This window comes from Dryobates pubescens, chromosome 6, assembly GCF_014839835.1.
Source record: "Dryobates pubescens isolate bDryPub1 chromosome 6, bDryPub1.pri, whole genome shotgun sequence".
Classification (NCBI taxonomy): domain Eukaryota; kingdom Metazoa; phylum Chordata; class Aves; order Piciformes; family Picidae; genus Dryobates; species Dryobates pubescens.
This window is the reverse complement of record NC_071617.1, coordinates 22,812,470-23,069,000: the sequence shown is the minus strand read 5'-3', so window position 1 is coordinate 23,069,000 and position 256,531 is coordinate 22,812,470. Positions and strand designations below refer to the sequence as shown.

The window sequence follows — 256,531 nt, the reverse complement described above, 5'->3', positions numbered from 1 at the left end:
ATCCTACTTCATTATAAATGTGTAAATTCAGCTTAAGTGTGACAAATCAACCCTGACAACAACTCAGTTATCCAGTTCAGAATTGTGAGCCCCACAAAAGCTCTTTATGAGAGAGAATACTCAGAATTTTTGAAGGAGCACTAAACTTTTGGCACAGGCTTCATCCAATTCTGAATCCAGTAGCTGATGAATCATCTAGAGAAATTTACCCAATCTCCATCAAACTGAAAAACACATTTCAGATGTAATGTTCTAGCAGTGATCTTACCTAGTCCTTACCCTAGTTTACCTAGGAACTGGTGACCATCAAAACACTATTTCCCTCCTACTAAAAGCCTAAACAGTACTACTTTGACTCAGAGTTCTACAATGTAAGTATCTGGCAGTATGAAAAAGAACAGACAAAAGTGACTGAACCAAAGAATTGCACCACATACTCTCCTGCAGGAAAAGAATGGAAGAAAAACACATGACAAATGATAGCCCAATCACTCACCCATTATTAGAAACTGCTCCAACAGCATACACTCCAAAATTCATATAGCAGAAAACACTCTGGTTTTCATCAAGCTCTGTTCTCAGGCTAAAGGCTGTGAATCTCCTAATAAGTCCTTGTCTTTTATTTAACTTTTGTAATTCTGTAATGTACATTCTGTATTTAATGACTTCCTCTCCAGGGTTGGGATTTGTGCATTCTTCAATAGTGATGGTGAGGTTTTAGGACTTGATGTAAAACATTTGTGAAAGTGGAGTTTATTTTCTTATCTGGATGTCATAAAAATTAATAAGCAAAAAGGAACCTTTCTGCTTTCAGAAGAGGGGAAAATACAATGGCACCAGGAGGGTGTCTGTTCTGCATAATGAGCCTCTTTTTTTTTCCTCTCATCCTCATTCTGTAGAAAATTCCTTCCTCAGTTCTCAGGATAAATGAGCTGTGTTTTGAAATAAGGGTCAAGAGCAGGTGGAAGAATGCCCATTTCTATTCAGCAGTTAATGACTAAGGATCCTGGTGATTAGTACCTAGTAATTTCCCTCCTGTTCAAAAGGACTTGAATGTATGAAATAGTATAATTGCCATTTAATTTAACAAAAAAGAAAGGAACTATATAAAGAGAAGAGAATATAACATAAAATGAGACAGTGTGGGGTTTTGACCACATTTGGAAACATATCCTCTCTTGCCTATGAAAAAAATTTTCCCTTTGCTCTCAGCAGCAACTCTTAAATCCCAGAAAGAGTAATCAAACAAAAGTAGGAGACATGCTACTTTGCAAAGTGTTTCTTTTGTGAGGGAGGATGGAGAAGAGAAAACAGCATGTCAACCAATGCAATATTGTAGAGTCCTTTCTACCAATATTTTAGGTGCAAAGGCAACTAGATGAAAGAAAATCAAACTTGTATTTCTCTGCAGGTTGGTTCTGGGGACAGGATATGCAAGTAGTTGCAGCAAAAGAATAAAACTGAGAGTAGATAGGCTATATTCCCTGCACTACAATGACTGTTGACAACTCTCTGAGGCAGGTAGTTGAACAACCAAAAAGGAGAAGCATGATGCTGGACTTCGTACTAGCAAACAAAGACAGACTGGTTGTAGATCTTAAGGCTGGGGGCAATCTTGGCTGTAGTGACCACCACATGTTAGAGTTTAATATCACTAGACAAAGAAGCAGGGTGATAAGTAAAAATACAACTCTGGACTTTAAGAGGGCTAACTTTTCCCTCTTCAAAACTCTACTTAGATGTATCCAGTGGGCTAGGGCTCTAGAAGGAAGTGGAACCCAAGAGAGCTGGTTCATATTTAAACATTACCTCTTCCAAGCTCAAGAAAAAAAAATCAAGTAAGGGAGGCAGGAGCCCTGCGTGGATAATCAGGAAGCTCTTGGAGAAGCTCAAAAAGAAAAAGGTGGATTACAGTATGTGTTAAGGAGGTCTGGTCAATTGGGAGGTTTATAGAAATATTGTCAGAGAATGTAGAGATGCAATAAGGAAGGCCAAGGTGCTCTCGGATCTGAGTCTTGCCAGGGAGGTGAAAGAAAACAAAAAGAGCTTTTTCAAATACATCAATGACAAAAGGAAGAGCGGGGAAAAGGTGTGTTCCCTAGTGAACAATATGGGAGATATGATAACTGATGATGCAGAGATGGCAGAATTGCTGAATGCCTTCTTTGCCTCAGCCTTTACTCCTAAGATCAGCCCTCAGGAGCCCCAGTCTCTGAAACCAAGGGAGCAGAACTGGAAGGAGGAGGACACTCCACTACTCAGTCAGGACTGGGTTAGAGATCATGTGTACCAAACACATGAAAACTGAAAACACACAAATCCATGGGCACTCATGGGGTGCATCCATGAGTACTGAGAGAGGTGCTGATACTGTTGCTGAACCTCTCTCCATCATCTTTGAAAAGTGATGGAGAGCAGGAAAGGTGCCTGTTGACTGGAAGAAAGTCAATGTGACTCCAGTCTTCAAAAAAGGCAAGAAGGAAGACCCAGGCAACCACAGACCAGTCAGCCTCACCTCCATCCCTCGAAAGATGACGGAGCAGCTCATTCTGGTAGTTATCTCTAACCACGTGGAAGAAAAGAGAGTTATCAGGATCAGCCAACATTGATTTACCAAGGGGAGATCCTGCTTGACTAATCTGATAGCCGCCTATGAAACCATGAGTACATGTGAATGAACGTGCACACACAGAATCACAGAATCACAGAATGGTAAGGTTTGCAAGGGACCTCTGAAGAATACATAGAATACATTGAATAAACCAGGTTGGAAGAGACCTTCAAGATCATCGCGTCCAACCCATCAACCAATCCAACACCACCCAAACAACTAACCCACGGCACCAAGCACCCCATCAAGTCTTCTCCTGAAAACCTCCAGTGATGGCGACTCCACCACCTCCCCAGGCAGCCCATTCCAATGGGCAATCACTCTTTCTGTATAGAACTTTTTCCTAACATCCAGCCTGAATCTCCCCTGGCCCAGCCTGAGACTGTGTCCTCTTGTTCTGGTACTGGCCGCCTGGGAGGAGACCAACATCCGTCTGTCTACAACCTCCCTTCAGGTAGTTGTAGAGAGTGATAAGGTCACCCCTGAGTCTCCTCTTCTCCAGGCTAAGCAACCCCAGCTCCCTCAGCCTCTCCTCGTAGGGCTTATGTTCCAAACCCCTCACCAACTTTGTTGCTCTTCTCTGGACTCGTTCCAGCAAGTCAACATCCTTCCTAAACTGAGGGGCCCAGAACTGGACACAGTACTCAAGGTGTGGCCTAACCAGTGCAGTGTACAGGGGCAGAATGACCTCCCTGCTCCTGCTGGCCACACTGTTCCTGATGCAGGCCAGGATGCCATTGGCCCTCTTGGCTGCCTGGGCACACTGCAGGCTCATGTTCAGTCTACCGTCAACCAGCACCCCCAGGTTGCTCTCTGCCTGACTGCTCTCCAGCCACTCTGACCCCAGCTTGTAGCTCTGCATGGGGTTGTTGTGGCCAATGTGCAGAACCTGGCACTTGGATGTGTTAAATCTCATGCCATTGGATTCTGCCCATCTGTCCAGCCTGTCGAGGTCCCTCTGCAGAGCCTCTCTACCCTCCAGCAGATCAACTCAACCAAATGGGTAGACAAAAGGAGAGCTGTGGATGTCATATACCTCGACTTCAGTAAGGATTTTGATACTGTCTCCCATAACATCCTCATAGAAAAGATCAGGAAATGTGGCATAGATGGTTGGTCCATGAGGTGCATTGAAAATAACAACCTGGATGAGGGGATTGAGTGTACCCTCAGCAAGTTCACCAATGATACAAAACTGGGGCAGTGGCCAGCACATGTCCAAAGAATGGCCATGAGGATGATGAGAGGGCTGGAGCACCTCTTCTATGGAGACAGACAGAGAGTTTGGACTATTCAGTCTGGCATAGCCTAAAACCACCACAAGACCATACTGTGGCCTTCCGGTATCTGAAAGGGGCCTACAGGAAGACTGATGAGGAACTTTTTAGGATGTCAGGTAGTGATAGGACTAGGGGAATGGAGCAAAACTAGAAGTGGGTAGATTCAGATTGGGTATTAGGAATAAGTTCTTCACCATGAGGGTGGTGAGACATTGGAACATGTTGCCAGGGAGGTGGTAGAAGCCCCATCCCTGGAAGTTTTTGAGGCCAGGCTGGACGGGGTTCTGAGCAACATGATCTAGTGTGAGGTGTCCCTACCCATGGCAGGGGGGTTGGAACTAGGTGATCCTTGAGGTCCCTTCCAACCCTGACAGTTCTGTGATTCCATGACACCCCGTTAAGGCTGTGCTGCCATCCAATGAGATCTGAACAGGCTGGAGAGCTGGGTGAAGGTAAATCTCATGAAGTTCAATAAGGACAAGTGCAGGGTCCTGCATCTGGGGAGGAATAACAACAGGCACCAATACAGGTTAGGGGTTGCCCTGCTGGAAGGCAGCTCCATGGAGAAAGTCCTTGGAGTCCTAGTGGACATCAAGTTCTCCATGGGACAGCAATGTGCCCTTGTGGCCAAGAGAGCCAATGGTATCCTGGGGTGCATCAAGAAAAGTGTGTCTAGCAGGTCTAGGAAGGTTCTTCTCCCCCTCTGCTCTGCCTTGGTGAGACCACACCAGGAGTATTTTGTCCAGTTTTGGGCTCCCCAATTCAAGAGAGACAGGGAGCTGCTGTAGAGGGTCCAATCGAGAGCCACAAGGATGATTAGGCAATTTGAGCATCTGCCCCATGAAGAGAGTCTGAGAGACCTGGGGCTGTTTAGTCTGGAGAAGACTGAGAGGGGATCTGATCAATGTCTATAAATATCTGAAGAGTGGGTGTCAAGTGGAGGGGGCCAATCTTTTTTTTGGTGGTGCACAGTAATAAGGAACAATGGACACAAATTTGAATGTAGAAGGTTTCACCTCAGTATGAGGAGAAACTTCTTTACAGCGAGGGTGACAGAGCACTGGAACAGGCTGCCCAGGGAGGTTGTGGTGTCTCCTTCTCTGCAGACTTTCAAAACCTGCCTGGATGCATTCCTGTGCAGATTACCCTGGGTGATCCTGCTTTGGCAGGGGGCTGGACTCAATGATATATGGAAGTCCCTTCCAATCTCTAACAGTCTGTGATTCTGTGACTGCATGTTATGCTGAAGAGTTAAATGTCAATCTGTGTACCTCCACAAATGAGCTGGCAAACCAGTCCTGCATTAATCAGTAAGTAAGTAAGAAAACTTTCTTGAGTTCCATGTATAAAAGTCACCATCTGATAGCAATGAAAAGATGGATCCAAGCGGAGGCATAACATGACTCCAGTCTTTCCCAAATGTTAATAAACTGGTCATTATTCTGTGTCATGGTAGGAAATTATGTTCATAGGTTCAGCTCTAGCAAACTTCCTTAGTGTTTGATTTAGAAAGTACCATGGAGCCATGGCATGACAGGCCTCTCTTTTTTTCACTTTTTTCAGGGCTTCAGTTCTACTTCTTCAAAATAGCAGAGTTCAGCGTAGTACTTGTGCCCTTCTGCCTCTTAACACAGCAGCTCCTGGAGGAATCTATCTGCACCCCATGGAATAACACTCCTCAGGCCATCTGTCTCAGCTCACGTGTATGCACAATTCTTATACCCCCGTGTCCATCTGCTGCTCAGCTGAGCTACGTGCTGGTTTTGTGAAAACCAGGTGGTACACCTGACCTCAGGACTGACAGCAGCAGCTGATCAGTCACTGGTGGGAGTTAAGCCCATCTCCCTTTTTCCAAGAGAACAGGGCAGTTAGAAAGACTACCTAAATATAGAGCAGGAAAAAAAAAAATAACCATGTCATTGCATCTAGGACATTGCCTAGAGTTGCTGTGTAGGATTTGCAATCCAGTTCTTGAAGTTATTTAAATATGCACCTAAATAAGGTGTTTTCCTTGCTTTACTACTACTTTTATAACCTATTTATTTATTTAGTATGTGTAACAAAAATGTGTAAAGGACATGTTTGCAGTCTATGAGATAAAGCAAACTCACTACTAAAGCTGGAAGTAAATAAAATGTTTATTATAGAATCAGCATTTGGAAAATTTAGGCTCAGAACATAGATGCTTATAATGTAAGACATGCCATGGTGGTTTGAAGGAAAGCCATTAGGAAAGACACAACAGAGATATTTCAGATGGTATCTAATAGCAATACCTTTCTGAGAGTGAAAAATCTTGATTTTCACGTTCTGGCAAGAGAGGAGTTAAATTCATAGCTGACTCTAATGTAAATATTAAGCCAGTCAAAACTTCATGCAAAATTATCATCTCTGGTCTGCACCATGAATAAAAAGGCAATTGAAAATTAAACAAGAATGTACAGTCTTCTGGGATAATTCTCTTTTGGCCACTTTCCTTGTAAAGAAATGAGAAGCAGTCTTTGTATTTTCTGTCAAAAAAAAAAAAAAAAAGAACTTCATCACGGCTGTCATTTCCTTGATTTATAAAATTAGAAGTGCAGAAAGATCTGCAGTACTCAGGCCAGAAACCAATGTATTTATTTAGCACAGGTGAAAATCTGCCTTCAAAGATGGTTTTTGTCAAGTTTATCAGAGGCCGATGTTAAAATTAGTTCACAAAGATGGATGTAGCTTCATGGCAGATTAATAACCAGTCTCTTTACAGAAGTGTTATATTTAATTATCTCTCCAAAATTCACCTTCAAGCCCACTTTCGCTATTACACTGCCTCAGAGAAAGCACCTGGTTTCACACAAGGGTGAGATGTGTACTCTGCCCTGCCCAGCATTTGTTCTGGTTCTGGGCTGAGGGAACAGGCAGTGCTGAATTGTGGACAGCACAGGGCACAAAACAGTTGAAGGGTTACTGCACAGCTCTCAGCTAACTGCACAGTGCTTCAGGGTGCTTACACTTCATCTGGATGTTGTTAATGCCAGACAGTATTTGTGGTAGAAGACATAATGATATTTCTGTCTGCAGTATATGAAGTAGTTAAATACTGTGCAGCACTGTGCCACGAAGGAAGTGCAGTAAGGCAGTTGTTGGCTGGGCAGCAGAAAAGGCTTCACCCCTTCATAACTTTTCTCTGAAAGGCACAGTAAATCTGGAACAAGAGAAACCCAAGTGTGGTAGAACAAGACTGATGCTGCTTTCATCCTGGGGGGTATTAGAAGGGGTGTGGTTAGTAGGTAGAGTGAGGTTCTTCTCCCTTTCTACTCTGACCTGGTGAGGCTACATCTGGAATATTGTGTCCAGTTTAGGGCTTCTTAGTTCAAGAAGGACAGGGAACTGGTTGAAAGAGTCCAGCACAGAGCCAGCAAGGTGAATATCTCCCTTATGAGGAAAGTCTGAGGGAGCTGGGTCTCTTTATCTTGGAGGAGAGGAGACTGAGGGGTGACCTCATTCATGTTTGTAAATATGTGAAGAGCAAGTGTCAGGAGGATGAGTCAGCCTCCTCTCAATGATGTTCAATGATAGGACTAGGGACAATGGGTGCAAGCTGGAGCATAGGAGGTTCCATGTAACCTAAGGACAAACATTTTCACTGTGTGACAGAACACTGGAACAGGCTGCCCAGGGAGGTTGTGGAGTCCCATTCTCTGGAGACATTCAAAACTGGCCTAGATGCATTCCTGTGTGACCTGGTCTATGTGGTTCTGCTCTGTCAGGGTGGTTGATCTTTCAAGGTCCCTTCCAACCCCTAGCATTCTGTGATTGTGAGATATTAAGCCTCTAGACCCCCAGCAATTTGGGGCACTGTTGATCTCTGAAGCAACTCTAAAATGAGGAGAAGCCTGAAGCATCCCAGAGATGACTTTTTACTTTGGCCTTCGGTGTTAACTCAATAAGGCAGCAACCTTAACTATAATGAGAAAGGGTACTTTCTCTAGCTATAAATGTCATCATACTTTCAACAATATATACTTTTATTAATCACACTGGGGTTTTTGCATGTCTTTGGCCTAAAACTTAGAAATGCAATGAGCAATAAGCAATAAGAAGTTGGTTTGGGGTCCCAAATATGTATTTGGTTTTAGTTTTCCACATGGTACCACAGGAGGCCTGACTTAACAGGGACTAATGTAAAAGCCTAAGTAAATGAGCAGCTCTAGTTTGTGGTTTATAACTAGCACAAGAGGCGCAATCAAAGTACTTTATTTTGATACTTCTAGTTGTCTTTTCCAATTACAGAATTTTGTAATTAAATTTTAATATTTTTCTTTCATCTCCAATATCATAGATATTTTCATTAGTCTCTATTTTGCCTTTCGCCATCCAACCAAACTCAACTGCATGCATTGTGTCCTAGCTGTAAAACAAGAACAAAAAAATAATCCCATGTCTGTTGTACTCTCACCTAGGATGGGTGCATAATCTGTTCAGACACAAATTTCAATTGAAAAACATGCTTAAACCCAGCCTCCTTCCTTCTTTCAGTGCTCTGAGTGGTTTTCTTTTTGACTTTTTTTGTTCCAAGGCATTTTCCTATATGGTGTCCCATCTTTGTACCACAGGACTAGTGATACTTTGTAGTTGGGGTTGGTAGCATCCGTCCTCCCTGACTGGGGAAATGAGTCATCAGAAATGACTACACCACTGAACACAATCTCGGGGGGAAAACAAACAAACCACCTTGTCACACAATAAAACAATGAAATGTTGCACCTTACAACTCAACTTGAGCAAAAATAAACTTTTGTAATTGAGAAGGTAATTGGGAGTTGCAAAGAGATGGGAGAACAGGCTTTTATTTGAAAAATTGCTGTGAAAGTAACAGGATAACAGAAAAATAAATCTTTTCCCTTTTGTCCAATGTTGCATTACTTTTCATTAACTTCAGATTGTTTCTCTAGGCAATAGGAACAGAATACAAAAATGTTGCAAAAAATAGTCTCCTAGGATACTTATGGACCTGCAGATGTTTCTAATAGATGAAGTCCTGGGTTTGCAGCACAGATGGAAAGTGAAAAATTATTAAAATGCTATAGGACATAAATAACAATACTATGATGATGTGTGTAGAGATATCAGCAAAACAAGGAATCTTCTGGCTTAATAAGCATCTTGTTTATGGCTTATGTTCTGGCTCCTGCCTAAAACATACGTCAGTGTATTTCTATCAGGGTCCTGGGGTCACCACCATCTCTGACTATTCCTCCCTGGCCATCCTGCTTGGATCTCTACCTCCAGCTGCCCTGTCCCTGGCTGGGCTCTGGCCACTGGGATCTGCCCTAGTTGTCACTGGCCCCTAGGCAGCTCTACAACATCAGCTTCACAAGGGGATCAATGAGGATGCTTCTGCCACAGGCCAAGGATAGTTTTACATTTCTTCTCTACTTGGAAACAGCACTTGTCAGAAATTCTTCCAGAAAAGATTAACCCAGTGGGAAATATCCACAAAATCCAATTTCAACCCAAATGCTTTGAAATAGGCAGTACTGTGCACAACTGCTGGTGTGGTCCAATGAGAAGAGAAAGATCAGGTGAGATTCTACTCAATACTACCCCACAGATCAGTGCATTCTTAATGAAGACTTGGCCAGAAGACCTGAAGACAGACATTGCTAGTAACACAAGAAAGGCTAGGTTATTTTCAGAAAACCAGCCATATACTGCCTATTATCCATTGGAAGTGAGTTAACCCTAGATGCTGGATTTTGTTTTGTTTTGCTACCCTGCTGACTCTGGAAGAATTCTCTGCAGCTAATGGTGCTGTTTCAGAATTTTACTCCATGTTCTTAAGCCAAATAAATACCATTGTTTGAGATGGAGGAAAAGGAGTAACATCCACACCAAGCAAACCCTTGTGGATTTTTTTTTTGTCCCAGTTTCTTGCAACTTGAGAGCTTTCCTAGGAGGATCATGCTGAAGCAGTCACATATTCCAGTCCTGCCTGATTGGGCCCCACTGAAATAGTTCAAGTTTGGGTTTTGTTTGCCCAGTGATAGTTTGATGTGGTTTGGCTTTTTGGTGTCACCTTTCCCAGGCAACACACACCTTCCACATCTGCTTCTGCACAACCAGGTGGTTTCTGAGGAACTGAGCTCATTTTTCACTGTTTGTGCCTGGCATTTCTGAGGGATATTGATGAAATTTATGTTTGGAAAAAGATAGCTTTGAGTGAGCATTAAAATATATGTGATGTAAAGTAACATAAAGGACAAAATGCTCTAAAGTGGTCTTTACTGTTTATTCAGATGTAGACCCTTCCCTATCTCAAACCCCTGAAGTATTATATGCTAAACAAATAGCTTTCTCCTGTATATCAATTTCTGATGCACAGTTATGATAATTATCATAGATATTATACGCTTCTGTCCACAGAGTAAGAACTGCATCTAATCAAAATTATTCCATAAACTATATAAAGATGTGATACTCTTTAACAGCACTGAATGCAGATTGCCTTCAAAGGTTTCTGAATACATTATCTGCACTATGAAATTAAAAGTAGCATCAAACTGAATAACAGCTTCCTCTCACCCACATTTCATGTCCCCAACCAAGACAGTTAAAATGGGCAAAGGGATAAGACAGTTACACCTCAACATCATAAAAAGTATAGTTTACAACCATGAAATGTTAAGAGGCTCTTTTTTAACACCCCTTAGAGCTCTTCAACACTCCTGCAACCTCAAAGAGCCAATGTTAACTCTGTTCTTGCAGCACCAAGTCTTCTTTGCAGCAAGAAATAAGCCAAGATATCTCTCTCATCAGCTCTGGGGAGCTTGAACTAGAAAATATATATGTGGTTGAAAGGCATAACTGTGAGGCATGGAAATGTGTGTGGTGCTCCCTTCATAGAATAGTAGTTCCTCTGGATGTTTTCAGTGCAGAGCTTTTTCATTTATTTATTCATAAGGCTTTTACTGCATTAGGAATGAATAAACAAAATTAAAAATGAACTAGACAACAGGAGCTTAAGGCAATCTGCTCACCACATATCCCTGAATTCCGCCTCAGTTTTCAAAAAGAAAACTGTAAGGCCACAAATGTAGAAGCTGTGTCAAATGAGGGTGGAGTTAAGCATATATCCAAATAGTCTTTGAGACTGTGTTGTATACATGTTTACTTTCATGTATCCATAAGTGAAAGCAAATAGGAAAGACTTTTTATGGACATCTAGGCTGAACTTTTAAATATTAAGATGATTTAGGAAATAGGCTGCAAATGTTGTAGAAATTACTCGAATGATGCATGCTACATTGTCTAGTAAAGGAGAGTAGTAGGAAAGAGCGATGTGCAAATTTGCTTCCTCTCTTGACAGTGGTTGGAATTTAGAAAAAAATAAAAGGCAGCTAGGGCATAAGACATTCAATTAGGCTGAGAGATCTAATAATAGATTTGAAAAAGCCAGTTTCCTGAGATTTAAGCACAAGGGGGGAAAAATAACAACACAAAAACAACTGAGTGCAGGTACCATTTAGAAATCAGAAACACAATAGGAATTAAAAAGCTTATATGCAGTGCTAGCAAATGTCTGTCGAATTTAAATAAAGGCGTGGAAATCAATACCTGTCTATTACTGTAGTGACAGCAGCTGTCAAATCAATTGGGCTGGTTTGGGTAATCTATTGGGGACTTACAGTTTACAGCAAAAAAAAAAAAAAAAAGTGCAGTGATGATGAAAAAAAAAAAATCTTTTTAGAAGCTGTTGCCAAGAGAAAGGAAAACAAACCAAACATATGGCAGAAAAACAAGCACATGTTATGGTTAATAAGAAAATGTCCTGTAGACTAAAATCAAAAGGCTATACCATGAAATTAGTATGTCTGTTCACAGTCTAATACAGATAATTGGAAAACCACAAAGACACCTTATTTTAAACTCATCATAATGAATATGTGGATATTCTCTGAAGAATACAATAGCTACTATGTAGAATTTTTCCCTTAAACAAGGTTTTTTAATTTAGTGAATCAAATGTTAGTTTCCTATGTGTTTTGTTTACAGTATAACAACACAGCACCTCAGCTAGGTATTCTTCCTGTCCCTTCATCCATTCGTTGCTAATCAAGTTTCAAGAATCACCTTGTGAGTTACAATTAATAATCAATACATGACATTTACACAAATGAGGGGATTAGTGGTTCCATAAGGACCCTGCTTTCCTACCCAACCTCAGTAATTATGCACAGATAATCATTTTGCTTAATGATCACTTTATCCTCCACCTCTGAATATCAATTTTCCTGAGCACTCATCTTTACCTTCCCATGACAGGGATACCCCATTCCACTGCTGGCCCAGAGCTGTACTGGCTGGGACTTTGGTTGCCACTGCTGGTTACTTCACCTGCCTCTGTCCCAATGTGGGTGTTTGCATAGATCTAAAACTTCTAATCAACTACCGGCCTTCAAAAATTTAAATGAATATTGTTATTTTTGAGACTTTTTCAAATTTCAGTCATTTTTTTTCTCCAGTTGCAGACTGAGTAGGTTTTGTTATTTTGTCAGGTAGGCTGTGGAAGCACTAGGCACAGTAAAGACACTGACTTTATTTCCTCAGACAACCAAGCTAAAAGTGTTCTGTAATTAAGACTGTGTGAGGTTCTTCTCTTTAGGTTTTTTTTCACTGCTTCTGGTCTTCCCTTTGATCATTTTCAGTTCCATACCATAGCTACAGATAGTAAGCAAGATTTTTTTAAAAGAAACAAAGCATATGAGAGGGTCTGGTATTTCAGAACATTGTTACTCTAATGTTCATAGCAAATCAAGATCTATTTGTGCCCTATCATTTTGTCAGCAAGAGCCAAAAAAAATGTATAACAGCGTATTAAGAAGATACACAGGAAAGCGGACATGCAAGTACAATGTTTGAAGCTCTGTGATCTAATGCATGAGCCAAACATGGGCCATTGATCATAAGTGGACTGGAGATATAAATGAAGCATTACCTAGCTAAAGAATGAGTGCAAAAGTCAACTAGCTGATGGAAATGCAAGACAAAACCCATTTGAATACACTTACTGTGGATCAGCATTCATAATCAATGAATTCAAGCTGCTGGGTCAGCTGGACCATTTCATCACCAGTGGTTGTGCTTGATGTTTGTTTTCCTACCTTAACAAAGGCAATTTATGTGATGAATCCATTGTTAAATCGTAGAGTTGCATAGCTGGACAAAAGCAAGAAAGTCCAATTCTGGAGAAACTGGAATTTGAAACACCCTAAGGACCAGCCAGTTACAGCTAGTGGCTGAGAAGCCAGGCACATGTCTGAAATGACAGTGAGACAGTGCAGCCACTTCAACAGAAGGAAATCAGAGAAAAAAAAGCAATTCATGTGTCACCAAAACCACATAGCATGCTGTCAGATAAGTGAGAAGAAAGAGAGGTATAAAGAATGAGAGGATTCTAATAGATCCTGAAGTAATTAAATGCTTTACCTGGATAGAAAGCTAAAATGATAAAGTCTTTGTTAAAATTCTGTTACAAAGGCAATTCTTCATGAAGACTATAAATAAGTACTTAAAAGAATTGTATGTGTTCAAACATTTTTCTTGTTTTATCATAGTACAAAAGATGTCAGAACATGTACAAATTCTTAGTGAGAACTATTTATTTTTGTGATCTGAACTACCCTCCAATTTTGTTAGTGTGGTGCTTTTTCATATCAAAATTTTGAACAAATACATCAAGCCATTTGCAAATAGTTGAAGGAGCAATGTTTATATGCCATATCCTCATGCCATTTCAGAGTTTCAAATTATCACTCTGCATGTTTTGCTTTTAAGTACTAACTATGCATTGCAAAGAATTAACTAGCTTTTCATGTCATGTTTTCTTGACTGAAGCATAGGGTGAAGAACCAAAGCATGGAAAGACCATGAACTGCACAAATATAAATATGTAATTGGTATTGTAAAAATACATAGCTGCTCCCTTTTTCTGGGTGCAGTATTTTTCTACAGGTATTTACAGGATACAGGCATTGCCAATACCTCTTTGTCTCACATTCAGCATACTATGAATTGAGAACAAGTTTCCTCTGGTCTATGCAGCTGTTTGGTCACTTTGCACAGTCCATAGTGCTTATACACTATGCAATCCCAGCAAGACCAATAAAATATGAAAGAGGGCAAAGCCATGACATTCATTCCCCTTGAACTCACTCATACACATCTCTGCAGCTCAACATATCTCAAACTACAGATCCACTTTGAGATGCATCTTTTCTTTTAAACATCTTTGAAATATGCACCTTTCATTATTTTAATTATGCAATGATATGCTATTCTGTCATACTGCCTACAGTTAGAGAAAAATACTGAAATCATGACTGTAAAACTAGCTGTTCCCTAGCTGACATCTCTGGGTTTGCTTACACCCATCTGTAGGGAGAGCACAATGAAGAAAAAATGACCATGGCAGTGATTTTAAGGCATCCTTTCCATCCATCCTTGTTGTAGTTTGAGCTGGGTGCCCCCCTGGTGTGTTCACTTCCTGTGTCCAGAAGTCCAGCCCAGAGGGATGGACACAGGAAATTGTGTATTTCCTACCATAATTCTTTGCACCACTATAAGATCCAGTGCGGGGTCTGGCACTTCCTCTTTCCTTCCCTCTCCGAGACTTGGTAACTGGGGGAGAGATCTCCCAGCCATGGGCCTGATTGGGCCCAAGGCCACAGGGGGATGGGCAGTCTCAGGCCTGGCCAGCTGAGACTAGCCCAGCAGAGGGAGGGGGAAGAAGGAGCCCTGGGGGTTTTGCATGCACCCTCAGGTGGGGATGGGATCTTTCTTTGTCACTGCGCTTTGGGTTTTCTGTAACATTCACTGCTTTCTATTTAAACTTTCATCACTTTTGCAATCCGTTTGTCTGAGTCGTTATTTCTGCCTGTGGTGGGGAGGGGGTCTGCCCCAACCCATTACAATCCTCAACAAATATAAATGCATGTGAAAAGTCCAAGGTAGAAAATTAAATCACTACAGAGACATTGCAAAGTCCCCGTCTCTTTAGTCTTTCGACATCCTTCTGGATGTGCTCCAGTGCAACCTGCTCTTGGCAAACATGCTTTAACAGCAGGGTTGGTCTAGATGATCCTCAGAGATCCCTTCCAACCCATTCCATTCTGTGATTCTATGGTCCTCTTACACAAACAGCAGCATACTGCGAATGAGGAAAAGTAACATTCTGGAGTATTCAGCACAAGTTACACTTTTGATCCATTAATTTGTGGGGTTTTGTTTGGTTGGTTTTGGGGGTTTGGTTGGATTTTTTTGGTTTTGTTTTTTAGTAGTAATTGAAAATGTTCTTTAAAATGTGTCATATTTGTTCTATGTAGTTTGACTGCCAAACTAATACTTGTAAAACTTCCATTGATTTTTTTAGTTATATTTTAAGTATTCCTATTTTAGAACATAGGGAAAATTTTGGAAGAGCTGCTATCCTTTTTGGTCTCAAATATTTGGGATTGCTAATATGATTTCCCCCCCCCCCTTCTTTTTGTTTTACAAAATATAGATAAGGGTCACATGTGGTCAAACAAAGGATACAAATAATGGTCAGTAAATACAGAGCCGTTTTATTCAGTGCTAACTGTAGTCATTGGGGAAATTTCCCAAGTTAATACATGCTTGCAGGTTTCCCTCTAAGAGGTGCAGAGATGTGTTGCTTCATAGTACAGCCATTTGACATTCCATGTTATTTGTTCCTTTGTAACTGAAATTTGTAGTGTAAGAGATTACAGACCCAGAGCTCCAGCCTAAAGACTGAGATGTCAGGAGGGAGTAGGTATACCTTTCCCTCAGCTACGTGGCAAGGACTTCCTTTCCACATGTAGGTGTTGCTAGTTTTCTGTGGTACCAAACTGGCTTTACACAGAGCTGTCCTTGAAAATCACTGTAAAATTCCAGCTAGCAGATGCTTTAGCTACTGTATTTCCTACAGACTACCAAATCTTTCTTTATAAGGTACAATGACTTGTAGCTAAACTCATTGTCCTGTTAGTTAGAGTGTAATGAAGTAGACCTATCTAGTTAATCTGTATTAAATCCCATATATCCAAGATACTGTTTCTTTTTTCACACTTAGGTAAATCCCTGTCTGGCAAGTTCAGCCAGAGTGATTCAGACTGACATTTCCAAGTTAAATTAGAAGTCTGTGGTTAAATTGGGTCTGAAGCTTGGAAATTGTGGATGTTTGACTTTGATATTCACTTTTCTCTTTGGCCTGATGTAGCATATAAGCTTGTTAGTATGCAAGTCTCAACACAGATTTATCTATTTGCTCAGGTTGTTTCTTAGCAGATGATTTCAGGGAAATCAGGTGATTTCAGGGCAAGGGAGTTTTATCAAAATTAATTGAGCTGGATAGAATTGGGGTGTGTAAGAGCATGCTGTAAATATTGTGGAGCATTTTGGCCTAGAGGGCACCCTAAGTACATTTTTTTCAGTTAATAAATAAATAAACACAGAAATTGAATGTTTGGCCAAATAGTCACATTGTTTAGCAAAGGAGACATTTGGCTGACTTCTTTTTCACTCTTTGGGAGAGTCTCTATAGCCATTAGTGCACCAAAATTTGTCATTCCGTTTCACAACAGCAGATGCAAGGAAATCTCCATGATTTGATGTGTATGCTCTTTTGCACTGAAGAGAAAGCAGGTGTTTTCAGATGTTGCATGCCATTGCTTGGGCAGTATGGATTTGTGTTAAAGAAGCCATTTGTGAGGTAATTTTCCCTTGAGGAGAGGCCAGAGCCTGGAGCAATCTCTTCCTGTCTCTCTCCTTAGCAGTTGTCACAAAGCACTTCTGCCAAGAGGCTTTTAATATAGTGTTATAAAAGCAATCAGTTACTTCTTTGAAAATATGGAATTAGTCTTAGTTTATTAACAGTTCTGCTAGCCAGAGATGGAAACTGCTGAATGTCAGAATAAATCTAGTCTGTTCACCACTTCATGCAGTCTATAAACCTCAGAGAGTGTAAAAAATTTACAAGACATCCCTGAATGCTGAGTTTTGCATTGATTTGTATCTCACAGTTGTTTGAAAGACATTGAAAGACATCATAACCAGACAAACAGTTCCCTCCTAAATCTCTCTGAGGAGAGATTTTGGTTGTTCTAAAAGGAAGTGAAATTTCCTAAGCTGTTAAAATATGCTCAAGATACTGTGGCCTGAGACAGGGCATGAGAGGCTTTTTGATAGCTAGAAACAGAAGCTTTCAAATTTCTGGGGATCCTTGTGGTCAAGGGGTGTCTATGCCTGTCAGAAAAAGGGCAGAGAGGAGTTAGCCCGTATAATCATATGTGTGTGTACAAGCTACTGCTGGTTTCTGAGTTTACCAAAGTAAGCCCCAGATTTCATGGGCTAATCCTATTTAATTTTAATGGATCTACTAATACACGGAACAGCTGAGAATCAGACCTTTATGAAGCTCCATATATACTGACATCGATCCATTACTGCTCATTTCCTAGCAGCTGCCACAAGTGTAAGTAATCAAAACTGTTAAAAATACTGCTTGCTTCTAAGCAGATAGGGTGACCTAAGAGCTTAAATACAAGAAAGGAGGTGAGAACAACATTGTAGCTGGCACGTGTTTTAGATTAAAATCTATGAGAAACATTTGTATTGCTATGAGAAAATGAGCAAATATATTGAATATATTAGGAAGATTTACCCCCCTGTTTCGACTGAGTGAGCCTGCTAGAGGATGAGATGACTCTAAATCCTAGTTCATGAGCAAACATTTTAGTACCTACTACAGAAGACTGCGCTGCATGCACTGCATGCACACTGGTTTTGTATGGTAATTGCCTTTTGTAAATCATGAGAGAAAGGCATCTGAGTGAGCAGAACAGAAAGGACTACTAATAATTTGTAGAATAGCTGGTATGTGTTTTATCTGACTTCAGACAGGAGCACATGAGGTTTCTACTTGATTCCAAGGCAGAAAAAAAATGTTATCATTTTAGCAGCATTCATCCACACAGATTTTAAGTTTAAATGGAGAGTTTGTGCAACGAGACAGCAAATATGACTTTTCTGTCTTGGTAGGAAGTAGAGGAGGGAGTTACTCCAAACTCCCCACTATGGGAAAATAAAAAGTGGGATCTCAGTAAAACAGCCTTCCAAGCTTCGATCTTTGCTACTCCAAACTACCCCTGCCTTCAAACTGTTTTCTACAATACACTGGCCTCTCTCATAAAAACTGACCAGAACTTTAGAAATTGAAGATTTTCTGATGAAAGAGGTAATTTTTGATAAAATGGAAATGTTTAACTGGAGTGTGCCTGTTGCAGAAAAAAAGTCTTTTGAAGAAATACTGGAACAAAACTTCCATTTTTAGCTGATGATTGATTTAGTCTGAAGTAAAAATAATGGGAAATAGAACAAAACACTTTTGATGCCATCAAAATAGAATATTTCAATCAACCTCCAAGTGATTTTTAAATTGTGCTTCATGGGAGACTGAAAATTGTTCACTTTTCCTCCATTCCAGGAAGGAAAAATGTTTAACATGAGGTACTTTCCCATGGAAAGTAAACATTGCTTGCAAGCCAGCTCCAGCCCCTGCTTTATTCTTGCCCCGGTCCTCTGCTTGTCTGATGAAGGCTTGTATCTCTGCAAAAAATGCAGTCATGGGCTGGTTCTGAGGCAAGAACTGTTAGATCTGCGGTGAAAGCAGGATCATGTTATAGAGGGCAGTGGCAGAAGGCAGCAGAATGACTGTGGCCTCTTTGGGGTGCTATTTCCCTATGGGGGAAGCCTTTGTTTCCGCTGTGATCACTGGGGAAAATTGAAGCCCTGGTAGTCCCATTGCTCTCTTTCTCTTGCCCTTCTTCCAAAGGCCTTCTGACATCCTGGGTCTTTTCATGAGTCCCAGACCTTTGCCAGCTCTCACTTACTCCCACCTGCTGCAGCAGGGAGTGGACAGGCAGCAGTTGAGGTCATGGCTAGACATCAGGACCTGGGGACCTGCTCTCCAATCCCAGCAAAACTCAGACCATCACAGGAGGAAGAACAGCTCTGTGTGACAGCCATGCATGAGCCTCAGCAGAAAGACTTGCTGCCTGTGGGAGCCAGGTTGGAGGGGATGAAGGCTTCAGGGTGTTAAATGTTGGGAGGAACGAATGCGAGCATTTTCAAATGCTTCCTCTGCCAGTGGAACAAACTTTTCCCTTAACCATGGGATCATTTGCTGACATATTGCAGGTTTGTTGTGTCAAGGGTAGAGACTAAAGTTTAATTATCAAAACATGGATAAAGGGGAATTTGTTCTCCCCTCATGTACACATCTGGATGACCTTTCAGGTCCCCTCCACATCTGCTGCTTGGCAGTGCTGCCATGAACTGGGTCTGCAGGGCTCCAGGGGAGCTTCATGCCCAGTAGCGGAGGACAGGCACCCCCTCTATCCTCAGCCCTGGGCTGAGTGTTCCATGAGGATAAATACACAACACAGGCAAACAACTAGCTGTATGACAGTTAAAAAAAGCACAAATATTGTCACAGGGCAAAGGCACCCCTGAGGCAGCATTCACTACAAACCCTTCACTGAATGAGCAATAGTTAAATGTTTGTCCTTGCCTCTTTCTTTCAAAAGTAGGGCAAATATCTATAGAGGTCCCAGTGGGGAGGTAATCTAACTTTAACTTTCATACAGTCGAGTAAAACACCCGAGACCTGTGTTAGGAATGCAAGCAGGTCGTCTGAATTATGATTATTCAATTTGGTTTTATTTTAATCTGACATGCCTCTCACATGCTTCATTTAGATTCATCTTGACCTGAAAACTGTAATCTCAATGCCTTTATCCTTACAGGTGATTTATCTTGTTGCAGCATTTGTGGGGTGGTTTTGTTTGTTTGTATGGTTTTTAATATATGTATATAATATTTTAATAGCAAAACCGTCACATTTCACTATCTCAGGTCTCACGAGCGTAGTCTGAGGCCCCTTCCAGCAGCTATCTCTTGGTTTTGCTCTCCCCCTTGTTAATTGGGGCAAGAAGAAAATGAATTAAGAGACGCGGAAGGTGAGAAAAAACACCTCCCTGCAGCCGCAGCGTGCTTCGGATGATGATTGCTTGCTCGCTTCCAAGACAATAGCCGAAGAAATTAAGGAGGGGGAGAAAATGACTGATCCTTCAGTATGAGATAATGGATGAGCCCGGGATGACCTGTTTTTTTCCTTGCGGTGGAGCGGTGCTGAAGACAGAGGGCACCAGCGCCCAGCCCACAGCCGTCGCCCCGCCGCCAGCGCGCCAGCTCGGGGCGGCCGGAGAGCCGCCAATGCCTGCTCCGAGCAGGCTGAGAGCTACTGCCGCACCCGGCCAGGTACGTCTCGGGGGTAGCCCTCCAAACGGACCGCGGGGCTCAGCTGTGGGGGTGCCTGTGGGGCAGGCGGGGCAAGGCAAAAGGCCCTGGGGAGACGGGCTCCGTGATTGCATGGGAGAGCCTACTCCAGGCGGCTGTGCTTGCCTGCGTGTGCGGAGACACAGCCAGGACGGCGGCTCTGCTCGTAGCATCGCCGTCCGCTTGACTGTCTCCAGCTTACTGCACCTCTCGGCGGCCAGCCCCGCCGCGGCCCCGGCTGCCTTGACCGCCGCCGGGAATGGACTGGGGACGGCGGCCAGTCTGGGGCTGTGTGTGCCACGGCTGGTCTCCGGGCGTCGGGGTGTGTGTGTGAGTGAGCGTGTGCGAGCCTGTCTGCGAGTGTGCGTGCGGAGAAACCGCCGCAGCGGCCCCGGGCCGAAGGCAGAAGTTTGCGGGGAAGCGCCCAGAGGTGCCTGCGGGAAGCCGAGCCAGCAGTGACGAGGTCGGGACAGCGGGACAGAGGTCACCACCACAGAGGGGTTGACAGGACAGCGGGGCAGCGAGCTGCTGAAAGCGGCCCCCGACGGAGCGGAGGGACGAAGGGCCTGGGTTGGGGCGGGCAGGGGCGGCGGCCAGGAGCTGTCCCGAGTGCTGACGGGGCCGCGGTGCAACAGGGACCGGACCGGCCGCGCTGCACTCCCGGATCTCCGGCGGCGTTGCAGCCGCGCCTCCTGCCCCCCTTCCAAACTGCGTTTCTAGCCTCCAAGGCTAGGTTCGCCGCCGTTCCCCTCCCGAAGCCTGCGTACAAGGCAGGCGTGCCGGCAAGGTACATCAAGGACTTCGCCCGCGGTTGCCTTAGTAACTAATATGTATTTTCACCCGCTTACATGTGTGACCCTGGCTGAATTAGAGTTTTGCCCTCTACACACGGAAAAGTTAATCAGAACTGTAAACTGGTTCCTTTCTGCCTACCTTCGCTGACCTTTAAATGACATTTCCCGTCGCCGGCAGGACAGGTAGTTCGCCCTCTCTTCTCACCCTCCTTTCTGTATTGGGAAATGAAATTCCTGAGCTGAGAAAGAAGGTAGTCAGAAGGCAAGAAGAAAATTCCTTGTCAACCCACTTTCAGGGCTGGGGCCGCTGGGGCCAAGCTAGGACGCTTCTCCCATGAGCTAAGTACCTCGTGAAACTTTCAAAACTTCCCGTGGGCAGAGGGAAAGGTGGACAGGAAAAGGATTGTGTAAACTGAGCATATGTGAGTATGAGTGATCTTATGTCAAGGCAAATAAAGACATATTTAAATCCATCTTGAAACTTCCTATTGAGAGGCTCATGAAGCAAATTTCCCTGATTATTGACTGGACTGCTTTACTGAGCTCTGGTTTGATATCTATTTCCTGATTAGCCTGTTTATTTCCTTTTTCTCTACCACCAGGTTAAAAGTCACTAGTATGACAGCTGCCTTGTCACCTGCGAGAGCAATGCTGTAAGACTTCGCTGTGATGGTATTTGGAACAACCTGAGCATTGGAGGGGGGAAGTGGATGTCATTTCCTTCATGTCCTTAAACCATGTGCAAGCAAGAGGAGCCCATGAAATTCGTAACCTGGGTCTGGATGACATCGTGCAACAAAATGATTGGCGTGCTGCTGGTCTTTTTCCCTGCTCTGCTCCTGGAGATGGATGTGCTGCCCAGGAGTGCCGGGAGGAAGGTGCTTCTCTCCGCAGGCTCCTCGCAGCGGTCGGTGGCTCGGATGGACGGGGATGTCATCATCGGCGCCCTCTTCTCTGTCCATCACCAGCCCCCGGCTGAGAAAGTGCCTGAGAGGAAGTGTGGGGAAATCCGGGAGCAATACGGCATCCAGAGAGTCGAAGCCATGTTTCACACTTTGGATAAAATTAACGCCGACCCTGTCCTGCTACCTAACATTACCCTGGGCAGTGAGATCCGAGATTCCTGCTGGCACTCCTCTGTGGCCCTGGAGCAGAGCATCGAGTTCATACGGGACTCCCTCATCTCCATCAGGGACGACAGGGACGGGGGCACCCGCTGCATCTCCGACTCTCAGCCCCAGCCCCCGAGCAGAGTGAAAAAGCCCATCGCAGGCGTCATCGGCCCTGGCTCCAGCTCGGTTGCTATCCAAGTCCAAAATCTACTCCAGCTCTTCGACATCCCCCAGATCGCTTACTCTGCCACCAGCATCGACCTGAGCGACAAAACGCTGTACAAATACTTCCTCAGGGTGGTCCCCTCTGACACCCTGCAAGCCAGGGCCATGCTTGACATCGTCAAACGATACAACTGGACCTATGTCTCCGCCGTCCACACAGAAGGTAGGTATGGGGCAGCCCACAACCTTCCCCGGGAGCTCCCCCGGTCGGCCCCGGCGCTCTGCGCCCTCCGCGGGGGCTCCACAGAGATGCACCGGTGCTGGGTTACCCACTGGGACCACCGTGGAGCCGGCAGACTCTCCGAGAGAGCACCGGCCTCTGCCCCGGGGACCCCGTCAGGTGAAGAGAAGAAAGTGCTGAGGGTGGGGGTTGTTTCCCTGGCGCAGAGGAGTACGCCCGGGCGCCGCCGCGGTTGCGGACAACGGGAGGGGTTTCAGCAGAGCAGGAAAGCCTGCAAGAAACCGTGCGTCTTCCCGGTAGTCCCGTCCCCCGTCCTCGTTCTCATACAGAGTGGTTCGTGTATTTCTAAATAAAAGTTAGCAGATGCGAGCATCTAGACTCGGAGGTGGCAGCGGCGCTGGCGGCGCCGTGGTGTAGTCCGGAGACTGCCCCTGGGGGGCTGATGCGCAGGTCTTACACGTACAGCCACTACCATCACGAAAGGCTGCTGGCAAAACAGCCACTATCGGCAAGGACTGTTAGATTAGCTGCTGGCTTTGCTGCCTGTGGATGCACTTTCTGGGACTGTGAGCACAAAGGAAGGAAAAGTGAAAATCCCTCTGCAGTCCAAGTAGCATCTGCAAAGCCACGTCCTGTGGGAAAGAAAGGGTAGTGGGTAGTTTGTCAGCAGGTCTGGGCAAGCATGTTTTTGTACAGCCTGAATATTAGTAAAAAAGGATTTCTCTGTACAATCTATTCATAGTCAACAGGTTTTATTAACTTCAAATATCAAAAGAAAAATATCAAAAGTAAGGATATTTTAGGAAGGAGACCTTGGTTTATGGCCTGGCTAGGTGGACAACAGAAGTAATTTTGTTTGAGAGAAAGCAATTCATTGTGATATATTACTGTGACATTCCTATAATCCAGTAATGGGCCTCAAAATGGGATTTTTAAGTACAAGATTGCAAACCTGAGCACCTTCTTGCTACAGTTTTCCAGATATGCTGTTTATCTGATTGTCTCTCTTGTATGGATGTGATTTATGATTCCTTCCAGTTACTGATCTGACTCCACATCTCTCATTCTCACAGAGATGACTGAGTAAAAATAGTTAACAAAATACATTATGATGCATAAATAATCTCCAGGGAGAGTTGGATATACAAAATTCAAAGGTGAATTGAATTAAACTGGGCACCTAAACAGTGAAAGTGTGGCTCATGGTGGTTAGTAAGAGCAGAAAGCGATGACCTGATACTTGCAGTTGGATGAGAAAACAAATTCCTAGCAAGAGCTGGACATGAGCCATTAAGATTCTCTGTTTCTGACAGACATGGTTAGATCTTGTGGAAGGCCAGGGTGAAAAATAAACATGAAAAGAGTATTTTTTTTGGTTGATGTAAATCACCATCAATCCCTTCATGGCACTTCAGAGAGCTGTGCTAACTCACAGTGCCTGAAAAGCTGCCTCAAGGGACCTGGGCGCTCACTCCCGCAGGCTCACTCATTAACATCAGTGAGACTTACTTCTTTTGCAAAAGGTGGCAGCTTATGAAGGCTGTTTATTCATTCATTTTTAAACAATCATTATAAGTAGTCATTTCAGTCATTGCTTGTGAGAAATTTTAAATAAATATCTGTTTTTATGAATATGCTACTGACTGATGAAAAATGCTTGTTGCAAGATCTTTTTATAGACTTTGAAGCAATACTTTTGAAAACAGTGGCTCAGTTCCGCCCCACAAGGCAACAGTCTCCTCTTAGGAAATATCACAAGGACTTTTCAGATTATGCAGCTTGAGATTCATATTTACTTTTAAAAATTAGTATTATTCTGCATGTGCCATAAATTTATTGTTAGATTCAAGCTACAAATTCCACTCAAAATATGTAGCAAACTTCCCAAACTCCCTCCTTTTTATTTTTTCTTATTTAAAGTGAAATTAGTATTCATGAAACTTGGTGTAAATTGTTACATTTCTATCTTTTTAAATCCCATGCATTCACTGTGAGAGATCTGCTAACTGGTTTGTTAAAAGTGGGATCATTCTTTGCAGACAACACAAAGCCACTCTGAATAATAGTCTGCGTGAATAGGAGCTGCTCCATCCATGCTATGTTTGGAAATATGGGGATAAAGTGTAGTTAGAAACATTCCTCCTACACACTTACTCATAGGCCTCTACACTGTCTTTACACTGGGCTGCAAAATGTGCTGGGAGAAATTCTAGGGTATCATAGGTTGAAGAATCACTTTGGCAGGAACTGTGAGAAATGGACACGTGTATAGAAAATGCAGATTGACGCTGTGTAGAAGTTAATTGTTTCGCTTCCGAAGTTCCCCAGATTCAGTCTGATCACCTCTTCAGAGCAGAAAAGCTGCTTAGTTCCTACCCAACCCTTTGTTCTCATGGGGGTGGACAATCCTCAGCTCTTGGAGCCACCTAACCACAAGGGGATGCAATGACACCACCGAGCTGCTTGATTACCTGTGACAGCTAGTCGTGCTCCTCAGTCTACACTGGCTCATGGCAGGGCCTCAGAAGTCCAGAGGTAATGAGCCCTTTCTCAGTCTAAACCATTCAACTCCTCTGTTTATGCTTCCTCTACTCATACTATTGCTGGAGTTATTTCATTGTCCAAACCCATGCTGGTGTACACAACTATACCTTTAAAGAAAATCAGAAATAACCCCCCAAATTGGCACCCACCTTTCTTAACATGAAGCCTACACATCATGAGAATGAAGCTAATAAAATCACCCAGTCTGTAGCATGATGTCTTTAAGTGGTACCCAATATCATACTTTGCATTTGACATGGAAGTTTCTTCTTTGTGTGTGAATACACTAATTAGTGTTAATTAGTGGTGGAGACATTTAACTACATACAGTCTCTATACCCCAGTACATAAAGTTGCATGGAGGTATGCCATACTTGTTTTGAGGTGTGTTTTTTTTACACTATTGTTTATTAACATGTAGAAACATTACACTTGAATAGAAACTTCTCAGCAAATAAAATCTCTTTTCAAAGGCTCACTTAGCATGTGGCTCATTTTAGATTTAAAGTGACATGTGCAACTTCACAGTCAAGAACAAAGAAAAGGGAGTTACTATGTTTGGTTATTTTGTTATGTGTTTCAGTTGAGCATAGTTGCACATCATGAGAGTGCTTTTTTTTTCCAGAGTGGGCAGCAATCACTGAACGATGTGAGAAATCTGTGCATCTGCCAGTGGAAGGTTGTGTGACTGTATAGTAGCTGCAAGGCATTTTCAAGGCTATTATGTTTTTATGATTTTAAAAATTCTTCAGAGGTAATTCAGTGTTGGAATTCTTGGCTTGGAAGTAATTCATAGCTGGAGATGCACATAAGGGAATGTCTCTAAGCCAAGACTTCATATGGAAATCAAAGACATCAAAAACACATGTGTTAAATTGGGCACAATCTGCAGTATGCTAAGGACAGAAGGAACTCTGCTTGCTAAGGGTTACTTTCCAAGAGAGATAGTCTGGACTTTGAGAAATAATCTCAGAGTGGTATTCTCAATTTACCAGGCAGTCACTGGTTGTTTGATAAAACTGTGAAGAATTACAAGGGGACTCTTCCTTCCTTGCCCAGAGAACAGACATTAGGCTGCCCCCCAAGATGAAGCAAGATATGATAAGAAGATGGGCACCACATTTGTGTTGTTTTGATGCTGGAGGCACAGAGATTAATGAGGTTGTCTCCAGAAAATGCAGAGCAGCTGTGAGATTGCTGTCTGCTAGAACAACTTCCAAACCCCACAGAACACCTGCACACTGGTTAGTGATCAGTACATAGTCTCCACTAAATCCCTCTCTTCTAGGTGTTCTTATACATGAAGCAGGAGATGATGATATAAGAAGACCTTTTATCACCTAATCTTCCAAATGCATCACTTGTGAATAAGCAAATAAAAATTTGAATATGTAGCATGGATCTGTTCAAGTGCCATTTGTGATAATGGACTATTCTTACATTTCAGTGTACAAATATGCCTTTCTAAGCAAAATTTCTAAGCAAATTCTCCTTCCAAGAAATAAACATGCAGACTTTGTAGAAACATCTTTGGAAAGGGAATGATTAAGGCAATTGCCCCAAATTTTGATTGGGTTTGGATTAGTTTTAATAAGGGTACTGAAATGTTTCTGGTCTTGAACAGTTTTCACAGAATCACAGTCTGTTAGGGGTTGGAAGGGACCTTGAAACATCATCTAGTCCAACCTTCCTGCTGGAGCAGGATCACTATCACCTACACCAGATCACACAGGAATGCATCCAGGTGGGTTTTGAATGTCTCCAGAGAAGGAGATTCCACACCTGCTCTGGGCAGCTTCTTCTGGTGTTCTGTAACCCTCACAGAAAAAAATGTTATCCTCATGTTTCCATGGAACTTCAACCCATTGCCCCTTGTCCCATCATTTAGCATCACTGAGAAGAGTCGGACTCCATCCTCTTGGCACTCACCCTTTACGTATTTATAAATATTAATGAGGTCACCCTTCAGTCTCCTCCTCTCCAAACTAAAGAGCCCAGCCTCCTCAGTCTCTCCTCATAAGGAAGATGTTCCACTCCCTTAATTATTTTTGTAGCTTTGCACTGGGCTCTTTCAAGCAGTTCCCTGTCCTTCTTGAAGTGAGGGGCCCAAAATTGGACACAACATTCGAGATGTAGCCTCACCAGGGCAGAGTAGATGGGGAGGAGAAGTTCTCTTGACTTCCTAACCACACCCCTTCTAATACATCCCAGAATGGCATAGGCCTTCTTGGCTACAAGAGCGCATTGCTGGCTTGTGGTCATTGTCAGATTTGTGTTGCTAGGCTGTTCCTTTGCTAGAATATATGGCTTAAAATGGACGATGGTGAAGCAGATGGGACCACTGGAAAGACTTTCAGATCAAAGTAGATGGTAGGTAGATTATCTTCACAATGATTTTTGATAACTTGACTGCTGCACATTCCCCATGTACAGGAAAGTCATAAGCATGGTTATATATGTTTGAAAGAGGACGGAAGGGAGGGAATCTTCCACTTTGTTGCAAATTTCACAGGAAATAAGTTCTTTCAGTAGCACTGAATAAAGTGGCTTTAGAGGTGCTAGACAATACTTCTGTTTAAAGTTAGGTAGGGCAATAAGCATCCAATAGTTCAAAGGAATAGTTTTCATACAATTGTGTTTAATTTCTTACAAAGTGTTTCTACAGCTGTTATTAAAAATGTTCTATCAGTAATTCCATGATGCCTCTCAATGATTGATACTTTCTGATAAAATTATGGTCATGTAAGAGAGAAAAGCAACTCAAATTCAATGATTGAAATGTTTAAGTTTGCAAATATTTCTACTGGCTTCAAGAATCATAACAATGCTTTTAGAGGTTAACCTTATTAAGTGTTTTGAATTGTGCCTAAGATGTGTGTTCACAAACGCATATTGCAAACTACTTTTTCTGCCATTTGCCATTTCTTCAGTAACCATCTTCAGCTGCTGTATAATAGGAAAAAAAGAGAGAGGTGTCCCAAGAAGGACAGAAATTATTTTGAAAATAAGTGTGGATGAGAATATTTCCTGAGTCAGCTGCATTAATTGTATTTATTAGAAGGTGCTGGTAGAAACATTCATATTGATTCAGGTTGACAGAACTATTGTGGGTGACAAACACCACGGAGATCAAGACAAATTACTTCTTGAAAATATATTACTTTGCAGTACTCCTAAGTTCACAAACAACCTAGCTTTTCAGCTATGCAACTGCCAGCTGCATGAGTTAAATCAGCTCAAAAGACTCATCCAATTTCTGTACCTGCCTTCTCAGCAATATTGCCAGAGTTCATATTTATCAGTCAATACCATGAATTAATTTGAGCTTTACTTCATTTTTTTTTTTCTACATTATGCCTTTGCTTTCAGATTTGTGTGACCCATGATCCTTGTAAACTCCTGTGGGATTCTTGAGTCATTGCAAACTTTTAAAAAAAGTTTAAATGATTTTGGTTTTCTCAAAAATCTGTGTTAAAATGCCTCTAAAATATTCCCTTGAACATATTGTTTGTAATATGAAGGTGCTTATGCTTAGGTTTCTCAGACTGAAAAGCAAAACTTATGTGAAGTGAAATCATGTAACTAGAAGTAGTGTCACTAATTGAGAAAGACCCTTCAGGGGTCTGATGCTTCAGTGAGCTGGTAACTGTAGAGGGAGACCAGAAGCGTTGCATCTGCCACATGTAACCCAGAAAAATACTGATCAAAGCTGTTACTTACTGGTGATCATTGACCCGTGTGAAACAAAGCAGGGTTTTCAGTATATTTTCTGGGTGGCAGGTGTTCACACCATAAGCCATTGTCACAGATGGCAGTAATTAACACCTGAGCTGCAGGGGAAACTGACCAGATACAAACTGCATTAGCATTTCGCCTAAAGAAACCAGCCCTTCACCTGTAGTTATCTAAGGAGTGCTAAGGGATATCAACCAGAGATGGGTAGAGAGAGGTGTGAAGCAAGCAAATGCCATCCATTTGGTAACCAGCTCAGTTTTGCTGGGTAAATCTTCAGACTGGATCTTATCCCAAACAGTAATATTACTATTATTATTATTACTATTAGTGTACATCTTGAAAAACAGTGTCTAGGTCTGGCTTACCTATCAGTGCAGCACAAAGTTGGCTGTGATGGGAGTCTTGTCATCTTTGAAACTGTCATAGCCATTGCTGCCTGTTGGGCTGTGGACACATTTCCTGTCCAGGACAAAGGGTGCCCACAAATAGGATGTTCATGGACCCTAGTGAAGCATAAAGATGTTTAATAAACTAAGGTATGGTGTTTTTTCTCTGCAAAAGCTATGTTGGTTCTTCCCTAACATGGCATATTTATTTCTTTGTGCATGAATACTGGTTTTGTTATGGTTCCTACCAATTAGCTTTGTGCAGAACTATCTTAAATCTACAGAAATGTCATGTCTGTTCTTCATGGCTTAGTCTCTATGCCTCTGTACAAACTCTTTTTTAAAAATGAAAACTGCTATATGAAAATATAAAATTTGTTTTTCCACTGCTTTCATCTGTTTTGGTACTTGGGTCAGTTTAAATGGTAGCAACATACCACAACAGAAGATTAACTGATAGTAGCAATTTGTTAAATTCCATCTTATGGATTTGTTTTAAAATACCTTTTACTGACACTGCGACAATGGTTCTGTCTTATCCTGCCTAAAGAATGACCTTTTTGTGAGAACCATCTCATTTGCCTTCACAGGCAGTGCAGACAGAGGGAATTAATTTAACTTTTCTGTTATGGTTTTATCTTCCCTGAGTGTTCTTTTTATATCACTGGGTATCACTGAATATCAGGCAAGTTTCCCATTTCTGAAATTTTTGAAGAATAGTTAGTTATTAGATTCTACGTCTTTATGTTTCAAAATGGTTTCATTGTGGTTTTGTATTTAATTTGTTAAAGTATGCTCTGTTCTCCTTCGCTCATTAGGACACAACTCGGACTTTTTGAAGTATTTGGGTATTTTGTTTTGTTTTGTTTTATTTTGTTTTGTTTTAATAGCCTTAGGAAATGTACTTTTTCTGCTATTTTGATCCTTTTGGAGGTTTGTCTTTCAGCCTCATATTTTTCTAAGTAGTCTTCATGTAATCTGCTAGTATTTCACTCTTTTGGCTGCTCCTTTTAATGTCCTTGAAAATATTTTTTACATACTTTTTTTTTTTGGTTTAAATTAAATATTATTGTTACTGATTTTTTTTTTTTTCACATGCAGCTTTTTCTGTCCAAATGTGACTAAAGTACAGCCACAATTACAGACGGTTTTTTGGATAGCTAGGTGTTAGAAAGGCCTGGTGTACTGTTGAAGACTAAATTGAATTGCTGCTTCTTTTTTTGAGTTCAATGAACAGATGAGTAACACATATGAAAAATAAATCACAGTCTAAAATTTACCTCCATTTTCCATTACCTAACCTACAGTGTGACAGTGCTACATACAGACCCTGAGCATGTTAGTGATGCTTTGTGACACGTGGGGTGCTTTTTAATGAAAAGTACTGTGCATCACAAGCTGTCCTTTCCTCTTGTGATGTGCCACCACCTGGATGTCTTTTGTCTATCAAATACCAGTGTGACAGAGTTTTACTGAAAAGTCACGGTGTTAGAGAATGTCATGGTCCTCCATTTGAACAATTTTCACTTGTATTCTCTCTTACATGTTTTTAAGCAAATAGATTTCTGAAAGTATATTTGAAATATATTACCAATCAGCAATGATTTATAAGCCCCTTTGGACCTTGATAGAAATGGTGTAATGATCAGTATTTAGCAGTTCTGGTGGAGAAAGCAGAGGAGATCATATTCTGTGCTAAAGCAGAGAGCAAGTGCAGTTGTAAAGCTCTTGATGTGATGCTCACTGAGGTTAGATGGCCCAATGGATCCTGAATGGGGCTCAGCCTGGCTATCCAATGTTACCTTTGTAGGCTATGGAGTTGGCATTCCTCAGAAAGCACAAAGAATCCACAGGGCTTGTGCATCCCACAGCTAGAAAGATTTCCTACTTAATTGAAAGCAATAGAAAATCGTGGGATGGCAAATTGTGTTTGTTGCATTTGCACAGATACTAGATATTAATACATGTATTTTTTCCTTCCAAATAGAAGGCTGAATCTGGTTCACTTCTTCCCGTACAAATTCCCCAGTGAATTTAACTCTTGTTTCTCTTTGCAAATTGTTTGAAGAGCAAACTTTCATTTTTCTTAAATGCAGTCACAGTTTGCAGTTGCCTGACCAGGAATTTTCATCTCTATTCATCTGTGGGTACAGATGGATTTGTACAGGCTACTAAGCTCCCAAACATTTATTTAAACAAGAAGAAGAAGGCACAAATACTGCTTAAGTAACAGCTATTTGAAATCTGAGTAAGTGTTCATAAATGCTTTCTTAAAATGTCTGGCCAGGCTCCAGCGATCATTGAATGTCTTCTCCTGTATGGAGTAGAATATAAAAGATAAATTTGTAATTAATTATCAGGCAATGAGAAAACCTTTCATACTTATTCATTTAAGCCTTTCTCACCCACATGGTGCTGTGGAGAGGCTTTAGTAAATGGTAGTTTGGCATGTAGATCATCATGCTGGGTACTGAAAGATGATGATCCTCCTAGCATGAGCATATTTCTCTGACTGGAAACTCATGTCTTGCAGTCTCAGTGTCTTGCCTGAGCAGCCAATATGTGAAACTGAGCATTGGCAGTGCTATAAAAGAAGGCTGTATTATCAACGTTGCTAAAACTGATAGGATGATTTGAGAAACTGGAAAGTTAAAATCCTCTCCTACATAACTGGTTTAAGGCAATGGGCCAACCTGCAAGTGAAACTACAAGAATGACAGGAAGGGTTTCCAGGAGATTCTTCTGAATTTGTCACTGACCTCAGAAGGAGGTGGCTAATACTCTGTTAAACACATGCCCCTAACCATACATGTGATGGTGTTCTTCAGTGTTGGTATACTGCAAAATCAGAAGATGAGGATGTAGTAAAAGTCTGAGTCTGCAGCATGAGGACAGCAATATGCAAAACTGATGTTATGAAATCAAGTGAAGCTATGAGTATTGGTTTTTATATATTATGGAACCACCAAAACGGACAGTATCGAATTATGCCAAAAATCCGAATGTAAAAGGCAAATGAGCTCTGCCAGACAGCTCTGGCTACCAAGAGAGCAATTCCCAGAAAAATAATGACTATTATTTAGCTGACAAAAAATTGTAATTAAATTAAAAGCAACCAGTGTTACTCTATGGAAAATAGGTCTTCTTGAACAAGCCTGATAATATTCCCTGGTGAAAGTGCAAACCTGGTTGCTACAGATAAAAGTGCAGATGAAATATCTTGGATTTCTGTAGGCACTGAATTAGTATTACAGGATATCTTTATTTTTAAAAGCACTATGCATTCTCAGGTAAACAGATGTTGCATAAATTAAAACTCAGCACACTGACCTCAGCAAGTAAAGAGTGACCATGAAATGAGATTATGTCTACTGCATTGCACAGAGCTTGACAAATGCCTCACTGCCTTCATCAATGATATACAATGCATAACTGCTGACAAGATATGCAGATTTATGAAATGGCAGTTAACTGGGACAAAAGGGAAGGTAAACTAGGCCAAATCTGAAAAAATGCATGCTAATACAGCAAAATGTCAACCATAAATACAGGCATAAAGCATGTATGCAATTTACATAGGAGGATTGTGTTCCTGAAGAAGTCCTGAATATGCTATATGGCTATAGAGGAGCTGTATAAAAAGCAGCCAAACAAGCCAAAATACAAAAAGCTAATGTCATCTAAGGATTGTTTGTATTAATTTTGCTATTCTTTGTTCATTTCTGCTGTCAGTGTTTTAAGAAGAAAGTTAAAACATTGGAAAGAGTTCGGAATAAAACTCTTAAGTCATTTGAGGGCTGCAAAAAGAAAACCACATAGCAGGAATCTAAATGAGCTTAATCTGTCTAGTTTGTCAAAAAGAGATACAGCTTGATTTATCAAAAAATGTTTAATATCCTCCAAGCACACAAAAACAATAGGAAATACAGGGCTCTGTATCTTAATGTTTAAATGCATAACAAGCACCAATTTCTGGTAAGCCAACAAATTCCAAATTAGAAAGAAGAGACAAACATTTTTACTTGTGATGGTGATTAACCACTGGGACAAATGACTGAGGAAAGCGATACATTTCCAGACTTGATGCTGTCTAATCAAAATTTACTGCAGATGTTCCAGTTCAGTTTTATTCAAAATTCAAGGCACTGGGCCCAGTACAGTGGGATCTGGAGTGAATGTATGGGTTGGTATTATGCAGGTGGTCAAATATGAAGAGCTGGCAGTTGTTTTTGGCATTAAATCTTGTTAATTTATGGATAGGTTTGAGTATATAATCAGTCAGGGGGGAAAAAAGTTCTATTTAAACAGTTGTTGTAATAGGGTTTTGGTTTCAGTCATCCTGAAGGCACTACAAACACAGCTTCCAGGCCAAGATGTTAGCAGGTGAAGACGTTTATAACATTATGCAGCAAGGTTATATGCTCTATCAGAAGACACAGGTGTCACATCTTAATTGGTTATTTTCTACTGGTGTGCGTGTAATTAAGGCATACGGTAAGTTAAAATAACAAAACAATAGTCTAACATGTCCAAACAAATTCTGCCAAGTTTCTCCCTTCAGTTACAAGATGTTTACATTCTTTTCTAAGTCAGAGACCAAACATAACCTTCTCTAATTCAAGCAAAGCCAAATCTTCCCCTACAAACCATAGCTTAACTTCATGTGTTTGCACATCTGCTCAGCTGCCTCGGAAAATTTGTGGTATCCTGTATTGTTGATACTGATTGTAAAGGAAGAGAAACTCAGGACAAAATAATCCCCTCCATCAGCTTCTGTTCGCTGTTGTAGTTTACATGCATTATTTTAAGTCAGTATTAGTTCCTTTGCCAGAAGCTACTTGTTATGAATTTTACTAGTTTACAGAGCCCTTAATATTTTTTGTTTGCTTGGGGTGAAATGTTCAGTTTCATGTGGATTTTATGCAACACTTATTCTCTTAAGTGTGACATGAATGTTGGCCCCTCTGACTGAAGAAAACAGCAAGTTTTCTAAAAGAATGCAGTGACATTCTTCTATGGTCTCAGTAATTAGAATACCACTTTGTACGTAAAATGATACAATTCATCTGACAGCCCATGCAAAAGAAATAAAAAAAAAACCTCAACAACAAACCCTACTACACAAGAAAACAAGATGTTGATAGCTAGGATAATTAACATTTTTAACCTAGAGTTTTTCTAGAAAGGAACTCAGTGGTGAATTTTGTGAATATTTGTTTTAACAGAGAAAATACAGGCATTGGTAATTTCTGCCGTCGTATAGTTATAGATGCTGTCCCTTCATGCAACAAACGTCTCAATGTCCTTTTACAAGGCAATTTAGAGTATAGTCATGTCTGAAAACACATTGTTCTTGTCACACCTACTTGAGCTTTTTCTACTGAGTTCAAATACATGTAATATAATGTATTCTGCTTCTGTTATAGCTGTGGTACTGCCTGTGAAGTGTGAAGCAGAAATATGCTGGTACCACAAATATCCAAAGTCATATCACTGTTTTTTATAGTTAATATCCTGAGGACCTATGAATAATAAAATGCTCTATGTTTACATTCAGAACTATGATTCAGCTTTAATAAAGTCACTGGGAGCTATGAAGTTTGGCCATGTATCTGACTCTATGGAAAGAGTCTTTAAGCTGCAGAATACTCTCGCTTGATAATAAAAGGCATGTGAGCATTAGCTTAACTTTAAGCACTTGCATTACAGAGGACAAGAATTAATGATACACTTACAGAACAATGTTTCTGGGGATTGCTCACATCACAGCAGTGTCCAGTGCCTTACAAAGTTTGTCGTGATGTCCTTATCTTACATTAAAGGCAAACTGTAAGGGGCAGGGCTGGGCGGGCCACTAAATGAGTGGCAGACACTCTATATTAACCCCTCCCTCTTCCTAACAAGGAAAAGTAACGAAAAAAGGGAAAGAGAGAGATATGCATTGGAAAATAAAACAAAATATTTAGTTTAATGAAAATAACAAGAATAAAATGAAATATATACAAATATATACAAAGCCAACTTTTAGATGACAATCACGTCACCATCACCACTGATGCTGCAGACAGGCACTGGGAAAGTCTCAGACTGGACTCGGTGGCAGATTGAAACTGGATTCAGGAGCTGGATTCAGGAAGTCACAGATTGAGAGCAAAGGCAGAATAGACAGAATCTTCCTCAGATGCCAGACATTGAAGAAGAGAGCTTGACCCTTGTGACCCCTCAGCTTTATACTGAATATAACATATTTGTAACAGAATACCTTGCTGGTCAGTTTAGGGTCACCTGTCCTGTCTGCTCCTTCCTGCAGATGTGGCCTTTTACATTTTGCACCTGCAATGTGGTACTCAAGATTTAGCAGTTACCTTGGCTTGCATAACAATCCTTGGTACAAAATAAAAAGATGGAGTGTTGTCTCTGCTAGAAGCAGACACTGTTTGTGAAAACATGCTGTTAACTTCAGAAAGTGCTGTTACTTAGAAGACCTGAAGAGTAAACTCACCGAACAGACTTAGTCCTGTTTTACTTCAACCTGAGACACAGGCTTTTGGATGACAAAATAAACGTTTATAAACCTTGTAAAGGTCTGTGTATTGGGTTAGGCTAGAAAGGTATCCAAAGAGCCTTAGAACTGACTCTATCAGAGGACTATGAAAACTGATGAGAGAGCAGACTAAAGCAAGGCCACAGCCTGCTGAAGTAAAAAACCAGGATTTTGGATGTGCTGCTTTGAAGAGAGGCAAAGTTAGTTGCTGCTGTCTCTACAAATTTCAAGGTAAGTAGACAGCTAACTAAATGCTGAAACTTCATCAAGTTTATCCATGTAATAATTCAGGTTTACTTTAAAATATTTTATTTGTTGTGCTTTATTAGTCATATGCTAGAAACTGGATTGCACTACGGTAAATGTCACCCAGATTTTTTCCTCTCTCTTTTTTAATGAATACTTTTAGACTGCTGATTTGTACGTGCTTAAATTCAAAAGCTCAGACAGATGCTAGGTTTTTTTTGTCATAATACATGCAGGAAAATAACATGCAAAGACTAAAAAGAAAGAAACTACTTCTGTGTCTCTATCACACAAAGACTTCCAATGTAAAAGGTTGCTAACTTATTAGTGCTACTAGCTTTTGATGTTACCAGCCTCCTTATACTAGTATGAACTTTAACTTCCAAGAAAACTATCTTAAATTGTCTAGCTTCTAACTCATATTAACTTAAATTTAAAAATACACAGTATTTTGTGAAACAGAAATGTTTTTAAGATAGCAAATTACAATTCATATTCAGAATAGGCACTATGCATGCTTCTATTGTTTAGTAGGCATGTTTCATTTTGTTGCCAGCAGACCATAGAACGTGACTGGGAGCTGCCACAAGACAGCACTGGGCTGCCTTGTTTTGGGGAGAAATTTGTGGAAGTGAAAAGATTCTTATATTGTTATTTGATTTCACCAAATCTACACCTTCCAAAGGGGATAATATACTATAAGAAGCTTCTATCTGCCTCTGCCTCTTTCTCATCATACCATCCCCTAATAAACACAGTCTGTACCATTCTGTATGAAATTTTCCTAGTCTTCAGCTTCCTGGGGAAAGAACAACTCCATGTACCGTTATAGGTTGGGGACAGACCTGTTGGAGAGCAGCACAAACGACAGGCACCTGTGGGTCATAGTGAATAGAAGGATGACCACAAGCCAGCAATGTGAGCTAGTTGCCAAGAAGGCCAAGGGTATCCTGGGGTGTATTAGAAGTGGTTAGCAGGTGGAAAGAGGTTGTTCTCCCCCTCTAATCTGCCCTGGTGAGGCCACATCTGGAATATTGTGTCCAGTTCTGGGCTTCTTAGTTCAAGAAGGACAGGGAACTGTTTGAAAGAGTCCAGCACAGAGCCACAAAAATGATGAAGGAAATGGAACATCTGCCTTATGAGGAAATACTGAGGGAGTTGGGTATCTTTAGCCTGGAGAAAAGACTGAGAGGTGACCTCATTAAAGTTTATAAATATGTGAAGAGTGTCAGGAGGATGGAGCCAGGCTCTTCTCAGAGATGCCCAATGATTGGACAAGGGGCAACAGGTGCAAGCTGGAGCATAGAAGGTTTCCTGTGAACATAAGGAATAACTTCTTCACTGTGAGGCTTTTAGAACACTGGAATGAGCTGCCCAGAGAGGTTGTGGAGTCTCCTTCTCTGGAGACATTCAAAACCTGCCTGGATGTGTTCCTGTGTGACCTACTCTAGGAGATCCTGTTCTGGCAGGGTGGCTGCACTACATGATCTTTTGAGGTCCCTTCCAACCCCTACTATTCTGTGATTGTATGATTTCTCTCCCAAGCCTGTATCTTAGAGCAATTTCTAAGGAGTTCAGTTGTCTATTTACTATTTTCAGAAGGTATTGCATTCTGGAAAAATATTACCCTTATTGCCAAGTCACTCCTTTTCAGTACTGCTCTAAAATCAGAATCCACTTTCAACTTGATTCCATTGATGTCAGTGGAAGGTTTGCCACTGATTTCTGTAGGAAGAATTTTTGGGTATAATTATTACACAATTTCAATGCAAATGTACATGCATAGGAGGAAAATGTATATGTTTCTGAAGAAAGAGGCTTATAAAACAGGGGAGCTGAAGGAACGCCTGTACATCTTACTAACAGAAATAGTAATTCTTTAGTTTGTATTTTTTTCTGTGTAGAAAGACTTCAGGTATAGAGTCTGAAAAAGTAAATCTTCATAAAAAAATGCTTCATGGCAATGTACATTTGAATTTCAGTCTCAGGGAAACTTGGTTTTATGCTGCTACTAATTATCTTTGTTGTGACAAAGGCTAACGTTATTTAGAATAAAGGGGAAAGGATGCCCTCCATACCAACAGGTAAAGGCATACATTTTAATGAACAAGAGGGTAGGGAGGTTGCACACCTGCAAGCACAGATGTTGTAGTCTTAATTTCTGGAACTTTGATTTTATTCAGAGCTTTTAAGTTCTTCGTGCACTAAAGAGTTCTGCTTCATTGGTAATTAGGAATATATCCAGGAGACAAGAGAGAATCAAATATGTTTCACAGTTACATGAAGAAAATAAACAAGTGATATTTTACCTTAATCCTAACTGAGCTTGAAATGGTAATTGGTTGCAGCTCAGCTGTAGGGAAGGTGATTACTTCTTGTATTTATTATGGGGAAAAGTTCTTTGGACAATTGAAAATCAATTATTTCAATGTTTAAAAAATACTTTGTTCTATGGCACTCTTTGTAAGAGCCAAGCAGAGAAGCATGGTGGTGATTTTCATTGTACATGTTATCACACTGATCATGCCATCTGGAAGAGATTCTGTATCAGCTTTTCCTGAGAGAAGAGAATGCCATTTTGTGAAGCATTACTATCAAATGTTACTCTGCTGTATTTCACAAGAACTTTTTCTGTGTTCATTGTTCCAAGTAGTAGGCTGATCCTGGCCAACATCCAACCACTCGCATAGCCACTCACTCACTCCTCCCCACTCCATGCCAATATTATGAGGATAGAAAAAAACCCCAACATATTTTATGACTGCAGAGTACAGGCAGAGGTCCACCTTTAGTGCCACTTGGGCAGATAGAGTCCAACTCAAACCCACACAATTCTTCAAGCATTGTTTTGATGGACTCTTCATATAGTTTAATTGTATGTATACACTTAAGCCATTTTAAAATCCAGCCTGGTAAGTTCGTTAATACTTATAGTTCTCTTGGAATGATTTTACAGAATTTCATTCCTTCTACAATTAAAAGCTGCTTAGCACATTGCTCTTGGTTTTTGCATTGGAGTGTTATTCTTTTTCTTATCCAAGTTTGAGCCCTTGGATAGTTGAGTTGCATCTTCCTGTCTTTCATGATCTTGATGGCTACTCTTTGAAACATCACCAGTTTTGCAATAACTTACAGTGCTGGATATCACTGCAGAAGCAGTCATAATGCTGTGAAATAGAATTAAGGTAGTATGATCTTTCTGTTACTACAGTATCACTCTTACTTTTATAAATAAAATCCAATTCTATTATTTTTAGCCATAGCATCACCTTCAGTGCTTATCTGTTATAATCCCTAAGCCAGGCATTGCCTCCCATGATGGAATCCAAAATCCTGTATGTGCAGCGGTTTTAGTTCCTTAGAGGTTAAATTTGTACGTGTATTTAACTGCGTATGTCCTTGTCTTTGCTCAGTTTACCAAATTACCTAGATCATGCAGCATTAGGAATTTGTCTTCCAATCTTTCTGTCATCTGCAAACATTATTGGTAATATTTTTGTATTTTTTGTTTTTTCAGGTCACCGTTTAATGTTAAGTAGTAAAATCTAAGAACAGTTTCTTATGGGACATAATAAACAGATACCCATTCAATGAGTGTTCCTTCACTGCAAGTATATATTGAAACATACCAGCCAGATACTAATCAATTTTATATATGCAATACTAGTTCTTATAATGCCATATTCATAGCCAAAATGTCATGCAAATTGAAGGCAGACATTCTGTGGAAATCTAACAGTATTGCATTGACATTATTTATAACCAGCCTTGTAAATCCACTGATAAAATATATTTGTGTAACTAAATTTGAAAGATCTCATTTCCACATACACATAATGATTGGCACCTGTTATATTGCCCCACTCCCTTATATTTTTTTTTTTACTGGAGTTCCACGTCAGCTCCTAAGCTATTCTGTCCAAAATGGATGTCAAGCTGACAGAGCTGTAATTACTCAGGTTAACTCACTTACCCTTTTAAAGTATTGCACAACACTGCCTTTGTTGCAGTCCTCTGGCACTTTACAACTTCTGACAGCTACTGAAAATAATTTCTAGTAGTTCAGAGAGCTCATCAGCAACTTCTGTCAGAAGTTATGTGAACACATCCATTTTAAAAAGCCTGCCTTTTGGAGCTCCCAATTGATTTCCTTCTGAACTGGGAAGGGAAATTACCATCCATCATCACCATCAACACCGTGAACACCTTCTGGTATGTATACATTGTCTGTCTCTTTCCCAAAGTGTAGAACATAAAAACGTATGAAATGATTCTTTCTGTCTGCAGCTTCTTTCTGTCTTCTAGCTCTGACCATCATCATTATCCTTTACCAGTGTCCTTTCTTTCATTTATTTTCTGAAGTTCCCAGCTTCCGTTTCCCTGTTACTTTTTGGACTTCCATACCACTGACTGCAGCCAAATGGCAACATTTTCTTTTTCTTTCTTTCTTTTTTTTTTTTCTCCCAAGACAAGAAGGCCAATTCAGATCTAAGCAAAGAGTGTGGCTGGAAGAGCTTACTGGAAGAGGTGACCGAGGCACAGCTCTGCTGCCCAGTTTGTCTGTGCTGTGAGGCAGGCAGAGCAAGAGATTACATATGAAACAGTGACAACTGGAGCCGAGGCAGTGACGGCTCCCAGGAGGAGTGGTCAGGGCTCCCGGCCTCCACATCTTGGGAACTGCCAGGAACACCAAACTGCTGCTCCAGAGTTTTCACCAAGCCCTTCATCCCAGGGCCCCTTCTCCCTTCTGCTCATGATTTTGACAAACTTTGAGTCATCTCCAGTGGTAGAGCTTCCTGCATAGCTGTTATCTGTTGCCACATGTGTTCAGAAGATGGCACATCTCTGATGATGTTTGCTCAGAAAGTTTGCTCAGTCAACACTTGGGCCATTTGAGTTGTGCTTTTAGCTGTGTCTGCAGTTGGATTTTATTCTTGAAGAAAGCTGATTCTCAAGGATATCTCAGGGGAAGAGTGTCTTCCCAGTTGTGACAGATTTCAGTTGTATTAGAAAAAAAAGAAAAATGCTCATTTGTGGTTAAGTAATATTATTAAATAATACTTTTCCCCCACAGCACTCTATAGGTAAGAAACAAAATCGATCATCTCATCTCCCTCTTATTTTATGTACATAAATGAGCATACAGAAATGCTTTGGATAGGTTTGATTGATATACTGGTTTGTATTCATTAATCTCTGCTAAGATGGATTAGCATTACTTAGGAGGGAACACAAAGCCCAATTTATCCACTCAGATTAAGTTGTCAAGACAAAAAGCAGATTGCAGAGATCTCAAGAAATGTTAGGAAAACAAGAGAGCATTCTGTCTTTGACTTTCTTTAGGTATGGTAGAATACAGGCATCATGTGAGCAGAGCAGCAGTACTTATGAGAGAGTATTTATCAACTGTAACAAGAGGTTGAAAGAAATTTGAAATTCATTACAATCCTGTTCTTCATAAAAAGTTACTGCCTACCAAGACAGTAAAACCAGTAACTTCTTAGAAGTGATCTGGGTAACACTGCCAAGGAAATCTGTATTGTCTGACCTCTTTTCAATGTGTGAGGTGACATTTTGAAGCATGACTTTGTTAACAGCCTTTTCTATCTCAGGCTGGATTTTTTTTTCATTGGAAATTCAAATATTACTTTACTAAAACTTGATGAGATTTGACAGGAGATGGAATGTTGTGGACTTACGTATAGACTTATGGAAAGTAATACAAGTTGCTTTCTTGTAAGACTTCATTTACAGTTGTGTTTGGGATGTAGGACTGGAAGGAAGGCTGGCAGTTGCAGTGGCATTTCAGCAGTGTATTTCAGATACAGTTTTCAATCATGTCTGTTTGTTGGTTATTGAGATAGGCTCTAAGTTGTGGCCGAGAAGTGCCCAGTGAAATTCATCACAGCAAGGTTTAAGTCCTGGTAAAGGTCCTGCTGTTCTTGAGTGGTTTTTAGGTGTTATAATATCTCTCTAGCACTCACTCAGTGAAAGTGATTTCAAGGAAAGCATCAACCACAACTACTTTTAGCAAGCAGTACTGGGCAAAAAGCCACAAAGCCACAGCACTAGTTAAGAGGCCAATGAATGCTTCTGTGAAGAGAGACAATTCTCCATGGACAGATGTATTAGCAGTATGCCACCACACATGGTTACAAAGCTATTGTGTGTGCTTTTTTTGCCCACAACTGAATGATGAACGATCTCAGGGTGCAAAAAACAGAGAAGGAAAAAAGAGTAATCAGATACAGTTCCTTTGGTTACAGATTCCTGTGCAATAAATTATTTCAGAAGGTTCCTGTATATTAATTTAGTAAATAAAGTTTGTCTGTCTGTCCTCTTTCAGTAGTTGCACTAAGGTGTCAGGTGATGTCTTAAGAATGCTGTCTTTATATAAGAAGTTAAATTTACCTCTAGCAGAGTCTAGTGATTTACATTTGTTTATCAGATCCTATTTTGTTTGCTTTCTATACTTTCTAATCTCTTCATTTTGTTTTTAGCATGTCATGTTGGTTTGATTTGGCCTTTTTGTAGGATAAGGAAGATGCAGTAAGACAGTTTGCAAATATTGTCACTCTATACTGTGAGAGGCATTGTAGAAGCCTATAACTTTCTTCCTTTTTTTTTTTTCTCCCCAGCAATCATTTTCTTGAGGCTTTGCTTTTTAAAAATAAAATAAACAGAAACCAGTTCAGACCTTTTTTTTTTTTTTTTTTTTTTTTAAATTTATTTTAAGGGGCACTATTTAGATGTTTGGCTCTAAGTTAGTATGAGCTTGGAATGTCTCAAAAAGCATTGACCTAAGATTAGGGCTGAGAAAATAGTTAGCTAAAAATTGAAATCCTTATGCAAAAAACTACTCATCAGCCAAAAGAAAACCTTTTCAGGGGTCAGAGTAAAGAATGCAATGATATGCCTTTCACTCCAACTGACCTTTGGAAGACTTCAAAGGCTTCTTGCAGGGCCATTTGTCTTTTCTGATTCCTTGGTAATCTTGACTCAGCTGTTTCACTTATGGATAAGATGTACTTGATGATTCAGGAATGATTTTTGGGCTTTTTATACCACTCTTAGATTCTCCTGCTCTGTATACGGAGTTTTTTTTTAAAAGTAATTTGTCTCAGAAGTGATAATCTGTTTATCTCCTAAGCTCCCAAAAGCCTATGGCCATGCTTTGTCAACAATGCTTTTTTGCTTTGAAACATGGCTCTGTACTGCTGTAAATACTCTGGCAGTGGTGTCTCCTTGCCCCTGTGTAAACATTTAGCACCCAAAGAATATGTAGAGGAACGCTGGAACCAAGAAAGGCAAAAGTTAGGAGACAGGTGTTGCTGATATATGTGAAAATCTCCAAACTTGTACAACTTTCATCCCTTGGCCTTTCTCTGCATCAAACTGCAACAGAATTTAAAAGAATACCAAATGTTTAAGTCCTAAGTTTCTGGGTTAGCACTAGTGTATGCACTTAAATCCTGAGTCAATCAGTGAAATCTGCACCTTCAAAACAAAGTAGATTTTGGCCATCACTGTATCATTTGGAATGCTTTCCAGCAGCATATAAATAGCCAGGTTATCAAAGCTGAAAATTGAAGTCTGCCTAGAGTGTCTTCTCCTAGTATGTTAATATGCATAACCATATGCTTTGCTGATTATATTAAAATTTGGACAGATGCATATGATAAGATTGTAGTTCCTTTGAAAATACCATAGCAAAATGGGATATGCTTTTAAGAATCAACATAATCTTAGCTCAAATATTTCATATCCATAAAATACAAAGCCTAATTGTTGTTATGAAGGATGGGGGACCATAGAAATGTCTACTAAATGTCCAAAAGATGTATATGTTCACACAAATTCTGACCATGTTGAGACTCTGTGGCCACAGATTTTGCAGAAATGAGTTTGTTCACAGCTGTGCCAGCAATTCCTGTAATCAGGCTGACATTTCAAGAGCAGCCTTCTACATTTCTACTCACCCTCTCAGATGCAACAAAACCATGACTACTTACCCTTGTGGGGGCTGGAGTGACAGTGGAAGAGAGGCTGTCACATTAACAGAATAGTTGGGGTCAGCCAATCTTTGGCAGGCTCGCCAATTTCTCTCTATCCATATGAGAGAAGAACACCTTGGAATGTATTGCTTTGCATTGCTCGTGGAAGCTGTGCACATTGCTGTCTCAGTCCAGAGAGGGAAAGAGACTTGGTTCTTTTGAATATTCCCATGTTATGAAACTAGAGGCACAAACAAGGCCAAAATATCAGCAGCGAGGCTATTTGTTAGCAGAATAAAGGAGAGAGAGAGAAAATAGAGCAAAAAGGGAGAGAGAAGAGGAAAGGAATTATATTAACACACCCCTTACCCCCCAGGACAGTTTGGGTCTGTGGAGGAAGGCTGCTTCAGCTTTGGTGTGGAAGAGAGGTCATCCTTGTTGGCTGTGCTGTCATCCAGCAGAGGAGGGGAGGGAGAGATCCCAAAGTCCAAGTCCAAGCCCTTCTCTGAGCAGCCTCTTCAGCTCCATGAGTTGCATCAGGAGGAACTTAGGACATGGAGAGAGGGTTCCACCTGATCTGTTTCTTCCAGGCTACATGGTGATGTCTCTGTCCTCTTCTCTCATGGTATTTTCTTTTTTTCTGAGCAGCATTGCCCCAGTCTTTTCCTTCTCCTGAGCCAGTAGTTGCTCAGATCTTTTATACAGTTTTTTAGGGATGTGTCCAGGTGGTGAATATGCATATTCCAGAGCAGTGGTCTCTGCTCATTATTTCCAGGGCAGCTGCAGTCTGGTGAGCAATCTTTATTCTTTGCATCGTCCTCCCTTTCTGGGGTAGCTGAGGGGTAGAGATGATCATGTCTGTGCACATTCCAGAGAGCTGTTATCCAGTGGCCTCCACCCAATACACATCAGCTATTGTCTGGGCAAGCAACAAAGGTGATTTTATCTTTGTTGAATCATATCAAGAGAGACAAGATTTAGTCCCTCACAACTGCATACGTGAGCAAGCTCTTATCACCTTATTTCTCTGGGTAAGCATTCTAGAGGGTTTTGAGCTGAATCCACAAAGGAAACATGCTGAAATCTGTGATAACAGCTTGAGTATGATTTTATTTATTAGTATCAGTCTTTTCTCTCTTCCTTCTGCATTGATATTTTTGTCTGTTTGACCAGGAAGCCATGGACTGGATCCTGATGGCACTAAGGAAAATGAGCAGTGGCTAATTTCAGTATTACCCTCTGAGGCTCCTAACAGTTTCAGTGGAGACAGAGAAATAATTGCATTCAGACAATATTTTAAAAACCCCCTTGTTCACTATTTATTGAACACTCGAATGGTGAACAATACACCAGCATCTTAGAAACAGAGATATCCTGCTGATAATGAAAACAGCTAAACACTTCATATGCTGCTCCCCTCACCTGTAAGTAGGATTTGCCCAGTCCCTGCACATCTGCTTTTATGTAGTGCAGACTCACAGATACTTGTACTTCCCTATTCCAAGCAGCTGTGATGTTGTTTTTCTATACAGCCACATACAGAAACACCACTTGTTTAATCCAATCTAGTCACAGCATCTAATAGGAAAGGACTCTTCAAAACAGGCTAAGGGAAATCTCATTTACTTAAAGGTGCCCTGTAGGACTGCTGTATCATGACGAACTTCTCAAATATTGAAGTGCATGCAAGCCATATAAACAAACTATTCAGTTGCATGAAAAGTAGTGCTAAGAAAGAAAACATTTCAAATTAATAAAAGGGAAATCAGTGGCATTCAAAGTGATATGTTACTGTTACACATCTTTGTTAAGAGGAATCATTAGCTTCTTTCTACAACACTGTGGAAAGCATCAAGGTTTTCTGTCTTCTCTTGATGAAATCCTGGACCTGTGCTAACAACCATCAAACATTATTTTCTTACCTTTAAGGAGAGGAGATTATGTGGTACTCATACAGAAGACTGCCAGGTCTTCACTTAGGTGACAGAAATACTTCGTTGAAGAGAGAGTTTAGTGAGACCTCAGTGGCACAGAGAATTTGCAATGACTTCTGCATTGTTGACTTTTTTCTCTACGAAGATGCACTTCATGTCTCCAGCACTTTCATGCACCTTTTATGAGGTTGGTGTCATAAATAGCCTGACTGTTTTATTTTGTTCTTTTAACAGTCGGCCAGCTTAATATCATGTTTGTGAAGTTTAATGACAATTAAATTAATTAAAAGAAAAAATGAACTTTGCAGGCCATCCACAAAAAAACCCACAACCAACACACAAACAACCAAACAAAACCCCAGCCCCCCAAACAAACAATTAAATTGTCCATTATAATTAGAAATTGAAAATCTGTTTATTTTGGGATCTGCTGTGTTTTGGTATCATCACCAATTCAGTTGTGTTTAGATTGGGTACAAGCAGATTGTATTTGGCCTGAGAACATTCTATGCATCTGAAGGATTCAATATCTTCTCACTCTATGTTGCTTACATCTTGTCCCAGAATATTGTGTCATTGCATGCCAGAGGCATGTTAGTAATGCTAGGTTATGCAACACCAAATTGGCATTTGTAGTGTCTTGTGCTTTTGGATCATGACCTCATAATGCTCAGTCAGGACTCCAGGGACTGATTTTCTAACACTCCTGATGTAGAAGTATATCTGTTGAACTACTGTAGTCCTCTTTGTCTAAAGCAGATCTTCTTGCTGCTGGAGAGAAGTATGAGGGGTATTTTAGAGCACAGATCAGAAATACCACAACTGCTGTCACAAGATCAAGAGCTGCCCATGTAATCATTTATTGATTCAATCAAGGCAGAAATGTAGAAAACACTGAAAACTCCCTTTGGCCCTCTAAACACTTTATGGAGACCCTTATCAAAAACCCTGGCACATGGAAGGGCTGCACTGTCTCACAGCACTGGAGCAACCACATAGACTGGCTGAAGAGTTGCCCATAATGTTTTTACCAAGAAGATCACATCTCTACAGCTTCAGGTGATTCTTCCTGGCTCCAACCTCTGTTGGATCAGAACTAGCCACATTGATACCACCCTTTGGCTGCTGTTGAGGCTGAAAGCCTTGCTTCTATGCTGCTAGCAATGTGCCAAAACCAAGGCTGGTAAACCAACCCAATCTTCCTCATAGTCTGCCATCTCACAGACTGCTTTGACAGTGGTTGCTTACTTGCAGTGTTCCTGGAGTGCTTGTATGCAGTGAAGTGATTAAGCACACTGGTCTTGCCATCAGTACCTGCTGTATTTGAATGTTCTTGACATCGCACAGCCTTGGCCTTTCTCCTCTCGTTTCCCACATGCCACCTTGCCTTCTGGAGTCAGCTAGCTCCCTGTGCTCTGTGTCTCCTTGCCTTATTCTCTCAACCTGAGTTCTCATGCCAGTAAATCAGAGATGCCTGACTTGCCATCAGCCACGTCTGGGATCTAGAGCCGCCCTGTCTGCCAGGGCACAGTGAGACCTGCGTCCCTGCGCTGCTTTGTCTTGTCTGCATAGAGCTATTCCATTCCACTAGCACATCTTTCAAGGAGCTTTCATTTGAGGACCAAGCAGCTGAAGTCATGCTGGGATGACATGCTAGAGTTCAGATTATTTTGAGCTGGGGACAGGAGATTGCTGAGCCCCTTTGAATAACCATACAGCTTGTGAGTACCTGATGTCATTCCTCAGGACCGATCTGTAAGCCACAAGGTTGTGGATGTGGAGAATGCAAAACTGCAATGTCTGGGAATAAAAAAATAGTAAAAAAATCATTCTGTCTTTCTTCATGCATTGTTGTCTTCTATTTCTCAATCCAGCAGAGTGTCCTTGTTTTCTGCCTTGAGCCTGTGGTTTTACATGTCTGCCTAGCAGTGTTGCATAAATTTCCCCAAGCATATATGATGTGTGAAGAATTGGATCAAGGGCGCTGCAAGGGTGTCTTGCCCCTAAAGCCTCCCTCTCTCTGATCGAGAGAGGTGATCTGGAAGTACTCCTGGGTGCAGGTGTGAGAGAACTCAGGCTGTCCAAGGCATCACCCCTGGGATGCAGCCTATGTGTTTTGTTTTGAATTAATTTTTGTCAGTCTCTAATCCTATAAACATTTCTGCTATGTATTTAAGTTTTCTGCTCCTGTAATTCTTTTAAAGCATCACTGTGAGTATTCAAGTCACCATCTATGAAGTCATGATTTAGGGTGATTTGAAATATTTTGACTAAGTGCTTTTTGGAAGGGGGATGTTACTGAGAAAATGTTTATAAGTTTGAACTCAGTCTATTTAAAAATGTCAATTACGTAAAAACAAAACGCTACGTTCAAAAGCTTTTTTTTTTTCACTTGTGCATTGCAGTTCTCTTTTCAAAGGCCTTATTCTTAAATTGTTGAAACTCAGCATCCAAACCTTTTAAACTTTCCTTTTTTCCTTCTTGTATCAATCCAAGAGGCAGAGTTGTTTAATATGTTTAATACATTATTATAGTTAAGAGGCATCCCTGCCCATGGCAGGGAGTTTGGAGTAGAGGTTCCTTCCAACCTAAGCCATTCTCTGACTTTTCCAGCTGTGATGGTACAATTGATTAGAGATGATTAATCATAATAGTCAAAAGCACTTTGTGAGTGAGGGTAGACAGTTCAGGTAATATTAGGAAATTATATTTATTTTCATTGAAATCTTTAATGGACATATAAAGGGAAGCAGCCACTATCTTTCTTAAACACATTAAATGAAAACACAGTTCTTTCTAAAAATCACATAATTTTTTCCCCCTGCATACTAAGATTACAATATCCAGGGATTTGATGCAACATACATCAAAACACCTATCTTTTCATTTGCAACAAAACCCAGTTTATTCCATTTAGATGAATAGTTTCTCTGCTGATGGGTAAGCTATGATTAGGTACAGGTTTTTAGATAGAAGACTGTAATGTATTACTTAGATGTTATTCCAAACCTGATAAAATTTCCATCTAGAGCTATGGCTCACATAAACAGAAAGTATTAGTGTCTAAAAATCTTACATAAGACAAAATTGTCCTAAGGACCATAAACATTTATCTCTGAATTTATAGTTCAGGGCCATAGCTTGGGGATATTTGTTCCCATGACACATATTAAAAGTCAGTAAGAAATGTAGTAGTTCATTTGGCCCTCATAAAAATCAGTAAACATCTGATAGCTTAGCCACTGAAATCAAGGGCTTGGGTGGGAATACGTTTGAACACTAACTTGTCTTTAAGGAGAAAATGAGTAGAAAATAAATTTTAAAATGAATTTCCTTTCTAAATGCCATTGATAATGTAGATTATCAGGAAGTCTTCGTAGTCTTTGTGGCCTTCTAAGCCTCAGCTCATGAAAACATATCATTTGTGAATATCTTGGTTCACAAAAACACAATAGCCATTTTTAACTCTCAAAATTCTAGGGAAAGTTTAGAAACTGATCACTCCATGCCCTCAGGTTCAGAAACCAGATAACCAGTAAAAATGTTTTTTAAAATTTCCATTACTTCCATTATCCTCAAGCTTTCATTCATAATATGGTACTTGTGTGCCTGGCTTTTGATTTCTCAAAAATGCATGTGCTTGAAATGTGATACAACCTAACCGCTTAATTACCAAGTTGTGAGCATATACATTATGCCTTCTTTTTGACACACCTGCTCACAATTAAAAAAAATAATCTTTTTCTACTTTTATGTCCCTTCTGGGCATTCTTTCTGTATTTTTGTAAGTGATTTCTCTACCTATAATATTCACAACAAGCTTTTTGAAAAAAATAGAAATAATTCATAGGAGAGAGTTGAAACTTTATTCTTACATTTATTTTCTCCAGCCTAATCAAGAAACAAAAAAAAATCTGTGACAAAATCTGTGACCCCTTCTTCAACCTATGTCAACCAACAGAAATAGCCAAGAGCTAATGTTAGGCATAATTAGATTATTTTTATTGCATTCTGAAGAAAATTGAAAGTTCCTCATTGATAAGTTGTAAGCAGAAAGATTAAGTTTAGCTAGCATTTGTTAGGAATACTGTATAGCAGCCAGGGTTGGAGCTGGAGTAGATCTATTAGAATATAAAACTCTAAACCTCCTTGTTAGACACATAATAAATAAGCAATTGGTGTAGTCTTTGAATACATTTAGGGGGAAAAAAAGGTTGTGATGAAATCATATTTTTGCATTTCTCTTATTAGGGAATTTTCATTTAGCACTAATACTCTCATTGCTTCAGAACTGACTTCACCTGTGCTTGTATTTCTGACAAGAATATCAATTAGTTGTTCAAGATGATGTACCTGCCTCATGCAGGATGAAGGCTTAAATCTCACCACTGTATTCAGTTGCAGAGTTTTATTTTTGGGTCTCCTTTACCAAGATAGTAAGTGCATTACTATGGTGAGCTGTTGAAAAAATGTGTGTGACAAAAAATAGCCTAGCATTTAATGAAATAATATGGGGGTTTTGCTATTTGAAATAGAGTTTCATTTCTCAGAAAAGTTGGATTATGGTAGGAATAGTGTATTGTTTAATGTCTTTAACAATCAGTCAGTTTACCCTTTCATTTTCTGTTTTTGTTTTATCAGAAAACAAAAAGACTAGTCTGATCTCAGTAGCTCACTTTCTACTTGGCAGATGCTCTGTAGTGTACCAAATATGACTCATTTTACTCATTTAACACATCCCTCTGGCTTTTGTAAGGCTAGAGAGCATCTGTTCACAAATCTCTGGTGAACCCAGAAAACTTTACTAAGATCATTACAAGAAGCCAGAGTGTGTGCAGTGCTATTTCAGTTTTTAATAATGAGTGGTCCTCCATAACTACAGGATAGTAAAAAAACACCAAACCAGTAACAATGACTTCCACAGAGCTGTAAATTAACCTGAGAGGTGAACTGTTTATGGTAAGGAGGTCTGTGATACCTTCCGGTGGTAGCAGCCTAAAGGTAACTCTGGAACCGAGGAACTAGGTAGCTAGACCTGATCTAAGCAACAGGGAGTGGTGAACCATCAGGCGGGTGTGCAGGAAAGGAATGCCTGTGGTATCAATGGTGTTCAGTCTCTCATATTCTGTTCTTAAGGGTTAGTGTTGGTAGAACTTAGTTCTCTTTGCTTCAAGGGCATTGTACTTAGATAACTTGAAATAGCTACTTCAGCATTTTTTTTTCTTTTTTTTTCTTTTGTAGAGCAATTAACTTTGTGTTCATTTATCTACAGATCAGGTAGACTAAAATAAGGGGTTGTTTTCCATTTAATCTTTGCAGTTAAACCAGGATTTTAGGACTAGAGATTTTTTATCTTTTGATATTTTTTCCACTGTATTGTCTTAACTGATAACAGAACAGGAGCCCACGTCCATGCAAAATTTCATACTGTAAAATGATTATTCCTTTAGAGCTTGTAAAGTGCTCTCATAGCCTAACTTGCCTGCTTTGAAATTGTCTTTTAATAACAGCTGAGGTGAGATATATTCAATGAAGACAGAAAATTATGTTGGGAAAGCTATCTGAAGGCTGAAAAGAAACTGTGGTGGAGTAACCGTCCCTGGAGGTGTTCAAGAGGGGACTGGATGTGGCACTTGGTGCCATGGTCTAGTCATGAGGTCTGCGGTGACAGGTTGGACTCGATGATCTTTGAGGTCTCTTCCAACCTTAGTGATACTGTGATACTGCTGTAAAGGGCTTTAGGTGGCAAAATGAATATTAAGTGAAGAGGGTTCACTGAAAAAGGGAAACACAAATCCTATTTGGAATAATTGTCAATTAGTAAAATGCATCCCATCCTGACATTGGTGTGATTTTAGTCTTGAAAAAGATGTTATGAGGAAGCATGGAGGTATTTGATCATTGCCTTTTTCACAGTGTCAGAGAAGTCTGGCAGAGGAGAGGTGGTGTCAGTTCATTGGTCCTGAAAGCTGTGAGCCAACACAGCTGCTTTCAATGAGTATAGAGTTTATGTTTGGGATACACCAAAATAACACATAGGGGTAGGTCCATTTCTGCAATTTTTTTTTTGTCAGTCTGCTATATTCAGGTAATAAATGCAGTCTTTGGCTTTTATTTTTAATTCTCCCAAAGGTTTGGACAAATGGACGTAAGTGCTTGAATTATTAGTTTAGAAAGTGACTGCTTATCATCTGAGCTGATTATGCATATTTTCTCAACCTGTTACTAATGTAGCAGTTTAAATCTCATGGTTAAACTTTTGAATTTTGCTTGCAATAGACTGGGACTATGGACTTGATCATCTAATGCAGTTCATCTGATAAGAAATAATATTAAAATGAAGTAACTCAATCATTTCCTTTTTAACAGACCCTATTCAGGGATGCACTTGTGGCATAGGGAAACTAGGATGTTACAGGAGAGAACAATGCCACTCTTTTTGTTTTAATTTTCTCTTTTCCTGTTCAGTCTTCCATGATTTGTATTTGACAACTGTACAGTTACTGTAATATTTAAAATCATCACTAAATTTTGCAAAGTGTTTTTTGCAACATATCAGGAAGTAACTCAATAATCAGATCATGCCCTTGCTCTGCTCTTCTCAAATAATCTGCTTTTGCAGCAGAGAATCTTTTGAGTAGTTATTTCCTGCTCTTATATCATGCAGTCCTTCTGTTGTCATCTTTTCTCTTTGCCAAAACTCCACTTAAATAGCTGGTGTAAAGAGATGTTTTATAGTGGATCAACACTGAACACTGGAACAAGATTCATACATTCAGCAATGTATCTAGAAGCCTGTGAGATGCAAACAAAGAGATCATAATGTTGAGAGCCAAAAGAGGTGGATAGGGAACAGCTTCTCGCTTGTTATTTGTGAAAAGGAGGACCTTCCCACAATATGACCTGCTTCTGTAGCACTCTGTGAAGCTAGGTTCTGTGGTTGTCTCATTGATGCACTGCCTTTGCTGTGTGCTTGCAGGATATATGTTTTCATGCTCACCTTTAATCTAGATTGTGGTTATTGCTACTGTTCAGAGGGATAAATGCAGCAAGTAAGTCTCTGAAGTCAAGGAATAGGTGACCTCAGATGAAGCTATTGCTTATAGCCCAGGCAGGTGAGGTATTTCTTGTTCCCTATTTTTATTATTTGAATGCATAGGAATATTCTTCCAGGGACCAACCTCTGCTGTTGGCTTTTTTTGTGGGTTTCAGGGTGCATCTCTAAAAAAGCAGCTGGTCTTTCTTTTTGACACTGAAAGCAGAGTGAGAGAGAACAGTCTTCGTCTTCTTCAGTGTTATGGTTTTCTTTCTCTTCACAATTTTTTTTTTAAACAGATGCTAGCCTATCTTTCAAGAGGATGTTCTCTACAGCAGAAATGTGAATGGTTCATATTTCCAAAAGCTGTCCCACGAATAATCCTTATCACTGAAGGAAATCAAACATTGATTTTATGTGAAACACAGTGTTTTGGTTCTAGGCTCTATGAGAACACAGCATATGGCTGTCATGTGGCTTGGGAAGACCTACGCAGCCACTCTGAGCATCCCATACGGAGGCAATCACTAGGATTCTCAGAAGCAGCTTGTTGCTGAGACTATATTTCTACTTTGTTTCATAAATGAAAAACAAATAGTTCTCTTGACAAAGAATGGGGGTAAGTTTGGCAAACAACTGTAACAAAGCTTGTAAACCTTTTCGATGGAGCTCATGGGTTTGGCTCCCCACACTGCTCAAGTATTAATACAAGCAAGTAATGATACTTCCTGTGATACAACTGTGGCACAAATGTAAAGCTAGTGTCTCAGAGGAGTGATTTATGAGACTAAAGTTTTTGCTACTTTTTTTCTGTCTTCTGTTGATCGATGTGACATCTTTGATTTTTACTACAGCATCTTAATGTTTTTGTTAAGATATTTAATGCATGGAATTCACTGAATGAGAATAACAGCAGCGTCTTCAGATACCTGGGCCCTTTCCAGGAAGAGTCTTATCTAGGTGAAGCAATACTATCTTGGCACTGAGAGGAGTGGAATTAAAATCCTCTTAGTAGAATTGCAGCCATGAAGGGGTTAGAGTATACCCTTATACTGCTGTACAGAATCTCCTGAAGAATATAAGGAAAACATCTGGTTCTCTGAATAGGGTACAAGTTAAATAGAGTTTAAAAAATAGTTAAAAATTAGCAAAGTACTGTGGGGCTTAAAAGATATTACTGACTCAGTTTTGGGTATACATCAGAAAGAAAATCAGTTGCTTGTAGCCTCACAATAATAAATACACTTGCTTTTCACAGTTGATCCTGGTAACAAAATGCAGTTGCAGATACGATTGAATCTTTCTTCAATGGCTCTTTCAAGGAACAAATGTCCTCAGCCCACAGCTCTGTTGTAATTCTTCACTGACTACCATCTTGCACAGATTTCTTTTATTGCATGTTTTTGTTCTCAGCTGTTGTATGCTAAACGTTGGATTGAAATGAATGTGCCTACTGGGCTGGTACAGATGGGTATGTTCTTGGCAGTTGCACAGGAAGAATTGTTTTTTAATGCTCCATACTTTCTCTTTGTGCGTACCCTGGTTGCTGAGTGCATTGAACAACGTATCTTAACATCTGTTCACATGGGTTTTTTTCTCCTTGATCCTTTCCCAGGCAGTGGGAAGGTACACAATATGCTGTCTTGCTTTAGGAGCATGGCAAACAGACTTTGAGAGGACCTCCTAGGTCTTCAAGTGTTGTCTCTGGCTGTTGCAGACATCTACATTACAGACATCTACATTGTGAGCCGAGCGAGCTCCAGCCTAACATCAGATTTCTTTCTTTGTGCTGCTATTGAAAAGCAGTTCCACTGCTTTTATGTAAGGGTTTGAAAGCTTTTATTTTCAGCTTCACACTGGTTCTACCTTGTTTTTTTATTTCATCTTGTATCACGGTTCTTTATCCTAATCATTTTTTTCCCCCTTTTATGCTCTTTATCATATTTATTGAATTTACAGGCAACAATCTGATTTCTTCTTAGGCCATATTTTGGTAGGCTGTTGTACTGTTAGTAGAGGTATGACTCCATTTGAAATAATTGCTATTCCATCAAAATGAAAGTCGAGATAAACAATTCCAAGTGGATTTAAAGTTTTCTTTCGTTAAATCATTAACTTGAATTACAGCAGAATTAATGCTGTCCTGATATATGAGTGTCCTGGGTTTGATGGGACAAAATCACAGGTCAGCTGTGGGATGCAGATCATCATCAGTTTCCAATCTGCTAGGACAGCTGACTTGAGTTGGTTCACAGATGTATCCCATACAATGAGCAATCATACTCAATGTAAAGGAGGAAATTTGCTAAGGAGAGAGGAGTTTGTTGCTAGAGCCTCCTGCTATGCTTCCTCATCTTAAAGACTGCCTTTCTGGATATAGTGACTGCTGAACTTTTGCTAAACTGAGTATAACTTCATATAGCTGGTGTTGATGTTGTTACTCATTTGGCTATCTCATTAAATTTGTTCTGATTTCAACCATGGATCTTCTCTCCTTTTCCTCTTTCCCCTTCTCTGCTGGGGAGGGGTTATTGAGTGATAAGGTAATTGAGAAATTTTATTTGCAGATATGGGCTAAATGTAGACTATAAAGAAATCTCATCCTACCTTAATATATAAGTAAGAAGCCTACTGATTTTATTTTCTAATATATGTTGCCTAAACATATATGAATATCTTTAAGAACAATCCTAGTGGTTTCAAATGAGTCTATGCTGCATAAAGTTCCACATGAAAGTTGGAAATATAACCTAATTTATTTCCGAAGTATGAAGTGCTTGCTAATGGCAAGTTGGCAATGAGGCTGTCCTTCTGCAGTCTGGGACCTGAGCCAAGTCATAAAAATCATATGGCCCAAACTGCTCAGTCTCAGGTCCTGGGGTAAATCCCTTGGTGACTGCAGGTTGTGGCCTATGAATATGTGAAAATGTCTCCACCTGTGTCCCTCTCAGCATATGAGGCCACATAATTAATCCAAGTACAGAGTCACAGGACAGGGCTGCAAGGCTGAGACCACAGTGGGAGCTGTTTGGTGATGTGTTCCCATTCCTCTTTTCCTCTCTTCTCCCCTTTCTGCAGCCATGCAGGACCATGGTGTTGTTCCTGCTTTGAAGTATGTCTGGCTCACAGACGAAATCTGGTGTTGAATCAGACGGGAATAGAGGTCATTTTGCTGTGCTGCAAACGTGTGAGAAACTAGAGCAGTTCAGTGAAAAAGGCTGAAGAACTTGAGTGAGATTTTTGACACTCTAGACCTAAAAGGTCTGGCTGCATCCCAGTATGACTGTTATAGTGTGTCTGCATGGTGTGCTTTGATCTGCATCAGACAGTCCACAAAATGCAGTTCTGTGTCTGTGAAGAATGATTGAGCTGTCTTTTGCTGAGTTTTCTCTATGGTAGCTGCAATTTTGTTTGTTTGGTTTTTCTGGTGTGTGGAGGAAGTTAGGCTGGTGCAGAAATCTTCCTCTTTACAATTTGCTATTTCAAACTACTGCTGTAGAGTGGGAAGATGGACTTCTTCAGTCACCCCTTGCTTTAAAAGGTCTGAGTATGCTGCTACCCACTCAAATTAAGCAAATATTATGGATAAAATTAACGCTTCTCTTTTTGAACCATTATTGTTACTGTCAATGGATTATAAATTGCTCTTTTAAATTAATCTGATCCTCTTGCCTCATAGATGTTCATCATAAATCCTGTGCTCCTGGCAGGCATAAAATATTCAAAGAGAAGTTGATATTTCACCTCTCTCCATAGCTGAAGGCAGTTTTAGTTTTGTAAAGCTGTTAATTTGTCTTTCTAAATGTTCAAATAGAAAAGCAACAGGAATTTGCAAATCAGCTTTGATATTGTCTGGACCACAAAGTGCAAGTATTTCTATATTAGGAGTTATTTCTGAAGTTTGTACAGGCAGAAAATCTCCTATTCCAAGGGAAACATCAAGCTAAATTTTAATCAGTCACATTAGTGTAAGTGGCTTTCAAAAATGCTACCAGATCAGTGTGTTTTAAATTTACTTCCATCTTTCATTCACTTTTGCAAGCATGGATGCATGTGGTGCAGAAAGCCTTGGAATAAAATTATTTTTTCCCCTTGCTGTGACTGTTCTCCTGGAGTAACACAATGGTGATTTTTAAAATTTTTATTATTTTTACCATAGAAATGTTAATAAAACTTTATTCTTGCTGTCCGAGCTGTCTTTGTCTCCTTTTCTACCTACCTATGGTTCCCCCCCCCCCCTCACCCCCCTTTAATATCCACTGATAAATCAATGTAAGAAAAGAAACTCAGGTCATTTAGGGCCTATTGATAAATGGAATTCTTGTTGCTCCACTGAACGTGCTCACTTCAATGAATCTCCTTTGCTCTTCCTTCTGCTAAAGCCAGTTAAAGTTTTTTTTTGAGGGAAAACTGTTTCCCTTCACAGCCCCCCTTAATTGGTTAAATACATGATAGAATAAAGTCCTGATAGAATAACCTTTTTCTTTTCTTTTCTTTTCTTTTCTTTTCTTTTCTTTTCTTTTTTTTTTTCTTTTTTTAAATAACAAACCCAGGAAATTATGGGGAAAGTGGAATGGAAGCCTTCAAAGAGCTGGCTGCCCAAGAAGGTCTCTGCATTGCGCACTCTGACAAGATCTACAGCAATGCTGGGGAAAAGAGCTTTGATCGTCTGCTCCGCAAGCTGCGAGAAAGGTTACCCAAGGCTAGAGTGGTGGTTTGCTTCTGCGAGGGAATGACAGTCAGGGGAATACTCATCGCCATGAGGCGCTTAGGAGTGCTTGGGGAGTTCCTGCTAATTGGAAGGTAAGGCTGAGTATGATCTTTCTGCCTGTCCTCTCCTTCTTGTCCTTCAAGTAGTCATTTCATTTCAGATCTGTGCAACTAGGACTACCTGTAGCTTCCATATTTGCTTGTCTAATGAATTAAAAGAAATGGCAAGATGGTAGAGTGAATATCAGGAAAGACACATGAAGATGTATGCCAACTTAATTAATGGTGTTAACCTTTTCTGAAGTGAATAACTAGATCTTTATGGATATGACGTTAGTGCTTTTGTGCTTTCACATGCTCCGGGGGAACACTCCATACATAGGTCTTAGAACCAAGTAGGGAGTGATAAATTCTGAATTCAGAATGTGATCTGTGTGATGTGACAATTTCATGTGTTTTACTGAAGATGTCTCCTGATAATTTGAAACCAAGTTACTGAGTGGTTTCAATCTACTTTTTCCAGTCTTATGATTGCAACATGGCATTCTCAGTTGTATACTTTGCTCTGATCTTTTCTGTTGAAAGCTAGAGCACCGACATTACACCTACTTGTTTTTAAAACATTGAACTTGTGGATGGCCAAGTCAGTATGCCTGTGTGATTTTATACTACCAGAGTAACTGCAGATGTGTATTGGACATGCAAAGGCTGTCTTCATTGAAGGGAGAATTACTACTTTTTTCTTCTAGTTCAAATCTTGTTCTGAATCATGTTCAAATGAAGACGACTGATGTTTTCTGCCTTTATTAGATTGATAATGTCTTTAATCCTTCTATTTACTCTTTCTTATCCATTGTTACCTAGTCCTTCAAGGCCTTTGGTAGTTGTCTCCATACCTGTTTAACTTCTGCTGCGTTGTTATTCAGCCGTTATTCTGATATATCAGACATCTTTCTGTCCCTCACTTTCTTGAATCTGTCATCATAACTAGGATGTTACTCTTTTGCTGTATGCTGTAATATCAGTCTTTCCCTGATTGCATTGCTCCTCAAACCCCACAATTGTAATTTCTCTAAGTCAGATAGCTTTCAGATGATTACTTAGGCCAGATTAGCTACCAGTGGCCCTCCTTTCATCTTTTTTCTGTTGCATTCTCTGATTGCCATCTATTTGAAGCAGAGACTACCTCAAGAAGGTTGTGTAGCTATAGCACATTTGGAAAAACACCAGTGTTGAATTGAAACAGTAAGGCAGTATTGAAAATGGTATTATAATACAGATTTCTGTATGAGCTTTTTATCATAATTCAATATGCATAATTTGAAAAGAATAATAATACATTTCAGCATTAGTATGTTTTTTTTCAGTGAATAGAAGGAACAAACTATAATTATGACTGGATGATAGCATTCCTAGATGTCTTGTAAATTCTCTGCAGTTTTATGCAATTCTGGTTTTATTCATGTCACTCTGTAGAGGTGTCTCATTGTTCACTTGATTTTTTTGGTGCTCCTTCTTGATGCTCTCTGTGCAGGGAGCCAGGAAATCAGTGTCATATATATTAAGCACCAAAACCAGGTACTTTGGTACAAACCCCAGTTTCCTTTTAGGCCTTTTAAGTGATCTCCTACTCCATGGATTCATGGAATTTTTCAGCTTGAAATTTTGACTACAATCCTTTAAGGAGCATTATGCTACTCCGTTTGGTTCAATAGTTTGTCTCAGAATCTGCTCAGCAGTGTTGCTCTGAGCTTTTTTTTTGGTCAGAAATACTTGCCCTAATGAAATGCCAATAATGGAATTTCTTTGCACATCAGAATTTGGGTTTTAGGTAGGTTGTCACATCCCTTTCTTTTATGCTAGTAATTGAGTATGAGAGACTTCCTTTTTAGGGTTGAGCAGGCTGTAACAGTTGTAAACCAAGCTGGCTATGGCTTTGCATAGTCTGGGTTGTGCTCAACAGCTGGTTAAAATAAAAAGTATTATAGGATTTGCACATGTTTTATGTGCTTGTAGAACTAGAAGAAAAGACATTTTCTCTGAATTGTTCTAATTAAGTGATTTTGCTAGATTTGTCATTTAAAAAACTTACTCACAAGTAAATGTTGCAGTGAAACTGAAATGATGAGAATGTGGTCATCTTTACAAAAACAGGAACCAAACCACACATTAGCATTGCTCTGACATGCCATTTAGTCTTTTCTATTCAAGTACCCAGATAAGCAAATAAAATTATAATTCTTTAAAGAATATTCTTTTAATGGAGAGAAGTGGGAGTGAAAGTGAAATCACGCCCAATGCAGCGTCTGTCCTCACCTTGAGTACTGTGTCCAGTTCTGGGCCCCTCAGTTTAAGAAGGACATTGAGACACTTGAATGTGTCCAGAGAAGGGCAACAAGGCTGGGGAGAGGCCTTGAGCACAAGCCCTGTGAGGAGAGGCTGAGGGAGCTGGGATTGTTTAGCCTGGAGAAGAGGAGGCTCAGGGGAGACCTCATCGGCCTCTACAACTACCTGAAAGGTGGTTGTAGCCAGGAAGGGGTTGGTCTCTTCTCCCAGGCAACCAGCACCAGAACAAGAGGATATAGTCTCAAGCTGCGCCAGGGGAAGTTTAGGCTCAAGGTGAGGAGAAAGTTCTTCACCGAGAGAGTCATTAGTCATTGGAATGGGCTGCCCAGGGAGGTGGTGGGGTCACCGTCCCTGGAGGTGTTCAAGAAGAGACTGGACGTGGCACTTGGTGCCGTGGTCTAGTCACGAGGTTTGTGGTGACAGGTTGGACTCGATGATTCTTGAGGTCTCTTCCAACCTTGGTAATACTGTGATACTGTGATCAAGGTGGGTTTTTAATTTTGTTTTGTCACATTTTGTTGTTGTTTTGGAGCTGTGGTTTAGTGTTTGGTGTGGGGTTCTTTTGTTTGTGTTTTCCAGTAATGAGCTAAATGAAGCCTTTAATTTAACCCCAGGTTTATCATCAATGCTCTATCCACCCTGTACTTTTGCTCTGACTCTCTGTAAGACGAAATTTTTATGAAGGGAAACCTGGCTAAATAGCTCTCTTCCTTCTGTATCTTCAGTACCACTACTGACCAAAACAGGCAGGAACAACTTAGCTTAACTAAATTCAAGGTATCAGAGACCTAAACATGAATCAGAGGACTAAACTTGACTTCATGAACCTGGTCTAGGTCATCAGCTATTGGGGTCTTTTTGAGGATGGGCAGATTCTTCCCAGGCTTGGAGTTAGGATTCTATTTATACCATATGTATGCAAGTGTTCCCAAATTGAGACTGGAGATTCAACTAGAGCTAACTAAAGTTCAGCCTCCTTTCTACTGGAAGTGGGAATCTGTTGTATTGGTGAGATGAAAGGGAATTTCTATTTCTGAAGCTGGAGAGAAACTGGGACTAGGACAGGAAAACAGGTTACAATCCTGCCTGGGGGAAAATGGTAGGTATTCTCCATATGGTGTCCAAATGCAGCGGGGAGTTCAGTAAGAAAATTTATTAAGGATGATAAAGCTTTAAAAAGTGGCTAATACTCAAAGGGAAGGGAGAAGGCAGAAGTTGATCATGGCTTTGTATAAAACCAATGATTGGAATACTAACAAAAGGCAAAAAATATCCAAAGAAAATAAATTATACTACTCAAGGGAATTCAGGTGGTTGTTCTTTTAGCAGAAATTATTTTTGATGTGAAGAGATTGTGTAGAAGGATGCTCAGCATCATGTGTCTAATTATATTTATGCAGGCTGCTGGGTTTTATAGTACTTAATAAGCATCAATCAGATAAATCTCCTATATGCCCCCCAAGATGATGCATCAAGACAAGGTGTGTAACTTTCCAGTATCTGTGTAGAAATCTGTGACAGGTGCAAACAAAATTCCCAGTTTTAAAAGTCACTTTGAGATCATTGGAGAAAAGATGTGAGATAAATAGTTGGAAGTTAAAATGCTCATTTTCCATTTGACAGTCTCTCAAACTCCTACACAAAATGGTTTGTGTAAACATATGAGGAACTTAAGGAAGAAAGGAATGTATTAGTGTTTTTCAATAAAGTGCTTGGTAATGGACTACATACTGCATTACTTTTGTAGGCTTTCCAGTGTTTTATGGTCACCATTAACATTGCTGATATGCTCTGTTGTAGAACTGTGAATTAAACGTAGATAGGGTACTCTCACCTGAGAGTTTGATCACTTGACAGTGAAGATACGGTGAGGCATTCTACAGTGGGCTCAGTGCAAGGCAGAGAGCAAGTAAACTTTTTTTCTATAACCTATAAAAACTTTTCAGCATAAGGTGGCAGCTTTCAGAATGCATAGTGTGATGAAACTGTCCCTGACAGCCCTGCCTTAACAAGCTAATAACAATGGTGGGTTCGGCATTTAACTTCATGCTTTCTAACATATTGACAAGAAGTTGTCAGTGTGGGGTGTTTGATCCCAGTATCCGATGTTGGATATGTGGAACTTGATTTCATATGGTGTAAGCATAAGTGACTTGTTGGTGAGTTGACAGAAACATTCTTTGATGTGGTCAGTCCCTGGGTGGCACAGTGTGTGGGAATGTAGGTGTGTAGCATGGTTATTAACTTCCAAACCTTAAGATTTTATGAATGAACAGTAGTATAATCCCATTAAATTAGTGTATCACTTGACAGAAATGTGCATTGCCTGCCCAAATGAGATCCCATCAGTTCCTAGCACTGACTAATGAGCCTCTGTTCAGCTACATCAGACCAGAGGAAGTAGGGCCTCTCTATCTCAGGACACTGTGGTTGAGACAGGGACCCAAACCCTATCGACAATAATTCCCCTGGTGGTCAAAAAGGAAAAACTGGAAGTAGATATTGATAGGTTCATAGCATCAATTAGTAAGGGACAAGAGTGTGATCAGGACACTGATCCTTCAACATGGAAACAGAAAAAAGATGTGAGAGAAGTCACTCTATAGGCAGAAATCACCTGGTTCCTGAGCAAACTGAGATATGTAGAAAGATTCTATCTGCCAGCCATGGAAGTGGATCACTGCCTGGCTGGTCACATGCTCTGATACTGAGACAGATAGGAATTAGAAGTTAAAGAAGCTCAGAAGAAGAGATATCTTGCTAGAAGCAAGGAATAGAGAAAGAAATTTTGTGAGGCAACAATCTTAAATCTCTGGAGGTGGCTTCTGTCAAGCATGAAGGCAAGGTATCCCTCAGGGATGATCTTGTAAATTTCCAAGGGAAGTAGACCACCATGGAGAAAAGTCATGTTTTGATTTATCTTTTTTTCGCTCCCCCACTGTCAAAGCTATTTTAATTAATAATTCATTGACATTATTACACTGAGTTTTTGATGCTAATCTTAATTTTGACCCATGAGATTTTTTCATCCTAATTTCTATTCTTGTTCCATTGGGTGGGGGTAGTTGGCAAGTGGTAGGTACTTGGCTACTGACCAAGGCTAACACTGCAGATGACATGGGTTTCTCTTTCAGTTCTGATATCACAAATATAAATAGGAGTATCATACACCTGACTAAAAAGACTGCTTGACTTTTCTTCCCTCATGAGTCCTTGGTGCCAGCAGATCACATGCATTAGTTACAATTGACTGAGAATATTCTGCTACTAGTTTAGGATATTTTTCATACACAAGATGACCTTTGAAGGATGTCACTGTTCTCTTAAGTCAGACTAACTGCAAAAAAAGATGCTGTGTGCTGTATTCAATGCACAGTGTTTTCATTTCCCAGAGGGTCTTCCCCATCTTTATAAAGAATCAATAACAAATGTCCACAGACTCTCAAAGTAGCCAAAGTGCTTTGCAGGCCCACTGCATTTAACCAGATTCACAAAAAAAGTGTGATTAGCTATTTCTAATTAAGTACACAAGAGTTTACAAGTATGATTAGCTATTTCTAATTCAGTACACAAGAGCTTACAAAGAAATTGGTGAGAGCCACAGTATGTTGTCAGTAAGGGAAGAAAACCTGTTTTGTGCTGGCATAGATTAGTAAATCTTGTAAATCTGGCAAAAATAGTAGATATCACACAGCCTTGCTCGTGATAGTGTTACACTGACCTGCTATGGCTGGAAATGTGTTAAGAAATGTGGCATTAAGAAAACCAGCATTGTTGAAGGGATATGATAGAACCAAAGTGCTGGCATAGCATACTGAAAAAAAAGGAAGACATTTAAGTGGCAAAAGGTTTACTTTTCCTGCTGTTTACAGCAGGAAGAGGACTGTTTTATCTGTCTGGTACCTCTACGGCCAAAGACACTCAGAGGGACTAATAAGCCTCATGCGCTTATTGCTCTAAGTTAATGTTTAGATGTAATCAGAGGTTTAGCTGGGCTTGGATTCAAATTGATGAATTAAAATTCAAGTAGATTCCATGAAATGCTGAAATCATTCATGATCAATGTTCAAACACTTTCCAGTTCTAACTGAAATTAGCAATTAAGCAAAATACTGTCAGTCAAAATAGTCCCACTTGACAACAGGAACCATTTCCTGAACATTATCAAGGTTGGTAATAGGATCTGTTGCTAATTTTAAAGTCTGAAACCTTAACACGTCAGTCTCTACAAATTTATATTCCTTATTCATTCATGGTTCAATTTGTAGTTACAGTTGAGCACTCATTAAATATGATAAGAATTTATAATCAGTGTGGATGAAAACAGCATTACATGATACAAGAAGGCTATGAACAGGCAGGGTTTGTTTTGCCCTCTATCCTAAAATATAATCAATCCATGTTAAAGTGGAATTACGTGTCATGTGCCAATTAAATAGGTATATAGTAAAGCAGAACTGCCTTGTATTTGAGTTTCTCTGTAGTTTACATTTAATGCTCATTAATAGCCATTTCATGCCTGTTACTTGCTGGGGTTAGAGTGGCTGAAGGGCAGCCAGGCAGAAAGGGACCTGGGGGTACTAGTTGACAGCTGGCTGAACAAGAGCCAGCAGTGTGTCCAGGTGGCCAAGAGGGCCAATGGCATCCTGGCCTGCATCAGAAATAGTGTGGCCAGCAGGAGCAGGGAATTCATTGTGCCCCTGTACTCAGCACTGTTTAGCCCACACCTTGAGTACTGTGTCCAGGTCTGGGTTCCTCAATTTAGGAAGGATATTGACACACTTGAACGTGTCCAGAGAAGGGCAATGAGGTTGGTGAGAGGTCTGGAGCACAAGCCCTATGAGGAGAGGCTGAGGGAGCTGGGGTTGTTTAGCCTGGAGAAGAGGCTCAGGGGAGACCTTATTGCTCTCTACAACTACTTGAAAGGAGGTTGTAGCCAAGTGGGGGTTGGTCTCTTCTCCCAGACAACCAGCACCAGAACAAGAGGACACAGTCTCAAGCTGTGCCAGGAGAAGTTTAGGCTTGAGTTGAGGAGAAAGTTCTTTGCAGAAAGTTATTGCCATTGGAATGTGCTGCCCAGGGAGGTGGTGGAGTCACCGTCCCTGGAGGTGTTCAAGAGGAGATTGGACGTGGCACTTGAAGCCATGGTTTAGTTAGTCATGAGATGTTGGGTGACAGGTTGGACCTAATGATCTCTGAGGTCTTTTCCAACCTTATTGATTCTATGATTCTGTGATAGTGATGAGGAATTAGATACTAGATTAAAGTTTACTTAGCTGGAGAACACTTCCATTCTGATCTTAACAGCAGGAACAATGTTTATTCAGAGAGAGAGACAAGAAAATACAAGAAATGTACTTTTTTTTTTTTTTTTTTTTTTTGGTGGTAGAATGAGGTTTAAATATTAGTGGACATTCCCCCCCCCCCCCCCCCCCCCCCCTTCCTTCTCTCTTCTATGGGACATGAGCTAAACTAGGCTTTGATTATAATCAAACCCAAATCTTTCATCTGGTTTAAAAAATGTGTTAGCCCTTAGATACTTCTAATGAAGGTGACATTTTCAAAAAGTTGTAGGTCAGATATTGATGTTTTTGCAAATATTACTCAATTTTGTTAAAACTTTCTTGTAACTCATAATATCATAGAATACTTTATAAAATTAAAATAAATACAAATTAGTAAATTTCAACCATGATCTCTTCTTTCTTCCCTAGTTCTTCACAGAAGACTTTAACATAGTTTCCAATATGCTGCTTGCTAAAGTGAATCCACTTTAGAGGAAAGAGATCACATCATTAACAAGTATGAGGCATGTTCCAGCTGCACTTTAGTTCCTGTTCAAGAGCAGTCCTATATTGACAGGCACTAAACAGTCTCCAGTAGCTTGAATATACAGGGAAAAGCCTAAATCCTTTATCACACTCTTCTTTCTGGATTGATTTTTCCCTTATGAACTTTAATTTCTTGTCCTTATGACTATGTATCCAACAACTTCTTGAAAAGATCAAGTTTTTAGGGATTTTGGCTTGTAGGCCATGCAGATATGAAATGGGATGTTTAATATTAATAGAATAGAATAGAACTGTACTCGAGTGCTTGTAGACTTTCTGTGGTGTGGTAGGTTGAGAGAGGGCTTAGCTCTCCCTCCTCCACAGAGTAAGAAACCACAGCTAACTCAGTCGAAGAGCAAAAGCTATATATTTACAAGCATATATGGAAAGCTGGTTATATATAACACAATATATACAGGTATTTACAATATATACACAGAAATACACAGCAAAGACAAATAACACACCAAAAATCCCTCCCTGAGGGAGGGATCCCCTCTTTGGAACCCCCTCTCTCCCCCCCTTACCTCCCTTTTTCCCCAAAAAGGGGTTAGAGAGAGAGAAAGGCAAGTTACTAAGGAAAAGAGTTGTTAGCAAGCTTCAAAAGCCCATGCAGGATTAGTGTTTGCTTATCTGAAGGCCAAGTCCAGCAGTTCGCAGAAGAAGCAGGCAGGGAGAACAGGCTGAAACCCCAAACTCCCCCAACTCCCAAACCCAACTGAACTGAGGAAAAAAAAAATTTTCCAACCGCTTCACAATCTAAAGCTGAATTTTTGTTTATCAACCAATGAAATTCGTTTAGAATATCAGAATGTTTTGGTTCTAGTACCAAAAACATTAGCCAGTGTGTTCCAGCAGTGTTTGTTCTTAAAGGCACAGCCTCAAACGACCACATGTGGTAAGAAAAAACATACAGAAGATACTTAATTTGATGCAGCTTTGAGTATCTTTTGCTCTTGGACAATGGTCCTAGATAATTTATTGGATTTATGTACAGGTTTTGCTCTCAATTATTCAGAGGAATTTGTGTCTTTGTATGGATTTTTAATATAAATATTCAATAAGTGCAACACTTTAACAAAACCTGGATAGGCAGGGAGGGGTAAAGTGGAAGTATTGATTAATAAAATTTTTGGATATCTGTTAAAACTTCCATGATTTTAAGGCAGTTGATGCTTCTTACTTAGCAAATGAAAGCCAAGATTTCTTTCAGTGTTTAGAATTGCTTTGACATGAGTTCTGTAGGGAAAGTTAATCTAAGCTGGTAATATCCAAAAGAATGTGAGGAAGGAACGCAACCTTGAAGGCAATAATTTACCTTTATTTTTCTGCAAAGTCTTCCAATATTAAAAAAAGTACCACAGTTAATGTCAGCTTGTTGTTTATGAACTAATTTGAATGTTAGAATCACTGAGTTATTGTGCAGTGCTATGTATTGTCGATGGATTATTTATTAGGCAGGATATATTTTATCATATCTTTGTATCTCTGCAGAAACAGGTATCTGGATGGCTGTTGCTCACCTGGAAGAATATGTTCTATTTTTATGTACATTAATCATATGGAATGATGCTACTTTGAGAGGCTTGCCTAATGTACTTAGGGCTAGAGTTTTCCAGGCATGTTTGCATGTGGCTGAATTCTTCATAAATGGTCAGGAAACAACAACTTTTATTTTAACTGTTGGCAGTAGAAATATGACTCTAGTACTGTGAAATTTAGATTTTCTGCAGTTTGCTTCTGGTGTTTTTCAGAGCTCAATAAGAAATTTAATGCAATTTCAGTAAAAGTATGAGGAATCTGCCTCTCAAAAGCTAAAGCTCCATAATTTTCTTTTTTTTTTTTTTTTAATTATTTTCTTAAGTCTAATGAGCAAATTAATTACTGTTTTTGTTTGGTTTTTTTTTTCCCCAAGAAGAACAAACTGAAGTGAAAACTTTCTGTTATTTAAGAACAATTATTTTTATATTTCCTGTCAAGTCATGGAATAGAAATTATTTTTCCCGTTCCAGTATAGAAATCACTGTTAATATCAGTTCCAGTCCTTGGATTACTAGAAAGTATTGCCATTAGGAGTAAGTTATTGATTAAGGGTTATCAGAATTGCCTGGGCTTTAGTCATAAAACAATACATGTTTTGACAAGCACATCGTGGTAAAAATAATTTAGGTTTCAATTTCAACACCTTTCCATTTAGTCCTGGGGAGCGGTGACTGAAACAATTTAGAGCTCCTGTGAATAACAGCTGTCTGTTGCTCTGAAAATTCAATTTAATGCTTGTTTAAGTCTTTGACTTATTGATCAGAGAAGGCAAAATAAATAGTGTACAGTGTTGTGGGGAAAGACCATCTGTTTCCATAGACTACCTGATTTTCATTCATTTTGCCTTTTCCTTTCATAAACACCCACAACCTAATGACCTTGCTGGAGAATCCCTGGTACCTTTCCAAGGCTGGAAAATGATCTCAACATTCAGCAGTCTGAGGAGATGAATTTATCTAAAGGGAGGCTAGCCATGAAGCATTTGTATGAACAAGCACTGTGGAAGCTTTAGATCATGCAAACATTGTAATCTGACAGCTAAATGTATAATGTTTCTCAAGGTGAACTGACACTGAAATCATGGCAACTGAACTCATGGTGTCAGATCCTATCAAGAGTCAAAGCTGTCTCTTTCGTATTACTAATGGCTCTTCAGCAACACCATGATGGAAAGACTGCTGAAACGGCTAGCTCCTATTCACATTTCACTTCAGTCATTACTAGCTGAATCTTAGTTCTGTTATTTGTACCTCAGAGCAGGAGAATTGAAAAAAAAAAAAATTAAAAGAAAAGAAATTGTTCCAAAGCTTGATAACTAACCTGACACTTATTTTTACTGAGTTTAAACTGTATGAATTATTCATTATGAGCTATTTGTGGGTAAGCTTTGGTACCTAGGGCTCATACAGTTATTTTCCATGCTGATAGTTTGGTATTTATTCATTCTTTATTCATTCTGTGGGGAGTAAGTTTAAGTTTTTACCTCCTGGCCCTATTTTCCTCAACAACTGGAGGGCTGCAATACAAATTAGAAAAATACACTACTGCTACTTAGTGTGGTAGAAAGGGAACGTGTTATTTTTCTGCTTTACTAAATGAGACTAAATTATTTGGTTTCAGTCTAAAGAAGGTATTGCCAAGAAGAGCCTGAATATCAACTCTTACATGTTAACATAAGGATTAAGAACACTGAGTAATAGGTCAGATTTAAGCACTTCTGTATGCAGAAATGACAACCTGCGTGTGACTCCAATTATGTTTTTTGTTGCTTTCTCACAGCAGGCTCAATCATTATAAGTTGCTATTTCAAATGAGAAATCTCTAGACTTTCTCTACATTTCCTCTAATACACCTCTGAATATACTTTTGTCTACCTTCTATTGTGTTGTATTTGCTGGGGCTTAGAAGGGACCTCTGAAGATTGTCCAGCCCTCCTGCTCATGCAGGGGAACATACACCAGGCTGCCAAGAATCACAATGTTCAGGTGGGTTTGGAAGCTCCCCAGAAAAGGAGACTCCACAACCTCTCTGGGCAGCCTGCTCCAGGCTTCCAGCACCCTAACAACAACGTTTCTTCTCATGTTCAGGTGGAATCCCCTGGGTTCCAGTTTGTGCCCATTGTGCCTTGCCATTGGGCACCACTGACAAGAATCTGGCTTCACCCTCTTCCTCCCCCCCCCCCCTAATCTTTTGCTGAGCATTGTTCAGATGCCCTCTGGGGCTGCTCTTCTCCAGGCTCAACAGCCCCAGGGCTTTCAGCCCTTTCTCCTCACAGAGATGCTTCTAACCATCTTCATAGCTTCTGCTGGACCCTCTCCAGTAGTTCCTTGTCTCTCTTGAACTGGACAGCCCAGAACTGGACCCAGTACTTCATATTTTTCATTTGTTCCTTGCCTTTTCATTGATCCATTCTTGATCTTCCTGTCTACATTTACCTGAGTCTCAAGATTTTCTTGCCAGTCGACATTCTGAACTCTTCAGCACCCTTCTAGGGCACACTTTTTAAATTTTATTTTTCTTTTACTAAGTCTGCACTGTTGGCATAATTGCATTTCTGCAAAGTTGGGAGGAATTTTAGCATTTTCGTAATCAGAAATGGAGATAAGCAAAACATCGCCTTGAAAATTCTACTCGTATTACAGAGGTGCTGGGAACAGGTTAATTTCACAGCTCTTCTGCATATCTGTTTGGTCCTGTTACATGAGGCAGATCCAGTCTCTACACCCAATTTTGGAAGTCTCATCCAAATCCATAATTAAATAAAGCTAACAATTTAAGAATGATGCATCCTCTTTTGATTTCTGGATGTGTGATAGTAGTCAAAAACAGACATACCACCACCACCTAAAAAGTAGCTACACATCTATGTCAAGCCAGCCCTTTTATTTTGTCATCTGTCCTTGATGGGACTTTGCATCACTATTGCCATCAAAAAAACCATCATGAAACATTTGTTATCATATTAACTACTGCTGCCTTTACAGATCTGAAATACTGGCCTGGAATGCTATAAAATTTTTAAAACTAAATCCTGAAGACAGACAACTGTATAAAGAGGAAAAACTAGGCAAGTTTTCCAGCTTTAAAGGCTGACAGTTAATAATTTTCAGAGTTCCAAACTCAGTAAGTGTGAGGGCTTGCTGAGAAACAAAATAATGTAAGCAAACAAAGCAGATGCTGAAGCCTCTTCAAAGCACCACTGCTAAGGCCAGTGCCCAGACTGATTTACAGTGTACCTAGAGTAAGAAATGAGATGCATTTATCTGCATGCATTTCAAATGAATTTGTCTAAGCATTGTGATTGCACTGTATGTTAAATGAACCCAGAATGGGAATGGTGAGTTTGAAGTCTTCGCAAGAAATTCACTATTGTCTCTTTAAGCATAAGAATAGAACTAGAGGATAATGGAGTGCAGTAATGTCTCTCAAAAGCTTTTTTGTCCAAGTATGACTGATTTCTGCTACTCCAGCAGGATAAGAGATGCAGGCAGAATTTAGAAGCAGGAAAAGTAAAAAGCTAAGAGAAGAGGTTGTTCTAAAATGTGAGAAAGAAAATGTATGTTGTAGGAAGACCAATAGAATGGGGAAGTGGGAAAAGATGTGTTATAAGAGTCTGGATGTAAGAAACTGAATGATAGAGTTCTGGTCCCAGGCAATGATTATTTAGTCTGATCTAGACTGAGAAGCGTTAAGATGTATGAAACAAGTCTCTATGAATTCCACAAGTGGAATGGAAGCAGAATGACCACTCCAACCTGGAGAAAGTAGTGGACTGTTAGCCCATTAGTATTCAATATGAGAATACTTCTGTTGATACTGAAGCTCTCCAGCAAAACACCAAGAACTGAGTTCTGCTTTCATGGTGCTGTAAACAATGACTAACCCTCTGGACAGCACTGCTGTTAAAGTGAATGTGAAATGAGAATAACTTGCTGATAAGTGCTTACTTGTTAAAAAAGAAAGATGTCACATGCTCTAGGATTGTGTTTCTGGGAATAGTGAGCATCCAGTGATTGAGATTTGAATCAAGATATTTTACTTTTTTCTTCCTCTTTCTTTGTGAAGAAATGTGTCTCCTGGGAGCTTCTACTAACCAGTTGATTTGTTTCAAGCCAGATAATTGACATACCTTGTAATTTCCATCCTCGGCATGGAAATTACAGATGGTTGTGCTTGTTTATTAATGGCTGATTCTTGTTTAAAGCTTTCTAAGCTATTTAATTCCACAAACTCAGCAGTGTCTGTAAATTCTACACATTAGTCTGATATAAGAGGATATCTCCTGTGCACTTTACATGTGCTCTTTTTTTTTTTTTTTTTTTCAATTGAATCAATTCTTCCTGATGGAAAATGGAACATGAGTCCACCTGGGATCATTAGCACAATTTATATTAGACATAAAATCATGTTCATCCTTAGGTCTTTCTAACTAAATGCACTGTTTTTAAGGTTCTGAAGATTACAAATGATTTGAAGAAGGGACAGTCATTTAGGTATGTGCAGTGCCATACACAGAGAGGGGACCTTGGCTCACAACTGAGTTTACTGGACACTGATAAGTAGTGATAATATCTTAGTACTTAACAAAAATGACAGTAAAATGTACAGGAAAGACCAAATACCAAGCAGAAGAAGATTATTTTTAAAATTATTTTTAGTGTTTCAAAAAAAGACTTGCTGCTGTGTTATAATTAACTTTACATACTTACGCCATGTTTTGACATCTCATGGTGGTATCTCATGTTTCTGTATCAAAGTCCTGTGGTTCTTTCAGACCGTATGGGTATGCTGAGTAAAGTTTCGGTTTCTGACAGTGCTCCAAACCCAGAAACTATAAAGTGATGGAGAGCTACCTCCAAGTTGCACTCCTTTTCCTGTCTTGAGCCAATAAAAGTTGTAGTATAGAATCTAGCTCTGCATCTCTTTAAAATGTGAGTTTTCCTTAAGACAGAGTCCTTGGATTAGAAAACTATTTTCAAGAGCCACTTGTGTTCAGTGCTGCATGTAATATCTGGATTATGTTACTTGGAGATTTCAGTTCCCACTGCAGAACTAGGCTTTATAGTCTGAGTTGCTGGTTCCTTATCAAGTATTTTACTAGATTCAAATTTACTGTTAACCTCAAATCACTTTTTGTGTTCCCAGGCAAGCAGAGCTCCTTGTACCTGCCCCTTACCTGTCCAGATTCTCTAGCTCTCTGCTCCTGGCTTCTAAAACAAACTTCATACATTGTTAATGCCTAAGTGCGCACCATAAGGAAAGCTAGAATAGATTGAATCTGATGTTAAAATAAGCCATTACCTATTGTATTGACTGCATTATTCCATTTTTATATGTGACTTAATGTTAAGTTCTGTGACTCATTTAAGTGAAACTGCTACAAATTTTCAGACAGATAACTAGAAGGGGCCTTGATGTGTAATGGAAATCCCCTCATGAGGGAGCTAATCCCTCTTGAAGGAGCCCTCATCTATTGACCATTATGGAGTACATGGGGAGCTAAATGATAGAGAAAAATGCATCGAGTGAGAAACAGCTGTGTAGTGCTTTAGGTAATAGGTATCTGCTTATCTTGGATTTGCAACATAAAGTCAGTTTATGCCAGAGTGGGTAGTAGTCTAGGAAAGGAAAAATAAATGCATCTCCAGTTGCTTTTTTTCCTGTTCTTTCCCCAGAGCTGTAGGAGTGACACATTTCATCATCTCTGAAAGTTTAGTGGCTGAGACAATGCTTATAACAAGCTGAAGGAACTTCTAATGGCTTTAATAGCTTGTTATCATTTTTCAGCAAGAAGGAAGAAATTATTTGCCAACCTGAAACATTTTTGTTAGATCCAGAGCAATATTTTCAATTTCAAAACAAATATGCTATTTAAAATAAAAAGTCAGAATGTTCTTATTTTGGAAATTTTGACACTATTTCTTCTAGAGAATGCCAAAATAAATTGTCATAATATTTAACCCTGTTTACTTTCCAAATTGAATAATTTTGATCTCCCCAAAAGCGTAATTTGCAGCAGATGTGTTGTTCATCCATTTCTGTGTAGTTTCAGAAATTCTCTTGAAATCCTTGCTGATAGTGACTCCACAAACCAAAATCTTCCACCATTTTCAGTAGTCTGAGTCTCCATTCTGTTGTCATGGGTAATGACAATAGCATAAACCTCTCATTTATTTACTTCTTTTCTCTGTGAACTACACATGTGCAATATAATCACACAAAATCGAGCCCTTAGGAGCATGGGAAACTTTCTTGGCAGCGTGTGATACTCTGAACACATCAAATCTATCGTATGTTTACATTGGTTCCCAATAGGATAGTGACTTGGCTTCAAAATACTTACTTAAAGTTAGCTTTCCCTTTATCCTTAAGGAACTTTGTGACCTTTGGCATAGGTATTTACAAAATATCAGAGGTCCGTGTGGTCAAAACTTTAGCTAATGCCATGGCCAAAATGGCAAAAGGGAATTTTCTGTAATGACATGAATCAGTTTTGTGTATAACACAAAACTTCTGTGTTAAATCAGCCCTAGAGTGTAGAGTATAAGGTATGTGACTTAAGTGCTTCCTTCTCTCATCAATACTTAAAATTATGAGCATAAGGAGAACACAGAATGAACACTCCCTAAACAAAGAGCTCCCTTTCAAGTACCTGCTTGTGGCCAAAAAAACTGATGATGATTTGAAAGGAGAAGGGCACGTCTGTACACCAAAATATTTGTTAGCCAGTGTGAATAGAATACCTTTGGAAGTGAGAAGATGGATATTTAGCATGTGTGTCATTGCTCCAGTTTTATTGTTCCCCAAATTTCCTTCCCCCTTCACAAAACAAGTTTAGTGTTTGAAAAGTGTTCAGCATGTGATTTACATTTTTTCTTTCTTAGAAGTAGCGCACAAGACATTTATTATTACATAAACAGAAGGTAAGTTCATGCTGTTCTGATATTTTTGTCTGAATAACTTTATATTTAGTTGTGAGATGAGAATATTTTGTTGGCAAAGATCTAGGAGACTTAACAATCCCTGAAAAAAAGCTGAAGATGAGACTTGCAGAGAAAGCAGAGTCTGAAGTCTCCAGTGAGATTCCTGGTACTGTTGTGGTGGAGACTACTGGTCCAAGGGACAGAATGATATGGTTCATAGTAATGGACAACAGTGTTGGAGGCTATTCTGTCCTCACAGAAATTCAAAACGGAGTTCCCTTGAGAACTCTGTATTTCTGGGGCCCTGGGCAACTGCTTTGATATCTTTGGACTCCTTCCTGGGTTGTAGTTTCTCTTTGGCTGCACAGAACAATCAACTTCTCTTATGCCAAAAGCTAGAATGATCCTGAAACTTGCAAGCCTGCAGAGCTAGAACCTGTTGCTGATGTGTATCAAACTTTCCTTCAATTTAATTTTAATTGAAAAGTATTGAACATCTTATACTAGCTTCTAGAGTATAGTATTTGAAGTTTCTTAAAGGGAATGAATGCCAGAAATAAATCTTCAGGCTGCTGTAGAGAGAAAACAGGACCTAGATCCATGGTTGGTTGTTCTTGTGAACTGGTTTCATATTTGTAGCAATAGAAAAGTAGCCTATCAGTTGTGGTATGAATACACATTACAAATTGTTAAGCAGAACAGTGTCCTAACTTCTTCATTTTAAGTATGAGTAATATCTGAATCTATTGTTTGTATTAGAAAATGAGATGATGTATTTTTAATTTGCAACAGCATACAGACTATGAGTACTTGATGTAATTAATATCACTAGATGAAAGGCAGACGTATTTTGATAGAGAGGCAGACATAAATCAATGATTTTCTGCCATAAAATTAGGTAATTAAATTATCTTCTAACCTACAGGAGAAACTGAACCTTGGCTGCAACACATGTAAATGGCAACCCTGCATTTTGAGGAACAAAGGGTGATATTTATAGAAAAGAGAGCATATTATCAGTGTCATTGTCTCTCTGTAGTTAGCAGCAACACTTTCTGAGGGGTCCCTCACTGTTACAGTGTCACCACTCAAAATCTGGAAAATGCCAAACATTTGCTTTTTACTTTTGTGGCTGTTAAGATTTGTGTGTGTGTGTTGTTTGGGTTTTTGGGGTTTTTTTGGGGGGTGGGGAGGTGATGGTCGTATTTCCCAATCAAGGTTACCTTGTCCCCATGTTAGGATTCTCTGCAGGGCACAATGCAGTCCCCTTTGATGCACTGCTGGAGCCAAAAGATAAGTTTGGTAGGTGCATATGGCTGGCTCACAAATACTTCTGAATAATTCTCTTTTACCTTGAGAAGGAAAGCCATCTTCATTTAACCAGAGTCACACTGGTTGCAATTTTAGCCATTCAGGAGAGATTTCACAATTGCTTGGCATCTCTAGAGATAGGTTTACCTCTATGTGCTTATCTAAGAATTTCTGACCTACTGATTACCCTGAATGTCCTCATTTCCATCTTTCTTCCTCCTCGTGTTCTGTCATCAGATTGTGGTGGTATGGCTCTGGCTGGGGGCCAAATGCCCACCAAGGGTGTTCTATTACTCCTCTTCTTAGATGGACAGGGGAGAGATAAAATATAACAAGAGGCCTATAGGTCAAGATAGAAGCAGTTTAATAGGGCAAAAGCAAAGAGTGAGTGCAGAAGCAAGAGCAAACAAAAATTCTGGTTTTGTTTTCCATCAGCAGATGATGTTCAGCTGCTCCCCAGGAAGCAGGGCTTCAATACACATAACAGTTGATCTGGAGGACAATACACCATTAACAAATGCCCCCCAAGCTTCCTTCTTTCCCTTGGCTTTTATATCCGAGCTGACATTATATGGCATGAAATACTGCTTTGGTCAGTTTGGATCAGGTGGCAGTGATCCCTCCCAAGATCTTGACTATCCCTCAGCCTTTTTTTGGGAAGGTTGGAATGTTGGAAAAGCACAGCTTTGGCACTTGGCTGAGCAGCAGCCAAAGCACTGGTGTGTTATCAGCACCTAGCTACATCACTGCAAAGCACAGGACTATGAAAGATGCTCTGGGGAAAACTAACTTTGTCTCTTTGAACCAGTAAATCAGTTTTATTAATATTTTCAGTGGGCCTTTTTAAAATTAATAAAGTTATATTTTATTAATTGTCCTGACTATTAAATATTAATAACCACCATGCAATCATAACAATAACAGACAGTCACTGGTATTGGTAAGGTGATTCTCTCAGCAGGTTTCTACTTTCTGTAGGAAAGCTAAACCTGAATACTGATAGAAATCTTCACATCTTGTCACTAGTTCTATAAATTACCCAGTTGTTATGGGTATTGTTTATTTTTGCTTATTTATTTTTAAAAATAAATTCTTTGAAAGCATTTGTCTCTTTGTCTCTTACATCAATGTTTAATGGTTTCCCAGTCATCATATGTTTGATTTTAATTAAAAACCCCACTTTGTCATTAAAGGAGAAAAAGTGATGGAGAGGACAAAATATAGATATTCAATTCTGAATCATCTTGGTATTGAAGCATCTGGTGCTGGCAAGAAATGTACCATCAGTCACTAATAAAAAATACTATGTAAAGTAATTCTCTAAAAGATTTCAATTCTGAATAATGATGAGAGAGATGCAAATAGACAAGTAGATATCTATCATCCATTTTTCTGTTATAATAATAATCTAAAAAGCAGCAGACTCTGTTCTAGGGAATCTTAAGAATCTGGGATATTTCATTAGCAGGAATGATTGCTTTTGCAAGCTTGCAGTAGTTCCTCTTCATGGACAATCACACAATGAATGTGAAAGAGAATGAGTTCAGCTGAAATTCAGTCTTTTTCATACCCTAGACTCTACAGGAAAAAACATCCTATATGCTCAGACCATCTGCATGCCTACCAGGCAGCCTAGAATAGGTATTGAGCTTCTTGGCCAATTTCAAAGAGATTTGGCAGGCAACTAAAGTTCTTCAGGATTCAAGTTTGTACCAGTCTTGCCAGCATCTGTGCAGAGGAGAAATCCCAAATCAGCGTCCTTTAGTTTGATGAGACCTATTAGAGCTATCTCTTCTACTTCCTGGTTCACCAAGCAGCACCTCTTCCCTGGCCTGGCAGTTAGCATGAATAGGGCCAAAGGTACTTCTGTTGAGTCTGAGGTCAAAGAAAAGAAGGGGCTAGTGGAGGCTATGGTTATACATGGGCAAGCTATGCACAAATGCAGAAACCAAAAAGGAATCAGTGCTTTGTTTGTTGTGGTGCTTCTGAAATAAATTGGTGTAAATGACTTAGTATTGAATAACCATTAGGAAAAGAGTTGGTTACTGCATGATCAAGCTGTGCCAGGGGAAGTTTAGGCTCAAGGTGAGGAGAAAGTTCTTCACAGAAAGAGTAATTTGCCATTGGAATATGCTGTCCAGGGAGGTGGTGGAGTCACCGTCCCTGGAGGTGTTCAAAAAAGGGTTGGACGTGGCACTTGAAGCCATGGTTTAGTTAGTCATGAGATGTTGGGTGATAGGTTGGGCTTGATGATCTCTGAGGTCTTTTCCAACCTTATTGATTCTACGATTCCATGATCTGAAAAATGCAGTGAATTCTGGTGTAACTAGGGCAGAAGAAAAGATTAGAATACATAGAATAAACCAGGTTGGAAGAGACCTTCAAGATCATCGCGTCCAACCCATCAACCAATCCAACACCACCTAAACAACTAACCCATAGCACCAAATTAGTGAGATTGTTCTTTAAAAGCATTACAAATAGAGTATACTGTTCCTTCAACTTTCCAGCATTGTGTTTGCACTCAAAAGTTGATACTGATCTTGGCTTTTAACTCTTAAAAGAAGCTGGAGACTTTTTCTTTTTATGGTTAGTATTTAAAGACTGTAGTAAAGTCTAAGGATTCATTACTGGTCATACAGACTGCCACAAAATTAAATCAAATACAGCAACAGCCTTGTCTATGGATGATTTCTTTCAAAGAGAAAATAGGAGCTTGGACAAAACTGAAATTTGCTAACTTCTCAGAAATGGCCTCTACCTGCTATAGCATAATAAAGTTAAAACATTATTTAAATAAAGCAAGAGGGCTTGTGTTAGAGAATTCCAGTTAAGGATTTCACTAAATGGCAGATGATTATGGTGTGTACTTAAATACTTGATAGGAATCTACCAGGAAACTTACTGGAATACATACAAACACCCTGCAGTCCTGAGCTTATATGCAGGAACTGGAATTAAATTCCTTGGAACTAATGGATTCTGAAAGTGATGAAATGCCCGTTGACTTGTTTGTTTTCTCTGAAGATGCATTGCCTTCACATACTGCATTATCTTGCCAAGTACCACAAACCTATGTTTGTTTGCCAGTTTTCTCAGTGTTTCCGTTACTAGAGTAGAATATGAAACAAATTCACATTAACTACTTGATCTAATCTGCTTTAGTAATATGTCAGTGAAGTAAGGCATCTTTTTATTGAATTAAAATGACCTGGACAGTGTGGTTGAAATATCATGTACGTGAGGTTACTTCTCATGGCACTGATAATGCTTTCAGTAAGAGTAGCTTGATTAGCATACACTGAAAGCAACACAAGGGTGTTTGTTCCTGTGAAGAGGGTAGATGACAATTTTGGGATCTATTTTCTTTTTTTTTTTTTTTTTCTTTTTACCAGCTTAAAAGGACATAATAGATGCCCCTCACAGATTTAATTCTGGCCCTGCTCTGTCTCAGTACAATTCAGATGCTGGATTTTGTACTTCATGCTTACAATTGCTCTCATGCATTGAGAAGAAAAGATAATGAACGAGATGGCACCAGCCTTTTAGACTGTCTTGAAAATTACACAGTGTAGTTTCAGCCAAATAGCGCTGGATGCCCTCTGCTCAGGACAGATGGGTATTGTCTAAGATCATCACATGGAGTGTATCAGTGGGATGTGGCTTTTAATTTTGTATGGTGAAAATGAGCACAATATCTTAGGCCTCTGTCAGCATGTGCTCTTGGTACAGCTATTAGCAATAAAATGCTCAGCATTCTTAGGTTTAGGGGGCTAAATGATAATATTTTTGGCATATTGCTGTTCATGTTCAAGACACTAGTGAGTGTGATAGATGAATGTAATATGAAAATGACGACTCCCTCCTGTATGTTATGTATTTTAGAGAACATATAGAGGAGCCTTTTGCTTTATCATATCAAAAGGATTTTACATTTTGGGATATAACTGATGTTATTTTAAGTTGAGGACTAGTTTCCATAAATACCATCCTTTTTTAATACATAAAGTTGCATATTTGTGCCTGCAAGGTATCTGTGTTTGTGTTGCATCTGATAATTCATTACTTTAATGCCTGAATCCCCTGCAGTGAAATTTCAGAAACTGTGCCAAATAGAGAATTAGAGAATTAAAAACAATATAGAAATTCTGTTCACAAATGTGAGCAACTTAAATGAGGCCAGAAAACTGTATTTTTTCTTACTGCTCTTGGAGGAGTGGTGATCATTTATTGGAAGAAATTTTTGGGTCTATTTGTCTTGGAAAATAAACACCAAGAAGCATCTGCCAGTCTTTGAACTATGAATGCGTTTTGTTGCCATATGTGCTTGGTGGAGCTAGAACAGGACCAATTGTGTTCAGTGACTTTATCTTTCAGCTCAGTCTCTTCTAAGTGCACTTTCTGGAGCGTTGGGTTTTTGGAGACAGTGTCCTCTTTTAAAAATGATGGCACTTGATGTTTGTATTTACTACCAAGAAAGGCTATGCAGAAACACTCTAGCTTATACTCACTCCTATAGAAACCAAGGTAAATATTGTGTCCCTTGTTGGTGTGACATAAGAGGTTGCACCTGTGGGGAGGAGCAGACAGAACAGGTGAACCTAAACTGACCAGTGAGTTTTTCCATTCCATATATGTCATATTCAGTATAAAGTTGAGGGATCACAAAAGTCAGGCTCTCTTCTTTAGTGGCTGGTGTCCAAGGAGGACTCTGTCCATTCTTCCTTCAATCCCAACATGTGTGTTCCTGAAACCAGTTCCCATCTACCGCTGAGTCCAGTCTGGGATTTCCTCAATGCCTGCACACAGCATTAGTGGTGACAGGGACATAATTGCCATCAAGGGGTTGAGTTTGATATTGATTGTGGTATACATACAGTTGCCTTGTTATTATTTCATTAAAGAAGTTTTGGTTTTCTTTTCTAAGCCATAAGTCTCTTTTCCTTTTTCACTTCCTTTTCCCCTTTGGGAAAGGAGAGGGGTTAATAGAGCATCTCTCAAACATCTAGTGGCCAGCCCAGCCCTTATTGTGACACTGTAACAACAGTTTCTTTGGAAGTTCATATATGCTAGACATGACTGTCTTGAATGTGAAGGACTTTTCCTTTCAATATTTTTAGCTTCCTATTCACTTTTAATAATATTTCACCTTCTGTGAAATACCGTATTATAAAGGACAATACTGAAATGTGAAAATAGACTAATTCTTTCAAGTAGTGTGAATAGACTGAGGAGCAATTTGATCCAATTCAGAGCCTTTGACAGTGAACACACTATTTCTTTTTTAACCTGACTTCCCCCACTCCTTTAGAGGAAGCTTTCATTTGATTTAGAATAAGTTATTCTTAACTGATGACCTATGGCTTTCCTTTCCATAGGGACTATATCTTCCTTAAATCTTTCCTGCAGTCATGCAGCCTGTAATGGAAAAGTTGCTATTTTGCTAAGCAACCTGGTGGATATATAAATCCCATCTTCTCTTTTTGACTCCTGTGGCATCTGTGCATTGTTCATAAATATTGAAATCACAGACCTTGCTTGTTATGGGCTTGCTTTGAGTATTATATTTTATTGTATTTTTTTAATATAAACAATGAAAACAGAGATGAACATAGATGAAAGGTAATGTAAATAGCAGGAAGTGGAAGAAGTCACTTTATGGCTATATGTTGCCAAGACTATCAAGGTATGAAAAGCCTTGCATGAAAAATTGTAGATCTTACGTGTCATACTATAGAAAGAAATGTCTGACATCTCCAAGTGGCATCTTGCAGTGAAATTAATTGGTTTGGATTTGTGGTGACTACATGGGGCCAAATAGATCAGAAGAGCAAGTTTTGAGATTTCTAAAACCAGGTCTAAAAGTCCCTTTTTTAGGCATTTCCTTTGGAATTTGGTCTATTGGATTGTTCAGTGGAGCAGATGGGACAGAAAGGATTGGGGAAAGGCTGATGTGCGTTTGTCAATACTATACATGTGCAGCTTGTTGCTCTGAAGTATGATACAGACAATTAGGCATACAAATATATCTTTCTATATGTATCAGTAAGCAGGCATGCCTCTGATCTCCTTTCCTTGATCTTACCTGGTTGTGTAACTCAGCCTCAGTAGACTTAACTTCAAGCACGTTATTCTGTCAGCTTTATCTCACATACAGTATTCAGAGTTAGATTCCAGATTGACTTTTGCTATAGAAATACTTAGCTGAATTTTTTATATTCTAGAAACCACCAGCTAAGTTTATCTTTTCCTTTTAGATGACATCTGTAATCCTGTAGCCCAGTAAATTTGATGGGGTTGTTTGTTTGTTACAGGCCATAGGCTAACTGGTAGGTGTTGTTTTATCCTGCAGCACAAATTATGTGATGACCAGGTGACTATTAACTACTTTGCTTAGTTTTTGTTTAGCTCTCTATGATTTCTGCAACTAGTAGATAATAAAAAATGCTTATTGTATGTGGAATGAAATACCAGTAAGTCCAGAAGTGCAGCACAGATTAGTTAAGGCATGGAGTGACAGCAGAGGTCTTAAATGCACAGGCATGGATTGATACTAGAGGGTCCAGAGCTATAAGCAACTCTCAGCAGTGGCTAGCAAGGAATGCAACCTTGGGAGCTTGGTCAGGCATAATAAAGGGAAGAGAGAACAGTCAAAATAGATAATATACAGTGAATTTACTTGTAAGGTGGACTTGCTGATGAATGAAGAAAAAGCAAGGTGTAGAGCATGCTGAATGGGGAGGAAGAAACCATCAGCATCATTGTCCTCCTGAAGACGTTCTCTGAATATTGAAAACACTCCTTCTTTTCTTCCGTCCCTTGAGCACGCTCATCCCCCTATCCACCCCCAAGCTTTTGGAACTTTAGATGTGCAAAAACCACCAAAGTTTTGATTTATAATTCTATTAAGTTTAAATTGTATATGCATGTAATACATTATACTACATTTTATGCTAGATTATGAATAATGAAGTTTTAGTATCATTGTGAGTGGATCTAAAAATAATGGATTAGACCATTAAGATAGTTAAACTCACAAATTCCTGAGTTGCATATAAGGTGTGCTCCTTTTTGCCCTTAACAAAATTTTTAGTATATGTGATACAAAATAACAAACCTGTAACTTGGAAACAAAAAATAGGCAACCCTCATCAACAGTGAACATGATGTAACTGATGCCACCTGCATGTGGACCCTGTTTTAACCATCTCTTAAATGGAAAAGCAAAGCGCTATCGTTAAGGTCACAGCTCAAAGATTCATTACATTCAAGTGGAATCCAAGTGATTTCAGCTGAGCTCTCTATGGCCGCAAGTGATCTCATGTGCAATTCCCTCAGGTCTCAGTTAAATAACCTGTTGTAAGTAATTTATCTGAATAATCCTGCATAAATAAATCATGCAAGCAAATAAAATAAAAGAAGGAAATATTGGTATTTGAATGGTTTTAATTAAACTAGAGATGAAGGATGTTTTGCAAAAGGATATTTGTGGGAGAATTAATTATTTTTCATGATGTTCTGCTAAACTGTTCTGTTATTTTGGGAGGTTGCATTGCTTAAGTGCCATAGTAAAGACATGGATACACAGGGATGGAATCACTGCAATCACACACAAGTTGGTATGTTCATGAGTCTTTCTTTAGTAGGCAGTTAGAATTTCCAATTTTTTATTCCACTGGACAAAATTTCTCACCTTTGTCTAACCAAAACTGCTTTTATTGTTAATTTTCATTGTAGGAAAGTTTCACTGAATAGTAGCCAAAGGGGTTTATATGTGTTAGTGTAAAAAATAAATTTGCATAGTCTCTTATTCATCTAGCTGAACACTTCATTACTGAAGATGGCATGATGACTTCAGAAGAAACGTTTACATAATTTTCACTGGTGCAAGAATAGCACACAACCAACAGAATATAGGATATTTTTCATTTGAATAAAAACATATATAATCTCCTTAAGCAAGGGAAATAATTACCTGATTTATTTTGCATAATGGCTTAAATCTTTGCGGTACTTAATAAACCATTAAGGACTAACACACATGCATGCAAATCATTCTGTAATACAGTTTATCCATATAAAATATTGATAAACTGCTTTCCAGTTCCTCAGCAATTGAAGAAATGTGATGCTGTTTGCTTAGTCTGAAACTCAAGTGTTTAAACCTGGTAATACAAAAGGAAATGTAGCCTTTCCTTTTGACATTTCTGAGCTAAATGAAGCTAGTGCAGATGTGCAAGCTTGTTGCTTGTAATGTTTCCTATGGATTTAGGACATGTTTCTGGAGCAGACAAAGGCCAATGTCTGTATTCCATCCTTGGAGGTGAGCTATGCACTTGGCAAGTCTGTTTACAATTTGTTCTAGAAAAACAGTGAGTTTCAGTATTTTTACAGCATCAAAGTTTGAAATGTGTGGTGTTTGATTTTCTACTGTTTTTCTGTTTAAACAGAATCTTGCTGTGGTTGTAAAGGAATATATCTGATACTGAATTAAGTTGGTCAGACTTGCTGGGGAAAGTGTAAGGATGAGAAGGTTCTCCAGTAGCTCATTCACTGAATGACAAAGATTTCTTTAAAAGCAGTTGAGTTAGACCATTTACCCTGCAAGGCCACCTATGACATTATATTCCTTCCTTTGTAGGAGGCCATGCTAAGGCTCTGCTCTTACAGACTCTTGTGTAGCAGCATTCTCTTGGAGTTTTATGTACTCAAAACCAAGTTTTTCTTTTCAAGTTGAAAACATAAAGCCTTAGTGTGTAAGGAAGAAGTAGCACCTGTTTGCTTCTATTGCCTTTACAACTGCCCCCTTTATTTTGCTCATGTACACAGCTGAGCTGTATCTACAGATTAAGATATCTGAAGTGTCTAGGTGTTTAGGTGTCTAGGTGTATGTCGTATGCCCAAGATCCCATAACAGTTACTGAAGATCAAGTCAACACAATCTAAAAATCAGTCCAGTCTCCCTAAAGCAGACACATGCTGTCCTCTCTAGTCTCTGTTGCCTGCAGAGACTAGATTTTTTATAAAATTTCCTTTGACTGCAATGGCAGCTTTGACACCTACCTGTGGCAATGCCAGCGACGAGCAGTGTGAGCAATCTGGCAGTGCAGGCCTAGAGCCTGACATGGCGGTAGGCCATGCTCAGCATAAGTGCAGAAACAGCTAGCAGTGTAGCAAAACAGTGCTGTGCCTGCAGCATGTAACTAAAGCAGGACACTGGTAGCTATAAACACAGAAAGTTACCTTGGCACAACAGGACATGCACCTGCATCAACAACCTTGCATGTCGTTAGTAGTTGGACCAATAATGTATAAGAGTGCGATGTGTGCTCACTCATAGGGAACCAATGAAGCCACGCCAACGAGGCTCTCCGATATATAAGTTGTAGAAGTTCCCTTGCTACGCACTTTCCTTTCTTTTCCTTTCCCATCTTCTTTGATTTACACTACTGTGCTGTACTCGCTATGCTCACACTATAGGCCTGCAATACTGGAACTATAAAGGAACAATACTCGATCATATTGGTCAGCTGTATTGACTCCAATCTCCGTCATCTTTACCTACCTCCCATATACACATGTAAGTAACATGCCTCCATGCACACACAAATTAAGCTTTCATACTCTGAGGCTGAATGACAACCAATACATCTGTTGTGAGATTGTGTAGCATCCAGTACAATGTGTGGAATTTAAGTTGCATTGGTTTTAATTAATGTGTTTCTGAAATGTTTTTGGAGAAACTTACAATGATGAAATGACACTTTAGACCATCTGTAAAGCCATGGAGTCTTTTAAAAAAAACCCTTAAACTTAAGTAACCATTTACTACAAAATACAAACCCAGAACAAAACAATTGATTTTTGTATAATATTATTTTCCTTAAGAGAAATTGTCAAAATATTTTTCACAAAATTTTTGTGGTGCTGAATTTGAAACCTACATAGCTAAAAATTAAATTCTGAAATTCTCTGTATAACTGCTGTCTCTCACAACTGTGCTGATATTTTCTACACTGAACTGTGCGAGCATGAAAGTGTGCTTTCACTTATGAATGTATCTTAAAAGGGGTCAGCCCATGTCTTGTAGTTTCTTTATTGTATCTTCTCTCCTGAACTGCAGATATCAAATGTTGCCTACTCAAAAAGGTGTAGCAGCTCAGAGAGTATAGTCCCAGTGAATATGCAGTCTGAGCTTTGTAGAAATTCAGGGCAAGGTTGCAGTCAAATCCACAAGGCTCTCTTAGGTATTTTCATGTGAAATGCAGACTCATTTGTTGGCTTGGAATTGTGGTTTAGTTCTGTAAGCAACAGGAAAGTGTGTGTGCAGCCAATAACATCCAAATGAAAATGTATTGGACTCGGACTTTCTCATTTAAGCCAGCCCTGGGATGCCCAGATATAAGTGTACTCTGTTGACTTCAGAATAAGTCCTTCCATAGCTGGTGTTTATATGGGTTGGACTGCAGGAAAAGCGATCATTTAGTAGTGATCTTATCAAATCCCCTCTTCTTAGAGTATAGATAACTGACTCTTCAATACTTCTCCAGAAAGCAAAAAGTATTAGGAATTTACACTTTGTCCAGCAAGCCATTTATCAAAACTAGAAACAAGCAGATCTCTAAAGCTTTTCAGTTGCCTGGCCTGTGAAAGAATCCAGTTGTTTCTATAGCAACTGTAATGAGCCAGTAATGATGTCATTACTCAACAACCAGCTGAAATGCATATCACCTCATTGCAAATACTGGATACAAATAAACATTGAATCATCTAATTGCTAGTATGAATAATGCTCCCTCCTTCTTTAACAATTTACTACAAAGAAGAAAAGGACTCATACCTGACTGGTCAAAATAATAACTACATGCAATAATTTGAAAGAGGAGGAAATGTCTTTGTTGCCAAACTCTTTTCTTTTCAAGGATGTACAGTGTAGATAATTACTGAAAATATTTTTTAGGTTGGTAGTCAACTTGAAAAAGTTTCAGTGGTGCTAGATGTACTTCTTTTGCTGAAAATAACGTGCCAATGACTCAATCTGAGTCATTGTCACACCAGCACCTAGCTGGCTGTTATGGGTTGGACTGGATCCCCTCAAAAACCTTTTTTTTTCTTTTTCTTTTTTTAAATCTGCCCCAAAGAGCAAATTCACCACACTCAGAATTTGGAAGTGAAAATGGAATTGTATTTACAAAAGAAACTAAATTTCAAAGTATAAAAGCCAAGAAACATGTACAAAAGTGTATTTACACATATACATGCACCTTAAGAACAGCACAGCACACACACGCACGCACATGCACACACACCCCCGCCCCGTTATCTTAACTCAGCTCTTTTATCACCTCCTAGGGACAAAGAGCCTCAGAAGGCTATACAACCACACATGCTCCCTCTCCCTGCCCTATACCTTACAGACGTCAAAATAGAGAAGTCACAACGTCAGAGGGAGAATAGCAAAGCCCAAAGCCCACACCGGAGCAGCATAAGAAAGCAATAGCAGGCTTGTACTACATGATATAAGCTATTCTTTAGACCAATTGAGTAACACAGATTTATTCTTATTATAATTGTGGTAGGTTGAAAACTCCCCCCAACATCAAATTGCCAGACCAGCTCAGTGGAAATGAATGAAGCTGTGTTTACAAGCAAAACTACAATCCAGAAATGAAATGCGATGAATATGCACAAAATATACAACATTTACACTTATGTGCAATTTATAAACACAAGAACCCCCCTGGACAGACCAGGGGGCTATTACTATCTTCTCCCTCCCTGCTCCCTTCTCTCTTGTACACAATAGAGGAGAGAGAAGAGCAGAGAGTTGTTTGTTAATACTCAGCCACAATAAAGCAATGCAGCCAAGGTCAGCAAAGGCAGCAGACGCCACAGCTAGTATCTGCTAGAATGAAGGAAGTGAAAAGAGAGAAAGTTAGTTTACAGATCTAACCTTCATGTCTGTTATGTGTCCAATGGGATTATTTAGACTTAATCATTATTTTCCTTTTCACATCCAGTGTGATTTATTTACATTCTATCAGTTTCTGTTCAAGATCTGTGGAAAATTTTCAAGGTACAGCCTAAAACTACCACAATAATATGGACTCTGAGGAGTCCACCCCTCTTGGGCTGTCTGAATACTCTGGAAAATTCTGTTTATAACTAAAATTTAGTTCTAAACTGTAGCGTGGAGCAAGCCCAACACTGTGTACACCAGTTGCTGCTTGATACTCTTCTCTGTTGGCCACCCTTGAAAGAAAAGACTTAATTTATCTTTAAATTTTGGAAGGAGCTGCTGTCTTATGGGAGTTGGAACTACCATTCTCTTTTATCCTCCATAGATCAGTGGACAAGTGCAAAGAGAAGGTAAAAGTTTAGAACAATGTTTATCATACTTTATTAATTTGTCATCAAGATGATTGTATATTTTATACTGAATCTGTATAGAAGAGCTGCATAGCTGTCTGATGGGATTTCCAGCAACCTACATATCTGCAGGCCTTCATTTTGAAGCAGAAACTAACACAGTTTCAGTTCTTCTGGGAGGAGTTATTCACTACCATATGCTTATACCTCTGAATCTTAAAAATTACCATGTTTTTCTCAGCTCCTTCCATAAATCTATTGAGAAAAACCACGGTGTTTATGATCAAAGTCTATTATTAATTTGTGTATTCATTTCTAGAAAATTAATTTGTTAATTGATCAGTAGTACTCTTTGTTTGGTGACTGTAATTGAATATATATGTGGCTCCTATCTGGGCAGACATTCGGTCTCTGTGATTCAGAGAACTCTAGTTTCTCTCATGATGTGGAAGGAGAAATGTGAACTCTGCAGCTGTCTTTTTTGTATTTCTGTGGACTCTCCCAGAGAAGGAACTTTCTACCAGCTGTAATGCAAGGTGATACATAGGCTTTCTTCTAGCAGCTGCAATGTGTCTGCCCAGTTGTCATTCTTCCTTGCTTCCACTTTTGGCCTTAATTTCTGGCTTTTCCTGCCTTCTGTTCTTGCTGTGTTTATCCCTCAGTCCCTTGAGACTTCCCAAGTTCTTTCATGGACATGTGTCTTTTATCTACAACTTCTTGAATTTTCTAGGTACTGAAGAGTTGTGGGAGTTTTAACATTTCCCATGGCACCAGTGGGCCATTCCGTTCTATATTTAATGTTTTTAGGTCTCAGTAAATGGCTCTTTTCACACTCTTATCTTTCTAAGACACCTATCTGTTCACTGAGTTGATTTAGACTCATTCAGTGCTCTCATAGAAACCCTTTGTGTTATGACAGTGCTGTATATCAATTCATGAATGCTTGGACAAAACTTTATATCTCTTCAATCTCAAGCAATTAATTACTAGCTGGAAATAATTTAAAATGTCATTTGCTGGGTGACTTCATCCACCCTCCTAAGAAAGAATGCTATCAGTATCTGTGCCACCACCCTTCAGAAGCATTTCAGCCACCACCTTTGGATCAAATAGTTTCTAGTATGCAGTATGTGTACTGTTCCAGTTTCTTTTATAGCCATCCAAAAATATTGGACAAGTCTTTCTTCCACTGCTTCCTGAACTTTAAATACCAGTTCCAGTCTGGCCAGAAACAGGAACTGTCTGTTGCTATGAGATTTGCAGATCATTCCTGTGTGTCTTACACGTTTGAGATTCAGCCATAAAACATCTTGACTATAAATAGTATTTTAAAAAAAAAATCAATATTTTATTAGTAGTTGATCTGTTCTTATTAAGTTTCACTCATGTCACAGTGTTCCTGTGTACAGGTGTGTTTGTTTGCGGGATTACGGAGTGAGAAATAACTCCCTCACCTCTGGAATACAATTTTCAGCCTACTCACAAACCTATCTCCTTTGGAACTGTGTATAAAATTTATCAGATTTCACCTGTCATAATAGTTTAAATAAATATTCATTTCCCTTTCTTTAAATGTACAAGCATAACAAAAACTCTTAATGTTGAACAGACTGTTAGACTACTTTTAAATATATTTCAGTAAACATTCAAAGTTGTTAGTGCAGAAGCTTTCATGATTATGTTATGCCCCTGTATGTCAGTGGCATTTATCCTAATTTAGCATAATTTGGCTGTTATATGCACATCAACATAGCAGTCAGTGCCTGTTCTGTATTCTCATGTAAATGTTCCTGTCAACAGGAGAAATCCTTGAAATGATAAGCAGGATGCTCTTGAATCCTTAAAAGGCAACAGACAGTTAAAGAAAGCTAGTAAAGACCTTTAGCTGTATCACCCAACAGCATTTCCATCAGTTAGCTTTACAACATGTATCTGAGAAGGGAGAAATTCTGTTTCTCTGAGCACGTCAGCCACTTCTGTTCCAGGAAGGAATAGGAAATGAGCAGCAACTGTGAAAGATGCTTCAGGTTCATCCAAAGCCTGTGCCTTGCCAAGTATTTAATTTTTATTTAAATTTGAAGTACCCATTAAAGACACTTTCCTTATCTCAATGTTTTCACTCAAACATATTGCTGTTCACTTTGCTATGGGAAGGCTGGAGAGGATCCACATAGCTTGTTTCATGCTAGAAGAGTGGTGAAAGGTTCTGATCTGGAAAGGACTGCAGAAGAGAACAGGCAACCAAAGAGACAGTAACAAGGGAAACTTTCAGGGGTGTTACCCAGAGTGATCTATCAGTTAGAAGTCCCCACCTGGGGCAAAAGCAGTGCTGCTATGCCACCATCCTTCTGTGGCCTGATAGAACACTAGGGTAGGAGGCTGGAAACAACTTCTTTTGGCATATGTTTTCAGGACACACACAAGTGGGGCTGGCTCCATGTCAAAGGGTCTGATTAGCTCTGGCTTCAGTCAGCCTTCTCCTCATTTATCCCTCAAGTCAAGATATTTTTGTATCAGCAAAAAATGATTATCAGTGTTTTGAAACCATATCAACTTCAGTTCATAACTTATACATTGTCTTGACTTAAGCATATTTTTAAATATATGTATTTTCCCATTGTGAACAGATAATGCTTGTTATTACCTGAAGTACAAATCTGTGTTCTCTGTAGGCTGTTACTGGAAAGACAAAAAATTCAACTGCCAGCTTACTGTCAGGGAAAGGACTCCACTAAAAAATCTCTAATGTAAATTCTGAATGTTATCCAAATTCAAAACAGTATCAAAATACAAGTTCTTTATTTAAACCTCAAATGGAATTGCTGAAGTAGTGCAGAATGTGTTTGTCAATAGATATGCCTCGGATTGTAAGGCTAAGCAAGCTGCAGGTAATTACTAATTTTATAAAAATGTTAATGTTTTGGAGCTGACATGTAATGCACACTGAAATAACTTTATTATCAAAGATGGTATTTTACAATTTTATTCTTGCTGTTTGTTGAATCAGTTATGAGACTGAAAAACCTCACAATCTTACATCCAGACACATTTTCCTCCTCCTAAAATTATGACCCAAACCTCATGGTATATAGAGAGTCCCATAATTGCTCCGATTTTCTTTTTCTGCTTTAGTGAACATGCAATTGCAAGATTCTGTGTTGAAATGGTTTGAGATTGACTCATTCTTCATTTAAAAAAAATTTAAAAAAATGAAATGAGTAAGCAAGCCAGGAAGCTTGAGACACACCTGAGAAGGAAGCCTTTCAGATCTTTTAGACTGAGCATGAACTCAGGTTCCTGGCACTGCCTGCACAAACAGCTTTATTAGTATACAAAGAGGAACCTATTCTGCTATCCAAGTGCCATCTCCTTGCTTGGAGAGGCCTGAAGCAGATGCCCTCTGAGAAGATCAAGTTGCCTGTTACAGAATTACAGAATGGTAAGGGTTGGAAGGAAACTCTGGAGATCATCTAGTCCAACCTTCCTGCTAATGCAGGTACACATACATGTGGGTTTTGAATCTCCAGAGAAGGAGTCTCCCTCTAGTAGTCCCCTGTCCCTCTTGAACTGTGGAGCCCAGAACTGAACACAATACTCAAGGTGTAATCTCACCAGGGCAGAGTAGAGATGGACTTCTTTTTGCATCCCAGACTAACACACTGCTGGCTCATGGTGAAATTGTTGTCCACCAGCAGTTCCAGATCTTTCTCTGCAGAGTTGCTTTCCAGCAGGTTAGCCTCTAAGCTGTACTGACACATAGGGTTATTCCTTCACAGCTGTAGGACTCTACACTTGCCCTTGCTGAACTTTGTGAGGGTCACCTCAGCCCAGCTGTTCACCCTGTCCAGGTCTTGCTGAAAGGCAGCGCAACCTTCTGGTGTGTCAGCTACTCTTCCCAGTTTTGTATCATCAGAAAACTTTCTGAGAGTACACTCTGTCCCTTCATCCAGGTCATTGGGGAATATGTTGAATGAGACTGGATCCAGTACTGACCACTAGGGAACAGCACTAGCTACAGGTCTCCTATTAGACTCTGCACTGTTGATCACAATGCTCTGTGCTGTGTCATTCAGCCAGTTCTCAATCGACCTCGCTGTCTACTCAGCTAACTCACGCTTCCTAAGCTTACCTCTTAGGATGTTATGGGAGATACTATCAAAAGTCTTGCCATATTTGAGGTAGATGACATCCCCTGCTCTCCCTTCATTTACCCAGCTGGTCACACCATGATCAAAAGCTGTCAGTTTAGTCAAGCTTGACTTTCTATTTGTGAATTCCTGATGACTAGTACCGATAATTTTCTTTTCCTCCATGTGCTTAAAGGTGACCTCCAGAAAGAGCTGTTCCATTTCCTTTCCAGGGATGGTGCTGAGACTGACTATCCTGTAGCTTCCCGAGAGCTGCTTCTCGCATTTTTGAAGGGTTAGAGTGACACTGGCTTTCCTCCAATCTGCAGACACCTCCCCTGTTTTCCATGAACTCTCAAAAAAGATGGAGAGGAGCTTAGCCAGTTTCTTCAGCACTCATGGGTGTATCCCATCAGGAGCCCATGTATTTGTGGCTATCCATCTTGTCGAGGTGATCTCCAGCCCAGTGTCCTCCCTTACTAAGGGAGAACCTTCCTTTCTTCACACTTTCTGATACCTTCAGGTACTGAGGGCTGGCCTTAGCAGTAAAAAACTGAAGCAAAATCTACCTTCTCTGCATCATCATCAGATCACCTGTGCCATTCAGCAGTGGGCCCACATTTTCCCTGGTATTCAAGTACATCAGCAGGAACAAGAAGAAGCCATTCTTGGTTTATTTTTTGGTTGCTTGTTTTTTGTTTGTTTGTTTGTTTTTAAATTATTGGTTGGTTGAGTTTTAGTTTTGTTTGTTTGTTTTGAGTTTTGTTTATTTGTTTCACATTCTTTGGCAGATTTAATTCCAAGAGGGCCTTAGCTTTCCTTGTAGTATCTCTGCATATACAAGCTTAGGAACATTGTCAATATTCTTCCCAGGTGGCCAGTCACTTTTTCTACATGCTGTGAACTCCCTTCTTGCATTTTTGTTTTCCTTGAAGCTCTTTGCTCATCCATGCAGGTCTTTTGCCTCCCTTGTTTGATTTCTTGCTCATGGGGAAGCACCAGGCTTGAGCTTGGCAGAGGTGGTGCTTGAATATTAACCAGCTATCTTTGGCCTCTCTACCTTCTAGAACTCTAACCCATGGGATTCCTCCAAGTAGGTCTCTGAAGAAGTCCAAGACAGTTGTCCTAAGGACCAGGTTTGCAATCCTATTATATTACACATTTGTAATAGGGCTGAGCAGTCTGAAAAGATGCACATTTGCTCTAATTAAAGATCTTGGAAAGAGATGCCACTTGTTCAAGCTCAATCTGCTAATAATTGCAGTCTGGAATAAAAACTGCTCTTGGAAAAAGGAACCTGTGCACGCAACACATGGTTTCTAATGTCTGTTAATGACAGTTTTGTGGGTGAAAAATGTGTCTGGGAACTAAGGTGCCTGCTACCTGATTGGCTGGCACTAGGACCACACTGTTGACTCTTTGCTGGCTTTGTTGGAGTCAGTTATGACTTGCACAGAAGGGAAAGTACTTCATTACTTCTCACCACATTCCTTCACACACTTCCCTTCCATATTGCTCTAGATTAAGATGAAACTGAATTGAAATGTACTTACAACTTTACAACTGCTGTGTTTAGAGGCCTGGCAGCTGGCCAGCTGCTCTGTTGCCCATCTGATGTGTATGTGCCACTACATTTTCCTAATGTCTGGCACAATCATTAAGTTCATACAAAACACTCCAACAAATGAAAACTTGTCTGCAATGATTGCAGATTCTGAACTATTAAGAGTGGCAATAAAAACCTTTTACAGCAATAGTACTGCTGGGTCTCACTGGCAGGGTGTGGTGGTTTTGAGGCAGATCCTCCCTTGCCTCCCACCAGGGCAGAAAAAACCCCAAGACTCAGACAAACAGATTGCAGAAGTGATAGAAAGTTTAAATGAAAAAGCAGTGAGTGTTTTACAGAGAACCATGAGTGCAGCGACAAAAGAAGATCCCAAAGCATACCCAGAAGCCTCCCAGTACACCCAAAACCCCCAGGGCTCTTTCTTTCCCCCCTCCACTGCTAGTCTAATCTCAGCTGGCCAGATCTGAGATTGCCCTTCCCCCTTCTCCTGGGCATTAGGCCTAGCCAGGCCTGAGAGGCCTTGAGATAAGTCCCCCTCCATTACCAGATAGGGAGCATCTCCCACAGGGGGAGCGAGGGAAGAAAGAGAAATTGTGAGACCTTGTAGATGGATTTATAGGGAGCAGGACATTATGGGAATGAAATACACAGCTTCCTGTGTTCACCCACTAGGCTGGACACCCGGGGCACCAAAGGTGTGTCTTGTGTGGTAGCAGCAGAAAGCACCCAGCCTAAACTACCACACAGGGTGATGACAAAATTGTATAGAATCACAACTATATAATTCCATGCATCTTCCTCAACTTTTATCTCTTGCAGTAATGAAACATTTTTCTGTAGAGAGAGCTTTAGAAAATTATTTCTGAATTACAAGTCAAAATAAAGAAAAATCTTACCCCTCTGGAGTAAAATTATATGGTGTACATTAATTTCTCTTTGATAGTGCTCTTGGACATTCTTGACATTTTTTATACAAAATGTGAAGGCAAATATCTAAGGCCATTTATTTAAGAACTGGTTTAATGTATATGAGAAAATACGCTTTTTCTTTTACTTTGGAATAAGACCAAAAATAGACATTTCACATAACCTGTTTTCTGAGGTGAGTGCTTCTTAGTTCCCATCTGCAGAAGCAAATTTTATTCTAAAATGTCATCTCAAAACGTGGTTTGGGAATCAGGATCTGTTTTGGTGATTGTCAAAGAACCTGCAAGATGTTTAAGGCATTATATTTAGAATTGCTTTCTCACATGGAAAATTTACATGTATTTAAAACAGGATAAATCCACATACAAAGTGACCGGGGCTGCAGTGGCTCAGCTTTGGGCTTGAAACATATACAGGTCCATCACTTGAATGCAGATTTTCTCTGGTGCAATGCAACTGGTATACTTGATGATGCAAAGCATTCAGACAGGTCTAATTGATGAGTCTTGGCCTCTCTACATTGACTTGCACCTATGTATGTCTCTATTTTATATATATATATATAAAATCATAGAATCAATAAGGTTGGAAGAGACCTCAAAGATCATCAAGTCCAACCTGTCACCACAGACCTCATGACTATTAAACCATGGCACCAAATGCCATGTCCAATCCCCTCTTGAACACCTCCAGGAATGGTGACTCCACCACCTCCCTGGGCAGCCCATTCCAATGATGAATGACTCTCTCTGTGAAGAACTTTCTCCTCACCTCGAGCCTAAACTTCCCCTGGCTACAACCACCCTTCAGGTCTGATATCTATATATCAGATTATGCACAAAGATTTCCAGGTAGTGGTTTCAAGCAACTTAATCTTTCAGAAAACTAACCAAAGGGGATGCTGTTTCGATGGAGAAATTTTTCTGCCTGCAGGTTATTCTTGTTTAATCTTAATCTCTAGTCATCTGTTAGTATTAACCTGCTGCTTATTTAATCAACTTGCTTGTATATTTAAGAGCTGTATTCTGCAATTTTAAAACTTTCTAATGCATTTACTCAAACATACAAATGATTTTCCCTGGCAATTCTTCTCCTTTGAAGTTGAAGCTAGTTGAGGACATATGTGTACTTTAAGCACTTTCTTTTGAAATGTTTAAGATCTGTAGTCTGAATTGGACTGATGCCTATGTAGATTTTCCTCCAAAAGAAATGTGTGTTTTGTGAACTGCAAATTCTGGTCATAAGTTGCAACCCTAACTGTGCATATCAAACAAGTCTTCAAATATGTGCTATTTCAGTCACTTTATGATCCCTTCAGCATTTTCTGCAAGCTATCTGCTATGATGCAGCATAATGCTTGTTCTCTCATGAAAACTAAGCCACGAAGAATTCAGACAAGGCAGTTTTAAGACATCACTTGTTAAAGGGGAAAAGAGAGGCAGATGGAGATGAAGGAACTTATGGATGTGTGACATCTGTGTCTTGAGCACTCATTGCTTATTTGTTTTTTCTAGTCTTCGGTCAGTTTCAGGTATCATTTTATTGAGCATGAGCACAAGGGATAGGACTAAGATGCAAGTTTCACAAATTCTTCAGCAGCAGACACAATAGCAGGGTCTTTTCAAACTCAGTAATGTGTTTCCATGTGTCTTGCCATCAAGAAAAAGTTCACTCTTCTCAAACCAAGAGTCACTGGGATTCCTACTAAATATCTGGGAAGTTACTGTTGCAGTAGTAGTGCTAGCAACACTGACATCATTGACTTACAATTAGTTTTTGACTTGTCAAAATCATGATGGCCTTGTGCAAAGCATCAATGGTAGTGATGAGCTCTTACCAGTTTCCTCTAGGGTTCAGCAAATTATAAGCAGTGAACAGTGCACAAGAAAAAGCAGTTTCAGTCAACCCCAAATTAATTTAGGTTTGATTTAATTTTGTTGAGCTAAATTTGATTGATGATTTCAGGTTGAGTAAAGTGGTTTGGAATTTAGATGCCATTAACAAAGTTAGCTAGGATGAGCTGATAAGGCTGCTTATAATCCATTCATTTGATCAGTTGTCTAGTTAACTAGACTGCTAGAGGAACGATGTAAGTTCTCCACTGTTCTAGTACTGGGACATTTTTTTCCTCTTGGGGATGAAATTTGTCAATGTAAAAAGCTGAATATTGCGTCCTGCAGGCCCAGCCTCTCACCTTCTCCTACTGAGATTATTATTATTTTGTAGATGTTTTTACAAAGCAAAATAGTTAGAAGGGAGTCTGATATCCATCCGTGGTTACCAGGCTTTACATCAAATCTCATTTACTCAGTGAGCATTTTGTTTTAACATTCAGTTGAATTCTGTAAACAGTGCAAGTTAAAACCCCAAACTAAACAACTACCATAGTAATAACATCTGTTTCTGTCCATGGTGCTATCCTAGATACCACTTCAGATTCTTGAATTGGGAGGGGTGACATTCTGAATATAGGCTTCCTATGGCAAGTAAGTGCCCTAATCTTATACAGGTATCTTTGTAACATTACCCAAGTCCTGTTCTGCATTCGGCATTTTGCTTTTAGTAGGAAGATCCAGAAAGAAGTAGAGTTTTACCAAAAAATAAATAAATCTTGAGTTTAATGATATTCCTAAAAAGATATCTCTTTTTGTCTTAGGAGTTTTCTTCTTGATGTTGAGTACAATTAGGACATAACCTTGTCAGTTATTTGTTCACTGAAGTAAGAAGCTATATGACCTCCAAGGAATTAATATTTATAGAAAAGGCTAAAGATAACTAAAAATGAACAGAGAAGAAAGATCATTTTAATAGAAGTATTTTGAATTTGCTTGCATTTTAGTAGTTTTCCAGTATTTCTGGAACACTATATATGCCAAACCCCATGTAGCTACAATCTTTGGGTTATTTAATGAGAAGCCAGAAGCCAGAATTGTTCATCTACTATACTTTAAATCAATCAACCTAGGACTGTTACTGATGTTGTCAGACAATGCTTTGTCACAGACATCATGGATGGATACTGGGATTAGATGTACAGCTGGTAGATGCTGCTCCTTTAAATGCTGTACTTGCATACTGCTTGTGTCTGCTGTGGCAAGGTTGGGGCTATCACCAGGGCAATGCTTTTAGGAGGAAAGGAGAAAAAAATTCCTTTCTACTCTGCTTACGCTTGAGATGGTTTTGCTGTGTAGAAGCAGATGTGTAAACAAGGAGTGGATACAAAGCATGCATGAGAAGGTGTGAAAATTTTGCAGGAAGGAGGTGCTCTCCTCAGGGAGTTCTGTGATCCTGTCTCTTGTAGTGCTGCTGTAGAGAGCCCTGCATATGCCCGATGGAAGGCACATGGAATTGAGATAGCTGCACTGTGAGGTCTGTGTGCCCTGGGTATTTGAGTGGTGCTGACCACACTGCCTCTTCACAGTCTCTTCTAAACTGGGGATTAATCATCTGGGTGGGTGTATGCAGCTGGGGAGTTATAGCTTTTCCTGAAGAAGCTGCTGGTAAGCACTTTTAGAAAGTAAAATTTTGAGCTGTTTGATCTTGTTCTCTAAAATCCCCCCCTTAAGATACCTTGCTTGCATATAATTTATTTTTCTGAGCTGGTATGAGATGTCCTTTACACTTGACTGCATTTCTTGTAGAAAACTACGTATTTGCTGCAGGTTCTCTGTTGGAAATGATATTCTGGTAACAAGGAAGACCTTGCATATCACCACTGTGTGCTTGTAAAGAATCCATTTACACTATCAGCTGGTGAAGTAATTACCTTCTTTGTTTTTTTTTTCCTTATTCCCTTTTTTATTTTATTTTATTCTTTTATGTTTTTGTTTTAAAAGGCAAGAAATAACAGGTTGTCTCTTTGAAGCAAATAACACTTTTTAAAAGCAGTTGCCAAGCAACCTATGTTTACAGTATAGGAGGGCTGCTCCATTTGCACTAAGCTCTGAACAGCAATGAACCCTCTAATTTCAGCCCCCAAAATAAAATAAAGTTGGAATAACAGATATATAGAAGAGAAAGTATTCTAGCAAGCAACATTTTTTTGTTACCACAAAATGTCTGTTTTGCAGTGACATTCATAGTGGAGCAACCTGTTAATGTTGAAGAACACATTCAGGTCACTAAAGGAGGATTATTTTTGATTTCCTACATTCACTTGTTTACCACAAATTTGAGAGTGGCAAAACTGTAGCAAAACTGATTTTCTTCTAAACACACAGAAGATAAAAATTGCATACCAATACCAGAGAAACTCTGTGAATCATGATGATTCCTGAGAGGTATAAGTGCTTGTAGACTCCAACCATCTCTTAACATTTCAGCTTGCATTTCTGTGTCACACATTTTTCCCCTACAGCCAATCTAAGCATCTTGCATGCTCCAGGGTTTTGTAAAGGAGCTGTATGGGAACCACCTGCGGTAAGGAACAGCTTCTCCCACTGTACGAGGGCAATCATGTGAATGGTGTCCTTTGCAAAGTCTGCATGCTGTTCCTTGTTTTGCAGACATTGATGGTCCCTGTCTTAATATATAAGTGCGAATCTACTAACCTAATTTTTTTTTTCCAATGTTACAACAATTTTTTTGCACTTTTCTTGCAAAGTTACTGTTCTGCAGAAGGGAAAGCAGCAATTGCAAATACCTGCACAGCAACATATTGTGAGATGCTGGTGGGGGTTCCTTCTGGCTGCTAGTAAGTGTCTGTTGTACAGACCACTTGTGTCTTGCTCAGATGTGACTATCATGCCAGTTTGTTACACCACAAGTAGGAGAAAGTGAGAACCTTCAATCTGCTTTAACTAGTTACGGGCCTTGTCATTTGTTTGTTTGTTTTTCCCTAACTATTTCAGCTATTCCAAATACTACATCAGGCTGCTGTAGTACTGCAGCCAACATACTATCAAAACAATCAAAATGCTAACAATTTCCAACGAGTTAAAAAGACATTGAAATACTGACACAGTTTTTTAAGAGTCTGGTAACTATTTCACTGGGAAGTTTTTAGCCTTTTTTTGTGCTATGACTGGTGCAACAGATTTTTGTAGTCACTTCAGCTAGCTATCTCATTGCATAAAGGAGTATAATTGCTTCTGATATGTATTGTAAATAAAAGGCAATTGTTTTACTTTGCATTGTAATTTAATTAAACCTGTTAAACTCAGACACTTTTGTTTTTAGTAGTTTGTGAATTATTTGCTTTGAAAACTTACGTATTTTCTTAAGCCTGTCTTTACGAAGGCCTTTCTATTTGGCAAATTTATGCAGCATCCTTATCCGCTGCCTGCAAAACAACTGCATTAAAAATACATAAATCACAAATTAAATGTTGTGATAGTTCATGTATCTTCCCCTTCCCTTAGAGAAATGCCAATATCTTCGTTCAACTTGTATTTTTGGCAGCACATACATTATTTTAAGGATATTCTATGGGTGCTTTTTTTTTTTTTTTTCTAGAAAGCTTTTCAAAAGTGTAAAAATAAAAATGAGATATTTAACTTTTTTTTTTTTTTTTAATTCTGTATTCAGCTAGTCAAAGGAAATGCTTTCAGATTAACAGTCAAAATTGTACTGCATTTCCAGCCTCCGGTATCCTGTTGCTCTCAGAACACTTGTTCTAGTTTAAAAGCAGAGCCTGTCACTATTGGATGAGCTTTAAAAATTCTGATTTAGATTTATTGTTTTTTAAAATCATATACATGCAAATTTCTCTGAAGAAAATTTGAGAGACAGTGCTTTTTTTCAAAGTGGACAGTGAAAATAGATGGGGCATCTTTTAATTTGTTTCTACCAAATTTGTTCAGCACATCAATGCAACAGCAAACTTTGTCATACTGAAGTCATGCAGAAAACAACACAGAAATACTGTATTAGACTTATGTTGCCAACTTTTTTTTTTTTTTTAGGTAAAAATAGGAATAAATATAAATAGGTCAAATGTAATCTGAGAATTTTTTAACCAACTAAATAGTAGTACAAGTCACAATAAATATTGGATATTCCTAGCTACAGAAAAGAGATGTACCGACAATGTCCCAATTGAAATGTCTACCCACAGTCAGTAAGCCATTTAAGTCACATTGATTTTGGATGGACTTGAGTACATGCCTAAATCTGAGTGCCCTCATGAGTAAGTAAGTGTGATCTTAGAAATTCTGCTGAGCACAGATAGGAACTTGTAATAGTGATCTACTGAACAGGTCTGTGGAGAAAACACTGAAATCAATGAGTCTCTGCAGAGTCATAAAGGTCTGTCCATGTGGATGTTTTTTCAAGAATTAAACCAACACTAGAAGTAATAAATATTCATCATCAAAATGCCTCAATTAAAGGCAAAGATATCTTAATATCCATAGCTGGAAAAATGTAAACCTTTCCTGTGGTAATAACTAACTGTCCTTGGGGCAAATTATGCAGCAGAATTCCTTAGAAATATACACATATGCTAACATGTGCTGACACTTACATTTGTAGGATAGGATACCAATTGCAACTGTGACATACCATGATTCAGCACGGGTCTTTTTTTCATTGTAGTATTCGGCTTTTATTTTTGATTCAACAGTTGTTAAAGAGGGAACATGTAATATGAATAAATTTACTTTTTAAACTAGTTATTGTTAAATTATGTTATATTTACCTTCCTTTCCAGTTTTCCTTGGTGTTGATTTCTTTTACCTCATTCCGTGCACTTTACCATCAGCTATCTCAGGATCAGTTTTTATTAATTAATCCTAGGTTGCTTCCAGTTTCTGAGGAAAATTCAGATCTTTCTCAGTCCAACAGAAAAACTCATGTGAACTCTGAGTACAGTCTCCTATCTACATACTCTTTAGCATTTGATCCTGTGTAGATGCTAATGTCCAGTTAAGATATCCTCAAATATGGGCTGTCACTGGTCAATTTTTAAAGCTGATGGCTTGTACATATTAGGGAAGAACATCTCTCCAAGAGCTATGTCTAATTATCTTTTCATGAGAATAGTCTAGAAAATGGCTCTTTAGGGACATATTTCATATATTCCAGCATTTCTATGATTAATATGCTAAAGCAGGTAACAGAAAGACTAAATTCTTTGTGGGTCAGGAAGACCAGGCATAATTATTCTCTTTATATTGCAGAAGTTCACCCAGATGTGTTATTTATTTTTTTGTATAAAGCACTTTCATACCTTGTACAAGGTTTATTTTCTAGCTGCTCTCCAGCATCATTACTGCTTACTGTTATGTATTCCGTATGCATCATAGTGTTTGCCAGCATATACAATGAGAGTGTTCCAAGTGAGAAGCAATCTACTTACAACTGTAGGTCCACCTCAGTTTTCAATGTGTCCAAATTCAAGCAGAAGATGATGCAGGCTTGTATCTCTTATGCACAGAAAGTAATTTCCAGTTTTTCTTGTAACAAAAGTTTGCAAGGGTAAGTCCTCCTTGGAAATCACTTTGTAATTGTTCCTGGGACTTCATTTTCAGTTTATTCTTTCCTCAGACAAAGAAAGGACTAACTAGCAATAAATATATCTCTGTACTGGTATTATCCAGAAATAGTTTTCATCAGCTAGAGAATTCTGTACCCTTATCCCATTTGATAAATTGAATCTGGCTCACAAAGACCACCACAGGGACTATAAACAGCACTACAAGTTTTAGCCATTTGATTGCTGAGTGAAAGAGTTCGTATTCTGGGGAATCATACTGAAGGCTAATTTTGTGGGATGGCTGTTGCACTGGATGATCCCTGATTTTACCCACTGTAATTTAGTGTTGTGAGGACTCCTGCTGTATCAACAACCTTGAAATCCAGATCCTTTGCCTATTACCAGTACTGCCCAGTCAATTGATTCTCACACTGACTTTTTCAAAGAAGTGCCCAAGGTGCCAAAGTGCTCTTTGACTCTTGCTGACTTTAAGAGAAGTATGATAGCTTACTTTCTCTTTATTTTCCATGTGCTATTTTGAAAATTCATCTCTATGGACTGAATGATAAACATAGGAGGAGCTCCATTTGCTAGAAAATAAGCTACTCAAATTTCTGGATTTTCAAAGAAATGAAAGGACCCCTAGGTTGGAAAGGTTGGAAAGGACCCCTAAAGATTGTTTAGTCCAACCCCTGATAAAGCAGGCTCACCGAAAGCAGGTTACACAGAAATGCATCCAGACAAGTTTTGAAAGTCTCCAGAGAGGCAGACTCTGCAACCTCTCCAGGCAGCTTGTTCCAGTGTCCTGGCACCCTCAAAGGAACAATGATTTTTGTTATGTTTTGGTGGAACTTCCTGTGTTCCAGTTTGTGTCTATTTCTCCTTTCCCTGTGGCTGAGCACCTCTGAAAATAGTCTGACCCCTATCCTGTTGTCACCTGCCCTTTAGATATTAATAAACATTGCTAAGATCTCCTCTCAGTCTTCTCCAGGCTATGAAGCCTCAGGTTTCCCAGTCTTTTCTTGTAAGAGAGGTGCTCCATGCCCCTAATTGCCTTTGTAAGCCCTGTCCTTGAACTGGGGAGTCCAGAACTGGACACAATACTCTAGATATGGCTAGTGAGCTAGGGTAAAGTTACTTTTGTTAGTAAGACTGAGTTTGTGGCCATTACCATTAGAAAAAGAAGAGTTTAGTGTGAGAAATCCTGAGCTTTGTTTTGAGGGGTATGTAAGTGTTTCACCTTGATGATGATAACCTCCTCTGATTTTTATCTGCATGAAATGTTTCCTAAAATATTTTTTTCACAAGCATATTGTCACTATTACGTATTAAATATGCTGTCAGAGAGTGTCAATGTCTTTGCTTAGGAAAAAGTAAAAGAAACTCTGATGTTGATTATCATGCCTGAAAGTTGACACAGTCACCATTAAGCATTCAGAAAGCACTCTGAAGTTTTTTTACCTCTGGTTGATAATGAACAACAACAAAAAGGCAATAAATTAGCTGTTGTGGATTTTGAAAATGTATTTTAATGCAATCACTTACACATTTCACCTGGAAATCTTTATCATAGTCATAAACATGTGAAAGGTATTTATTTATCAGTTGTAATTTTCTGTTGGATCCCTTCCTTAAATATCCTTGTATTGATGAAAGTGGCCAGAATTTGATTTTCTTCTCACAATATTACTATGGCTCAAGCTTGGAAGCTTTACATTTGTGCTAAGGAGGTGGAATAACATAGCATAGGAGTTATGCAAACAGCCTGTGGCAGTCAATACAGAGAAATGAAAAATATTTATGGACATTGATACTTACTAATTTTTCATATGAGTTTGTAAAATCGTAATGTCTACTTTGCAGTCATTTATTAAAGCAATCATTTTACTCATTCAGAAAAAAAATTAGTAAGGACAAACAAAGCAGCAGAAAATACTGGTAAGGCATCAGCAGAGAGTGTGTAGAAACATTTCAAAACACACTTCCTAATTAATCTCTTGGACTGTCGCAATGCACGTGTCCTATTAAAAAGAAGAATCTGCTCATTATTACTCATGGGATTCGGAATGAGATAGACCCCCATCACATTATCAATTCTTAAGTTGATAAAAAAGACTATAACCTACATAAAGGATTAAAATGGTGCTTCTTTTTTGTCCCTTGCTGCACTTTGAAGGAAATTGCTGTTTACTTTTTAAATGAGAATCAAAATTCAACAATGAAAAGCAGGATGAAAGACGAAAATACAAAATCTGACACTATTCTTGCCCTAATTGCTATATCCAAAGCAATACTTTCTTTCCTCTATGTTTCTCACATGGGTAATTAAAACAAACATTTCTTAAACTGCGTATATTTTCAGGGGAAAAAAAAAGCTTCCTTGAGAATTTTGATATCTGACTCATAACACGAAAATGAATCTCCTAAGACCTGCTTTTATTTTTGCATAGTACCATTTCCCCCTTTCATTTCATTTATATTTTCCAAGCTTACTTTTTCTTGTCATCTGTGGCTGTCAGAAATGAACTTTTCTTAAGCTCTATGGTGTTGAGAGTTTTGAAGGTTTCTGGTGCTATAAACAAAGAAATAAAACAGGCAAATAGAGCTGAGAATACTAGAAGCCCTTAGATAACAAGGAGCTATAAACATTCGCCTCATAATGGCAGCTAAGAGATTTTTATTTCAGTGATGTGAAGCATAGAGAGCACTGCTAGACACCAAGAAAACCTGCATTTAGGTAGAATCTATCTTCCTATAGGGAACACATGACTGTAGACAAGCAATATATTCAAGGATGGAATTAATCCTTAGGAGGTAACATTTGACGTCATATAAGATTGAATTAATACTAGTTAATAATGATAGCCTGGAACAATCTGTCCACTTGTGAATAACAAAACCAAAGCAAAACCAAACCAAATCAAACACTTCCTTCTTGATAACCAGTGGACAGATGATATCCATTAAGGTAGAGATTAACTACCACCTACACCTTACCCCAAGCACATCAGTATCTGTCAACACCTCTGGAGGCATTTCATTCATGCACAAAATTGAGCATAGAGAGGTTATTATTTTATCCTGATAGACATTTTCATAGTATAAGGCCTTTCTGTTTAAATTTTCTGAACTATCAAAACTTGTGTTGTTTGCCAAATGATTATGAAATATGGGACAAAATCTGCATATTCAGTGTCCCATACTGACTTAGACTGGCCTGCATATATGTGGCCTGATTTCTTGTTATGCTTATCTGTGCAAAAATAATGAAAGCATGAAAAGGATCTGGAACTTAAGTGCACAGGAATGAAAAAAATGCATGCATCCCTAAAAGCTGTGCTCTTTCCTCATGGGGGAGATAATACACAGTTTATTATATTCTGTCACAAGAAGTTACTGGGAAATACTTAAAAAGAATGGAAATAACTGGAAGAAGAGGACATCCATGGTGCACAGGTGTATAAGCACACACAGAGGTGCACACAGAGAAATCTACTTCAGGAGTTTGTTCCTAAAGTTATGAAGTAAATCTCTCAGAGTTTAAGAATACAGTGAAGCACTCTTTAACTACTTTATCACAAGGTTCTTCTCCATAAGACACTACTTATTCGGTATATGATGCAAACCTCTCTGGGTACAGGCAAGGATATGTCAGAGGGCAACTGCTGTTTGGAACACTCTGCCTCAGGGAATATTGAAACATCACAGATGTGGTAAACACAATAAAGAAAAATAGGACAAGAAGAGAAATTATCTTCTTTAAGACAGTTCAATGCCACCATCTATGACTATTTTAAAATAATTGCTTATGTCTACCACAATATCACTCTGCCATCACATTTCTGTGTGATGCTGACCAACTCATTTAAAATAAGATTTTTTGCAGTTGATTTGGCTTTGAATCCATGGAGTGTGATTTGCAAAAGTGCTGAATGCATTCAATGGTAATGAAAATAAATGGAAACACATACATACAGTTATTTAAAAAAATAATAATTAAAAATCCTAGGTATTCTGAAAGATCAGGTACTAGCTTTCCCTGTTGGACTCTACTTAGTATCTTACTCTCTTATGCTTCAGTTCAGATTCTATTATGAAGCAATAACTAAACCCCTTGCAAGGATGTTGTGAAGGTAAAGGCATCATAAGAAATTCTTTGTATTCTGTAGCTATGCAAGTGTGAAAAACAGATGACTCATGTTGGCATTTTGGGGGAACCAAATATGTATAGAAATTTGTGCAGGTTTGATGCCCACCATTAGGTAGTGTTTGCTTTGAAGATGTAAAAGTAAATACTTTTCTACTTTTCTAACTGAAACATTTTCTCTGTGAAATACTAAATTATTTCAATTCAGAATTCCTCTAAATGAAACTTCTGTCTATGGTATCTGAGAGGAATTATCCTTAAATTTAATCTTATATACAAAGAAAAGAAAAAAAAAAAGATTAATAATAATAATAAAATTCCTAAAAATATTAGCCTGAAATGGAAAGAAAATATTTTATTTAAACAGATTTTTAAGTCAATCTCATATTAAAATTCCTGTCATTCTGGTATGCTGCAAAATCTGAGAACTGGAAGGATGATCTGTATCTAAGGCTTAGAAAACTGAAAAAATTCATTTTTTTCCCTTTTCAGAGTGGGATTTGAGTACTGTACCCTGAAAGGGGCAGGGATGTGTTCAAGCCCTTGTAACTGCAACTAATGCTTTGATTCTGTGGTTCTTTTACAAACACTTTTTGTGGGAGGAGATACAATACCAGCAAACCATAGAAGCAGAGATACCATCTAGGTAAATAACAGTGACACTTTTGGAGGACACTAAGAACTAAGAAGCTTTTCAAGCTGCCATGGAGGTCTCCTGTTTAATTTTCCTGCTCTGAACCTGATTTCAACACTTCTCCTTACCAAGGGCTTCAATATGATCTGACCTCAGTGCTAACCCTGTTTTGAGCAGGAGGTTGGACAAGAGCCATTCTCTTTCCCCTGCCCACTTGAAAGACTTCAAAAGCATTGACTACAGGCAAGTTTTCAGACAGCTGTCTAAGAAAAATACTGTGAATCCACAGAAGATTAAAGGTGGGCTTTGCAAGAGCTTTTCGGAAGTAAGTCGCTCAGAGATGACTTTGCAAAGATAAAACTATTTTTTTTTGTGCAGCTACTATATTACAAATTAAGAAACTGTTCTGGATAGCATTAAAAAGAAGTACAAACAAAATGGAGAGCCTCGGGCAAAGAGAAATTCCATCTGCATAGGTGTTTTTCCAAATTACAGTTTACTGTAAACAAAATCTTACCCTAGGAAGTAACAGGCAATTTTAGTAATAAACAGAGATATAATCCCAAGGTTTAGTTAATGTTTGGGATGTGCTGGCAAGAAAAAAGGGTTTTCCAAAAGCTGTTACCAGTGAGATTAAAAGGTGTGAAATAATTTAAACAATATGTGTTCTTCAGTGGTGGACAATTTAGTAGAGTGCTCTCATATTAATTCTGACAGGTTTATTTACTAATTTTCATTCCATTTCCTTATCTGGACATTTTGCTAGATTTTTCATTTAAGGTTGCTCAAAAATAAAACCATATTGACTGGAGAAGATTCCCAGTGGTGGATTCAGAGAGAAAATTAACTTGACCTTTAGGAGAGTGTCAGAAATAAGAGCTTGAAAACAAAAAAAGCAAGGAGTTAAATAAAGCTTCGGTCCTAAGCCTAATACTGATGTGAATGTGAATGGGTAGATTCAGTAGGTGCAGACAGGAAGCTCTTTGAAGTGTACAATCAGCAAAAGTTTGCTGTGATTACAGCAAATGTTGTTATACATTAATATTCCACTCATTAGCTATCTTCATGCATACTGGCTACTGTATATCTATAGACACAGCACGTTGCATGAAAACCTCAGGCACGCATAGTCAGACAAGCGTACTGAGCAGGGAAGGCTTTTTTCGTAAACCCTTATTGAAAAGAGCATCAAATGACCTGGAACATAAAAGACATGGGATTTTTTTCCCTGTAAATTGAAAATATTTCATTATGAGATGAAATAATCTTTCTTTGGATTATTCTTTCCTTCAGTTCTTAATGTGATGGTAAATTTCTTGTTTTCCACTGCTTATTATCACTCCCCTGGTCAAGGGGAGCTGAACGTAGTTGTAGACCCCTTATAACAAGGTGCCATTGGCTGACAAATGAAGACACAAACCCCATTGCCATATAGCAACGAGATTCCAGAAATGCAGAGAGCAGAGAATCTAAGAATTCATCCCAGAAGTTCCTTACTGCTGTGTTGTAGAATCCCCAGCATTACAGTCTCAGAGTCCCACTTACAGAAGCAGCCCTGGAAGCCCTTAACAGACAAAGCAGCTAACAGAATTCCCGAGCATATCCCTAGCAGCATCCCTACATCAAAGCCTTAGGCAGAAGTCATGAACTAACAGAAGCAGAAGTCCCTAGCAGCCCTAAACAAAGCTGTTCCTACTTAAGTCCCTAACCACCAATAACTGTTGCCCAGCATTGCTGTCTTTTATACTCTTTGTTATAAATCCCTTAACCAGTGAAACTCAGCCACATATATAAAGCTAAAATCTTTTCCCAATGAGAGCTGTCAGCATGTCAAGGAGGTGGCTTCTGCAGCATGTTCCAATCAAAGGGTGCCAATGTGAGGATTATGCTCCTAACACACATAAAGTGTTATTGTTTTGCAATGAAACATGCAATGTTTTGCAATGCAGCATGCAATTGGTCAGTTAAAGAATTATGCACTTTGCACATGTTCAGCAGTGGCTGCAACACTTATAGGAAGCATTTTTTTATATAGTGTAGTCCATTATTTTTATAATCCAGTGTTATTGGCATTTGTTTGCATCCTTTATGTTTCCTGGGCTTGAAATTGGTTGGATGTGTCTCAGCTTCTGAGATCCCTGATCTACTTTGCAGCTTTCTGAGAAGGTTGTATTTTGGTATGTCATTCTCCTTTGCTCCTGCACAATGATATCAGATTCAGCTTGGCAGCATTAAAAATAACATTAATGTCATAATTTCTTTAGCTCTGTCACATCAAGGTTTTATTATGATGGATATGGATGGCAAGCTTTCATTGTGTTAAGCTATGAGTGTCCCACAGTTTTATAAGATTAAAACAGAAATAACATTACTCATCTCTAAAGATATATAAGGTTTTTCCTCTAGCATTTCCCTCTAGAATAATTTCCTCGTCATATGTTACTCATCTAGCCATATTTTGCTAACCTTGAATCTACAAATTCTGTTTCACTATTCTGTATCATACAAAGAGGTGCAAAGCAAGGTCCCTGGGTGGTTAAAAATTATGCTGTGAGTCAGTTTAACACCTCTGGGTTTTTCAAAGGTCAGATCTCAGCAATTTTGTCTATAAGTGGTCTTTGTGATCACACTGTGTACAATAGCCTGTTTATACAAGGTATCTATATCTGAAAGTCTTGGCAGCACTTAACTGTCTTAAGACATTGGCATAATTTTGAAAAGTTTACTTTGGTTTCATATGAAACCTTAAATTGACCTTAAAAGATTACTAGTACTACAAACAGGCCTCTAGCAGTGGTGCTCAAAATAATTAACTGGATTTCTTCACCTTAGACCTGCAGATGCTTGCTCTGTGGTATGGGGTTTTGTTTGTTTGTTTTGGGTGTTTTTTTCTGAAAGAACTGTTTCTCAGCTGTGCTGTGTTAGCATCTTAGAGCTAGAAACTGTTTTTTTCTAAACCCCAACAATTTAGAAGACATATTTGCAATTGAGTTTTGATTACAGCTTGACAAAATAATTCATCTTAAATACCTGTTACATATCTTTGTCCTTGTCAAGTTGGAATTGGTTAGTAAGTATAACTGATATGTTATTTGCATGTGTCTGCAATTCTGATTATAATCTGAACGTGCCAAAAAAAACCCTACTCCTCTTTTGCTATAGGTCAAGAGAGGTGATACTTCCACTTTATTCTGTTCTGATAAGACCTCACCTGGAGTACTGTGTCCATCTCTGGATCCCTCAACAGAGAAAGGACATGGGCCTAATGGAGGAGGGCCACAAAGAGGGATGGAACACCTCTTCTGCAAGGACAGGCTGAGGGATCTGGGCTTCAGCCTGGAGAAGAGAAGGCTCTGTGGAGACCAAAAGGGGTTTTCCAGTACCTGAATGGGGCCTGCAAGAAGGCTGGAGAAGGACTGTTTACAAAGGCCTGTAGTGACAGGACAAGGGGCAATGGTTTTAAAATTAGAGAAGAATAGATTTGGATTGGTTGTTAGGAACAAGTTCTTTACCATGAGGGTGGTGGAGCACAGGAATAGGTTGCCCAGGGACGTAGCTGAGGCCCCATCCCCGGAGATCTTCTAGGTCAGGCTGGACAAGGCTCTGAGCAACCTATTGGAGGATGTCCCTGCTTACTGCAGGGGCATCAGACTAGATGACCTTTGGAGATCCCTTCCAACCCAAATTATTTTATGATTCTATGATTTTCAATCGAACTTACAGTAACAGACTCTGGAAAGTTCAGTTCTTTGTAATAAGATTTTAAGACCTAGATTTCAAGGTCTGTGTCAGTTCAGTTGATTTTAATACAAGGAACAACTTAGAATCATAGAATTATTAGGGTTGGAAGGGACCTCAAGGATCATCTAGTTCCAAACCCACTGCCATGGGCAAGGACCCCTCACACTAGATCAGGTTACTCAGAGCCACATCCAGCCTGGCCTTAATAACCTTCACATATGGGGCTTCCACCACCTCCCTGGGCAATCTGTTCCAGGATCCCATCACCTTCATGGTGAAGAACTTCTTTCTAACACCCAATCTGAAGCTAGCCATTTCTAGTATTTTTCCATTCCCCCTAGTTCTATCACTACCTGACACCTTAAAAAGTCCCTCACCAGCATTCTTGTAGCCCCCTTCAGATACTGGAAGGCCACAATAAGGTCTCCTCAGAGCCTTCTCTTCTCCAGACTGAATAGCCCCAACTCCCTCAGTCTGTCTTCATAGGAGAGGTGCTTCAGCCCTTTGATCATCTTCAAGCCTCTTCTCTGGACATGTTCCAGCACCTCCAGATCCTTCCTGTAATAGGGGCTCCAGAACTGGACACAGTGCTTCAGATGGGGATCTCACCAGCGCAGAGTGGGAGAATCACGTCCCTTGACCTGCTGGCTATGCTTCTCTTGATGCAGCCCAGGATGTGATTTGCTCTGTGAGCTGCAAGTGCACACTGATGGCTCATGTTGAGCTTCTCATCCACCAGCACCCAAAAGTCCTTTTCTTTAGGTCTGCTCTCAAGCCAGTCACTGCCCAGCCTATATCGGTGCTTGGGATTGCCCTGACCCAGATGCAGGTCCTTGCACTTGGTCTTGTTGAACCTCATGAGGTTGTCATGGGCCCACCATGACAACCCACTTGAATAACTGAACTTTCAAACTCTGCTGTTACTGTTTTTTGCAGTGGTTGAGTTGTGTCATATAGCTACCAGAGATTTTAGTGAACTGCCATGTGTATCAGCTATGATCTTCTTGGTCCTTGGGAGTGTCAGACAGGATTTTATCCTTGATTATAAATTAGTCCAGTCTTGAAAACGATAGTGATTTCCTTCATCACTCAGCAAAGTGGTTACTACAGCTTTTCAGAAAAGGCTCTGTTGTGAGAGTGTATCCTGGAACACATGAAGGGAGGGAGTGGAAAGAACACTAAAGCTGTCTCTAGCAAGATCTCACACATTTGCTTTCTGGGAATTTAGCTCCACTTAAAGAAGAATAAATGAATAATCATACGGTGCCCCAGCATCTTGGAAAAATTTGTGTGGGTGCTCTATGCATTTTAAATTCATTTAGCTAAACATACAACTGGTAACATGCGTGCTTTCCGTGCTTACTCCAGAATGTTTCAATGTATCTGTCAGGAAGCTCTTCATGCATGCTTTCTATTCAGTTTCACATTTCTGTGACTAGATTAAGTATATATGCGATACTGCATAACCTAGTATAGTGCTTCCTAGGACAGGGCAGGGCACAGCAATTACACATTGCAATTTTCTCTCAAGAAATGCTTTAATCTTCCCCTAGAATTCTTGCTAAGAAGACATAATATAACTTCTTAATTTTGGATTTACTCATCAGATGGTTATAATCAGTGATTTTTTTTCAGGTTAAAAGTGCAAGGCTCTCCTTCCTTAACACAATAGTTAGGAATTTATGAGTCTCTTCAAACTCCTGCCAGGCTCTAGGAAATAGTTTGGGTTTTCTGATAGAAACATAGACACCGTTGAGACAGTGAAGTCAGCACTGTCCCTTGAAAAGCAGCATAAGTGGGTTAGGCAAGCTTTTCCAGATACAAACTCCACAGGCTCTGGAAGATCCAGCTGAAGGAGAGAACAAGGATGAGTATTAGCTGACTAAGTTGGCTCATCCTAGAAGGAAAATAAAAACACACCTCGGACTATAATGTGCAAGGTTTGGAACTGCAGCTGTGGAATGACTCTAACTATGCATTCACAAAATGAAATTAATTTGGTTTGAATCAGATTTGTCTTTTTTTTTTGTTTTAATGTCCTGCCTTGTACATGGTGCTGCAGCCTTCACTGGATCTTTTAAAGTGGGCCAAACTAACTCTGAATTCCATTTCAAAAGGGAATAAAAATGCTGGAAGAGAGTTACATTCGCTTAATTTGCTGTATCTGTCATCTCTCTTTAAATATAGCACTACATTATAGATATTATACTTGTTGTTGCTGTCCTTTGACATCAAAAACTTACTAAATGGATTGTGATTTATTCTATGACTTTCCTCAGTCATGTATTTTAAGATCCTTAGTCCAGTACATACTCACTTTTATCTGCATTGTCTTTCTAATCTTTAGGTTCCTATGCTAAGATTTTAGTAATTCATCCTGCAGGTCACTCTCTGAAAAGTAGGACACTTATTCCTATAAGGATATTCTGCTATTTTCAACCTCCATGGTATTTTTAACACTGATCCTTTATGAAGACTGGGTGGATTTTTGACACAGCCCAATAAAAAACTTTTTCTCCCTCTTTTCCTTTCTGTATGCCTAGCTGCTATTTTTCATCATGGCACAAGTTACACTGATGTAGGTTCTTTTGGATTTTTAAGATTATACATGCTTCCATATTCTAAGGTCTTACTGGTTTTGTCATCACAGATTTTTATTTTTGTTTGGTTTTTGTTTGTTTGTCTTTTCTATTTCAAGAACTTATGTATTTCTTCATACATTCTCTCAAGACAGTGTCGTTGTATCTCTGCTCTTCTACACATATTAACACGTTGTCCCCTATACAACCTAAACATATATACTCCATAAAGGAAATGCCATGCTTATGTTCACATAAGGAGTTTTAAATGCCTAAATGGGCCCAAAGAGCACACTATCACCAGCCACCATCATCAGGACCTGTGTCTTGTAATATCAACTTTCTGCATTGAGTTGTCCCTTGGCTCTCAACTGTCTTGAGCAGAGACAGACTAGACAGCAGGTTAATGCTGAATGCAGATGAATACCAGGGACTAATATCATCCTAGTACATTGTTTTACCTTGGTCTTAAGGAGCTTTTGAACGTCTAAAGTTAAAACAAACTGAATTTTGTAGGTGGATATACGGCTAGATACAATTTCTTTTACTGCATTTTTCTGTGACTCTTGAGTTTTAGCTGCTCCTCAGTGACTCTAGCCTTGGTGAGGTGATATTTCAGCTTACATGCTGCATACAGAGTTGAAATGGTTGCACAGATCATGGAACCTCTTCATTTCCTATCATTTTTTAAAATTAGAACTCCCTGTATAATTATTGCAGAATTGTTTGAACCCAGGCAATGTCACATTTTCACAGCTGTCTGATCCCTGCCAATGTGTTACATTAGTGTAGCTTGGCTAAGGTATCCAATGAAGGAGATAATCAGTGCAGCTGTAATTGTTCTAGCTTCTGGAGAGCAAGGCAAGATCCAAGTGTCTCTGCAGCTATAGCTGTAGGCAAAATTACATGCTGATATTACATATTTGATCCATGCTGGCATGCGTGTTCATGGTTGCTGTTTGAGTGTGCTGTATTCATAAGATAGAGGACAAGTACAGCACTTAGCAGGCAAGGAGTAATCACTAATCACAGGGAAGCAGCAAAAAAGGGTTTCTTAAATCATCTCTCCCATTTTTAGAGTTGTGTGAACACAGCTCATCTACTTCATCCTGAAGAAAAATTGTATGGAAGTGTTTAAACTTTCTCTGTGTGCTGGACCAGAGCAGAAAAGAAGCACGTACAGGGTGAAATCTGTCTCAGCTTGCAATTGGTAACTAAAAGCCATCTGATAATTGATGAAACTTGTTTTTGTCACCACTCCATTATCAGTTACCCTTCCAATGAATTTTCACTATCACAGTACAAACATGCCTTCTGCTCAGAACTTCAATTTAACTGTCTTGGGCTATACACTTTGTTCTTTGCTATTTTACTCTCAGAGGGCCAGTACATAAATTCCTAGTGTTTCCTTTCTTTTTTAGAAACAGAAACTCTTCTCACCCTAAATTTTCTTTTATGGAGGCCAGAGGAAAACATTAAACTATTTTAGTAGGGCTCAACACATTTTTGTTGGTCTTCTAAGAGCACTTCAGACTTTAATGCATTTTCTATCACTCTGTAATCCTCTAGCAGATCTGTGTACAGTTCTACTTGAATTTGGTTTGCTTTAAGACAGTTTCTGTCACCTCTCCCCTCCAAATTTTTGTTGGTTGGTTGGGTTTTAGTTTGTTCATTCATTTGTTTTACCAGAAAACACTGTAATGGCTTCAAGCTTCCCATAAAATCATATTCCCAAGTTTGTATAAGATAGATAAAGCACAGTTTCCCAAGTCACTGCCTCTTTGCATCTGACCTTATGCATACAGTCTGTACCTCCAGGCTTCTAAAACTTTAATAGCCTGGAATTCCTGTCATACTGTTAGTATTTTGCATTCAAAATAAATTTTGTCTTTTGCACTTCTGATCTTGATTTTTGTGTTCAGGTAGATTTTTCTGTATTGACGTTACTTTCCAACAGATCATTCAGTTTAAGATGTCTGGAACTTGATATGTCACATGTTGAAATCACAGAATCCTCTGCAACAGTTCTGCCCATTGGGTAGTAGACCATGATCAGATGTAACAAGTTCTAGGACATGCCTGACAAGTACAGATGTGTCCTGGTTTGGGTTCAGCTGGACCCTCTATTGCCCCAAGAGTGACAAAAGAATGACACATATGGATTGGAAAGTGATGAAAACTTTGAATGGAAAAGCAATTGGTGTTTTACAGAAATTGTAAATCATAGAGAGTCCCTTACAGCACACCAAAAGGCCCCCAAAACTTCCCTTCTCCCAACCTGAGGGTCTACCCAAAACCCACAGGGCTCTTTCTTACCCCCTCCCCCCACTAGGCTAGTCTCAGGCTGGCCAGGTCTGAGACTGCCCCACATCCACCCCTTCTCCTCCTGGCATTAGGCCTAGCCAGGCCTTAAGAGGTCTAGAGATACTCCCCCACCATTACCCAATAGGGAGCATCTCCCACGGGAGCAGGGAGGGAAGAAAGAGGAAGAGCATGACTTTGCAGATGGATTTAGAGGGTGCAAGATTTATGGATAGAAATATGCTGTTTCCTGTGTCCACCTTACTGGGTTGGACACTTGGGACACCAGAGGTGTAACTTATATGTCAGTAAAAGGAAGCACTCAGCCTAAACTGCCAGAAGACGCAATTCTTCCCATGAAAAATTCTGATACAAATTTCTCCATGTAGCCTTATGGTAACACAAATGATTCAACTGTATAGTTTCTGAGATGGACTTTTTTTTACTATTCCCATGTGCAATAATACTCTATTATTTCTGAGAATTAATCTTGAGAGTGTCTCTGTCAGTATGGTTCCTCATTTATACCAGATTTTCAAATATTGCAATTGTAACTGAAAAAAAAAAAAAATCCACCTTATTTGCAGTTATATTTAACCAGTGTCACCTTTGCTGTGGGCACAAATTTTATGTGACTGTTTCCTGCTATTGCAAATTTTCCCTAAGTGAATATATAAAAATTTTTTCACCTACTTGCTTCATCTCCACAAATGAAAAGGGAGATTTTGATTTAAGATGTGCACCTGTAAGCATTCAATCTTTCAACTATTTTCCAAAGCATCTGAAAATGCCCAGATGTGTGTACAGGTATCAAAATACTTGAAGACAGGAACACTATTAACCCTATAAGCTTTGAAACTTTCTGTCCATGCTTGAGTACCATTACTTGCTCTGTATAAATGATGTTATGATCCCTCCCACTTCACATACTCCTTGAACTTTTGATCTTTGAAGCCTGGAACAGCTTGGAATTGACTGCCGCCTTTGTACCATTTTCTTTAGCCCTTTCAAATATTTTCTGGAGCCTGAAGCTTCATGTTTGTTGTATAATTTGGGTTTTATTTCATAGTCCTGTCAAATGCACTTTTTAGTTCTTTTGTGATGTTCTGCTGCTCTCTCACAACTCAGAACATCATCCATAATACATTTCAATAGATTCAGTTCTGTCAAGTGAAAATTCTCAGGAGTATGTCTTAAGCCAAAAGAAGCCTTTGAAACTACAATATACTGCATATTGCATTGCAAGTGGCTTGCCTTAAACTCCTCTTATTTGGAGAGACTGGTAAGAGCAAGGCAGGTACATTTAAAAATATCATGTGCCACTTCATGGAGGGTGTGTGGAAATTAACAATCTATTTAATTGTCTTAGATCTAAACACAAATAAATTTTCTTTCAGTGTTAAGAGTATATATTCAGTGAACTTTTCTAATATCCTTTGTAACTTGCTAACTAAATGGCTGAGTGTATCTCGGGATTTCTGTTTCTATTTCTGGCTTAGAGATTTCTAAATGAACAGAATTGATGGCTGGTGTATACCTACCGTAAAGGGCTGTGAATCTGCTTCCTTACATTTTCTGGGAGTACAGCCTCTGCATCTCATGCTGGCTGCAGCATATTTTAAATTAAAAATGGATTTTGAGCCAAAATATTTGTTGCCAAATGGTTTCCAATTCAGCTGTTCGAAGCCCCCTTTCATATTCTGCTGTAATACCCTAGTCCACAAACGCTGTCCTGTTACATAGTCTCTATAAGTACTCTCAAAGTTACTTAAGCAGACCTTGGGAGCAAAGTCAAATTTGAGAAGCAGCAGGACTGGGAATGTCACTGGAAAACCTTGGGCCCACACACTCAAGAATAACCCAGACAAACGCCATACCAGATAACCAGCTTAGACCTCATTGCTGTCTACAACTACCTGAAGGGGGTTGTAGCCTGTGGCAATGCCAGCAACGAGCAGTGTGGGCAATCTGGCAGTGCAGGCCTAGAGCCTGACATGGTGGTAGGCCATGCTCAGCATAAGTGCAGAGCCAGCTAGCAGTGTACCAGACAGTGCTGTCTTGCAGCACTGTAACTAAAGCAAGGCACAGCGAGTTATCTTGGGACAATGTGCACCTGCACCTGCATCAACAAACCTCACGTGTCATCAGTAGTTGGACCAATAATCTATAATAGTGTGATGTGTGGTCACTCATAGGGAACCAATGAGTCCATGCCAACAAGGCACTCTGAGTTTATATAAGTCGTGGAAGTTCCCTTGCTAGGCACTTCTGCCTGTCCTATCCCTTCTCCTTCCATGCTTTACTTTACCGTGCTATACTCTCACCTTAGGCCTGCACCATAGGTCCGCAATACTGGAACAATAAAGGATCGATACTCGATCATATTGGTCAGCTGTATTGATTCCAATCATCTCTGCCACCGAAAGTAGCCAGGAGGGAGTTGGTCTCTTCTCTCAGGCAATGAGCACCAGAACGAGAGGACACAGTCACAAGCTGCACCCCGGGGGGTTTAGGCCTGAGGTGAGGAGAAAGTTCTTCACTGAGAGAGTCATTCGCCATTGGAATGGGCTGCCCAAGGAGGTGGTGGAGTCACCAACCCTGGAGGGGTTCAAGAGGGGATTGGACATGGCACTTGGTGCCATGGTCTAGTCATGAGGTCTGTAGTGACAGGTTGGACTCGATGATCTTTGAGGTCTCTTCCAACCTTGGTGATACTGTGACACACTGATAAGACACTGTAGACCAAGCCCATCATATATAGAAACTCCACTGATTCAGCCTCCTGGCTACACACACACACATCTGCCGAGAAGCCAACCTTATCAGAGCTGGAGATGCTGAGGTAACCAGTGCCCTGTGCTTGCATGTCCTAACAACATTTCCGTAGCTACCATACATGGCTGCTACTTGGTGTGTTGGGTTTGTGCCTAGGGAGTTTTTGTAGCAGAGGAGGGGGCTACTGGTAGGGCTTTGAGAAGCTTCCTTATCTCCAAGTTGGACCCACTTCTAGCCAAGGCCAAGCCAATCAGTGCCTCTGTGATAACAAATTTAAAAGGGAAAAACTGCTGAGCAATGTCTTTTGTTTCAGGTGCTCTTTTTCTTTGGAGAGGCATAGGATGAGAGACAATCATGGGACACTCCAGTCAGTGAGAAGGAAGGATGAGCTGAGGCATACTGGAGCAGCTTTTCCTCTTCAGACTGTAGTGTGACAGCAGGCTGAGCCTTTGCAGCCTTTAGAGATGAAAGGTGGGGAAGAATCCACAGTCCATGGAGGCGGTTGCATGCTGGAGCAAGGGATTGATCCTGAAGGCCATAACTCTGAGGAAGTCCTGCACTGGAGATGTTCATAGCTGGGAGCACTGCAGGCCACAGAAGGGGCTCATGCCAGTTAGAGAAGTTTGTGGGGTACTGTCTCCCATGGTAGGGATGCCATGTTGTTGTAGGGGAGGACTTTGAGGAGCTTTCCCCCCGAGGAGGAAGGAGCAACAGAAACAACACAGGATGTATTGAGACACATGCAATCCCTGTTCCCTGCCCTGGTGTGCCACTGTAGGGGATGAGGTAGCAGAGCTGCACCCAGGAAGAAGGGAGATGTTGGGGGAAATTGTGTTTATTTAAGATCTGTTTATATTTATCACTATCCTACTCTGAATCAGTTGGTGAATTGAAGGTTATTTTGTTTGAATTAAATTGGTTTTGTTGCCCCAAGTCGACTCTGTCTTTTGCCCATGACTGTAATTGGTTAGTAAGCCCTCCATATCTTGTATCATGACCCTCAAGACCTTTGTTGTATTTTCTCCTCCCCATTCCACCAGACTGGGCTAGGAATGAGCAAACAGTGTGGTTGCTTCATTGCTGCGTGGGCTCAAAGCACAACACCCTTTCCCCATGAACCCAGACCCTCTTGCATGCATGAGTTTAATGCACGTTTAGAGTTAACAGGGATGAGAACTGAGCAGAGTTAAAGTCTGCAGCTTTGGTTGGGGCATATTGTGTGTTGGAGATACACTGCCAAGCCCAAGGCAGATACTGGGTAAGCACAAAGCTGAATGGTGAGAACTCTCTGTAGCTGGAACACATAGGGGCTACTATTCTGAAAGAAATTGCTGCAGTAAGTAGGTAACTTCTTTTTTTTTTTTTGGCTAGGTACAGGTGCATAGAAATATATATTCAAACATACACATAAACATATACAGAAGTACAGAAATAGCAATACAAAAAAATTTTAGGTCCTTTCAAAAATATTTACAAAATTATTTGCTTAAATCATGCAATGCTTCTACAGCTGACGTATGTTCAGCATTCCCATCCCCTCATGGGTTCTGATTTGCATTATTTCAAATTAAATACTGAAATTCCAAAGGGAGGTTTCTTCCTCCTAGGAGCCTGCAGTATAAATTACAAGAGCAATTATTTCAAAACGTATATAAGAAATGAATATCAATAGCATGATGTGCATAATGAAGAATATGATTTATTCAGTCTGGATAGTTGAGCATTCTTGTTTGCTGCCAAGTGGAAAGATATGACAGTAAGCCAAATGGGAACAATGTGTGAAGAAAGGAAATTACAGCATGTATAGAAAGAGATAGCTGGTATGTTGAGAGAAACTGGAGAGGCTTATACAATTGCAACAAGAAAAAAAAATCAATAGCAGGAAGTAAACTCATGAATAAAGATAAAAAATAATGAGTTTAAAATTACTAAACTAGCTGCTGTGTAAATTTGTCTCAAGAGAAATGAAGATGAGGCACAGGCGCTAAAGATTATTGAAGGATATGGCAAATATAACTGCTGATACAAGACAAATCAAATGTAGAAATGACAAAATTATGTCAAGGATGTAAACTGTTAAGTTGCAAAAAGAAAGATTCAGATTTGTGGTTTGCATGTAAATAAATTACAATATAAAATCATCATGCAGCAGTGAGCAAGTCCCAGCCTTTTGAAGAGTAATAGCAATCACTAATAGTATTCTGTTTCTTTTTATTTTCCACCATCATTTTTAGATGTCGGATCTCAGATGTCTTGTTTTGCACCAAGAAATGGAAAAACTGTACTTTCTTTTCAACTTGGGCAAATAAATAACATTACTCTTTATCCCAGACATTCTCAGGGTGTTGGAAGCTGTTGTCTTTCTGTAATGTCAAGACAGCAGTGGCTGTTTCAGATGCAGCCCTGAAAGGAGTTGCCATAAAAAAACTGAATAACTTGGCCTTTAGTAACACACTAAAGACAAGCTGATGTCTTTCTGGGCTGCTAAACTGTGGTGAGTCTGTAGGACCAGCACTAAAGAAACTTTGAAGATGCTAAGCTAAGATGGATTTCAAATGATTTTATAGTTTCAGTGCAGTACAGAGCAGAAGGTATATCTTGAATGAATATTTTCCACTATTTGTGAATAGATTTTCCAGAAAATTAACTTAAGCAAAGTGTGGAATGAAATACTGTGGTTTCTCTCAGCCCTAGCTTATTAGGTATGCTTCTCTGTCCTTCATGAGAGGAGTAACCCTTTTTTGGGGGGGGGTGATATATGGATAATTTTGTATTTTTATTCAATTCTATTTCCTGAAGGCATGTATCAGAATATTAACTTCTATGTAATATAAAAAAATTGCTCAGTTCTTACAATTTCAAAGAAATCTTCAAAGAATTAAATACATAAGCCATGAAGACTCTAAAAAGTCTTTTAGAAAACATTGTACATTGTAAATGTCTTGGAATTTTATAGCCTGTGCTCATCAAATATTTGGGTTATTTGTCATGTAGAAATCACAGGGACAATCTACTTGAATAAGATGTGAAGAGTAGCAGCAAACACTTCAAAACTGCAATGCTCCTAAGGATGAAGCATTGTGTCTTTCAGTGCTATGCATTCGCATAGACATAGACTAAGCTACTGCTGTATGACAGGAAGCTTTCCTCACCTCCGTTTCTGAGGCAGTAAAAAGCAGTAATTTTTCCTGATTTTCTTTTTACTTTTAGTAAATGTGAAAATAGAAAGTTCTTTGTAAAGTAAAGCAACTAATCTTGATTGGTTTATGTTGATGGCTTGCTGCATGGTAAAGGTGGTGTCAGAGAGGAGAAAGGTTCCACAGTATTTCTTTCCATTATTGCTGAATATGCTCACTGGCTTTAAATAAGCTTACATTTCAATAACAACAACAAAAAACAAAATAGACAAACAAACAAACCAACAACAAAATCCAACCAAACAAAAAAAACACCCCTCCCCAATTTGTCCCTATTCAGCTTCATTACTTTTATTTTCTTTTAAGAGAAAAAAAAGATTTCTGCAGAGAAGGCTGTCAAATTGACACTGGTTTGTCATTCTCTAAGGATTTCCTGAATATACCATTTAAAAAGGTTATCTTATTAAACCAATTCCCATCAATCAGTTCTCTGTCAATCCTCCCCTGTAAAATAATCCTTGATATTTCTGGCCATTGATTAGACAAGCACATAACAAAACCATGCTTCTTCTCTTTTTGAATATTAGGAAATGTAATCTTAAGCTGGAATTCATTGATTCCTATGGATTTTCAGTCTTGAGGTAGAGACTTCCCCACAAAGGTGATAAAAACTGACCTAGCAAATGTTACTTTCATTGTCTGCTGATCGCATTACATTTCCCCCCAGAATCCATTATTTTGTTTCTGTTGTTTTGTTATTGTTGTTGTTGTGGGTTTTTTTGACTGGCAGGGTTACATGGCACACGTATATAATATATATACATGACTATAATATGACAGAATGCTGTCTTTTCTCGGAGTGATATTTTAGTTCCATCATCTTGACATAGTTCCAGTTACACATCTAGTCTCTGTGCAAAAATATTGTTTCCAAGTCATAATGAGTTCTTGGCGAGAAGTGTTCTAGCACTTACATTTTAGGCAGTTCAAGCATATCCTTGACCAAGACTGGATCAAGTTCTAATTTTGTTAAACAGATGTATTTACGTAAAAAGCTTATTTTTCACCATGCATACATGCAATTACATTATACTGCAGTTCATGTGTCTTTTAGCACTGTTAAACTTGATAATGCAACAAAGGAAATAAATATTCTTGTTGTAGTGATTTCATTCTTACGACTGGGTCAATCTTCCAGGCAATTTTCTGCTCTTCTGCCAAAATTATGTTGTTCCCATTAATACAATGTATCTTTCACAGCTAATTCTTTGTAAATGACATGACATCCTTCTACTTCATTGTACTTCAGTAAAGGTTAAAATGTAGTTTCCAGTGTGCATATGAAGATAACTGTCTCTCATACGAAAAATAGTAATTTTCCTTCTTTCATGTCTTCCATTAGTAAGTTGTGACATCATCACTAATTAATAACATTTGGTCCTAGCAACACTTCGATTGTTCTGGGGACAATAGATCAGTAAAATATAAAAGGTGGTTTTGCCTCCTAAATAAAAACATAAATTTATAGCAAGAGTTTTGTTGTCTCCCTATTTACACAACTCATGCTTTCTCTAATGACTTGAAAGCAATGTCAGGAAGAAGCTGGACTACTTGAAGGACTTTTAAGCCATAAGATCTTCAGGGTGTCCTTCCAACCTAAATTATTGTGTTACTGCATAAATAAAGGGTAAAAAGCAGAGCCTCTACATCAAAACCAAAGCCTCCACTCTTTCATGGGAAGGATGAGCATTAAAAGGGATCTCCATCAGGAAAACATCTGAGATGATAAAAGATAACCATACATATATTCTGGCCATATTTTGATTTAATACAGGTTAGTTAGTAGACACCTAAATGCCTAAACAGCTGCTGTGTCCTACTGTAGCTCTTCTTGATCAGGCAGATGCACTTAAGGCACAGAGGCTAGCTGAGTGATGTTGAAATAATTTTGGTTTAGGCAGACAGATGATTGTACTTAAATTCCTTGTTCCATATCTAGGTAGCTACATGAATATCCTTTCATGGCTTCAAGACAGCATTAATTGCAGAAGAGTAAATCAGTAATACTGGTACATGTTTTAAAAATAATCTGTAACAACTGCTATCAGTCAAATATAACTGTATTGCCTGAACAAAGTGGAAGGTTAATAAAAAATATTCAAGGCATTACACCTCTTTTAATGTTCAGTAGCTGTGAAAAGATCACTTAATTTTCAGGTGAATTCATTATTCAAATTATTCATTGTTTTTTTTTGTTTCACAAGTGTTTCCTCAACTGTTTCTTGCAGACACAATACAATGTTTTATTAGTAGGTTATTGAAGCCTAATGATTTTACTTTATTTATTCTATGAAAGCCTCAAAGTATTACTTGATTCTCCCACTGGAAGAATTTAGATCTTTAGGTAATCCACTAGCATAGTATGCATTGGATGTCTTCCATATTAATATATAATTTCAAAAGAAAAAATATGAATATTTGAGTGGTAATTATCTTATTCATGAATATTCATAATAATATGAATGTTCAAGTAGCCACATAAAGTGGAAAAAGAAGGAATGACAGATATGCCCAAATTTAAAATAGCTTTGGTAGAAACAAAAAAACCTTTTATGGAAATATTCTTCTAATAAATGTTAACTTTATTTAGCAGCTTCACAAATTTTGTGATCTTATCATGAATTTAATAATATTTCACCTTTGGTTTCTATTTTATTTGCATTGATGTTTTGAAGCCTACGTTAGTATGCTCTGGTATGTAACGGATAGTAGACTTATATCTATGGCTACCGGTTCCTCTGCAGACACCGTTTCGTTGAAGGGCTATTAAAGCAATAAGCTGTTCCTGCATAAGTATGTGTGTAAAGGTTCAGGTTTTGAGCATGAATGTAGAAATAGAATTCCAGAAATCTTGTACAGGTATGGAAATAAGATATATGCAAATCAGTACTAGCAACCTAATGCAAGGTAGGATGTCCTCTTTACATCTGCATATTCAGAATTTGACTTCCATTGAAAAAAGACTTATGAAGTCTGTGTATATTTCTCTTGTCAAGCCCTATAATAGGATCCCCATGTAGGTGGTTGAATCCCCATCCCTAGATAAGTTTAAAAGGCACATAGATGTCATGCTAAGAGACATGGTTCAGCACCACACTTAGTTAACACTTAGATTAACTTAGATAATGGTTTTACTTGATGATCTCAAAGGTATTTTTCAACTGAAATGATTCTATGAGTCCATGATCACTTGAAAATGGTTACAGTAAGGGATGCCTTGAGAGAGTCACGTAAGAATATAAACCACTGAAGTCCACTACTGGACTACTCTATGAAAGTCAAATCTTAGAGAAATCTGAAGGCTGGAATTCAAGGTATTCTTAAGCTAAATAAAGTTTGTATGAAAATGGAGGTGGAAATGTGATTCTAAGATGTTTCTCTATTTTCCTGTTCCTCAGCACCTCAACAAAGCAAGGAGAAAGGAAAGGAAATATTTTTCATTTTATTCTTATAGTTAAGGAAGACACCTAGAGATTATTCTAGTAGGAAGTACAACAAATTCACACCCAAGCATCCAGCAAGCTGTGCTGGAGTGGCATGGAGCAGAAAGAGCAGTGTGTTTGCCTGTTCTCTTTCCTGTATGTATACCTGTTCCTTTCCAGCCTGTTAGCTTCCTGTATATGTTATCTCTCTTTCCAGTCCTTTAGATCCAGACTTGAGACTTGAGTAGTTTGTAGTTGACAGGAGTAGAGATAGCAAGCACTCTATTCCCCTTTGTGCTAGACAGGATGGAAGTCTTGACAAGAATATTTCTTTCTAATTATCCTTCCTGAAAGGGGTCTACAGCTGAACTCTCCATGGCAGAAACTACCTCCTACTATCCACATGCATTCTTCAGCAGAGTCTTCTTACACATTAATTTGCAGCACAGCAGCAAGGGGCTAGTAAATATTCCCAGAAACTTATACAGAGAAGCAAAGATACATTTTTCTGTTTTCAGATTTGTGTATATTTAATAAGATGTTAAAAATCTTGGATTTGGCTGCACACATTGGAGCCCAGGAGCACATTATATGAGGCACAATGCTAAGATTAAGGCTTCCTAGTTGTGTGTGTTTGTTTAGAATTGTGCATCTCCTCTCTACGCACACACTTTCATCTGGAAAAGGCATTGCACTTTTATGATGCCTCATGTTGTGAATTCCAAACATGCAGAACAAGGATTCATTCTACTTGTCAGTCTGGGGTGAAAGCATGTCTACACCTTTTGAAAAGTCAGCTGTTGCCTTAGAGCATATATGCATGGTTGCTGATTTTCTCACATATGCATCATTGCACATCCTTGAGAATGTGAAAACCATTCCTGCATAAAACCAGCAACTGCATCCACAGAAAGTTGCACGTGCCAAGCACGTTAAGAATCTTCACCATAAAGATTCCCCAAGATAATGCCTGCATGATAGGCAGTTAAATCACATTATGCAGATTGCATGCAAATATATACACCACATGCAATAATTAAAACCTTCCTAAGTACATATTTGCAAAATACAATCCATCATGGTCCACAAGGTTATATTCTACATCTTTTAAATGAATGCTGCAAAACCTCTGAAAATGCACACAAATGTAAATGGCAATAGTTTGGCAGATAATGACATAATTTATCAGCTTAGGTTCTTCAGAGTGTCATTCATTCAAAATTATTTATGCTTGTGTAAAGTATAAGAACTGTGACAGTAAGCATTCAGGAATCATGGATGAGAAATGAGGAATTACATGTACAATGTTATGAATGAGAACTTAGCAAGAACAGAAAATTTACTAAGAAATATGATAAAACTCTTAGCAGAAAGTGGCCTTGAAAATTATTTTAAAACAACTTCTTTCAATTTCTCTCAGAAAATAGCACCTCCTGTAGGGCACTAAAGTTCCAACTATGATGGGTACATGCTGTTGTCTCAAAGGGAGCAAGGTTAACTGATAAAGTCTTACCAGTTTCTTCCTGAGTCATGCTGGCACCATCTTAGAGAGGTCCAGCCCAAGCTCTGCCCAGGTTTGACATCTCTTCAATCTATAGTCTGTGGCAGGATTACAGCCCATGCTGGCATAGAAGCATTATGTGAGTTATGAGTCTAAAATCAGTAACTGCATGGTCTGGCAACAAATGGTCTTCTTGTACCTTCTCTTGTGTGTATGTGAGATTGTCAAGGCAACAAACTTTTTTCTCTCTTTGCCCTCCAGAAGGAGTTCCGTTGTGCAGATCTGGTATTCCCATGATGCTCTCTGCTGATTTGAATCAGGACTGACCTATGAAGGTCGACAACTATAAGAAATCTAAAGGCTGGAATTGAAGCCTATTTTTGCCCAGCAGAGTCTGTGGGGAAGGGAAACAGGTACAAATCTCACAGGACCTTATGATGCCTGCTACAAAAGCAAGCAGCTTAGAAAGGTGATGACTCTTGCCCACCTCCATCTATGCCTGCAGGAGCAAAACCACTGGCCTAGAAACCCCCTTATTTTATTTCAGCTAGCGAGATTTAGTGAATTCTATTCTTCTGCTTTTAAGGAGATCAGCCAGTGCTCAGCAATCCCCAGGCTATGGTGTGAAAGCATACAACCTTTCAGCCTAGTCTTGCCAGCAGCAAGATACAGGCTTATCTATCTGCAGCCATGGGACTAATCTCCTAAAATTGTGAGGACTTGTCACACATGTAAAACTATGCCTTTTAAGAATTAATGTTTTGGCATCTGAGAAAAGCTTTCCCACCTTTTGATGCAAGTATATAATGCTGATGAATTAGCAGAATTAATGAGTGAAAAAATGGCCTTTTTTTCTCACACTTGAAATAATGCTCATTAACAATGATGATCAGGACCATTCAGCTGACATTGGTGACCACTGGGCTTGTGTGTTTTGGCTTTGTGTATTTTCTTGACAGTAGATCAGGGTGGTGCAATAAAGTGTGTTTTTTTAGAAGTCTACTTCAAGAACAGAATAACTAAGTAGCCAGCTACAGTATTTGCAAATTTTGCTGGGCCTGATTCTGCCAGATGTGCTCATATCAAGTAGCAACACTGATATTTTTTTGGTGGAACTGCCTATGAAATTATTCCCCCACACACTGCAGCTTTCTGGGTTGGCTTATGCTGAGCTTTGAGTTTCTATCTGTTCTGTCAGAAGAGCAGGCAGGAGGCTGTCACAGTTGTGTAGCTCCTGTGTGCAGGCAAGACAATCCACGCTGGATTTTCCAGTGGGGTGCTGTCAGAAAATACTTTTTAAAAAAGGAGAATATTGAATTTACAGGCTTCTGGATCTGACCATCTCTGGAAACACAGAGCACTGGCATTTATCAGAACCAAATAAGAGATTAATCAAACTACACTTATCACTACTTAGAAGCTTGTAGCAATTTGAAATGCCTCTAAATAAACAATGTCTGAGCCTCTAAATAAGCAGTCTGACCACACACAGAAAGATGGTTTAGCAAGAAGCATTTTCCCACTGAAATATTTAGCCTTTTACTTATATAATCCAGCACATAACAATCTTCCTTAAAAATAAAGCTATTGACATGTGTTATAAAATGGCATGGCACTTTATTGAATGTTGAATTCTTTGAGTGCCACTGTCCTCATATTTAAACCTATTATAAATTAAACATAACTAGAGGCCAGCTGACAGCCTTGAGAGCAATAATAAGAAGGCATTTAGAAGCCTGCTCTGCACAGATATATATTGATGTGACAAGAGAAGTAGATTGACACAAGCTTTAGTTTTGTGGAAAGGAGAAAAAGCAAGAATATAGACTCTGATCCCTTTTGTGTGACAGTTATGGTCACCTGAGGTCCTGCTACACTACCTGAGTGGGGTATCTTCAGAGAACCTCTGTGAAGCCTGAAAGTTTGAAAGTGATGCTCCTTAATTTACATAGGTTGATGTAACATTGTTTTCAAAGTGGATAAAAATATCCACTAGCACAGGAACAGAACCTGGGGGGACTGGTGGGGAGGGAGGGCAGATGTTCTTATCATTATAAATCCAAATAGATCAATAATATTTAAATATAATGACAAGAACATCTACCATAGGCTGAAGGATTCTTCAAAAAATAATCCATTTAGCATTTATAAAGGGCTTTTTGCTCTTAATTTCTTTTATATATTTTATGACTTGGCCAATACAGAATAAAAATAACCTTATCGTGAATGCAAACTTCTCAAGAAAACATTGCCTTAGCTAATGCAAAGGGAGTTGACAAAGCTGCTGGTGATGTCATTCTCCAGACAGGGGAGTCTATATCAGTTGCCCTCTGCAGATTTAATCAATTAGATTGAGTCTTATAAGGGTGCAGGGATCAAACTGCCAGTCAGTGTCCTTGACTGAGGAACCTGTTTGGTTTTGTTCGCCTGTGAAGGGATGCTACCTTCTACAATACTCACAGGGCAAGTTGTCTTCGTAAACAACAGACTGGTTTGGGGGTTTGTATTTGCTTATTTGAAAAAGCATCTGCAATAATAATGCCCTGAGTGCAGTGCAGGAAAGCAGAGGCAAGCTACTGCTGTGTAGTTTAAGAGTTAAGTCCTGAGGAGATGAAAATAGAAATCCTGATTGCTGGTTGTCTCATCAGCTCTTGTGAAAAGCAGCTGACAGTGTTCGTGTTTGGAAGAGGAGAGGAAATTGGAAATCCATTACATTTCTCCTGGTATTTCAGTCACAGGAATATAGATGTCTGCAGTTCAGAAGATACAGGGAGGCTAAGGTGCTGAAGCCACAATTCAGAAACGTCCACTGTCACACCTTAGCAAAAATAGTAAACTGGCTAAAACAACAGAGGTTGTTTTTTTTTACTTCAAACATAGTCTGTGATAATGGGAGATAGGAGTTCTGTAGCTAAAAGGAGCAGTTCTGGGCTTTTATTGCTTTCTGCGTTATTTTTGCTTGTGACTGAAAGCTGAAATTTAGCTTTGGCATCATGAATGTCAGACACCAGACAGGGACTTGAACTGAGGGTAGCTTTCAGAATATCAGCGATCATTTTGATTGTGATAAACACCACAAAACTGTAACAAAAGTAGTCCTTTTTCTCCTAAAAGCTAGGTGAGTGCTTGCTGGCACCCACACACTTGTCCCTTCCTCACTCTTTTTTCCTTCATACCCACAAAGCTTCAGATCAACTGTTGCATGAGATGCCCAGTACATTTCACAGCCAGAGCGTCACACAAAACCTACAAAGGGCACTCGTTAGGAACGTAGTTTGAATGATGGATATTAGGCCACCTCCTGAAATCTGCGCTAAAGACACACATAAAGATGATTTGCAAAAAGTGCTAGGTGTGGTGCTCCATGCAACACAGCATGATGAAAAAAGAGAAAGTAGGTGGACAGTACTCAATTCTGACAAATGAAGAACAGCATATATTGAGTTTTAAAATGAAGTTTTGTTATTCCATTGAATCAGCTGTTGGTCTTGTGATTCTGTCACAGACATACATGCTATCACCTGGACTTCAGTATCTGGCTTCTGGTCATCATTAGAAATATCAATATTTTGTCTTCTGAAACACTACCCATTTATGCACAGGATGCACAGTGGCCAGAAAATGCTGTGCTTGTTTGTTTGTTTGTTTGTAAAAAATATCAACAGTGAAAATAAATATAGGCAGAGAATCTTATGCCTCTGATAATCCATGGTCCCCTTAGGGAACTTTTCAGCACAGCCATCCTGCAGCTGCCAGGATGACAGGGATCCCCTAAGAGACCAGAGGACAACTTTTTACTCACTTGACTTACTATAGATTTCAACATGCATTAACTTTTTTTTCCCCCCTGATATGAGTGCTTTTCCTTCACATTTCACTACACATAAAAGTCATCAGATAGATTGAACAATTTGAGGAAGCTGAAGAGAGAATAAAAACTTTTTGGGGCCAGGAGACAAAGAAACATTTGGTGACAATCTATGCTCCAGTTTGGAAGAACTTTTCCATCAACTGTCCTCGGAGAACTTGAAGTGCACTTTCTCTTGCCTTTGCAGAACTGCTTTGCTTTGTCTTCAATGTGAATGTGGCAATTTTCCAAGCCAAACATAGAGGGAAGGGGAAATAAATCACTCTAATGTTTGGCTGGTAGGAATCCAAACAGTAGAGAAATTGCTTTCTTTCTAGAAAGTCTTGTAAAAACTGGCTAGATGTACTTAATCCTTTCAGCTTACTAATGTTTCTGCTTGAGTCTACAGTTCACAAGCCATAAACATTGTGACAAATAATGAAGTAATCATGCAATTAGGACTCAATTACTTACCCTGTATGAGTGACCTCTTGCATGTTTTCCCCTTGAATTAGAAGAAATGAGTATTGAGTCTTTTTCTCCCCTCTGGTGCTAATTTACAGCTCGAATTCTGTGAAATCCAGGAAGTTCATTTTCATGGTTTTACCTTTGTAGTGTTATCTTGACTGTGGTTTGTTGTGAGGCGGTCAAGTTATGTGGTACATTTTACTAGTTACTCACAGTATGCATTCAAGTGAGGAGTGAGGTTATGCAGAGGATGAGCTATGTCTTCTTTCCCTCTCCAAAATTGAAGGCAGTCTAATGGGACAGAAAGGATGAGTTGACAAATGTGGCTTATGAACTCTGTGCGCTCCTTTGGCAATTCAAGCACAGTTGTCAGGCCACAGTTGTCAGTGCCATGTGGTTATTATTTGGGCTCTATTGGTACAAAGGAGCTGTGTAAACTGCATCATTGGTTGTGGGAAGGTGTGACCCAGCAGATGTTGCTGGGTTCAGCCTGGCAGAGAGAATCACCATGGGAATCATGCTCATCCCCATTCCAGAAACAGACTCTTTAGCTCTCTGTCTCTCCTGTGTCCTACAACCTGCGCCACTACCTGGTCTCTGCTCTTATGCCACATGTGAGGTGTCACATCCCTACAGATGTATCTCGTACTACTTGGCTGTATGAAGATATTGATCAGTGGTTCAGTGGTTTGTAAGCTCAGAATCATAGAATTTTTATGGTTGGAAGGGATCTCAAGGATTATCTAGTTCCAACCCCCCTGCCATGGGCAGGGACATCTCGCACTAGGTCAGGTTGCCCACAGCCACCTCCAGCCTGGCCTTAAAAACCTCCAAGGATAGGGCTTCTACCACCTCTCTGGGCAATCTGTTCCAGGATCTCATCACCCTCACGGTGAAGAACTTCTTTCTAACACCCAATCTGAATCTAGCCATTTCTAGTATTTTTCCATTCCCCCTAGTTCTATCACTACCTGACACCCTAAAAAGTGCCTCATCAGCATTCTTGTAGCCCCCTTCAGATACTGGAAGGCCACAATAAGGTCTCCTCAGAGCCTTCTCTTCTCCAGACTGAATAGTCCCAACTCCCTCAGTCTGTCTTCATAGGAGAGGTGCTTCAGCCCTTTGATTATCTTCAAGCCTCTTCTCTGGACATGTTCCAGCACCTCCAGATCCTTCCTGTAATAGGGGCTCCAGAACTGGACACAGTACTCCAGATGGGGATCTCACCAGAGCAGAGTGGGAGAATCACGTCCCTTGACCTGCTGGCTATGCTTCTCTTGATGCAGCCCAGGATGTGATTTGCTCTGTGGGCTGCAAGTGCACACTGATGGCTCATGTTGAGCTTCTCATCCACCAGCACCCAAAAGTCCTTTTCTTCAGGTGTCGTCAGCAAACCTGCTGTGGGTGCACTCAATGCCACTGTCCATGTCACTGACAAAGATGTTGAACAAGACTGGCCCCAGTACTGATCCCTGAGGGACTCCACTTGCCACTGGCCTCTGCTTGGACATGGACCCATTGACATCCACCCTTTGGGTGTGGCCATCAAGCCAGTTCTTTATCCACTGAATGGTGCATAGTTTTGTCCATTCTCCTGCAAGGTGTTGGCAAAGGGTGAAACAAAGAAAAGATCGTGGCTTGAAGGTGCTATGTAGTGCCATCTTAAAATACACTTTTGTGAGTCTCTGGGCTCAGGTTGCAAGGAATCCATTGATCACTCATTCAGAGGGCTGCCACATGTTCCATTCCTTAAATTACTTCCTGTAATAGAGGCTTAGATCACCTGTCCTGTATGAGAAGCAGTAAGTACATGGGCTTTAGGTGTCTACAGCACAGATGCAGCAGTTAACATGGATATCAATGGCTGAACCATTCAGTCTGGTGTCTGAGGACCAAAGACTCACACATGCCCAATGCATAATTACTGTACACCTGTATGATTAGGACTGTGACAGAGTTTGATACTTTGGATCTTGTCTATTTTCAACTGCAGACTCCCAGGCATGTCTATGCTGAGTATCTCATAAACCAGCAGCCCAGCTGAAGTGCATGTACACTAATGCACACAGTATGGGTAACAAACAAGAGGAGCTGGAAGCCTTGTTACAGAAGGAAAGTTATGATGTAGTTGCCATCACAGAAACATGGTGGGATGACTCACATGACTGGAGCACTGTAATTGATGGCTACAGGCTCTTCAGGAGAGACAGGCAAGGGAAAAGGGGTAGAGGGCTGGCCCGGTACATCAGGGAGGTTCTAGATGCCATGGAACTAGAGATTAAGGATGATCAGGTTGAGTGCCTATGGGTGAAGATTAAAGGGAAGGCCGACAAGGCTGATATCCTGGCTGGAGTCTGTTATAGACCATCCAACCAGGATGAAGAGGTTGATGAATTATTTTATAGGCAGCTAGAGGCTGTCTCAAGATCACCAGATCTTATGGGTGATTTTAACCTGCCTGATATCTGCTGGGAACTCAACACAGCAGAGAGGAGGCAGTCTAGAAGGTTCTTAGAGTGTATGGAGGACAGCTTCTTATCCCAGCTGCTGCATGAGCCTACTGGGGTAAGGCTTTTCTTGACCTTTTTTTTGCAAACAGAGAAGGGCTGGTGGGAGATGGGGTGGTTGGAGGCTGTCTGGGGTCCAGCAGTCATGAAATAAATGAGGTTTCAATATGCAGTCAAGCTAAGAGGGGCAGCAACAAAACCTCCATTCTGGACTTCTGGAGGGTGAACTTCAGGTAACTCAAGGAACTCAGAAGGTACCTTGGGAAACATCCCTTAAAAACAAAGGGGTCCAGGAGAGCTGGGCCTACTTCAAGAAAGAATTCTTGAAGGTGCAGGAACAGGCTGTGCCAATGTGCCAGAAGATAAGCCGCCGGGGCAGACGGCCAGCCTGGATGGGCAACGAACTTCTGAGCAAATTAAGGGTAAAAAGGAGGGTGTATCATCTTTGGAAGGAAGGAGAGGTTACCCATGAAATGTTTTAAGGATATTGCTAGGTCACGTAGGAAAAAAAATAGAAATGAAAAACCCAGTTAGAGCTTAGACTGGCCACTGCTGTGAAGGACAATTAAAAAAATCCTTCTACAAATATATTAATGGCAAGAGGAGGGGCAAGGACAACCTCCACTCCTTAGTGGACATGGAGGGGAATATTGTAACAAAAGATGAGGAGAAGGCAGAGGTACTTAACACCTTCTTTGCCTCAATTTTTATTAGCAAGATAGGTTGTCTTCTGAACAACTGTCCTCCTGACCTGGCAGATGGAGTCAGGGACCACTACAGTTCCCCTGTAATCCAGGAGGAAGTAGTTAGAGACTTCCTTAGCCAATTGGATCCCCACAAGTCCATGGGACTGGAGGGGATCCATCCTAGGGTGCTGAGAGAGCTGGCAGATGAGCTGGCCAAGCCACTCTCCATCATTTTTCAACAGTCCTGGTTCACTGGAGAGGTCCCAGATGACTGGAAGCTGGCCAGCATGATGGGGGCAGGAGTTGATCTGTTAGAAGGTAGGAGAGCTCTGCAGAGGAACCTCGACAGGCTGGACAGATGGGCAGAGTCCAAAGCATGAGATTTAACACATGCAAGTGCCAGGTTCTGCACATTGGCCACAACAACCCCATGCAGTGCTACAGGCTGGGGTCAGAGTGGCTGGAGAGCGGCCAGGCAGAAATGAACCTGGGGGTGCTGGATGACAGCTGGCTGAACATGAGCCTGCAGTGTGCCCAGGCAGCCAAGAGGGCCAATTGCCTCCTGGCCTGTACCAGAAAGTGTGGCCAGCAGGAGCAGGGAGGTCATTCTGCCCCTGTACACTGCACTGGTTAGGCCACACCTCGAGTACTGTGTCCAGTTCTGGGCCCCTCAGTTTAGGAAGGATGTTGACTTGCTGGAATGTGTCCAGAGAAAGGCAATGAGGCTGGTGAGATATCTGGATCACAAGCCCTATGAGGAGAGGCTGAGGAAGCTGAGGTTGCTTAGACTGGAGAAGTGGAGGCTCAGCAGAGACCTTATTGCTCTCTACAGCTACCTGAAGGGAGGTTGTAGACAGGTGGGGGTTGGTCTTTTCTCCTAGGCAACCAGCACCAGAACAAGAGGACACAGTCTCAAGCTGTGCCAGGGGAAGTTTAGGCTGGATGTTAGGAAGAAATTCTTCACAGAAAGAGTGATTGCCATTGGAATGGGCTGCCCAGGGAGGTGGTGGAGTTACCATCACTGGAGATGTTTAAGAAGAGATGGGTTTAGTTGATTAGATAGTGTTGGCTGACAGGTTGGACTTGATGATTTTGAAGGTCTTTTCTAACCTGGTTAATTCAATTCAATTCAATTCAATTCAATTCTATTCTATTCTATTCTATTCTATTCTATTCTATTCTATTCTATTCTATTCTATTCTATTCTATTCTGAATTCCCTCAGGTAGTATGCTCTGCACCTTGTTGCTCTTTTCAAGGCTGTGTGTAAGAGATTCCTAACAAGGACCTTCTTTATGTTTGTCTGGAGTTCAGGATGTAAAACTCTTTTTGGTGAAACAGAGATTTATCTTTTAGTGGTCAATTCCATTTTCCCTCTTGAGCTCTTTGCCACTGGAAGTGCTTCATTTGTTTATTTTTCACAGCAGTGGTGTTGCTGATTTGATTTTTAGTGGATAGAACTAGATCTGAGGTGCCAGAATAATGTATTTCTCTCTTGACATGCCCAGCATATTAAAAGTAAGAAATAGCTGAGTTATATTTGCAGTTAAACTAGATAGTAATATCACTATTCTTAGGGGACCCTAATAAGAACTGGAGGATGACACTAAATCAATACACTTCTTTTTAAAATAACTAAACTAAAACTCAGATGTTAAGCCAAATAGACTTCTTTCAGACCTGTTAAAATAATGTTGTCAAGAAAGACAATTTTCTTCATGAATAAATATAGAAATAAAGGAGAAAGCCATTGACTGTTAAAAAAAAAATAAAAGAGAAGAAAAGAAAAGAGAAGAAAAGAAAAAAATAAAGAGGGAGAAAAAGCAAACATGTTTCACGAATCTCATGCAGCGCAAGAATAGCATGTGGTTTTCTTTTTAGTTTGGTTAACTTTATCAAGTATTCTATTCCCTTCTCTTCCAACACAATATACTTCTCACTTCATGTTTGATTGGAATTACTCTTCTAGCTGTAAGACCCAATGCATGCTGAGATCTCTTCTGCAAAACACCCAGGATCCTGGCTCAGTTTCCTTTACATTGAAATTAATTCTTTCAGTTTCCACCCCTTACAGGACAGCCTATATAAGGCAGAATCTTTTCAGTCATGAATACCTCACTGCAGAAGCTATGCCAAAACACCCCTTCCAGAGGAACAAGGATATATTCTTATAATTTCAGATAAGGTAATGAGCAGTCTTAGAGGAATCAGAGTGCTCATTACAATTCTCCACCATTGTGCTTTTTTCTTTTCCTCTCAGCCTGAATTTTGGACATACCTTTAGACTCCTCTTTAATCACTTCTTTCTGAGGCTGCTGGACTGCATTTGGCTGGTTACTTTTTCAAAACAATCTTCTTGTCTTTCTTTAATATGTGGATTTTTTTTTGTCCTCTATACAGTGATGGTTGGGCAGACAGAGATGAAGTCATTGAAGGTTATGAACCTGAAGCAAATGGAGGCATCACTATCAAACTGCAGTCTCCAGAGGTGTTGTCATTCGATGACTACTATCTGAAGCTGCGTCTGGACACCAACACCCGCAACCCCTGGTTTCCTGAGTTCTGGCAGCACAGATTTCAGTGCCGCATCCCAGGGCACCCACTAGAGAATCCCAACTTCCAGAAGAACTGCACTGGTAAATTGTCAACTATTCTTCTGTTTGAATCTGTGCTCTGGCAAAACAAACAAATGAACAAACAAAAAAATCAACAAAACCACTTTTGAGATGTGATTTTGGGGTTTTGTTTGTTTTTCTTTTCTTTCTCAGTGTATAAATCATTAATGAAAAGTGGCAACCCTTAATTACACAGATATAAATTCCATCCCTGGTGGGAGTATGTTCGGCATTGGTTCCCGGTCCTGTTGTCCTCCTCTCAATTTAGTCCTGCTCTATTATAGAGTGACTTTTTCCCTTTTCATGTTTTAGGGCAAAGCTGATGTTGACAAGTGTGTCCAAGTTTGCAATGTATTGTAAAAAAGAAAAAAAGTAAACATTGAATATTAACAAAAACAGGAAAAAAATCAAACTTCTCTTTTCCTCTCAAAGTCAGCTTTTCTGATCAGTTGAACAATCAGGAAATTCACAGAAAGTATTATGGAAGGAAAATTTCACAGAAAATTGATGAATCTTAAAATTTTCCAGGCATCTGCTCCACTCTTTCTTTTCTGCATCCATTCAAGCCTTTGTAGTTTGTAACCACTATGTTACACTTGCATAAAGAACACACAGTCACACAGATAGAAGTAACACCTGATTGCAAGAAAAGCATATGTCTCTGCAAAGAGAGATTTTCTCTTGCGCAGCAGAATCTGAGAAAATAAGCTAAAATATTTCAGTAAGATTAAATTTATTAGTAAATTGAGAGAGTTGGTCACTTTTCTATAAAGTGATCACTAAGTAATTTTGGGTTTTTTTTTCCAAATATTTTGTTTGTAGCTTGTAAATATTTTGTTTGTAGTCAAGAAATTATACTCTGAAGGTAGAGAAAGTTACTCCATTAGAAAAAAACAACTGAGGAAGCCTGTCCTCCTATGGATGTCTATCCTGATTCTTACATCAGTTGGTCTTCATGCTGTCCCTGGGCTGATTTCCCTTAGTGTTTCTTCTTTTTTTGTGTGTTTGTTTTGTTAGAAAGGACCCGGAATAATCATCTAGTCCAATCCTTCTGCCAGAGTAGGATCACCTAGAGTAGGCCACACAGGAATGCATCCAGGTGGGTGCAGAGACCCAGCTCCCTCAGCCTTTCCTCATAAGTGAGATGTTCCACTCCCTTCAGTATGTTTGTGGCTGTGTACTGGATTCATTCAATTAGTTCCCTGTCCTTCTCAAATGGAGTAGCCCAGAACTGGAGACATTATTCCAGATGCGGCATCATCAGGGCAGAGTAGATGGGAAGGATAACCTCTCTCAACCTACTAACCACACCTTCTTGTCAATAACATCTTAACAACAGCTTCCACATAAATTTGCTCCTTCCCACCAAGGTCTCTTAATAACAGAGGAGACATACCACAAAATACCATCACTGACTCAAAACTGACCTGACGTGCTAACTGACAGACAGGGTAACTTTCTTTTTCAAATGAGTCACTATCTTTGGGCTCTACAAAAATGTTGATTTATAGTGTGTGTGCATTGTTGTTTTTTTATTGGCTTTGAGACTACTTCAGCTCAGACAAAGGAGTATTAACTCCCTTGGCTGAAAAAAGGAAGAAATTATTAAGAAGGATTTGAATGATGGATGAACAATACACATGCCTAGCCTTTTTTCTTAATAGCAGAAGCTGAAAATTGCATAGTTTTGTTCATTCCATACACATAAATAAATTTCATGCTGATACTCTAAAAAGGTTTCATCTTAGCATCTGTTGTAAACTCAAGTAGTTTGTTTGGTTATGAAATGAAAATCTTCAATCTGAACCATAGTCATTCTTCCTCTGCTGCATCAAAGGCAAATACAAGGTGGCAAGTTTGAGATGTCCAAGATGGGATGTTTCTGCATAGAATGTGTAGATGAGTTTTCAGACAGTAGTTGCTGTAGACTCTAAAAGTGTACTTGAGTAAAAAAGCAGTTAAACAAATTCAGGGAAGAAAACAAATAAGGGCTGGTTAAGGGGAAAAACCACCACAGCCCACCACAAACTAGCTCAGGCTGTTTCACGATTGAAGTCACTGAATATTGGAGAGGTTGCTGCAGAAGCACTGTTACCCTGTAACAGCGACAGCATGCACTTTGTTCTGATAATGCTAGTAGAACACAAAACCATTTGTCTGTGTTGGGGGACTGATAGTTAATAGTCACAGTTTGGGCACTCAGATACCTTTTTTTCCTCTGCAAAGCTGTGAGTTTTTGCATGAAGCCTCAAAATTTTTAGATTTGCTGAAATGCACTCAGCTCTTAAATTTGGTTGTGAACCACCAATAATCCTTAGGCTTATCACACACAGCTAAGAGGTTCAGAAATGTTTCAAATCACCAAAGAGAAACATCACAAGTATCTATTCCACATAATCAGAATCAAGAGACCTACATGTCCCCAGCAAGACTGGGAACACTAAAATTTTGCATTTATTTTTCTTTAACTGCACAGAACTGATTTGTGACTATCTGCATCATCAGAGCTGTCTGAACACATATTTTTATCTGACATTTCTATAGGGTTAAGAAGTCACTTCAGGGCTTACTGGTGGAGCCTTTCTCTCTAAGGAGGTCTAGTATGACAGTGCCAAGACACTTCCTTCTTTACCTTTTGCAGGTTTGGAGACAGTCCTCTTCACAAGCTCTTTGTGAAAAAAGGAGTCTGAATTGCCTCTTCCCTCATGCACCAAGTATCTCCATGCACAAATTTGAAGGAAAGAATCTATTAGTATTTGAAATCCATTAAAAATTATGATGGACAGTGCTCAGAATTCTTTGTGGTACTACAGACTTAAGTACTGCATCACCCCATGAAAATCATCAGTATTCAATACTGGTATCAAGCACCTTAACTCCATTATTGTCTAAGAGCTTTCACTCTTACCTCACAATATTCCGTCAATATTTCTGCAACGAAGTACAGAGTCATACATTATGGAAAAAGCTGAGTCCCCTTTGGTGCCAAGAGTCCATGTACATTATCAGCACACATTGTGACTATCTCTGAGTTCTGACTTCTTCTGTATTCCAGATGTGCATTGGTAGTCTTCAGTGAAAGCAAAGAACACCTGTACTTTTGCATGGACAGAAATGGATTCAAAGGCAGTGAACTGCTCAAGTTAATCATCCATGTCAGGAGAGATAACACCTCAGGAAACTATCTAATGGAAGAGAGAACCAAGGATAAAAATACTTGTGATATTTAGGGGAGCAGAATGTATTTGTTTATACCCAGCAGTGGGTTGCCTAGGAACAGCCAGAACACACACACAAAAAAAATAAAAACTGAAAAGGCAGTGTTGTTCTCCAACTACCTTATTTAGAAAGAGTCAGAATACTTGGACCTATTTGTTTTGAAAAGGAGATTAATTACAAAGTTTGTATTTGAGAATACTCAATTACTGCCTGCCCAGTATAATTTGCTCTTATACAACCTAATCACTTTACTGAGTGATTTATTCAGAATTGCCACTGGAATGTGAAGTTCAATTTTCAGCATTCATGGGTAGGCAAGGACTTCTCCTCAAGCAACTACAGCTGCTGCATTTGCAATTTCTCACATCCCGTTACTGCTGAGTCAGCACTAGCTTGTGATTGCAGGCTTTCTATAAAAGAAGGAAAAGCCAGTTCCTAGAAATCTCCCATTCTGGTGACAGAACTTACTGCTTGAATTCGCTCATTCAGTCCCTCAGAAAATCAATGTTGTCCTTCAGGAATTCTCATGTTACACTGAGCTCTGAATGTACATGCATATTTTTTTGTGAGAAAGGAAGCAGTACTGGAAGGAAGAGAGTTCACATGTGTTCTGCTCTATGAAGTCTGTGGGAAGCCTAACAGCTAGAATAGCTTACCTGTGTGTTCTAGGATTGTATGGTAGTAGTACAAGCTCTCGCAAGAGAAGACAATCACTGAGAGATTTACAGTGACTGCTCTTTTGGATCATTCCTTTTTACAAAAATTAAGCAACTTACTTTTCCCACTTGGGTAGAATCCAAATGAGTGGGAGCCCTTTCTGACTTATTCTTTGCTAATGTTGTAGCCCATGTTTCTCATAACAAAATATCTCTTTCCCTATCCCTCTCTCTTTTGCTTCCTCCTTCCATCTTTTTCTCTCTTGGCTATAGGAGATATTATTTCTTAACACAATAGACTTCAAGTCTAAAATTTTTCTTATATCCAGACTATTTGATCTGGCTGAGATGGAGTTAACTTTCTCTATAGCAGCCCTTGTAATGCTGTGCTTTGCATTTATTGCTAGATAGGTGCTGGTAACACACCAGTGTTTCGGCCACTGCTGAGCAATGCTCATACTGAGGCTCTCTCCACTGCCCACCCTCCCATCCCCCTTCAAAGGCCAATAGGCTGGAAATTGGCAAGAGGTTGGGAATGGACATAAGCAGGACATCTGACCCAAACTGACCAAAGTTTCCACACCATCTGATGTCATGCCCATCATATTTGAAAAGTCATGGCAGTCTGGTGAAGTTCCCACTCACCAGAAAAGGGGAATCATAGCTTCCATTTTCAAAAAGGGAGATAAGAAAGTCCTGGGAAACAACAGGCCAGTCAGTCTCACCTCAGTGTCCAGCAAGATAATGGAGCAGATCCTCCTGAAGACACTGCTAGGGAACATGGGGGGAAAAAGGAAGTGGTTGGTCACAATCAATATGGCTTCACTGCCTTTATCTTGACCCACGAGTCTTTAATTTTATTTTGTCCCCTCCTGCTGTGAAGAGGAGGAATGAAAGAGTGGCTTGGTGGGCACCTGCCAGACAGCCAAGATCACCTAACCAGAGTAGAAAAGATATATTTTTATATGTGGCCATTATCCTGTAGCTTCCTTGATATCTAGCAGGCCAAAACTACTTCTGCTATGGAGTTCTTAAAATGTCCTACCACTAAGGTACTTTAAATGTTTTCCATGTAGTAGCAACATTCTTTAGGAAACAAAGCATGTCTTGCAGCTCAGCATGGACCCATGACTCATTATGAGGAACCTGAAGATATAAAAGTCCATGGGACCTGATGAAACACATCCCAGAGTCCTGAGGGAATTAGCTGATGTAGTTGCCATGACACTTTCTGTGGTATTTGAAAAGTCATGGCAGTCAGATGAAGTCCCTGGTGTCTGGAAGAAAGGAAACATTGCACCCATTTTAAAAAAGGGCAGAAAGGAGGACTCTGGGCACAGAAGCAGAACAGGCTGAAACTGCAGAACAGACTGAAACTGAGAAAAATTCCAACTGCCCTACAACTTAAAGTTACATTCTGCCCATCTACCAATGAAATTCGTTTAGAATATCTCAGTGTTTTCGTTCTGGTACCAAAACATTCAGCCAGAGTGTTCCCAACGCTGTCTCTCTCTTAAAGGCACAGCCTCAAACGGTCACAGCTGGGTGGCCACATCCACAGGGTGGTGCTCAATGGCTTAAAGTCCAGATGGAGAGCAGTGACAAGGGCTGTCCCTCAGGGGTCTGTACTGGGACCTGTGCTGTTTAATATTTTTATCAACTATATAGACAGTGAGATCCAGTGCACCATCAGCAGGTTTGCAGATGACACCAAGCTGAGTCGTGCTGCTGATAAACTGGAGGGACAGGATGTTATCCAGAGGGACCTGGACAAGCTGGAGAACTAGGCCCATGTGAACTTCATGAGGTTCAACAAGAGCAAGTGCAGGGTTCTGCACGTGGGCTGGAACAATCCTCACTATCAATACAGACTGGGGCATGAGGTGATAGAAAGCAGCCCTGTGGAAAAGGACTCGGGGGTGCTGATGGACGAGAAGCTGGACATGAGCAGACAGTGTGTGCTTGCAGCCCAGAATGCAAATCACATCCTGGGCTGCATCAAAAGTTGTGTGGCCAGAAGATCCAGGGAGGTGATTCTGCCACTTTGCTCTGGTGAGACCTCACCTGGAGTACTGCATCCAGGTCTGGAACCCTCAATGTAGGAAGGACATGGACCTGATGGAGCGGGTCCAGAGGAAGGCCATGAAAATGGTCAAATGGTTGGAGCCCCTCTGCTACAAGGACAGACTGAGGGAGCTGGGATGGTTCAGTCTGGAAAAGAGGAGGCTGTGGAAACACCTAATAGGGGCCTTCCAGTACCTGAAGGGGGCATACGAGAAGGATGGAGAGAGACCGTATACAAAGGCCTGTGGTGATAGGATGAGGGTCAATGGCTTCAAACCAGAGAAGAGCAGATTTAGATTGCATGTTAGGAACAGGTTCCTTACCACAAGGGTAGTGGAACACTGGAACAGGTTGCCCTGGGAGATGAATATCCCTGCATATTCAAAGTGAGGCTCGACAGGGCTCTGGGCAACTTGATCTAGTTGAGGACTCCCCTGATTACTGAGGAGGGAGTTGGAATAGATGACCTTTGGAGGTATCACAGTATCACCAAGGTTGGAAGAGACCTCAAAGATCATCAAGTCCAACCTGTCACCGCAGACCTCATGACTAGACCATGGCACCAAGTACCACATCCAATCCCCTCTTGAACCCCTCCAGGGATGGTGACTCCACCACCTCCCTGGGCAGCCCATTCCAATGGCAAACGACTCTCTCAGTGAAGAACTTTCTCTTCACCTTGAGCCTAATGGTCATCCAACCCAGACCATTCTGTGATTCTGTAAGGTTTAGAGCTTCACACCATTCTTCATGCTCTTCAGATGAAAAGTCAGAAGAAACCAGCAGACCATTTTAATAGTAACAGGGAAAAAAAAAAAGCTGTCTCTGAATCTGAGATACTGAGATGCCACCTAACTCAGGATGGAGCTGACACTACTTTTCCTTAGCATGTGTCCTCAGGCACTGCCCCAAGCAACAATCAGTACTTACCTTAGTTCATCAGATGACTCAGCCTCTTCCACATTTTGGAGATTGTACAGTGATTGTGCGCTGACAGCAAGATTAGGTGATAGACTGCATACGTCAGGCAACAGAGTTCCAGTATCCTTCCAAGAATTATGTAGTATGTTTTCTCCTCCCTGAAGGGATAGAAACAGCCCAAATGGGAGTGGTTTTCTCCCCACAAAAATACAGTGGCAAATATTTCTCTGTTGGATTTGGTGAACCCATATAGGCCAAAAATAAATGCAAGTCACACTAACACAGAAATGGTGTAGAACTCAGTGCAGTGCAAACACTTGTATGGAGGTCTAACTGCTCTTTTACAGAATGCTTCATTCATCCCCTGACAGGTAACACAATAGTCGTGGTTTACATACACCAGGTGGGATGAATACTCCTCTGCACCACAAGAGATGGTTACAAACTTGGTTATGGAACTGATGCAAACATCAGATTATGCCCACGGCAGTTTGTCTGCTGTGACAATAAAATACATTGGCAGGCAATCAGCACAGACATTTTTCAACAGAGTGAAGTGGAGCAAAGTGGGCAATTCATGATTCATTCATTGATTCAATTGATCTTTGAGGAGAAGGATTATTTGTCAGTGGAATGCATTTGTGGTGGACAAGAACAAGAAATATAGATATTTTCTGTTCCAAAGGAGGTCACAGTCCAAGTTCCCTGTAGGATGCTTACTCATATCTTGGTCATGCCATAAGGATTGCCTTATCTGCTAATTCCTTAATCGATCCACGAGAACTACAATCAGTGTGTAGCAGAATCACAAAATCACTCATTCTAGAAGGTAGCTCAGGACAACTGTGGTCCAGCTCCCTGCTCAAATAAGGATGAGTGATGAGTTTGGGCCAGGTTGCTCAGTGCTTTATTCATTTGGGCCCTGAAAACTAAGGGTGAAAGTGTTTTAGCACCTCTGGGCAACCTGTTCCACTTCTTGAATGTGAAAACATTCACATCCAGTTTGAATCTCTCTTTTTTTCTAGTTATGCCCATCATCTCTTATCTGCCACAATACTTCACTATGAAGAATCTCTCTCTTCTTGATAACCACCCTGTAGATACAAAGGGCTGTTTTAAGGTTCCCCTGACCCATCTATTCTCTAGTCTAAACAAGCCCAAGTCCTTTAACCTGTCCTCAAAGGCCAAGGACTATATCTCTGTATCATCTTGATGATCCTCTGCTGAATGTACTCCAGGTTATCAGTCTCTTCTGTAGTGGGGGCTCACAAATTGTATGCAGTATTCTAGATGCAGCCTGATAAGTGCAAAGTAAAGGGTGGTGTAGTGGGGAGGTAATCACATGCTACAGTCACTGTAGTTATCAGTACTACCTGGGACGCTGCTTTTCTTCATTCCCACCGAAGACTTTATGGCCACCATATTCTTGTGTCAAATTGCCCAGCTTGTGTCATCTTTCTCCAACTTCCTTTTGCATCAGCAGACTCACTCAGAAAAAGGACGTAAGCTTCCATCACACCTAAATAGTTCTGAATGTCCAATGATGAACAGAGCCTAATCATGATAGCAGAAAAGAGGAAGACTAAATATTCCAGAAAAGGCATTTATGCTTTGATATGAATAATGCAGAGTCATACTTCTTGAGACAAAAACTGCAGGGAGTATAGATTATTTTGTCACTGTCAAGGTCTTTAATCATTCATAATCTGAAAGAGCACAAAGCAGAGGTGTTTTAGGTATCACAGTCCCATACCACAATACTTACAAGAGTGGTGCGGTGTTACATGAACACAGCGGTTCAAGTACAGCAGTATTATAGTTATGTCTGTGGGACAGTGTATGAAAGCTGCTAAATCCAGTCATTTCAACAGGTGCTTCTGGAGCCAGCTTGACATGTTTGGTCATAGTTAAGATTTCTCTGAAAAGCATCCCTAAGTGTTTGCCACCATTATCGCCCACTCATTAGAAAGCAACTGGGTTTATGACATCCAGATGTAGACAGAGTCCTTATAGTTTTAGTAAGGTTACATTTTTCTCTGACATTAGATAATGTCTTTTTTGAAGATCTACAGAGCCTTTACTCATGCCTATTGTGATTTTTGTTTTTCTGTATTTCACTGTGAAATTCTCTTTGCCATTTATTGCATCAGAGAGGAAGACAGAAAACTAATGGCTGACCTATTTCCATTTTCAAATGGTTTTGTACTTGGCTAATGTATCTATCAGACTACATCCAGTTCTCCAGCACTGCAGTTCAGAGCTACTCATAATTGAAGATTTGTTTCTCACGACTCATCTTAGTTTTCATGAATTTGTATGGAATAGCATGGGGCCAGTTTCAGTGGACAAAGCACTTCAAGACATGTGCTTCAGTTTTCCCATACTTCTCTAAAAGGATAAATGCATTTCTAGTAAGAGTTATCTGAATGGTTTTTGGTCTTTAGAGTTGGAGGAATTCAATCCAGCAGACACCTGCTGTGTCAGGTGCTCATAGGTGCTTCTCTTACAGCATTCCTTTAATCTCAAAATCTGTAAGACTTGCCTATGGAGCACCTGTATGAGATTTTGCACCAGCAGAAGTATCCCACAGTAACAGCTATGTTCACTACAGTGGATCAAAAAAGTTAACTATAAGACAATAGCCCCAGTGCACACTCTGCCAGGTCAGTCACTGCTTGCAAATCACCTAGGCAGTATGTACAACACACATTCATAAGCTTTTGAAGAAGGAGTCAAGCTATTGACATGCTATGACTTCTTTAAGATGTGTTATACCATATGCATCCTATGACTTGCCCTCCCTAACTCATGCTTTGGTTTCCCATTCTATACCTGTGATAGAGAAGGAGTTGAGTCCCGTCTCACTCTTTTTGTCCTCAGTACAACTCAGGAGATCCTATGGTTCATCCCATAAAAACTGCTCTCATGTTCTTGGGCACCTAGATGAAGCCTATTAGGGACAAGTTGTTTGAAAGAACCTTAGTTGCTACCCTTTTAGTCAAGGCTGTTTTTACAGTAAGTAAGACAGGAGAGCTGTAGTCTCACTTTATTTCCCAGGCAGTTTTGCAGACAGCTTTTGATGCTCAAAGATGTTTCTGACTTCTAAATTTTGTGTTTGGAAGAAAGCCGCAACATTCATCTAATATTTTATATTTCCAAAAATACTTCTAAACCAGGCTGTCATTCAAAATACAATAACAAGAAAAATTTTGCTTCTTTTGGGATGCATGAAGGTATCACATAATTATCTAATAAAGGAAAGAAGCAGTATGCATATACTCTTGTAAAGAGCACAGAAGACAGTTTGCAGAACATGTACATATTACAGCAGGATACAATAAAATTTTTCTGAATCTGAATTTTTACACCCCCATATTCCGTTGTGAATTTTAACAGTCAAAGTTTCCACTTCCAGGAAGAAAACAATCCTTGAGGAGGCTTGAACCTTCAGCCTTCTCCATTACATGAGCAAAATGATGGTGCTGTAGAAGGACAGGATGCATGAATTACACTCCCTCATTCTTTCCTGGGGCTTCTGCCTTCTGTGCCTGGAGAGTGACTCCAGCACTCCTGACTGCCCAGATTGTCACAAGTGTTTTGAAATTCTACCAGGACTGTGATGAGGACAAAAACACCCAATTAATGTTAATTGACTTGTTCCTAGAAATTAATTATTTGTGCATGTCACACATCAGAACAATTGGCCTAAATGTAAGCATTTACCCGAGTCAGTAAGTAAAATAGACGAAATAACACAGGTAACCCATAAGAAAACAAGGAAAATGCCTTCTGTCAGCCCTCCTTGTCTTTCATTAGATCACATCTTCTCTTTCTTTCCTTACCTGCAGTGCAAAAGTTTTTGAACTCAGCTGAAGTTTTAGGGGCATTCATTACTGGCAGCATTACCCCATAAATAGTGGTGAAAAGTAAATACAGTATAGGGTAATGTGCAGAAACAAACCCACACACTCACACATGTCTAGCTGCAGCCCATAGATACCCTTTGTGCATAATGAGATCTTCTGAAAAATAGCTAATAATGCTGTTAAAATTAATGAGTTCCTCTTAATAGATCTTGGACAAGCAGTGGCATGAAGAACAATAAACTATGAACCTGACCAGTAAAACCTGAACCATACAAACCACAAACCTTCCTAAACAGAATAAGCTGTATACATTGCAAGAATAAACTGATGGAAGGTGTGTGCCCCAAAGAGTACCACTGCTAGAATAAACTCTTTTCCCACTCATACTGAGAGGTCTTGGGGAGCATATAATTCTGCTAAGGTGGAGGTAACTAAAGAAAAATAATGAAAGCAGCTATTGCAGCTAGGCTGAGCTGCTGGCTAAGCTGGAGAGGGCTACTGCAGCACAGCAAGGCGCGAGACAAGATGATTTTCAAAGGTTTCCTTCTGCTCAGTTTTTTTTGATATTCATATAATAGAAAGCAGCTTTTGAGGAACCTGCAAGTTCAAACCTTTAATTTAACTCTGGATTCAGGTTCAGCTCACTAGGGATAGAAAATCAGAGCTGTTCTCTTCAAAGCAATAGCACTGTACACATCATGCTATGCAGTATACTGTCTGCTTTCTGCAAAGGTCACTTTGACTGTTTTTCCAGGTTCATTTTGTCTAAAAATCCACATGACAAGGGCCCATTTACTTGTGAGGTCTCAAATTCTTCAGTAATTTGGGTTGGCCGGGCTGGATAGCACTTTCTTTCTGCATCATCACATTTGTCTACACCCAGGAAAAAATGAGGTATTAAAATGAATGCTTTTCAAATTCTTTCAAATCTGAAAGAATTCTGCTTCTTTTTTTTCTGTTGAATTTAATGTGTGAATAAAGATTAGGGCCACTTATTTCTCTTCTGGTTCGCTAAGCTCTAATCAGTGAGGCATTGTCCTCATGTAGATGTTCAGAAGCTTCTAATCGTAGCTTGTCTTTAAAGAGAATATTTTCTCTGATATTGTACTAGAACATATCTCTGGCCACATCACAGAATCACAGAATCACAGAATGTTGGGGACTGGAAAGGACCTTGTAAAATCATCTAGTCCAACCACCCATGCCAGAACATGATCACCTAGAGTAGGTCACACAGGAATTCATCCAGGTTGGTTTTGAATGTCTCCACAGAAGGAGATTGCACAACCTCTCTGGGCAGCCTGTTCCAGTGTTCTGTCACCTTCACAGTGAAAATGTTTGTTCTTAGGTTTAAGTGGAACCTTCTGTTCTGCAGCTTGCACCTGTTGCCCCTTTTCCTATCATTGGACATGACTGGCTCTGTCCTACTGCCACTTCCCCTGCACATGTTCATAAACATTAATGAGATCACCCCTCAGTCTCTTCATCTCCAAGCTAAAGAAACCCATCTCCCTCAGCCTTTCCTCATAAGGGAGATGTTCCATTCCCTTCCAGGTTGTTGATGAATATATTGAATAGTAATTGCTGCAGTAACAACCCCTGAAGGACTCCACTAGTTACAGGCCTCCAACTAGACTCTGTCCCATTAATCAAAACTCTCTAACTTCTTCCCTTCAACCAGTTCACAATCCACCTCACTACCCAATCATCCAGACCACACTGCCTCAGTTTAGCTGCAAGGATTCTATGGGAGACAGTGTCAAATGCTTTCCTGAGATCAAGATAAATCACATCCACTGCTCTACTATCTTCTGTCCACTTGGTTTTGTCCTCATAAAAGGCTATCAGATTGGTTAAACATGTCTTTCCCTTCATAAAACTATGTTGACTGCTCCCTGTGATCCTCTTACCTTTGATATGCCTAGAGACAGTGAAGAGAATAAGTTGCTCCATCACTTTTCCAGGGATAGAGGTGGGGCTGACTGATTTAGAGTTACATGGGTCCTCCCTCTTGTCTTTTTTGAAGACTGGAGTGATGTTTACTTTCCTCCAGTCCTCTCGCACCTGTTCTGTTCCCCAAGACACACCAAACACAATGGAGAGTGGCCTAGCAATGATTTCCACCAGCTCCCTCTGCACCTGTGGGTGTATCCAATCCGGACCATGGATTTATGTCTAGATTTATGTCTAGATTACTTAATTGATCCCCATTCCAACCCTCATCAACCAAAGCAAACTCCTCCTTTATCCTAACTTGCTCTGAGGCCTCAGGGGTCTAAGGCTCCTGAGGACAGTCTCCAGCAGCACAAAGACAAAGGCAGCATTCAGTAAGTCTGCCTTCTATTAATCCTTTGTCACCAGGGCACCCACCTTGTTTAGCAGTGGGCCTACATTCCTCTAATATTAGTATTGTCTGCAATGTATTTAAAGAAGCCCTTTCTGCTGTACTTGACCTCTCTCACAAGGTTTGTTTCCAATGAGGCCTTAACTTTCCTAGTTACCTCCCTACACCCTCTGACAACAGTCTCATCCTCCTCCCAAGTGTCCAGCCCCTCCTTCCATGATCTGTAGACTCTCTTCTTCCACTTGAGTTTGCCCAGCAGTTCCCTGTTCAACCATGTGGGTATCCTGTCTCCCTTTCTCAATTTTCTACTTGTTGGAATGCTCTGATCTCGAGCTTGGAAAAAGAGGTCCTTGAATGTTAACCAACTATCTTGGGCACCTTTACCTGCTAGTTCCCTGTCCCATGGGACCTCCCCTAGCAATTGCTTAAAAAGGCCAAAGTTGGCCTTGAAGTTCAAGGTTGTGATACTGCTTGGGATTCTGTTCCTACCACATAAAATCCTGAACTCCACTGTCTCATGGTCACTACAGCCAATGCTGCCCTCAACCTTCACTGCCTCAGACAGACCCTGCTTGTTAATGAGTGTCAGGTCCAGTAGTGCTTACCTCCTGGTTGTCTCATCCAGCATTTCCATCAAGCAGTTATCGTCAGTGCACTGGAGGAACCTCCTGGGCAGTGGCTGGCTGAGTAGGCTTTTCAGCAAATATCTGGGTAGTTAAAATCCCCCATGAGAACTAGGGTCTGTGATTGCCAAGCTGCTGTCAGCTGCCTGTGGAAGGCCTCATGTAGTGGTTTGAAACACACTAATATTTCCCACTATCACAAATCATGGATTTACCACATTTCACAACCACAGGGCATTACCATCCTGGACAGGAGATTCTGGGTCACTCTCTCACTTTCTGGGTCTCGAGCGTGCAGGTGCATCTTTACTTGTTTTTGGGATTCCAGACGGTATTTTTCCTGTCCCTTTCTTTCTGTTTCATATATACACTGATGTAAACTGATACTTTCATAGTGGAGGAGTAAAATATTCTGTGTAAATCAACTAAGAAAACTCTCTCTGCTTTTTTTTCCTCCCTGTCTTATCTCTTGATAAGAAGGGAGGGAGGAGGCAGGAGAGGAAGGGGAGGAATTGGGAGATTTGTTTTTACTCTCACTCTAAAACCACAACACCTCATCAACTTCCTCATGCTTATCAAGTGACCTATAATAGACATTGAAAGCAGTATCATCCATGCTAGCCTCCCCCTTAGCTCACACACACAAACTATCAACTCCTCTTCTACTCCTGGACAGAAGTCAATATCGTTATCGCGCAAAGAGCAACTCCACCACCTCACTCTATTGTCCTGTCTTTCCTAAAAAAACCATGGCCTTCCATGACCATGTTTCAGTCATGTGAGGTGTCCTACCATGTCTCTGTAATTGCCTGTCATGTCTCTGCCAGATTGTTGTGATCTGTGTATTTTCAATTAATGTACTGCATATTGAAAGGGTTAAAGGGAGTATCTGAATCCTCCTAAGAATCATTTGAAATTTACACTTAATTTAACCAACATTTCTGACTGTGCTCTGTTAAATTATAACATTGTCCAAGTAGACACTAGTAGCTGGGGTGGCAGAGGCCCGTTTGCTCCTCAGCTCAAGAGCAGTCACAGCAGCTTTCTGATTCTGGGAAGCAAAGGGTCAGAGTGCAAGTATAAGGCTGCAAGGCTGCTGCTTAACCTGGGCACACAGTGATTATGCATACCACGTGTGTGAAATCCACCTCACTGGTAGGCAAACATGGTTCCAGGAATGTATTCCTTCAGACAGAAGTTTCTTGTGTGAAGGTACATTCTATTTTAAAAACAACAACAAACCAATGCAAAGCCAACAGTAAACTTGGCAAAGGAGAAATTTGGAGAGAACTGCACTTTGGCAGAAGTGAGATACATTGGGGTTCATATTGATTTATACGCAGGCAACTAATGCTGGTGTTCTTAATACCACCTTAACATTAAGAATAAAGGTGAGGAAGAAGTGATTTTTTTTTTTTTTTAATAGCAATAAAACAAAATTAAAAACAATGGTATTGGCTGATAGGGTAGTACTTTGTCATGCAAGAATGCTGAAACCCATCTTCAATCTGTAGTGTTTTAAAGCATGATAAATACTAGGTATCTATTCTGACTGTTTTCAGACTCAGAGAGACCCACTGGAATTTAAAATTGGAAAAGCCAATTAGGCCAGATAGTCTGAACAGGTTATCTTGAGTGCAATGACACAGCACTTACAGGATGGCCAAGGGATCAGGCCCAGACAGCATGGATTTAGGAAGGGCAGGTCCTGCCTGACCAACCTGATCTCCTTCTATGATCAGGAGACCCACCTGGTGGATGTGGGGAGGCCTGTGGATGTAGTCTACCTGGACTTCAGCAAGGCCTTTGACACCGTCCCCCACGGAAAATTCCTGGCCAAGCTGTCAGCCCATGGCTTGGATGGGAGCACACTGCGATGGGTTAGGAACTGGCTGGAGGGCCGAGCCCAGAGAGTGGTGGTGAATGGTGCCACATCCAGCTGGCAGCCAGTCACCAGTGGTGTGCCCCAGGGATCAGTGCTGGGCCCCATGCTCTTTAACATCTTTATTGATGATCTGGACGAGGGCATTGAGTCCATCATCAGTAAATTTGCAGATGACACCAAGCTGGGGGCAGGAGTTGACCTGCTGGAGGGTATAGAGGCTCTGCAGAGGGACCTCGACAGGCTGGACAGATGGGCAGAGTCCAATGGCATGAGATTGAACACATCCAAGTGCCGGGTTCTGCACATTGGCCACAACAACCCCATGCAGAGCTACAGGCTGGGGTCAGAGTGGCTGGAGAGCAGTCAGGTGTGTGGTGGTTTGAAAGGAAAGGCTCTGCTTTCCCTCCCCCACTGAGAAAGAGACCACGGCTAAACCCAGTCGGAGAAAATGAGATTATATTTTACAAGGAAACAGATTCTATGTAACACAACAAACACAGGTATTTTACAGTATATACAGGAATATACAGCAAATGAACTCAACCAGAAATCAGACCCCCCACAGAGGGGGCTTCCCCCTGTGCCCCCTTCAACCCCCTACCTCCCTTCTCCCCCAAAAGAGGTAGAAGAAGAGACGAGGACAGTTAACAGGGCAGGAAAAGAATAAAGGCCTTGCACAGGGAGTTAGTATCTTATCTTAGTTGGCCAGAATCCCAGAAGCAGATCCAGCCGAAAGGGACAGCGAAGGAAGGAAGACTGAGAGAAAGTTCCCAGCTCCCCCGGGTCCAGTCTCTCCTCCCACAATCCTACCAATGAAATTCGTTTAGAATACCAAAATATTTTACAAACATTTAGCCAATGTGCCCCTTTCTTAAAGGCACAGCGTCAAACAGCCACAATCCACCCCTTCTAAACAATTTCATTGGTCATTCGCACTGTCCATCCAATCAAACGGCCACAAGGTGAAAGGGACCTGGGGGTGCTGGTTGATGGTAGGCTGAACATGAGCCTGCAGTGTGCCCAGGCAGCCAAGAGGGCCAATGGCATCCTGGCCTGCATCAGGAACAGTGTGGCCAGCAGGAGCAGGGAGGTCATTCTGCCCCTGTACACTGCACTGGTTAGGCCGCACCTTGAGTACTGTGTCCAGTTCTGGGCCCCTCAGTTTAGGAAGGATGTTGACTTGCTGGAACATGTCCAGAGAAGGGCAACAAAGTTGGTGAGGGGCTTGGAACACAAGCCCTATGAGGAGAGACTGAGTGATCTGGGGTTGCTTAGTCTGGAGAAGAGGAGACTCAGGGGTGACCTTATCACTCTCTACAACTACCTGAAGGGAGGCTGTAGACAGGCAGAGATTGGTCTCTTCTCCCAGGCAACCAGCACCAGAACAAGAGTCTCAGGCTGCAATAGGGAAGTTTTAGGCTGGAGGTTAGGAGGAAGTTCTATACAGAGAGAGTGATTGCCCATTGGAATGGGCTGCCCGAGGAGGTGGTGGATTCACCATCACTGGAGGTGTTCAGGAGGAGACTTGATAGGGTGCTTGGTTGCATGGTTTAGTTGGTTGGGTGGTGTTGGATGATAGGTTGGACATGATGATCTTGAAGGTCTCTTCCAACCTGTTCTATTCTATTCTATTCTATTCTATGCTATGCTATGCTATGCTATGCTATGCTATGCTATGCTATGCCTGCCATTCATGGGCTGATATCCTAGCATGACAGAAGTACTTGGTCTGATGTTAACATGGGAAATTGACTCATACCTTTGAATTCCTCAGGATCTCACGCCCATATGCTGACAACCATGAGCATGTTTTCAGGCCTAGATCAGCAGGCAGAAAATAGTTCATGTTCCTTTTGTTGTCTCCATACCAGATAGGTGCACAGATCTCCAGAGAGGATAGGTTAATGCATAAGTGTATCTTATTATTTTAATAATATTTTTCCACTCTGATCTAAAGACCATGACTAATAGTTTCAGATATTGTACTAGTGTGAAATATTCAATATATTCTGAAACTAGATTTCTATTAACTTCTTTGCTCCATTCGGTGCTAATGCGTTCTATGGTTAATATGGAAGTTGCTTATTTTTAACTCTGAACCATCATTTTCTAATGAAGATGTCCAAAATTAGGCTCCTGAAGTGATTCTCTGTGACCTAGATAAATTGGCCTGATTTTTAAGGGTGATCTCCCATAATTCCCATGGAATTCAGCAGCAGCTAGAGAAGTTCAGGTATTAATCAAGTCAATTAATTAGATGCCTGATTATGTATTCAGGATCTTAATTTAAGTATCTAAGACGGTTAGTGTTCTGAAAGCTGCAACACAGTTATTGAGTTCCGCATCTTTCTTTCAGATAAAGTCTCAGGCTTCATATAAAAAGCATGGCACTTGAAACTTAATCAGTCCTACTTCCTGTGCTTTTAACTTTTCTGTCATTGTGCGTTATAACAGGATATCTGTAAGAGTTTCTCACTTAAGAGTTTTAAACAAAAAAAAAAAGTGTGAAAATTAGGATGAAATCCAGCTAAATAACATTAAAATCTGCAAATAGTTATTTACATTACTAAATTAGTTGAATTGCAATGTGTTCATTCTTGTCTCATGTACGAGTAGCAGCAACTGATTATCTGCTAGACTAGTTCCAAATGACAGGTCCATTAAGAACAGTAGTTCTAAATATATCTTTAATGGAGTGTGTGAATAAGGCAGCAAGGTTATATAGTTATCTGAAGGAGAGTGAAAGGTTGAAGGTTGGGTTTTCTTTCCTTTTAATTGTTTCTGCAAAGGAGTTCAGGTCATGTAGACAGTTGGCTCTGCGGACTCATGTCCTTAGAGAGACTGGATCAGGATCCAGGGTGGCACTAGAGAAAAGCTGTAAAGAAAGCAAGAGAAGCAGGCATACCCAAGGTCTCTGTGATAATAACCAATTGCACTAAAATGTTGCCCAAGGTTTTGGGAACACAGGCATTTGTGGGACACTGCAGAATCTGAGAGAGAGGCTCAGAGATAGGTCACTGTAATACTAGCAGTGAAAGAAAAAACTATACAACATACAATGAGAGTAACAAATTGAACTTCCTGCTGTCATATTCCCAAAAAGGGGACAAAAGAAGAGAAAATAATTTAAAAACAAATAAATAAACACAACAGCAAAACCAAACCAAACAGCAACAGAAGAAACCCCCAACCCACAACTAAGAAAGAATCATAGTCAAAAAGAATAAATTCTGACTGTGGAATCATGATGCAGACCAGAGTACAGCCTTTGACAAGGATCAGACAGGGGAAAATCCCTCCTTTTCATTCATCCAAATTGTGAGTTTTCCATTAAATGACTATGCTATTGACAATGTCCTTTAAGTGCAAATGCTGAGCTTGACCATTAAAATATCTTTGTCAGCACTGAATTGGAGTCAGCTAATGAACAAACAAGATGGTTTTCAAATGCTAATTCCGTAACTTTGCTGATTATACATACAAACCATTTAATCAAGGAACTAAAAATATTAGCTGGCATATTTTATTCCTGTTTGTAAAATGAAATATTAATTTCTAATTAAAATACCAGCTGAGAAGTAATGTCTTGCTGCAGAAGTTAAATAATTTCAAATAAATAATAGAACATGTGGTCATTTTGCAGGCAGTTTGTACACAGTCCATCTTTTAAGAAAAACAAATTAACCATAATAATTATTTGTCAAGCTCCCATAATAACTACTCTCTGTCTCTAAAAAAAGGCACTGAAATCACTTCAGATTATATGCTTTGTTGCTGGTTTCTAAAATGAACATGTCATCTATGTTGTGTCCTAACCATCTGAATTACAGTAGATTTGTTTTTAACCCTAAACTGCTTCTGACTTGAGGGATTCCCAAAGTTCAGAATCAAAAGCAGAGTTTCATTGATTCCTAGTTTTAAGCTTTGAATATGATGTTTAGATATTTAACCATAGCTACTCACAAGCCACTACTATTCTATGCCAGATTCATTATTAGTTCCAAGAATCTTCCAATGAAGTATTTTGCATAGAATCATAGAATGTATTTACTTGGGAGAGAACTTTTTAAAGGTCATGTAGTCCAGTGTCCAACCCCATTGTAGTTAACAGGGACATCTTTAACTTGATCAGGTTGCTTAGAGACCCATCAAGCCTGTCCTTATTGCAGTATTTTATGTGGGAAAGAATTTCTATAAGCTGGAAAGGCCTAATATTGATTTTCAAATTATCATTTAGTAGGTCAAATATATTTAAAGCTTACTTACTTCATGATGGATTTTATACCAAAAATCTTCATTTGAATCACAGAATCATAGAATGTTAGGGGTTGGAAAGGACATCTAGAGATCATCTAATCCAACCCCCCTGTCAAAGCAACATCACACAGGAATGCATCCAGGTGGGTTTTGAAAGCCTCCAAAGGAAACTCCACAACATCTCTGGGCAGCCTGCTCCAATTCTCTGTCACTCTCACTGTAAAGAAGTGTCTCTTCATGTTGAGGTAGAACCTCCTGTGTTTCATCCTGTGTTCCTTGTCCTGTTACTGGACACTACCAAAAAGAGCCTGGCACCTTCATCCTGACACCCAGTCTTCAGATATTTATAGACATTGATAAGATCCCCTCCCAACCTTTTCTTCTCAAGACAAAACAGCCATACTTTTCTCAGTCGTTCTTCACAGGAGAGATGTTTAAGTCCCTTAATCATCCTTGTAGCTCTCTGTTGGATTCTCTCCAGTAGGTCCTTATTTCTCTTGAACTGGGAACCTCAAAACTGGATACAGTATTCCAGGTGTGGTCTCACCAGGGCATATGCATAGTAATGAATGTTTGTAATTTTATGTACTTTGTGGCAGTCATAGTCCCAGTTTGGTGCATGAATGAAACCATGAAAAAGTTGGCACATAACAAGTCATGTTTCTTTTCAAACCCTTTCAACTGATACTGAACTGTGTTATTGAATACAAGATACAGAAACTGAATTATCTCAAATAGGGACAGTTATTTTACTCTGTGGTTTTCCAGGCTATTAATTTCAAAGGACAGGAAATCAAAAAGAAGTAATCAGTAACCTTAAAACTTAACTTTCTTTTAAAATTTTCATTATTTTACTTCACTGTTGGACATTCTGAGAATTTTATTTCTCAAGCAGTGAATATGTACAGAAGAGGTTTTAGATACTGAGTTGTAATCTTGTTCAGAGGAGAAAGAATCACAGCAAATCATACACATGGGACCATACTTTTTTTTTTTTTTTCTGAAAGCAAAATTCCTTTTGAAGAATTTTAGCCCAGTAGGGAGAAATACAGATTCTCAGGCCATAATGTCAAACCCTACAGAAGCTTTATTAGGCTGGTGAACTTCTGCCAAGCCTTCTATTGTAAAGTGGATCTCTCCAGACCTGCATTTAACAGCATATGCCATACACATTAACTTGTAGAAATTCTACACTTGTTATCCACTTTCCTGTTCTTCTTCCTGAGGCTATAAATTCTTGCAACTCTTCAACTCTGTGATCAGATACTTTCGGCTCTCACTGATAGGAATTATAGATACAGGGGAACAATTTGTGTATATTGCAAACTTGTGGTGGTACAGAGCTACACCTTGCCAAGGACAGCCTAAATGAAGGAAGAAACAGCCCTGTCCTGAGGTGGCTGGCATGCAGAAAGTTGTGCATTGCCCTTAGGTGGTGCTTTGTATTTCCCTTTGAATCATTTCTTTTACTGGTAGCCAACATAAGAGACAGAGCAGGCTATGGAGATCTGTAGCAAAGGGGAAAAGGAACTTTTCCTGCACCAGTTTGCAGTCACCTACCTTCCACTCCAGTGGCACAGCCATGCTGTCATATGATGAAAAGACTTCCATTTACAGAATCACAGAATCACAGAATCAACAAGGTTGGAAAAAACCTCAGAGAACATCAAGTCCAACCTATCACTCAACACCTCATGACTAACTAAACCATGGCTTCAAGTGCCATGTCCAATCATTTTTTGAACACCTCCAGGGATGGTGACTCCATCACCTCCCTGGTTAACCCATTTCAATGGTCAATAACTCCTTCTGTGAAGAACTTTCTCCTCACCTCGAGCCTAAACTTCCCCTGGCACAGCTTGAGACTGTGTCCTCTTGTTCTGTCACAGGTTGCCTGAGAGAAGAGACCAACCTCCGCCTGGCTACAACCACCTTTCAGATAGCTGTAAACAGCAATAAGGTCTCCCCTGAGCCTCCTCTTCTCCAGGCTAAACAGCCCCAGTTCCCTCAGCCTCTCGTCATAGGGCTTGTGCTCAAGACCTCTCACCAGCCTCGTTGCCCTTCTCTGGATGCACTCAAGAGTCTCAATATCCTTCTTAAACTGAGGGGCCCAGAACTGGACACAGGACTCAAGGTGTGGCCTAACCAGTGCAGTGTACAGGGGCACAATGCCTTCCCTGCTCCTGCTGGCCACACTATTTCTGATGCAGGCCAGGATGCCATTGGCCCTCTTGGCCACCTGGCCACACTGCTGGCTCATATTCAGTTGGTTGTCAACCAGTAGCCCCAGGTCTGTTTCTGCCTGTCTGCTCTCCAGCCACTCTGACCCCAGCCTGTAGCACTGCATAGGGTTACCAAAGTGCAGCACCCAGCACTTGGACTGGTTAAATGCCATCATGTTGGACTCTGTGCATCTGTCCAGCCAGTCAAGGTCCCTCTTTAGACTCTTCTAAAGGCAAACAGGGTCTGTAGCATTACATATGACCTGGAAATGTTTGTGAATACACAGTATCTCACCCAGACATGCTCTGCCTGCTTGCTCTAGCACTGCCACACACAGACATCAGGCATGCTTAATCTTGACATTCACTTGAAGCTTCAGCCAGCTGCTGGAAAACGAGTCTTCTCATCTGCTCCTTAACTCCTTTGGAGCACTAGAAAGCAGATCTAGGATGAAAGCTTTGTCTATTCTCTTATGCCCAGGCACATTTGAACACGGCTTTGTCATCTCCCACTGTAAGCATGAGTTGTGTGTGTTGTCACTTGATGTTTATACCTTAAATCCATTTTTCCTGGAGTCATATAGTTGTGTGAGGGTCTGAATGTCCCTGGGGAGGACAGAAAGGGCAGGGAAGGAAAGTGACTTTCAGACTCTTGTATCTACTAAAAAAATGTTCAGACTGAGAAATACAGGAGCAGTTAGAGATTGGTTTCCTTTTGTTTTGCTCCCATGACACATGCCAGATGGGCTGGACCTGCAAGTTCAGACTTGGCACAGGGCTGGAAGCACTGCTCATGTCCCTTTCTTCTGCCCACTGCCTAGTGACTCTGAGTTCCCCCCTGCTTTTGATTAGTGAGTCAGCAGCTTGTGCTGTCATTTCTCTTCACAATATTTCAGCTTCACTTTGGTACTGCTGTACTTGTTTACACCAGTCTTATTCTAGAGTCTCTGACACAAAGCTCTTAAAGCCCTTGTGTGCTTACATTACTTGATAGGGAGAATCATGAAAGTAAATGTAATTAAAATCTTTCCCCACTTCTCCTGACACATGAAGAGAGACAGAAGGAAGACACATCTTTCTGAACACTGAATAGTAATGTGTCACCCTCATGAAAACAGACAAGGAAGCTGAGCTCACTGATGGTGTGTGGTAGGCATAAAAAAGGGTTAAACATCTAAAATTAAGGATATCTGTGCCTCGATGGCTGAATTAATATTTTTGGCTTCCTTTAGCCATCAAATTGAAATGTGTAAAAGATATTTTGGAAGAGTAAGTAAGTAAGGAAAAAAAGAAAAGCCTTTTAAATTCAGTATAAATTTATCCCAGGAGAAGGTTCATTGTTTGACTGACTTTGCTAGTGAAAATAAATAACTTGCTGTATACAAATGTTGCTGCAATCAGCATCCTGTTAATGCCTTAGAGAATTCTAGTGCAAGTCTTTGAGGAACTTCTGCTGAATGCCCAGCTTTTGAGGGACTTTCACTTCTCTGTCTAGTTTTATGCAAGAATGATAATCCAAATTAAAACCAACCTTCACCAGATGTAACAAAGCAGAAGAATCTGGGAGACCCATAGATTTCCCTGTGCTCAGAAAGAAAATAGCAGGGTATCTCAATGGGTAACTGTCATTGTATCCTATTTTTGGGGGGAAAAATACATCAAATATAATTGCAGAAATTTAATCTCTTTGCCTGGGGAAATAAAAAACATTTGAAGAATGGAAGTGAAGTATTTCTGATATAATGACATCCTGAAAATGAACTCTGCAATGCTGTGAGCTCCATATATCGCTTCATGAGTACTGTAAGATGTCAAATCATTATCAGCATGTTTGAAATCTGGTATAGAACCCATATATTGTGAGGTCTGTGGAGACAGGTTGGATTTGATGATCCTTGGGGTCTCTTCCAGCCTTAGCTATACTGTGATACTGTGATACTGTGATAATCCTTCCTTTTAGCTGCCCCAGTGAAAGCTCTGTTTCCTCTCTTCTTGCCAAATGGCAGAGCAGTCTGCAATTCTACATAAAGTGCTGAATTATTTTACATGGGCTGGTGATGATGCTCAGGAGGAAGTTAGGGAAAGATCCATTTTCTTAAGTAATAGATCTTTTTCACACTTACCTGACAAATAGTGTAGCTTCACCCAGTCAAATAAATAGTTCACCTACAATGGGAATTGAATTACCTGTTTTATCTTGTGTCTTTTCGATATCTTATCTACTACCCACCCTGTATGTCCTATTTCTCTGTTTTAATGCATTTATCTGTCTCTTGTACTTGCCTCCCTGCTGTACAGAGCAGTTACCAAAGCAGGAAGTTAAGGAGCAACCATTACACTTATGGTCCAGTTTTGTTTGAGATCACTTTAACAACTGTTTTCCTTGGAGCAGAAGCCATACAAGCAACAATAACTTAGAATGATAGGATTATTTATTACAGGTTGAATGAGGCATTTATTGCAGTCTGTGACAAATTTTTCAGCCTATCATTCAATTTAATGAAAATTACAAGCAGTTTTTTAACTAAGATTGAAAGAAACTCTTTTTTCTTACCCTCTTTTGGCTTAGAAAAAAACCCACACAAAAATTAAACTTTTTCTGCAGGCTGTTTGCAGCCACAGTAGCTACCCCACATTAGCTACCCCACAGAAACAGCAAGGTCATTGAGATGGCCCACAATTAGTACAGGCTGCAGCTCTGATACACAATTCAGTATTCTGATCACCAAGTAGCATTTCCTGGCCTTTTCCTCACAAGCAGTCAGCTACAGCTGGAATTGCCTAGAAAACAGTCAGTTACTTCTGAAAACACAACTTCAGTAATTCTTATAAATCTTGGGCTAAAAGAGGTGGATGCTTGGAAGTTTTCATATTGAGTAGCTGACCTGTTGCCTGTGACTCACATTTGTACATAACAACTGCAGTGTCCTCTTTATGCCATCAAAAGGTGAACATTTCATTCAGCCATACAATATTAATGAATAAAATGCACTTGTAATTAATAATAAATAAATAATAAAGAGAAAAAAAGCCAGCTAGTGCACTGGGTTTGAACACACAATCTTTATATAATTACACTTAGAGACATTATAATCTGTGTTATTTTGCAGTGTCTTAAAGTGAAATTGTTAAATTATTTTGTTTTCTTTCTTTCTTGTTAGATAAAGCAAGAGATGTAATAAATAGAATGTAAGAGGGAGTGAACTGGCAATTTATGTAAAATATCTGAATCAGTAATGGCAAATGAGTTAAAACAAGTTAAACCCCTTGCAAAACTTATTTCATAAAATCTCAGTTTGTTATGGTTGTTCAGAGGATTACCTATTGCTAAGTAAAATGGAAAATAAACCCAAAAGTTCCAGGAACCAGAGACAAAACAGAAATGTAAAATTGATTGCAGTTTCTCTCCTGTGTGTCCTGTAATTAGATAGTTCATCATTCAAATAAAAATGTTCCAAGTTATATAAGAAGCAAAATATCATAATATCCTCCCACTAAAATCACAGTAAGATAAGTCTGTTCATCATCCTTTGTGTGTGATTTGGTTGCCAAAATAACTTTCAGTTCTTACTTATTGGGACGCTGATTAGACATGAATGATGACTTCAGAATGTTGCCTTCTGCCCTGCTTCTTGCAAGACTCTATGACACAAATTTGTTAGGATGAAAGTTTGTCAAGTCTTCTCTAACATGAGACACTGCAAGATATGTGACTTCCGTTGCTTTCCAAGGACATGTGTCAATTGCATAAGTCTACACAAACTCATACAGAGCCAGATGGGCACATTTGCTTAGAGTTGTTGGAGGTTCTTTTGTTCTGTTGGTTTTTAAATGTAATTCAGATAGAAAAGACCTACAGTCTAGTCCAACTGCCTGACCACTTCAGCACTGATCAAAAAAGACTGCTATGCATTGTTCAAATGCCTCCAAATGTCCAAATGCCTCCAGATGTCCAAATGCCCAAATGCCAACACTGACAGGCTTGGGGCATCAACCACCTCTCCAGGAAGCCTGTTTCAGCGTTTGACTCCCTGTGATTAAGCCAGTATAAACTGGGACTGAAGAAGAACATAGGAAATCTGCCTCCACAGTTTCACCAATGCATATGGACATTTGCTGTAAGCCTGGTACCACTTTACCAGTTCAGGGTGTAGCAGCTTCTCCGACACCTGGCATTATGCAGGGAGAGGCCACTTTACTATTTGGTGTAGTCATGTGCTGAGTTGTTACACACACAGCCCAAGGATGGGAGAGTGGAAGTTAGCCCTGATTGTGTTTCCAGGTTGATTTATTTATTTATTTTCTTAAATGAGCATTCATATTGAATTTAACCAGCATCACCCACAAAGCATATCAATTTGGGCATTTTCTAAAACCTTTAGTCTTCTGTCAGAACAACTAGAAAGGTTGATAGCTCTCATAACAGTTGCTAACTGGACCAAAATAGCAAAACCTCTTTTTATGTGGCCTTGAATATTTGGCAGATAACAGTTAGTATCAAGCCATGATTTTATCTGCCCATTGCAGGTGAAACATTATCATTGATAACAATTTTATTTAACAGATTTTGGATTTTTATTGTAATCAAGATTCATCTATGAACAGACTGTACTCTTTATCAAATGTCTGTGTTTGCTCAAAATTTACCACTTGGTTAGGTATTGATCAGATTCCCCAACCAAAATGTTTTTACATCTCTTCCCATCTCAGTTTCCTTCCTTCCTTCCTTCCTTCCTTCCTTCCTTCCTTCCTTCCTTCCTTCCTTCCTTCCTTCCTTCCTTCCTTCCTTCCTTCCTTCCTTCCTTCCTTCCTTCCTTCCTTCCTTCCTTCCTTCCTTCCTTCCCTATGCTTTCTGTGGGCTGCAAACAAATAATCCCGTGTTTAATTTCTTATTGAATATTAACATAGACTTCTATTTTTATACATGAAAATGTAACAATTTCTAGCCATAATTCTGATAATAGAGGTTTTCCTAATTTCAATTTATCAGTAGAATTTGCACAAGTAACCACTCTGCTCTCAAAAATCCTGTCTGTCCCACAAGAACTTCACAGCAAAAGCATCAGACTAAGTTAATGGTTGGTTTATGTTCGGGACCGTCTAAGCACCTAGCTGAAGGTAATGTTAGATGAGAGGCACGTTATGATAAAGACTCACAGAGAGATTCATGGCTCTTCCTTCTCCCTCTACTTAGGTATTAGTTTTAGCAGTGCTAGGAGTACTTTTCAGTTGTGTGCAGCCAGAGCATGGTCTTTGTTTTTTTTCAGTTTAGCTTTTGTTTGTTTGCTTTAGTAGTATATGTGTGTACATACCCTTCTCCCTTTTCAGCTTTAAGATTGACTGGCAGAAACTAAAGACTAAATCCAAAACTGTGATAAGATAGAATGACCCAGACTATTAAGGAATTGTTAAAATTAAATCATTAAAGAAAGATTAGCATTGAATCCAATAATAACAATTAAAAAAAAAACACTATGAAATTTAGGACACCTGATTTCTTCAAGGTCATTCAAAAGAGTAGCAACCTAATTTGAGTGGCTTTAATTAATCCAGTACTTGCACAGCTTCCAAATTTTCTTTGCTTAGTGAAAATGAAGGTCTCTAAACCATTTTTAAAAAGGGGAAAAAAAAGCAGCTAACAAAATACTTTTCTGTTTTTAATGTTAATAAACCCTAGTGTTCAAATTAGGCTTCATAGATCAAGGTGTGTTTTTTTTCCAGAGGATAAGAGGAAGAAAGAATAAAAGTTTCACAGTGCTGAATTCTGCTTTCCCCTTTGTAACATTTCAAAGACCTACTGAGGAGAGAAAAAGCCCCATAAGAAACAATATAGTTCTTGCATTTGTCCTATGAAAACTTAACTGAACATTAACTGCCTCTGTTTTGTCTCCAACTGAACATAGTTGTGTGATTTCATTTGTTTTAGAAACCCCACACATTTCTTACTGATCACTGTAAATGAATTTTTACAAGCTCAATTGCATGCATATATTGATAATTCACAATGATGAAAATCAGATAAAATGGATTTTGACTCTAGGATGCTAAGTTTAGGTAAAACATGAGAAGGTCTCTTCTCTCTAGCAACCAGCACCAGAACAAGAGGACACAGTTTCAAGCAGCACCAGGGGAAGTTTAGGCTCAAGGTGAGGAGAAAGTTCTTCACTGAGAGAGTCGTTCGTCATTGGAATGGGCTGCCCAGGGAGGTGGTGGAGTCACCATCCCTGGAGGTGCTCCAGAGGAGATTGGACGTGGCACTTGGTGCCATGGTCTAGTCATGAGGTCTGTGGTGACAGGTTGGACTCGATGATCTTCAAGGTCTCTTCCAACCTTGGTGATACTGTGATACTGTGATACTGTGAAGGTGTTTAAGAAAAGACTGGATGAGACACTTAGTGTCATGCTCTAGTTGATTAGTTAGGACTGGGTGATCAGTTGGACTTGATGATCTTGGAGGTCTCTTCCAGTCTGGTTGATTCTGTGATTCTCATGCTGGATTTACTGGAAAATATCTTATTTGTAGATATGAATGTTTATATTGCTAATCTGTAGACAATTCATTACCATATAATTCATTAATTCCAAGGGACTGATTAGCAGATAAAATACAGCTAGATACAGCACGTGACCATATTCAGGCAACAGATGTCAATACCATGCTGCACATGCTATATGCAGTATATACTTAAGTGAGGGTACATGTAGTAGGTAAATATTCTGTCAGTTTTCATAAAGGTTTCTATTCTTTCTGTGTTTCTGAACATGAATCTGAATGGCATTGGTTTCATGGGATTGGACTGGGAGCTATGAATTTTGTCCTGAAAAGAAAGGGGCATTTATGTTGCCTCTGGGAAATATTTCTCCAGCTGCGCCTTGTATAATTGTGCTGGTGGTGAATGTATGGATAGCACTGAGAGGAGCACATGTACTCATTCAGTCATATTTTCACAAGGCTATTTAATTGACATCACAACTGTTTGCCATGTTTAGAACATCTGGGAAAGAGTTGATGAAACAAGATTTTTTTTCCCAGTTTCAATTAATGTCCTGTGCAAGGAAGACCCAGAGAAAGAAACCTAGACACACCTGCCTTTGGGATCTCTGCTATCTGACAGAATTCCCAGATGACATTTCTGAATTGTAGGATAAACAAGTTGAGACGACCTACCAAATCAGGCATTCTTCCAAAGATAAATGTAAGGATTGTCCTCATGATTTGATATGAAAGCCGTATCATATTTACATTAGGGGAAGGAATTATTTTTAACTGGAAAGTTTCAGTGAACTTGTAGGTTTTCTGCTTTTCTTTGTGTTAAAATGACAACTATCTTCTCCAACCTGGATTTGAGAAGTGTCAGTTAACACCTAGTCTCTCACACATCCTACTTCCCTAACATAGACAAGGTGCCACTCAGACATAAGTAACAGAGCCTGGATTGCAAATCCCTGTTAAACACTGAGCAATGTGGGAGGCCTACAGATAAAAGCATCTTGCAGTTTGAAACATATTGCAATATATGGGAAGGAAACAACATGGGGAATTTTCTTACTTCTGCTCTCACAGGACCCCTGCAGAACACATCCACTGTGACTGGAGGGCAGCACTGACACTTCAGCATTTCATGATGGGAAATGGGGAAATGGCCCAGAACCCACTAGGGTCTAATGCGAACTGCAACCACAAAGGTCACCTTTGGGCAGTGCTTGCACATCAGGCAATCAGAACTAAAATCTACATGTGTGGAAAACCTTCACTGCCACATTGTTTCTCATCAATGAACAGAGACTTCAATGTCTGCATCATGTAGTTACATAAAAAGTCTTTCAGTTCTATGAACTTCACAACTTTCTGTAGTAATCCTAAACAGGCATATCTAATCCTACTTTTAGCTGAAATTATTATGTCTGATAACTTGAGAAGTAATTCTAAAACAGGTTGCTGGCTGTAAAGGACATTGCTGTCTTGGCCCTTAAAAACATGAGGTTTCAAAATATCAAAATAAAAATGAAATCTTCAAATAATGACAAAAAGTAAAATGTAAAATTGCTGTTAAAAATTTTTCTAGCTTCATTCTGATGCCGGGCTGTTTAACTGTTCTTAGCATAAATAACATTGTGGTATGACAAGGAAAAATTCCAAAAAGAACAAATTAAAGCTGACAATTTGATTAAACTGGTGCTTTCTCATGAGGCAAGCCACTTCCAATGCATTTCAATGAAGTTTAAAAAAATTAATTAAAATCCCTGGTTGGCACCTTGTTCATGCTTCTAAAACATTATAAGAGAAATGAGAAAATTCATTTTTCTATCTCATTGATTTTTCATATTATATTGTTATTTCATCTTTGCTTATAACAACACTTTCCCCCCCACCCTCCTTATTATTGCAGGCAATGAAAGCCTAGAAGAAAATTATGTGCAGGACAGTAAAATGGGATTTGTTATCAATGCTATATATGCTATGGCTCACGGGCTACAAAATATGCATCATTCCCTTTGCCCAGGACATATTGGGCTGTGTGATGCTATGAAGCCTATTGATGGCAGCAAGCTCCTGGAGTTTCTCCTCAAATCTTCATTCATTGGTGTTTCTGGAGAAGAAGTTTGGTTTGATGAAAAGGGAGATGCCCCTGGAAGGTAAAACGATATTTTATCTCAACTAACTAAACCAGATATTGAGAAGGAGAAATGTTGATGGGTTTGATGACAGAGACTTGTTTGGCTGTTTTACTGAAGCATAAAGCATGCAGGGTATGAGGTATAAGTGGAGTTATCATTCTGTGATTCTGTGATTAGTCTTACCAATATGTAGGAATAGCACTTGTAACACATGATAGAGTTGTAGCTAGAGCTTTTATATGACAGGAATTACAGTACAGCCTGTAAAATTTCTAAAGTTTCAGGAGAGGTAAAACCTTTTGTCTCACAGACTTCTGGTGTCCGAAGTGCCACTGGGACTAAGCAGCAGGGTTTTATTGTGTATAAAGCCTAATACAAGTGACTGGAATTTTAACAAAACATTTGTTTGCTAAGTCTTTGAAGGTATGGCTGCAGAGCACATCCTTTTCCAATTGAGAAGCCATGTTGTATCCTTGCCAGAGACTATTTAGTTCTGCTTGGTGAACTTCTGTGTGCGCTGCTTAATGTGTTTCACTCCAAATAAGATCACCTGTCCCAGAGTTCCATCTGTGGTAGCTGCTACTGTCTGCCTCTCCCTAGCGCACACAGTATGCACCACAACTTTGTGGACTTGGATGTCACCTTTGTTTCTCTTCCAGGAGCCAAGTGACAGCAAACTTTTCCTCTTTCTTTAGTTCTGTGAGTTCTGTCCAGCTATTTTAAGTGTGACACATCCAGATGGATTTTTTTTTTTTTATTTTTAATAAGTTCAATTCAGCTGCTGAAGTATATAATCCATTATTAACTGAAACCTACTCAGGCATTACTTTGTTGAAGTTAGTTTTCCCACTGAGTTATGAAAGCATTATAAAATACTCTCTCACTCCATCTTTGGGCTTATTGTGTAAATGCATCTTGCTGCCAACACTGCACAAAGAGGGTGCTCTGGAACAAACAAGAATTTGCAGTCTGCCTTCAAAGAATGCTTGTAAAACAGTGACCTTAAAGTAACTCTTATCTCTATTACCAGCCTTTATTAGCAAAACTGGCCATTTTTTTAACCATTTGCTATTTGCATTGCTTGTTGTTCTTAAAAAGTATATGCATTTGAATAGCTTGTTGCATTTAAATAACAATTATGTAAAAAGAGTCAGTTTGGTCTTCTTGAGTGTTCTATCCTTTAGATTTCTTTAAGATATAGATAGAGCTAAGTCAGACTTTGAAAGTGGAGGCAAACAGCTGCTTTACAGTCAAACACATACTTACTGACACAAAGGCATAAATCAAGCCTTTGTACATATGATTTAAATAATAGAGAGAAATTGCTGCTTAGTGTAACTTTAAGTTTAGCACACACTATTTATCTCCATAAAAGCATTATTTCAGCTCTGCATATGCTGTTTTTTCTGCCTGTTAGTTATTTGACTTGGTGTTTTGGTGTAATTTTCCAGGTTTAGCCCAATTCTTATTTATTAACTTGTCACCTGAGAGCATTTCCTCAACTTGTTTTTTGGGTGAACAAACTGTACCAATACCCAAAAGAGCTTTCAAGTCTTGGCAAAATGAAGTTATAACCACCACATACAATACCTAAATACGGCAGAGAGACAGATCTGTATTTTAGCTTTTCTGTACCAATGCAAGAATGTCACACGAATATGTAAAATGGTTTTTGCTATTTTGTTACCATATCATGTTATCAAATCAACTTCACAAGAGGAAATGAATCAATATTCCTTCTTAGAAGGCAGCAACCTTCCTCATACTTTATTTTCAAAATCTTTGAGGGTCTTTAAGCAGTTGACTCTTACAAGCTTCTAGCTACAATCATCATGAGTACAGCCTGTTTGTACATTTGCCTGACAGTCACATAATTTTACGTTTTGAACTCCTTACAGCTTCATCAAATCTTAACCATTTGTTTAGATGTAATACATTTCCTATCTCAGTCTCGGTTCATGGTTTCAAGCTTTTATCATAATGAGATTAGAAAATGAGAAGCACTTTTTCAAAGGTTTATTTCTTCTGTGCAGAAACTTTTTTAAAAAAAGCTTGTAAGCAGAAATATGAAGCAGACCTTTAGCAGGAGGGGCACAAACACAGTCATTCAACTGATTGCACTGCTTGCAGGAAAAATGGTGTTGAATTAGTTCTGGAAAACCAACAGTGTGTGCTCAGTATACTGTCATTAGGAACATGCTGGTAAAATTGTTGAACTTTTTACTTCCCTTGAGTGCTTCCCATTTTCTTTCTCAACAGTAATCATATCATTCAAGTTCCCAGAAATGGATGGAGAAGGTGTGAGGGATGCAATGGTCAATACCACATCCTTCTTGGCACCTATGCAAGGGGCAAGGGACAGCTTCAATTCAAGTTTGAGTTTGCTCTAGGGCTGCTGCCTACTTTTTTTTTTATGGCAGCTATGAAGAAACTTACTTCTCTAGGACAAACCTAGGCCTTTCTAGGACCTCTCTAGGCCTCTGACCATGAAATGCTATGTGACAATGGACCAGAGATCTTTCAACATCTGCAACAGACAGTGTAAGGAAACACTGAATTTCATAAGCTAACAGAAAGGTTGTTCTTTTTGCCTTCAGATTTGGATGTCTCTGACTGGCATAAGTCTATCTAGTTCAATGTTTACAGTCATCGTTCGGTCTTCAAAAATGGCAAATATACCAACTCAAATCTTTGAGCTGACTATGAAATGCATAATGCAAAAACTTCAAACTTGTATATAAAGGATTTTAATTTTTTTTTCAGTATAGGTGGTTGTTTTGGCCAGTAACATCCCAGCATTGTTCAGCATTGCTGCTTTTCATTCTGCTTTACAGGATAGAAAACCTCACTGACAGTCTGGTATTATTGTTAAGGAAAAAGGCAGCTTCATCTATTTCAGACTAACCAGAGTGAGAGTGCCTGTTGTGTAATGGGTAAGAACCCAATGCCTCCCTGTCTTGGAGTCTGGGACTCTTACTGGAACGATTTTGCAAAACTATTGTTTGCCTCTCTTTTTTCCAGTGCCCCCATAAGGACTTGCACTGTCACAGCTTCAGAGCATTAAAACAATCAAATGGCTTAATTTATCAGTGTGACGCATACAACAGATTCAGGACTGACCATGACAAACGCTCTAACTGCAAGGCTGATCTCAGGTTAATAAATACTGGATAGCATCCAACAAAGTTGGAGATATAGATCTTTGCAATAGCTCTAATATACATTAGACAGGCAATAAAAATTAAGCCATATATTGAAGGTGCAATTCCTACCAAGAAAGGTCTCCCTGCCTTGGGTGGAGGGAAATGAGCAAAGCCCATTGACCTTCCTTGTCTCAGTCTTTTCCTCCCAGCCACTACTGTTGATGCTGCTGTTGATGCTGCTGTTGCACCTGCACCACACCTACTTGTGTGCCTACTCTGTCCCACCCTACCCTAGCTCTGGCTTTTCTGCCTTCCAGGTGACAGCTAGCATGATTTGGGTGGAGAGCAGAGTAACAGTCATATGTGCTTAGCATGAACTCCATTTGGCTCATTATCATACTGAGGGGTGTCAACTCTAACATTAAAATTGCAGGTAGTTAGGCAAAGGTCTTCCCCTGGGCACTTTAGCCTTTAAAGTCTGTTTTGAAGTTGGGTGTTTATGTTGTTTCAGTCTTGGTTCATTAATTTCAGCCAAAACAGGGCCACCTTCTCTTTCACAAGACTCTCTCCTTCAGCCATTTGGCAGGCCATATTCATGGATCTTCACTTAACATACACAGCTCTTGGTTGTAAATTACCTTGGTCCTGAAGCACGCTAAATTAGCTTGCATTCTTGTCCTACAGTAAGTTAGGCAGTTATCCCACAGTGGGCCTGTGATCAGCTGGCTCATGATCTGGCTCATCTCACAAGTAACTTTTTCATATGACACCATCATTTCCCACTATACCAGAAAGCTTGCTCTTATATTAAAAGAAGGGTTCATTTTCCTATCCACAGGATGTTTTCATGGCTTCTGTAAATGCTGTCATATGTATGTGTGAAATCCAACTGTCTCCATGGTCCTCACTCTCTTAGAAGTTCACAACTCATTATCAAACCCACTTCTTTTGGGATAATATTTTTTATCTTGGACACAGTGCCAAAGCCCTTAAAGTTGTACATATGTGATCAAGGGGCTGTGGAGATGTAATACAGCACTGAACTCCTTACTTAAGGCAGAATTTTTTTATTGAGGAAAACATAAAGAATTTATGCACATCTCCATATACCAAGTGTATCTGTTAGACTGCATCTTTCCACTTAAAATTCAAGCTGCATATCAAAGCTGCAAACATTGTACTACAACTTGTATGCAAGACTGTAAGAGCTTTTAGTCTGCATATTTTATTCTTTGACAGATAACACATAGAAGAGGGAACAGTATATAAGAAAACATGAGACTGTCTTTCAACCTAAAATCATATCCTTGAAATTGCCAGCTCTTGATTGATATTGCTTTAATGCCACTCTGTGTCTTGTAATATATTTTTGCAAAACTGCAATCAATCTGTGCAGGCTCAAAAACTCCATTAAGGGAATGTGAAGTTTCAGGAATCTTTTATTCCCCTTTCTGAATTCATTTTCCAGTCCAGAGTAACTGACTTTATATCAGTCTAACACAATGTCACCTTAAAATACAAGTAGGCTCTTGCTAGGATGAGACATGTACATTCTTGCTCAAATTTAGTCATAGAATCCTAGAATGGTTTGGGTTGGAAGGGACCTCAAAAGGTCATCTAGTCCAGCCCCCCCTGCGGTGAGTAGGGACATCCTCAGTTTGCTCCGAGCTTTGTCAAGCCTCACCATGTATATCTCTGTGGGTGGGGCCACAACTTCCTTCCTGAGGAGCCTGTTCAAGTGTTCCACTGCCCTCAAGTTAAAGAAATTGTTTCTAGCATCCAATCTAAATCTACTCTTCTCTAATTTAAAACCATTTCCCCCTTGTCCTTTCACTTTGTAAACAAAGACGTGCACCTTTGTAAACAGTCCTTCTGCAGCCTTCTTGTAGGCCCTCTTCAGGTACTGGAAGGCCATTATTACATCTTCCTGGAGCCTTCTCTTCTCCAGGCTGAACAGCCCCAGCTTCCTCAGCCTGTCCTTGTAGAGGTGCTCCAACCACCTGATCATTTTTGTGGCCCTCCCGTAGACCCACTCCATCAGGTCCATGACATTCCCATGTTGAGGGCTCCAGAGCTGGATGCAGTACTCTGTGTAAGATCTTAACCAGAGCAGCGAAAAGTGACAGAATCACCTCTCTCAATCTGCTGATTGCTCTTCTAGGCTGCAAGTGGTGCACATTGTTGGCTCTTGTCCAGCAGGGCTACTTTCTATCACCTCAGCCCCTAATCTGTATTGATAGTGAGGATTGTTCCAACCCAGGTGCAGGACCCCGCATTGCCCTTGTTGAACCTCATGAAGTACACCTAGGCCTAGTTCTCCAGCTTGTCCAGGTCCTTCTGGATGACATCCTGTACCTCTAGCATCTTGACAGCACCACTCAGCTTGGTGTCATCTGCAAACTTGCTGAGGGTGCACTCAATTCCACTTTTTATATCACTGGTAAATTATTAAATGATACTGGTCCTAGTATGGATCCCTGAGGGACACCACTTGTCACCGATTTCCATCTGGACTTAGAGCCATTGAGCACTACCCTCTGGATGTGACCACCCGGCCAATTCCTTATCCACTGAAGAGTCCACCCATCAAATCCATATCTCTCCAATTTGGCGAGTAGGTTTTTACGGGGGACTGTATCAAAGGCCTTGCAGAACTCTAGACAGATCACAACCATAGGTTGTCCCTTGTACGCTGGGGTAGTCAGTCCAACATAGAAGACCACTAGGTTTGTCAGGTAGGATTTGCCATTAGTGAAGACATATTGACTGTCTTTGACCAACTCCTTGGCCTCCATTTGCCTTATCAGCACTTCTAGGAGAATCTACTCCATGATATTACTAGGCACAGAGGTGAGACTGACATGTTGGTAGTTCCCAGGGTCCTCCTTTCTACCCTTTTTTGAAATGAGTGTAACGTTCCTTCTTCCACTCACCAGGGACTTCATCTGACTCCCAGGACTTTTCAAATATGGAGAATGGCTTGGCAACTACATCAGCCAGTTCTCAAAGGACTGTGGGTCAGGGTCAGGACTCCTGTCTGTCAAGTCTACATTATAAAGTATCTGGCTGTTATTGCTTTTTGCTGTCCTGATTCTTCACAATCTTCCATGGAAGCAGCATTCTTTTTACCACGTTATTCCTTTCCAAGAACTAGGATATGAGAAGGAATTTTTTCCTAGTGCATTTGAATTCTACCTGTTTTCTAAGCAACTCCTCAATTAGTAGCAAATTGCCAACCAATGGAACTGCCTCCTGCTTGGAATTCCATTGAAGTCAGTGGCAAGATTCCCTTTTCCAATATGATTCAGTGGAACTCTGCAGTGGCACTGACATTGTCTGAGCATACATATTTGCAAGACCAAGGTCTAAAAACAGTCATAAGTATGCACTTCTTTAAATCACCTCTAACTAGAGAGATCTCAAAGACTCAAATAATTAAAAAAAAAAAAAAAAGGAAAAAAAAGAAGACATCCAGAGAGTGTAATTCTAACACTTCTTTCCTCTGGGAACTGCAGAGAGTTGAAATTTTCATGTTCAAATGTAAGAAAGAAAAATATAATCTTAGTTTGTCTCTTTGCCCACAACCAAGCATTCCAGTTTTATCATACTTTGTTTACCTTTCATTCCTAATGCACATACAGGTTAGCAACACTCATCCTACCCAAACATGTTTTTCCCCCAGCGCCTGAGACAATCCAGTAAAGAAAAACAAGGCGGTAACTCCCAGGCTTGGAAAACAAAACATGCTTTGCGATTTTCAGCTCCAGTGCTCATTTCTGCTTCGCGGCTCTCTTTCTCTTGTCATTTATTAAACAAACCTTTCTCCATTCTCATCTTAACAGGCTAGCCCATAGGTCCACCCTCTTTTGTGATTATCTCTGTGTACTCTTTAATGTTCATACTTCCATTTATGTTATTCCTACTATGAAATCACCACACTTAATCACTTCTTTGCACTGGCTACATTCTGTGGGTTAAAGAAGGATCAGAGTAAGTAGTACTAAGGGATGTGCCCAACACAGGGGAGGCAATGATGAAGGCAGGGAAGTTAAATGTTTATCATAGCAGTGGTTTATGCTTCCTTTACATTAGCTTTGGAAAGTCTGTCCTACATATCTAGGACAAGGAAGAAAATGTTGTGCCTGAGCTGGTAAATTTTCCTGATATTCTCACTGGGCTGGGTAATAAAAATAGTTGAACTAGTGCTACACTTTACTTATGGCATACCAGTTCAGTTAGTCTGAGCATTTCCACTTCTCTCTTTAGAGCTCCTAGCAGGGGCTATACTGCAACCAACCTGTATGCAGGTTTCAAGCAAATGTTAAAGATATCTTGAAAAATGGCTGAAAACCAGATCATTCAGTCAGTGCCTACATGGGCATCTTTAGCAGAGCTTGTTTGTTTTGATGTGCAGTTCTTCCTGGACAGTTTTATGTAATCAGGGTAGGCACTCAGTAGTTGTGTGGCAATCAGAACTGTCATTTTCCATGATTCTAATGCAAATCCTACAGTATTTGGTTTTTATGTGAGTCTCTAGTCCCTGGTGTTAAAGGATAGCATGATTTTTTTGAGGCAGAATGAGAAGAGCAAGGTAAAATTTTACCCTTCATTTGGAGGAAAGTGACTTGCTTTCTCTTTTTTCCATTGCAGATATGACATCATGAACCTGCAGTACATAGAGCCCAATCGCTATGACTATGTCCTCATTGGGACCTGGCATGAAGGTGTGCTTAACATTGACGACTACAGGATTCAGATGAACAAGAGTGGCATGGTCCGATCAGTGTGCAGTGAGCCTTGCTTGAAGGGCCAGATTAAGGTGTGCCTCAGACACTTACCACTGTAGAAATGTGAATGACCAGCCAGTCCTTCTTCCCTAAACTCAAACAGGTTTCTTTAAGCCAAGTGATCGGACATCCTTTTCTTCAGGAAAGCCAAAAGTATGGAAAGACTCTTGGAGTAACATTTTACTCTTACAATCCCCTGTGTGGGCCTGTGTTTTCTAAAATTGCCCTTTGTAGTGATGCAGAATCTTCTAGTCAGACAAGATTTGAATTTTGCCTTATGTGAGAGAGAACAAAATTTTCACTTAGACATTTCCTACAATATTCAGTGTCTGTGATTTATTTGGGGCATGATCCTGAAAATAATTTCACCCATGGGACTTCACTATTTTATTACAACAGTAACACCTGCAAGAAAAAGGGGGAGGAAAACAAACAAATAAACAAACAGTCTTTTTGTCTCATGCTCACAACAGGAGGTATGGGAACACAAATAAAATCACTCTGTGTTTACCAACAGTATCACTAGTATAAAATTATAAATAATCTGCCACCTGCCATGTCCAGGTGACATAAAGATGTGTTCCACCATTGTCAAAATGGTGTGCATGCAGTAAGTTTAAAGACAAGAAGGTTATTCAGGAGCAGATCTTAGAGCAGATCTCCCTTCCTCATTTAATTTAATAAGCACATATACAGCTTTTTAATTCTATATTGCTGCTCTAAGAAATAAATGATTGATAATTTGGCAAAGGGATAGTGACATACTCCAACAGTCTTGGAGGGGAAATGTTACTGGTATTTACTACCCTTGAAAACATCTTTTCCCTGTTTCTGAGATGGTACAGTTTGTGTATGTGTGTATATGTAAACACCATGCATACAAAATACCAGTTTCAGCTCCCATTGAAGCCTATTGGACTCTCTCCACAAACTGCAGAAGGAAATGTTAAGAAAAAAAAAGCTGGCAAAGGCAGCATTCAACAGAACAAACATTTTGTATTTCACAGCTACACTTGTCTTTGCATATAGATGGATAGCAAGATCCTGGAGAGAAGGCTGGATTCCTCCTTTCTGGCAAATAGGGTCAGAGTCTTTGCTGGAGCTCCATGAGATGGACATACGGTTATTCTTCCTTTCAGTGTAACAAAACTAACCCTCTTTTTGATATTTATTAGTCTTCACTGTGCAGAAAGATACAGCTTTCAGGCACATTTGTCTCCAAAAGAGCTGTTCTGAAGGATGCGCTTGGTAACCACATACTGTTGTTTTTTCTACTAGGATTCATTCCATCCTTTCAGCAGAGTATTTTTACATTTGTTCTTATTTGGATTTCTATTTACACTAGTGTAGAATAGAATAGAATAGAATACAATACTATAGAATACAATACATACGTAGAATACATAGAATACATAGAATAAACCAGGTTGGAAGAGACCTTCAAGATCATCGCGTCCAACCCATCAACCAATCCAATACCACCCAAACAACTAACCCACGGCACCAAGCACCCCATCAAGTCTTCTCCTGAAAACCTCCAATGATGGCGACTCCACCACCTCCCCAGGCAGCCCATTCCAATGTGCAATCACTCTTTCTGTATAGAACTTTTTCCTAACATCTAGCCTGAACCTCCCCTGGCGCAGCCTGAGACTGTGTCCTCTTGTTCTGGTACTGGCCGCCTGGGAGAAGAGACCAACATCCGTCTGTCTACAACCTCCCTTCAGGTAGTTGTAGAAGGTAATAAGGTCACCCCTGAGTCTCCTCTTCTCCAGGCTAAGCAACCCCAGCTCCCTCAGCTATACAATACAATACAATACAATACAATACAATACAATACAATACAATACAATACAATACAATACAATGCAACAAATCAGGTTGGAAGAGACCTAATGTAATGAGCCCCAATGAGATTTAGGTGAATTGATGTGTATGTACATGTATATATATGTGTGTATATGCGTGCATATGCGTGCATCACTCTTTCTTCTAAACTTTGACTTTGTTTACTCCTTTTTACTATGCCACAAATATTAAGTGTGGGCTGAGCTACTCATCCTGACCTGAACCATGTCTCAGTTTAAGCCTCTTCTCAAATTCACACTCACCATGCCTCTGTACCAAAGAGAAAATAGTTTTCTACTTTTAACTCAAAACTGCTCCTCCTAAAACCATGTAGAATTGTCCCCAGTGTTTACCCCTGAATTCCTAAGTACAACTATTAATAGTCAGGGGCAAATACAGAGTCAGGATTCATGTTTTTTAAGTTGTTTGAAATGTTCCATACATGAGAGTCCTGCCATATTTTAAACAGTGCAGATGGTATATGTTTGGGGGGGTGTGTGTGCTTCTGTGTTGTCTTATAGAGGATCATAGCTGAGGATGTGTTTTGCATTACAGGTGATCAGGAAAGGAGAAGTGAGTTGCTGCTGGATTTGCACTGCTTGCAAGGAGAATGAATTTGTTCAGGATGAATTCACATGTAAAGCCTGTGAGCTTGGATGGTGGCCTAATGCTGACCTGACAGGTAGGAATGTGTCCTTCCAAATGCATTCCCATTTTATAGGGCACAAGAAGAACAGCGTATGGTGGAGAATAAGGTGTCACCATGCAGACATCCCAATGCAGTTTGGGGTGAGTGAAAAGTGCTATATCTTTTGGCTCAGTTCAACAGCAGTGACAGCAAAGAAAGCAGAACTTCTACCAAGCAGCAATGACATAGTCTTTCTGTTCCTCCCCTTCAGTTAGCACAAGACTACAAATGAACTTTGCTTCAGTTTCAGCAGTGATATCACAGGAATTCAGTGCATCCTTTTCAGATTGACTTGATACTTTTTCAGATAATTCTACCATGTAATTAGTAATACTTCATCTGGGCTTTCTGTCCATGCAATAACTGACTACCATATTTTCATTTGATATAAAGATCATTCTCACTGAACACACCACCAAGAGGAATGTCAACAAAATCCTAATAAAGGCTGGAAGAAGAAAGCAAACAAACAAGCACTGGTCTCCCTTGTGTATATGCTTTGGATCTGTTTGCTATATCATCTTTCTCTTATTTTGTACCTCTCAAGGTCAATCTGCACACCTGCTCTGGGCTTTGCAATAATCACTATCCCAAGAAAATAGATGTAATGCTTGGAGAAGCACCACTTTGACCTTGAGGTTTGCTTTGTAGAACATCATTGTTTGACACAGAAGCAATCTGAATACCTAGCTGAAGATCAAATGTACATCTTGTCACATCTTTGTCCTTCAATATGACTGTATGACAGCTAGGTATTGATGCAGCATTTAACACATAGAAGAAGCACTCGCACCTTGACTATTTAAATAGTTCCATGAGATACTGTTAAGGTTGTCAGTAAAGCCAAGTGAACTTTCAGAGAATTTATTTTAAGAGGGAAACCTGGCCACTTCTCCAGCTAGAAAATATATATTATTAATCATCAAAAAGTGAGAAACCTGATACATTATCTGTCTTTGTTTTCTATGGAAAATAAGCTACCATCATGTCTCAAATGTGTACCTGTATATATCCCATACCTCTCACTGCAACTTCCTCCTGGCCTCTGATGTGCAACTGAAACTTTGTCAGGATAAAGGAAAACTCAGTGATCATTCAGTTCCTTCAAGTTTCATGTAAGTGGGTTGCAGGAAGAGCAGCAATTGAGAAATAGCTTCTCTAAGCACCCCAACTGTGGGAAAACATCTTGTATTACTAGACACCGGAAAATCCACAATGCCCTTCATAAATGTCCTGACCATTGGAAAAGCTCATATTGATGTCTCACTTCCTAGAACACCAGTCTCTGATGATTTTAAAGCAGATACATGTAGGCAACCAACTTCTGTTAGTCTTGTAGGTTCACAGAATTGCTTGTATCTACTAGCCAGGGAAGAAAACTGGGAATTCTTTTTAATCATAAGGCAGAACAAGACCATAGTGAGAGATCCAGTACATTTGCACAAATATGGTTCAGTGCTGCCAGCTGCCCAAAATAACTCAAAAGGGGGCATGTCAGAATGATAGGCACTGCTGAGAGGAGTTGAGGAAAGAATCAGTGCTGGAAAAAATCTCAGGGGCATGTTGCAATCTATTAACTTTTAATGAAATCAGTAGATGACCTGCTGGTTTGTGTTTCTTCCCAGCAAGGAGACTGCACTGCTGCTGTTCTAAAATCACAGTAGCATCAGCCAAGTGGTAGCATAGCCATTGACTGATTTCCTAAAAACATCAAAATGGCAGTCTGCTCCTGCACAGCTTCTTCATTCTGCCTTTCTGAGAAATAATTAAAAAAAAAACTTTTTTTTTTAACTCCTGCAATCCTTTTACTTGAATTGCAGTACAAAGCTGTGAAGAGAAGCTGATGTCATCCTAGCCTTTAGAAAAGGAAGACCGAGCTAGATAGTCTCTAGCTCTTGAACTTTGTGAGAGTCACCATTAGTACCATTTGATTTGAAATTCTCTTTTCCTGCCAATATTTCTTCCATTAAATGTGTTTTTATAGCTGCTTTTGTGTGTTGTATTCATACCCTGCCAGTCACCATAACATCTAGATACAGACATGAATAGACATTAATATCTCATATTTCAGATTGTTCCTCCCTTTGACTTAAATTAAACTTGTATAGGTTTAAACTCATATATATGTTTAGTCCCATTTTCCATCACAGATGGAGGCTCTAAAATCCCCTTAAGAAACATGAAGCATATAGTAACCCGTTTCTCATTTCTGTGCTGTTCAAGATGCTCCTTCTCTGCCTTTGAAATCAGCCCTTGTGGCTCAGTAATCCTTTTGTGACTTTTTATTTTTAAATATACTGGGCTTTGTTTGTGGTTTATTGTTTGTTTGTTTGGGTTGGGTTTGGGTTGTTTTCTTTTAGATTGCTTCCCCTAAATATTCATTCAGTGGCATGGAGTCAGCAAGCACAAAAGATTTTTCACCTCAGATAACAAAAAACTGATCTGAGAAACAGTCACAAGCCCCAGTATCTCAAGGCCTTGTGCCAAGAAAATAAGGTATCTTTTATAGTATCAGAATCTAACATAAGAAGAATGAATGTTAAGCTGGTGAACACAGGTTACATAAATAATACTAAATAAGCAATAAAACATGACAGGAAGTTTTATAGAGTTATTATGAAATAAATCAGAAAGGTTTGGGGCCATCAGTGATCTGGGATGTGTAAATGACCTCAGAAAACATCCTAGATTGTCTTTTTGGCCTTCTAGTATGATTATAATCTTAAAAATAAAACAAATAAAACATTGATTAGCCTTTTGTTGTAGGAAATGATTCATGGTTAAAGTGCAGGGATAATAGTGGATGAAATTTACCAAACTGTTTGGTTTTTTTTAACTAAAAACTTCTAACTGTGAAGCTTTTGCAACTAATTCTCTGGTTTTTCGAGGTTTGGGTTAGTTGTTTTGTTATGGGGGGTTTTGTTTTGTTATTTTGTTTTCTTTTTTGGTTCTGTTGTCAGGGACTACTGGGGAGGGTGGGGTGGGGGGTGCTGTGTTGTGTTTTTCTTTATTAAAAACCCTGTAAATACACCATTTCCTGGGTATCCTTCCCCAGCCTCAACAAGGTTCTCTAGCCCACCTTCTCCTAGCTGGGAAATGACCCACCTTCACAGGTGCTGACAACCAACAACTGTTGGATGATAGAAACAGTGCAGGCAGCTTATTTGCAATGTTTGTAGCATATGTGGCTCTAGGGGCTTTTGGTGCACAGAGTTACACTGATTTAATGAAAAAAGATTTCAAAGACATTACACAAGATAAGAGTGAAGCAATTGTTAAGCTTTACCACCATGCTTAATCAGGGCCAAAGCTCTGAAAATATTGTTTAAGATGAAATAGTACACGTATGGCTTGATGTTGCTAAGCTTAAAGCTGACATTGAGACTTAACCCTTCCAGCAACCACAGATTGGCTTTTTGATTAAGAAGAGTTTTTCTTGTATTGATCAATGACCAATAACTTCTGATCCTTAATCTTTTATTAAAACAAAGAATGAGCCAAATTTCACTCGGGTCAGTTACAGGCAATGGCCAGAAGTTCTCATTTCTAATAAAAAGCTTTTTCTCCATATTTTACTATAAAAACATTAGCTGGAAGAATGAGTTTCCTCACCTGATTGTTGAACAGGCCACTTTGAGCAAAACAAATGTCCTTTTCTTTATAAAATAAGGCCTCTGGTTGCACATACTATCGTTTCTATTTGGTTTTACAGGCTGATTTTTAAAAATTTCAATAAAAACCTATTTTTGTTTCTCAAAATGAGGTTACAGTGATACTGTTCAACTCTGATGCATACCTCTGCTCACTTCTCCTGTATTTGAAGGAAGGATTTCACATTTTGTCAGAGGTATCAGTTGGTAATTTTGTGTTACCTGTGGAAGATGTATACAAATTGAGCAAAACTGTGGGCCTCAGATGTTTTTAGTTCACAGAGAGTGGTTTCTGCAGATAGAAAAAAAAGGTCTTTCTTCAAGAAGCTACCTCTCTAATACTCTATTTCTTTTCCGTACACTGCAGGCTGTGAACCCATCCCTGTAAAGTATCTCCAGTGGAGCAATATAGAGTCTATCGTGGCTGTGGTCTTTTCCTGCCTGGGGATCCTGGTCACCATGTTTGTCACCCTTATCTTTGTGCTCTACAGGGACACCCCTGTTGTCAAATCCTCCAGCCGAGAGCTCTGCTACATTATCCTTGCTGGCATATTTCTTGGTTACGTCTGCCCTTTCACCCTTATAGCTAAACCCACCACTACATCCTGCTACCTCCAGCGCCTTCTGGTGGGTCTCTCCTCCGCCATGTGCTATTCTGCCCTCGTGACCAAAACCAACCGCATTGCACGCATCCTGGCAGGCAGCAAAAAGAAGATCTGCACCCGCAAGCCACGTTTCATGAGCGCATGGGCCCAGGTGGTCATCGCCTCCATTTTGATCAGCGTGCAGCTGACACTGGTGATCACGCTAATCATCCTGGAACCCCCAATGCCCATCCTTTCCTATCCCAGCATTAAGGAAGTTTACCTTATCTGCAACACCAGCAACCTGGGAGTTGTTGCTCCTGTGGGCTACAATGGACTCCTCATCATGAGCTGCACATACTATGCCTTCAAGACTCGCAATGTACCTGCCAATTTCAATGAGGCCAAGTACATTGCATTCACCATGTACACCACTTGTATCATCTGGCTGGCCTTTGTGCCTATCTATTTCGGGAGCAACTACAAGATCATCACCACTTGCTTTGCAGTGAGCCTGAGTGTGACAGTGGCCCTGGGGTGCATGTTCACTCCTAAGATGTACATCATCATAGCCAAGCCTGAGAGGAACGTCCGCAGTGCCTTCACCACCTCAGATGTGGTGCGTATGCATGTCGGGGATGGCAAGGCACCTTGCAAGTCCAACACTTTCCTCAACATATTTCGGAGAAAGAAGCCAGGGGCCGGAAATCCAAAGTAAGTGATTGACTTATGGGTACACATCTATCTATACATGTCCCTCTCTTTGCCATCCTCTCTTGGTTGACTCTAGTCTTCCAAGTAGTAAGGTATGTGACAGTTTTTCATCTCACATGTAGAAGAGAAGGTGGAAATGATCCTTTGCATCTAAGCCTCAGATGGATATTTACACATTACTTCTTATTTTGTCACCTGCTCTACAGGCAGTCCTGTACACAACTTTTTCTACCTCTGGGACAGGTCAGGCAGTGGTAGAGTAACCAAGCTCCATTTGCAGCTTCTCCCTTCTCTCCATGCATGTGATGGGGATTTCACACCCCTAGACACAGTTTCTCTGCACTATATTCAAACTGAGAAGCTATTGTAGCCTGTGGGGAAGGGGACCAGAAATCTATGTGTGAGTGGTTGTAAATCACATGTACTTGTCTAAGGCCATTGGATGTGTGTGTGAAAGATGGGGATTGAACACCAGCTTTCAAGGTAGTGCTTTGTGACAGTCCTCACAATTGTGATTCCAAATTGCCCTTCATACTATCCCTATGCTCTATTTAATATTCAGAATTATGAATGTATATCTTAATCATTAGTGTAACCTTAATCATTAGTGTAAACTTGTCCACGTTCCCAAAGCCAGTGTTGGTGTGAATGCTGCAGAAATCAGTTGATGTAGAAAATTAATTTATATCCACATCTGCTGAACCTGTTATTTTCCTTGCTAATAACTAGAAGCAACTCATCCGCAGCAGAGAGGGAGAGAGAACTGTTACTTCAAACAACATTTCCCTGTGAGCAGCTGACTGAGCATTTGCATTCTCTGTTATCTCACTGCTTTTTAATCTTTAAAGAAGCACCATAGGGCTAGACATGAGCTTAGATTATTTTTGTTCCTATTTTTAAAAAAATTACTGAAATAACGAGGAACTAATGAAGTCTGCATTTCTGAGCTTTCTGATAGAATTAAAAGTCAGTTAATTTCCTTTGAAATCTGTAGGTCTTGCTGAGTCATTCAGGTTCGTATCAATTCATTACATAAGAACTGTTTTTCTCAGTCCTGCAGATGGAAGGGATAAAGATGGAGGTCATACTGTAGAACACACATACCATGATCAATTATGCCTTTATGCTACTTCAACGCTTTTCTATTTTGTTGCCAGACAGGAGATCAGAAGAGAAGGGAATGGAGACAGAAATAACCCAAAATATGTAGCTCAGTGTGCCATGGAGGCCATGATGAGACTGCCAGCTTCTGAGCTAGACAGAGAGGGAGCTGGGAATGGCAGGCAGCCCTGGGAGCTTCACATACAGTAGGGTGGCCAAAAATGTCTGTAGCTCAAGAGCCTGAATTTCATGCAAATACAGACAGAGCCTGATTCACCTTCCTCTGACTCTATGGAATTTGGGTGAGGTCTTACATGTCTGTAAGAAACTAGGGTGGTGTCTCTACAACATAGAATATAGGCTCTGGCTAGCAATGTTGGTATCTTTAAGGTGATATTTGACAAAGGAAAGAAATACTGGGTCTTTTAGATTATAAGAAGCTTAGTAACTTATTCTTTGTTGTGCTTGCTGTTCTTTTACTTTCACTAAGAAAAACCCTCCGTACTTAAAAAAGATCCAAATGCAATGTGTTTAAAATACAGTTTATAATATGAGAAAATATTTCATCCTGTGAAGAACAGAGGTTATCTGAACATTTTAGCAGTTTGTTTGTTGCTTAATTTTCTTAAGATTTTCTTGGCCTCTCTGTTGAGCCTGTTTGAGTGGTATGAAGAAAAAATCACTACAGAGTTTTAAGGTGCTCTTCTAAATTAAAAGCTCAATACCAAGTTCTTCTTTGCCTCAGGTCACACATCCAGATCTTTTACATAGCAAAATCTCAACCTCTAACTTAAACCTCTTGTGCAGTTACTACACCTAAACCAGCACAGATGTGGAAGCACGTAGGCTTATTAATGGAGGACACCATACCTTTCTGTATATGAGCATGAGGAACTCAAGGTAGTGCAGTATACAAACGTGCAGCTTTGGAAACAAAGTCACAAGAAGGGACAAAAAGTGATTTCAGGGCTTTGGAGGATATTTTAGCTTCTAGCAAAGTCCATTGCAAAGCTTATGAGGACATTGCACTGACACAGATACAGAAGTGTCAGTCACTGAGGAAACCAAGAAGGAAAACACAGAATCTGATGGAGCTTTTGAAGCACTTACGTAACTCAAACGTGTAGTCAGGTCCTTCCTGAAACAAGCCTTGAAACTATTAGAACATGCATACTGCCCACAGGAATGGCCTCTGGGATGATCTGCAAGTTTTTTTTTCTTATTTTTTTTTTCCCCATCAAAAGCTAGTATTTATTTGCTAGTTTTTCAGTAATTCAGATCGCTGAGTATGTTGCTTCTCGATTCTGTAATTGTCCCTTTCTGTGTCTGTAAGGGGCCAGCAGCGCTTTATTTTTTTCCCATTGAGGGATGAAGTCTTTGGGAAGGTGCAAGGGAATTTTATCTCAACAATTTAGGCAGTCAGGATAAGAGCATATCTTTCATTCCCCAGGTGAACATCCAAAAGACAGACTATGTTCTTGTCCCAGAGCAAGTCTCCTCGTTTCTTTCTGTTCTCGACCATTAATGTGTCCTGGAACAGAGAAAGAAATCCTGATGCAAACCCTAAGGAAATGCTTTGCGAATGCTTGAATTTGTTTCTGAGAGATCTCTCACAAGTGTGTTCACTGCCTGGCTACTGTCAGTTTCTCCCTCTTGTCAAATGAATATTTAAATATGTATAAAAACTGGTCTATCAGGAGAGATGGAAGGAGAGTGATATCTGATGCTGAAGCTTTGTAGGCACATCTGTTGTGAGAGTTTGCTGCTTGATGATATTATGTAATCTTGGCTGTTACAAGGTGATAACATAGCAGCACTTTTTAGGAAAGCCTTTTTAATGTTTTTGGTTGATTGGTTGGTTTGTTGTTATTTTTCCCCACCCATGAGATGCAACTTTTGGATATAAGTCTTGCTGTGATTATTAGCTTTGTTCTTGACCACAAATGTTACTTTGGTCTATGATGGTCAATCGGCTTCATTTGTAGTACTCCTATGTGATTTCTTCTCTGAGGAAGCAATTCTCCTTTCAGTACTATGTGTGGGAAAAAATAACCAGTGACACTGAAGAGGCTGATCTTTAGAAAAGTTCACAAAACGCCTCCTTTACCCACTGTTTCAAATGGACCCTACACAATGTGCAAGAGGCTGAAGCCAAGCCTCCACCTTGCTGATCTGCCTGCTTTTCTGTAGTCCACATACCCCCTCTAACAGAGTTTGAGTCACACGCAAGGCTTCCCTTTCTCCCATGCTTCTTGTGGACTGCAGTGGCATGAAAAATGTCAGTGTTGCAGAGGAGACTGTAGGGGATGAGTTCATTGTGCATCTTTGAGGAATTAGCTCTAGGTTTAGTAGTGATGCTTATCTGCTGCCTTGGTCTTCACATATAAATTGTTTTAAAAGTATGGTTGAGATCCCAGGCCTGGGCACCATTTTAGTGCATTTTGAATGAGATTAAGTAGGATTTAGTTGTCAGCCTAAGTTGTATTGCAAATTCTGGATTGATAGGAAGACCAACAAGCAGGAGTCACTGAGTGGCCACGACTGCACATTTATGTGTAAGTCACCTAGTCTCCATCTTGTGATTTTAGTATGTTTGCATTCAATTAGTTTTCCTCCAGCTGTCTGCACTTGGAAATGAATAACTGTTTTTAAACATTTCCCAACACGTACTTTTTATGTATCTTTGTAACGTGTTTGGCAGTCCGTGACTCTAGGCTGGTCTCACAGGCATCCACAATAAGCGGTGTCCAGGAACCCATGTGAGCCAAGGCTCTCTCAATAAAAAGTGTTCCACAACCCAACGTCATAGAATCATAGAATTATAAACACCAGGAAAGACCTCCAAGGTCATCCCTGCTTTCCTTTCTCTGCTTCTTTTACCTTTCCCTGCTTCTTTTACAAGAACCTGTTCTTATTCTTTGTCCTCCCTCCCTACATAGTTTTCTTTCTGGGTATAAGTTTTCTCCGTTGCCCCTAGTAACACATGTCCATTCCCAAGGCTTACAGAACCATCTGCTTTTTGTCTTGTCAGTTATAAAATTATCTCCAGGTATTTTTAAGTCACTTTTTCTCTTTAAACTGACTTGCTGAATTGCCATTTCATCTTGAGCAAGCTGTGCTGACATGCCCTGTTTTTCTGGGACTCAATTCACTTGGCGACTCAGTCCACGAGGGCTTTTGGGCTCCCCAGCTCCTTCATTTTCAATGCCTCCCACAGATAACTGGTGAAGGGAATCTTAGCATAAGTAAGTCCAGAAGGCAGGACATTTTGTTTCACTGTTTTTTCATGGTGTGGGAGGAGGCAAGTGTACAGTGAAGCATGGCAGGAGCTGGAGCTTCTAGGAACAGAGTAGATGTTCAGCATGTTCAGTTGCAGTCATACAAATGCAGACCTTTTGCAGCCTCTCACTTGATCCAATCTGAGTGCCTCAGACAGGGAAGAGATGCTCAGAAGTACTCCCTTTTCCCTCTCTCACATTGCTATTCCATGCAGTCAATATGCTGTTTTAAAGCAGGGGTAAGGAGGTAAGGAAAGAGAGGAAAGGCATGTGAGCAGAGGACATGAAAATACCTTTAATAATATAAGTGAAACAGTGGTTCCTCTCCTGACCTCTGCAGGCTGAAATGTGTGCAATCAAACAAAACCAGTATCAACCTGGCACAGCCACACAGGGAATATTTAACTGTCCCTGTCTGAAATATATCAAAAGATGTGAAACAAGAAGATTTAGTGGAAAGTGCAAGAAGGATGAATAAAAACTGGTCACCAGGGTACCTTCTCCTATAGAAGAGACTATATTTTTAAACTCCTGCACCTCAGAACAGAACCCAGTCTGAAAAATCTAAGATGTCTTTAAGTATCTTTGGTCCCAAATTGTGTCACCTGGCCTGCAACATGTAAGAATAATCTTTAAATGCTTATTGTACAGATTATTGTCTAGTATACATCATTGTCAAACCAGTATGGAGACAGTTGCTGAATCTAGTAGTAAATGGTAGACTGTTCTTCTTTGCAATTTAGAAAACTGATTCAGTGGCTAAACTTCTTATGTCCTTTAGTAGAATTGCATACAAAACAAGACAGGCCTTTATTATCATCATTACAGACCTCAGAAAATACCAAATTCCAAGGCACTTTCAAGAAGGCCCTTAAACCTTGTGGGCCTGCATGGCCATCCTGCTGAGGCTTACCCCAGGGAGGAAAAGGATATTATAGAAGAGCGTTTTGAAAGAGCAGAAAAGTAGCAAGCTCCTATAAGTAGGACATAACACAAAGATTTTTAAAAAAATAATAATGAGATAATGGGGAAAATTATACAGGACAGGTTAGGTTGCTTGTGTAAATAATTACTTTATCACCATCTCCTGATCTCTCCATTGGCCCACAGCAATGAGACTATGGGTTGCAAGATGTAGTGCTGTTCCACAGCTGTGTGACTTCCAGCTCCTCATGATGGCATGAAGCTCCACAACCACAGGGCAATTGTTTCACCTCTGTGCCCCACCCAGGGCATATCATGGAGGAGTCAGCTCTCTTTGCAGTACAGATGAAGATGCGACAACTCTGGCATGGCTCTCTGGTGCCACAGCTGTCACAGGGAAGGCGGGGGGCACCCTGGTATAGCCTAACTCATCTCCGCATCACAGCCTTCCCTGGCTTTTGCCTAGGTTCTGTATGCAGTGTAGTCCTTCACCCTTTTCTGAGGTTAGAGCCCATTTTTGCAAAGGCATCTTGTACACTCACAGGAAGAACTGAAGGTATTAATGCCAAACATCTCTCAGCAGCTGTTACATTTGCTGGCTTTGCTGGGCTATTGACTGGGCTTAAGCCATTAACAAATTTGTGAGCATATAGCACCATGGCAGGTAACATCTCTTACCCAGTTCTGTCAGGTACATGATGTGAATTTCAAAGAACAAAATTCAACTGAGACAAGCTGCTCAGTCCTTGTAAATATATTGAATTAAGTAAATATTTATAACTATAGGAGACAGTTACTTGTTTTCAAGAGACTCTTAAAATTGACATTAAAGAATTGGAAAGAAACACAAAATGAGAGAATCTGAAACTTCATAATCAAATTGCAATCTCTTCAAATCCTGTTGTAGGGCTGCCCATATGTAATTATATTTAATATTGTCCTCTGTAGCCTTGAATTTACATTTGCTTTAGTATATATGATGTAATTCTCTCCCATGGATCAAGAAACACAGAATAGGCTCTGAGATGTCACTTCCACAATTGCATTCTTTCTAGCTGTTTAAATGAATGTTAAAAAAAAAAGGGTATTGATTTTAAAAAAAATAGCATGGAAAATATGTATACAAAATTATATACTAAACTGTGTATCTTTCTACTTATAGGCAAGATAGCCAGTCTGGAAGTACAGAATTTAGGTTTTTCCCTTCTAATGAGAAATAAGTGGTAAGGCTGCATAATGCACTGTAGGTTTGCCTTGCAAATTATCCCAGCTTAAGGGAGTCCCAGCACATGCATAACCAATCACATGTCACTCCTAAGGCAAGCTGAGGAGAAGGAGCAGGAACAGTTACACAATATGTTTGGGTCGATCGTCATCAAGTACAAGCCAAGAGGTCTCACAGTTTAGGCTTATTCCTCTGGGTTTCCTTCTGTGACCAAGCAGAGGCCGCCCAGGACTACATTTAAGACAAATAAATTAGTAAAGCAATGAGGGTCTGCAGCAGCCTCCCAGTAAAAGCAGTGAGGATAAACCTCACTCAGGCAACAGCCAGGCTGTATTGAATTAGTTTATATAAAGGCACGGTACCTGCACCCTGGGCTCCCATCCAGACTTCTTTTTTGCCACCAGCCAAAGGCACATTTTATTTGGATGGTCACTTTAGGTGAAAGGGCTGTTGTGTAAGGTTTTATGCAATTTCCTCCCTTTCTCAGAAGTTCCCAGTCCAGGGCACTTTTGACATTTTCTTTTGATGGGTGTTCACAACTATGTTCTTCCATAAATGCAAGGAATGGTCTCTGAGTGTAGCCTGGTTCTTATCAAAATGCTCCTTGAGAGCTTTGCTTTACAGATTTTTCTTTTGTTTTGCTACGTCCAAGATGCTGAATCACAAGACATTTACTTACAGACACTGTTGTAGCACCAGGAAGCTTTGTATAATTAATCTCAATATTTGAACATGATGCTGTGTAGATCCACAATCACATCGGAGGGGAGTTTTACAGTTCTGTCTTGTTCCTGACTGAGGAAGGCTCGTATCTTTCTTGGCATAAAACACAAGAATGAGTACACCACTTATAATTTAATTTCTTGCTTGACTGGGCCACATATTATATTTCCTTGTATTTTTGTATTTGTATATATTATTTATTGCATTTTCATTCTGAAATGCAGTTATTGTAATCCAGTTAGGGTGCTACAGAAATACATCATCGCAACATTAAGTGATACAAACAAGTGTGTTCACATAAAGGTATAAGCAAGTGATGTTTACCTGCTTAGCACCATAGTACTAAAGAAAATTTCTCTCTGTGAGAAGAATAAGGAGGAAATTTCCTTTTAAAATTATGAGGTAAATAAATAGTTATTGAAGGCTGCATCCAGATAAGTACCTAAACCCCTGGATATTTCCCGTTATTACATGTAGAAGTCAGACTCCATCTCTCAGAAGCGCATACTTAGATAAAAATCAAACACCAGCCCATGTTTAGGGGAGGGGTCTGAGATATCATTTTTAAATTAAGAATAACCATTTATTTCTTTAATTTAGCATTTTGAAATTGAAATGGAATGAAGAACTAAAATACAAGTCTCCTAGAGACTACTTTCAGATTTTTTTAAGTCGATAGTGCTTTTTACCTCCTTCCGGTACTCAAAGGTGTGATGCTTCAGCACTTTGCCTCAGTTATTCACCTCCTCTCAGCAGAAGCAAACAAAGCTATGATATTTCACAAGCACATGTTAATTCTTGTGCAAATACTTGCTAGAATAAACACACAGGATATTGTGCAGGTGTTTACTCTGCTTGTATGTCTGAACCACCTTATGATTTCATACACTTTTGAGATAATTCAGAGGTGAACAAAAATTTGTGTATTGAAGGATATAATATGGATCTCTAATATTCCCTCCGTAAGACTGTTAAACATCATAAGCACCATATACACCTATATACAGGGTTTGGCTTTTTTTCCTCAGTAAGATGTAGTCTGAAAAATATCTTTGATTGATCCCAGCACTTCAGTGCAAAATTGCTAATGTGAGATGCAGAACTAGAGCTTATTTATTTAATCCATTTTCATGCTTACAGACAGAGACCAAGCACAGAAAATCCCAAGAAGAGGACAGCCCTTGTGGATGTCATCTCTTTCACGTCAGTAAAAGGCATCTCACATTCTAGCTTGTCCATCAAGTTTAACCTTGCCTGCAATGAGGGTTACCCTTTCCTAAGGGGTGCTCCACAAAACAGAACACTGCAAGACAAACTACAGATGTTGCAAACACTCACTAACACAGCATCTGATCTTTTGTAAGACTGTAATTCACAGATGAATCACATCCTCAGGGAGACATAATGGTCTACCTCTCTTAAGGGACCATGGGAGTGTACGATTTTCCATCCTGTTAGAAATTAAGCTGTCTGAAGAGGGGTTTATACTGATTCTACAGTGCTTGTCTCTTTCCAGTATTGCTGTATATTTCATTAGAGAAATGCAGTCCTTGATGCTGACACTGGCACATACATATTGTTGCTGTAGAAAGAGGCTCACGTGTTGCTCTGTCATTTGATAAGTAATGTGTTTCAAAACAAATTGGTCAGGATGATGCCTGCTGTCACTAAGGCACTAGGACCTGACTATCCTGACTTGCACTATCACTGTATTTGAGAATGCTCTCCACACCTCTTCCCTCTCCTAAGCAAGGATCTGAAAAAGATTCATACCAGGAGTAGTTCAGGTTACCTCCTCCCCATTATTTGTGCTTCCAGAGCTGGAAGTAGTTTTGACAATGGGAGTTTTAGTAAACACTGAAAGCGAAAGCCAAGCAGTTTCAGTTTACACATGCTTCAACAGCATGAACCACTGCTGACTGTCGAAGCCTTTGTGAGACCACAACCTGCATACCTTTGTGTCTTACCATAATCAGCAGTTGAGTTTTAGTTATTACAGGGATGCGACACCGCACACTAGCCAGGCACTTGAAAAAGCCCATTTTTCTTAAAATATTCTAAAAGTCAGACACATTAATTTACAAACACTTGTACTATCTCCTATAATATTTAATTACATGCCGATTTTTCCATTCTCTGTGTTACTTTTGTAGAACACAGAAGATGCAGAAACCGCTTCTGGATACCAGGCATGGCAAGGCAGAGGCTTATTTCTGGTGCACTACCCAGTCAAAAATCTGGATGTAGTCTCTGCTAAATGCCTGTCCCACTGGTGGTTTTAAAGGAGCAACTTTCTTTCTTCTCTTTGTTTTTGTCTATGGTGATTTAAGGTTTTTTAAAAGGAAGAGTGAAGAATTTAAAATCTCCACCCTTGGTTCCTCCTCGACTTATAATTTTTTTTTAGGTAGTATGGTTTGATGCTTTTTTTTCACTTGTGTTTTGGTATTGTTCTCCATCTGACCTAAACACACTGAGAACTGTTCTCACACTGAGCAGAACTGTGATTATATTCTCCTTTGTTCTCTCTCAGTTCTTAGCTCTGTACCCAAAGGACTTCAAAAAGCAGCACTGTCAGATCTCTAGGGTTTCCAGATGTAGGCCTGGAAGTCTGCAGAACAGGCTATGACAGGTTAATATCCACGCAGAAGACATCCACTATCAAAGAATTGCTAGCAATCATGGCCAGCAACAGAAGTTATATTCTCTGCTATGCCAAAGGACTCTAAAAACATTTTCAGTGTGGGATGAAAAGGAAAGCATATTGTTTCAGTAGAACATCTCCCTCCACATTAAAGCTGTTAAAGACTATTTAATTTTGAAATAACATGTCAGCCAGTTCTTCAGGGTATATATATAATGTGCTCGGGCATTCAGCCTCCCACACCTGACAAGCATGGGTTAAAAGGCATTATCAGTATAAACAACAGCCAGTTGTGCAGGATAGGAGTAATCACACAATTTATCACTTTAAATCCCACTTGAAAACTAAAAGCTCCAGGTTTCTTATGACTCCATTATAAACAAATTACCAGTTCTAACTTACTGCTTCAGTTATCTCTTCTTAAGATGCTTCCCTTTCTCTGCTTTGTGGTTCTTCTTTCGTGACATGCAGGATGTGGCTTTCTTCCACTCTATAAAATTAAACTTACAGAAAGGAGGGGGAAAGAAAAAAAAAAAGTGAACTATTTCTTCTAGATTGTCCTTAAGCCAGATCTCAAGGTCAGATAAACATTAATGCCAGCAACAGAGAAGGTGTCCCTACTGCCCCAATATGGGGAACAGCAAATCATTAGATTAGCTCAGCTGTGTTGCTGCATCACAGTTGAAGATGTCAAAGCTCATCTGAAACTCTAGAAAAAACAAGTGCCTCCTGACCTGATCCTAGCAGCTCCTCACTAGTAGATGGTTTGGTGATATTTGCAGTTTAGTTTAATCAGTCCCAGGTACTCCCACAATATTCACAGGCCTATCTGCAAACCGCCTCCTAGCTAGTGTATTCTTCTCTTTACTCAGCATGTTAATCTCTCCTGTTCCTTAGTATGTTAAAGCCAGGAGTGTCTGCTGTTGTTGCTTTCTGACATAAAGCTCTTGTTAGTCTTCCCCTCTACTTCCATGGAAAATGTTTTGGGTTTTGGTGTGTTGTTTTTTTTAATGTTGTCTTCTGAACATTTCTTTTTATGGCACAAGCTACATCATTTCAGATGGTTCAGTTCAGCCTGTTTGGCTGGCTTGCAAGCCTTACATTCTCAATCTAGGACTGTCTGGAAATTGCTAAGCTTTTGCATCCCAACAGCTCCAAAATCAGCCAATTAACCAGACAGCCAGCATCAAAATACTGACAAAACAACCAACCAACCAAACAAAAAATAAATCTCAGAGTCTGTGTGAGCCACCACAGAGGGATTATGTACCTTAAGCAGACTGACAAGGACTGGCAAGGGGCTATTCTTGAAAGCATAGCCACATCAGCATAGATGACAGAAAAAAAACACTCAGGAAGCTGATTAAGCAGGTGAGTGAGAGCCATGCACTAACCTGTGCTGCCACTGACTCTCATGCCTGAGGTGGCAGGTTAATGTTGTCAACACGCAGAGGCAACCACTTAGCAGCTCCACAAAGGTCCTTGGGAGCTCACATGCTTGCAGCATGGGCTTCTAAGGGGTTGCCATAGGAGTGTGGCAGAAGCTTGCATGAACAAGCAGTTGGAGGTCATGTATTCAGGAAGTACAGGGTCCAGTGTGGCCCCAGGCATCTTTGTGTTCCCCAGTCAGTGAGTAGTCCTTTCTCCTTTGTTTTTTCATGTCCTCTGAAATGTAAGGCTATACAGATTTCTTAATCCTTAGGGTTATGTAAGTTATCTCGAAAATCTCGCATGCCACTATCCTGGACAGTCAAGAGATTTGCCTGCTTTGAGCTATCATAGCCTGTAAATCCACAAATGCTTTAAGTTGTCCTAAGCCAGAAATGACACCCAAACCCTTCCTTTACCCCAAGCTGTCCCTTCACTTCTGCAGACATAGGAGCTGGGACAGCTATGTTGTGAACTGGAGCAAGGAACCAATTCCCACCCACCCCACTCCCAACCCCTCTTCTTTTTCTGGTTTAGCTGTGACCCAGATTAGCTGTTCCTGTCATTCCATGCCAGTTGATTGAGAATTGCACCAAGGGTTGTGCTGCGTGGAAGGACAGATGAAGCAGCAGGAGCGAGCAGCTGGGGATGGCCAAAGTGTTCCTCTGGGCACACAGTTGGATCTGGCTGGCCTGGGGTGATCTGAAGTGCAGCCTTAGCTCTCTCTCTCCACTGTGCAGCTCAGCACTGGGTCTTTCTGGGCACCTTGCAGGACTATGTTGTCCTTGGTGACCCTGACCCTTCTGTCCTCTTCAGCAGATGCTCACACCCTGAGAGAGAGGGCATGCAGAGAAATCTCTCCTGCTCCTAGTCCTCCACATGTGATAATCATCTGTGTCTCACTCTGCCTAGCAATTGTGAATGATCCTATAACCTCTTTCTTACTTGCAGTGCTCTTTGCTCCACAGCTCCTACTGATTTCTTTCTCTCAAAAACCTGCCACTGAGACGCTGAATAGTGTAATTAATTCTCCAAGCAATTATTTCCAACTCTTATTTAGCCTGGTATTCAGGACTTTTGTTTTAAAAATGGATTTGTTCTGAAAACCTTTCCATCTTTCCAAATTCATCTGTTTGCTTAACGAAATATATTCCAAAAATCTTCCATCAGATCCTCAGGGCTCATACAAAAGATATTGAAAATTCACCTTCTCTTCCTACAGGAAAAGAACACAGCCTTGCTTCTTTTTATGTTGGTACATTTTGATCCAGCCATGACAGCCATACATAAAACCTGACCTTTCAACCACACAAATATCAGAAGATGAATATGCTTCTGCCTAGGAAGGTGCTAGATTTACAGAATCAAGAGGATTTGGGATGGGTGTTGAGTGCTTTACTGATCTGGTCCTACATTCAAAGTGTGCTTACCTCCCCAGTCACCTTGTAGACTGCTAGAGGGTTGAAGACGTGAAAAGCAAGCTAGAAAGTTTGTGGTGTTGCTGTGCTGTCCCTTCAGAGGGCTGAGTGCATTCAGTCTGGATGCTGGAGCAGGAACTTCTCTAGGATGTGATGGCAGTATGCCACAGGGCACATGGCACAAGGCTTCTCCTTTCCTATATTAAACCTAGGGGTTATACATAGTTTCTTAAAAACTAGGGGATGATTCACTGTAAGTTTCCACATGATGCCATCATCTCTGCTTGAATTTCCCCTCTTGGCTTTCTTCTTTGTGCTATTGATGGTCACTTGTTTCAAATTAGATTTTCTAAAATCTGGGGCTGTGCTTTTCTGTATGTTTTTGACTGTGGGGAATATGAAGGCTTTTCTTACAGCTCAGACAGTGTCTAGTGTGCAGCATCTCTGACTGTGGCTTCCAATGATAGGTAACACAGTGTCCTGCACTTCAGTTATGCCAGACACCAGACAGATTCATTCAATTTGTGTCTGCTGGGGGAGTCTGGCTGAGCAGAGAGCAATTCCAGAGCAGAAGGTGAACATTTCTGGTTTCACAGCTGGTCAGATATAAAACATTACGGATAGCAATTTACACTTTCCTACAATCCTGACACAGCTGTTTGCCTCATAGGATGATTCATTTACACTTAAGGAAAAAAAAAAAGTGACTCTTCCCTCAGATCTTTTATATTCCTCACTCCAGATTTCAACAGGCCTGTTACCTACCCTGTTCTGAATGACTAGCTAAAAGGATTTTTCTGCTTCAAAGAACATAAAGTAAAGCAATTAATTCACTTCTTTCAGGAACCTTCTGTATTGCCACACTGTTTCCTCTGCCAAACTCCCTGTTTCTGCATCCAGGGGTTCATTAGAAAGCAGTTTAGACACTTTCGTGATGGTATGCCAACTCCTTGTTCAAATGCACAGAAGATTCATCTTGCCTCTGGGCTCAGGATACTAATACTCAGCAGGAATTACCCTTGAAAACACTGTCCCACAAATGACGCTTTAATCCTCATGTTGTAAAGAGGGGCAAGCTACCTAATTTTTTGGTAACCAGATAAATGTATAAGTGACATCACTGCAAGAAAGACTGGGAGGAAAAAGAGATAAATAGTCATGATTCAAAATAGAAATAAAAAAGAGAGGTACAGAGGTCTGAGCACTAATTCTGAATCCAGGCCCTGCAGTAGCACACCCTACTAGTAAAATGAAGCAAGCCTGCAAGGATATTTCAAATTTCGTGCTCTAAAAGCATTTGTTTAATAATAGCAAAATAATTCACAGAGGTAGAACACATGCACTATATTTCCCATACCTCTAAAAATCTGAATTTCACTATAGAGTCAATTTCTACTGAAGCATTACCCTGAAGATTTAAAGCTGATTTTTGTAGTATATATGCTGTGTTTTATCATATGGGAATCACCCTTGACCTTGAACAAAAGGCACACTACTGCTTTGTTGGAGCTTGTCAGCATTTTAACAAGAGCCTCCCAGAGAATGCAAGCCTGGAGAGGCATTTGGGTATTTCATACTCCATTACATATAGCATTTTGGTTGCAGACCACAACTGCGGCCCCAACCCCAACACATTAGGAAGCATTTTGGACTGTGTGATGAATCAGGCTTCTTTCTTCCTTTCACATTGGAGTATTTCATAACAAGACCTACAGCTGCTCAAAGTTTGGAAAGCAAAGTGACCTGAATTTACTCTGGGGCTATATCTGAATAAGAACAAATAGAAAGAAGGGGGCGAAGGGATGCAAATAAGTAAGCCAGAAGCAACAACAAGCTGGAGTAGCTGAGGGAAGATAACTGGCAAAGCCTGTTGAGTCAGAGAGACCCAGGTCCCAAGCAGTATTCTGAAACAAGTCTTCTACCATTTTCAGGGTCCTTGATCAAGGTTCTCTGTGGCTGTGTGCCCTCACATGCTGTGTGTATGTGAAACACTCTTAGAACTGAATTTTTCTCTCAGATAATCAACTGCATGTTGCTACTTGCCTTGTAAAATTAGCTCCTGTGAGTGAATAAACTACTAATTACTGACGTTTAACAAAGCAAGCACAGAAAGTAGAAAGCTCTTATTCTGTCAACAGATGAAGAAAACTGGAGGTCTGTCAAAATGTTGGAAATTCTGTTTAAGGAGAAGCATAATAATCTCTGTAACTTTAACAGGATGTAGGAGAGAGCATGGTAGCTAAGTTTCTAATTATGATTGCCTTTTAATTGTCAAATCTTACAGACCTCATTACACCTGGTAAGGAATTTAATTTTCTAGAGATATCAAAGTGAGTAGGTTTACAAAATTGCTCAGCAGTATGTCTTGTTTGTGTTTTATTCATAATAGTTCAGAAGTCATCTCAAGGCATCTACCTCTCCAAAATGGGTATGCATGTAATTTGTGTACATCATGCTGTGCTCTGGTGCTTTAGTATGTGGTGAGAAGAATGGCTTGTTTGGCTAATAAGCAGCTTTACTGCGTATATAGTACATGCACATACCATCCATATGTTGTTTTGAGATAAACAGAAATCTGGCAAGCATGCACTATTATTGTTTGATGGGGAGAAATGCTGAATTTTTGTTTGCATTTTATTTGCAACACAATGACAATTTTTTATTTGCAGAAACTCATCGATACATTCCATGTGCAAAATACCTGAGATTTTTGTTAAAGCACGCGCGTGTGTGTGTATATTTTTATGGATACTGGGGAAGACAAATCAAAGTTTGTACCCATTTGATATGGTAAGGAAGAGGAGAAAAATGAGGTGGACATTTTCTTATATTGATGGCCAAAACTGCAGTCTGCCATCCCTTTTTGAGTTACCGTTGCAGACAGAGCTTCCAGATGACTGTTCATTTTTGTGTCTATCTCAACTAGGACAATGTATCCTTGAAAAGAGAAGCAGCACATATAGCGAAATCACATATAATGAAAGCTAGTGGCTGTTCAGCTAGAAATCAGAAGTAAAAGAAAGGAAGCATTTAGAAAAACATATTGGGAGAATGAGAGACACAGGAAAAAGCAGGAGCTGAATATATGTTAAAAACTCCAACAAAAACTTCTGGTGATGCTTTTGTAAATAAGATGCAAAATTAAGATGCTCCCTTTTTCATCATTTCACCCTGTGTTGGGAGTACCAGGGCAGAAGTCCTGTAACAGCTAGATGCACAGCAGCCCTTACTATCTGGTATGCAAAATGCCTCAAGGCTCAGCAGAGGAAGTGGGTTCTGAATACCACAAGAACCTATTTAAACAGTACCGTGCTGGAGCCAAGGAGAGATCCTTGTGGAAGCTGAGGTGACAAGAGGCAACAAAGACAGGAGAACCCACAGTGACCCTTAGATGTAGGTCAGGGACAGGCACCCTATTGAGTGGTATAGCCACCATGTGTGCACATGTGTATAACCACTCACTGGGTGTCTTTTTCTTTTCAATCTTCAGGAAGAGGCAGCCAGAGTTCTCGCCCACCAGCCAGTGTCCGTCGGCACATGTGCAGCTTTGAAAAATCCCACACTGCAGTGAATGTGTAAGAGAAGCTGCATGACAAAGAGTGGTTTTACCCCTTGCTTTCTCTTTCTCATTGGTTTATCATGTCTGGTGATGGGACAAATGTGGTGCATGCCATTAAAGATGGGAAATTTGCTTATGTCCCCTGTTTTGCACAATGCTTTATTTGATTGTCCAGATGTGATGAAGAGGACACTGAATAAATTTTTGCAGCTTTTACTTTTTTATTTTTTAAAGCCTTCAATTTTATTTGTCAATGCCTACAACTTTGCAAACACACCCCTTTTTTTTTTGTACTAATTTTATCTTCTTTTTCCATTTAGCCAACGTATTTTTCTTGTTTACAGTTTTGCATGGAGGTGACATTGTCCTGCGTGCTTTAAACAACAATCTAGTGGCTGTCTCACGGCAAGACACGTGCTGTGCACGGCTCCTGCTAATTGTGCTTGTTAGTCAACTGCTGCCGCAGAGCCAGCAGAGGGAATACAGAAAACACTGCTTTGGTGGGATAAGCAGAACAGGGAAATCATGAACATGCACATGTAAATAAAACCAGCAGAATCTGGCCTACCGACAAACAGTTGCTCAAAAGTGTCTTTAAAAAACAGCAGATAAATATTTCCTGTGTAATTTCCGAAAGGTCTTCAGATTCTGCATATTCTGCATTCAGTGACCAATAGCAAAGTTCAGCCCTTCAGAAACAAGAAGGGCAAATGCTGTCATCTCTGAGCAAACACAAGCCCAGTGGAGAAAACATGCTAGCTGCTGCAGAAACGGAAAGGCCTTGCCTCATTTCTTCCAGGTCAGATTTATGCTTGTTTCCATCTGATAAACTGCAGATGTGAAACAGTCCTGCTCTCTGCCCCAGGGAAGGTTGTGCAGTGACTAGGTGGAAAACTGCCTGCGATCCACTGACACAGCATTTTGAACAGTGCTGTCTCTCTATGGCCAGAGATGCTGTTGGCTGCTCTAGCCAGCAACAAAGCAGTCTAGCTCTGTATATGTCTCATACAATCTATGCTATTTGTGGACAGGTAGCCACGATAATAATTCAACCAAATCTGCTGATTTGCAGATCAGAATAAATACTTACAATGTGTCATATATTTGGAGTGGTAGTGATGGTTTTACGGGGACGGTGCAGCAATCAGAATTGCCATCCTGAAAGGCAAACTTTACAAATCCAATGCAAGGAGCAATACAAACATTTTACTGCAAGCTTCCAGTCCAGCAACAATATGCCCTTCTTTTTCTGAGCTGGAATAAATGCTGCACATTCCCAAGGCACAGGTCACCAACTGTCTGTCTGGAAAAACTGATGATAAAATGGGAGTCCAACACAGGCACACCATTAGGAGGCAAATGCAATCAGAACAAGAACAAATTATCTTCAAAAAGCGTAGGCACAAGATGTAAAACTCCTGCAAAGAGGGAAGGCTGAGCCTCCTGCTTTTGCATGATGACACTTGAATTTTATTTTTTTTTCTATTTGAAAAAAGAATCCTCATCTAGAGGAGCTTCTGAGAAACACCTCTGGTGTGACTCCAACTGGTTTTGTGGCAAATAAGAAAGGATTTAAAAAGCAGAAGAGCTTTTCAGACCCGCTGAGCATGAGGCTTGTTATTTTGGCTTCTCTAGCTGTCCCTGCCCTTCAGGCTTCCCTCTCTTTCCAGCCAGGGCTGATGCTTTCAGAGGCCTGGCAGTGCTGTACTATGGCCAGAGGAAGGACACATCTTCCATCATCAGCCAACTGCCTGAGCTCCCTGTGGCCACATAGCACAGGCTGAGCAGTAGGCACGTGTCCATCATATCCCCAGATGCCCATCATCACCACCTGGCCTCATACCTGAGGCTCAGTCACCAGAACTATATCAGTTTGTAAGTCTGGATTTTCCTAAGGAAGGCCTCCTTTGCTACCCAACACAATCGAAATCACCACAGGTGCTATGGTTCCCCTCACCTTCCAGTTAGAAGCAATTAGCTGTAAGGGCTTGAAACTCTTGTATTTTGATATTCACCATACTTGGCATCAGTTACTGTGCTAACACTGATCTCTGTTCCCTGTGTGATCCTGGAAATGGTCAGAAACACAGAATTATGAAAATACAGAATCACAAAATGTTATTACCATATTAAACTCAGAAACATCAGCTTTGAGTTTCAGGGTTCTTTGCTTCTGAAGCTGCACATTCGTTACCGTGGAAACTTTCAGGCACACCCAGAAAACCCACATGCATTACCAGTAGCTTTATCTACTGCAGTATATTAGGGAGATTTGTATATCACGAATGAGGAGACTTGTGAGCAAGCTTCCTGTGGCAACAGGGTTAAGTTTGCTCTCAAACATTGTAATTTTCAGTTTTCAGATTCTCCTTTTGGAGTCTGTCTGAATAAGTGCTCCAGTTTAGGTATTGCCACTGGCTGCACTGTCATACACACTTAAATGTGCAGCATGAGACACGTCTTCAGATAACACGAATGTGCTTCTCCATTGATACCAGAGGATCTGTGATGGCTTACACTATGCACTAACTTCAAAATCCTTTAAAAAAAAATGACAATGGTGATCTAGTAGGATGTATTCATTCTTATTCTGTTATTGATAACAACAAAATAAATTAGAAAATATTGATTAGTAAGAGAACTTGTTAATTTCACTTTGATTTGCAGGTTTTGGATCTCTATTTCTTGAATACTGGATGAATTTCTTGTTATTTGGGACAAACTGTTTATTATCCTGAGCCTTTTATTCTGTATTAGAGTAAGTTGTTTTTTTTTCCAAGCAACATATTAGGAGCTATTTAATAATATGGTTTTTTTTTTCCAAAATACTTAATTAGCCAGCCCTTTATACACACAATCAGTGTAATATACTCAGACCTTTGCTGAGCTTGGTAAGATCTGTGATACATGCTGAAGTCATATGACTTCAACTATGTGGAAGCATTGCAGTGAACATCTCTCTCACCCTCCCTGAATTTAGAGTTGTATAAAAGTACCTATGTACATATATGCAGTTGTTAAGATCTGAAGTGGCTATATCTGAGCTGTTGGATTTGGAAATAAGTCTCTGCTTCTGAGAACAGGTATGAGCCAGCAGTTCCACAGTAGCACAAGCATAAAGTGCACGACCCAAATCCTGGCTCCTGCTTTGCCCTGTCTGAGTGACCAAGGCATGGCAGGGGACAACCTTTGATCCTGCCCTGAGGGTCCAACCTCAATCTGAGGAACCTGTGGATGGAAACTAGGATCATGATACAGGGTACTTAGGCTAGAAATAGTTATTACATCCACATTACAGACTGTATAATATTAACATTTCAATTTAAGAAAGAAACAAATTAAGGGAAAAAAATCCATTATTAATAGGGTTGATGTACATTGGAAAGCCTATGTGTTGCTCAGATCAAAGTAATACTTAACTTCTGCAGTAGTTAAGAAACTAGTAACTAGTGAAGAAAATGAATAGGTTAGATCTACTTGACACAGGCCAGTGGCAAGATAGAAGGTTGGGAAAGGAGCTCAGGGCTTCTGCTATCTGATAACAACTTCAGGTCGCATGAAGTTCTGCCCCTGAGAAACAGCCTGACAGCATTATAAATTCCTGTGTTTTGTGTAGCAGTTTCCATCATACATTTAAAGCAGCTGTCTAATTTCTATAGAATATAATTTCCTGTGCCTAAGGCAATTTATTCCTAAAAATAAGGGGGGAAGGGAGAGAGGGAGGAGTGACAAGGAAAAGTTAGTTCAGTAATTTAAATTTCCCGAAATGTAAGTGGGAGGTTAAGCTTTGCTCTAATTACACAGCATCACAGAAAGCATTGGAATCACACTGTGAGAACTCGTTAGGTCTTCTTATCACTGAGATAGATTGACTCACTGAGATAGATTGAGTGTAAATAGACTAAGAATGGAATTGGTTTGTGAATAATTTTTTAATTTTAGGTAATAATATCAGGCAAAAGACATGAGCATACACTATAAACAGACTGTGGCCAGGGATAGCTCACTCACTCTTAGATGAGCTATAGAGAAGTTGAACCTGGGTTAGCAAGAAATGTGAGTCTGTAGGAGCAATGTTCAAAAAATTAGGCTTGTAGGAGCATGCTACCCAGTGTGGCTTGTTCTGCTGAGTGGCTGGCTGCAACTCCAAGAGAAAGGTCCTGCTTAGCACAGGGAGATACCACTACCCTGGCTTAAAATCAATTCACTTCCTTTGTTTTAAACTTCATGCCCTTGTGGCCTTACTGGAGTGGTAGCAGTAATGGGGTTGCTTAGCAAAGCACCTGCAATGTGCTGCAGTGCAGGTGCTAACCTTAAATTTTAAGATTGTCAGCTTGTGTCCTGGGCACAGTGAGGCCACAGTGGGACACAGTTTTGCTCAGACTCACTGATGTTGAATAGAATAAAACCAGGTTGGAAGAGACCTTCGAGATCATCGTGTCCAACCTATCATCCAACACTACCCAATCAACTAAACCATGGAACCAAGCATCCTGTCAAGCCTCGCCCTGAACACCCCCAGCGACGGCGACCCCACCACCTCCTCAGGCAGCCCATTCCAATGGGCAATCACTCTCTCTGTGTAAAACTTCCTCCTAACCTCCAGCCTAAAGCTCCCCTGACGCAGCCTGAGACTGTGCCCTCTTGTTCTGGTACTGGTTGCCTGGGAGAAGAGACCAACCTCTGCCTCACTACAACCCCCCTTCAGGTAGTTGTAGAGAGCAATAAGGTCACCCCTGAGTCTCCTCCTCTTCAGACTAAGCAACCCCAGCTCCCTCAATCTCTCCTCATAGGGCTTGTGCTCCAAGCCCATCACCAACCTTGTTGCCCTTTTCTGGACATGCTCCAGCAAGTCAACATCCTTCCTAAACTGAGGGGCCCAGAACTGGACACAGTACTCAAGGTGTGGCCTAACCAGTGCAGTGTACAGGGGCAGAATGACCTCCCTGCTCCTGCTGGCCACACTGTTCCTGATACAGGCCAGGATGCCATTGGCCCTCTTGGCTGCCTGGGCACACTGCAGGCTCATGTTCAGCCTACCATCAACCAGGACCCCCAGGTCCCTTTCCACCTGACTGCTCTCCAGCCACTCTGACCCCAGCCTGTAGCTCTGCATGGGGTTGTTGTGGCCAATGTGCAGAACCCGGCACTTGGATGTATTAAATCTCATGCCGTTGGACTCTGCCCATCTGCCCAGCCTGTCGAGGTCCCTCTGCAGAGCCTCTCTACCCTCCAGCAGATCAACTCCTGCCCCCAGCTTGGTGTCGTCAGCAAATTTACTGATGATGGACTCGATGCCCTCATCCAGATCATCAATAAAGATGTTAAAGAGCACGGGGCCCAGCACTGATCCTTGGGGCACACCACTCCAGAGCTAGAGAAAGCTAACAGCCTTTCTGTGGGCAGGGCAGAAGTTCCTTTGCTGGCTTCCCTAGGAAGGCATCCATCAGCAGCTGCTGTTTGGGCTGAGACATTTTGTCCACTGCACTGCTTTTGTCCTTTGCTCTGCTTCCCCACTGTCCCCAAAGTCTGGCCATCTCTGTGTAAATGTGCAGAGACAGCCCTGTGTGTGCTGCTTTCTGGAGCACAACTGTAAGGTGGCCAGTAAGTGTACCCCATTCTATGGGAGCACCATTTTTTGACAGGACAGTACCTGACCTTATCTGATAAGATAGTTCAGGATTTGGACCTAATTTTTGCTGATAAAAGTTGACAAGCCCTTCTCAGGTTGCATTTAATGTTAATTCCTAAGATTTTATTTTCACAGAAGGAACCACTAGGTTACCACAATAAGCCCTCCTGTCTGTGGCATTTCAGTTACTGTAGTGACTACAAGGAGGTGGGTTTGGCCAATCATCAGTCTGACAACAAAAGAAAGGGAGTACCAGTTAGTTTTCCTTCATCACTGTGCAATTGGACATCATGTTTTCAATTACCCCACTGCGATCTGGCTTGGTGACCTCTCCTGCTTTTGTGAGGAAAAATCATTCATTCTCCCATTACAGTAGGCAGATTATTTTGATCTTCACCTTCTTTCATTAATACATCCATCCTTCAAAAAAGAAGGGGGTAAACAGCAAACTGTGACTATGTATCCGATATGCAGTCAGGATTGTCATCATCACTGTGCACAAGGGAATTGATTTCTACCTCGTTGAGACCTGGTTTCGGTCTGAGCTTGTGCAGGTCTATCTTCACTAAAAGTCAGTTAATGCCATTCAACATGGCTGGTCTTTGTTCCAGGGTAACAAGCATTTTTCTTGCATGTTAACTGTTAATTCTGCTCGAATGTGTCAGTCTTGGTGTGACTCCACACCAGCTATCCATCAAGAGAGAGCCCAGCCCTTGTGATTCTGTCTCAAATGTGACTCATTAACAGGCTAATGGTGCATGGACAGAGCAAGGATAGCAAATTGAGGGAAAGAGCTGGAACAAGAGACTGAGGAGAACAGTAGAAATGGCAAGATTGACCCCACGGAGAGCCATCACAGCTCTAAAGCTATTTGCCACAAGGCCATCAGAGCCATGAACAGTAAAGTCTGGGAGGTGGAGGCAAGTGCTTTGGCAGCACCAGCTTTCCCATAGAGCAAGTGAGCAACAGACAAAGCCTGATGAAGTGGTTTGCGCACCTTTGGGTATGGCTTTCACTATGCAGCTTGATTTAAATACGGCAGTTGACCGGAGCTCGTTAAGTACATTATGGAGAATGCTACAGAAGTCTGAATAGGATGAAGATCTGAAGACAGAGGTAGTGAGTTCCTTAAAATAGCAGCGCTTGCCTTTGATGTAAAATACAAAATCTTGAGAAGAAAATGAGATAGAGACTAAACAGATGGTGTGAAGAGGAATTCAAAAGCGTGATGGCACACCAGAGCCAGATATGAAGAACTAAATGATGCAGAAGTGGACTTAGCATAAGAGAAAGCAGATAATCATCAAGATTTTTTTTTCAAAACAGCCCTTTGTAGTATTTTTAAGCTATAGCACCAGCAAAATACAGTATGAAAGCCCTTATTTTCCTTTCATCAAGAGGAGCCTTGTTTTGAAGTTAAAGCAGGCAAAATGTGGGTTTATGTGAAGCTGGTAGATCTTGGTATGTTAAAAACTTGGTACATTAAAATATTACTATAAAAATCTTTCATGCCCAATAGTTACATTCATTTGCTATTCTCTGTAAGACTTCAAAAAAATGCCAGCTTGTTTTGATCAAAACAGGAATGCTTCTAAACTTCCATTCTTCTTATTGATCATTATAATATAGAGGTTTCATTCTTGGGAACTTGGCTTTTATTTTTGCTCTAGGTTTAAAGCTCTAAATAGCAACAGCTCCAGGTCTTACCATGCTTTGGGGAGTTATGCATTTTTTAGATTGGCCTTTTCTTGTGAGCCAGTCCGCACAGGGGTGGTGAGTCGTGGGTCCAGCACCTGGGAGTCTAGAGTGGGAGATAGACTTCACATCTTGGATCCATCTCAAATTTTTTTGCTTTTCCTGGGAATATTTGCTTCTCAGCAGAAAAGTGCCACATTGTCTTGTACATTTCTTTTCTGTAAACATTATCTGTGTTGCACCAGGTTTTTGCAGCTGACAAAGTCTTTTTTTTTTTTTTTTTCTTTACAAAACTAAATTGAAAAAGAGAAGTACAGGAGTCCCACCAAGGAAAAGCAAAATACTTACAACAATATTTCAGGCTGTATGTAAGGGAAGCAATCTCACTCACTGTGTGCAGTAGCAGGAGGCAACACTGCTGTGCCAGCCTCCCACTCAGCTTGTTTCCCACCTGCCCTACAATCACAGATTCTGAAAAGTAGTCCTTTGTTTACTCCTGCCCCTTGAGGGACGAAACCCTGAGATAAGGCTGCTTCAAATAAATGATCTCAAAATTTCTCTCTGTCTCTGGTTTCCACCCAGGTGATATGTATTATTTGTTGAATGATCTCTACTGCCTGACCTGCAATTAAACAATTGCTTGGTCCTCTTAAGCACTGCTCAGCTTGCTGTTCTACCAGCTGTTAATGAGGTATTGCTCTGCTTTGAGTGCTGCTCTCTGCAAATGTACAGGGAAATGCAGAAAACCTGCAGTTCCTCAGGGATAGACTTCACCTTCACTTGAGTCCTCACTCAGCCAAGCAGACCAGGGTTTTGATGAGATCCAGCCCACAAGTCAGAGGGTTTGACTTACCATGATCATGTAGCTGCTTGTTCCTCCACCCACACAAACCAACTGTTTTCAACCCCAGCATTTCATCCTGGTTGGTAAATAATAGTCGCTCAGAAAGAAAAGTGTTTGCCTCCTACCTGAGGGAGGCCCTGGGAGTCCTTAATGCATTCCTAAGTGCAAAGAGGGACCAGGGAATAGAAAGGAATGGAGGGGTTAGTAACAATTCCTCCCTGAGTGCCAAGGGCCAAGTATGTGAGTTATTTTTTGTTCAGGATTTTGAAAATATTTCCTAAAAGCAGTAAATCAGGCTCAATTAAAGCTCTTCCTGTGGCTTCCCCCTCCCCCCCCCCCCATTGTTGGTTTTTGGTGGTTTTTTTTCTTCCCTCCTGCAAGATGGGGGCAGCAAATTTAGATAAATGACACAGAGTCCTCAAAAGACTGCCAGCCCTCCCAGAGCCCTTCCTGTGGGCTAGGCTTTCCTGGCTGGCTGTAGGGTGAGGAACCAGTAGGGAGTAATTGCCTTTTGATGAAAATCAAGAGTAATTGCTGCTGTTAAAATACACTGTTGTTTCCTTGTAGTATTTCTGTGAGGACATGAAGAACTGGAGGGGGGAGATTTATTAATGAGGCAAACCAACAGTATTTTTGTAGACTTGTTTGTTATACTGCCCATGTCTGTGTAATGTAAATGCAAATAAACCCATCTTTATTTTATTCATAGTTCTAATGGAAAGTCTGTGTCATGGTCTGAACCAGGTGGAAGAGAAACTCCCAAAGGGGAACACACATGGCACAGACTCTCAGTGCATGTGAAGAATCAGGAGACAGGGTGCAATCAGACAGCAGTGATCAAACCCCTCACGAAAAGCCACCACGGCGAAAGCAAGAGCCTAACTTTTAGCAACATCAGCAGTAAGACTCTGTGCAATGTGGAAGAGGAAAAAGATAGAGACCCCATTCACCTCAACCAGTCCAGCAGCCCCTCCATGGTGGTGCACAGGAAGGTAACGTCGACCCCTCCACTGCAGGCCACAGTGGAGGAGACCCCCCTCTTCTTGCCTGAGCAGCCCTCCAAGACCCTGCCCCTGCAGCCACAGTCTCTCATGGACCAGCTGCAAGGCGTGGTCGACAAGATTGCCACTGGCATACCTGACTTGAATGCCATCCTCCCTACGCCGGGCTCGGGGAATGGTGTGCAGCCCCCCGCACTGCAGCAGCTGCCTCTGACGCCTCTCCAGGTGACTGCCTTTAGCGAGGACCCCCTGTCTCCCTTGACTGAGGAAGTGGAGAGCGAGAAGCTGAAGCTCATTCAGGGATATGTCTATGAGAAGAACCCAGAGGAGGAGGACGACGAGCCAGCAACCAGTAAACTGACTTTGGAAGATTCTCCAGCACTGACACCCCCATCCCCTTTCCGGGATTCGGTGGCTTCGGGCAGCTCTGTGCCTAGCTCGCCCGTCTCGGAGTCAGTGCTTTGCACCCCCCCAGATGTGACCTATGCCTCTGTCATCCTGAGGGATTATAAGCAAAGCTCATCCACCCTGTAGACACTGAAAGAGACAAGAAGGACTTCGGCAGCTATCCGCTGGGAGGTCCTGGGGAGGAAAGTCTCCCAGGGCTGGGGAGAGAGAGAGCAGAGAACAAAAGTCACATATGACAGGGCAAAAACTTCATCCTGCACTTCAGTAAATGAAAGAAAAGGGAAAAAAAAAATCCATTTTGAGGGCTCAAAATTCTCTAGCTGTTAAAAATAAAACCACTGTACTTTGAGAAAATAGGAAACCATAACAAAGCACAAACCCGAGAGACAACTTCTTTAGCAAAAAAATTAATAAGACACATGGGGGGCAGGGGGGTGGGAAATCACACTCAGTCACACCCTCTCTTGGCAATGCTTGAAAAGGACTCTGGGAAGTACGACTTGGAGAAGTCACTATCACGTGTCACAACTGCTGTCTGTCTGCTATGGAAGCAACACATCCAGCAGCTGGAAGGGTACAGTGTGGTGAAGAGGAATGAAGCTACTTGTATATGAGACACATATGCAGAAAGGATTTTTTTCCTGCTTTCTAGAGGTTGTACAACTGCATAATGTGTCTGGGGGAGATGAACTGAGATAATGTGAAAGCTTACGGCTCTTAAAGACTTGTGTCTGAACAATTTCTCTTCATACTAGGCTGCTTTTGTGGGGATTTGGGATTTTTTTAAACACTTATTGTGAACAAGATCAAGAAGTGTGGTCAAGTTAAAACTCGAGAGGTTTCTGAATAAAGCCCTTGCTGTTGTACTTGTAATATGGTAAAGGCTTAGGAAACTGCCTTTTTGTATAAGATTGCAAACCATGTGGCTAAACTGTTACACAACATTTCCTGTAGCAGAACTATATTTATTGACTAACTTTTCATAATGCAACGTATTTGCCATGTGATTACATCATTCCTTTGTGTCACTTGTGACTCAGATACATTGGAAAATAGCTGTATACTTAGAGCAACAACTATTACTCTGAAGAAGGGCAATTCCATCCTGGAGATTATAGTCAGTCTTGTAGCAAGAGCGTGAGCGTACGTTTGTGTTTCCGTATGCGTGCGTAAGGTATGTGTGAAGCATCACGTCCAATAACTCCCCCTTGGAAGATTGTCATATATACTATGAATATTTTTATGTTTAAGTCATGTTTTATATTGCATTGTTACAAATATTCAATAGCTCTTTGGCGGTTTGTATGCTGTGCTGACACACCTTTTTTTGTTTTCATATACAAGATGAGACAGTTGTTGCCCTTGTAACAGGGTGCTTTATTTTGCAGATATTTTATGAAGTAGACATATGGTATTAATAACCAGTGCATTGAAAACTTGTGATTTTACATGTTTGCAGCAAGTGTGGTTGACAAAAGAAAATGCAAAAAGAAAAAAAGTCTGTTTCAGAAACATTGTATTATTGCCAGTATAAAAGGTGAGACAGGAAAACTAATGAAACTACTTTGTTGCTTCAGATAATTTAAAATAAAATCATGCCCAGACAGGAAATTTCATCAGTGCTTAATGTGTGCATAAATTCACAGGGTGCGTTATAAGCAGCTCTTTTAATCTCTTGATGATGTTTAGTTCTTTTCATTGCTTCCAGTTCTATTTAATATATAATATTGTATTTTAAATATCTCTTCTAGGCAGCTCTAGTTCTGTCATTCATTCCTCCTTCTCTGTCCTTCCTGTGTTTCCCAGGGATGGGCATGATCCAAGGCTCCCTAATGACTGGAGTGTTCAAAGTCCAGATCTAATGGCTGTGGTTTGAACTTACCTATACTTACTATCACCCTATTTACAAATGTGCATATTAGACATATACAGGACAGGATTTTAGCCGCTATGAATTTTCATTGTGCTGTTGAATTTAGCCAAGTATCTGTCCCACAGTTCTACACTTTATTTCCAAAGATATTTTAAAGGAATCTCTTCATGTTAATATAGTTGCAAAACCTGGATTTAAACATGCTTCTTGTGAATACTCTATCAGGGTTTTTTCTGAAGTTAGTATATTTCTACTCTTCTTTCTTTTGACTTGAATTTTAAGAAGTCCTGCTGCCAGTCATCAATTCTTATCTAGAGGTCCAGATCTCATTGTTTCATTATAATTATATAGCAGTGGTACTGAAAGGTTTGGTTGGTGCTCCTAACCAGCCTCTTTTTCAAAATGTTTGCTCCTTTCAATGTGACTACTGGCCAGTTGCTGTCATTGCCTTGCTGTAGAAAGCATGAAATGACTTTGCCCAAAGACACAGTTATGTCTTTGTCTAGTAGATTGATGTCTCTAATGAACCTAAGACACCTGAGGGTCCATTGGTTGATTTTTGCTTGGAGCTTTCTGGGGGACTTTTTGGGGTGGTTTTGTTTGTTTCTTTTGGGGTTGTGGTTTGGTTTTTGTTTTGGGGTGTGGGGTTTTTTTTTGGAGGGGGGAGGGGGAAGGTGGATTTTCTTTTCATGCCGATTACTCATTACAGCAATGAGGAAAACACCTTTTTTTTTTTGCTGATCACCTCACTAGCAATGCATTCTATCTTCCAATCTTAGTATAAGATTTGTTGTGCTCTTTCCAAAACACACACATTGTCAGTAGCCCAGAGCTAGTACTGGGAAGTTGGTAATTGAGATAGATTTGAAAAAAAGAACAACAGACTCACATAGATGAGAGACTGCAATGCGGCAAGGTACTACTGTTTTCATATCTGTCTGGTTTGAACATATTAAGCACTGATTTTATTATTGCAATGTAATTATATCATGAGTAGTTTTCTTGAAATTCAGTATATTAGCTTTTAGTTTGTAATTGTTAAAACTGGAAACATACACATACATAAATATATCTAAAGAGCAAGGACTCACCTTGTGTATGTAGATGTACAAGCTACGAGGCTTCCTGTATAAGTTCTTTCTTTTGGCCTGTCAAATGCTTGATGAAAACTGCCTTTTTGTCAAAATGATCTTGAAAATGCTGTAAAATAAATATTTTCTATTTATTATTTAAAAATAGAATGAAAAGACTGTTAATTTTTGCTTCCTAAGGAGAAGATAGCTATGTCTAGTAATTAACTGTTCCAGCGTTGTTTGGTGTCCTGTGAGAGAGATGGTAGGATGCTCACATGGAGGTAGGTATTGATTAGATTCTGGCATGTAGGTGAGATGGAGGAGGGTTGGAAGATTACTTTTTTGCAAATCAAACCCTAGATTTTTGGCTTCCTAATAAAAATCAGTAGCATCGTAGGTGTTACTTTGGACTGACATTGTAGAGGAGAACTCAATGGATATGACAGAGAATTTTGGTCCTCAAGGACATCGGGAAACACCATCCCTTTGATGGAAGTATTCCATGTGTTTTACTCTGTGAGATGTCATCTTCTCCCATCAGAGAAACTCAAATACACTTTCTTGATAGCTATAAGCATTAGCCATTGATCCATCCTATACATTTTGTGCCTCCTCTTTACTGCCCCTCTGTAGAGCAAAGTACTGGGACTCTTGACTTCTGCTCTGCAACTTGTACACACCATGGATTTTTGGTGACTCCTGAATTTTTGTGTGCCTCAGCTCAAGGCTCAGTAGATGGGCATATAAATGCTTTTTCTGGTGTGCTGCTGAGATTTTTTCAGACCCAGTTGGCACTAAACATAGAAAATCTAGCTCTTTTCCTCTGTACATTTGTAAATAGGCTTGTTTTTAGTGATTCTTTGGTTTGGATCTGGCCTTGTAAGAGCCTACATCTGAGGTGTCAGTCCATGTATAACTACTGCACCAGTGAAGCACAGAGAATGACATTACATTCAAAGGTAGGTGCCAAAACTTAACTCTCTTTACTTGTAGAGGCTTGTTTGGAGGCTTGTTTGTTGGGGGTTTGTTTGTGTTTTTGACTGGGTTTTGTGTTATTGGGGTCTGTTTTTTTGGGGGGGGGTTTGGTTTGGGTTTTTTTGGTGGTGATGCTTGGGTTTGGTTGGTTTGGTTTTTGTTGGTTGGTTGGTTGTTTTGTGTGTGTGTGTGTTTTGCTGGTTTTGGGGTTTTGTTGTTGCTGTTGGTTTTGTCTGTTTTGTTTGGGTTTTGTTTTGTGGCTTTGGTTTTTAAAGTCTAGGAAATCTATGTCTTAGTAAGGGTTCTACTGATCAAGTAGACTCAGGTACAAAATCACATTCAGGGTAACACAGCAGTTACTCCTCTCCAGAGTCCAGAGCACCCAGTGCAGCGCTGCTGCCAGCACTTGCAACAGAGTACAGCCCAGAGCTTCTGGTCCTGAGCCTGCTGGACATCCCAGCAGTCACATGTAGCATTTGGGGATGCATTGTACAATGAACATGGGAATAAGTATGACAGTAACTGAGAATCGTCTATGAGATACTATAACATTGTTATCTGGTCTCTAATTAGCTACACATATGCTCTGCAAATGAATTCATTTTCAAATTGCAATGTTCACATAGGAGATTAGTACTAATTGTTTCATGCGCAACTTTCCAGTCTGACTGGCAAAATGAACCCAGCAATTCTTACTTTCTTTTTGATGCAGTTTCAGTTTTTGTGTTGCTGTGTTTTGAGCTTCCAGCATGGATGAGGATCATTTCAGTTTAAGTCATTCTAGACCATATAAATATTTTAACTCATATTGTTTTTCTTTTCTTTTCCTAATTTCTCCACATAAACATACAACAGTTTGAACATTACCAGAAAGAGCAGATTGGGCAAAATCTATATAAACAGACTCCAGTAGATATGAGCAAACAACAGTTGGTGGAAGTGCTAAAGGAAAATATGTAGAAGGCCAGATGCTGCAGCCTGTTAAAGCTGCTTTATTAGTTTAGATTTCCAGAACAGTTCTTAATGTGTTTTCATTTGACAAAGGAAAAGACTATTGTGATGCTGTAGAGTCATTTGGCCTCAGTGTCAAAGGTAGATGATGTGACAGCTGGAAAGGGAATGGAGTTATATATTTTTGGCTACATTTCTCTTAATCTAACCTAAGAAAAAGGCATAATGAAATCCAACACTGAAGGGAAACAAGTCAGAAAGCTTTAAATTAGAACTAAGCAAATCTGAATTGTCAAGATATTTGAGTATTGCAGCAGATGGTTGGGAGATTTAAGCAAATTTTCTTTAAGTCTTCAAAGCAAAGAAGAATTCAAAGGGTAGAATTTTTAAGCTTCTGCTATGCAAGGGGTCAGATCAAATTATCACAATATTCACAAGCTGCCAAAAAGGCCCATCTAAAATATCTTTACACTGAGTAAATGGATGAGTTCAGCACCACAAAGCAGCAAAGGAGCTTAGCCTACTTGAGCTTTAGCTTAGTCTCCTGCCTTCTGCCAAGGACATTGTTGGTGACATCACCAGCCTAGTCCATGCCTATTCGTCCAAGCTCTGCTCAGTAAGCTGGGTCTCTGAACCCCAGCTAGTGTGCAACATCCATTTCACATGGAGTAAGTGGCTACCTGAAGCACAAGGCAATGGAAGTTGGGCCCCTGGAGTTGTGTTCGTTACTCTTTAGTGAAGAACAGTGAAGCAGGTTGTTAGTAGCTGTTCTACACAACATCTGAGTGTTAAAAATGCTTCTTACATGGGAGTGGGAAAAGCGTGGTTTTGCAGATTGTCTTGTTGTGGTGGGTTTTTTTCCCAAATAAATGACTCACTAGATGCTTGGCAAGTACCTGTCTGCAGATCACTGGGAAGGAGAAGCAGACACTGCAGCGAATATCAAGGCCTATTTTTATCTGTGTAAGATTTCCAACAGGGATATTAGCAAAAAGGGAAATAAGTGATGCTGTGCAGCCAGGTGTGTGGCACTATCACAGGCCCCATATCTCCACCTGGGCCTCCAAGCTCCCAAATAGAAATGGTAGATGAGAGCAGGAGTGACTGGTTTCTACTTCCAGTGCTACAGGTAAATCCTATCCAACTCAAAAAACAAGCGAAGTATTTTTCGCCTTCACTACTCAAACCTCCAGCTTTCAGTAAATCACACAGGAGAGGGGTGCTCCCCACCTGAAAGAGCAGGTCAGTGTTTGGTACCAAGAAAGAGCATCTGTTATCTACTCAGTTTTAAGGTGGGTGTAAATGGTATATCTCTACATAAGTAAAATATCTTTGTGAATAGTGGGTTTCCATAACCAAAAGGCCTCTAGGTAGGTGGAGAAGCAGCTGGCACAGATACCAGTGCAGACAGATAAGAGTTTAGGAGTGGTGTATATCTGTGACATTCAATCCACCTACTTATTTGTTGCGCACCATGCAATATGTAGGTGGCATGAGATCCATCTCCCCACCCACACCACAGTATGGTGTAGGGGACTCAGAATCACAGAATCATAGAATGGCAAGGGTTAGAAGGGTCCTCTGGAGATCATCTAATCCAACCCTCCTGTTAACAGAGGTACACCTTGATCTGGTTGCACAGGAATGAATCCAGGAAGGTTTGGAAGTCTCCAGAGAAGGAGACTTCAACACCTCTCTGGACAGCCTTTTCCAGGGCCCTCTCACCCTCAACATAAAGAAGTTTCTTCCAAAGTTCAAGTGAAGCCTTCTGGGTTCTAGTTTGCACCCATTTCCCCTTTCCTGTATCTGGCCACCACTGAGAAGAGCCCAGCCCATCCTCATGACATCCTCCCTTTAGATATTTGTAAGCATTTACAATATCCCTTCTCAGTCTTTCATTTTCCAGGATAAAGCACCCTGGTTCTCTCAGCTTTTCCTCGTAAGACAGATGCCCCAGTCCCCTCATCATCCTTATGGCCCTCTGTTGGACTCTATCCAGTATTCATTCCCCTATCCCTCTTGAACTGGGGGACCCCAGAAGTGCATACAATACTCTAGGTGAGGCAATACCAGGGCACAATAGAGGGGGAGGAGCACCTGCTGGCCACACTCTTCTTAATGCACCTCAGGATATTGTTGGCCTTCCTGTTCATGAGGGCACGTTGCTGGCTAATGGTGAACTTGTCCACTAGGATTCTCAGTTCCTTCTTCACGGAGCTCCTTTCCAGCAGGTCAACCTCTAACCTGTGCATGGGGTTATCCCTCCTCAGGTGTGGTACTCCTATCTCTCTGTGCTGCTCTAAGTCTGTATCAGGAACAGAGAGATCTGTGAGACATAGTGGCTGGGAACATGGTGTACCTGAGGGATGGTCTCAGGTTAGACAGGTCTCTGGTCAGTTCTCTCTGACTGTTTTCCTTACACAAGGTTCCTTGCAAGGCACGGAGTTTTTATTCTGCTTGCAGACATCACCTAGAGATGTGGGATTTCAGTGCTGTGGAGGGCCTCCAAAGAAACCAATATTTAACACAAGCTGCTTCCCCAGCTGCCCTCCAACAGACTGCACAAAGGCTGAGGTGAGACTACTCTCCCTCACTACAGCTAAGCAGACCTGTCAGCCCTACAGCCTGAATATGGGGGGCAATGAACCACTGCTTTCCTTAAGGCCCTGCAGCATATGCTGCCGAATGTCTGTGGTGTGTGTACAACCCCCACACTCCTGCTCAGTGGAAACATCTCACCTGCTGCTACTTGACCTGCTGGTGCTGGGAGGTCTGATCATCAAAGAAGGCTTGCTGCAGCCTTTTGCTCTCCTTAATGACACAGGGAAAGAGCAAAAGAAAGAGAACAACCTGCTTTTGTCTCTCTTACAAGAAAGGCAGATAGGACTGTGCTATGGAGCCAGCAGTGTAACCCCAAAGATATCAGCTAGAGCCTGTCTTCTGAAAAATGCCTGTCAGCTCCTGCAATTCATATTTGGAGGGACCTGAAGAATTTGCCTTTCATTCTTTAGCTACCCTTGTTAGTTAACACTAAAACAGACAAAGTGTAAAACTATCAAAGCAAAATGCTTCAATACCACCACTGGGAGTGATGACTTTTATGGAAGCTGAATCTGAGCAGTGTATTCATAAACTTACAGTATAGGAGTCTTTTGATGTGCCTTTTAGACTTAGAAATGCACTGACAAATAGATGTCTTTTTATTTGGAGAACAAATGTGTTTCCCTGGGATGTATCATACACATATGGTTTGAACACGTAAACAAAATAATTCAATTGTGTTTTAACTTGGCAAGTACCTTGGCAACTTGGGGCATTTGTTTTGGGTTGCATTTTTTTCCTGCTTAAAAATAATGCCTGGAATACCCAGCACTGTTATTACCTGCTCCAGGATTTTCATGTGCATCTCTGCAGTGCTAATTTAGAAACTGAAGCCCTTAAGAGCTGAGATCCTTAATGAATCTGCATTAAGTGCTGAATTATGCCATTTTCCTCAAGAAGCTGGTCCAGTCCCTGTACTGTTAACTTTTGAGTTTCCTAAAGATTCATTTCCCACCCCAAGCTCTGTTTTGCAGTTGTGAAGATTTTTACCTTACCTCTGGTTTAGATGCTGCTGGTGATGATTATTCATATCATTTGGCATGGTGCCTTTGAACCAGTCTTGGCACAGTTGTGGAGTGGAAGTAGCTGTCGAGCAGTTATTCCCTAGCAGTGCTGAGAGATTTTTCCTTCTGAGCTCTATTTCTCTTTTTGAGAGGTGACTATACTGCTCATCCTGCCCTCTATCTTGCTACTTGCACTTGGATAATGTCATTACTCACTTTAAAAAACCACAGAATAAGACAGTTTTGCCTTCTCATTGTCCCTAGTAGCAGGATTTACACAGAGTCACAGCCCCAGTGCTCATATAGGTCAGTCTGGCAGGATCCATGCTGTTTGGGACAAATGTGATGCATCACAGCCTGGATCTGTGCTCTGTTGCCAGTTCAGCTGTTGAATCACTTAGCAACTTTGGGACACTCATTTACCCAGGCTATTTCAAAGCTGCACAAGGAGCTAGGTGTCAGTTTATAACCAACACAAGTGAAAACTGGGCATGGAAATCTTTTAGATACCTTTGAAAAGTCAGTCTGTCACGCTATTTCATGCCTGGATCACATGAGAGAGGTGTATAAAGACATGAGGATTTCCCCAGTCTTTTTATTCTTTTCCCCAGGTCCATGTCAATGCCAGTTCACTCTTGCTCATTCTTTTCCAGCCTCTTTCTACAGTGTATGTGGCATATCTGTGGAAGTGGTACCACCTAGTTCAATAGTTTGGGATCCCACATTTTAACTTGTTTTCAGTTACCTCATGATCAGTGTTAAAGGAAGGTCTGCAAAAGCTTGTGGAAGAAAAAGACCACACAAAGAGAAAGCAAAACAGACTCATTAGCTGGGGCAGGTGGTGAAGCCATATCCACAGCACAGTTAATCCCCAGGAGAATAGAAATGCCAGCGGATCTAAGGTGAACTATTTTCCCCTGCAATATCCACAATTCTCTGTTGTCAGAGAGACATTGCAAAACGCTCAGAGCCTTTTTCTTCTTATTGCTTCTTCTTATTGCTTCTTTTGAGATGGGTATCATTATCTTCAGTGACTACTGCATACAGATCTTTCCATACTTCTTACTACCACAATTTACCAAAAAAAAAAAGTATTTCTCTGTTTTTCAAGATAGGTGGCATCATCTTCAATGCAAGGCACACCACATCCATGACAGGCTGAGCATGGTAGAGTGGTGGAGCAAGACCAGGATCTAGGAAGGAACAAGCTTTCCTGAAGAGAACACTGCTTTGAGTCATTTTTGCTGGAGATGTTCCTTTGTGAGTTACTCTAGGTGATCCTGCTCTAGCAGGAGCATCGTTGGACTAGATGATCTTCAGAGGTCACTGACAGCCCCTACCGTTCTATGCTGGGTTTTGTGCCAATTGTGTGCTTTTTTGAGGAAATCTGCTTTTTTAATAAGTGGTACCCAAACACTGAAATTTCACAAGGATGATATTCTGGCACCACTGGGACAGTCATCAGCCAGCCCTGGGCTGCAGGCCATTAGCAGTTTCAAGTCAACCAGGGCGGATGACCCAAGTTGGCTCACAGGTGTATCCCATACTATAAACCTCATGCTCAGTATAAAGGAGGAAGTTTGTTTAGGCTCCTCTTCTTTCACCTGCAGGCTGTTTTCCCATTTAGTGTGAGGCTCTAGCTGTGCTCCAGTGCCTGCTGTGGCCTCTCTGTCTCACCTGGAGGTGTCATCTTCATCAGTGGCCCCAGATTTCTTCAGAACACAACTTCAGTGAGGATGGCTGAGGAGGCTTTGGGCCAGGAAGGAGCTCAGGAGGGTTTTGGCCAAGGAGGAGATGAGAGGATGGTTTGGGTCAAGCTGAAGCTCAGGACAGTTGTGGCTTCATTTTGGGCTGCTCCCTCCAAAGCTGCTGCCTGGGGTGGGCAGGGCAGGTGACTTTCTGCACCTTGCCTCTGCTGCCAGTTGGCAGGTGACCCATCCTTGGTCTTCCAGGTGTTCAGAAGAGGCTTGGATGTGGCACTTGGAGCCATGGTTTAGTTGTCAGGAGGTGTTGGGTGACAGGTTGGACTCGATGATCTCTGAGGTCTTTTCTAACCTTATTGATTCTATGATTCTATGAAGTATATTCAGTGGGCTGACTACAACTCCACGTACTTTATATTGATGTTGGTCTTAGTTTTGCTGTTTCATTGTATCTGTCTTCATTTCTGTCCTCTCCTTTTTCTGATTCCCCCTTCTCTACTGAGGAGTGGTCATCAAGAGCTAGAACAACTCCTGTAGTTTAGCCTTGGACACAGGCTAAAAGTAGACAAGGTGATAAATGTGACATTATCAGGACAGATTAATTGAAGTCCATTGAAGTTACAGGATATAGTGGCAAAAAGTCTTCTTCCTCTCGAAAATGGACAGAAGATATGAGAAGATCGGATATCAATACTTTTACATATCTAAAGGGTGGGTGTCAAGAGGATGGGGCCAGATTCTCTTCAGACCTGCCCAGCAACAGGACAAGAGATAATGGCTACAAACTGGAACACAGGAAGTTCCATTTGAACATGAGGAAAACATTCTTTACTTCAAGGGTGATGGAGCACTGGAACAGGTTGCCCAGAGTGGTTGTAGAGTCTGCTTCTCTGGGAGTATTCAAAACCTGTCTGGACACAATGTTGTGTAACCTGCTCTAGATGAACTCTTTTCAGCAGCCTTATTGGATGAGATGATCCCCAAAGATCCCTTCCAATCCTTACCATTCTGTGATTCTTTAACCCAGATTTGAAAGTACCACAATATCTATAGAACACTTAAACACTTGTATTATTCCCTATCTACTTTCACTTAACTACCAAAATATTTATTTTATTAGTTTACCGTATTGCAAAAAACCCCACTTCCTGCAGACCAGCAGAAACAGACAGAAATGTTATCACTTCTCACATTACCCATCAGCCACTTGCTGATGAGGAAGAGGAAGAGAGAGAGAGAGGATTCGCCAGTTATGAGCATTTTTTCCCCTAAGGCTCTTAGTTATATTTCGTTTTCTAGCATAGCCACTACATTTAAAGATGCAGTATGCAGGCTTTCCATGCTGAATAAGGCTGAATACCTGATGTAATGAGCTGATCATAGAATGGTCCAGGCTGAAAGGGACCTCCGAAGGTCATCTAGTCCCGCCCCGCCTGCAGTAAGCATTCTATGATCAGACCATTCCAACAAGTAGGAAATCGAGAAAAGGAGCCAGGAGACCCACAGAGAGTCCACAGATCATGGAAGGAGGGGCTGGCCACTTGGGAGGAGTGTAAGACTGTTGTCCAAGGATGTAGGGAGGCAACTGGGAAAGCAAAGGCCTCCTTGGAATTCAACCTTGCAAGGGAGGCTGAGGACAACTGAAAGGGCTTCTGCAAATACATTGCAAGAAAAACTAACACTAGAGGCCATGTAGGCCCACTGCTGAATGAGGTGGGTGCCTTGGTGACAGAGGATACAAAGAAAGCAGAGTTCCTAAATGACTGTCCTCAGGAGCCCCAGAGCCCTAAGACCCCAGACGAAGACCTTGGTTGATGAGAACTGGGTTAGGGAACAGTTAAGCAATCTGGACATCCATAAATCCCTGGGTCCTGATGGCATGCACCTGTGGGTGCTGAGGGAGCTGGCGGAGGTCATTGCCAGACCATTCTCCACCATCTTTGGTAAATCATGGTAGACATGAGAGGTGCTTGGGGACTGGAGGAAGGCAAATGTCACTCCAGTCTTCAAAAAGCATAAGAAGGAGGGCCCAGGTAACTGTAGACCAGTCAGCCGCACCTCCGTATCTGGAAAGGCAATGGAATAACTTATCCTTGGTGCTGTCCTTAGGCATATCAAGGACAAGAGGATCATTAGAAGCAGTCAATATGGTTTTACCATGAGGAAGTAATGTCTGACCATCCTGATAGCCTTGTATGAGGACATAACCAGGTGGATAGATGATGGTAGAGCAGTGGATGTGGTTTATCTTGATTTCAGTAAAGCATTTGACACTGTCTCCGACAGCATCCTTGCAGCTAAACTGAAGCAGTGTGGTCTGGATGATCAGGTAGTGAGGTGGATTGAGAACTGGTTGAAGGAAAGAAGCCAGAGAGTTGTGATCAATGGGATGTAGTTGGAGGTCTGTATCTAGTGGATTCCCTCAGGGGTCAGTTCTGGGACCAGTGCTATTCAATATATTCATCAACAACCTGGATGAGGGCACAGAGCACTGTCAACAAGTTTGCTGATGACACAAAACTGGGTGGAGTGGCTGACATACCAGAGGGTTGTGCTGCCTTTCAGTGAGACTTAGACAAGCTGGAGAGCTGGGCAGGGGGAAATTTAATTAAGTTCAACAAGAGCAAGTAGAGTCTTGCACCTGGGAAAGAACAATACCATGTACCAGTATAGGTTGGGGACCGACCTGTTGGAGAGCAGTGAAGGGGTAAAGGGCCCAGGGGTCCTAGTGGATGGGAGGTTGACCATGATCCAGCAGTATGCTCTTATAGTCAAGAAGGCCAATGCCATTCTGGGGTGTATTAGGAGGGCTGTGGTTAGCAGGTTGAGAGAGGTTTTCCTCCCCCTCTACTCTGCCCCGGTGAGGCCACATCTGGAATATTGTGTCCAGTTCTGAGCTACTGAGTTCAAGAAGGACAGGGAACTGTTTTAAAGGGGAATGGAACATTTTCCTTATGAGGAGAGATTGAGAGAGCTGGGGCCATTTAGCTTGGCAAAGAGGAGACTGAGGTGTGACCTCACTCATTAATGTTTATAGATATGTAAAGGGTGAGTGCGAAGAGGATGGAGTCAGGCTCTTGGTGATGCCCAATGACAGGACAAGGGGCAATGGATGGAAGTTGAGGCACCGGGAGCTCCATGTAAACATGAGGAAAAAAAAATTTCTCACAGTGAGGGTGAAGGAAAATAGGAACAGGCTGCTCAGGGGGGTTGTGGAGTCTCCCTCTCCAGAGATATTCAAAACCCACCTGGATGCATTCCTGTGTGATCTGGTATAGGTGATTCTGCTCTGGCAGAGGGGAGGTTAGACTAGATGATCTTTTGAGAACTCTTCCGACCTCTAATGTTCTGTGATTCCCGGCAACTCATAACCATCATGAGTGGCTAACATGCATTTAAACAGGTTCAGACAAAGAAAAATAGTCTTTAACAGAAGATGAGTTTTGATCTATTTCCATTATTTTGAGAAAAAAAGGCCTGCCTATGTTGCTTAATGCTTGTCATCAAAGGACCAAAGAAGCTTTGTCTTCAAGAAAGAACTATTTGGTAAAGTTGGTTCCCTGAGGGAAGTGAGATTTTGCACTTAGGCAGTATTTAAAACAGTATCCAGTTGCTAATGATTGTGTGATTCATCTTCATTGTCAACAATCTCATCAAAGCATGCAGAAAAAGCGGTCACCAGTTTAATGCAACAACTAAGAGACATGAGCCCACCTTTTAATTGTCAGTAAGCAGCACTTTGGAAGGCAAATAAAACAGGGAGTAAACAAACTTATTTTGTCATACCTAATGAGACACTGAAATTATTCAAGACAGATTTAAGCCTCAAAAATCTGCAAATATTCTCTCTCAAGTACCTCCACAATTTTTTAAACTGGTAACAAGCCATCTTACTAAATACTCTGTTCATACTTGGACAGCTTAGTCCCAAACCCTTTCTGCCTCTGAGAGTTATGTCATTATTCACCCTGGTACAAGACAGCTGGGCTCTTCAAAGGCTAGCTTCTGGAAGGCTATGAACACTCCTCTTCTAGAGCTTTACAGAGCATAAAATAATCGTGGGATTCAGTCTGTCTGTAGTGGAGCGTGTTTGTGTGGGATGCAGCACTGTCCTCCCCATTTGGCAGGTGAGAAGGCTGACACATCACATACTAACAGCAACATTTGCAAATATTTTCCTAAAGCTAAGCACAAAGTTCTTATTTTGACATTTATATAATAATAATAAAAATATATAGCCTGTTTCAGCTCTTCTCCTGAAGCTAAGGGCAGCCACAGATATTAATATGGGCTGCTGATCTAACTTCTAGTGGATTTAGGTGCCTTTCTGAAGAAATGCTTCTAAATATTTCTCCAAGGGAAGGAACCTTTGGTATGAGTGGCAACCTGTGGCACTGAGCAGAATAAGTCATTCTCTTTTTTCTACCCTATGATTCTTTATCAATACTCATCTTAAACATTAAAAGCTGCACTAATGTTTCCTGATACTGTATAGACCCAAAAGTAGCATTCTGAAATGGGACATGCCCATTTGACTGCTTGTTCATCTGAAGTCCTGATTTCTTTTTAGACATTCCTTAGGACAAATCCTTTAATTATGTGACCACAAAAGCATTTGTCCTTTATAGGAACTCTCCATCTCTTTCAGCACAAGGAAGGCTCTGTGCTCAAATATTGAGTAGCTTCTCAATATTTGAGTTGAGCTACTCAAATATTGAGTAGCTTCTCAATATTTTGCTGTCCTTCATGGATAAGAAAGTGAGCAAGCCTTCTTTACTAGGCTTCCTTCAAATTAATCAAACTAATTTAATTTTATAACCCAGCTATGAGACATGAGGATACTAGTAGCCCAACAGAACTTCATACAAAACTGAGACAGAGAGAGAGAAGGGTTAAACCATTAACTGTGGGTCCTCAGTCTGGCAAAACTACTTCAATTTACATAAATATTATCATATAGAAGTCATACATAAAATCACAGCTTTATTAGTTCAGTAGCACACATGGCTGCCCAAAGCTGGCAAGCAAGCCTAATATTTTAAGCTGATGAAAGGCAGTCTTCTCTCAAACCTCAACATGATTTTAATTTATCACATGAACCTGATTCATTCCTAAAACAAGTTCACCCTGTTATTAAATAGAAAAATAGCCCATGAGAAACCCATGTCTTTAAGAGCTGTCTTCACATGTCTATATGAAGGGAACAAAGCAAGGTTATGCTTTTTAAGAGTTTAAGTTTGCATGTTAATCCTGTTCCTGTGGGCAGAATTTACCATCTTTTTTAAGCTGAAACACAGCCTGGAGTTCACACCCAGCAGCAGAGCACTGACAGCCTCCTGGCAGTTGCTCATGGTTATGTTGAGTCATTGCATAGTCCTTGCAATAACTGAGTTGCAGTTGCAGAAAAGGGTTCTCAGCCCTGCGAGAGCCCAGTGCTACAGGGTGGTGGGACACTTTGACAGTGAATTTACAACATGTTTTGGGGCCAGTGGCTCACTCTGGAAGGAGTGATCTTTGTGTCAGATGTGTCTGCTTCCCCACTGACCTCCTGCAACTTCCCTGCTCAGAGTAGAGGGATCCAGGCTCCATGATCAGTATCTTGTTACTTTTTTTGGCAGACATTTTGCAGGCCTGATCCCCACAGCAAACTTGGACTGAATTTGAGCACTTATTAAAGACACTGTTGGATTTTTTTAAATTACTCTTTTTTATTTATTTTTTTTTTAACTGACAAAAGGAAAATGTTAATTTTACCTTTGAATTTTGAGACTGGTTAAACTCTTGGAAAATCACAAGCCAAACAATTAACAAAATTTCAGGCTACTGCAAGCAAAGCTTTACAGCAGGAGATGCAGTAAATCTTTAAGGTGGTACTACGGTAGCAGCCCTCAGCACACCTTGGTTAATTGTTAAATTCAGAAGTACAGAAAAGCAACTTTGCTGCTATTGCTGCTGTTCAGTAGGATACTACTTGCAGTTCTAAACCACCATCAAGCAGTTTGTCTGATAGAAAGTCTAGATGCATCCATTATCTCCTGACATTTATTGTGACTGTATGTTATTTAGATGAAAGAAAAATTGTTCATCTGGGAATCACCTGACAATATAAATGCTATTATTCTGGGGTTTTGTTGCCACTACAATTAAGCAAATAAAAACTAATCACATATTTTTTGCTTGTGCTGTAGTTCATCTAAAAATTTGGCAACTTCCTTTCCCAGGCAATGTTAACATTAACATTCTGCCCCATTGCAAGACCAGTTGTCACAAATTCAGCAAAGAGGAGTCTGCAGTAGCCTTTAATAGTGCCATGTGCTCAGACCTCAGACATGATATTAAAGACACAAAACAAAGGACATAAAAATGCAACAATGACTGAGAAAGCTCCTTCTTTTCTGTAGCTCTATGCATACGCACAGACTGGCAGCCACACACATCCAGCCCTGTTCCACCTGACGTGTCCATTGCTCTTTGTTTCTTTATGTGTAGTGGGGTTCTGGTGTCTCATGATCACCCTCTCTGGAAGGCAGAGTAAGCTGCAGTGGGGGTAAACAGTCATGGAGGGTCTGACAGCTCTCAGGTGTCTCTATTTGTGTGAAACAGAAGGGGACACCCAAAAGCCCTAATATTTTAACTCATAACTTACATTGTTTGTAAGGATGAGCTACTTACCTAATACAGATAGATGCAAAATGATATAATAGTCCCTAATGAATAATTTGCAAATGACAATTAATTGGTATTGCCAACTCGTTCTAATCTCACATCCAAAATAAAATTCAGTGAGCTTCTCCATGGCAAGCAAAACCACTTTCCATCTGCAACCTGAAAATAAAGAAAATTTGAATATTCCTATGGCTCAAAAATGGGATACAAGATATCCTGTGTTTATTAAGGCAGCCAAGCAACTCACTGGAAAACAAACAAACAAAAAACAGGGAGGAAAAAAGAGAACATATTGCAATCTACCAAATAAGGGACAAAAAGATCAGAAATTTAAAATACATTAATTAAACCTTTAATTAACTTGGAAATATTCCAACTCTTCCCTCTTTTGCAGTTCTGATCTTAAATAAGTAAATTTATATCTAACAAAATGGAAAAAAGGGCATTTTGTGTAATCAGCAAGAGCACAGCAAGCAGTACTGGGGGATAATCAGGAAGAAATAGAAGGTATGCTCATATCTTTTGATAAATGCTGCCTCCTTTCATTTCTTCTTCATGAAATACAGACTTTTACCCTATGGTGTAATAAAATACATATATTTATATATTTTGTATTTAATATTTCTGGTGGTTGTATCTTCAGGTGCCATGATCTGCAGTTTCCCACAAAGGGGATTCTGTAGCAAATTAGCCAGGTACCCATGGCTTGCTCCTCTGTCCAGTATCTTCCCAGATGCTGTAACTATAATTCAAGTGGCTCTTGGCTCAGAGAAGGCTAAGGGGCCTCTCTCGTGTGCTCCATCTCCGGGCCGAAGCCTTTCCTGGGCTCTTCTGAGATTCGGTGCTTTCAGGACTTTTCCCCGTTCTGCCTCCAGAGCAGGGCTCTTGGAGTGTTGGTTGCCTTGGTCCAGGTGCAAGGCCCAGGTGTGGTTTGCCTGCTAGGGCAATTCTGGCAGCAACTCCAGCAGCATGTGGCTCTTGTTGCTTTCTGGGTGAGAAGACAAATTGCCTACCACCTTGGCTGCTTTAAATACTGTTCAAAGACTAATCTAAAGTTCATTGATAGCAGAGAAACTTGATAGCTGAACCTATAGAATGTGGCATATCCAAACATGGCCAGGGGCACACACAGTTCACAGGTGTGTTACAAGGTTAATTACAAGTGCTACACATTTACCTGGACCATGTGGACCCCAGGAAATGTCCAGGTTTGCACATTCACAGGTGCTTAACCCATTGTCTGGGTTATGGCATATTTTGGGGCTTGTCCCTTCAAGACATATGGGCAAGGCACCTGGCACCTTTTTTGTATTCCACTAATAGAGAACTCCTCATTATTGCACAAAAAAGCACACTTTCTGTTAGTGGAAGATGGAAAGAAAAGACTTGTAGGAATCCTTTTTGAATCACGCATCTAGTCACTGTAGGATCTACAGGGCTAGTGGGAGACACAGGTAAATCACTTGCATTCAGTAGGCTTCATTAAAAGGTCATTTTTGAGATGCTGCGGTCTCATTACATTACTAAGCAGCTGCTCTTTAATTATCCCACAGTGATGCATGGAGATCTATCCACAAGGAGTCCTTCAGCATGTCTTCTCCACAGGATGCCAAAACACATATGCGGTTGAAGGCCAGACCTTTTCCTCAGGGGCAGTTCACAGAGGAGGCTTGGTGATCTGTAATGCCAGCCTGACAAAGCTGGCATGATTTAAAAAAAGAAAAAGTAAAAAGAAAAAAACAGAAGTAAAGAAGTCTGAGGCAAAGAAAATGAAGTATTTTCACAGTTCAAAAAAGAACTTCAAAAAGATTTCAGAAAGTAATATCTTGGCCGCATACCAAAGCACTTCAGAGTTGACTGCCAAGGAATTAAGTCTCCAGCAAGATAAAAATATCTGTGTATAAACACACACACACACACGTTCATACAATGTCTCAAAACCTATTCAAATAGTATTAATTTTTCCAGACTGGCACAACTATGAAGACCAACAACAAGATGCCAATCCCTCAATGTCCATTGCTTTGCCTTTGTGCTTGAGGTCCACAGAAACTTTGCCAGAGTGAAAGTGTAAAAATCCAGGCTCCAAGCACATATCATGTCATCACAGAATATCATAGAAAGATTTTGCTTGGAAGGAATCCTTAAAGGTCATCTAGTCCAACCCCACCTCCCCGCAGCCAGCAGGGACACCTTCAGCTAGGGCAGGTTGCTCAGAGCCTCATCCAGCCAGACCTGAAGTCATAGAATCATAGAATGGTCTGGGTTGGAAGGGACATCCAAAGGTCATCTAGTCCAACCCTATCTACGGTCAACTAGATCAGGTTGCCCAGAGCTATGTTGAACCTCAACTTTAATATCTCCAGGGTTGGCTTCTCAACCACCCTGGACAACCTGTTCCAGTGTTCCACTACCCTCATGGTGAAGAACCTGTTCCTAACATCCAATCTAAATCTACTCTTCTCTAGTTTGAAGCCATTGCCCCTCATCCTATCACTGCAGGCCTTTGTAAGCAGTCTCTCTCCATCCTTCTTGTAGGCCCCCTTCAGATACTAGAAGGCCAGCATCAGGTCTCTCCTGAGCCTTCTCCAAGAAGAACAACCCCAGCTCACTCAGCCTGTCTTTACAGCAAAGGTGTTCCAACCCCCTGATCACTTTCGTGTCCCTGCTCTGGGCCACTCCATCAGGTCCATGTCCTTCCTACATTGAGGGTTCCAGACCTTGATGCAGTACTACAGGTGAGGTCTCACCAGAGCAAAGTGGCAGAGTCACTCCATTCGATCTGCTGGCCACACAACTTTTGATGCAGGTCAGGATGCCATTGGCCTTCTGGGCTGCAAGTGCACACTGTCTGCTCATGTCCAACTTCTCGTCCATCAGCACCCCCAAGTCTTTTTCCACAGGGCTGTTTTCTATCACCTCATCTCCCAGGCTGTATTGATAGTGAGGATTGTTCCAGCCCAGGTGCAGGCCCCTGAACTTGTTCTTGTTGAACTTCATGAGGTTCACCTGGGCACACCTCTCCAGTTTGTCCACGTCCCATCTCCTGCCTTACTGCCACAGCACAGAATCTTCCAACAAGATTTATAGCTGCTTTCCAGAACTGGGGCATCATGTAGCCTGCAATACCTTTTCTCCCACACCAATAGGGAGACTGAAGATACAGGTGAGCCCGTTTTTCAGCTCTTAGTTTTAAATAATTCTGGAAACATGCTCTGAGCTAATTAATTAATATTTATTTGCCAAGTTTGTTCTAAAGTCAGGTGTTTCTTTCACTACTACCCAGTTTCCAATAATATTTTACTATGACATATCTGAAAAAAATCTTTTTTTCCCAAAAAGGGAATGAACACTATAAATGCCTGGCAGAGGGATACTGTCTAAAAGTATGGATGGTTTGTCTCTTGGCAGACATGAGGCTAATGCAATTGGGGTAACTAATCAAAATTAGTCTTTAGATAGAGCATGCAACTGTTGCATGCTACCAGCAGCTTGGCAAGTGGCCAAGTAGTGATGCCCATTAACTTCATCCTTCACCTTACTGTGTTCTAAAGAGCTGTCTGCTATATCTAGGAGAGTGAACATGGATTTAATGAAGGAGGGAGTGACTTGTAACTCATAAGCCAGTATCTTTTCTTCCTGATTATGTATTTCATTAAAAGCTCCTGGCCATTCAGTCACTTGTAAGGTATGATGATGCAGGGAGGAAGTCCATGCTACCTAGCTAAATATCTTGCATAGAACAACCAAGAATAAGAATGCTGAGTTTAATTTCATCAGATCATATTTAGGACTAAGTATTGAATTTTAGTACGTGCTATTTATGATTACTATAGTTATTCCTGTAGGTGAATGTTATTAGTTCTTAGTAAACTGGCTTTTTTCCCAGGACTCAAAATCATTCCAGACACTGAAGTGGTACAGGTTTTCTAAGCAAAATGTAATAAGATTATTGGAGGAGTTCTGTTGAGGTGGGATAAGTGATTGAAGACAAAAAAATTCCATGTAACTTTAGTATGGCTATTAGGGTTTCTTTTGGTGAAGGCTGAATCAAGGTCTGTGACTGAAACATAAACAAATAGAATGAGAGGCTTCCTGGTTTGATGATTTTGTAACCTTGAATGGTGAGAGAGCACATTCAAGGGAAGCTTAAGAGCGGTCTGTGAAACGCTAACTCTTGGCAATACCACTGTGATACTTAACCACTTTGTTATATCATAGGACACGTAGACTTATGGTTGGAAGGCACCTTGAACATCATCTAGTTCCAACTCTCCTGCCATTGGCAGGGACACCTTCTACTTGGCCAGGCTGCTCAAGTCCTCATCCAACCTGGCTTTGAATTATTCAATCATAACTTTAAAAATTAAATAAATAGATAAATAAGCCAGATAATATTTCATGCCTTCAGTTCAAGTAGTCCACTGGCTACTCCAGTAAAACCTACCATTGCAGAACTTCAGATGTTTACTCAGAATTTGAATGTGCATAGGGGAGTATCTCTGGGTAGAGCTGCTTGGAACTGTACATCTTGATTAACTTCAGGAAAATGAATTTTCAGAACAATTAACATCGTCCACAGGGAATGTTCCTCGGTACTGAGGAGCTATCACCACTTTCCACGAAAGAACTCTCTTTTTAGTCTGAAAAATGAAGTTTCAAAATATTGATATCATTTCAATTAAATAGTTCAAAAACCTCATGCTGTAAAAGAAAAAAATAATTACCCTTCTACTTCCGAATGCTACACTCAATAAAGTTGGCTGTGCTTTAATTATGTGCTACAGTTTGGACCACAATTCAAGCACCCTGTTTTTAATACAGTTGCTACACCATTTTGGTGTTCACATTTTATTTTAAAAAATAGGGGGATAGAGTGGAAAGAATTCAGAAATCAATTTCTGCTAGCTAAAATACAGCTAATTTCACAGAACTGAAAAAAGGCACAGGTCTTACTGGATTGTTAATAAAACACAGTATCATTTGAAGCTAAGATGAACAGAATCAGCTGTCAAAAGATTTTGTCCTCCTGCTGTCAGTTCAACAGATTACAATATTAACAAACAAATGTTGCAGATACAAGTACACAATGAACTGTGACATGTGAGCTACCATTTCTCATATTAAATATTGTTGAAACGGTATCTTCCTTAATTTCTTCTTTATAAGAAAAATTCTGACCAGACCAGCTGATGGAGTTCTTTATTCCTTGAAATTAGTTGATTTGAGATTGATGAACTAAAGAAATGCAGAAATTTCTGTGCTAGTCAGAGCTCAGGACTCTACTTGAATGGTGATGAGAACATGATGCTCTTGAGTTTGCTGTGTATTTCAGCCCAAATTTTAACTCTGATCAGTCACTGGAAAACATTTTTCAATTCATTTTCAATTGAAAATCCAATTTACCACTGTTTGTTCTGTTGATAGCTGACTCTCTGCAAGTAACATCATCCTGTGTTCTGTTTATCTTCTATCAAATAAGTATAACAACCTTCCATAATCTTTTTTATCTCTTTGTCTCTGGTGGAGAGACTCCCTCTCACTGTACTCAGGGATCACACTTGGCTCAATTAAAGGAATGTCCATCCTCCAAGTGCTGTTAGGCTTAATATAAAGATAAATGTAGTGTCACTGAAGTAGAACCAAACAGCCTTTCTCTTGTCTAATAATTACATATAATGAGAACCTAAAATTCAATCGCAAGTATTTTCAGAGAGGTTCTCAGTATATTTAAAACAAAGTAAAGCTTTCATTTTACCCTTTGAAGCAGCCATCCCAGCTTAAAACTACTTTAAAATACATGGAGTCTTCACTTTATTAAACTGTGATTCCTTTAGATTAAGAGATACAGGAATCACAATGGTATCTGAATATTTGCATATTAAATTGACTTACTTTGCTCAAAGCAATATTTTAAGACTTTTAAGGTTCTATTCAGTGATAAGATATCCAGTGTCTTAGTGTCATTTGTGCCTACAAGTTTTAGAAGTAAATGTCTTACAAAAATAAGAGCAGCAACATCAGAAAGCAGAAGTCATATTCATGTGGTACTCACCTAAAGATACATAAGTGCTGTCTGAGCTTGAATACTTTTGTGGTCGACCAGTGGTTGCAACACAGTACTGTGTCCTGCTCCTAAATTTTCTTTGGACCTGCTCTGCAACCTTTTACATGTCTCCATATCTTCATCTTTTCAAATAGATCATTTATTAATATGTGTAAGGATAAGACTGATAATATCTTGGTTGTGAAGTGCTGTATTTGTTGACTGTATCCAAGATTCAGTTCTCCAAGGTGTCCATCGCAGTTTCCTAAGCATCCATAGGCTTACTACGCATTTTGTGAATTCTCCACAAGAAGATGTGCAGAAAATAAACTCCAGAAATTAAAAAGATGTTGCTGGGTGATCTTATTCACTAAGTGGATCGAAATGTCTGTGTGGAAACTTTTGATGAGGATGACTCGGTACACAATTTTTCTCTTTGGGCATAATACAAAGCTAATGTAGTTCAGAGCTTGGTGCAGAGCCTGACTACATGGGTGTGTTGAATCCTTTCAGCTGCTCCACTTTGATACTTGTTTCTTGTGTTAGTTCCCTCTTTTGCTTTGAAGTGCTTGTGGCAAATTGTCTCCTTATTCTCTTCACAAAATAGTTTTGCATTCTCTGAGACCAGGAGAAAATTGAAAATAAAAAGGGGCTGCTGCCTTGATTCCTCAAGCTCCCCTCCAGATGTGCATGGCAGAGGCAGCTGTCTTGCACACCTATTATCACTTGGGAGTAGCATGGCAAAGATCTTGTACCAGCAGGACAGAGATTCCACTGCTGCAATTAATTTACGTTGTGGGAAATTGTGTCACAAGAAGTGGATGTCAGTATGCCAGGGAGAACTGCAGTAATTTAATAAATAATAACCATAACCTCACTTAGTCTTCTTCTGAATGTAGGCTTATCAGACCAGATGAATATGTAATTAGACATGACAGTCCTTATTGTTTCATACCCCTAGATTTTGATGGTAGAAATACTACCAAAAGTATTGAATTGTGAGCAAGGCTTTTTCTGCAAAGCCCCTGAGTGGAAACTGAGCATGTATGAGCTTCTCTGCTGGTGACACCAGCTACCCAGACAACATAAATGGAGCTGACAAAAGTTGTCTTCCTTCTGTAGAGTTACATCTACTAAGGGGGCCTGGTTACACAGTGTCATCCAGTAAAGTGACAACTATTTGCATCACTAGCTGACGACACTGCTACTCCGAGCAGCTCAAGCTAGACCTTCTCTCCAAAGGAGTAGCATTCAGTTTGGACACATCCAGAGAATTCAGATCCATTTTTAAACTTGATAGTTCACAGTAAAAAAAGTTAAATCAGGCTGTAAAAACAGCAATCATAACTTATTAGTCATTCTCAGAATAACTGTGAAGTTTTTGACCTGGCACGAAACCAGAACTTACCCCATTAAGAAGTAAAATGCTCTGTTCAAATACTCCTACATCAAGAGCAGTTTAGCACAGCAACGGCTGACCTTTCATCAGCAGAAGATCCTTGCACCATTTTAGCCTACAGCAAGGAATGTAGGGAGGTCAGAGAGGCAGAATAATAGTTCAGAAAATACCTTCATCAAACAGAAATGTTGGCGTCCTCCCTTTCTCTGAAACCAATACCCTTGTGCAAATAACATCATAGAAGTAATGGTAAAAAAAAAAACAAACATCAAGGAACACTTTTTGTCTGACTTCTACAAACAGGGAGTTATAAATGTGTTGTGTTTGCTAACATTAATCACAAAAGCAGAACATTCCTCCTAGCTGGAGATCCTCCTTTCATGGACATTGTCAATAAACAGGAAAATGAATACGAATTCTAGACTTGAAGTATCTCAAAATGGTCTGAAATAGGCAAAAGCTATCATGATACTTTGAGGAGGAAAAACTGAGAAGACAGAAGAAAAGCGATATGTTGTTACTGCAACAATTGCCTTTTGTGTGAACATCATTTTGCACTTGGGGGGGGGGGAATCACAGAAATGAGATATACATAAGTGCTGTTGGAATGAAACTACACACTGATTTCCTGTATTTCATAATGCTTAGGAACAAGTTGATTTAGATATTTGAAAGATTATCATTGCCTGACAGTGCCAGTACAATATATAATATAACACAAATATAAAATACAGTATTACAATGCAAAATAATACAATATCAAATAAAAATATTATGACTCTCTGTGCCTGGCTCTTGACCACAACTCAGCAGTTTGACAAGGGCACACAAACTTGGAACACAGGTAATGAAAGGACAATGTGCTATAATAACGTGATAATTAAATATGTCAGTGGTGTTACAGTCTTTTGTAAGTCAGATCATAGAAAGGAGGTGTCGGATGGGTAGAAAAATATTTAGATGCTCTGGTTTTGCAGTGAACTGTGAAAGAGTGGGAAAAAAAATCTTGTGTGAACAGGGGCCTTGAGTCACATAAGTAATTATTTGTGCCTCTGCAATTAGAATGACTATCCTTACCGTTCCATGTTATTTGGTGCAAATTGTAGCATAAGCAGTTTTAAATTAAGAACAAGGATTAGCATTCTGTAGAAATGAGGGAGTAATTGATTCATTCAAATAACTACATCTAACAAGTAAAATAAGGAAAGGAGAACTGAAATGTGAGAAAGACTTAAACTCTCTATAGACTGCTTATGCCTTGTAAGATTCATCTTACTTGAGATCATTATTAAACAGAAATAGGTCCCTGCAGGCTTGTTTTTAATTTAAGGGTGACAAATCTGAGAAACATGGTGTACAAGCATAAGCTTGTAGAGTAGAAATGAATGACTACATACAGAAACTAGATCCTCTGGGGTGAAGTTTCATATCTGCACAGTCTGTTCATTGCATTTCACACCAACCCTACAATTCAAGAAACTCATTGTCAAGCAAATAAGAATGTATCAAGCAGGGTTTGAAATTCAAGAGGCAAAGCCCATACCTAGTTCTGATAGTCTTTCCTAGCAGAAATGTCTTGTTCATTAGCTGTAGAATGAATTTGTTTCACTGCAAATAGGGAGACATGTCACAGAATAGCAACCTAGCAGCCTGCCATGCTGTGAGTAAATGCTTTTAAATGCTTTTATGCCTATTGTATGATCTCTCTCCAAATAATATGCTCCCTTAATCTTTCAGAACATTTACTCTTTCTAACTCCATTTTTAATATTATATCCATGCACTCTAATCATTTGTGAAATGCAAAACTAAGCAAAACAGATTAACAGTTATGTTAGAATCATTCTATAATTCTGCTCAACTTGTCCATTGTCTTTGTTTAGATTGTGAGCTTCATAGTGCAAGAGAAGTGCCTTCCTTGGTGTCTTTATGTGTAAGAAGGCTGCAGGTGCTTGGCAGTTTCAATGGCAGTAATTTTCCCTTGTAACTATGAAGCCTCTCTACTGAGAGCTCTGTGGGTGTCATTAATGAGGTTTAATTATATGCCACACATATGCTACAGTTTCTAGTTCCAGTCTTTATACACAGGTTACCTGAACTTAAAAAAACAGTGAACTATTTATCTAATCTTGGGGCTGTTTAGAACACTACAGTAGATACCAGAAGCTGCCAAATTATCATTCTCACAGCTGTTCAGAATTCTCATGGAATGAGGATGTAAAATTGGAAACACAATTGTATTATGGTTCTAGATTAAGGCAGGCAGAGATGGTGAGTTTTCATCCAAACTTTGAGCAAAATCTAGTGGCCTGAGAAGTACTTAAAATCAGAGCCCAATTCTATGATAATTCAGTGGCATGTTTAAATCATAGTGAACTGTGTGGAAGAATAGTGAGCATCACGTAAGGTAACCAGCAAAAGGACCTGATAGTCAACAGAGAACTGGACAAAGGTACGGTATTGGATGTGGCTAACCAGAGTTAGTTTTCCCCAGAGCATCTTTCATAATGCTGTGTTTTGCAGTGATCTAGCTGGATGTTGATAACACACCACTGTTCTGGCAACTTCAGAGCCAAGCACCAAGGCTGTGCTTTTCCAACATTCCACCCCAACAGTAGGCTGAGGGATGGGCAAGATCCTGTGAGAAGACACAGCCAGGCCAGCTGACTCAAACTGACCAAAGGGGTATTCCACACTGTATGATGTCATCTCAGATATAAAAGCTAAGGGAAAGAAGGAAGTGTGGGGACATTTGTTGATAGCGTCTGTCCTCTGGAGCAACCACGACAAGTACTGAAGCCCTGCATCCCAGGGGTGACTGAACATTGTCTGCTGATGAGAAGCACAGAATAACATCTTTTTTGGCTCTTGCTTCTGCCCATGGCCTTTGCTTTTGCTTTTCATCCTATTAAATTGCCTTTTGTTATATTTTCCCTCTCCCCTGTCCATCTAAGAAGGGGAGTGATAGAGTAGTATTGCTGGGCATTTGGGCCCCAGCCAGGGCCAAACCACCACAGGTACACATGAAAGGTCCTCTCCTTGTCTTTCCCACAGAATTGTTTCAACGTGTTGCCAGTCTTCACTAAAAGCCAGTTTCCTTTTATGCAATCATTAGGGTTACTCAAAATGCCTGCAATATCATAGAATCATAGAATCAATTAGGTTGGAAAAGACCTCAGAGATCACCAAGTCAAACATCACATGACCAACTAAACCATGGCTTCAAGTGCCATGTCCAATCCTGTTTTGAACACCTCCAGGGATGGGGACTCCACCACCTCGCTGGGCAGCCCATTCCACTGGGCAATAACTTTCTATGAAGAACTTTCTCCTCACCTCAAGCCTAAATTTCCCCTGGCGCAGCTTGAGACTGTGTCCTCTTGTTCTGGTACTGGCCGCCTGGGAGAAGAGACCAACATCCGTCTGTCTACAACCTCCCTTAAGGTAGTTGTAGAGAGTAATAAGGTCTCCCCTGAGCCTCCTCTTCTTCAGGCTAAACAGCCCCAGTTCCCTCAGCCTCTTCTCATAGGGCTTGTGCTCGAGACCTCTCACCAGCCTTGTTGCCCTTCTCCAGACACATTCAATTGTCTCAATGTCCTTCTTAAATTGAGGGGCCCAGAACTGGACACATTACTCAAGGTGTGGCCTAACCAATGCTGAGTACAGGGGCAGAAGGACTTCCCTGCTCCTGCTGGCCACACTATTTCTGATGCAGCCAGAATGCCATTGGCCCTCTTGGCCACCTGGGCACACTGCTGGCTCACGTTCAGCTGGCTGTCAATCAGTACCCCCAGGTCCCTTTCTGCCTGGCTGCTCTCCAGACACTCTGACCCCAGCCTGTAGCACTGCATGGGGTTGTTGTGGCCAATGTGTAGCACCTGGCACTTGTTAAATGCCATCATGTTGGACTCTGCCCATCTGGCCAGCCTGACAAGGTCCCTCTGGAGTGCCCATCTACCCTCTAACAGATCAACACCTGCTCCCAACTTGGTGTCATCTGCAAATTTACTAATGGTGGACTCAATTCCCTCATCCAGATCCTCAAAAGAGATATTGAACAGGATGGGGCCCAGCACTGATCCTTGGGGGACACCACTAGTGACTGGCTGCCAGCTGGATGTGGCACCATTCACCACCACTCTCTGGGCTTGGCCATCCAGCCATTTCCTAACCCATCACAGAGTGCTGCTGTCCAAGCCATGGGCTGACAGCTTGGCCAGGAGTTTGCTGTGGAGGACAGTGTCAAAGGCCTTGCTGAAGTCCAGGTAGACTACATCCACAGCCTGCCCCACATCCACCAGGCGGTCACCTGATCATAGAAGGAGATCAGGTTGGTCAGGCAGGACAGCCCTTCCTAAATCCATGCTGTCTGGGCCTGATCCCTTGGCCATCCTGCATGTGTGCTGTGATTGCCCCCAAGATGATCTGCTCCATAATCTTTCCTGGCACTGAGGTCAGGCTGACAGGCCTGTAGTTTGCAGGTTCCTCCATCCAGCCCTTCTCGTGGATGGGCATCACATTGGGCAGCTTCCAGTCATCTGGGACCTCTCTAGTGAGCCAGGACTGGTGGTAAATGATGGAAAGCAGCTTGGTGAGCTCATTTGCTAGTGCTCTCAGCACTCTAGGATGGATGCCATCTGGTCCCATGGACTTATGAGTATCCAAGTGGCTCAGCAAGTCCCTAATTACTTCCTCATGGATTTTGGGGGATTATGCTGCTCCCTGACTGCATCCCTGACCCTATCAAAGCATATATGTTCTAGTCTGAAATTTTAAAGTCCCATTTGAAAAATCTTTGAAGTGCAGATGACACCAAACCCAATTATTTGCTTCCAGAAACTTGAAGGATTCACTAAACACCTTGCTGAGTTTTTATACCATGAACATGTACATTTTAGACAAGCCAAGGAAATGGATCCATTTCATAATATTCCTTTGAAAAATACATACTCCAGGTACACTGAGGAAGGCTCTTTAGCAAAAAAATTGGCAACATACATTTATCATACAGAGATATCATAGAGATTTTATTTTTATTCTTTAACAATTTTAACTGAACTAAATTACAATAATGACTAGGCAATTTTTTTCTCAGAACATCTAAAGAAACTACATGACATCAGGCACTGGCATTAAAACATAGTGCTTTTAGGTTTTCAATTATTTTTTTTAAACTGATTTATGTGTGTCTGTTATGCCTGAAAAGTATTAGCACTCTATTGTTTAACAACCTAAGAGCTGAAGGAAAACTCTCTTATTTACTTACTCAAAGATTTTACACTGTCATTATCCCTGCAAGTATCTGAACAGCATTCATGTAATGGTGGCTGAAGGAGCAAAAACCTATTTAGGTAACTGCAGGTATTTTTGTCTTCTCAGAGCTAGAAATCATTCTCTTGTAGAGGACTTTTTGTAGGAAATGGATATTGCTTCTGGTGTGCCAAGGAAAGATGTGTTTACACAGTCTGCATATCCATTTGCCCGTCACCCCCTCCCATACTAGGTGTTTAACAAGCTGGTTAATTTCAGTCATAGACACATTGAGAAGGGGAAAGCAATATTACAGCCTTAAGTCCTGTTAGCTTTCAAAAAAGTCAGGAATGGCATTTATTATGCATACCCAAATGTCACCACAGGAAAGCAGACAACATTTGCCCATCCTACATTCAGTCTGGCAGCAGTGTGCAAGTGCATCAGAGGTCACACCAGTTCTGGTCTGACAGGTGGTACAAGTGTAGCTCTGTACTACCCCTAGCACAAGTGGTGCCTTCCCCAGTGCATACTGAGTTTTGGGAAGTGAGAATGCATAAGCATTAGGATGAAGAAAAGATGCAACTTCAGTTTCATTGAAATGAAATTTCAGCTCACTGAAAAGCTTGTTTCATTTAGATATTTGGGTTTGTTGCTTCAGGGACAGAACATTTTTTGACTGGGAATTTATTTTCTAGTTTTTTCTATTTTCTAGCTATTTTTAGTAAGTGCGAGCAGGCATTATGAATACTCAAAACTACAAAGCCAACAAAAGTCAGGGAAGTTTCCCACAGGAAAGTGGTTTAATCCAAGAGAACAAGCACTGTACTGGGCCCCAAATTCCAGCTCCAGTTCTTGCACCTATTTCCTTCATGGCCTCTAGAGGAGATTTTGTTCTGCTTCCATGGCTGTTAAACAGAGATAACAAGATGCATTTCATCTAATAGTAGAGATATAACAATTACATTTTGTTATTAATTAATCATTAATCATTACTCACCATTGTGAGGAATGTGCTAGAAAGGATCATGAGGAATGGAATAATTCTAAAATTCTATGGTGTAAACACTAGTTAAGAAACAAGGATAAAAGTAGTTAACAGATGCTGTATTCTCTAAGCATACACTACACTGAATGAAGCTGGAAACAGGAGAAGAATGTGGCTGCATTATTAAGGCCTGGCACATGTATGGTACCAAAGTAAGGTTGGACAGGCAGCCTTCTAACATTTCATAACTTTGAATGCTTGGCTTTTCAAATAAAACATTACTCCTAAATTAAGTAAAAAATGTAGTTTCAGTCAACTGTACTGTGCAAGAGAAATCCACTGAAAGATACCTACCAAAGCTACGCTAAATGGTTAGAATTAATGTAGAATGGGCTGCAGTTGGTGGCGTATTAAAAAAAGAGTTTAAGAGATCACTAGATGATGTGTTCTTCAGTCCATCACATGAGTGGCTGCAATCCAGCAGAGGAGTGGTATGGGAGGAACTCTAAATGCTGCAGGTGGCCAGCCTGTGTAGGTAACCTGTAGACTTTGCTCTCTCAGCAGTCAATTAATAAATCACTTAAATATGTTAGCTTTGAGGCACAAGTCTCAAATATCACTTCAGCTTTCCTGTATCAACTCATATGGCAGGCTTCCCAGGGGGGTTGTGGAGTCTCCCTCTCTGGAGATATTCAAAACCCGCCTGGATGCATTCCTGTGTGATCCTACTCTGGCAGGGGGGTTGGACTAGATGATCTTTGGAGGTCCCTTCCAGCCCCTAACATTCTGAGACTGTGTGACTGGAACAAAGCATGTCCTATGTACTGTGTTGGATTGCATGGGTTTTGATAGTTTAGTAGTTTTCCAAAACTACTAAATTTGCTCCAGCTCTCACACCTTTATAATAGATCTTCATTGCAGTTGAGAGATATAAAGAATTACTGAAACTAAAATTGAAATACAGTCTTGAAACACATTATTATTTAAAAAAATTTAAACTACTATTAGGTCAACCTTTTCAAATTTCAAATATCTTGGGTAATTTTCTGGAGGGAAGAATCAAAACACTAGGTTAACTGAAAACAAACAACAATAAAACACCCTGACACTCTTGAGAAGACTTCTTTGAAGTAGTTTTTAAGAAGCTGCCAGAAGAAACATTTTCATTTAGAAGAAAAAGGAGAAAAAGGAGAAAAAATACTTGGTTGGTATCTATGATATGTCTTGTGACAAGCTGCTATTTGAAAAGACTGTTTATGGTCTGAGAACCAATTTTGGAAGAAAAGCTCTCTGATGTATAGCATGCATTCAAGAACTTGTAAGAAAGTAAGCATTTGCTAAGCCCAGCAAAAGGACGTAATGTTGACTGTAACCTTGGGACATTTTAAATAGAGACCTTTTGTTCTCAATAGAACTTCTATATAGGCAATCTACAACTTCCTCTGTTCTTTGCGTGTTTCCTTCTGCCAGAAACTGGATTCTTTTATAGTTAAGATCTATTACAGCAAGAAACTGCAAAAGTAGATCAGAAGAGCTGATGTCTGCACTCTATGACCAACCAGCTTGTTGCTGGGAAGAAAATGGCCATAATCTGAAAGCTATGAAGTGAAGAATTCAGTATCTCCATCACAGAGACAAATCACAGACAGAGCTGTGATGGCAAGGAAAGGAGTGGGTTTGCACTTTGTGGTCCACAGTACTTAATCCCACCAAATTCACTGTATGGATGCTTGAGATGGGTTAACATCTAACCAATCCAAAGAACTAATCACTTTTGCCAAAGAACTATCTCTTTGGCAAAAGTGGTTAGGCACCTTTAAAATCATTGAGATCAATATCAGTAGTTAGAGGACACGATTAAACAGACAAGGGAGCAAATCACAGACTGAAGTTTTCTGAAGAAGTAAGGAAATTTTTGTTCCTATAAATTCAGTAACAGACTAGTGCCTGATTTGTAAACATAACAGTGTATCTTAAAAAGGTATTTAAAGAAGTTAAATTTCTTCAGCAGAATATCTTACTGGAAGAAAACAATAAAAAGAGGAATTGAAGAAAGATACATAGGTACCGGAAGAAAATCAGTAGAAGTACTTCATTTTAGGCTGCAATATTTTTCTTGTCTTTTATCAAAATTAGATAGGAAGCCATGGACTCAAGGTCATCAGCTATGCATCAGACTAATAGCTATAAAAGTATATGTCATTGATAGGTTTTCATCTCAAGTTTTCCAAACTTAATATAATTGTTTGTATTTTGTAGATGGCAACCCTAGACCAGGAAGGGTAAATGACTTTTCTAGCATTATGTGGCATGCTAGCAGTGGCTGGAAATAAATCACAAACTTATTTTGAGGTGTTAGTTTGACATTTCACACCATGGCATCTTCCTAGAAATGAATGATGATTTAGGAATAAGGGCCAGGAAAATGTGATGAGGTCTTCTGAGTGACAGAAACTTATTTTTGCCTTCCTACTTTCATTGTGAACCTGCTACAATTGTCTCTGTCATCTTTGTGGGTTTTACTAGTTAGATTGTTGTGGTTTGGGGCTCTCTTTGTGATATGATGATTTTCTGAAACTGAAGGTTCTGAAATTAGGCAGAAACATGTACATTGTCTTCTGTTTCTTTCTGCCTCTTTTGTCAGACTTTCTTCTCTTTAATGTCTTGAAATTTGGCAGTAGTTGAATATATCCTGTTTCTTTCAGATTTCCTCGCAGTATTGCTTGGTTCAATTTTAGGAATTCACTATATCTGTCATCTCTTTAAATTTTACTGCATCTCTAAGCTGCCCTAACAAAATTGATTATGCTGAGCTGAAGTACTCTAAGAGGAAAGCATCCCTCACCCACAGAATCCCAGGAAAACCTTTGCCATCTTCCTGATTCTTAAACTACAAGGCAATTGGTGTCCCCTAACCAAGCTTAGAGAAAAATATCTGTTGGAAATAGTATGGCAAATCAATTCTTGTTCATAGGCTACTATGAACAATAAAGTATTAGGAAGTAGAGAGACCTACTACTTAACTCATTGTGGTGAGGTGTAAAACAAGATACAGATTATAACTGCACACCAGGTTGTCCATTTGGAAGAACAGTCCTAAAGCCTAAATATGTCACCCAGTGGCAGTTGTATGCAATTTTTTTTGGTCAGTATTTTGAACACTAGCAAATAATAATAATTAAAAAATAATCTCTAGTATAACTTGATAGCAGACTATAAGACAGGTGCCCTTTTCCTTGCTCATTGGTGCTCATGGAATCAGCAACACTTACATCCTAGTGCTCAGCTTCATTGCCATTCATGTTGTAAAACATTTCTGAAGATCTGATACAGGTAGGGCTCATTAATTTAATTAGCTCACTTCTCACTAGCTGTGGAGCTATCCATTAGGTATGGAGGTGTGCAATTATTTGTTGAAAAGAAAAATCCTGCAGCTACCTTTCAGAAGAATGTATTATAAGCATTAAACAGATATTCAGTTACCAGGACTTCTGCATAGACTGAGCTCTTTTTCCTTCTTTTATGTTCAGACAGTTCAGAGATGTATAGGCAATGAGGTCTCCATAGAACAGAAGGTTGCATCCGAGGTAGCCCAAACTAACAGTATCTTATGTTTAACTGTCTGTTGCTAACAGCTTTAAACTAGATTGGAAGAGGGTAGGGCACAGGCTTGCTAGAAATAAGACCAAGGGCAGCAGACCAATATTTGAAGGATGTTGTACTACCAATATCTGTTGGTCTGCCAAAGAACCAGCCATAACAGCCAAAGAACCCTGAACTCAGAAGCAGCAACCAGATCAGGAAGCCTCCTCTGTTGCAATCTGAACTTCAAGCCCCGTAATACTTTGCTCCATTCAGCACTTTCATTTTTGAAGCTGGCATGACTGCAGCATGGTATGTATAACAAGAGCAGGTTCAACTCAATCCATGACAGGCAGATACCCTCTTCAATGAGGCTGCACCCCTCACTATAAGAAAGACACTTGAGGTGCTGGAGTGTGTGCAGAGAAGAGCAACAGAGTTGGTGAAGGGCCTGGAGAACTAGTCTTATGAAAATCAGCTGAGGGATTTGGGTTTGTTTAGTTTGGAGAAGGGGAGCCTGAGGGGAGACTTCATTTCTGTCTACAACTACCTAAAATGTGGATATAGTGAGGTGGGTGTCAGTCTCTTCTCTGTGGTATCAAGCGATAGAACAAGAGGAAATTACTTCAAATTTCACCATGGGAGGGTTAGATTGGAAATTTGTTTACTGAAAGAATGGTTAGGCATTGGAATAGCTTGGTCAGGGAGGTGGTAGGGTCACTGTCCCTGGAGGTGTTAAAAAAATGTGTAGACTTGGCACATCAGGATATGGTTTAATGGCCATGGGTTGTGAGGTCAATGGCTGGACTCAGTGGTCTTAGAGGTCTTTTGTAAACTAAATGACTCTATGATCATCACAAATAAAAGGAAAAATGTGGGAAAATGACAAATATCTACAGAAAAAAAGGAGCAAAATTTACACAGATCAGCAGTACAGTGAAGAAAATTGGCAGTGACCCAAGAGTCATGCCAGTCTGAAGGACAATAATCTCTTGGGAGCAGACCAGAGCAAGCATAGATAAGCTATTGTCTTTGTTCCTCAGCTGATCAGCCAACTGGCAAAGCACTCAATTCTGATTTCCCAGCTGCCAGCTCTGCACCAGCTGAGTGATGCTGCTCCTCAGGAACAATCTGGCAAACAAGGCACATACAGCCAGGGGCATGTCAGGAACTGGAGCACTGTGATGGAGTACACACTGAGGAAACAAAATGGCTTTGAGTACATGCTAATCCTGCACACATGGAAAGAAGAGGAAGGGGAAGGGGAAGGAGAAGGGGAAGAGAAAGGGAATTATTTTTTTTTTAAAGAAATGCATAGCTGTCTGTCTGACCTTGGCCCTGGAGGAGTTCACAGGTGATCAGGTCCAGTCAGCATGGCTTCATAAAGGGCAGGTCCTTCTTGATGAAATTGATCTTCTTCCATGACAAGTTGACCTACTTAGTGGATGAGGAGAAGGCTGTGGATGTTATTTTCCAGGACTTTAGTAAAGCATCCTCCTGGAGAAACTGGCTGATCATGGCTTGAATGGGTCGATGCTTTGCTCGGTTAAAAACTGGACGAATGACTGGCCTCTCTCACAGAGATACTCAAGACCTGCCTGGATGAGTTCCTGTGTGACCTGGTATAGGTGATCCTGCTTTGGCAGAGGGGTTGGACTAGGTGATCTCTCAAGGTCCCTTTCAGGCCCTAACATTCTGTGATTCTCTGAAAGAGTGTTGGTGAATGGAATTAAATCTAGTTGGCAGCCAGTCACAGGTGGTGTTCCCCAGGGCTCAATACTGGGGCCAGTTCTCTTTAATATTTTTATCAATGAGCTGCAAAGGTGATTGAGTGCACCCTCAGTAAGTTCACAGACAACACTAAGTTGGGAGACAGTATTGATCTGCTTGATGGTAGGAAGGGTCTGCAGAGGAACATGGACAGGCTGGATTGATGGGCTGAAGCCAATGGTATGAAATTCAATAAGGCCAGGTGCTGGCTCTTACACTTCAATCATAACAACCCCATGCAGTGCTACAGGCTGGGGGAAAAGTAGCTGGAAATCTGCCCAGAGGAGAAAGACCTGGGGGTGCTGACTGACAACCAGCTGAACATGAGCCAGCATGTGCTCAAGCAGGACCAGGGAAGGGATCAGGCCCCTATACTCAGTACTGGTGAGGCCACATCTTGAGTACTGTGTTCAGGTTTGGGCCCCTCACTACATGAAAGACATTGGAGTGCTGGAGCTTGTCCAGTCTCTCTCATAGCCCAAGCAGTATTGCATCCATTCATCTCCTGATTACTGCAAAGGCACAAAAAACTTCTCAAAAAAAACTAGAGTTAACAATAAAATAAATATAGCCCAGAATGTGGTTAACAGGAAGCCTGTAAATGGGGATTAAGTAAGCTCAGTTGCCATGTAGAGATGGCAGTCCAAGCCCCGCACCACTGACTGGCAATGTCACTGCTTGGCGTGACTGTCATGGCTGTTTTGTCTTTCTCTTCCAGATAAAAGCATTCCTCTATTACTCCATTGTATAGACCACTATCTAATAGGTTTTAATAAAACCTTAATATCTATTTTTCTGTGTTTTCCAATATATATTTACAGTTGTTTAATAGTAGATGCAAGAGACATAGACACAGTATTTGTACTTCTGCAACCACATCTTTCAAGCATAGGTAGAATTTTCCTATATATAGGCTACGCGTACATTACAAGCTCAGGTTCACATAATACAGTTACACTTGCAGTGAAAAGACAACAGTATATTTATTGTATTGCCTTGTAGGAAATAAAGTCCCAGACAGACTAATACTAATGTATAATCTCAGATGTTTGTTCATGCTTGCTCTCACACAACTGAAGGAAAATATTTTCAGTGGGTAAAAACTAAGCATGTGTTTGTAGCCAATAAACTCGTCTATAAGTTTCATGTAGTTTTTATTTGATCCTCTTGTGTATGTCCTTTGTCATCCAGTGTTTTACTTGGCCACAGCAGTATTTTTGCAACAGACCCTGAGATTTTTGTGCTTCCCTTGATCTCTACTGTTTCTGTATTACTATCACTAAAAACCAAACTTTTGAACACTTCCCTAGAAAACTACTGTTCACCCACATACACTGCTCCAGGCAGTACAATCTGTCTGTTACAACAATATTGCTTTCCATCAGAGATTTTTTTTTGCAGAGGAAGTGTTCTGTCAATCCTCCACCTGATCAGAGAAGCACATGGAGATAGATAACATGGCATGTATATATACTTAGTCATAGCGCCCAAGCAGCTGTGCTTCCTCACCCGGATACAGAGAAATCTTCCATGTGCTGTACTTCCTCTGCTTTTCCACCTTTCAGATCATTCCCTCAGCTATGAGCTTCACTTCTAATGCAGCTACAAGGGAGAGTAAACTAAACACATCCCTCTGCTTCACCTTTCCTGTCCTGACAAACTGGCTGAACCTGTTGCTGTCCTTTCCTTACCACAGGCTGACAAGAACAAACATGAAGAATTCATCATTCGCTTCAGAAGAGAAAAAGCTCAGAAGAACTGGAAGGTTCTCTGGAAGGGACAATTCATTTAAAAAAAAAGAGAGAAAAAAAAGAAAGAAAGAATGAAAAGGAAACCCAAAAAACCTAAACTGAAGCCTGATGAAAAAGATAATTCAAGGGAAAATGAAACGAAAAGAGAAACCAAAGAAACAAGCAAAACACAAAAAAGGAAGATATTTAAGATTTAACACATCCAAGTGCCAGGTTCTGCACATTGGCCACAACAACCCCATGCAGTGCTACAGGCTGGAGTCAGAGTGGCTGGAGAGCAGTCAGGCTGAGAGGGACCTGGGGGTACTGGTCGATGGTAGGCTGAACATGAGCCTGTGGTGTGCCCAGGTGGCCAGGAGGGCCAATGGCATCCTGGCCTGCATCAGGAACAGTGTGGCCAGCAGGAGCAGGGAGATCATTCTGCCCCTGTACACTGCACTGGTTAGGCAGCACCTCGAGTACTGTGTCCAGTTCTGGGCCCCTCAGTTTAGGAAGGATGTTGACTTGCTGGAACATGTCCAGAGAAGGGCAACAAAGTTGGTGATGGGTTTGGAACACAAGCCCTATGAGGAGAGACTGAGGGAGCTGGGATTGCTTAGCCTGGAGAGGAGGAGACTCAGGGGTGACCTTATTGCTCTCTACAACTACCTGAAGGGAGGTTGTAGACAGGTGGGGGTTGGTCTCTTCTCCCAGGAAACCAGCACCAGAACAAGAGGACACAGTCTCAGGCTGCACCAGGGGAGGTTTAGGCTGGAGGTTAGGAAGAGGTTCTACACAGAGAGAGTGATTGCCCATTGGAATGGGCTGCCCGGGGAGGTGGTGGAGTCACCATCATTAGAGATGTTCAGGAGACTTGATAGGGTGCTTGGTTGTATGGTTTAGTTGATTAGGTGGGTTGGATGATAAGTTGGATACAATGATCTTGAAGGTCTCTTCCAACCTGTTTTTTTCTATTCTAAAGTATTACAGCTATTATGATGAAAACAGAAGATGAAGCAAAAAGGTGTAGTAGAGGAAGTGGAGAATAGGCTGACATGAAAGATTGATAGATGCACCTTTGAAGGAAGAAAGATACAGAAAGACATTAAGGATCAGACTAAAAGGAAGCTCGTTATCACCTTACAAGCAAAGCTATTTCACCAGTTCGTTGGTATTCATCATCTAACGATCATTAGACTAAGTTTCTGAAACACTTCCAGTCAGGAGCCAGTTCCTTGAACTCAGCTGCTGCCAGAAGCCAGTGTTCTGACCTGGATAAACAGATAATGTAGCAAAGGATCCCAGTGGATGGGTGGGCTAATACTAGCAAACTGCAACATATAAAAGACAAAGTGACACCAAAATTTAGCTCACACTATAAAGATTATCTACACTGCACTAGGGGAATGACAACTATAATTTATTCTATAAACTCATACATGGTTGATTATGGTGCACCACAGAGACACAAAACAGTAATAACAGGACTGAAAATAACTTAATTTTGCCAGGTTATTCTACATGGATACCAGCCAACTTGAACAAAACAAATAATAACAAAATGAAGGCAAGTTATTAGTTAAACCATCATCCATATATGTTTGGCATGCTGTAATGTAATTAGAACTGATTAGATTACTAATTACTGAAAATTATTGTTCACATTTTGCCCCTGTATCTGTCAGTGACTCTCCTGTTAACAGATCATGACTTTTATAGGCTTCCATGGTTTTGATCTTAGTTCTTATTGTTCAAAATCAGTATGTGAGCAAAAAATTAACATACAGACTTCTTTTGTACTGTTGCTACCAAATTTCAAGTGTACTGAAGTACTCATATTCAGTTTACTAATGATAGTATAGCTGCTGGTTCAGTTGTCTGGTGTGATCTATGTTCCATTACAAAATAAGGAGAAGAAAGTAATACACGATTTTTGATGGCATATAAGACAGAGGGTAGTAGGAAGGCCTAACAAATGGAAAGAAATAGCCAAAATTTCCACCCCATCTATGCAGGGAAAAACAATTTATATAATGTTATGAGAAGCCTGCAATTAGAACAAGCAAGTATTTACTCTCTGCCACTTAATGGCAGAGTGTGCCTAGTAACCCATTAACATAACTGTCCTGTAAGATAGGAGATACTATAATCACCATCTGACAGGTAAGGAATGGAGACACAAAGACTACATCCAAGCCTGAGGAACTAGGCTTTTGCCTTAGACACATATTTATGTAAGCATGTGACAATTCACCCCATCCCAAGTGGAAGAAGATTGCGTGTGGTTTAATAAAGCCAAGTGCCAGGTCCTGCATCTCAGTCACAACCCCAATGATACAGGCTTGGGGGAGAGTGGCTGAAAAGCTGTCTGTCAGAAAAGGGCCTGGAGGTGCTGTTTGGCAGCCAGCTGAATATGAGCCAGTAGTGTGTTCAGATGGCCAAAAAGGCCAACAGCCTCATGGACTCTATCAGAAACAGTGTGGCCGGCAGGAACAGAGAAGTGATTTTGCCTCTGTACTGGTGAGGCTGCACCTTGAATACTGTGTTCAGTTTTGGACCCCCCACTACAAGAAAGACACTGAGGTGCTAGAGTGTGTCCATAGAAAGGCAACAAAGCTGATGAGGAGTATTGAGAACAAGTCCGCTGAGGAGCAGCTGAGGAAATTGGGAGGAGCCCCTGGAGGAGGCTGAGGGGAGACCTCATTTCTCTCTACAACTACTTAAAAGGGGTGGTAGGGAGGTAGGGGGACAGTCTCTTCTCCCTAGTATCAAGTGATATAATGAGAGCAAATGGCCTCAAATTACACCAGAGGAGGTTTAGATTGGAGATTAGAAAAAAAATTATTTACTAAAGTGTTGAACAGGCATTGGAATAGGTTGCTTGGGTAGACAGCGGAGTCACTGTGCCTGGAGGTGTTCAAAAGACATGTAGGCATTGAGACATGGTTTAGTGATCGTGGTGTAGTTAGGTCAATGACTGGACTCAATGATCTTAGAGGTTTTTTTTCCAGATGCAATTCTATGGTTCTAAGGAGAGAAGATTAGGCATTCATGTGGGGAGAAATCCTCAGCGCATGCCAGCCATGCATGCAGATAGACTATCAGTCTAGACATGCCTAAGCAGGTTTACCAGAACCTATCATGGTTAAAGTACATGTTCCTGAAATAAGGTATCTCATAGTCATCTTCAATCTCCCAACTAATGACAATGTTTCTTCTTTATCTCCTCTCTTGACTTGTGTCGCACTGTGTCACACTGCATCAAAGAAACCCCAATAATCTAATTTTGAGTAACAGTTTTGCCTTATATTCTGATGTTACTACTTCTGTTGGGAACTAAATACTCATTGGAGCAATTGTACTGAAGTTAGTACAGCACTTAGAATCTGCACACACTCTAAGGTCAGGAAACTTATTTTATGTTGGGTTCTATCAATGTGTCTGTTCATTTACTGCTTCATCGGATGTATTTTGTTTTAAACGGCCACAGAAAAAAACGTATTATTGGATTGATTTAGGAACAGAAGGGAAGCAAATGTAGTGGTAGGCGTTTGAGAGGAATCCTGCATACAAAGAGGTGTTTCCCTCTTGAGCCGTTTCCACTTGATAGCCTGTTCTACGTCACTGCTGTCGCCTCTGCGCTCGGTCTGTTTGCACAGGTTGAGCTGCGCACCACCCGGCCCCCGTGTGCGGTCCCAGGCCGTGCTGCAGGGTGAGCGAGTACGGGGAAGGAGCCAGGGTGGGAGAAGGTTGATTTCCCTAGGCCCCAGGCTGGCTCCAGGTGGGCGAGCCAGCATGCGTGGCAATGGAGAGATGACTGTGGGCGCGTGTGGGTTACTGGCGACACCCTGACCAAGTCCGTCGTCCCACAGAGGGAAGACGACCTGCATGTTTTCAGAGAAGAGGAGCTCCCGAGACTTAACCGACAGAAAACTTTGCGGCCATTACCAGTACAAAGAGGTGGCACATACTGCCTTCAGGGAACGCCATGTCCCCAGCTAGAGCCTCCTCTCGGGGCTCAGCTGCCGCTATGGCCAGCTACCCACCCGGCTCTCCCCAGCTACCCACCCCGCTCTCCCCAGCCGCTCCCCTGGTGCAGGCCTGCCCGGAAGAGCGGGGCGGACCGCTGGTCTTCCGCCGCTGCAGGCTGCCTCCCGGACAGCCCATCCCGACCAGAAGAAGAACCAAGGAAGCTGCCAGAGATTCCAGTACTCCCATTCCACCATCCTCCACCCCTCCAATCCGCCGATATCCCGGGGGACTGGGACTGGGACTGGAACTGGGACGGGGACGGGGCCAGGTCCCTCCCCCTGCCCCTCCCCGCTGCCCTTCCCCGTGCTTTCATAAGGCCGCGGAGTTTCCGCGTCCTGTGACTATAGTCAGGTGGTTAGGTAGTTCATACTTCTCCTTCTACCGCGCTTTATCTTCCGCTCGCCTCCCCGCCCGCCTGGGCCGGCCCAGCGGGGAGCCTGCGAGGGAAAGTTGGCAGCTGGGAAAGTTAAGAGGCGAGAGAGGCTCCGGCTCCGGCAGTCCGATCTCTCCGCGGCGTCCCGCCGGGTCCCGCAGCGCTCCGCTCCGCGGGAAGGCCGAGGATGGCCGGCGGGGAAGGAGCGGGCTCCGGCGTGCCGGAGTGCCGGGAGCATCTTTTCAAGGTGCTGGTGATCGGAGAGCTAGGCGTGGGTAAAACCAGCATTATCAAGCGGTACGTGCACCAGCTCTTTTCCCAGCACTACCGGGCCACCATCGGGGTGGATTTTGCTCTCAAAGTTATAAACTGGGACAACAAGACCCTAGTGCGGCTGCAGCTCTGGGATATAGCAGGTAAGGGCCGAGAGCGGGTGTCGAGGGGGAAAGATGCCAGTGAACTGCGGTTTGGGGTTCTGGGGCCCGGCCTCTGCGGAGGAAAGTGTATTTTGACTGAGTCTGTCACTCTTCTTTCCCCTGTTACCCGCAACCCCTCTTGGCTGTGTTTGAGGCGTAAGTAGAGGGGGGAGGTCTCGATGTGGAGTCGGGCTGTGTGCACCTGTTAGCTGATGTTTTGGGGCTTTCGGCTGGGACCGGGGTTTTACAGCAGTCCTTGAAAAGCTACTTTACTCCTTTTGCTGGCTCAAGGGCTCCCAGAGGGTTCCAGCCCTTACTGCTCCTCCCAGTGCTTGTGGCCTGCGTAATGAATACTGCTTAATTTATAGATCGTGGCTCTGTTGGCTCTGTAAGACTTCTAGAGGAAATAATACCTTTTCTGAACAGGTTATGTTTAATAAGCACACTTTAAAGGTCCGTCAAATAACTAATTTTGTTCTCAAAGCAAGTATCCTTAAACTTTCCATGTTTTGAAGTCACCTACTTAATTTAAAAGTAACTCTCATGACTGCAATGTGAATTGAAAGAGTGGCTTGTGTTATATTTAGTTCTACATTCGAATCATGGGTCTGTGTGTCAGGAAGGTACTTGGAGCACACGGAAGCAGTAAAGCTCTGTTCACCTGTTCAAACCGTATGTACGTTAATGCTTTCCTGGGAATAAATCAAACTGCTTCTTTAACATTTCTGTTTTAAAGACTCTGAGTATATGTCATGGTTGACTTAGCTTATGCTGTAGTGTTAAATGCCACAGATAAAAATTGTTTTGCTATGGTCTTGCAAGCTGGTGATGCATTTCTAGTTTTGTGTGCAGCCTAGATGTTAACCTGCAGTTCTCTTCATCACTTTCCACCACATTTGGAATATTTCCTTGTATATGAAACAGTAAAATTTATTGCAAATGCTGCTGTTTAAACCAGAAGATACTAGGGTAACAACTGGTAGTTACTGTTTCCATGAACTGTGAGCCTTATCAAGAAAAAGAGGAAGCGTACCATGTGGCTGCTGTGACCCTGTGACAGACCAGCTGTACATCAGCTTCTTTCCTTTCTGTTCTAAAGGTTCCCTTGAAATGCTTCAAATACAATTCCTCAAACTAAAAAGCATGGTTTTTACCGCTGTATGCAGAAACACACCATAGATCTTTCTGCTGCTAGCCTGCAAGGCAAAGTTTTCTAATCACTGTTTTGGAAAGTAAGTAAAACTTTGGTGAGCTCTCCCTTCTGATGTGTTCCTTTTATGGATCAGTTTTAACTTTCTGTAAATCAATTGGCAGTATTGCTACCAGCCACCACAGTGCTCTGGATGTATTTTAGCAACCCTGAGATTCCAAAAATTGAAGAGTAGAGACTATCAGGTTCCTGGGGTTTGTCAGGCTGCCAGACTTGTCTTTCACTTGTTCACAGCCTTTGATTTCTGAGACTGGGGTAGACTGTGCTTTGTCAAAGCCACCTGTTTCAACATTCTAGACAGAGTCTTAGTTGTAACTTGTAGCAAAGAAGTTATGAAATGTCCTATCAATACACCTGTGTATTAATTTAAAAATCTAGACAGTGGTATTATTTGCTTTTGATTATTGTTGTCCTTGGACAATAATCCAGTGTTCAGTATCTTGGACACTGCTATGTGAAGACTGAGTTAAGAGTTGCTGGTAAATCCCTGGAGGCTTGTGCTCATATTGCTGGTAGACTGAAGAATTAATTTTTTCTGTCATTGAAATATTTTTTTCTGTTTCACAATGTGGTTTACTTTTTTGTCAAATTCCCAACTAGTCTTTCTGTAGCAAAAATGAAAAAGGAGAATGCAATTTGCACTTCTAATTCTTATGCTGAATTTGGTAGTTCAGGCTATTCCATTTCCAAAGGGCTGGAGATCCTTTCCCAATAAAACAAGCAAACAAAAACCCAAACACACAACCCCCTCAAAATCAAACAACAATAACAAAACCCCAAACCAAAACCCAAACAAACTGAAACCTGAAACCCCTCAAAAACAAGACCAAGAAGAGAAGTAATCCTAGTGATTTTTCACTCAGCTGTGCTTAGCCAATGTGAGAGTAATAGTTTATGGAACTTGACATCTCAGCTAAGCAATAATCATTAAAAGGGATTTTAGCATCTATGAAAGCTGTTTCACGATCTTAAAACTGCCAAAGTCCTTGGTCTGCAGCTGTCTTATGTCTATAGTAGTGTGTATTTCTAAATACCTGAGGATGTTACCAGATTTCTGTAGAAATTAGTAGTTGGAGAACCATGTTGAACATGGCTTCTGTATAGCCAGAGCATATTCCCTGAAATGCTTTATTGAAGTGTGCAACAAAGTATCTGAGCATGTGATAGTCATTCCCTTTTAACTCATCAGCTCAACTGTCTTTTGGCTTTCAGCATCTCATGCAGATTATTTTGTCTGCTGGTGTGTGCAAACAGCTTTAGATCTCTTGAAGAGATCTGAATCTTATGGCAAGCAGTGTTACATGTGACTTCCCTGCAAGCAATATGGTGCTGGCATTCTGAATTGATTTTGGTGCATTTAAAAAGGCTTCTGAATTAAAGTCTAACCCTTAAGCATAGAAAGACATTATTTTTCACTAGATCAAAGCTTGTACTTAACAGCTCATCATAAAAAAGCTTTCTTCAAAGTGCTGGATGCTGCAGTCTAAGGTTCTGTGCCTAAATCAACGATAAGAACTAACCACGTGGTTCAGCCATGAGCTGAAGATTGTAATTCAGATACTGTGCTTCTGCTGTGATTGTAGCCAAAACAATGAATGCTGTGCCATGTATCGCAATGCAGCAGGTTCCTGAGTGACTTCCATTTCTCGTGTTAGCTGAAAATTTTTTTGGTGATTAGATAGTTTTATGAAATGGATCATGACAATGTTACACTGTTCATGCTCTTTTTTTCTGGTGAAAATAGCCTCCTCGTAAGGCACAAAATAACACACATTTCTGCAGCAGAATCAAAGCGGGGGAGGTACGAAAATAGTGAAGGGCAAAGAAGGGTACTGTTGTGCCTAGACTTGTCTGTTCCAGAAATACATAGACATTTTTGGTTTTAGACACATATCACAATCTCTTGTATAATAGAGCTGAAAAAGTTTGGGAGTAAGACTGATCAATTGCAGTCAAATTTTTGTGGTTGCAGCATATGAATTATTCTGAAAGAAGCTGAACAGATTACATGCATGCCCATACAGGATCAAAACTTTAAAACTTTATCTGCCCTTAGGCATTACTCTTGAGGTGTTATTTTGTGGACTTACGTTACATATCTCTCGCTGGAAAAATTCTGAAAGTGTTGGAACCAGGTTAACACCCTTGATCAAAGGACATAAATAATTGGGTGAAATAAATACAAGATAGGAATGAGCCACTGAGGTAAAGAGATACAAAGCAAAGGTGTCCTAGTGACAGGGAAATGCTTTTAAATCTTTTTCAAGGCTAGAGAGTCCCACTTGACAAGCACTCAGTAAATATACTGCAATGACCACAATGTAGTGTAGGAGATGAATATGGCATGTTGATGAAACTTAGTCAAATATCATGGACAGAATAGGTATTTTATCTATCAGTATTTTACATACTGTAACTTTTGTTCTGACCTAGTAAGACCAGCAACTGAGTAGTGTTAGCTGCTGCTTTATGATCACACTATCATTGGTACTCGCATCAGCTTGTACAGATGTGCAACTCACTGGAGGGCAGGGTTGGTAAAAGTCAGATGATGTCTTGAGCTTGGCTTCTCCTGAGGAGTGTCACTAATGACAAATGGTAGACAAATTTGTTTTTAAAGCTTTGAGCAATTCTGAACTTTGGTGTAATAGCACCCTTTTTCAAAGACTTTATTAGCATTTCTTCTCAAAGTTTATTAAAGCTGAAGTAATGATTTAACTGAAAGCGTGGCTATGAAATTGGCCAGGGAAAAGAGAAATTATTGTGCTTCGGTGTTCTAAATATGCTCTACATAAGCTTTCAGGATTTGAATGAAAAGACCCGTAGCATGTAGAACTGCTATTAAGCTTGCATCTGTCTCCTTGAAAAGACCTGAACTTTAACTTAGTAAATGTATCTTCTAATCCCCAAGAGGATGGAGAAATTAGAGGCAGTAGTTTGCTGAAACACTGAATTGAGGAAGAGCTGGAATAATCCATCTTCTCTATAAATACAAATGGATCATAGATATGCAACTTGTTAAACATTTATGAAGTTAGCTTGCTCTGTCTATAGGAAGCAATAGGAAATGGGAAGTGAGTGCAGGAAACCATGGATGTGGGAGAAAAAGGAGGGTAAGAGTAGGGAAGGAAAACTGAAGTGAGCACTTGTGAGGTAAGATAGTGAAGACACAATGCAGGCTTTCTTGCTTAGATAAGCAATAGAATAACATCTATCTCCTCTGGAAAGGCAGAGTGCCTGGTAGCTTGATAGCATGCAACTTCTGTGTAGCATGGCTGTCTACTGTTGTGTATTTTGGTGGCTGAGTTTCAAAGGCATTCGGGCTGTTCTAGTTTCTGAAATAGTGTACTTCCACATGGGAAATCATTCAAGCAGCTGCATATTTCAGGTTTTCTCTGTCTGTATCTGTGATGCTGACATATAAGACAATTGCCAAGTTGCTTCTGTAATTGGGTTATTGACTTGTTCCTTGCATTATGGACTGAAAAAAATAGTGGGCCTTAACACCAATACCAGTGCATCCCTGAAAGTCTATAGGGTGCAACAAGAAAAATCCCTTCATTTCTTATACAAAAAAAATTCTGTGCCATAGAAGTATTTACTTCAATTGCTTTGCACAGGAGTCTCTCCTAAGTAAGGGAGAGTTTGGAGGTAGCAGTCTCTAAAGTTAGTTAAGGTATTCTTGTAACAACTTGGACTTACCCACAATGCATTTTGAAAATCAATATAGGGATTAAAATGACAATTCCTGCAAAGAAACCATGGGAAAAAATTTCTTAGCTGTGTGCCTAGTACAAGTGAGCATAAGGTGGAAGCAAGATAATCCAGGCATAATCTGTTGCAAACTGGTTTTGGTTTGGTTCCCCCCTCCTTGTTGTTATAAAGATACCTATTGAGTGAAAAATGCACATATAAATAAAAGCATTAGAAATGGATACAGAGCTTGGAGCTCAGAGCTTTTTCAGAAAACATTAAGTTATCTGTGACTGTTTCCTAATTTTAGGGTGGTAGAGGTTCCAGCATGTGGAGATGGGAGCATGTTTTTCTCACAACTTGAGGCAGGTCACTCCAGTCTGTGTTGGAGAATCTTTTATGTGATTAAGTGTGATTTATGTGATTGCACCTGAAGGATGGCCAAGGACTCGGGTCCAGCCAACATGCATTTAGGAGGGGCAGGTCCTGCCTCTCCAACCTGTTCTCCTTCTATGATCAGGTGACCCATCTGGTGGATGTGGGAAGGCCTGTGGATGTGGTCTACTTGGACTTCAGCAAGGCCTTTGATACCGTCCCCCACAGCAGACTGCTGGCTAAGCTGTCAGCTCGTGGCTTGGACCGCTACTCTCTGTGCTGGGTTAGGAACTGGCTGGAGGGCCGAGCCCAGAGAGTGGTGGTGAATGGTGCCACATCCAGCTGGTGGCCAGTCACCAGTGGCATCCCC

General features: G+C 40.4%; 2 protein-coding genes across 6 annotated transcripts in view; both read left to right on the top strand.

Annotated features, from left to right (window-relative positions):
- Positions 1-20,164: 20,164 nt before the first annotated feature.
- On the top strand, positions 20,165-210,959 carry GRM1 (glutamate metabotropic receptor 1). Of its 5 annotated transcripts, none has more exons than XM_054162743.1 (11): positions 20,165-20,250; positions 21,665-22,562; positions 57,553-57,802; positions 136,271-136,506; positions 166,933-167,179; positions 174,955-175,123; positions 177,495-177,621; positions 181,645-182,575; positions 197,703-197,741; positions 198,804-198,888; positions 207,788-207,903. In XM_054162743.1, the coding sequence occupies exons 2-10, from the start codon at positions 21,800-21,802 to the stop codon at positions 198,862-198,864; spliced, it is 2,823 nt and encodes a 940-aa protein (XP_054018718.1). In that variant the 5' UTR covers positions 20,165-20,250; positions 21,665-21,799; the 3' UTR covers positions 198,865-198,888; positions 207,788-207,903. The 5 variants fall into 5 exon arrangements, with proteins under 5 accessions (XP_054018718.1, XP_054018719.1, XP_054018720.1 ...); XM_054162744.1 differs by having other exon boundaries at positions 207,753-207,861; XM_054162745.1 differs by lacking the exon at positions 197,703-197,741 and having other exon boundaries at positions 207,753-207,861.
- Positions 210,960-250,648: 39,689 nt separating this feature from the next.
- The window catches only part of RAB32 (RAB32, member RAS oncogene family), a 20,119-nt gene continuing 14,236 nt past the window's right edge, over positions 250,649-256,531 (top strand). The window contains exon 1 of the mRNA XM_009898773.2: positions 250,649-250,883. Coding sequence (XP_009897075.2) covers positions 250,655-250,883 — 229 coding nt within the window. The 5' untranslated portion in view covers positions 250,649-250,654. The remainder of the gene's footprint in view (positions 250,884-256,531) is intronic.

What these genes read in the sequence shown, in the direction of transcription:
- GRM1 (XM_054162741.1), top strand. Translation starts at nt 21,800, where the DNA reads ATGTGCAAGCAAGAGGAGCCCATGAAATTCGTAACCTGGGTCTGGATG. An exon ending in CTTCCAGAAGAACTGCACTG is followed by an intron (nt 136,507 to 166,932) that starts GTAAATTGTCAA and finishes TTATTATTGCAG; the next exon opens with GCAATGAAAGCCTAGAAGAA. An exon ending in CCAGGGGCCGGAAATCCAAA is followed by an intron (nt 182,576 to 207,752) that starts GTAAGTGATTGA and finishes TTTTATTCATAG; the next exon opens with TTCTAATGGAAAGTCTGTGT.